Below are 227,033 nucleotides of genomic sequence, written 5' to 3' on the forward strand. Positions count from 1 at the left end.
ACTTGGAACACTTCCAAAAACTATCCTAGGCCTACACAATACAGTTAAGCAGTCGTGGCTTCCCTGAAAGAATCCTTGGAGTTGCAGTTTGTTAAAGGTGGTGTTAGAGAGTTGTTATGAGACCCCTATTCCCCTCACACAGCTCCAATTTCCAGAGTTTCCTAGGAAGGAGGATCAACTGATAAACTACTCTGGGAATTGTAGAAAAAGAGCAACAGCTTTAGTTTTTGTCCTCTTTTTCAATAGTATATATCCTCTTTTTGGCAATGTGTAAGTATCCCCCCCCTTAATTCCAGATATAGATAGATAGATAGATAGATAGATAGATAGATAGATAGATAGATAGAGATAGATATTCTCCCAATAGTTATTCTGCGATTTTCTTCAATTCTCCATCAGTTTTTTCCACTTCTTTTGTTTAAAAAAAGATTTTGCTGCTGCTTGCATTTCTTTCTCTCTTCCCATCCGTTCCCAGATGCACTGTATTCAGCAAAGCCAAGATATATACATCACTGAAGTCTAACAATACAAGTTTTAAACAGTGGCGGCCACCGTTTTTTGCAAATTGCTGTTGGCATCTGTCAGTCTTGGGAGACAATGGAGGAGTGCGCCTTTGGGGGTGAGGTCAAACTATTGGAAGGCTGCAGCGCCTGCTGTGTCTGTAGAGACTGATACGGGAGAGACATGTTTTGTTGCAGCTGGGGCAGATGAGGGAGTCCAGTTGTGCTGCTGCAGATGCACTGTGGCATTTAGTCAATGCTAAAGTAAAAAACTGCTTACCATGCAGTACAGTATACTGTAATGGACAAGGCTAGGAAGACTGTTGCCCTCTAGGTGTTATTAGACTTCAACTCTCATCAGCTCAGCCAGCGTGGCCAGTGACCAGGTATGATGAGAGTTGTGGTCTGGCAAAATTGTTGTTGTGGTGATCAGCCCACAATCATGTACTGTGGGGTGGGGAGAGATACCACTGAAAAGGTCTGCTATCTTGTTGTCATTCTCCACACCTCATTTTGAGTGGACACATGGAAAAGGACTTCAGATGTCTGAGATTTGGTTAGATTCATATGGGAGAGATGATCCTTGAGGTAATTAGGTCCCAGGCTGCATAGGTCAAAAACTAGCACCCTGAATTCGGCCTGGAAGCCAGCTGGCAGCTGGGCCGGAATTGGTGTAATATACTCAGACTACCAAGTCCTAGTCAACAATCTGGCTGCTGAATTCTGCTTTAGCTGCAGTTTCTGAATCATCTTCAAATGCAGTCTTATGTACAATGCATTGCAGTAAACTAACCTAGAGTTTACCAGACCACAGACAACTGAAGCTAAGCCCATCCAAATAAGCCGCCACCACAGTAGTGAATATAGAAGTATCCCTAAGCTGCACACCTGTTCCTAAACGGAGGGTGGTCCCATCCATCTTGAACCGCAGTCATCCCATCCAGGAAACCACTAACAGTCCTTGATGTTGCCTCACCCCTCTCTCTCCTAGTAATATGCAGCAACGCCATCATGGGAGGCCAGGTAAAGGCTGTCACTCCACCCCCACTGACCACTGCTGTTAGTTGCTATAACCCTTTACTTTCCAAAGACATTTAAATGTCCAATTTGCAATGCACACAATGTTGTGATGCAAGGCACTGTGATGCACAGAGTGGGGGGAAAAAACCTTATTAGGTCCGTCGCATTTCCAAGATGCATTTTAGACATAAGGACCCCTGACCATTAGGTCCAGTTGCAGACGACTCTGGGATTGCGGTGCTCATCTCGCTTTACTGACCGAGGGAGCCAGCGTACAGCTTCCGGGTCATGTGGCCAGCATGACTAAGCTGCTTCTGGCAAACCAGAGCAGCCCACAGAAACGCCGTTTACCTTCCTGCTGGAGTACGTGCACTGCGTGCTTTCGAACTGCTAAGTTGGCAGGAGCAGGGACCGAACAACGGGAGCTCACCCCGTCGTGGGGATTCGAACCGCCGACCGTCTGATCGGCAAGCCCTAGGCTCTGTGGTTTAACCCACAGCACTACCCGGGTCCCACTTTAGAGAGCTATGTGCAAAAATGCGAAAGTATTTCAAAAACTTATGATTTCTTTCATTCACAATTATAGCATTAAATTTGTAACTCATTTTGAATTATGATGGGTTCAGCTTGTTCTGTATGTAGTTTTAAGACCCATTGTAGGCTTCATTCCTCATGGATACTCAACCAACTGTGTGTATTAATCTCTTCCCATCTAACACTCCGCTTGAGTCAGGATTCTTGTGTTCCTGCTGTAAACAAAGGGAACGTTTTCTCTCTCTCCTACCACTGACATGGACATTTTAAATCAGTAGGGGAAGATTATTATTGCCTTATGCTTATCCCCCCCCCCTTATACAGCTAAGTCTTGTTCTGACTGTGGGCAGCCCTGTTTTGTTTTCGGAGGAGATAATTCTGTCTTCCTGTAACGCTGAAATGTTTTACCTAACACAAATCCTCACTGGAAAATGGCTGAAGCAGAAATCTAAGAAACCAACCATCAGGTCCTGGCTACTAGCCAAGGAAACATGTGCTCCAGTGCATTAGGCAGAGAGGTCCTCATTGTGTATCTGATTAAGTTAGCATGGCTGACTTCAAGCTAAAGAGGGAAAATTAGTATTGCAAAGCATATTGGTATAAAGGGCTGATTACTGGTTGTGGGATGTAATTCACAGATGAGAGCAATATCCCGTTGTTGTGATACAATAATGGTTCAACAAACCAGTATTCACAGAACTGGAACAATGCAAAAGCCTTTTCTTTTGAAATTAAAAAGCAACAAGGATGTATTTGATTTTCAAAGGGGGGGGGGGAGAGCTGTCTTTCTACCAAAAGAAAGCACTAATCCATTCAGTGTACTGTTCCTTTCTTGTCCCAGAGGATGAGTGAGCAAAAGGAAAAAAGGCAAATTAACGATATATTAACTACTGCACATGCACTGCATTTTGTAAACTCTGGGGCAATGCATGGATTAAATTCTAAATACCACTATCTCTCATCATCTGCTCTAAGACCTGATGCTGCAACACGTCTCAATAAATCTTATTGCCATTGGAGATTGCCCCCTTGTACCACCCTTCAGCATAAAGAAATGCCCAAGGAGTCAACACATTGCTTATGGGAAAAGACATTTACTACCAAGATAGAGACTTGGAACCTTTAACAGACATGCACCTAATAAACTCAAAGAGTTGATACTTATTATTCAACATCAGCCATGAGGGAAGACAATGATGAATCTGAAGTGTCAAGTAGATGTTAAAATCAATTCTTAGTGTTGCCTGAAACAAACAGTCGTATGCAGTTGAATTTATTGCCACAGGACACTCAAAGTCACCATCTGTTGGCTCCTACTGGAAAAAAATATTGCTGGTTGAGACAGTCCATAAAACTGATAAGTTTCCTTCTTTTAAAACAACTGCATTATATTTTAGCCCCCCAAAACAATTTAATGTTTTAAGTAGGCACTTGTTAACTTACCAGAAAGCACACAGCAGTGAGAAACGAGTACTCAGAACTCATTTCACTTTTCCTCTCAATATGGTAGATGTAAAAATGAAATAATTTTATTTTGTAGAAGCTGTCCCCCCCCCCTTTCCATTACAGAGTTAAAAATGTTTCTCAGCTAAAGTATTAGCTGCTAATGGAAGCTTTTAACACTCAGCCCTGGCAAGCTTCCTAGGAGACAATAATGAGACATGAAAGCTCTAAGATTTATTTAAAAGGAGACTTTAGAGTTGACTGCTGAAGACCTCTTTGCTCAGAATAATGGAATAAATAGCAATGCAGTTTCCCCAGCTTTGTTTCAGTCACGTTGGACGCATTCCAGTAAAGATATCTGCCTGCATAAAAGCAGCTGACATGCTGAATAAAACTAATGATCTCCATATCTTATGGTGCCATCTATCAGCTGCATTACTTAACATTTTACTAGCACTGGGGGGAGGTGGAAACTCCCATTCACTTCAATAGGAACTTTTTTCTCTATGCAAATTGCAGTCATGGTGCCCTTAATTTGAACACAGATTATGGGGGTCAAATCCAAATGCCCTTTACCCTCCACTTTAGGGTCCTGATCTGGAGGAGGAGGTCCATAGCTCTGTGACAGACCATCTCCTTTGTATACTTAAGACCCAAGGTCCAATCCCCAGCAGCTCCAGTTAGGGCTGGAGGGGCCTCCTTTCCCAAATCCCCAGTAGCAACCACTAGTCAGTGTAGACAATCCAGAGCTCAATGGCTCATTCATCAAACTCAGTATAAGGTAGCTTCCTCTGTTCCATGCACTGGCAATTTGTGTCAACCCTACTCTCTACTATGCAACTATTCTGACATGTCATTTGGCCCTAATCCATTGCTGTGCTCTGTGATCTTCCATGCACTGCTGCTAAATAAACTCCATTGATCTCGGTGGGACTTGCTTCCAAACAATAAGGTGGGAGACGGTGGTTTATATGGAAAATGTTTGTATCAGTGCTTTCTTCCAGACAGGGTTGTCCGTGCACTTTAGAAGCAGGCTTCTACATGCAGACCTCCTTGATCATTTGAGTAGCATAGGGAGGAAGGAGGAAGTTGTTGCTTAAGATAAAAACTCCATGTGCAACAGGTAAACATTTGTGGCACTACCAGAGCTTCATTGGGCTTACAACCACAGTCCCTTTTCATGGTCAGTCAAATATACTCGGATTCCTGTAGTGATTTCATGCTCTTTATTGCAGCTTGTAAAACAGTGACTGAATTGCCCCCCAAACCTAAGGCTTTTATATACATTATTTACACAATGAGTCCTGTCTGATTGGCTGATTCTGCTTCCCTCCTGGAGCCTGATTGGTCTTTTCCTGCAGGCCAATCAGTTGTTGCATTCTACGATCCTACCAGCCTAATAGGCTGATTAACTTCCTTCTGGAGCCTGATTTGTCTTTTCCTGCAAGCCAATCAGTTGTTGCATTCTAAGATCCTACTTGCCTATTGTTCTAGGATCCAAGCTTAGTACATATCAGTCAGGTTTTGACAGCACTTACTATCTGTGCAGTCCAAACCCAAGATCCACCAGGATGATCAAGATTGGAACAGGTGGATTTGGGGCTGTCCCAGCTGAGCTGGGGCTTAGCCAGGCCTACACCACAATGACTCCTTCAACCTGTCTGAGGCATAAGTCCAGAGGTCCTGTGGGCAGTGCAGGGCCAAGAGAGCCTTACACAAAACCTATTTCAGCTCCGGCATGTGACCTAACAACACAGTGGAACTTATGCCAGCATAACAAGGGCTGCAAGTCAAATTCTATTTTAAAGATTTGTTTTCCCTCTGTGTCATGAACTGGCAGGATAGCGGGGAGGAGGAAGAGGATTCTGGTGAGGGCTGTAGCCATGACTGAGGCACACCAGCTGGGGATGGAGAAGGAGAGGTTGGTGTAGAAAGTACTCGCAGGGTGATGGAGGATGATGTGGGTCAGTGCACACACAGGAAGCAGAGCAACAGGACCCCCCCCCAGAGCCAGAGGGGCCCCCTCTCCCCAAACACAGCAAGCTCTGAGGTGTAAGGAGCAGCGGGGGGAGAGGGCAAGGCTCTGGGAGGCTGAGGGCCCACAACCCTGCTCATTAGCTAGCCAGATCGGGCTCCTTACTTCCAGCAGGAGGTGTGTGATTCCTCAGCTGGAGGAGGCTCAGAACAGGTGAGGGTCACCTGCCTCGTCAAGCCCAGATGCTGCAATCAACATGCAAGGTATAAAAGGGAAGCAGAGCTGAGGTGCTGTGTCTGCTCAACTGCCCATGTTGGTTGGACCACGGCCTGGATGTGCCAGGGAGCTTTTTGGGGACTGTGCATATGTGGGGTTGTCTTCTAGATCGGCAGCAGAGATGGGAGCCTAACCCTGGCAAGACTTTGGACCTGTTGGCCTGCCAGACTGCACGCTAGCATCTGCTGTGGGATTGTGCACTCCAGCAAGAGTTGCTGCCAGGTACCCCGTAGTTCAGGACCCTCTATCAGGCTGAGGCTGGTTCAGTGGGTAGTAGCCCTGCTCCTGAATGGAGCTTGGAATAAGGAAAACTTATACCATTTTCCTATACTTAGGAATTGCTCTGTAATGGTTTGGGGGATGATGGCTGCTGTTAAAGCTGGCTGTGTGTATCAGTGGGCATAACCGACTGATGTTTGCACAGATGTGCGGATTGGGACCCATGTGTTTGGATGTGATATATATTCACTTGGGGGGGAATGCTTTAGTAATAACAAGACAAAATAAAACAATCTTATTTGACCTGAAAATGTTTTGCTGAAATGATCTGGCCCCTCTATATGTTGGACATATCTGTTGATATTTGACAGAGGAATCATGGAGAGAACACGTTTTGGTTTCAACTATCCTGTAAGGAAAAAAAATCACTAAAATTTCACCCTGATAATAACACCCTTCCTGCAAATACAATCTATTTAACTGGTTCTGTGATGGTTTGCTGTTACTGAGACCATGAGCAACAATTAGAAACATTTATTGTACAGTACTAATCAATTCAGTTGACTTAAAGCTATGAAAATGTGAAGTTTCCCCTCTGTTTAGTTCTGTATGTCAGCCATATGCAATCCATAGAAGATGCAGTGTGGACATCAATCTTCTGTCTCACTTTGCAGTGAGCAATTTGACAGCTAGTCTTTTGAAACAGTGCAGCAAAATAGATTATTCTTGTTTCCCTTGTATAATCGCAAAGGTAATCTTCCAAGCGCAGCAGAGACCGAATGTTCCACTCTTTGTATCCTTAGCAACACAAGTTCATTCCTCTGCAGCATCAGAGTTCAGTGGAACCCAAATGGGTCACATATTTCCCAAAGGGAAAAGTATTGGTGAGTCAGCCCTACAATATAGCAAACACAGGAAGGAGGTGAAGGAGTTCAGCAAATCATTCGAACCGTGCGCCACCTCAGGAGAGAGAACAGGAGGTGCACTCCTCAAATCTATCAAACTGAGACTCCATGCATAACCTATTTGGTGATGTCATGACAGCTGCTGGTGAATAATACTCTATTCAAGTTTGACATAGAGGTGTAACACATGATATGCATATGTAGCTGTCACCACGAGGGACTGGGGAGAAATTCTGTTCAGTTTACACTTAAAGGTGATTTCCAAAATCATATGCAAACTGACAGTCATCCTTTGGAACTTGCACTTCTCTGAAGTGGGCAATGCCGTTTTCCAGCAAGGTTGTGTATAAGAATGTATATACTAAAGTGTGCATAAAAATGCATACAGTATATTAGTGATCACTGCAGATGGTGACAGCACTCACGAAATTAAAAGACGCCTGCTTCTTGGGAGAAAAACAATGACAAACCTAGACAGCATCTTAAAAAGCAGAGACATCACCTTGCCAACAAAGGTCCGTATAGTTAAAGCTATGGTTTTCCCAGTAGTGATGTATGGAAGTGAGAGCTGGACCATAAAGAAGGCTGATCGCTGAAGAATGGATGCTTTCGAATTATGGTACTGGAGGAGACTCTTGAGAGTCCCATGGACTGCAAGAAGATCAAACCTCTCCATTCTGAAGGAAATCAGCCCTGAGTGCTCACTGGAAGGACAGATCCTGAAGCTGAGGCTCCAATACTTTGGCCACCTCATGAGAAGAGAAGACTCCCTGGAAAAGACCCTGATGTTGGGAAAGATGGAGGGCACAAGGAGAAGGGGACGACAGAGGATGAGATGGTTGGACACTGTTCTTGAAGCTACCAACATGAGTTTGACCAAACTGCAGGAGGCAGTGGAAGACAGGAGTGCCTGGCGTGCTCTGGTCCATGGGGTCATGAAGAGTCAGACACGACTAAATGACTAAACAACAACAACAACATATTAGTGAAAATGACATTAGAAATGTATTATATTAGGGAAAACATAAATATTGGGGGAAATAAGTGTTGCAAAAAAATGTGTATATTGGAAAAATCTGCATACAGGTAATTATATATTAGGAGAAAGTCACACTAAAATATTAATGATTTTTTCCAAAGGACTTTTAATGCAAACCAATGTGGAAAGGTGGAGAACTGAAGACAGGAAAAATTAGAAACTGAAATTGACAGGTTCATCCATCTGAAGTCACCACACAGCATCCTGGGGCAGCTACCAAGGCCTCAGCAGCTCAGCTATGCCCACTGCAGATATCTTGCCCGTCAACTCATTACAGCATGGAGGAAGGGTAGGAAGCTTGCGGTGGTTTTGCATATTTTCACGGAATGTTGATATTCCCATTAAAATGTCGTTATGTGGCCATTTTTGCAATTAGACAGGAATTTTCTTCCATCAAGAAGTCTCATTTATACTCAATTATCTCAAGGAATAAATTAACATATGGGGGAGAAGGCGAGGTAACGGCCACAGAACAGGTTCTCTGGTTGAGAAATAAGCAATATTGCCTAAAGCCAACAAGAAGGAAGAGCTTTTTGACATTTGTGGTTTAATATTCTTTCTGCATGCTTGGAATACTGGCAGCACATAAACAAAAAGCTATGAATGCTTTGAGCAGAGTAGAATTGCTTTCTTTTCTCTTCCCATATAAAAAAGTAGGGTGAATAGGCCTTGACAAAAGGGAGACCTAAAATAAATATGGAATCTAAAAGTTATGGGGAGTAACTTCAAAATGAACCGTTTCTTTTCTGGTCTGTTTATTCTAATTAAATTTTTGTGTTGGACATAATTTAAAAAAATTCAAATAAATGCACAATTGCAATCAGAGACCACATCCAGAAAATATAAAGATTTAAGGGGAAGGAATGCCATTGGTCAAAAGGGATATTCTGAACCTGCCTTCTGGAAGCGGGAGTGTGTGTGATACAGTTAGTAAAAGAGGAGAAAACCATGTTAAAACAATGTAACTCATTAATAATTATCTAATTATGAGCCTCCTACCGAAATAAAATAAATAAAATGTAAAAAGATGGGGGAGCAATGTAAACCAATCTGATTGGTAAAATATAGGCAGGTTAGGCAATAGATGGCCACAACTGTGTACAAAAAATAAGGTTTAACCAAATCTCTTGACAGTTAACATTTGTGGGTCAGTTTCTCCAGCAGGACCAGAAGCCACACACTGTGAGTTCAGTTCCCAGGGTTCTTTAAATGCATGGTATGGATGTGACCAGGATACCAACCCTATAAGCAGTGCTCTTTTTCTAGGCAAAGAGCTGCTGGAGCTCACTGTGAACTTCTCCCTTGTTCTCTTAGGATGGCAATGGCACCCACATGAGATGTGCTGGAGCTGAGCTCCGTCGGGGGGGGGGGGGGAGCCGTACCTATAAGTTACATGAATTTGTCACTTTCCAAAGCTGTGCAGTTTCCAAGCATGCAGCAACCAAGAGGGAAAATTATAAAATCCTCACATAGAACCATTTTGTTCACCAAAAATTCACAGGACCATGGATTTAGGATTGGGTAAAATGTTGAATCATTTTAAACGCTTACCGATAATGCTGTTTCTGAAAATTTGAAACTGCTTTGTGCCTCTACAACATCTACAAAGAGAAGCCTCTGCCATTAAAAAAACCCTCTGTCAAGTCCTGGGAAGGATGAGCCACACAAGTCTGCAGGAAGCAGGTCAGGGAAACAGAGCAGAGACTGACAAGCAGAGACAGTATTCATGCAAAGGTCAAAAAGCAGGGTTAGAAAGCAAGAGCAATCAAGTCCTTCAGAAAACTAGAGTAGCAAACCCTCTAAGTGTCCCTATTTTCCAGGGACATTCCTGAGTTAGAGAAGCCATCCTGGTTTCTGATTTGATCCTGGAATGTCCCTCTTTTCCTTAGGATGTCCCTATTTTCACCAGAGAAATGTTGGAGGTTATGGAGTTATCCGACCCCCAAGCCATCTGAAGGCAATCCTGTATAGGGAAGTTTTTAAAAAATGTTTAGTGTTTTATTATGTTTTTATATATGTTGGAAGCTGCTTAGAGTGGCTGGGGCAACACAGTAAGATGTGTGGGGCATAAATAGTAATATTACCATTAGGGAATGGGGCATCCTATTTTCATCAGAGAACTGTTGGAGGGTATGGAGTGGTCCCAGGGAGGAGCTGACTTACCATATTGGCCTGATATAAGCCACACCTTTAAAATCCAAGGGGGGGGGAGAGAAAAATACAATACCCGGATATAAGCCACTCCCTTAAAATTCCACAGGCACTCACACCTGTTCCATTTTACCGTATATCTGTTTCAGCAGTGATATTGCAAAAACCAATTTTTGTAAGGTCACGAATTTAAGCCACACTTTAACTTTTCATGGTCGGAATTTGGGGGGGGGGAGTGTGGCTTATATTCGGGCCAATACGGTACTCCAAAAGTGTTGAGTGCAGTAACTACCGGTAAGTCCTTACACAGTCCCTTGCGTTGACTAGGCTTTCAGGCCCTGTCCCCTTGCTGGACATCGGAGCTCCTTAAAGAGTTAGGTCCTCTGACCTAGAGCCTGGTGATCCATCACCTTTCAGTTATCTCTTGCTGGGCACACCACCATCTGGTGAACAAACTCAGTGGGACATGAGATCATTGGAGTTGAGGATGCTGGTCCCTTGATGGTGTCTGGTTCAGAGGCTGCAGAAGCTGGGAGTTCAGTGTCTGAGGTCTTGCTTGAGGGTGCTAGACTCAAGGTTATTATCAGGATCAAAAACCAGCCTCTCTGTAGGTTGAGCTGCTGGGTCTTCTGACTTGGTGGCCCCCTCTCCCTCTGAGTCACCATCTAAGTCACTGCTGGAAGCCTGATCATCATGGCACCCACCAACACAGTAGGAATGACATTGTGCTTACATGGCTTAAGGTGATTCTCTTAATACTTGTGGAAATGGAGCTGAATACTTGCTTCCATAAGAGAGACCAGCAGGTGGGTTGGCACATAGGCTGGATATTCTCCCACCACCGTGTAGGTTGCTAAACTGGACTTCAGATTTATTTGAAGTTAAAGTGCTTGCTGTAGTATAGTCTGGTTTGTCATAAGGTGCCTGATTATGTGTATCTAAAACCAATTCATGCTGTGTCTGATAGACTTTTCCAGAATTTGGGCCACAGTGAGTGGGTGTCTAATCACAAGTTGCAGGAGACCACCCACAATGCAGAACTTGAGTTCCATATTGTGCCTGTGAAGATGCAAAAGCATTTTATTCACAGTGATGACCCTCATATTATCCCTAATGGCTATTGCCAGTGACTCAACAGAGACTGCAAACAGGAGCAGTGAAAAAGGCATCCCTGCTTGGTGCCTCAGAACATCCTATGTATAAGCTTAAGGTAAAGGGAAAGGGACCCCTGACCATTAGGTCCAGTCATGGCCGACTCTGGGGTTGCGGTGCTCATCTCGCTTTACTGGCCGAGGGAGCCAGCATACAGCTTCCGGGTCATGTGGCCAGCTTGACTAAGCCGCTTCTGGCGAACCAGAGCGCGCACGGAAACGCCGTTTACCTTCCTGCCAGAGCGGTACCTATTTATCTACTTGCACTTTGATGTGCTTTCAAACTGCTAGGTTGGCAGGAGCAGGGACCGAGCAACAGGAGCTCACCCCATTGCGGGGATTCGAACCGCCAACCTTCTGATCGGCAAGTCCTAGGCTCTGTGGTTTAACCCACAGCGCCACCCATGTCCCATGTATAACCTTAGAGAATTATAAAAATGAAAAACCAAATTTAGGAATCTAGAGTTATCTCATTTTCTTGTAATCACATCAGCTAAAATGGCCATTTCAATTTATCAAATGCTGGAATGTTTGTTTCCAAATTCAAACAAAAAATTATGATTAAACAACACCATGACCTATGCATTTGGTAACATCTGTACCTCCAATACTCACTGCTGCCCCAAAGGAACTCAGTAAACCCTGGCACACTCAGCCCTTTTGTGTCTGGATTCTAGCCTGGCAATATCGTTTTTGAATGTTTCCCTTGCTGCTGTACGTTTGTATTTTATAACAGCACTTGACTCGTTTATGCAATCACCTCTTAGGATTATCTTCATAGCATCCTAAATTAAGGCATGCAATAAAGTGGAACAAGTGTCCACATTAAAACAGTCCTGGATTTCTTGTCTACCACTACCTGCCTGTATAACAGAGGAGAATTCAATCTCCAAATAAAGGTGGCAGGTTAGGGATCGTGATTTTTAGGTGAATGATCAGAAACAGTAATCAAGCCAGTGTTTGAGTCCATTATAGTCTTGGACAAGGTGTACAATGTCAGATGTAATCTTTTTGGAAGGCATGTGCCAGACCCAGCTGGGTGGAACATAAAGCCCTGTACTTCAGAAGTAAAGAATCTCTAGGCATCAAGAAAACAGTATTTGCCCAGGATTTGGGAGAACTGCAAGGAGTGAGGTGGATGATTGTAGCTATCCTTTCTCATCCAATTTGCTGCCCAAAATAATGTTCAAGTTTCCCTCATTCTCCCAGCAACTGCTTTCCCAATTGAAAGGTATCCAGCTGTCCATGTTCATTTCAGTAATGGTAGCTGTGTAATAGATGATAGATAGATAGATAGATGATAGATAGATAGATAGATGATAGATATATAGATAGATAGATAGATAGATAGATAGATAGATTAATTATATATCATCTCCAGTGTTCCTTAAAATATATTTAATCTCTAAGTGAAATTGCCTAGCTACCGTATTTTTCGCTCGATAACACGCACCTGACCATAACACGCACATCGTTTTTAGAGGAGGAAAACAAGGGAAAAAACATTCTGAATGAAACAGTGGATGTATCATTTTTGTGCTTCATGCTGTGGCCACAGACATGTGATCTGATGGTGAATTTGGGGTGACCCAATGCAAAAATCCTGAGAATGCCTGTGGATCCATGCTTTGTAACCACGTTTTTGCACCATTGCAGCCCCAGGCAACAGTGGGTGTGTGATTTTGGGGGGGGCAGGCTGTAGCCATGGACATGCTATGTGCTCTGATGGTGAATTTGGGGTGACCCAATGCAAAGATCCTGAGGATCCATGTTTTGTAACCACGTTTTTGCACCATTGCAGCCCCAGGCAACAGTGGGTGCGTGATTTGGGGGGGGGCAGGCTGTAGCCATGGACATGCTATGTGATCTGATGGTGAATTTGGGGTGACCCAATGCAAAGATCCTGAGGATCCATGTGGATCCATGCTTTTTAACCACATTTTTGCACCATTGCAGCCCCAGGCAACAGTGCGTGTGTGATTTTGGGGGGGCAGGCTGTAGCCATGGACATGCTATGTGATCTGATGGTGAATTTGGGGTGACCCAATGCAAAGATCCTGAGGATCCATGTGGATCCATGCTTTTTAACCACATTTTAAGTGGGGAAGGAAGGAAAAATACAGAATGGACAAGGAGCACGAGAGGGGTGTGCAGAGAAGCAGCTGGCTAAGAATACAGGAGAGGGGTATAACGGGAGGGAGGAAAGGAAGGCAAAAGTTTTCCCTCACCTACCCACCCAAGCCAGCCAGCTCTCTCTCTCTCTCTCTCTCTCTCTCCCTCCTGCATGTTTTCAGCAGCACCGGAGCACAGAGACGACACTCTGCTTGCCTGGAGGGGAGGGGCTTTCCCTGCTCTTTGTTCCGTTTGAGCAAACACAGCAAGGAAACAGAGGCGGGTGGGCAGTAAGACCCTGAGGCAGAATGCAGGAAAGCAGCCACTTCCTCTTTTCAGGTTTCCCTTCTCCGAGACGCGCGATTTGATTTTTGCCTGATTTTTTTTGCCATTTGGCTCCAGGGACCACACATTCGCTCAATAACACGCACAGACATTTCCCCTTCCTTTTTAGGAGAAAAAATCTGCGTGTTATAGAGGGAAAAATACGGTAATTTTTTTTCTGCTCCATGTGTTTGAGGGTCAAGCTAAACATGGCATAATTTGTACAATTATGAATTGTTTGAATGTTTCTTTAAGCAGCAGTTGGGGGGGGGAGCAAAGGATTTAACACTTTCCCCCATACATCCCAAATACAGATCAAGTTCCACTGAGGCACTAACTTCACCCCACCCCAAATTTTAAATCATGCACACAGTTGTAATCGCATGAACAACATCTTGTTCACCCCCTAGCAGGAGCTGGGGCTGCCCTCCAAACTATGAGTGTATTAGCAGTCTATACCCTTTGTTTTTATAGTAGCTATCCTACAAAAAGACTAACATTGCTGGAGAGTTAATCTGAGTCAGCAAGGACCTGTCCTCTCCTGGTCCCAACAAGGGGCCCATAAAGCAACACAATGGGATAGTTCCTAGTGAGCAACTTGTTCTGACAAAGACTCACCTGAGACCTATAACTTTGGGTCTCCAGTCAACTCATCCCACAGTTCTAACCCCTTTGCTCAAAGAACAAACCCTTAATGTGTCAACCGCCTGGTCTGAAGATGGGCACTTCACTCCACAGCCTCCCAGCTGGCATGTCCCAGCACAACTGGAGAGAGGAATTGGGTTTCTTCATTGCAGGTGAAGGCGCTCATGAGGATCTTGGCATAGGTTTGGCAGACTCTGGTTTGGCATCATGAGTCCTAGCCCAGCTCTTCAGCTAACAGCACAACAGCTTCAGGTTGAGCCTGTCCAGGCCTCCTCCTCCTCCTCCTCCTTCAAGCTTGTGACTGGGGCTGTGACATTATCTTCTTGTGTTGCATTCTAAAAGAACTTTACCCAGTTAGATGACCTTGCCTTCATGTTCTAAAACTGAACATCAGAAAGATGTGAAAACAAATGGGAACAAACAGTGGTGTGTGGCACAATGGGTCAGTGCATCTACCTCTTCATCAAAAAGTTGGTGGTTCGAGCCCACCCAGGGATGGCTGGGAGCAGGATTTCTGCATTGCAGAAGGTTGGACTTAGATGGCCTTTGGGGTACCTTCCAACTCTGCAGTTCTGTGACTCTATAATTCTATCCCTATGTTTGGGAGGAGGGACCATTGCTTGTGTTGCATAGCTTCTAATTGAAGAAATGCAAAGATCCGATTTGACTGAACTGTACATAATCCAAACTTTAAGAATGAATAAAACTTTTACTGAGATCCAAAACAAACAAAAAAACCCCACCACCCTGTGCTTAAAAATGCAATTGTAAATGAGTATACACATTTGGTGTAAGTTTAGCCAAATGTATTGAAAAATAGTATTTCTCTGTACTGCATGCTGTCCAGAAATCAATACTAGACTTTCTTTGAAATCAATATGTATTATAGTAACCCAACAGAGTAGACATTTATCCTGGAATGGCTCCATCATCTTTTAATGTAATTCAAAGAAGGTTCATTGATTTTTCTCTCTCTCATTATTATCATTCTGTAGTTAAGGGGTGAATTTCAGTATCCCTGTGCATTTTCTTTCTCTTGGATGAATAAATGAGTGAAACACATAGTGTGGACACATTAGTGAAAAATTACAGTGTGGCACTTCTGAAAATGTGAAGTTAACCTGTGCAGCATAATCTTTTATTGTATGTCCTTTTTGGTTCTACTCTGAGGTCCAACCAAAGAGTAAGAGGCACTCCTTTGGATTGCAAGCTGGCACATCAAAATCACTGGTGGAAATCCAATTAGGAGATGCTGTGCAAAAGAAACCAAATTTGTTGCTGATGCTTAAGACAACTACCCACTCTTCAGCAAAAGTTTCATGTGTAAAGAGTAGCACTAGTACAAGTACGATTGTACATCAGATTGATGTGGAGTATATTCTGTGCTATGGCAAACCCCATTCCAAGAGGACATCAACACCAAGTACAGTAGCTGGTCCAGAATGAAAGGTGAACCCTCTGTTAGTGAGAACATCACTTCTAAGCAACTGGAAGAATCCTTTATAAGGATGGGATGATCTGTCCATATCAGTTCCCTGCTTCTCATTTTCAAATCCAAAAGTCAGTTCTTCACATTTCTACAGTACTTTGCAATTTAAAAACAACACTCGTGACAATTCTGCAGCATTCTAATGTGCAAATTCCTCCTAATACATTTTTGTATGCAGTTTTGACTAATGCACAAAATTCTGTAAGCCATTTCTCCTAATGTAATGCATTTTTGTATCCTATGTTCACTAATATGCTTATTTTAATGCACACTTTCACTTGTTGTTTTTTGAAAAGCTGGTTGGAGAACTACAATGCAAAATTCAGCTAAGTGTGAATTTCAAAGGATGGCTGCCTTTTGTTCCTCATATTGTTTGGCATTTAATAGATTCGGCTTTAAATGCAAAGTGAATCAGATCCTTCTCCCCCCCCCCCATCCCTGGTATTGTACAATAGGTTCATAGCCAGTCTTCAATAGATTTTTCTTATGATTTCAGCAGCAAGATTAAAACAATTGAATAGGTAGTGAATAGCCTAGATTATAGAAAATTGTGTCCAAAGCATTTACCGGTAACTATGCTGGACTTACATCAGTATCATTAAGGCCAGAGCCACCCCCCAACCCTGATGTAGGATGAAGTGCCCACCTTAGGCAATAGAAGTGCAAGAGGCAGTGCTCTGCCCACCTGCCCCACTGCTGCAGCCACCGAGAGAGAGGTGTTCCAGTGGGTGCCAGTGCCACTGGCCTTCCCTGCCTCCAGGTGGAGAAGCCAAGTGAGTGGCAAGACTTGGAGGAGTGTCCTAGCTCCTGCTAAGTTTGCTAAGAGTTGGGGCACATCAGTACAGTGGTAGCTCGGGTTACATACACTTCAGGTTACATACACTCCAGGTTACAGACTCCACTAACCCAGAAATATTACCTTGGGTTAAGAACTTTGCTTCAGGATGAAAACAGAAATCGTGCAGCAGCGGCACAGTGGCAGCAGGAGGCCCCATTAGCTAAAAGTGGTGCTTCAGGTTAAGAACAGTTTCAGGTTAAGAGCGGACCTCCAGAACGAATTAAGTACTTAACCCGAGGTACCACTGTAGCGGAATTGCAGGGCAGTGGGGGGACCAGAAGGCTGCAATACCGTTTTCCCCCTCTGGTGATGAAACAGGACAGGTCGCCCCTGATTAAGGTACCTATTTAGTTACCTGGACACAATCCATATTGAAAACAGTGGGGCTTACTTCCAAGTAAATATGCATAGGCTTGCACTGTTAGGTTCCAATATAAAGCACAGGTTGAGTCCGCTCCTAAATAGGTTTAGTAAGACTTCAGTGGAATTTAGGATTGCAGTCTTATCTGCATGCAAATCAGTTTTACCCACTGAAATTGAGACTGTATACAAAATATATGTGATTAGGAGTGAGCATCTACTTAGCAGTCATTTCCATTGGGGGGGGGGGAGGCATAACATGCTTCCAAGAAAAGATTGTTAGGGTGATGGTATCAATGCACTGCCTTCTTAAGTGTGGTAGGAGAATGTAATCTTTTGTGGAAACACTCCAAGAGTTCAGTGATTAATGACTTCAGAATTTCTTGGACCAGGAGAGATAGTACTGTATATTTTGCAAACTGAAATACCTTTGGGGACTTTCGTTTCTCATTCCAGCAGAGCTGTACTCCAGATCATTTCATTTGACATACTTGTTGCCAAAGATGATTCATGAGCAGTAGATCTAGCTAAAGGTTATTTCCTGGAGTTTATGGTGCTCAAAGCATCAGATGGAGATAGATTTTTACACTGAAACTCCTCATGTTATTATACAAAGGAAGGTTTTTTATCCAGACTTCAGTTTTGCTGACTTCAGTTAGCTGTACTTCATTTGGACTTGACACATATGTAACCATGTACCAAAAAATAGACAAAGATCATGCCACTTTTAATAACAATAATATTATTGGGTTTTAGAAATAAGGAATATAAGAATCATAAATGATACAAGTAAATAGACCAAGTCTTTTCATGTCATTTGTATATCACATAGTTCAAATGGCAAGCTATCAGTGCAGGGGCATCACTTTAGTTTTCACTGGATTAACCACCAAACCAAAAGCCTTTTAAGAGATAACAGAGGGAAATGTGAGAGAATCCTGCAGCTGCCTTAAAGATTTATATAGTTTTACAGTGCAGTTTGATTAACGGTGAAGTCCTCCTTGGGCTCTAGCTGGCTGACACTCAAAGCTGTCATTATGGGAACTAAATTAATGGCCAACACTATGATTGAGAGCTCTATAGCATGAGGCTGTGATGCGCGCACACAGGTGCTCCATGGGAGTTTGGGCTGACCCATCCCCTTCAGCAACAGCAATAAATCTGCTAGCACATTTGCAAAGCTAAGCAGGGTCCAGTATGGTTTCAAATTCGATGGGGAACTGCATGTTGAGATCCCTGCATTGTAGGGGGTTGAACTTGAGAGACCCAACTCTAAAATTCTATGATTCCACCATCAGAAAGGATGTAACTAGGAAGAACAATTTGGGCTGTTACTCAGTGGGTGACAGCTGAGCCTGTGGGAAAGCTGTTCCTTGAATTAGCTGAATACTTTTATGTATCAATATAATTTCTGACTGTTTAAAAAAGCTGTGACCTTCACTGTACCTCTGACATAGGTAGGTTACAAATTCCAGTAAACATGCTGGTGAAAATAGAAGTACAATACTAGTCTATTGATGCTTATATTTACTGGGGGGGGGGCAGTAATATGCAGCAGGCCTTCTCCTAGTAGGTGTAAATTGTGAGCTGTTAAATGATTGGCATCTGCTGAGACTTTGATTGCTATTTTGACACCATTAATGTTTTATGCAATGGTGCATAAAGTTGAGAATGCTTTTTGATGAGACCCATTCCTCTGCTTATACTTCTTAGGGCTTGTCTTGGATTAGCCCAATGCAGAGGTTTCCAGGGCTGAATTGATGAAGTGAAAAAAGAAATGAATACAAAAATGTGTTGTGATTACTTGACATGCACCCTTAGAACCAATTCCTGACCTCCCAGACATTATGGCATAATGGAGGGGACTGCGTGGGACACTCTTGCAATCTAGTTTAAAACAAGGGATACAGATAGGGAGAAAGCAACATATTGCTGCATATTGCTCCAAACTCTGTCTCCAATGGAGTGAATAAATGCCATCAGGAGTTCAGTTCTGTGAATGTTTAATTTTTAAAAATATATAAACGTATTTAACATATTATTACCTCCCATGAGAAGTGGTGGACTCTCCTTCCTTGGAGGTTTTTAAGCAGAGGTTGGAGAGCCATTTGTCATGGATGATCTAGTTGAGATTCCTGCATTGCAGGGGGTTGGAATAGATCAGTGGTTCTCAACCTGTGGGTCTCCAGATGTTGTTGGACTACAACTCCCATCATCCCTGAGCTCTGGCCTTGTTAGCTAGGGGTGATGGGAGTTGTAGTTCAACAACATCTGGGGACCCACAGGTTGAGAAAGGCTGAACTAGATGATCCTCTGGATTCCTTCCAACTCTACAATTCTATGATTCACTGTCGGAAGCAGTCTGCCTCTGATTAACAGTTTCTGGGAATCGCAAGTGGAGAGAGTGCTGCTACACTCAGGTCCTGCTTGCAGTTTTCCCAAAGACATTGTATGGAAAGGACTGAGGCATAGGGAAGGACTGTAGGCTCAGTGGTAGAGCGTCTGTCTTGCAAACAGACTCTTCCTGGTTCAATCCTTGGTGTCTCCAGGTAGCACTAGGGAAACCTTCTGTCTGAAACCTTGGAGAGTCAGAGTAGACTTTACTGAACTAGATGGACCAATGACCTGACTCACAGCTTCCTATGTTCCTATATGGCTTGCCACTGTGAGAATAGGATGCTTGACTCAATAGGTCTTTCACCTGATATGGTTGGAGAAAATAGCATATTGGGGTCTATATGGTGACTCCAGATCTATGAAATGCCTTCCCAACGGATATACTGTGTTGGTGTAATGTGAACAATGGGTTAAATTACACAATGCCTGGTCTCACTTCTTGACTGGGAGCAGGATATCTCTGAATTATAGTAATAATTTTATTATGTATACCCCACCCATCTGGTGGAAGACTCGGTTGGGGCTCTGCATATTCTGTTGATACATCACACTAGCTGAGGTGCAGTGAACTACCAACTGACTTCCACAAGTAGTTTGTTAAGGGTGCTGGAAATTGTTGCTGTGAGATCAGTGCTCTTAACAAACCACAGTTCCTAGGACTCTTTGGGGGAACTCATGATGCAATATGCTGCATAGTGGGTTCCTCCTGAACATTTTTCAGAAACTGCAGCCAGCAGAAAACATTGTTACTTCAATTGCCCCTCTCCGCTCCTCTTTCCAATGCACTTCTTAATTCTGAAAATGGAAAATGAAGTGATCATTGAACAATGACTGACTAATAGGTTAATTTGAAATTTCTTGTCTAAAATATATTTAATCATTTTCCATGCAGCGCATGGTGCAGTCCGTGAGAATCTATCTACATCACAGAACTAATTAGGGAAATCATTGATTCAGCAGAAAATCCACAGGAATCATTAATAATGTCAAGTCAGGCACAGGCCTTTGAGATTCACATGACACAAGCAATGGGACATCCTGGCTGGTAATGAGCCGCCATGGTTTTACAATTGCAGAAAAGAGTTTACTAACAAAATACACTGAAGCCAGATTGCATGGTGTGGCTGAAGTACAACAGCTAAAGAAAGTGTAAGAGACATTTGGAAGGGAAACACAATAATAAATAATAATAATAAATTTTATTTATATCCCGCCCTCCCCAGCCGAAGCCGGGCTCAGGGCGGCTAACAACAATAAAACAGTACAAAAGTACAGCACAAACAACACTCTAAAACCATTCATTATAAAATAACAAGTGCTTCTTTGGGTTTCTGCCTGTACTTGCAACAGTGGGGGGAAATGGGTGCTAAGCACCATCTAAACTGAAAGCAACCTCAATGCAAATCTACCAAAACATGGTAGATTTTCATGCTGATATTATGAAGACTGTTCTTGAATTCACCATCAAACAGTCAAGAATGACGATATCCAAATATTATTGATTGATCTGTTGGTTGAAGCCATGAACTTCATTGTCCCTCTATATTTCATTTTTAAATATATGTATATTATCATGGCTGCCAGACTGCTCTGTTGTTGAATTCTTTCTAACATAAAAAATGCATACAGAAGTGGTGGACAGGGTTGTTGTGTCTTCTTCACATAATACACATCACAAAAGGTTCTGTTAAAAATACCTACTTGTACTGTCATACCTGGGTGAATCTTGTGGAAGCCACCTGAATGTTGAAGAATTTCATTCTTGACTAATCTGAAATATTTATTGTGAAATTCCTAATATGGGTTTTGTATATGCAGGTATACACGTCTCCAAGATTATTTTGCTGTTTGTAACTCAAAGAAGCATCCTTAGCCAATACAATGCTTTTGCTTCCTCAAAATAAGTGGTTTCACTGGAGAAGGATGCCACTCAAGCTTAGTTTGGGTTTTGTTTCAAAACTGGGCTCAGTTTGCAGCATCAAGGCCAAAGTGCTCATGTTCCATTTATGACAATGAAGTGAAGATGTATTTGAGAAAGCTTTTGTGGTTAGAGACTCCCTACCAGACAGCAGCTGTGTCAAGATTATTGTTTTTCAGAAATGCGAAGGAGTGATGATTGAGCTAATGTTGGTTGTGAATATTCACTTTCATTTATTTTCTTGTCCTATGATTGTCTCAGAACTAGAAAAGTCTACAAAAGCTGTTTAGCCAGAGATGACCACAATAGTTCTATTATACTTCCTCCAGGTTTCTGAAAAAGGTAAAGGTAACGGTAAAGGACTTCTGAACAGTTAAGGTCATCAAAGGCAACTATGGGCTGCACCACTCATCTTGCTTTTGAGGCTGAGGGAGCCAGCGTTTGTCTGCAGACAGCTTTCTGGGTCATGTGGCCAGCATGACTAAACCGCTTCTTCTGTGATGGAAGCCAGAGCGCATGGGAACACCATTTGCCTTCCCACCACACTGGTACCCATTCATCTACTTGCACTGGTACACTTTCGAACTGCTAGGTTGAGAGTATCTGGGACAGAGCAACGGGAGCTCACCCCATCGTGATTGGCAAGCCCAAGAGGTTCAGTGGTTTAGACCACAGTGCCACCCACATACAGGGTGGTGCTGTGGTCTAAACCACTGAAAAAGTATGATTCAGATATACCCAGCCTTACTGTAGAGCTGGTGTTTAGTATTAGATAGGGATGAACTTTAACTATTCATTTCCCCAATCCTTCAACTCTCCTCCAGCCATTCCCCTACAAGTCTACATTTCCAAATGTGTACTGTCACTGCCTTCCTGGGCCAGTAATATTATTATTTATTACATTTATTACCTGTTCATCATAAGGTCCCAGGGCTGATTTTAAAATACATTAAAACCAATTGAAACAAATGACAGTGAAAGAATAGGGTGGATACTATAATATTTTTGCATGCCACTCCAATCTCCAAGCACTGTGAGATTCCAGAGGTTCCAGGCACTTACCCACAGTTCAGAGATTGTGGTGTCTTTATGATATATGGTTCGTTTACACATATATGCAACCTGAGCCTATGATGGAGGGGCTCACAGCATTAACACCCCATAAGCCAGCCTTGGATTCCAGCAGAAATCAGACTTGTCTCTGTCTCTCAGCTGCCCAGCCTGCAGCCTGCTTCTAGCTTCCTAGCTCACATACCCCACTCTCACCTTTTGACTTTCTAACTACCAGACAGTTGGGGGGGGCACACATTTTTTTCGTATTGTGCAGAGCCACTTCCTTTCTTACCTGAACGACCCATACATAGGGGGGCATTATGATACTTGCCTGGCTAATCTAACAATTGAATCTGTGCTGGATCCAGGAATTAGAAGGGACTCAGGCAATGCAGCCTAACCCTGAACTGCTAAACTCACAATAACATTTGTTTGAATGCAGATTCTGCCCTTCCTCCAAAAGGGACTCAGGCTGGCAAACAATTAAAAAATAAAAGCAGATATAGATGAAAACATTTTAAAAACTATTACAATTAAAAACACACTTCTCCCCAATGATCTTGAGGTTGCCAGAAATGGTATTCTTCAGCAACAAAAATGCTTGGGTAAACAGGAATGTTTGAAAATTAATCATAATGGAGGCAGGTGCACATCACTAAGGAGTTACAGATAGGTAGCCGTGTTGGTCTGCCATAGTCAAAACAAAAAAATATTTTTTTCCTTCCAGTAGCACCTTAAAGACCAACTAAGTTAGTTCTTGGTATGAGCTTTCGTGTGCATGCACACTTCTTCAGATACCTGATTCTTCAGGTATCTGAAGAAGTGTGCATGCACACGAAAGCTCATACCAAGAACTAACTTAGTTGGTCTTTAAGGTGCTACTGGAAGGAAAAAAAATATTTTTTTGTTATCACTAAGGAGGGCTTTCCATAACCAAGGAACCACCACTGAAAAGGCCCTATCATGAGTCAGCACTAACCAGGCAGCCCCTGGTGGCAGCACCACCAACAAGGCCTCACCTGCCAATCATGGGCTCCAAGATACATGATACTGGGAAAGGCACCTTTTTAGATACTTTGGTCCCAAGCAATTTAGAGATTTATATGCTAGAGCTAACACCTTTATTTTGGCCCAGTAGCACACTGTCAGCCAGTGGAGTGCTTTCAGGACTGCTGTCACATGGGCCACATGGACTTTTGAAGTGATGCAGTAAGGTTCACTTGGGCTGCTCTTACGTTATTATAACTGAAGGAAGAAAGAAAAACCTTCTCTATTCTGAACCAAGTGCATGCAGACAAAAAGCTAAGTGAGTCCATTTAGAACTTCCATTACAATCCCATGTGAACTGGGGATAGGCATGAAAAACTATTCAAAGCCAAAGAGTTGAATATAAAAAGCACCTTGTAACCAATAGCTCTCGCACTGCTGCTATAATGCTAGGCTTTGATGAAATACATCTCGCTGAGCCCAAATCATGTACCTGTCATTTATACTATGGCTTAGAATCACTGAACTATTACAAATTTGTGCCTTTGCTTTTAATTGACAGCCACAGATACTACTACTACTTTCTTTAAAGCCAATGCTCACAATGCACTCCTAGAGCGAGAGATGAAGATCACACACATATCCATACACTTCTGGCAGTTAGCTACAATGGCGTGTTGAATAGTGCGCTTCGACTCCCCCTAAAATGAAGTTTCCTCACTCTTTACCATTCCAATTCTTATCCTTTTCAGAATGGATAAGAAAAGATAGATCTTGCCAGTGGGAGCTTAGGTAACAATGGAACTGATCAATTGTCACAATTAAGTTATTCATTATTCACATACAGTGTGGAATCTTAATAATAAAAGTTTGATTCTGAGGTTGGCACACCTGGTAGGCAGAGAAGAGAGAGAAACTAGTTTGTTTTGTATTTTAATCTTGTCAGCATCCATCTGTCTCAAGAGACAATGGAGGTATGCCTCTGGGGATGAAGTCAAACTGCTGCCCTCACCCAGTTTAGCAGGCCAGTCAAAGCTGTTCTTGTAATGTGGCCGCTGTCGCATGCTGGCAGCTTCTAGGAGCCACCTGTGAGAGCCGTGTGCAAAGCTGGACAAAGTACCCCAGAAGGGGAATGGCATGTCCCCCACCAGAGGTCCCCCACCCCTAACACCCCATACACCCTACAGTTTAATGTAAACTTACCTAATTTTCACTTCCCAAACCAATGTGTGGACCATGATGAAGGTATCCTTCAAAATTATATGCATGCAAAAAAGGTATATTTTCAGGGAAAGTGTGCACACACACAAAAATTTATTGGTGAAAATGGCATTCAAACATGCAATATTAGTGGAATTTGCTTGCAAATGTGCATGACAATGTGTACAATTTTTTTGTGAGGACTCTTACAAGGTGATGCAGAAATGGGGGGAAATGAACTTATGTTGGGGGAAATGAGGAACTGAAACTGGCAGATTTATCCATCCCTACTGTTATGTAGAGGGGTGGGAAGGGTCTCCTGTAAAACTCTTTTCTGAACTTTCTGGTCTCTCTCAACTTTCATGCAGCAGGGACTGCATAGCCTGCCAGCTAAAGTTAACTGGAGTTTGTGACAAAGCAGTGGAAAAGCAGTGAAAATAAAAGCAGTGGAAATGATTTTCAAGGTTTATCTGTGCACAACTGACTGTTAATTTTAGGTTAATGAAAACAGCCACCCCTCCAGCTGGTCTGCCTCTGTCCTTTTTCCTAAAGGAAGGAAGCACTTACCTTCTGAAACCACTTTGAATAGAATCTTAGCAATTTCAGGTTCTGCAGGCCAAGTTTCTCATAAATAGGAAATTTAAATATTTCAGCAGTAAGTCAAGGAATTCACCACCTATACTCTAAAATTGCCACTGCACAATATTCCAGGAAAGAACTGAAATCTCTCTCTATTTTGCAGAATTGGGCAAAGGTAAATTACACTCTAGGAGGCCCTGTCTTATAACAATAAGAGGGTCCAGAATTAATGGTAGCAGCTGCTACTTTTTCCATGATGAGCAGGTCAACCTTTAGTTGTTAAAGGTGATTCTAGAAGACCTTTATAGCATTTATTTTTCCATTAAGGCACTGCAGACAAGGACTCTGGAATCAAATTAGAGTTTACTAATGTCTTTATAACTGTTCCACACAGACCAGGATTCCTGCAAAACATCTGACTCTCACTCCTCTAATCTTTTGTGGATTTGTAAAAAAAAACCTGCAAAAGAAAAATAACTATTTCAAATTTTAAAATGCATCAAAAACTTTGAACAAAGAGAATTAAGAGGACAAAAGAGAATGGGTGAATTACCAGGAGGAGGAAATGGATGAAAACAATCAAGACAATTTATTGTAGGTCAAAGAAACTTCCAGCAAGCAACAACAGAGAACAAGGTATCAAGAGAGCAGTCTTTCAATAGACTCAGTTGCAACACATATTGTTTGACCTTCAGATTGTTTCATTTAGTGGATCAATGGATACTGTAGAAAAAGAATGTAGCTACCTGCTCCAAAAGAAGCAACAAAATGTGATGTGAGCATGGGCATGAAAACGTGCTTTGGCATAACCCAATGCATATGGAAGGGACGTGGGTGGCCCTGTGGGTTAAACCACAGAGCCTAGGACTTGCGATCAGAAGGTTGGCGGTTTGAATCCCCACGATGGGGTGAGCTCCCGTTGCTCGGTCCCAGCTCCTGCCAACCTAGCAGTTTGAAAGCACGTAAAAGTGCAAGTAGATAAATAGGTACCGCTCCGGCAGGAAGTTAAACGGTGTTTCCGTGCGCTGCTCTGGTTCGCCAGAAGCAACTTAGTCATGCTGGCCACATGACCCGGAAGCTGTACGCTGGCTCCCTCGGCCAATAAAGTGAGATAAGCACCGCAACCCCAGAGTCGGCCACGAGTGGACCTAATGGTCAGGGGTCCCTTTACCTTTACCTTTAATACATATGGCATATTTCAGACAAAAATCTCTTCCTGCGTTATATACATGAAGGAAGTCCATTCGTTGAAAGGGGCAGCAGTGCCATTCCATGAGCCCCTCTCCAGTTCCCATCTCCATTCTCTTGTATCCGTGCGTTGGGCATGGGTGTCTAAGCAGCAGAAGCTTTCATTGATCACTACAGGGTGAGTCTTTTAAAAGAGGCCCGTGGAACATGTATCCATGGGGCCTCTTTTAAAGGACTAACCCTGTACATGCATAGGCTTCCAAGGGAACTGTAACCTTGATTGTGCAGGGTTCCAGCTTTTGTGAAATCTGAGACATATAGAGGTCTATGCACTGCAGTTCTGATGAAAATCACTTCCCCACCTGGCCCCAGCTGCTGCACATTCTGAGAGGAGAGCTGCCATAGTCAGTGCTAATCACTGACCATTAGCAAGCAATTCAGAATGCAAAACATGGTCAAGTAATCAACTCATACCTTAAGTCCATAGGACAGTCTTCTAAATTCTAGTGCCATAGCAAAGCTCCAGGTATATTACAGTGCAGTCCTATTCTTGCTCTGCTAAGAAGTAAGCTCCAATAAGAACACAAGAAGAGCTCAGCTGGATCAGGTCAAAGGTCCACCTTGTCCAGCATCCTCTTCTCACAGTGGCCAACCAGATGTCTAAGGGAAGCCTGCATGTCTCAAGTGAGGTGGGACCAAGGGTAGTGCAGCCCCTTTCGCTGCTTGAGGCCTCTCTTACCTGAGCAAGATCTTGCCAGAAACCAGTGCTGCCATCGGTGCTGCTTCTCCACTGATGGACAAGGCGAGGTGCACACCATCTCTTGGGGTTCTACCACTTGAGGCGGGCAGCTCACTTTGCCTCATTAGTGGGCTGGGCCGGCATAAGACTTGCTTCCTGGTATGGAATTGCAGCTTTACCGCCACAGATCTCAGACAATATATGGAAATACATTGCATTCACTGCACAAGTAAGTCCTTTAGAAAATGTGCTTAAGTTCATGGTGGCAAGGTTGCTTCCACTTGAAAGAGCTGTCTTGTATTAACACAGAACACTTCTTCTGTGCATTTGTATTGATATGAAGTTGGGAATACAGCAGGGCATTATAAATCCATTATGTTGGGTCAATGGGACTCACAGAAGCAAATCGAGGTCAATTTTCTCCTCTCCCTCCCTGCCTCCCCCTTGCTTTCAAATGAGCATAAAGGATTAAACTTGGCCACACTAACTTTCTATTGAATTATTAATTATGCCTGCTCGGTTGGAGTAGGTGAACAAAATGTCAAGGCATGAGATAACGGTAGAATACTGTATTGAACAGCGGCGCATACTGGGAGCCCATACAAAGATGGCTCAGTGATGATTAGCCACAATTTAGAAATTACCAGGGAAGTCCAGCTACAAAAGAATTCACATCCATTTGTGTGTGTGTGTGTGTGTGTGTGTGTCCAAAAGTGACATTTGCAATTTTGCCATTGTTTTTTTAATAGCTCAACAAAATGACAGCCAGTAAATTACAACATTGTATTTTGATAAATTACAGCCAGCTACAATAATGATTATAATTGCATCCCATCAATTGTGTCACTCGGGAGCCTGTGAAGAATGAGCCAACTTAACTGGAAATGTTATAAACTTACCATTCAGTGTATATCTGACATCCCAGCATACCACTTCCCACTACAACCAATGGGCACCTGCTCCCTTGGTTGGAAGACAAAAGCCACAGGCAGCTAAATGGTCCATGTTGGTTCCTGGTGATTATTATTATTATTATTATTATTAGCTGCCCTTTGTCCATAGATCTCAAGGCAGTTCACAACATAAAAAATAGTAGATCAGGCTTCATGATTCTTCTGTCTTGCCATATTTTAATACAAAGGTACGGGTATGTCTCTCTGTGAAGAAACTGTATCTTTATTAGAAGAAATTTAAATATAGGAGCTGTTCTCTTCTAACAGTTAACCTCACTCTTACTGAATCAGAATAGAGTGGGTGGTGCTGTGGTCTAAACCACAGAGCCTATTGGGCTTGCCAATTGGAAGGTCAACGTTTCGAATCCGCGTGACGGGATGAGCTTCTGTTGCTCTGTCCCAGCTCCTGCCAACCTAGCGGTTCAAAAGCATACCAGTGCAAGTAGATAAATAGGTACCGCTGCAATGGGAAGGTAAACGGTGTTTCCCTGAGTTCTGGCTTCCATCATGGTGCCCCATTGCTCCAGAAGCGGTTTAGTCATGCTGGCCACATGACCCAGAACCTGTCTGGACAAACGCCGACTCCCTCGGCCTGAAGTGAGATGAGTGCCGCAGCCCATAGTCATCTTTGACTGGACATAACCATCCAGGGGTCATTTACCTTTTTACCTTTACTGGGGTTCAGCTGCCAGCCTAACAAGAACAGGTAGAACTGCTACTGTCACTGAAGAATAGGTAACTTGTGAGGTTTCAATGACGGCTATAGAATTCAGCTTTTATATGACGCGGAACGATTAAAAAAGTTTATGTGAGTGTAGATGAGACACAATTTACACAGTTTGTGCTGGAGCACCAGTTCCTGTGGCTGAGCTGTTTTGGGGCCCCTCAATATTTTGGGGGAAGGGACCGGGGCCTCCCAATGCAAAGGGAATGGAGGCAGCTGAGCATGTTCCCGAGCATGTTCCCCAGTGTGGCGCGGCTCCCATGGCCGGCTCCTTCTCATCCTGCTGCTGCTGCTGTGGAGATGAAGGAGGTTAGAAGCAGTCTCCCACCAGTGGCGCTGCCAGGAGGAAACAGAGGTGTCCCCACCCCACCCAGAGGCCTGATTCAGCACCTTAGCACAAGGTTCCTTAAGAGTCGCAAATGTAGTTTAATAAATATGAGTTCATGGATGTGAGTTACTGACGAGTGTGAGCCTATATGACAAGTTTTTGTTTTTTTAAAAAAAACATTTTGCTCTTTTGAGGTGAGACTTTTGGTAGGCATCCCTTCCCAGTTCACCTGATCAGCTGTGCACTGCAGAGGCAGACTCCATCACTGCTATTAAATCATGGAAACCTTGAAAGAAGCAGAGGTTTCACAGAAGAAGTACGCCATGGATTGTCCTTTATGACAGTGACAGCAAGAAAAACCAACAACAGTTTTTAATCAACATAATTTTTATCTTGCTTTTCAGATGAAAAGATTGCTAAATAGTAATAAATCTTAAATGTGATTAACAAAAGCAAAGCCTGTGTTAATTAGGTTTTCAAATATTAAACTATGTATTCTCATGATAATTTGGCTATATAAAATGACCAAAGGGAGCAAACGTTGCAATTATCAGACAATTCCCCACTTTTAAACATGTATTTTGGATTCACTAAAAGAAATAATGAAAAGGTAGTATTTCATTGGTTTTATGGCACCATTAATAAATGCTTGACTTTTGAGAAAGTGGTAATTTTGGAAATGATAAGTGGAGGCTGCTCACAGTTTGTTTGTTTGATTGCACTACAATTGCTTTTAAGCTATTGAGATCAAGCTGTGCATGATTGCTTTAATTCTCATAATAACAAATAATGCATTATTGCTTTGCTAACACAACGTGGTATAAAGCTAACATACTCGTGTTAGTAATAATTGACCATAATATTAGTTAACCATAATCATGGAGTTGCATGAGCTACCTTGGCTAAAATAAAAAAAAGTTCTCTTATGGAGCAATCCTATACACCAATTATGCTGGAGGAAGATATATGTTGCCACAATGGCCAATGTAATGGTTGCTGCATTGTATAATCAGCCAGCCTGCGAGGGAAAAACACACAGCTTGGAAAAAACCCCAGTGGTGGGAAAATGGTTGATGGGCCTCCTTTTTACATAGAAACACTGCCAAAGCCCACCAGTCAGGAACTGTGCTGAGGAGGCTGCCCACACACAATACATTTGAAGCTTTCCTGTACCACTTTAAACAGTCATGGCTTTCCCCAAAGAATTATGGGAGATGTAGTTTGTTAAGGGTGCTGAAAGTTATCAAGAGGTCAGTGTTCCCCTCACAGAGATACAATTCCCAGAGTTCCCTTTGAAGAGGGATTGATTGTTAAATGACTGTGAAATCCATATCTCTGTGAGGGGAAAGAGGTTTCCCCACAACTCTCAACTCCCAGAATTCTTTGGGGGAAGCCACAGCTGTATAAAGTGGCATAGTGGTTTAAATGTATGGTGTGAATGTGGCCAATGTATTCCCAGGAAGAGAGACATGTCACCCCTTCCTGTACCACAACACATATAATGCACAAAACAACATGTGTTCATGATACTTTAAGGAGAGCCTGAGCCCTTAATATCACAGTTTGATCACTGAGATCATTCAGAGCAGCACTATTAGTTGTCTCCTAAGGTTCAGAACAGCGTTTCCGTAAACGGAGTTTCCGTGCACTGTTCTGGTTCACCAGAAGCGGCTTTGTCATGCTGGCCACATGACCTGGAAGCTGTACGCCGGCTCCCTCGGCCAATAAAGCGAGATGAGCGCCGCAACCCCAGAGTCAGTCATGACTGGACCTAATGGTCAGGGGTCCCTTTACCTTTAAAGTTCAGAATCTCAACTGAAGCAGGATGTTTAGCATCATTGGCCCCAGCAGAGATTCAGCAGGATCCTCACTGCCAACTTTCTATGAGGATTCCCGCCCCCCTTTAAAAATGCACAAAGTGCTGTACAGTGGTACCTCAGGTTACAGACGCTTCAGGTTACAGACTTCGCTAACCCCGAAATAGTACCTCAGGTTAAGAACTTTGCTTCAGGATGAGAACAGAAATCGTGCTCTGGCGGCGCAGCAGCAGCAGGAGGCCCCATTAGATAAAGAACGGACCTCCAGAACAAATTAAGTTCTTAACCAGAGGTACCCCTGTAGTAATGGAAATAAATCAATTTGAGACTGGAAAACTAAGTAACAGAGAGAGCAAAAATTGACATTGCATCCATCCCCATGTACAACTTGGAGGATGCATAATAAAATCCCATCCCGCCCCCACCTTGATTTACGATTTCTCTCTCATGGTTGTCTTTCTGCTAGGAGACCAAACTTTCAAATAACAGAAGAGAAGGTTTAGTGATATGCTGCAGTGTCTGTCAAGAGTACAGAGCAGAATAATGGTACATATAATTAAACTCTGTTTAATGGTTGCTAATTCCACCCACAAAGGACCTCTGGGGAGGATCTCTTTGTGTTGTTATCGCAAATGCAATCAGTTTCCAACTGGGGTTTGTTTCTGAAAATGTCCACCCACCTAATGCAGAATCTTTGCAGCACTTTCCAAATGAAAGTTGGCGGCTCTAAAAAGAATTTTGTGGAGAATGTAAAGCTCAGAAAATTTCCCAGTAGACTGCATCACGAAGCAGCTGATCACTGCAAATGAAGCACACAGGAGGTGTGTGAACTGACATTGTTCTGTTTTGTATGTCCTGCCGGTGGAAATGGGAGCAACTGCAAAGTGGAAGAAAGGATTCTGGGGTGCAGCCAAGTGTCTACTCCTTGGTCTGTTTTCAGTTCAGTGACTTGGTGGCTGGTTAAGGCAGGAGAGCTGAGCCTATAACAGAACACCTGCACAAACTTTCAGAGGGCAATTATGTGAAGGAAGTGTGTCAGGGAGCATTGACCGGCCCAGGGCTGAAAGTGCCTCTCAGGGACTAGCTGGCCTTATGAGCACAGCAAAAAAAAAAACAACACTCTGAGATACCCATATGGGTTACTTGCTTTAGACTTTGTTCCTTAGATGGTGTTGGTTCAGAAGCACGTATCGGTGCCTAGAATAGTAATACCAGGTTAGCTAGTTGTTTGGTTGAGTTTGACATATTGAACTGTTCTTCACGGAGGGAAAATGTAATTGAAACAACAACAAGCCTTCTTCAAGCTCAGCCGGTTTTATGGCATATGCCAAAGCTTCTCCAGGATTTGTCTACCAGTAATTTCTGAACTCAGTATGGAAATAGGGACCAGAAAACAGACACAGAGCAATCATGTAGAGCTGCTTTTGTGGACTCCACTGCAGGGGTAGCGAAGGGCTGTAGATCAGTATGGCAGAGGACCTGCTTTGCATGCATTTCAGAGCACGGCTGGGAAAGATTTCTGTGTGGAACCCTGCCAGTCAGTGCAGACAATACTGGATCAGATGAACCACAGATATGTATCTCTACAAGACAGCTTCCTATGTGCCATATTTTCATTCTCCTTCAGGTTAATAATTCTCCCTACAGTAGTAAACTAGTCAATCAAAGGGAAGGATTCTAGACTAACCTTCATGGGATAAGAGGATATCATGGTTTATATGCATTAGAGCCTTCTTGATATGTCTTCATATGTACTTTGAGAAGTAGGGTACAATATTCCTATGATCATACTTTATTTTAACTGTTTTTAATATGTAATTTTAATTCATTGCAACCCACCCTGGAACCTGCTGGTGAAGAGCAGGTAATAAAATGAGTAATAATGATAAGTTAATATACATAAATGAAATCAGTTTTAAGACTCGCACATCCCCGTCATGCAATTATCGTTCATGTTGTCCAGAATAACAGAATTGCAATGCTGCTGCAAAGTCAAACCTGACTCTTCCTCCAATTAAGAAAACAGAGAGAATAAAATGGTCTACTGTGCAGCTCTCCTAAACATGTCTACTAAGTCCTATTGGAGTTAATGGGTGTTTTATAACTACTCCAGGATGACTAGCAAAGCAATCAGCATTCCCCTTGTCTTTTCCCTATCTTTTACCCATCCTGATCCAACGCCGCTTATGTTCTTATGCTTCTGCTCTTCTTCAAAAGCACATTGTGGACCAACAGCATAGAGGTTGCAGACTGCAGGTGGTCCACAGAACACAATTTGGGACCCCCTGATTTAGAAGCTTGTGTTTAACTACTACTTCTTCTACTACTAGTAGTAGTAGTACTACTTAAATCTACTTAAATACTACTTAAACTTAAATCTACTAGTAGTAGTAGATTTAAGTTTATGTCCTGCACCATCCTCTAAAGGGCAGAAAATACATTCGTACTTCTACTACTACTAAACTTAATTAATTAACTCATAACAAAATGTTAATCTAAACCTACTTTTTTAAAAAAGAAAAGCACAGAAAAAGACACTCCCCCCATTTTTTTTAAAAAAGCTAAAAGCTAAAAATATGAGCAAGGAGGGAAAAGCATTCATCATACTGTCAAGCTTTATCCGGAATATGCTGGTGGCACAAAAGCTCTGCCTTGAGTTATCAAGCAGAAAATTATAAAATGCATTCTGTTTGTTTAGCGCCAGTAGGGAATCACAGTTAATCAGCTCTGAATATGGCCCACTTTAATTCATAGGTATTTCTACAACAGTATGTATAACTTAAGCCGTGATTCATCTCTGAAATCTCTCCTCCCCCTTGCATAAAGAGTAGATAGTAAGGTAAGCAGGGCCAGTGCAAGACATTTTGCCGCTTGAGGGGAAATGCCTGCTGCCACCTTCTGCTTTGCTTCCTCCTCCATGACTGTGACCCCCACCACCACAGCCACAACCCCCATGGTGGGGAGCCCGGCTGCAGTGCAGAGGAGCAGGAGGATGAGGCAGCAAGCATACGGCCACTGTGAGTGCCTGGCAGTGGTGAGCACCACCCCACACTGTTCCCCGCCACCACTTACTGCTCCTCCTCTGTATCCATTCTTTCACTGCCGCCAGTGAAATGGAGCTTCCCGGCAAAGGGGGAAGAGCTGTGGGTGTGGTGGCTACAGCAGCAAACATCTGGTGGTGGCAAGCAACTGGAGAGCCAGTGTGGTGTAGTGGTTAAGAGCAGTAGACTCGTAATCTGGTGAACCGGGTTTGCTTCCCTGCTCCTCCCCATGCAGCTGCTGGGTGACCTTGGGCCAGTCACACTTCTCTGAAGTCTCTCAGCCCCACTCACCTCACAGAGTGTTTGTTGTGGGGGAGGAAGGGAAAGGAGATTGTTAACTGACTCCTTAGGGTAGTGATAAAGCAGGAGATCAAATCCAAACTCCTCCTCCTCCTCCTCCTCCTCCTCCTCCTCTTCTTCTTCTTCTTCTTCAATTGGCGCTGTGCGATAGATACATAACAGGCATGCAGTGGTAGCAAATCATGGGAGGCTGCCTCCCTGGGGCAACTCATTGGCAGGCAGGCCCTGAAGTTAAGACAGGGTGATGAAGAGTGACAGGCTCAAGCTAATAAAGAGTGGAATCTCTGGCCCATCAGCCAATTCTGCCGGGAACTCACAGACACTTGCAGCTTAGCAGGATTGAATCCTCCACGCATCAGTTGGTGAGCACAGTGTTTCACCCTGCTGGGTACTGCTTTGCTAGTACAGTGGTACCTTGGTTCTCAAACTTAATCCGTTCCAGAAATCCATTCCAAAACCAAAGCGTTCCAAAGCCAAGGCATCCTTTCCCATAGAAAGTAATGCAAAATGGATTAATCCGTTCCAGACTTTAAAAAACAACTCCTAAAACAGCAATTTAACATGGATTTTACTATCTAACGGAACCATTGATCCATAAAATGAAAGCAATAAATAATGTACTGCAGTCACACCATCAATCAATCTGTAGCTGAACTGGGTTCCACACAGTCACACACACAAAAAAGAACTGCAAAAACAAAAACGCAAAATAAATAGCAAAAACAGACAGACATCAGCGTAACACTTAAAATGGAAGTGTGGCACTCAAATTGGGAGCATAACTCTCAAAACGGAGCACGTTTGGTTTCCAAAAAAAATTCGCAAACCAAAACACTTACTTCTGGGTTTGCAGTGTTTGGGTTCCAAGGCGTTTGAGAACCAAGGTACCATTGTACATTCCCTGCAGGGAATATTCTGGCAAAGCATTCCCACCCAACCACGTAGGTCAAGTTTGACAGGTGGGCAGGAGCACCCACCTATCAGTCAGCGGATGATTGACAGCTGGGTGGTCAGGTCCACCTGTTAAAGTTGGCCCATGGAGGTGGGCAGGGAGATAAAGATCTGGCTCACTGGGCCAAAAAAGGTTCCCTACCCTTGAGGTGATGGAAGTTTGAGTGCAGATTTAATCTGTTTTCTGTCTTTACCCACCTCTTACTGTCAATTCTCATCCAAGTCAACTAATAGCCTGTTTCTCCCTATCCCCCACCTCAATTTATTACCCGCCTTCACACTAAGGTCCCAGGGCAGGTTTCAACCATTAAAACACAACATTAATATCAAAACCACAATATTGCACAATATGTAAAAGATCTCTCCCCAAAGGTGGACAAACTAAACCAGAAGAAGCATGATGTGTCCCCTGTTAGAGGTTCTACCCCTCCCCTAGGACCTCATACACCCTACTAAAATGTTATATGTTGCATCTATCCAAGCAGCAACTCTGACTCTTTGTGCTCTGAAAGCGCTTTACAAATGCTAAGCATTACTTGGACGGATGTTGAAATTCTGATTTCATACTCCAAAATCTATAACCCACAAGTCATATACAGTACACATATGTATAATCCAAATAACCCATTGCCATGTTTTTCTCTCTGCAAATGTGGCCACTAATGCAGGCTCAGATGGCTGATTAACAACAAAATTTGGATTCAGCAGTGTAAAATTTATCAAATGAGATGAGTTATGTAAATTTACACCCCAGGTGGCATATTTTTATAGATTCTTCCCAACTAGCCTTGCCAGGCAATGAGAAATGGGAATTTTTTCAAATAGAAGTACACAAGTACATTTTACTGCATATTGTGAAGGATCCAAACTGCAAAGTTATTTTGGAAAGCTAATTTGAACTGAATATAATTATCTCTTAGAAATCGCCCCCAAAGCCAAGGTATAATAGCATCCCACGCTCTTTCCACACCATTGAATATTAGGTAGGATGGTTCAAAATGCCCTGAAAATTAAATAACGTTGAAGGAGGCACTCTCAAATTGATTTATTGAGATGCTATAAAAGTTCAATCCAAATTTGTTGCCTTAACATTCAAGGAAATTTAACTAATCGATGTTTCTTTTGCAAAGAGGCAATTACATTTAAGAAAGTTTTAAAATCTGGTTACCAAGCAACTGTATCCAGCCTACGTGTATTGTCTATTCACAATCTCTCGAAAAGAACAGAAAATGACAGGCTGTCACGGCGCAATGGAGACACACGGAATTATAACGTGTCTCTGTTCTAGTCCTAGTCTGTGTTCCTCCTGCAGGCAAAAGATCCTCCATATAATGGTTAGGTTAAATACTACAGTAAGTATAAAATGTTAGGGTGTCCGAGACAAAAACATGAACAGTGGAGAAAAGCTCTGAAGAAAATAGCCAGTATCAATACAACATTTTCACTTTCTGTGTTATTTTGGTGGCACAATGTCTCAAGGGTGGCTTTCACTAGTAAAATAAGATAAGGATGCCTGCAACATTCTAAGCCAAATATTCCCTCTGAAAGACCAAGTCTGTAGCTTGGAAGTCCTTCTAGACCAGTGTTTCCCAACCTTGGGCCTCCAACAGATTTTGCTAGCAAGACCAGTGGTCAGGGATGATGGGAACTGTAGTCCAAAAACAGCTGGAGGCCCAAGGTTGGGAAACACAGTCTCCATGCAGCTTAGGCTGTTTTCCCCACTATGAGACGGCAGATTCTGCTAGTGATCTATGCTTTGGCTACAACCAGCCTAGACTGTTGCAATGCAACCTCTGCTCTACTGGGAGGTTGTGGGGAGGGGCTGGCATTCTTGCTCTACCCTCCAAAGTGGCTGGAGTTGAGGTACACCAGGGAGAGCCCCCTCCTCTAACCACCGTCAGGAGCCATCCTACTCTCGAGTAGGACCCTGGTAGAGACACATGCCCGACTGGCATGTTCTCTCCCTCCTGGTCGATCGTTCGGGAGCTTCAAAGCTTTCTTCTGGCCGGACATCACAGCGACTGATGCCAACAAACATCAGCACACTTAGAGATCCACAGAGTCTTCGCAGCTTGCGTAATAGACCTCAGCAACTCAGCATTTTGGCTAAACTACTTTATTTACATATAAAACACTCGGAGCATTCTGACTTAGCTCCTTCACCTTTCTCATCAGACAGCAAAGAGAGAAAGAACAAAGGACAATAGTCCCACTTCACGGAACATAGTAATACCAAAACATCCTGTCTCCGTCACTTCCCACACTGTGGAATGAAAACATACACCGTCGTGTGATAGACAACTATCCCATGACTGCAGACACGGGGAATGAATCTCCAACACAATCCACCACCCTCTCACTGTTTCTTCCTCCTCGTGCATCAACCCACACCCAATCCCAACAGTGTTGCGGGGCTCATGATTGGTGCTGCCCTTCCAAATAGATAAACTTGTGCAGAAAAGGGAATTTCAGCGGGTGTAACTTGTTATTCAAGCTCCTGCTTGCAGGGACCCTGCCTTCTCTTATGCCTGGCCACCTTATTTAGGGTTTATAAAATTGTGCGTTGTGTGCAGAAAGTGATGAGATAATTTCCCTTCCCCCCTTTCTCATAACACCAAAATCTGGGCTCACCCATCAAAGCTGATAGGTTGGGGAAGGCAAGATTGATAAATCTTGCTTCAGACACTGCATAGTTAAGCTGTCGTGTTGCTGGCATAAGTGGAGGAGAGACCACTAACAGAGATGGCTTCAAAAACAAGTTAGAGAAAGTTATGGATAGATATAAAATGGAACTAGATGGTTTAGAAAAGGGATTGGATTAAAGAATGGCTGTTAGCAGCTACTGGTAGTGATGGCTCTCTAGACTCTACATGCTCTAAATACCAATTGCTGGAAGCAACAGCAGGAAAGGAGAATTGACTTCACATCTTGCTTGTAGGATGCCAGAATAGATAGGCCTTTTGTCTTACCCAACAGGTCTTTTCTCATTTTCTTATCATGGAATTTAGTGCAGAATGCACTACCATCTTACACACTTCCGTAACAAAACAGTTGTTCCAGAAACTACAAGCCTGCACACATTAATATACACAACTAATTGCACAGTGTTCTGTCATTTATGTATTTATTTATTTAGAATTGTATACCACCCTGTACCCATACATCTCAGGGCAGTTCACAACATAAAATTACATTAAAAAAAACAAAACCATAATGAAAACTAAAACAAGGACAACCCAATAACCCTACCTTCCACAACACATTTAAAAGGGCATTGATATCAATCAGCCAATGGCCTGGTTAGAAAGGAACGTTTTCGCCTGGCACCTAAAGATGTATAATGAAGGCATGAGCTGAACGTCATTCCATACAAAACAGCTAAAACAGTCCACCTTTTTTACAATGATGTCCTTAACTGGTACCTGGGGCAACAAGAGCTTGTCTGTGTACTGTTAAACTCTCTTACAAATCCTGCAGTATCATGTAAAAAGTAATTGTATGCAATCTAGGGTGATGATTGCAGTGTTCATTGACTGCACCACCCCATATAGCTGCTTATAACATGATGGTGGTGCAGTCAATGAACCCTGTAATCATCATTTTAGATATAATATAGCAGTTCAATAATTACAGAAAAACCTAGGGCTGAAGCAGTTTAGGCCTGCCAGTTTTTTCAAATAGTATTTTTTTTTAAAGAGGGCCAAGGTTACCTAGCTATGTGCCATTGTTATCTGCAGCTTTTGTCAAATAAAATACAGAGAGAGAGAACATACTCTCTGCATAAGCATGCCCACTACTCCACAAGAACATATGAAGAGTTCTGCAGCATCCTGTTCTCACAGTGGCCAACCAGATGTCTGTGGGAAGGACACAAGCTGGACCTGAGCACAATAGCCCTCTCCCCACTTGTGTTCCCCAGAAAGTGATGCTCAGAGCGATACTCCCTCTGATACAGGAAGGAATACACAGCCATCCTGAATAACAGCCATTGATAGTCCTATCCTCCATAAATTTGTCTAATACTTTTTAAAATGGTCCAAGCTGGTGGTCCTCACTATGTCCTGTGGCAGCAGATTCCAAAGTTTAACTATGTGATGTGTGAAGAAGTACACCCTTCATTGCATGCCCCAAAGTTCTAGTACTATGAGGGGGACAACGACTATTCACTTTCTTCACACCAGGTATAATTTATACACCTCTGTCATGGCCTTTATACTCAACTTTTTTCAAAACCTTTTCTCAGAAGGAAGTTGTTTCAGCCGCTTCATCATTTTAGCTGTCCTATTCAGCATCTTTTTCATCTCTTATATATACAGTGGTACCTCAGGTTAAGTACTTAATTCGTTCCAGAGGTCCGTTCTTAACCTGAAACTGTTCTTAACCTGAGGTACCACTTTAGCTAATGGGGCCTCCCGCTGCCGCCGTGCCGCCGGAGCCCGATTTCTGTTCTTATCCTGAAGCAAAGTTCTTAACTCGAGGTACTATTTCTGGGTTAGCGGAGTCTGTAACCTGAAGCGTCTGTAACCACTATATATATATATATATATTATTTCCAACCCCTTTCCTAATGATCCCTGGCATGTATCCTTCATCTGTTTCACAGCATCTTCATTGAACTATCCCCTGAGACTTCAGTGTCTTATTTGTGGTCAGTCTCTGCTGGTTCAGACCCAGATAAGTTTACATGTGGGATTAGGATTCTTTTGTCCCAACGTGCAACGCTTCACACTTGCTGACATCAAATTACATTTGCCATATAGAGAGTTCCTTTTGCAGCTCTTCACAATCCCTTTCATTTCAACCACCCTAAGCAATTTAGTATCATCAGGAAATTGGGCTACTTCACTGCTCACCTCCAGCCTGCAGAACAGAGCTTTCCAAACTTTCCATGTTGGTGAGACACTTCTTAGACATGCATCATTTTGTGACACAGTAATTCTGTTTTCCTAGCAAACCAGAGGTTAATTTAACCCCTTCCCAGCCCTGGGAGGAGCGTGGGGAACGTTCGTGCGGCACACCTGCACACTTCAGCCAATGCACACTAATGTGTCACAACACACAGTTTGGAAAGCTCTGCTGTAGAGGTTGAGCGGGGCTCAGGGGCACAGCCTGCTGCAACAGAGCTGAAGAGAAGGGAGGAGACTTGCCCTCCCCCTAGGAAAAGTGCATGCTTCCAAGTCAGGAATGCTCACAGGGACTCACATCAGTAGCTGAGCCTTCTAATCTCTGCTTAAGTGCTTTGCAAGAAGGCAGGGAAACTTGCTGGGACAATGCTGCAGCTCCAGTGCAGTCTTAGGCTAATCTTGGACTCTTGAGCTGGACTTATTGTTGCTATTCCTCTGTCCTGTAAGACCACCAGGACTAGATTATGCTCTTTCCTAGCAGCTGTGTTTGTGCTATTAGACTGCCAATACAAAAGTTTACAAAAGTACGGTAAATGCCCCTGTCATCTGGTTTCGGATGGGAGCCAGGACAGGGAGAGTAGTCAAAGTTACCTATTACAATTGGTGTTCCCTCTTTCGGATGCCTCCTTGAGCTCATTGCTCCAAACAAATTCCCCCTCCCCATCTCACTCTGTTCTCCGAACTAAGCCTAAGTAGGGTTACCATATTTCAAAAAGTGGAAATCCGGACTGAAAAGCTTTGTGGGGGGGGGGACAAAGTTGTTGAGCTGCTTTTGCCAAAATATTTTTTTAAAATGGTTTCTGATGACCCTAAGTAAGTCCCAGGGGAAAGGGGGCTGTTACAGAGAGCTGAAAATATTGCCCTAGCACTTCCGGGTTAGCGCGAACGGCTAATGGCGGATTCCCTCCGAGCTCCGGAGGGAATCGGCTCTTCAGGAGTTGGGTCTTGCCGCTGCGGCGACGCGGGGACCCTTAGAAATCACAGGCGCGGAAGCCTGTGAACTTGGTGACTCGGCGGGCACCATTTGCGCCCCCCCCGACCTGTGAAGAAGCCTTTTTAAAGGCTGCGGAACGGGGGACGGGGTGAGCGGCGCAGTGCTGAGAGTCGACTGCTTCTCCTGGGGAGTGAAGCCGCGAGCCATGGTCGGAGGGCGCTGACTTTTTCCTGTGAACAATCGGACCCTAAAAGTAACAACCCGTGAGTAGTACGGAAATTGGACTTTTTAAGGAAATTTTCTTTGGAATTTGGCATGATCGGGGAAGGTGCAAACAGGAAGTCCGCCTCCCCACCTTGTAAAAAATCTAAAGCAAGGACTAGTTAACTAAGGTCGAGAGAATTGTTTCTTCGATAAAAGATATTAATTTCACGATTTGGTGATATAAGTATAAGTAATTGTGCTGGAGGATAAGAGTTAATTTTGAGAGTTGAAGTGCCACCCCCCCGGACCCGGGAGTGATTCGCGAGAGAGCCTGCTGAGGAGATATAGAGGAGTTTGACAGCTGTCAAAATTAGCTGTCAAAAAGGAAAAAGAGAACTTTGTTTATGCTGTCTCTGCTGGATACAGTTGCTGCAACCTGGTTATATTTTGTTGAAAATAAGTAAGAACTGATACAATTTAACCTGACTTTTGGATTTTAACTGGAAAGAATACTAAGTTACCAAAATCCCTCTAGAGGGGATTTGGGACATTACAAGAATGGCTGGAAGAGGGAAAATTCAGGCTGGGCTGGAAAGAGTATTTGTTCTCCTGGGAAAGTTACAAGGCCAAATTGATGTTTTGGCTACAAATGTAAAAACCTTGAGCTTAACAGTAAATAACATTACGGAATTTGATAAGGACTTGACTCAGGAAGCCCATGCAGCTGGACAAAAAGAGAACTTTGAGAATCTTGAAAGTGTGGAGAAAGAGATATATGTTGTTTCTGAGGAGAAGGAAGGAGGAGCTGTAATTTTGCAAACGACAAAGGAGAGCCAGAGGCCTGATACCATGCTCACAAAGGGAAACAAGAAATCAAACCAAAGGCCTGACAGGATGACTACAAAGGAGAATAAGTATTGGATGATGAAATTCTGGTTTAAATTGGCGACTGAAGAATGGAGAGATCTTCTTGTGTGGAGACCTGAAGACATATGGATTACAAATCTGATTAAAGTGGAAGCTGGAGTTTTTGGGACAATTGGACTTTTGGACCTTGCTTTTAAGTATGGAGGTCTGGCTGGAAGAAATATGGACTTTATTGGGACAGAGCTCCTCCGAGATTTGGAGTCTAATATTAAGGACTATCAAAAAAACCGGCAGAGAGGAACTGAGAGAGAATTAAGAGCCTCGGACGTGAGATCTCCAGGCTGATAGAAGATTAAGACTGTTGGATATTTGTTGGGGATCGAAACCGGGAAAGGGGGTGGTGGGGTTTGAGAATTCAAAGGGTGTATAATTATGATCTGTTTTACTTTTCTTTGTTTGGTTATTAATATGAAAATTGGGAAATTCGTGGAATGGAATGTGGGTCGACTTTAGAAAAAGGTTTGTGTATTGAGGTACAAATATTGATGTCTATAAGTTAAAATTGGTTTTTCTTTTTTTTAAAAAATGAATTAAATATTAAAAGGTTAAAAATTGGGGATAGGAACTTGTTGAACAAACAATTTGAATTGGAATACAAGAAGGGGAGGTGTGGGGAAGTCTGGGAAATATGGTAATGAAAATATGGAATTGTAAATTTCATGTGCTTTTAAATCTTTTTTCTTTTTTGCATTTTTTTTGTTCTATTTGATTTTTTTTGTATTGAATTTGAAAAATCTTAATAAATATTTCATAAAAAAAGAAAATATTGCCCTAGCTAAGCCTAGCCCAATCTACTGCCTTCCCCAGTCATACCAAGATGAAGATCAAAAATGACCAAGCACAGCTCTCAGTTCCTATACTGTCCAAGTAAAAAAATGGACAGGGGGCAGCCCAACAATAAAACAGCTGAAGAAGAGTAACATTTTCCAAAAATTCCTTAGCTCATAGAGAGCAGATAGCACACACTGAATGAGCCTTTTGTTCACTCAGTGCTGATCTTTTCTTTTTAAAGGTTGCTGCAGATTTTCAATTACGGAGAAAGCCTTTTCTCCTCATTATGTGCAAGTTAGTGGTGTGCATCAATAGCAGCTGCTACAGAAAGCTTTTTTCTTATTTTTTATTAATGACTGTGCAGCAAGAAGAAACATGCTTCCCAGAACAGGCTTCCTTGTTTCGGATGCCCCCTCCCCCTTTCTGTATATGGCTTGGATTTAGATGTAGAAAGTGAAACTGTCCTTTGGTTATTCATGTGTGATGTTAGCCCTGACACTGATCATTGAATTCAAAGGAACAGTCTTCTGAATGGATATGGTTAGGATTTTAGATTTAAAACATTTGTGGGCTAGGAGCAAATGTTTAAGGCTGCCGTCTTAGCCATGCCTAGGATTGCATTGTTAGGATTGCAGCTAATCATACAATTCTTGGAAAGTTTACAGTGAAGAATTACTGAGCGGAAAGAGACCAAAGAGGTCCTCTAAACCAACACCCAAAACTTACAATAATACATTATTTGGAGCATAACGTTGAAACACCTGCTGTAGTCCTCTTATTTCAATTGTTGTTATTGTCCATAACTTAGATGTGATTACAAAAAAATTTTTTTTCCTTCCAGTAGCACCTTAAAGACCAACTAAGTTAGTTCTTGGTATGAGCTTTCGTGTGCATGCACACTTCTTCAGATACACGTGTATCTACAGATATACGTGTATCTGAAGAAGTGTGCATGCACACGAAAGCTCATACCAAGAACTAACTTAGTTGGTCTTTAAGGTGCTACTGGAAGGAAAAAATTTTTTTTGTTTTGACTATGGCAGACCAACACGGCTACCTATCTGTAATTAGATGTGATTGTTTTTCAGAGGATAATTTCAGTCACCACATAGAAATCTGCAGGGGTACCAACTTGAATAATCCCTGGAACTAATTGCAATGAATGTGATCCACACTGATTTTGAAGTTAGGCCAATTTAACTATACCAGTTTCCAGTTTTCAAAAGTCCCCCAAGTCCCACTTTAAGAAACTTGTCTGCTGGTGTGTGCATATTTAATGTCCTTGGGCATTCATGTAAGCATTTGAGACCAATTTTAAACTACTTTAATTTCTTTTAACTTTCATGTGACCTCTGATTTCCTTTGCAATAAGCCCATTTTCTTTTTAATTTGAATGCAATGCCTAGATGTTTGCAACCCTTCAAGTCTACCCACATTAATTGTTTTGCTCTACTTCCTGTACTCATAAATTGTTATTGTGTGTAGGTGCAGTAGGGGAATAAAGAAATGTGTGGCACCCAAGGTGGAAACAGTTGATAGAAAACTATCCTGAAATATTTTTAGGGCAATGAGCTGAGTGGATGGTGCAAGATGATATCTTTGAATGTTTTAGGCCCTAAAACAAGCTATGCAGGGAGAAGACCGGTCAGCAAAAGATTGAAAAATAAGAAGCTGTTGTGTACACAAAGCCTATGGACATTGACATTTACCACTTGTGAGCAGAGCAGATGTGGGTGGGGTGGGGTGGAACTTAAAGAACATCATCCAAAAATAGTGTGGAGGCACCTGGGCAAAATTGCAAGACCTGCAGAAGGTAACATGGCTTACTTAATTGTTAACAAATCAGATATAATATCGTGGTGGATCTCTGGGGGCCGCTGAACATTATAGGGCTGAGAAGTGGTCACCCCACCTCTCCCCAAGCTTGCTACTCTCATGGCTTCAGCCAGCAGTTAGGCAAGTTGGCAAGTTCATGGTGCCCATGTGTGACATCATCTGAGGGTGCCAGAGCTCACATGTCTTTTGAGTTGGGCCTCATCATGACTGGGAGGGAAGATGTTGGTGCTCCCTAATGGCCCACTATACTCCCATGTTTCTGCATAATTCTATGAAAGCCATTTCCCACCCCCAGGGAGATGACATTGCGGGCTAGGAGCAAGCCCTTCCCACGTGCATGGGGCAGATAGTCCCTGCGCCATTGGTTGGTCTTCAGCCACGTCATCCCAAGATGGGCCAATCCGGATGGTCTGGGGGCGTGGCGTGGGCGATTTAAACTGCTCACAGCTGAGGACATGTTCCTTTTCTCCCTGTCAGTCAGTTCTCCTGCCCTCCCTCCCTTAGGTTAGGCTCTTTTTCTCCTGACCTTGCTATGGACTTCGGTTGGTCACCTGTTTTTTAACAGGGGCCTGGTAGGAATTTCTTCCACTTGGCAAATTGGCACCAGCCATTTGGTTTTTCACCTACCTTGTAGCAAATTGTCACAACTTTGTAAGGTTTGGCGGTTAGGCATTGGAGTATTAGGTTGAAGGTGAGGGGCGGTAGTGGCCATCACCTACCCCTCCTATTTCAAGGGTATTCTGTTTAAGGAATCCGAGGGGTATGGTCTCTGTCCGAAGCCCCAGGTGGGGGGCTAGGGCCATGGCATGACCCCTAGTGGTGACCCTGGGGGATTCCTAGTTGATGTGCATCAGCAGGGCTCACCCTTCTGGTGGTTAACCCTTCCAAGAGTCCTGCAGAGGGGCAGGAGTCAGATATAGTAGTGTGGTTTCCAATGCCTAAGCCAATACCACTCACATTCTGTAACCAATAAAGTTGTGGCCTTTTTCGCCCATTAACCCAAAATATTGTTTCATGTGTCTTTATTCCACTTCCCAGGTGGGTTTGGGACCTAGCCATGCAAAGAAGTTGCAATAAGACGGATCTAACTACGTACCTCTGTAAATTGTACCCACTTCAGCCTGAAGGCCAGCTCTTCAAATCTTGGCTCATTCTTTCACCAAATGGAATTATGTTATACTTTTGTGTTGTCCAAAATATTTCACCTTGTGCATTCTCCTTCTGCTGAGCAGACAATAAGAAGAAACCTGCTACATTTAAAGTTGGATGATTCATACCCTTCCTGAGCAGAGTGTCACCTAATGTATACACAAAAGAGAGGATTAATGCCCTTTCTAGTCCTTGGGAAGTAACTGATCATGAAAACAATTCACTTGACAAAAGGAGAATGAAATGGTACCATGCAATAAGATGGCAAACTTGATTAAGAAAATAAATGTCATGTTAACCTTCTCCAAAGCTGTTATTTTGTACTCAAGTGTCAATACAGAGCCCAGCCAATAACAGAGAAGTGTCGTGGGAATGATGCCACAGAAACAAAAGATGGGGGTAAAGACCAGAGATAAAAATGAATTGATCCAGCATTATAGAGCCCAACCATGACAATACTATCAAATGATATTGTAAATGATTATATAATCCTATACATCTCTTATTGGAAGTACTCTTTTGCCAATGGGAGTTTTACCCAGATACACTGGTGGCAACTCCAAGGGGCCTTGGGTGCCTGGGCACCCACAAAAAACCTTCTGGGTCCTGTCCGAAGCCTTGGGGGGCCTTGGAAGCAGCATCCTACACTCTGGGAGGCCTCCAACGCCACTTCTGGTTCCTCGCCAGGAACCAGAAGTGGTGTAGGAGACCCTGTGAGGCTTAGGATGCCACTTTCAATGCCCTGCAAGGCCTTGGGTGCTACTTTCAAGGCCGCACGGGTCCTAGGATACTGCTTTCAAGGCCCTGCAAGGCCTTGGATAGGACCTCCAGTTCCTTGCAAGGTCCCAGAGGTCCTGCCTGGGGCCTCACAGGGCCTTTGATGTAGTGTCCAAGGTCTCAGGGGGGCTTGGAAATGGTGTCCTAGGCCTCACAGGGCCTCTGATGCCACTTCTGGGGGTGATGTCATGTTACCTTGGAGCCACTGGACACCCATGATCTGGGGCCCCATTCAGCGCCCCTGCCCAGGTAAATAGGTATGAATGTGGTCTTTGACCTATTTTCCAGGTCAAAGACCACATTCCCTTAGAGGCAACCTTCTGTGGGTTGCATCCTAGCAGTGGGTGTGGCCATGGGCAAAAATGGGTGGAGCAATGGATATGACTCTTGGTACAGTAGGCTACGTTGCAGCTACACAAAAGCCAGAGGTTTCCTCATATACATCCCCATTCTCCATCCAGACAAGCAAGCAGCTTTGTCACAGTTCAGCCAGACAAAAGCACCAAGTGGGCACAGGGCAGAGCCAATGAGGGGTGTGGCCTGAGGAGTTATTGGTTGCAGCTCATGGTTAGTCTGGAGAGAGCTTAATCATGGACCCAGGCATGGCTGAGACACTAGGCCATGGTTTGACTTATATCAGTGAAGTGTGGCATCCAAAAGGACCAGGAGGGAGCAAAGCAGCTGTCAGCTCCTCTCCTGAAGTCCACATGCTTGCATATTCACACTAAACCAGAGCTTGACTTAGTGTGACATGTGAACATGGCCAATGCCTCAAAGCTTTTTGTCATGCTCTGTCACGCCCTGTCTCCTCCTCAGTTACTTATCAAATAGGCTGTCAGTTTGGAAAATTCTGGCAATGGCAAAAGCATATACGATTTTTAAGGTTCAGGTCTTGAAGAACATTGATGATTCTTTACCAATGCCTTGTACACTTTTTTGCTAAGTACAAGAGAGTCCAGAGCTATGAGCCTGCTTTCCCTCAGAAACAGATGACACTTATCTGCAGAATCTGACACATATTAATGCATAGCCGGTCTCACTGTGAAGCTTTATTTTTCAGCAGGGATGCCAGGGTTTCCCTTAGTTTCCATGCAGCCATCCTCAGCCATGCTGAGGAAGAAATATAGTTTTCTTTATGCTTGTGCTGTACACATAAATCAGATTGCGAGCTCTATTTCAAACTCAAATAATATCCTATGACGAACTAAAGGCATTCGCACTTTCAATGCTATAACTGCAATAGAAAAGAGTTTCTCCTTTCGTTCAAAGCAGGAATATATTTGGCTGACTTCTTTATGATGTTTCCTCCTTACCTTTTCTGCCCCCACCCATCTCCACCATTGCTAGTACATATTTTGTGCCAGAAGCTGAAAAGGAGGCTTTCCATCAAGAAAATAAAGATGTCAGAAATGCCAGCTCTCACACTTCATGAAGTTAATAAATAAATTTCATGTGCCTGAATGCAGATGATGAAAAGGGCTGGGATTTATATTCACAACTAATCCGTAATGCCCTTGATGCTGGTGTTGGAAGATATTAGCCAACACATGAAATTTTGTTGTAATTTTTATGTTTAATTCCAGTTGAAGTTGTACGCTTTAATTTAACATTAATTTTTTTAAAAAAATATTTTTTCCTGTTGGTTTTAATCTCCCTTTTAAGTTTTTACCTCCTTTATTTTACCTCCTATGTTCCAATTAAGAATATGACTACAGCTCTGGGATCCTTAGCATGTAAGTCATGTTGAATATGTGAGTTGTTCTTATCATCTCAATTTGTATTTTTTCTTTTTCTTCTTTTCTTTTTGTTGTTGTTATTTAGTCGTTTAGTCGTGTCCGACTCTTCGTGATACCATGGACCAGAGCACGCAAGGCACTCCTGTCTTCCACTGCCTCCCGTAGTTTGGTCAAACTCATGCTGGTAGCTTCGAAAACACTGTCCAACCATCTCGTCCTCTGTCATCCCCTTCTCCTTGTGCCCTCCATCTTTCCCAACATCAGGGTCTTTTCCAGGGAGTCTTCTCTTCTCATGAGGTGGCCAAAGTATTGGCGCCTCAGCTTCAGGATCTGTCCTTCCAGTGAGCACTCAGGGCTGATTTCCTTAAGAATGGATAGGTTTATCTTTTTAGCAATATTTAAAAGTTGGAAGTGAGTAATAATTGCAGTAGTTGGCATAAGAGAAGAAAAAGGAGTCAAAGAGGACCACATGGTTCAGAAGTTGCATCTTACTTCAACAGGGATTACCTCCACTGCGCAGGAGAGTGGTAGGTCAGCCCTCCCCACCCTCCAGCATCTGCTGACTGAGTTGTTCTGACACTGCCCAGTGGTAGACCGGGTCCTATTAAACTACCCTGTCACCAGCCCAGGTCGGGCTGGCCAACCCAAGAGGCAAGGTGAGGTGAGTGTCTCAGGCAGCAGGATCCACAAGGGCAGCAGATCTGGCCTCCAAGGAATGCATTGCCCGTTGCTGCAGTGCAATGGCTGTAGCGCACTCCTTGGAGGCCAGAACTGCCACCTACTTGGCAGCTTCCCCATGCCACAGTGGCCTCGCAGCAAATAGGAAGTGCTGCTGGTCTCCTCCCACCCCTGGGGAGGAAATGGCGGGGGCTGACTTCTGGAGTCTCCTGGGTTCTGCACCTGCCTGGTGTGATGATTCAGAGCAGGCCCCTTTCCCTCCAACAGCCTTTGATTCCCAATTCAACTGCTGGGTAAGTTTGGTTTGATTTCCACCACTCCCTGTTCCCGATGTAGATCTTGCCTCCCCTCTTGTTCCTGATGTAGATCTTCACCTACACCTTCTTCTCTGATGGAGGCGGGGGGAGCATTTTGTCATTCGCCTCAGGTGCCAAAATGCCTTGGGTTGGCTCTGAGCCCAGGGGAATCATCAATGTGGGTTCAGGAAGCCCGGTGTTGCAGCAAGCTATCTTGTAGAACTACTGCTTTCTGCTGGGTGATAAAACAAGCAGCAGGAACAAAGGATTTCTCAGATGCTTGTGAGGCTCTACTGTGTATATATAGCATGCTTAAACTAGACTGGGAAGCCCTAATGAAGAAAGACAATGTGCAAATATTATTCTTATTTCATCTGTGGGACTATTTTAGAGATAAGTGTATCATGCGCAAGAGATAAAGATGGATTTAAGACCCTCTACATATGTGTAGATGTATGCATGCAAAATTCATATCGGGAACAGGGAATGACACAGAGTGGGGAAGACAGCTTTTGTTCCTTCAAGTTGGCTCATGCTGATTCAATCAGTGCCGGCATTCATTGTACACACACACACACACACACACACACACACACAATCACTGCTGCAAGAAAAGCACTTAACAGTCTAATATGAGTAAGGAGCAGACCAAACTTGTTGGAGATGAAATGTTTTGTTTGAGAGTTACACTCAGTCATTCTTTGTTCTTTATCATTCAGCCACAATGGCAGTTCATGGTCAAGGTAAATGAACCATTGTCTGCTAGGCTCAAACCATGGCAAAAGGTTGAGCTACCACCAATGCCTCAAGCATTTTGGCACCACAGAGAGCTTCTCCCCACCATACCGCATTTTGCGGCCCCCTGCCCCTTTCCACCCAACCAACCATTCTGTGTTGGTCCCACAGCTTAAAGTAGAGGTGGGAAACATTTTTCAGATGAAAGGCTGCATTCCCTTCTGGAAAACCTTCCAGGGTGGTAGAAGGAACATCAAATGTGAAATTTGCAGTAGGCTGGTTTCGACACATACTCACACCCCGCTCTCTATTCTCCATCCAGACAAGCAAGGGACATTGTCAGAGTTCAATGACACATTCCAGCCAGGAGAGGAGGACTGGTAAGAGGTGTGGCCTGGTTAAGGGTGTGCGGCTGAGAGGATGTGGCCTGGGAACAGTCCAGAGGCCAAACAGAGAGGTCTAGAGGTGAGTATGAGGTTCCCCACTCCTAGCTTAGGGTGAATAGTGAGTCTTCAAAGTGGTCTTCCAGATCTCAGCTTCTGCATTCCACGGCTACCCTATTGTCTCAGTAAGTTGTGGGCTGTAATGCCTGAGGCGCCAATTGGCTATTCATTCCTCCATCAGAATGTAGTGCTGTTCTGATCCCAAGGGTTAGTCAGGTACCCTGCACCTTTGGAGACTTCTAACAAGACACCCTGTTACCACGGAGGGCATAATATATTTAATATTCTAAATAGCTGACTGTCATAAAAAAATGACAATGAGAGTATCAATTAATAGAACAATTGCTATTATGTGTGGAATAACCAGCCTCATATCGCCAACATTCTTCTATCTAAATAATCCCTGAAGGAGTTAAGACCATAGAGTAAGCTATCCTGCCAGGTTTAGCCCATATTGGGATGGACTAGGCCAGGCATGTCCAAAGTCTGCTTTGGGGGCCTAATCCAGCCCACAGGTTGGTTTAATTCTGCCCCTGTGGCAGTTTATTTCCTGGGGTAAAATCCTAAAAAAAGCTCAACAACTTCAATCCTAAAAAAAGGTCAGCCCTTTGGTCGGCCCTCACGCATGTTCACTTCATCAAATCTGGCCCTCTTTGAAAAAAGTTTGGACACCCCTGGCTAGGCAATCAGGCCTTTGTTCCCCTTTCAGTCTACCCAAGAAGCTCAATATGTGAGCTGGTTGCTCCAAGCTCAGACCGCATGGCTCTTAAAAGCCATTATTTGGTTCCATATCAATAATTTAGGAATTTTCACCACTGTAACTAAGCCTGTGTTTTCTGACTGTTGTATGGAAAAGCACATGAACTTTAACGATGTAGCAACCAAGATGTGTACTTCACTCACATAAATGTTATTAGCACATTTTTACATCCATTCATCTTGCCACTGACACATGCAAGAACGTCTGATATTCTAATAACACCTTAAATATCTTGGTAGATAATGCACACTGAACTAAATTTAGCTCGTAGTTTCTTGCCTCCAGTTGATAGAGTAATGCATCTCAGACCAGGCAAAGTTCCAAGAGCCTTTTATTTCCCTCCCCAAGCCCCAGAAACAGTTGGTGCAGCAAAGGTCTAGTGAATGGATTGTTTGTGTTGTCGTTTTTTTGTCATTACCTACCTCAAGGCTGAATGGATTCAATGCAGTAAAATAAAAAATAAGAACACAGAGAACAAACAGAACCAGGACTGAGAAAGCATTTATTCAGGTTCACGGTAAGGTAGTATTGTATATTAAATGCCTTGTGGTTAAAGTCTTCACTTAAGTAGACGTAGTCAGAATATTATTTGCAAAATATTTTTTGCTCCCTTTTGTTCAGAAGTGGCGAATTAAAGCCAGAAATTGAAATCTATTTATATATAATAACCATAAACTAGGTATTATTCTGATACTGCTTTCTGGTAATAAAATACATATGTTCATTCATAGTCACTGGACTCGAGGGAGCCCCAGGAAGTTGTCCAACTCAAATTCTAATCCCATGTTTATACCAAGGCCAAGCAGGAAACCCTCAACCCAAGGAAATGGCAGCACATCCATCAAATTTAAGGACTACATGCACCAACTCTGAGATCAGAACAGGATAAAGTTCTGATCTCCTTCAGGATAAAGTCCAAATTGCCTTAATTTGGATATCTCCTTTGCTACCATGGGGTACCCCACTTGTACACATATTTGGCACATATTTGGAGTCAACTTTTAAAAACACACTCTTGAACAGACAGCTGAGTAAACAACCCAGCCAATATAAAACTGGCATTCAACAGATTTGAGAGTCAGTGTTTGTGATGTGAAGATATTTCCCATCTTCAATTCTGGCTACGCTGAAGCATCAAAGACAATTGTAGACAAAAGTTGGATGATTGGTTCTTTTATGACTGTGCCTCAGGCTTGTCTCCCACACGATAATTTTCCACAAACCACTACCCATGACTAAAATCCCATGATGAGATGGATTTGTAAAGGAGTGACTTTGTCAGGTTTGCTTTCTGTGAGCCCCTCCAATGCTACAGGGGTAATCTGCAAGATCTTAAGGAACTACTCTTATAAAGTTTAATATTTATATGTTTCTCAGCTTGCTTTTTCCTGGTGAACAAGTTTTACCTATTATAAATACCATGATTAAACTAAGCAAATAGGCAACAGCACTGGATAGTAAAAAATCATATTTATGTGAAGCTGCTTAAATGGATATTTAAGATGAAATCTCTCTCTCTCTCTCTCTCTCTCTCTCTCTCTCTCTCACACACACACACACACACACAGTCCTACAGTATCAAATGTAACTGGGAACAAAGACTACAGGGAACAGAATTTAATGGATTGTGATTACTGTTCTGGAACAGAGTGAACCTCTTTATAGCCCATGAGAAGATGATGTGAACTGAATTCAAACAAAGGACTGATAATGGATTTTACTGCATGCTACATGGTGTTGGTTTTTTGTTTTTTGTTTTTAAAAAAGATGTTCCCATAATCTCTTTATCTCTTTCTGTTAACAGAGACTGGAGGTTTTCTTAAAAAAAAATTAAAATAAGAGCAGTGCTGTTTGGAAAAATACAGAGGTATGTTTTTCCATTTCTTGTTGTTTTTTATCTTCTTCCTGTGTAAGAAATGCTGGTTACCTTCCTATTTCGGTGAACATTGTTATGTTTGGATTATTTGATGTTAATTTAATTTCATCTTGTTCACTGAAGTTGCTGCTCTTCCTTCCTCTACACACCTTCCTATTTCATAATAAGGCAAATCAATTGTACCTCAGCCAATGATTTAAAGAAGAGGTTTAATCTGTGTTCCCTCTCCATCCGGTTATTTTTCACCTCACTCCAAATCAAATGTTCAGGCATTATGTTCTTCTCTAATCAACAGGGTGATGATGAAAGAAAACATGATTGCCTTATTGCCTCCCTGACCTCCCTGAGGGCTGGTGGAAAACATGCTGGGTTGAAAGGCCCATTGGCCTGATCCTTCAGGACTCCCCTGGTGCTCTTACAATTCATCATGTAAACATGCCTACTTATCTTCAATATTCATATACCATGCTGTAGCAGAAGGTTTGCATGAAAAAAGAACAGAAAAACAACAAATTATAAAAATGCAACGAAAGGAAAAAAAAATCTAAAACAATTTTTGCAGTCAAATAAAACCAAAATAAAAGCAGCAGCAAAGAATAACAGCTTTAAAAAGGACTAAAATATTTAAGATTGAAAATCTGAAAATATTTAAGAAAAATCGGGTGAGCCTCTATGGGAAGGCTATTCCAGGACCTGGGTGCCAACTCTAAAAAGGCCATGTCTCTAGTAGCCAGTTCTTCAACCTCATTTGGCAGGGTACCCAGAGAAGAGTCTTAGAAGAAGCAGTAGCCCTGTGTAGGAGAAGAGCAGCAGCAGTGCCAGCCTCCCAGCAGTGCTGAGTCTGGATGGAGCATGGCAGTGGCAAGGTCAGGGGAGCTCCCGGTTGGCTGCCTTGGTTTCCTGTAGGCATGCATACATCTGCAGGATGCCAACGCCACTAATCTGGGACTCTTCCCTCCCTTTCCACCAGCCTGTCTTGACAAATGCCACCGCTACCACCACTGAATCTCTGCACTCTCCTTTATGGCCATTGCTGCTCAGAACATATACGTGAAACGAGGTGATCCTTCAGGTCACCTGGCTCCAAGCACTAGGATTTTGCAGAGCTTTCAACATGTGGACAGCAACGTTTGAATATTCTCCTGCCCATGATACCTTGAGGTATGATTATTACTGAAGACTGCTTTGGTTGTCTTCAAAGGTTGTTTTTGAAGTAGAAAGATACATATTCCCCTAAGCAAACAAGATAAACCACACAGGAGCACTATGGGGTTTGCACAAGAGATCTTTCTGGTGGATTGTGCTTGTTGATAGATTAAGTAGGAAAGAGGCAGAAGATAGATTATTTCAGGCCATGGTATCTACCAAATGTCTCTCCTAAATAAATCACACGTACGTTTTTCTTATTGTGATATTATTGTTGCTAGGCTGGGCGTTTTCTGACTAAAATAGAACTATGGTATTTTACCATTTCCTGAGTAGCCATCTGTGTTTCAGTCAATTACTATACACAAATTAATTAACCACTCTGTGCTGAAGCAGGCTGCTTGGTGAGCTGACGACTCCCAGTAGAGACCACACCACAATATCTCTGTAATGGTATCTTATCGACAGAAGCTGTTCGTGGCACATGGTTCTGGAGCAGTCACTCTGTCACTGTGTTCATGAATGGCTTGATCAGTTTAACCCACCAGATTCAGGATAATTGCGAAGAACTAGGTCTCTATTTCTGCACAGCTTTATATATTAGGAATAGTTACAGCATGGCCGACAGAGGCAAGTTAACATTTATATCAACATAACAGAGAAGGTTAAACCATCGGCCCCTCTATCAGCGTCCCCAACATAAACAAAACCAAAGTTCTTATAATTGCATTTTTACACATGTATTTTTGCACCCATTTATCCTTCACTATTTTCACTTCTTTCCCCTCCCTTCTCCCTGCTTCCTTTCTCCCTACAATCAGGAACTCCGGATTGCAAGTGTCTCAGGGCAGAGATCTGCCTTTTGCCTGTGTACGGTATAAAATGTCATATACCCGGGTCATGCTATAATATCTCAATATCATATATGTAAATAATTCGGCACAAGGCTTTTTTTTTTAATGCTGCACAAGATGAAAAACCATATCTGTAAAAAGCAGCTGTAGTTTTTCATAGCGTCATGTGTTAATAAAACGTGACAACCCAAATGATGGTGAATTTGTCATACTCGTTGTCACGTTAACATTTTTCTCTTACAACTGGACTAGGTATATCTCCTTTTCCCTTGAGTCTGCATGCTCTTTCACTGACGCCTACACTCCCTTAGATTATTCTTTTTTTTTTGTACTCTGCCAGCCTAACAGACATTTCTCGTAGAAAGACTCATACAATTACCTAATGGTGCAGAACAAGCACGACAGCCCTCTCTGCTGCGTGCCCCATTTCAGCAAGGATATGTTCGGTATGACTCAGAATGAATCAGACTGGAGAAAGAGAACTGCAGCCTCACAAACAATGGATGGCAGTCTACAATTTAGAGCCACAATACCGCACTGCCTAATCAGCGTTGCCCAACCGCCAATTGCACTGTTCACTGTGCGTCCGTAATAGAATTTGTGTGTATACCCACGGTGGTGCCCAGGAAAAATAAAAGCTGCTGATTAACAACAGCAAGTCCCAAATCAGTCCTAATCTGTGGGTATGCAATTGTCTGCGCAACTGAAACCAAATATTAATTATATAAACGAAATCAAGTTCTTCGGGCAGCCTTTGGGGCACGGATTCTGAATGAGCAGGGGAACGTTGAGAGGGGACAAAAAGGGTCTTTGCCTTCACATGTCACAATCGGCATCAAAGAAGCACCATCCTAAGAAAAAAATAACAGTGCCATTGCAAGGATACACTAATCCCAGTGTTTTTAAACTCAACTCCCATGAAGCATTGTGATCAACAACAGAAGGTCCCCTAGCATAGATGCCAACTCTATGGGGCCCTGGCCCCTTCGTCCCCCTAAAAATATTTTCTGCAAGTTGGTGCCTCCCTCCCTCCCTAGGGCAGCCACCTTCCCAAAAGTCAGGCACCCCCCCCCCCCCGCTTTTCCTGGCTTGCCTCCTGGCTTTCAGCACCATATCTGGGGAGAGGCAGGCAGATAGGAGAAGTGAATGGTAGGATGGGGCAGGAGGTAGGCAAGCACATGGCCATAGCCAGGGGGGCAGCTCCCCCTAGATCCACAAATATTAGTGAAAATCATTTTGTGGGAGGTGGGGGGGTGAGAGGTGAGCAGGTGGGGGGAAGGGGAGGCCCATGTCCAGTTGTGTGTGGCAGAGGAAGGTGCAGGGAGTGGGGGGAGAAGTGTGGGTGGGGGGCCCCAATATTTTGTCTAAGTTGGCGCCTATGTCATTATTGTAGTTAACCAGACCTACAATAACATTTTATTTTTTCTTTTGTGATGTATACAATTTTTTTTTTGGTTCTGCTTTGTTTTCTACTCTTTCTTTTCTTTTCCTCTTTTTGTTTCTTATCTTACTCTGTGCACTTGTAATTATGTACTTTTTATTTTTCAGTAAAGAATATAAAATAAAAACAGTTGGCACCTATGTCCCCTAATTACTCAGACAAGCAAGCAAGCCTGATCCAGAAATTTTATTGGGTTTATCACTTGATCTGTGGATGTTGAAAGGACCAAAAACTTCCATCTTCCCAAAGCAGCTTAGCCAATCGCTACAGATGGCAGAAGTTGTAGTCCAACAACATCTGGGCTCCCTGGAGGGCTGCTGCCAGTCAGTGCAGACAACACTGGGTTACATGGACCAGTGGCCTGACTCAGTCTGAAGCAGCTTCTGGTGTTCCTAATAAAATTGCACCAGAACTCTGTTAGATCTCCTGCTGACAAGACCTTACAAGTGCTTTACAACTACATTAGCTAAAATAATCAGTCCACAAATCGGAACTTTTAATATCAATTAGTTTCTCTGTAAGGAACATTAGCTACTTATCTTTATCAAAGCATTAGCACAGTGAGCCACTGTTGCAGGAGAAGCTACAGAACTGCTATAAGAGGTAGTACTTTGATAGTGTGCAAAGCAAAGAATAAATCTGCTTCTCTAGTTAGTATTTGTTCTTTTAAAAAAAGGAGCCTAGAATATAAATAGGTTAATCTACATCAGTACAAAGCCATATTGCACATGTTGATAGAAAAGGAAATGTTGTCTACTGTTTGTTCATTTTATTTTATTTAACGAAATTCATACCACTTGAAACTCTAAAGTGGTCTACAAGAAATATTAACATATATCAATTGAAAACAGTTTGAAATTATGTTTTTTAAAAATTAAAGATAATTTAAATTAACTGTAAAAGAAACTAAAACGCATCAACATCCATGTGTCCACATAGGCTATCCTAAATAAGTGTGACTTAAGGTAAAGGTAAAGGGACCCCTGACCGTTAGGTCCAGTCGTGGACGACTCTGGGGTTGCGTGCTCATCTTGCTTTATTGGCTGAGGGAGCCGGCGTACAGCTTCCAGGTCACGTGGCCAGCATAACTAAGCCGCTTCTGGTGAACCAGAGCAGCGCATGGAAACACTGTTTACCGTCCCACCGGAGCGGTACCTATTTATCTACTTGCACTTTGACGTGCTTTCGAACTGCTAGGTTGGCAGGAGCTGGGACCGAGCAATGGGAGCTCACCCCGTCGCGGGGAATCGAACCACCGACCTTCTGATCGGCAAGCCCTAGGCTCTGTGGTTTAACCCACAGCGCCACCCGCGTCCCTTAAGTGTGACTTAAGTGGATGCCAAAAAGAGTACAGGAAAGCTGTTGGCCTTACGTCAAGAGGCAGGGATGCAATGTGGAATAAAGTCGTTTCTGAGGCCCCTCCAGGATTAGGGTCCCTGAAGCATAAGCTTCACTACTTTCATAAGAGATCTGCCCCTGTCTAAACTAGCATTAGCCTGATGATAAGGTGAGATAGGGTGGCTTCTTTTGCCACGTTCCTCCCAATTCTCTTGGAAAGCTGTTCTCCTCCCCCACCTGCTGGCCAGATCCAAAAATGGACAGGACTGCTGCATCTTTTAGTTCTGCAGAAGCGGAACCTTCAGTAGGCACAGCTTGCATGACACAACTGTTAAATGTGTGGGTATTTCACCTAGCTGTGTGGAGAAGGACAGGAAGCAAGTGGGAGAGTTAGGCAAATGGGAGAATTCGAAGTTGCACATTCCTCCACTGCCTCTCTAGGAGCAACCTGAAAACCAAAGGCCTGATTCATTTAGCATTTGGGGATCTCCTCTGCATTTTATAATTTGTGCTACAGCTACTGCGATGTACCAATTTGGCCACAGCCTTCCGAACAAAGAGGGCTTGTGGTTTTGTTCTGTTTTTATTGTGTGTAGTATTCATGGCATTATAGACTGAGAAGCTTTTTACTGCCATCCATTTAGCTTTCCCCCTGCTTGCTCTTTATCATGCTCTGGATCTTTACACTGATTCACATCCCTTATAAGAACAAAGTCTGTTTGACACTACTGAGGAATCTTTATTACCTCCTAGTAAAATCCAGTTTATAGCTGTTTCCCCTCACAATGTCATATGTATTCCAGTCACTCCTCCAGTCTTCACAAGTGATCATCTGTCAGTTCAGTGGTGCCTGAACAGTATTATGCGTTGCCACCTGCTGTAGAAGTGATGGAAATTTCTTCAGAGAAAGAAAAGTAACACAGTGGTGTATGTCCAGCTCAGGAAGTGGACTAAATCAGTGTTTCCCAACCGGGATATTCCAAGGGGGGCACAAGTGAAAATTACGTAAATGGGGGGGGGCCACAGCATGATGCTAGGGGGCCACAGAGGGAAGTGAGAAGAAAAAGAATCTTTTTAACAAAATCCTGATTGGCTGGCTATCTGCTTGGGCAATCACAAGCAGGTAAGGGGGCAGCCCAGCGCTTATTTTTGGCAAGTGCATTTTCTTCGAGCAGTCCTAGTTTGTTTCCAGGTGGAGAGAGTGATTGCTGAGGCTCCCAAGTGCCTGGCCGAGCAGAGGCGTCTGCTGCTTCTGACTTGCATCTAGTAAATAACTGTCTACTCAGACAAAAGCTGCACTGAGTTCAGTGGGCCTTACTCCCAGGTAAAGGTGTGGGGGGCTATAGTGTTTTATCTAGGCAGCCAGGGCTCCTCCGCTTGACAAGATCTTTTTATACCAGGTCAGTGAGGGCCACTTGCTTTTTAAAATTCTCATACATATACAGAACTCTCTGTGCTCCTTTTGCAGACCCTCCAAGTATCCCTATTTTCCAGGGACAGTCCCGGATTTACAGAAGTCATCCCAGTTTCTGATTTGATCCTGGGATGTCTCGCTTTTCCTTAGGACATGCCTATTTTCATCTGAGAAATATTGGAGGGTATGGTAGGACGTCCCTATTTTTATCAGAGAAGTGCTGAAAAGAGATTTTCAGTGTGAGGGTTGTGTCCCAGTAGCTCCACTGCCTACATAAACTAAAATAGCCATACTTACTCACACATGCGCTGGGTGCTGCCCAACGGGGGGGGGGCAGTGTGCATGTGTGATGTCACACGATGGGAGGGGGCTTGCTGGGGCCCACCACAGCCACGGAAAGGCTCACTGCAGCTGCAGAATATTGAGGGGGCCTGGCCCCCTGCTTGAAAATTTGGGGGGTCTCGGCCCCATGCCCCCACCTATATGGTGCCCCCACTTACTCATGTGTGAAATCCAAATGGGAGGGGCTACTATCATAGGAAGAGTCCAATCAGAGAGCACTTTGCCAGGGGACCCATGAAACCTGAAGCCAGTCATCATCTGTCAACATCCATCTCTTTGGAGCAAGATGTGGAGAGATTTCCATCTGGCAGCTCCACTGTCTCATAAGTGCACTTTCTAGTGGAGATTCAGTTCTGCGCGCTTCATAGTTATTTATAAGGATAAGCTTCATAGTAGTTCTGTAAGTTGCATTGTGGAATTGTCCGTAGGCTGCCTTTAAAATGGTACATCATAGACTGCTGCAAGCAAGAATGTGAAAATAAAAGGCTTCATTCCTCACAATTTTGAATAATAGATTTCTGCAGAACCCCCAGTTCTAGCATGAGAGATGCCTGATAATGTGTACTTTATTGTTCTTTACCTCTGGATGCAGTGGAAATTCATAGCGCTGGAGGCAAAATATGTCATCACAAATACGTTATTGGTGTACACATTGCCATTAAGAGATCTCTAGAAATGCTGGTCTTTTAAACTCATTTCAGAGGAGGCTTAGCTGATTACCTGATCTTTCTCATTTTGACAGCATTGCTTTTACCTCAGTATAGTATTAGTCGTTTGTCAGCTGATCAATGATATTTTATTGAGAAGGTTAAACAAGGGGGTGGGGAGGCAGGTAAGTCTTCTTTCTAACTAAGTAGAACCTGCAGGAAGATACTGCAGTGTGGAGTGCAACAGTGTTCTGGACAGCCAGCTCAATCCTCCTTATTGGACTGATTTTGCATATGTGCTTCACTTATTATTTAATTTAGTATTGTAGTTTCCCCAGGCCTTTTGACACCTCCCCCCTTGTGTGTAAAAATTATGCAGTTTTGGCTGCACAAAAAGCCATACGTGGATAATGATGGCTGTTAATATGTACAGGGATGTGGGTGGCACTGTGGTCTAAACCACTGAGCCTCTTGGGCTTGCTGACTGGAAGGTCGGTAGTTCGAATCCACGCAACAGGGTGAGCTCCCATTACTCTGCCTTAGCTTCTGGTAACCTAGCAGTATGAAAGCATACCAGTGCAAGTAGATAAATAGGTACCGCTGTGGCAGGAAGGTAAATGACGTTTCCGTGAGCTCTGGCTTCCGTCATGGTGATCCGTTGTGCCAGAAGCGGCTTAGTCATGCTGGCCACATGGCCTGGAAAGCTGTCTGTGGACAAACGCCAGCTCCCTCAGCCTGAGGCGAGATGAGTGCTGCACCCCAGTCACCTTTGACTGGACTTAACCATCCCGGGGTCGTTCACCTTTTTATTTTTAAACCAAGTATGCTATTATTGTAAATCTTTTTTTAAAAAATCCCTTTAAGATTAAACATTAGCATCTTTATTTTTGTAAATGTGCTGACTAATTTAAGTTGGAACTGTTCTTTGGAAATTAGTATTGAAACTGATACTCTTACTGTCAAATGCAGTGTTGTTCGCAAGTCCTCAGATGTTATGCATTAGGGGACCAAAGGTTGAAGAACAATGTCCTAATTTGTCATAAATGCTTTTAAGACTTGTTTAAAGCAAATTTTAGCGGCTTTCCATTTTGGAGGTTTAAATGGGCTTTCCACTGGGCTAATGTCACAGAATGGGAATTTACCTTCCTCTACTCTCCCCTGGAACTGTCCACACATCCTCAAAATGTGTTGATTTGTACACCGTAAGAACATAAGAGACTGATGGATCAGACCAGCGTCCCATCTAGGCCAGCATCCTGCTCTGATAGTGACCAACCACCAGGCACCTATGGGAATCTCTCAACTGCACTGCCTACAACTAACCCATAATAATAATAATAATAATAATAATAATAATAGTAATAATAATAATAAATTTTATTTATATCCCGCCCTCCCCAGCCGAAGCCGGGCTCAGGGCGGCTAACAACAATCAAATAATCAAACAATCAAATAATCCAACATTCTAAAAATATTTCATTATAAAAATTAATTAAAATCAAAATTGATGGCAACCGTTAAGCAAAATTCTGTGCAGATTGCCAGAGGAGGGGGTCAGGCTGCGCCCTGACCAAAGGCCTGGTGGAACAACTCTGTCTTGCAGGCCCTGCGGAAAGATGTCAAATCCCGCAGGGCCCTAGTCTCTTGTGACAGAGCGTTCCACCAGATTGGAGCCGCAGCAGAGAAAGCCCTGGCTCTAGTTGAGGCCAGCCTAACCACTCTGTGGCCTGGGACCTTCAGGATGTTTTTATTTGCAGACCGTAGGTTCCTCTGTGGGGCATACCTTAGCAAGTACTTCAGCCTCGCTGGCATTTTAAGTATTCCCCAGTGCCTTTACTATAGGAAACCCCATTATTTGTGAGGAAAGGCAAACGTAGCTTAAATTTTAGTGAAATAATCTGCTAAACCTCCGCAGTACAGGAGCAACTCTTGGTCATTACAGAAAGCAGGAGAATCCGGAGAATGCAGGTGCCTTCCTGTCTGCCTAGGCATTTGTTTTCAATCCCACAGCTTGGCTTTCTTCAGCCTAATTTAGTCAGGGAAAGTATTTCTGTTGCTGCTGCTGTTAAGCAGCTGGGAACGAGAAACCCTTAAGAACTAATGCAAATCATCAAGGGATCTTCCAGAAGATCTTTCTGCATTCCCCTAGACCAGGCGGAATCTTGATCAACTCAAGCACCTCCAAGTCCCGCTTATCATTTAGACTGCAATCCTGTGCACCCTCATTTCGGTGCAATCCCCACTGCGCTTAAAGGGAGCTCGCGCGCTGCTTCTGAGTAACCACAACAAACCCTCCAGCTTCGCTCCGCCCAAGCTTCGTCCCTCAGACGCGCCCCGCCTTCTCCCGCCCTTGTCACGTGGCCTTACTCCTCAACTGCCTCCTCGCTACCCGCCTCTCGGGCCCGGGCTCCCATCAACGAACCAATCAGCACGCGGGAGACGGCCCGGTCTGTTACATCAGAACTCACGCTCTGGAAGCCCTTAAAAAAAAAAATCCCTAGCCGAACTGCCCTTGCTTCTGGGGTTTTAATTGGCCTTCGTCACCGGCAAAGCCCCGCCTCCGAATGCGTGTCCGGAGTGCCGATTGGCGATCAAGCGGGCTGCGCGACACTGCCCTGTCAGCGGGTCTTTAACAAGAGGACGGGGACCAATCACAGGCGCCCTTTCTTTCCGGGCTGGCAGTTTGAAACTGTCAGGCTTCTCTTGCTGGGGAGGTGAGGAGCGGAGGAGGCTGCTCAGGTGAGGGAGGCGGCTTTCGGGGGAAGGGGCTGCGGGGACCTCGAGCCAGGGGCAGGCTGGAGAAGCACCGGGTCGCGGAGGCGCGTCGCTTTCCTCGCGTCCTGACGCGCAATAAGCGCCATTCTAAATTCTGCATCTGCCCGTTGCCTAGAGGGGCGAAAGCGTCTCTTCCCTTCTCTCCGTGCAATGCACCCTTCGCAGCACTTCCTTCTAATTGCACGCTTCTACCTGGCGCCTTCTAAGGCCTGTCGGCCCCTTTCCGACTCACAGTGCATGCACTTGTTTGTGCCTACTCAGAAGTAAGCCCCATTGAGTACAGTGGGACTTTACTCCCAGGTAGGTCTGTAAGAACTGCGGCTTTCCTGTACCAGTGTACCTAGCGACGCTCTCTTTTGGGTTGCCTAGAGGAAAGCAGGAGTTAAAGGAGATGGTGTGGTTAGAGGGCTGGGCTGTACAGGAGAGCAGGCTTCATAATCCCGACTCGATGGGTGGCCTTGGTCCAGTCCAGGCATAGGCAAACTCAGCCCTCCAGATGTTTTTGGACTTCAGTTCCCATCATCCCTGACCACTGGTCCTGTTAGCTAGGGATCATGGGAGTTGTAGTCCGAAAAACATCTGGAGGGTCGAGTTTGCCTATGCCTGGTCCAGTCACTCAGTCTCTCAGCCTAACTTGCCTCACAGGATTGTTAAGAGGATGAAATGAGGATGGGGAGAACCATGCAAGCTGCTTGGAGCTCTTTGGGGGGGAATGGCAAGGTGTAGATGTAGTGAGAAATAAATAAGTAATCAAAAATAATGTCGCCGCTGACTGAAGACCAATACAACAAAAAGAAAAAAAACCCATATGGGTGTGACTGTCAGTCCAGTAGTAGCCTTACTGCTACAAAATGCTTGCTAACATGCCTTTTACACTACTGTTGTTAATGCGCACAACGTATGTTTTTTCACAGCACTTTAATTCACATTCCGTGAACTTGAGCAGACCCATGCTTGAAGGTACATGTGTGTGTTTTAAGTCTGTTGGGTTGCCTAAGCAACCTGGTTACCTACTTTTCCCTCAGCCGTTTCTTACTCCCAACCTAAGCCATATGAGCTGAATTAGTGACTATAGAAAAGTTGCTGTCTCCCTCTCTTACGTCCTCATTAAAATTTGGAGATGAGCTTCCTTGCAGCCTTCTTGTTACTGTGCGTGATATGCTTTAAACACTCTTTAAAGTGCTATAAATTGGCTACTTTGCACATTTTCAGGACAGCTGGATAAAATTGAAATATGGCCGCCTTAACCTCCTGTGTCTGCATCTGTTGTGCATTAGCCTTAAGCAACACTTTAGAGCTGATTAAGATAAAAGCTTGATTGAAATAGGAGCTGAAAGAGTATTTCTGCATGCTGTTGGTACCTTTACTTGAGTAATGCTTCCCCAAAAGCAGTGAACTACTCCATTTGTCTTAATCAAGACCTGCAGATTCTGCTTATGTGACCTTAGAAGACTCTTTACAGTTATTCAAAACAGGTTCTTGCCACATAGGCTGGATCTGTCTTATAACTTGAAAGAGTTTCTAGCAGGCTCCATATTTGGAGGGTGGAAGCTTAGTGTATGGTATAAAGAAGGTGATTATATAGACCAAATTAGGTTATTTTGCAGTGCAAGCTAACTTGCTTCTAGTTAACCTGTGAATATGTGTTAGAATGTTTTATGGTGGTCTTAACTTGTACATTGCATTGCATTGCAAAAAAGAAAAGAAAAAGAATGGTATAGAGACAAGGTGTCAGGCCATGTTTTAGATTTTTACCTCTTTTTGTTTTACTCAAAACAGTATTATTAGTTTCTAATCAGTATTATTAGTTTTTGATTTCTGGTTCTTATTTATATTTTATTGAATAATCCCACTTTTCTTTTGAACAAAACTCCAAGTCATTACCAGACGAATAATTAAAAACAATATCAAAGCCTATTAACAGTAAATCAATAATAACAAAACAGCAATATCACTCCCCAAAAGCAGGGAAAGCAACAAAATTTAAGTGTTGGTCCCTTATGATTTTATTCAATACAGTATTCTAGTTAGTGTAAACAGGAGGGTGCAGATTCTTCTTAGAAAGCCAGCCTTATTACACTTTTTGGGAAGAGAGTGGCAAGTAAGGAAGTACTCTGCTTCCTAGCCTAAATGAACCACAAATATTGAACTAGAACTGGTTATGGAAAAGTTTGTGACCCCGTAAGATTACCTGCCTCAAATTTGGAGCCCATTAATGATTTAGAAGAACGTTTGGCCAATACGTATGAAGAAATGGGATTTGGATAAAAAAATGAAGTTCACCCTCTGGATATTTTTTTTAATAGGTATACCTTAGTGTGGGATGTCATCATCTGAAGAGAACAGCACAAGTCCAGTTTTGCCAAAAGACTCTGATCGAGGGAGTTCTGTTTCTTCAGAACTTCAGGTGGGCTAGAAATAGGTTTTGGAAATTGTGCAGTGTTTTTTAAAAGTGCATGTCTTAAGAACTGTTAACTTTCATTTAGATCCTATTCACCTGTAAATCTAGCAGAATGAAACAGTACAAAATGTCTGTGGAGAAGAATAAGTGTAGTACAATGTACATCTCCGTAAATAAATGCAGCATCTCGACCTTTTATAACTGCCACAAGTAGATGCTCAAATTTCTAATCTTCTATGTATTTTTATCTAAGGGTGGGCACAACTCTGCCACACTAGGCTGAGGTAAGGCTGGAAGGTGGACCGGCAGCCATGGCTCTGAGTGGCACTCTGCACATGTTTGTTCAAAGCATGCTGTTAGGAACCAGTACTGTTTGCACATTTGGACTTCAGATCAGTGGGTCTAATCCTCCTGATGGCTATGCACAGGCCCAAGCTAGCATAATTTGAATGCTGGCTGCTCCCTGACTGTAGCTCTCCTGAGGAAACCAGATCCTTAGCCCATCAAGAAGGCGCACTTTCTCAGTCATGAATGGGCGTTTGGGTGTCAGCCCTTCAGAGAGGGAGAGCCGCCTTGTTGACTCTGAGTGTGAGTACTTGGGTGAAAAGGTTGTCTGTTTCAGGATGCTTGCTGAAGTGGCTTCTGAGTGGCAATATTGTAGAAGCTGTGTCGTAAGTAATATTATTAAATTTCTGTCCCACCCTTCTTCCCAAAAGAACCCAGGGTGGCAAACATCAAAATGACTGAAGAATACAATTTAAAAATAAATAAATAAGGAACATTAAAAAATATTTAGAACATCTAAAAACATTTAAAAGCTATTGTATCTCACAGTTCCTAATTTCAAGGTTGCCCTGGCCAGTATCTTGTAGCCACCAAATGTTGGTAATAAACAGGAATGTTCTAAAATTTCTTCTGAAAGTCAGTGATGAGGGAGGTGGGTGCACCTCACTAGGGAGCACATTCCACAAATGAGGAACCACCACTGAGAATGCCCTGTCACAGGCCAATTCCAACCAGGCAGCAGCCAGAGGCAGCACCACCAACAAGGTTTCCCCTGCTGATCATAGGCCCTGAGGTGGTTGAAGTAGTTACCGTAATAGTGTTGCCTTCTCTCAGTAGCTTTGCTATCAAGGACTAAGCTCAGCAGCAACAATTTAGAAGACTTGTGAGACACATCTTACCATCTGCTTCCCAGTTGCCACCACCAAAGAGACAGAAGCCCTGTGAATCCAACCCTCCCCCTAGGTATTATTATTACAATTATTACTCCTACTGTTAGATATTATTGTCAACATCCACTGTTGGGTGCAAAACCAGCAGTGATGTCCATTGCATGGGTATTTTCCATGAGGCCACTGCAGGTGGCGGGTTCTTCTCTTGGTGGTTGAATGAAGGTGAGGCTCTGTATTCTGATCCATGTCATCAGATCTCAGAGCCCTCACTTTTGGGATAGCTAAGAAAGGACTTATGTTGGCCCAGGTAAGAGAGGAGGTCGAGATGCTGGCCCCACAAGTGCACTGCGTACTTCTTACGTCATATGAATTTCTTGGCAACTATATTCTGTCCTTTTTAAATGTGCTGCTTTTCTGGTGCTTGCTCCCTAGTAAGTGTGCTTATGGTCACAGTATTTTTTGTATTAGGTGGGATATGTGTTTTAATTAGTTCAGGACTACGTTTTTACTTTCGAAATACTCTTATGAGTTGGTAATTATGAACCTATTTGTTTTGAGATTGGTTTTTCATCAGTTACATTTTGATGAATTGTTTAATGGGCTGTTACCATATACAGTGGTACCTCAGGTTACATACGCTTCAGGTTACAGACTCCGCTAACCCAGAAATAGTGCTTCAGGTTAAGAACTTTGCTTCAGGATGAGAACAGAAATCATGGTCTGGCGGCGCGGCGGCAGCAGGAGGCCCCATTAGCTAAAGTGGTGCTTCGGGTTAAGAACAGTTTCAGGTTAAGTACGGACCTCCGGAACGAATTAAGTACTTAACCTGAGGTACCACTGTAATGCCTTAAAGTATTGCCTAATTTTGAACAAACAGTGTGTTTGGTGGTGCTGTGTTTGTTTTTTTTATATGATTTTGTCAGTTTTGTTGTAGTCTTGAGCATTATATGTGTTAATACAGTATATAAATAAAACAGACATTAGGTGTTAGTGATTTGAGTAACTCAGTTTAAATATTGGGAATGGTGTTTGAAAAACCAACAAGCTATCACAGCAGGGGGGTGGGGGAAATAGGAGGGCAAGACCCCAGAAGCCATGTCTTTCTCCATTCAGCAACTAAGAGATTTGGCAAGCAGGGAAACCTTGAGACCAGCAGCCTGCTTTGTATGGAAGAAGGAATGAGCAAGGATGGAAATAGAAAGAGAGCAAGTGAAACTTCCTCCATTTTGAACTTTTGATTTGGCAACAAATTTTGCAATTCTTTGCATTACGTTATGGCCCCCTAAATGATGAACAGCATATTAATGCATAGAAAGATACAATAAAAGTACAATGAATACTAAGACAATTTTCCAAACAATATAAGATAGCAAAAGCAGGATGCGTGAAAATAGCCTTCCTATACAGTAAACTGGCACAAACTGTTGCACTCAACCCAGTCACTGCCTTTGACATCAGTCTTGTGGTCCTTTTATGACAGGATGAATACGAAGAGCTGCTTCGTTATGCTGTAGTTACCCCAAAGTTTGAACCAAGTGTATTACGGCAGTCGGATCGCATAGAGGTTCGCCAGCAGTCTGCAGGTAACTTGTGATAGAAAATGGATATTTATCAGGAGATAAGGGGAGATTTGTTTTTTTTATGAAAGGAAGTTATCTCCAACTCTCTGAAATGCCAGTGCAGGAAAGGGTGTTACTACTGATTAGAATGAAGGCTCTCCCATGCCTTATAATTTGAAATGGATTACCTTGACTGGTATGTGAGCATATTGCAAAGGTTGGCAATGACATTTTATTTGCACTGTATACCCAGGATTAAACCTGAACTCTTTTTCATGCTCAAATGCTCCGCTACCAAGTAAACCTCATAACCCAGATGAGGATGACTTTGTGCTGTCCCACATGAAATATACTCGTACTTTGCCTGATCTTCAACGAAGCATTCTAAAATTGTTCAGAGTTTCCCATTGGCATGATATCTAATTCATGGTAACTTGTTAACTCATAATATGATTTACTTTAATGAGATTTCACAGCACATATTCATTTGTCAGTTTATGTATGTGCTATATTTTTATACGTTTGCTAAGCAGAGTAGACTAGTTCTGGCCAAACTGAACATTTAATTCATCCTATCTAGTCATTATGTTCTTATAATCTGGCGCCTTGTAGTATTTTTCTTTCTTGGAAGACAGGAGTGATTGACTTTTAATGATTTGTTTCAGACATTGTTTTTAGTTAACAATATATATCCTGAGGCATTTTGAAAAGTAACATTTGCATTAATATTGTTTCCTTTTGAAAACGTTCAATAGTTTTAATCTTTCAAGGCATTCAGAAAGTATGACATCCCTATAGTTCCAATTTTTACAGGCATTTATTCAAAATTACAAAAGTTTGTTTATTTACTTTGCAAGAAAAACAAACTAGGACAGTTTGAAGTGGCAAGATTGTATAGAATCTTAAGAGATGCAGCAGTTCTTACTAGGACTTGGTTTTGCTCATATTTATAGTGGCTTCAGGAATTCTTATGATTCTTGCATCTTCAAATGGATGCAGTTCTGCTTCACTATCAGTTTGACTAGTGATATGAAGATCTGGGGGAAAACTGGAAAAATAGGGGGTGGACCTGCCCCCTCTTTTTCTGGGCTTCTTTCCAATTTTTCTCTTTGTTGTTTTCTGGACCTTCACGTCTTTAAGCTTGACACAGCAGCACAATAACACCCACACTCTCTGTCTCTTGCTTGTACTCCTGAGACATATTTTAAACATAGCCAGCTTTGCATAAAAAGACACGCTGGGTGTTTTTGTCTAGGAAATACAAATCAAGCCTGAAAAACAGAAGTACAGATAATGGGCCTTCACTATGTTTTTAATGCTTACATCGCTAAGGCCTTTCTTTTCTTTTTAAAACACCTTTATCAATTTAAGAAATGACTATCCCCGTCCTTTGTCAGCAGGGTGGGTCACAACAAATACATACATTCTTGAATGTTACATTGAAACTGGGACTCTATCTGCTTGATATCAGGGTTCTAGGCTTGTGTGCTCCTTATCTGTTTCGTCCCCTGTAGGTAGAAGGCTCCTTTTACCAGTCTTTCCATTCAACAGGCATAATTTATTGTGTTATACCTTGTTAAACCTTAACTTTTTGCTTTTCTATGATCCAGTTTGAACATCATGGCAAACTATAGATAATGGTTTTCCATGATGGTATAGAAGACTCCCGCTTTTCTCTTCCCCTCTAGCCCAGTACCCCAGGACCCACTTTTAACCCAAATATTCATTTGGGGACCCATTTCTTAATCTTTTACCACATATCTGCATGGTGTTAGTGCTCCTGTCACAATCCACCTTGGATTAGGCCATGACCCACTACTAGATTTCCAACCTATCAGATGAAGACCCGTTCTCTAGCCAACGGGAGCAGCAAAGCACGATCCCTGGTTTCATGTTATGTTCTAACTAGGCATCATGATTTGTTTTTACTTCAAACATTTTTTTAAAAAAAGATATACCGTATACCCCGCTTTCACCACATCTGGGTCTAAAAGTGCCAAGGTTTATTCTTGGCTCATGACTTGGGGCAAAATAAATCATAATCCCTAGTAATGTGGAGCCAGACATCTTAGTTTGTTGCTCCTGCTGGCTAGAGGAAAGGAATGAAGCAGGAGCCTTCTATAAAATCATGGAAAACCTATTAACTGTGGCTTACTTACCATGATGTACAAACATTGCCTTTGTCTTTCAGCTAATAGTCATCTTACCACATTAAGAGTTTTGCTGTTACATTTCTGAACCTTCTACTTTTCTCTTCTTCCAACATCTATTTCTTCTCTCCTATATTTCTTTCCTGATCATTTAGCCTTTTTGTTTCTTTCCTTGTGTTCACATTTCTACTTGTGATGTTGAGTGTTTGGCCACCCACTGGATCATACCAGAAGCCTTGTCTTTGTCTCTAGCTTGGAGCTGAGGCAGGTTTCTGAAGTTCCACAGTTTCATTTCATAGACAACAAAATGAAAGGTTTAGATAATGATGCCGTCTTGAGTTTTTACTGCAGGGTCTGCACATGCAAACATATTTTATTAGCCTTGTATGCCGAGTGAGGGACAAGCACTTGAGGGTAAATTGGTCCTTTTGTCACTGAGTAAGCATGAGTCAGAAGACCTTGCACAAAATAGATCTTTAAATAAACAAATTATGTACAGCAGCAAAACTGCTAGAATTCAAATTATTGCAAGACTCTAGAATTCTACAGTAGTTCTAAGAGCAGTTGTAAGATGGTCTCCTACTGGATATGTACTCACATCCTTAATGGGGAGGGAACGCTTTTGCAAGCTAATATCAGCTTAGCTGCTGTTGTAGTAACCCCAACCTGTATGACAAAACACCGTTAGGAATTTCTCCTCCTCCTCAAACCATCTGGAGATCACAGTGGCTTTCCTACTGCTGAGCTGACATTGGAGCCTAACAGTGTCTTGCGTGAGCCCAGCTCATTCTTCTCTAGTAAGTGTGTCCAGTAGGTGATGAAATTTCTAGTTTTTGGCAGCAAGACAGTTACCAAGCAGGCAGCCTTCACATTAGATCATGTTCATTGAAGAAGGAACTGACAAGAGTTTATAATAGCCATCTAGTTCACAGATGGAGTTTAATTTTGTGGCTGAAGTACATTCTTGAATGCGTATGCAAAATGGCCCCTTCTAAAATATGTAGAACAAAACCCTGGGTTGGATCCAGTGAAGTCACTGAGGGAGTGAACAACTTCAGCTTGCACAGCAGAATTTCCCCTCACCCACTGCACCCCCCAAAATCTGATTGGGGTTCCCCAGTACATTGGGGAACCAATGTGGTGTAGTGGTTAAGAGCGGTAGATTCGTAATCTGGTGAACTGGGTTTGTGTCTCCGCTCCTCCACATGCAGCTGCTTGGGCTAGACCTTGGGCTAGTCACACTTCTCTGAAGTCTCTCAGCCCCACTCACCTCACAGAGTGTGTGTTTTGGGGGAGGAAGGGAAAGGAGAATGTTAGCCGCTTTGAGACTCCTTTGGTTAGTGATAAAGCGGGATATCAAATCCAAACTCTTCTTCTTCTCTTCTTGCAAGTTCTTCCACTCATACAATGACTCGGTTAGATTCAACCACCTGAAAGTCACTTCTGCAGTCCTCTCCCGTTTCAAGGGCCCTTGTGTCTGAGAGTGTTTAACAAAGGCATGAGTATCAAGCATAAAGCCAGTCTTGAAAAGGATGGTCATATTCCCTTATCATGGGATGTCTGTAGGTGGAGTGCTTTTGTGAACTCCCACAAATGCATGCATAGAAAAAGGGCATGAATTGCCAGGGATTTGGGCATGTTGGGGAGGAAATGAAAGAGAAACTTGTAGTTCTTGAAGCAAACCTGGCTATGTAGGTATGGATACTGCAACCTGGACTGGCATATTTCCAGCTTTATGGAGCCTGGTCATCCAAAGCAGCAAGTATGTGGAAATGTTCTGGGAAGTATTGACCTCTTATTTTTTATCTGCCTGGTTTTACCCAGTACACATCTGCTTTTCATTAGAATTATGAACTCTGCATTTGGGACTGCCATCGTCTCATAAGCTGTAGAGTTTTAGTACTGTGAGCATCCAGAAGAGTTGATGCTTTTGCAAAAATTTTGAACTGAAAAACCTGTTTTGTGCATTAAATCTAGTATGCTTTGGTGGGAGAACTCCAATTACTAATAACAAGCCTTCCTTTGAAATGATAGATCTAAGGATAACAATTATCTTCAAAGAAGCTTCCTGTCTTATAAAGAAGAAATATCAGAATAAAACAGGCTGCAGTGTTAAATCTAGCATTTGAATGGTTTTAACACTAAAATTTAATTTCCTGTCCTGTGTTATCTGCTTAGTTAATTAAATCTGAAAACTTGTAAGACTGATGCAATAAATTACTGAGCAGCAGTGACTCATCTCCAGGCGGTTAAGTGCTGCTTTCTCAAGGTGCTGGTCCTCCAGTATTGAACTGTTGCACTTCAGTGGATCTGTGTTAAAGCTGACTTTATCTCTTGTCTATGAAAATATATTGCCAAACTTTCTACTGTGTTGTTAGCAGCCCCTTGTGATTTTCTAATGCTTGGCATTTTATTTTTCACCCAGTAAATCTAGCATTTAGTGAAATTTCCCTTTCAGCAGGAAGTAACAGACTTTGGAACACACACAAATAAATTGTTTGTTCCTCTTCCTCAACTGAAAGGCTTTGGAGAGCTCTAGTGCAAAGTCAGTTACACCAAGACTGCAATCCTGCTACTGCCTGCTTCCATTCTAACAGTATTAGGAGAGTATATTGGGACCATTTTGTTAGTGTTGCAATCCTAGTTTCAGTTTCCAACATAAGGATATTTTCATTAGTGGTATTCTGAAGTGCCCTATACCAGCCTATGCAAATCTGGTCAATCCTCATATTTGAAACAGGAATAAGTCCAGTAATGGATGAACGCAGATGTGAAGCTGCAGCAGTGAGACGGAGGAAACATGGGAGACCTTCTGATTTTGCTACATCTACTCGGACAACAAGGATAGAAGGTATAACTTAACTGGGGTGAGAAATAAAATTTTGACTCGTATCTACTGCTTAAAAACTCTCATTAAGGTTCAGTTTACAGATACGGCACATAGAGGTTTCATGCTTTTCTTTTTCAAATAAATTATGCTGAAATTGTGTCTGGCCCAAGCTAACTTGATGGGTGCCTAGGGGTTTGAACTGACTGTTAACACACGATTTTACCAGCAAGTTTGCTCAGTGTCCAGACTATGGTCTGTCGAGTGTACGTATTTCTAGAATAGCTACTATGTAGAGAAGCATGAGGGGTGATCTTTACATGGAATGGGGCATTGCCTCTTCCACCACCACCCCATGATAAATATCCCTTCTGCTTAATCTCAAAACTGCCTCCCCACCCCTTTTTTAAAAAAATAGTTTCTGTTACCATTGGGGGAAGGTTTAAGAAATGCTTTGCTGTGGAAACCATCTTTGTTAAAGGGATTCTTTATATCGTGGTTCAACTATGTACAGTATATAATTTCTGTGTTAGGACATAGCAGGAAGCCATTAACTATGGTTTAGCAAATGGCGAATTCCTGGGGTGGGCTTACGGTATCAGTCTCTTAAGATCAAATAGCTTGCTTACAGTGACCAGCAAAAACTTCCCAGGCAACAACTGTGCTAGTTTGTTGCTGCAACAGAAGGTGCTAAGGCATCTAATGAAGTCAACAAGCCCCATGTTGATGGAATGGATCCACTGCACAATGGGAGTCAGCCAGTGTTGAACCTTGCTATGGTGCAAGCACGAAAGCATACCCTGTAATAAATTTGTTTTCCAATTAAGATGCCACAGTACTTTTTGCTGTGTTGAAAAAAGCCAACATTGGCTTTGTAAACCTTTTGTTTGACTTGCACCAAGTAAGTTCAGTGATAGGATGTGGAAAATCTAAATGCCCTTTTCATGTTTCTTTTCTTTTTTTCAGTTTCAACAGCAATAAAGGAGCCGGCTCGTACGAACGCGGGGGGACTTTGCCCAGTCCGTTCAGAAGACAGCTCTTCAGAAGGGTCCTCATCTAGTCAAAAAGATATTCAGGAGTCAAATGTGACTGATTTAAGCCTTTCGGATGAAAGAGTGACCCAAATAGAGAGCATACTTGATCTCTGGAGTGGAAGTCTTAAGGTATTTAACTTTGCATTAATTATAAAATCATCTTGCAGATAGCTTTGTCTTTTGCAACATTTTGAATATTTAGTGACAAAATGTGCATGGGAAATGCATGTTGAGTGCTTTGGCCAAGTAAAATAAAGTGGTGTTTTCAAAAGGCTCTAAGTCAAATCCTGTACTGTTCGCAGGACCTACCTGAGCAGTACTGAGCCACATGGCTCAGGTGGCAGATTGGGAGGGGTGTGGCTCATGTTCCTCCCCATATGCCACTACCATGGCTACTCCTCCCCACCGGCCACCACTGCTGCCTGTCCACCCAAGCCCCTCTTCATGGCATTGATCTTGCCAGTCCTGCTACCACTAACACAGTGGCAATGCAAGGTAAGCTGGAAGCAAGAAGATATGGTGCGGTCTGCCCACCTCAGCTTGTGCCAGCCCTTGGAACAAAATCCCCAGTTCTAGAAATGTTTCCTTCTATCACTGCTTCTGCGGGGTTTTATAAGATTAAAGAACCAACCTTGATAGAGTGGCATTTGAACACATCTTTTGTGTGTAAAAAATGATCTTTTGATCTCAAAAGTTCGTCATGTCAAAAAGGTTGTTTAAAAAGGAAAACAACTGAGAACCTGTGCGTAATAAACCCCAACGAAAGATACACTGCACTGTTTTTTTAAATAGCAAAACAGCTTCAGAAGCAGCAAATTTAGACTGTAGGAGTAGGTGGGGGCAGGACTTTTTGCTTACCCATTGTTTCGCTGCTCTGAGACACCCAGCCCCAGCTGTTCTTCCCCAGTGGAGCTTCACATGCAAATAGACAAGAGGGCTCCGCTGCTCTAAATTCTTTTTCTTCTAATATTGCTTTTCTGCTACTGCTTCTTTTTTTGAAGTGCTATAGTCTCAGTGGCTGTGCCTCATGTCTAGTTAGAGGAAGGTTAGTCAATATGATACCCTCCTGATGTTGTTGGCTACAGTTCCCATCATCCACTTGATCACTGGCCAGCCAGCTGGGGCTGATGGGAGTAGTATTCCCAAACGGCACACATTGACGTCCGCTGAGATAGAGCCTAAGGCTGCAAGTCCCTCTGAAAGAGAAAACAGCCTGGACTGCAGATTAGAAACCAAATTCCCTCCACTTGGAACTCTGAACAACAGCTGTCAAAATATAATTACACTCCTGCCTTCTTAAGATTGGATTACCTGAGTGAAACGTATATGGAAAAATTGGCATTTGAATGAGCCATTTGCATTGGACTCGCATATCAAAGCAAGTAAAAAAACAAAACCATCTGCCTTGTGTTTCTGTGATACTGGGCTCTTGTGGTCCAATGTTCTAATTTAACTGCTCTCCAGAGAAGGCCCTGCATAGGTTCTATGGGTTCATGAATTTAGATGTTCAAAGCTGACACCTAAATGTGAGCCAGTCATTTGATTGATTGTTCCATACTGCTTTTATATTGCTGTGCATCACCCTGATATTTTGTGGAAAGGCAGTATATAGATACTTTCATAAACAATAAATAAATGTCATGTACCAGAGAGCCTGAATGTGTGTTGTGGCATGTGAAAAAGATGTGCTGTCCTCTTTCTGCTCGTACATACTTCTTAATGCAGCATTAATATCGGTTAACTTTTCTGTGGAATGTGGAACTACTTTCTATAATAGCAGTGATACATTTCATTGTATGTGTTTGGTGGGCTAGGGTTCGTTCAATTTCTTCACTAAACTTCCCCCTTTAATTCTTCAGACCAATGTTCTGACTGAACTGAGGAAATGGAAGCTTCATTTCATTGAACATCACACGCTAGAACTGAGACAAGAAAGAGAAAAACATGCAGCCCATGTGAGACAATTGACCAATCAGATGGAGAACCTGAAGGAACTGCTGCATACATATGAGATTTCAATAGGGAGAAAAGATGAGGTAACACTTTTTGTTAATTTATTGTAATAATTCCTACAGTGTTGCAAATTAGCTGCTGGGCTAAGTTCAAGGTGCTGGTTTGGGTGCATAAAGCCCTATACAGCTTGGAACTAGGAACCTGAAAGATCGCATTGCCCCTTCTATACCCAGTCAATCACTCTGTAGGTGAGGGTCTCCTGTGGATACCATCCTATTATCTTTATTCATTCCTTCATATCCTGCCTTTTCCCCAGAACTAGGACTCAAGACAGCTCACAAACACTAAAACAAATACAGTCGTACCTTGGAAGCTCCTGCAGCCAATCGGAAGCCGCGGAAGCCTCGACAGACGTTCGGCTTAAAAAAATAGTTCACAAACAGGAATAGTCACTTCCGGGTTTGCAACGTTCAGGAGCCAAAACGTTCGGGAACTAAGCTGTTTGACTTCCAAGGTACAACTGTACAGATAAAACACGCATAGCTAAAAACATATAAAAGGTTATCATTAAAAAGAAACTATGTGAAAAACCCCTATTAAAATGCAGGTAGAAAACATGCATGCTCACACTGAAACAGCAACAGTACAGCACACTATCAAGAGCCCTTTCCTTAAGAGCAATCAGTTCCCCAAAACCTGCTGGAATAAAACAGTCTACACCAGGCAGCGGAAGGACAACAAGCCTGTGCGCAGATTCACGTGAGAGAATATGGTCCTTCAGATTGCCTAGACCTGAGCCATATAGGGCTTTATAGGTGATAAGCTGCACTTTGAATTGTGCCCAGAAACAGACTGGTAGCCATTGGAGCTGTTGCAACAAGGGAGTTGTGTGCTTCTATCAGGTCTGTTCCGCCCAATGTAGGATTCAGCCCTTTAGTGTTGTGGCACCTCCCCTTCAACATTATACAGGCACAGTCTCAGCCCCTACTGAAGACCTTCCTCTTTCAACCAGCCTTTTGAGCTGAGATCTTTCTTGGTCTGCCTCTATATTGGAATTGATTTTAAGATGTTTTATCAATTGTTTGACACCTTGGCCTCCTTTGGGAAGAAGAGTAGGGTAGAAATTAAATTAATTAATTAATTAATAAGGAAAGGTTTACCTGCAAGCTGAATCCCTTTTTCCTCCTTGGCTGCTGAGATGATTCCTAACACCAAACCATTATGTCTTGATCAGTTAATGTATCTCTGGGTTGCCAGCCATTTTCTTACTACTTGCTTATGCCACCATTGAATGGTGATTGGCGTTGGGTGAGATGCCTGCTATGAAAGGGAACTGCAGGTAGTACTTTAATGGCACTGTTTGTCAGATATTTTTTGATCAATTTAAGTAAATTACTGTGTAAGGTAAAGGTAAAGGGACCCCTGACCATTAGGTCCAGTTGTGGCCGACTCTGGGGTTGCGGCGCTCATCTCGCTTTATTGGCCAAGGGAGCCGGCGTACAGCTTCCGGGTCATGTGGCCAGCATGATGAAGCCGCTTCTGGTGAACCAGAGCAGCGCACGGAAATGCCGTTTACCTTCCCACCGAAGCAGTACCTATTTATCTACTTGCACTTTGATGTGCTTTCAAACTGCTAGGTTGGAAGGAGCAGGGACCGAGCAACGGGAGCTCACCCCATTGCGGGGATTCGAACCACCGACCTTCTGATCGGCAAATCCTAGGCTCCGTGGTTTAACCCACAGCGCCACCCATGTCCCTAAAAATTACTGTGTAGCAGCTGATAAATGTCCTCTATGCATTTTTCCCATTTTCTTCACTTTGCTTTGTTTAGATAATTGCCAATTTGACACATGCAATTGAGAAACAAAAGGACAGAATAGAGCTAATGAAGAAATTCTCAAAGTGGCGCCTTCAGCATTTCATGGGCAAACAAGATGCCAGACATGAGGTAAACATGAATGTTGATAGTTGAATTTCTAAGGATTAGAACTCTTGCAGGGCCTGTCGATGAAGAATGTCTTGATTCTTTTAAACAAACAAACAAAATCCTTCCTTTAAAGTAAGATGAATAAAAAAACTGAACAAATCTGCAGTTTTCAGTCTGTCTTCTTGGAAACTGGTGCCCTCTTTTCCTTGAAGCAACTAACTGAGCTATCGACAGGTGGGGCAATGCAAAGGTAACATCTTGCACTGAAAAGATTATGCTTGGATCTTGTTCCCATGAGACAATATGCATGGAAAAATTAAAAGGTATTTCATTAACCTTTTTTGCTACTCAGTAGCAACTAAGCATCTTTGTCTGAATTCTAACATGACTTAACACCAGCACATCCACTAGCCCAGCACTTGTTAGGCAACGCTGTGGGTTAAATATGGCAATATATATCCCAAAAACCTCTATCTTGCTTTTACTGCACTAGAAGTATGCTGGAGTGATTTAATCACAGCTTAGCCAGAGCAGATGAAAACCTGTTTTGTGCCCTGTTGACATAAGGCAGCTGACTAATGAATAGGAATTTCAGACCTGACACTGATTTTCACTCCTTCTCTAGATGTACACAAATAGACTGGCTGATCGGTTATATGAAATGGGTTTATTGAAGAAAGCTTGGGCAACTTGGCGCTCTCGCATCCATGTAAAATGGAAAGAAACTGTGGAAAGGGCTTGTCAATCAAGTGCTGAATCTGTACGTGTTTCGCTATCCAATACCTATGAAAGTCAACTTCAAGAGGTAAGGAAATTTCTAAAGGACTATTTTCCTGATGAACCAATCTAAAAAGGCATAATTTCTCCGGTGGAGCAGGAAGCAGTGTTTGCCCATACAGTGAAAGTATTTTAACTATGAGGGTTTACTATTTATTTTTAAGCCTTTCTTATAGTAAGCAGTATTGAGGCCATAATAAAGTAAAACAGAAATTGGTCCTAGCTTTGGATTTTGTTATGGCTTCTGGTGCTTTATTTTGTTCAAAAGCAGATCTGATGAGACTGAGGAATTTAGCTTCAAGTGAGTTGTAGTAATTAAGTGTGCTGAGATTTCATGACATCCAAGTAGTAAAGGAAAAGTTGAGTGATCAGCCTGAAAATCAGAGAGGCTGTAAGGAATGTAAGAGAGACTTTGCTACCACAGAAGCATATATTCAGGGAGTTGAAGCATGCAGGAACTCATGCAGATTACTGCAATTTGGTGAGGTTGGATCTTACCAGAAAATGTTTCAGTGAACAGCAAGGAGGGTTTTAGACAGAGGAAAATACAAACCATAGGTTGGATCAGTGCACAGAACAACATGCAGCTGGGAGAACAACTGAAAGAGAGAATGGGGATTAAATCTTCAAAGGTAAAACTTAGTTTAGATTGAGTTATATAATCATAATTTTGAGATTCCTGCATTGCAGGGGGTTGGACTAGGTGATCCTTGGGGTCCCTTCCAATTATATAGTTCTGTGATTCAGATGGTACCTTCCTGCTCTTCAGGCATGCTTGTTGGGACATCCAACAGGTAGAGGTAGTGCTTTAAAATCCCAATACGTATGGGCCTGAGCTGTGGTTATGATGACCCCATGGTTTATCTGGACCTATAATTTGGGTTCAGAATATCATTTATTACGGCCATAGGCCCATATAGGTAAAAACAACACATAAATAACAGTTTGTGCCGTAAGGAGAAAAAAAAAAACGATCGCTAAAACACCACTATAACAATAAAATACTATAAAATGGAAAGGCATGCTACGCCTTAATTAGCTTGTAGAGCTCCTTGGCGTCGCTTTTGGGAAAGGACAGCAACTAGGAACCTAGCCACCTTCAGGGTCGTGTGGGTATCCTTGTCCTGCAAGATTTGGGCAAGGTGGAATTTTGGTGGGGTACCCTCTAGTTTCTGTATGATTGATCCCAACAAATTTGCCCGTGGCACATTAAACAAGGGGCAAGTGAACATAATGTGCTGGAGCGACTCCGGCGCCACCTTATCACATTCGCACACAGCGGGGGCTTGGCCCTTTGAGAACCTATGTCTCAGGACATTAGAGGGAAAAACATTAAACCTCGCTTTGGTGAAGGCCAGTCTATGGGCAACAGTCGAAAGGGAGGAGAGGTATGATGGAACGCAGTAAGTTAAAGTGATACTATAATTTGGGTTTATATGTAACACTGAATGTCTCTACATACATTCGTCTTTTCAGATATTCTACTTAAATGTTGCACCCATGTGTATTAGAGGTGGGAAGGGCCTTGCTCCTCTGTGTACACATGGGAACACAATTGGGAGGAGTGTTGCCCAGTATCACAGTATGAAATTAGTTTTTTTAATATAGTAAGTTGTTTCACCAGTCCTTTGGTATATGATACACAGAATGGATACCAGGTTTCTTCTGAATCATTACTCTTCTGCCATCAGGTGCAAGTGAAAATGTAATTTACTTTCCACACTGTTGGGAGCATCACACTTTTTCTATGTGTGCATTCTGTAGTACACACTCGTGGCTGTGATTTAGCTGTTATGGGTGTCAAAGGGAATGTCCAATTCACCTTGAAGATAAGCACACATTCACTATAGGCTTTGTGGTCAAATGCTCAAAATAAACAGCTATTTGCTGTGTTGAAATGTTGTTAGTCATTCCAGGCAGTGTCCTAATTTCACAGCTTTTAACACCAGCCTTGAAATGACAATTCAGAGCAAGGTAGTCTGCCCCTATATTGCTTGCCTATAGCCATCCCTCCCACCCCTGTCTCCATGCCACTTCTGTGCTATCGAGTTGCCTCTTCCAGCTATTTAAAGCTGCACCTGGCAATGTGAGTTGCACTCCAGTCCTCACTGCAGTTTCCGAGCATTAGCCTATTTTAAGTCTCTAATGGTGGTGGTGGTGATATAGTTCTCCCATTTCCTTTTTGCCACAAAGGGGCCAGTACCCTGCAGTATATATACCTAATCTCAATATCTCTCAAGACTTTCTGTAAGAGAAATGGCCCCAAAATACACTTGTTAGAAATGTTTTGTTTCCTTGCTAGTTAAATATTGCACTGGAGAAGTCGAAATCTGAGCTCATGGAAATGCAGAACAAAAGACATGATTATGAAGATGCTATGAAGAAGGCCTTCATGCGTGGAGTCTGTGCATTGAATCTGGAAGCAATGACTATATTTCAGGGCAAAGAGTTCAAATTTGACCATGGTGAGTATTACAAGGAAAGCAAATACTACCAGCTAGCATCATCATGCCAATGGATAACTTGTGCATTTGTTCTAATTTCAGTTTCTCAGGAAAATTAAGTTGATTATCCAGTCATACTGGAGGATAAACGGTTGAATCAAAACTGCAACACTGCATCAGTTCAGTTATTTATTATTGAAGGGCAGTGAAGGGAATGGGAAAGCCCGTGCAGAGAGAAGCTCCCTGTTTATATTTGATTATTGGGGCATAAATGTGTAAACAGTTTAGTCCTTAAAGAATCAATTCTCTAACAAAATGATCCTGTCTTAACAGCCCATAAATTCTGTTTTCCGCTTTCCTTTCCACTATATGACCACTTCATTCTTGCCTCCTTGAAATGCATTTGCAAAAAGCAGTTACTCTGTTGCTTCCCTCTCACCCACCCCTGGTTATTCCAAAGGAATTATTGTTTGTAAAAGACTGAGCTGTACTTCTAGAAGAAACAATTGTTAAGATGCAGTGTTTGCACGTTTAAATCATCTTAACCTGGTAGTGTGGATATAAAAAAAGTACTATCAGGGGACATGATGATATCTAGGGCCTTCAAAAAGCCTGCAGCCACCAAATCAAGCCCCCTCCCTTTCTGTTATCCCACCCGCCATCGGCAAGGAAAATGAAGATCTGAGGGAGGTAGGGCCTGAGACACACCTTTGAAAGAGTGACTAGTGACTGGGTGCATTGAAGGGTCTGGATCAGGTATGGAAAATCTCTTTTTCAGTCAAGGGCCACGTTCCCACGCAGGAGTCCTTTTGGAGAGGGGTGGGTCACATGGCAGTGGTAGACAGAGGCAAAAGCAGATGGATCAGTAACTGTCTCTCTTAACTTATTTCCATTAGGCTACACTCTAGCTATGGAAAAGTCAGATGTTTCTACCCACACACGTCTCCCACTGTGCATCTAGGCTGCCAAGAGGCATCTTCACCATTCAAAGACACATTCTAGCCAGGCAAAACCTCTCAAGGAGGCCTTGTAGCAGGACCAGTGGGGAGTGTGTCTTGGAGAAGGAACTACTGAGAGTCCTGAGGGCCTGATGCAGAAGCTTAGAGGGCCAGATTTGGCCCCCAGGTCTAAAGACTGTTTTGCCACCCACTGTCCCCAAAATAATTATGAACAGACTAATCACGAGCCTAGCGTTGGTTCCTAATGTTAATCCTCAGATTCTCAAAATGTGTCAGCTTCTCCTTTCCTTGGTTTAACAGAGCATACACACAACCCCTGATTACAATGTTACATCAGAATACAGTCATATCTCGGCTGCCGAATGATAAAAACCGGAAGTGAGTGTTCCGGTTTTTGAACTTTATTTTGGAAGCCAAGCATCCAGTGTGGCCTCCGCTTTTGTTTCCGGCTCGCCTGCACAGCTGGAAACCAATTGGAAGCCGCACCTTGGTTTCCGAATGTTTCGGAAGTCGAACAGACTTCCGGAACAAATTCCGTTCGACTTCCAAGGTACGACTGTAGTACAAATGTCTAAATAATTGAAATAATTATTTTTTAAATCTGATGCACCTAGCTTGCCACAGGGTGTCACTCTAGTCCTAGAAAAAGCTTTATGGCAGGAGTAACCGGAAACATTGCGTGTGTCTGCAGACACTTTCCAAGGTCCTCACCGGTGCTGTTTCATTTTTATGTGTCCCTTTGTCTCATGACTGCTTTATATATTAGCATTGGCCATAGAGTGACTTTGTTTCTTGCCACATCTGTTTTCCCTCTGTGGATATTGGCAAGTGTATACAGCAAGCAGGAAAGTCCAACAGCTCATACTACTTGCAAATGAATTTACTTGTGGGAAGGCATGCAAGTTTGACACTTCATTGGTGAAGCTTGGAAAGGACAATGCTCTCTTATTCCAGATATTCTGAGGAATGGGGGGGGGGGGGACTTAATTTCCCTGGGTAATATGGTTTTGAATTGAACTTCTAAATAGAAGGCACAACATAACACGAGGTGTCGCTGTTTGTGGAAATATTTCTGAGGAAGAATAGCTGGTTGCACGTCCTTGAACAAGAGCAACTGTATTTAATCTTCCATAATATCTTAGTTCCATTTCCAGTGATTAAAGGCACAGTTGGCAACAACTGATGGCCTTTTGATCCTGCTGGGTTCTGGAATAAGTTAGTCTGTAAAGTATATTTCCAATAGGTATGATGGCTCTTGCATTAATGTGTGTGTCACTGAGCAAAACTCTTTTACTTCCTTAAATGTAAAGAAAAGTTTCTGTCCCTCCCTTCTAGTGCCCATGCACCACTTAAGAGTTGCTTACAACAATTTAATATGCTTGTATTGTGATTTTAAATTGCAAAGAATAAAACAAGGAGAATACATAAAATATGTAATATAAAAAATCCAGTTAAAAGCAGCGGCGACAGAGATCACAGGTAAAAGAAAAGAAGAGAAACCTAGCTTAACAGGCAAAAGGTTCCTTGCTTGCCCCTTTTGTTGGGAATTCTCTCAATAATTCTTGCATACCACTGCCTCTCTCTTCGTTGAAAACCCTCATCACAAAACCCTCCTCATTTTTGAAGCATCAACCATGTGAGATCATCATAGAACTATAGAGTTTGAAGGGACCCTATCTAGTCCAACCCCCTGCAATGCAGGAATTCTGCCCACTGCTGTCCCTGGGTGGGCTCGAACCACCAACCTTCTGGTTAACCAGACACCCAAGCCCATTGTGCCACAGAGCCCTTGCTCTTAATTCTTCACACACACCCCTGAAACTAAGCCTAACTATGTATAACTACATATTTATCTAGATTCAGGTAGGTAGCCGTGTTGGTCTGACGTAGACGAAATAAAATAAAAATAAAAATTGTTCAGTAGCACCTTTATAGACCAACTAAGTGCATGCACACGAAAGCAGATACCAGAACAAACTTAGTTGGTCTATAAGGTGCTACTGGACAATATATATATATTTTTAAAAATTATTTCGACTACATATTTATCTAAAAATATATATTCCACCTTTTGGCCAAATCTGTTCGGAAGGCAGTTTTACAGTCCTTGAAAACAATTAACTACTGCATTAAAGAAATACAAAATGTACTTCACAATATAAAAGCAGTGCTACAAACAGGAATGAGCAAACAATATACTTGGTAGCAGAAGGGAAAGGTAGGGGAAATTAAAATGTTAGTTTGATATGCCAAAAAAAGTTACAGCTTGGTTGTTGAGGGAGTTCTATAATCGGGGTGCCACAATTGAAAAGACACTGCCCTGTGATTTTTGCCAACCTGATGGGGATGGTACCAAGAAAGGCTTGCACATTTTCTTTCCCTTTGCTTATTTCTGTACTTTCCCCTTTGTTCAGCTGGTTTGCAACTATCACGGAGACCACTTAGAAAAGCATTTACCAATTGTGACGGCTTATAGCTTTTAGCAATAAAGATTTCATTCATTCAACTATCACGGGGAAAGGATCTGGGTTTTTTAATGTATTGAAGTTGCTCGGTAAATTGCCAAATTTATATAGATAACAAATGACCAGCCTCTGTCTTAGAAGATCCTTCATCACACAGTTTTGTTGACAATGGGTGCTAAACTGGAGTAAATACACTGATCTCTTTTTGCTGTGTCTCTAAATTGAATAGCACATATTAAGCAGTGTATTTAGTTTTTGAAATCTTCATACAGCTATATGGCTTCTGTTGAATTCAGTACAAAATGCAAAAATAAATAAATCACAATTTGTGATTTAACTCTTTCTATGCAATTCAGTTCTGAATGTTTGCATGCAATTTGTTTATAGTGGTTGAGCTATCAGATAGAACAGAACCTGGTGCTGGCACTGGTAGTTCTGGTGGTCCTACAGCAAAGCTTCCTACATCTCACTTTGATCGGCATTTACCCCCATCCTCCTCCTTGCCACCGCCGCCGCCACCACCACCACCTGCTCCTCCTTCCACTCCTCATCCTCTAACTGCGGCTCCAGGCTCTGCTCCTGTAGAGGATCTGGTAAGTAAGGAAATGCAATCTATAACTTTGTGCAGGAGCAAACTCCCAGTTTCAGTAATTCTAGATGTGTTTAAAATTTGGTGGACAAGATTGGGAAAAGATCAGGAAAAAAATCAGTTAGGATGGGTTATGTTAAGGTTATGCTGGTGATATAGGGCTAGTCTCCTACAAAACAGATTAATACATTATGGAGATAATTTGGGCTGGGAAATTGGAGATACAGAACTTTTAATTGGACGTTTGCAACTTTCTCTCATTGCTTTGCAGTTTTCTTCTCACCACGGCCATGCAGTCACCTCCCAAACCAGATTAGACTCGGCTGCTATGGTATTGGCCTCTGGTGCTGCTACAGGGTCAGGCGTTGTGTCCATTCCAAAACTGGTAAACAAACCATATTATTAACAACACAATGTACACTTTGAATGTATGCTTTATATTTGTATGCTTTATTTTTGACTTTCTTAAGTAATATTTTATTCTGGATTGTTTTATTTGATGTTTTAAAGTAGGTTGTTAACTGCTTTGAGATTTTTTTCTTAAAAATACAAAGCGGTATAGAAATGAAATGAATTATTATTAGTAGTAGCATTTATTATCACTAGATATGCCTACTTGGAAGTAAGTTCCATTGAGTCCAGTGGAATTGGGGGATGAAATTCAGCAATATGAAAATACCCAGTGGCGGGCAAGAGAGGTGTGCCCTATTGCTAGGGCAATCTGCCCAGCCCTCTTTTTAGTCCTGTGTAGTGTCTGCCACACAGCAAAACAGTATGTGCCCTGTTGAGGCAGCACGGCTGCCTTTGAAATAAATTTGGCTCCAGACTCATGTAAACTGACAGTGAAACATTGAAGTCATCAACTCTGGTTGGCTTTGCCACACTATGGCATCATGCTTCCTAGATGAGAGCAGATATTCTGGGGACCAAGCTGCAGGGTAATAGTGTTTTTTGATGCACATAGCTGGTAAATGGTATCTGACTGCAAAAAACACTATGTACTACTCCCTGTGTAATTAGGATTTGTGTGTTGTCTGTCATAGTCCTCGGGTCGAGTTGTAACTTCAGCACAACAGAAGGCTGGAAGGACAATCACTGCTAGAATCTTCGGCCGGCCTGATTTTGCACTAAAGAATCGGATTTGTAGTAACCTAGACGTGTTGGGCGTTTCTCCTCCCATGAATTCTGTTGTTGTGGAAAAACATCATCCAGTCACTAAAGTAAGTCATGTAAAGTTTAAGTAATGTGTGCCTTTTACCTTTTTTTCTTCTGTGATTTAAGTTTGTATTTCCTGTGAAAGATCAAGTACAGAACGTAGCTAGAGTGATCCAGTACACAAGCATAGATTATTTTAAGTTTTATATGGGAAGCAATAATATCCCTCTGTTTGTAGACACCTGAGTTCTCTTGATTTGGAAGCAAAAGGGGCCACTTTCAAATAATAGTGGTTGTTACATAATTCGGGGAATACCCCAGGTACTCGGAAGTATGATTCTGTATATTAAAAGTAAAGGTGGGGATAAAAAAACACCTGGTAAGGGCTTGGCATGCTGACAATGAACAATTGTTTTTTCATTGCTCTTCAGTAATGGCATTTCTGATCTCGGTATAATTTACTTCTAACCCTTCTGTCAAGAGAGAGTGGCATGATCCACCCATTTCAATCTAAGCTATACTTTGCATCTAGTGCCTTCCCTGCCCCCCACACCATATGCTTGTTTTGAGAACTATTCCTCTTATATTTGTGGTAATTCGAAGTAGCTGTTTCCTGTCTCTACTAAAAGCTAGAGGCAGAACTAGAATCTGATTGTTAACTGCTAGAGGTGACCATATGTTTGTTTGGTGTCTGGTCTGATTAGTACACCAGCAGTATTATGAGCAATTGTCTTGGGACATTACAGTCCCTCCATACCTGTCCTGAAATCTTGTTGAACTCATACATACTCCCATTACACCAGCTGTGTTTTTACTATACTTAATCCTTCACCATGGACAGCAATCAGTCAGTCATGTTCTTGCATGATCAAGAGGTGATCCATAATGGTTCTGGTGAACATCTTAAGCCTTGTTTCCACAAGCAGCAAGAAGGTGGGAAGCCTCTTCCAAACTGCAGGTGGGGGCTTGCATGTTGGAATGCTCCACAAAACTAGCATTTATAATGTTAGTATGTCAAGAAGGCTAGGACTATTCTCTTTATATCTTGTTTGCTATGCACAACAAATTCTTGTTTTATAGGAGAATGAGCAGTTACATGAGCCCACTCCTGCAGCTGAAGCTGTTAAGAGCCCAGAAAGAGGTTTTTCATCTCATTTGCTGCTGAACTAAAGACTGAGTCAGTTTCTGTTGCATCCTGCAAGCTTATCACTCTACAGGGGCCTTTTTCGAGTAGCACTAAACTATGGTTCTATGTTACATGCAAAGTTCTTAGGCTTGTGTGCCCCACCACCACTCCCCTGTTCTGGTATAGCCACAAGGAGATGTTTGGGAGGGGAGGGCACAAGGAAGTCCATAAGCCTGAAGCTTGTGCATATACCATTGCACCATAGTTTAGCAGTATGCATAAACCAGGCCGTTGGGTTATGCTTTTCAGCAGAACAAGCAGAGAATTGGGAAAAAATGGAGGAAGAAGTCCAAATGAGAAAGATATTCAATGTAAGGCCTTGAAACTGTAGGAAACCTTGACAAAGTTTGTTGGTTCTGAGATACCGAATGCCTTTTTTGCCATAACTGATAAGAGACTTGGAATAAACTCTGAAGTTTTCAAAGGTGATTCTTAATTCCTTTTGGAGCTTCATGTTTGTTCTCTATCCTTTTCACCCTACTCCTTACCTTTCAGTACGTCGAAAGGTCCAGATGCCACTTGGACTCGTGTTTTTTTCTCCTGCCAGTTTCCTTAAACTACAGCTTGTAGCAAAGGTCATCTAAAGCTTTTTGAAAGCAATGTTTCTTGTCAATCACTATGTATGTTTTTGCGTTTAAGTGGACACATATAGGCCAGGACCCAAGGCTATAAGAACAGGCTTGACTGTACTATTGTGCTACTTTCCCTAATGACAATCTGTCAGTCAGGCTGCTTGTCTGAGAAGACAGCAGGAGAGGAACATAACTCCCATTTCTGCTGGAATCATTACTTTTTTTTGCAACTTTTTCACTGAAGAGACTGTAAATCTTGAATACAAAGAAAGAATATGTGAGGGAACCTAGCTTACCTACTGTAGAATACATGAGGGATGTTTGACTTGAAATGTGAGAGTTCAAAAATTTTCAGTGCTTTTTGATGGGGAGTTTGTGAACAGGTGTGATGCGTAATCTGCGCAGCTGCAAATCAGAAAATTCCTGGCTTGAATTTCTCCTTGACTATGTGCTCTCCGGGTAGTGTTATTATTAATTTGTCCATTTATTATATTTCTTACCTTTTCTCATAATGGCCCACATTATGGAATACACAATTATGAAAACAGCTACAGCCATAAAACAAGAAGGGGATAAAAGCAATTAAAACAGCTCCATTTTTGAAACAATAAAAAACAATTCCATATGTTAAAATAGTTAAAAATAGCTCCAATACAGATGCAGACCGGGATAAAATAAAAGCATATGGAAAGAGGAATATCTTCAGGAGGCACTGAAAATACCATGGAGTTGCCATCCATCTAATGTGTAAAAGGTTGCCGCTGCCACAGTAACAGTTTCTGCAGAGAGCAGTGATATTAGGTATATGAGGCCATAGAGAATCCACATTCTCCCAAAGTGACTTACATCAGTAATAATAATAATAATATGGGCATGGGCCAGGATCAGACGCAGTATATTTCTAAATGCCAGTTGTTGTGGAGTGAGAAAAATGCTGCTGAGTTCATGCCCTGCATATGAGTTTCCCTCAGGCATCTGGTTGGCCACTGAGAATGGAATACGGGACTAAATAGGCTTCTGCAGTCTGACCCAGGAGGGCTCTTCTTCATTCTTAAAGCTTTTAAGTTGCTAGGTAGGACATTTGACTTTCCAGTTTACAGAGAACAAATAGAAAAGTTACTAGTTGAGCAGTTGCTTCACTTTTTATTTGATGACCTATGGGAAACATTTTTTTTTTAATGGAAGTATTTTCTAAAGTCTCTTTGAGTATCTGGTTTACCTTGCTAATGTTACGGGTTTGTTTGAGATCATGAGATGGGGAAGGGAAAATAACTGCTTTTTTCTTGTATGTTTCAGCAAACCATACCTCAAGCTACTGCTGCTAAATATCCTCGAACTTTGCACCAATTTTCTAACGCTATCAGTGCGAGGCCTTCAGGACACAGTGCGAAATCTCACTCCCAGACCCACAGCAACGTCCAGTCAATAAAGGTGGTTGACTAGGTTTACAGGTTAAAATGCTTGTATTTTACCTTGAACACATGGAGGCAAATATTCTAGGTTACAGTTTAAAATGCTCCCTGATGTTTATACCCCAAGGATGCATCATGTTTTTTCCTTTCACTAATAATAATAAATATGTAAAAATGTTTTGAGGCTTAAATATAAAGCGCCTGAGTTAGTGCAATGTAGTTCTTTGTAACTGCAAATAAGGTCTACTTGAAATTCTTATTTTCTTAACTATTTTATTAATGATTATTTAATGTTTTTAATAAAAAGGATAAACTGAACTCTGTATATTTTAAGAAGCATGAGTATTTCTACTACTTAAACATCAATAGTGCCTTACATATATCTTTTATTATTCTGAAGCCCTAAACTGTTGATGTACCAATCAGACTTGAAATTCGGGGGGGGGGGGATGTTCCTCCATTATTTTTGCTGACACCAAATGAGAAAACAGGGCAAAATACAATATGAAATAGGTTTCTTTGCCATGAGTAGTAGTACATTTATATACATAATTTGAGTGAAAATGAATGCTTTTATAGAGAAGTAACGTCCCAGTCCTTTGTTTTCATGATAGCAACGTTTTGGTTCCCCCCCAATTGTAAAAGGTGGCATCTGCAGTGCCACTTTTAAAGGTCTCATAATGCATTCTTTCATGATGAATTTGAGTTTTATCAGTTCCACTGGGCCGAGGCCGTTTACGGCGTTAAAGGTAAGCACCGACACTTTGAATTGTGCTCGGAAACGTACTAAGAGCCAATGCAGATCTCTCAGGACCGGTGTTATATGGTCCCGGCGGCCACTCCTAGTCACCAGTCTAGCTGCCGCATTCTGGATTAGTTGCAGTTTCTGAGTCACCTTCAAAGGTAGACCCACATAGTCTAGCGCATTGCAGAAGTCCAAGTGGAAGATGACTAGAGCATGCACCACTCTGGCGATGCATTCTTCCCGTATGTGTACTCGGTTTCACACTTTTATGCTAAAGACACAAAATGGAACAACTCCAGTAGTTGTTGAACACCAGCTTCCATCAGTCCTGACTCTTGGCCACAGCAGATAGGAACTAGTTCAATAATAGTAATAATAATTTATGCCACCCATGTGACTGTAACCTAGTTTGACCATGGTTATTTATTTAGACACCACCCTTGCATACAAAATAGCCATATGGTATACAAAAAAATTTACAGGTTCAATAAAATAGAAAATACCTTGAAAGCAATAAAAAATATTAATAAAATGATTGTCTCATCTTGAAAGAAAAATGGTTGGACAGCTAAATAGGCCTGTTGCCATAAAAACATTTTCAAGAAACACCTGGAAATTAGTAGCTGAGAGTATTTCACAAAATTGGACTGGCGACACCAAATGCCTGACTTCTAGGAGGACAAGAAATTGTTCTCCTTCAGGTGATCTCTGGTCAGGCTGGGATATTCTTGGCCCAGGATCCAAAGAGGCTTTTGTGGACATCTAAGGCACTGCATGCAGAGGCCCTGCCAATTTCCCTTGCCAATGCTGACTGCCACTTCAAGGAACAGCATTTTGAAAAACCACAGGAGGTTGCATTGAGACAAGGATGGTTGCAAAAGCTTGGGTATGTACAGCTCTTTCAGCCCTAATACACAATTTGTATAATTTAGTACCATCACACCATTCTGGGGGGGGTGGGAATTGGTTTCCAGGTGTCTACTTGCAAAAATAAGAGGGAGGAAACTTTAGGAGGAAAAAATTATGCTGAAAAACACTTTATACTGAAGGAACATCAGTTGTGTACTGTATGGTAACCTCATGTTAGAACCTTCAGATTATGAAGTTTAGATAAAAGAATCTTGAGACTTAATGCTTTGAATTTTAAGTGTCTAACACAAAGTTTTATATAATTTAATTCACATGTCCACTATAGAATTGTTTGCCGTAAGAAAAATACATGGCATTCTCCTGCCAAAAAACCAAAAACCTTCTGTCGTACAAATATGTTTCAGTGCATTGAAATAGAAGTTTGGGGAACAAACTGGCTGCTTTTGAAGAAGCATCTTCTATTGAAAAATAAAAATGGCACCTGTAAATTCCAGAATGTATGTAGTTTCCAGCTCTTTGGTGGATGAGTTCATGAAATTGCACATTTCTTGGATTCTGTGCCAGCATTATTTTCTGCTCTGATCTTCTCTGTAAGAGGAAATACTTGTGAGACTTCAGAAAACATGGCATGCCTATAATATGTCAGATGTGAACGATTCATGTTCATTTCTGCACAACGCACAATATTCAGTAGCCACCCAACCATCTGCTGTTAAAGTGAAACCAGAAGGAATTAAAGAATTTCTGAAATAGAAACAGGCACCCCCAAAACAAAGTTGTCTGGCTTGCTTTCTTTTATTTAAAATGCTTTCAGTATTATTTGTATACTGGCTTCCTGCCATCTTGTTTCCTTTACTTATATGTACTGATGATGTAGCTACAGCCACACCATGGGTATTTCCCTTTTTAATTTTAAGAAATTGATGCTGCATGGGAATTTTTCATCTTTTTCTCGCAACCCAGGCTCCAGTATATCCCATCATTTCATTCTTAAATTTTTTTTTGCTCACGACTGCAAGCTCTTTCCCTCTAACACTGAAGCATTCAGGCTCATCCACACTGCTGCTTGTCTTCTGCCTAGAAAGCAAGGGCCCAAGCGGTTTTCTGTTGGTCCCTCTGCTTTCCCCAGGAAAAGCCACTCTTTAGCACTCAATCAGAGCAAATGTCAATCCATGAAAAACCCGATTGAGGTTTGCTCTGATTCAGCAGTTAATAATGGGTTTTCCTGGGGGAAAGCAGTCGGACAAGCAGAAGTCTGGATGAGCCAATATTTTTGTTTTGTTTTCTCCCCAAGTAACAAATTGAGTACAACTTGCTCCTGTCTTCCTCCAGCAAGCAGCTCATTATCCATGAGGAGGACATGGCATCGCACCCTTAGGGATAAGGTGAACTTGCTCAAAGTAAAATTTGGGCTTTTCATCAGCTGGAAAGGCCCTTTGCCTCATCTGAAGTCTGGTGCCTCACTTGTTTAACCACATCAAGGAATTGCTACTGTGCTAGCATCCATAATGTATTTTTTGTGTGTTTTAATGGATTGATGATTGATTGCAAATGGCAGGCATTTCCTTCATCTGGGGTGGAGAAGCTCAAGAATGGGGGGAGGTGTTTGAGAAAGAGGCTCTTGGGCGGAGGGAGGGAGTTGCATGTGTTGGAAGTGTTTGCATTTGCGAAGCGTGTGAAAGTGTGTGACGTGGCTTTCCTGGTACCATGGAATGCTCCCTGTTATTAGAAGACAACCGCATCATTGTTGTGGGGGATCAATATGGTATGATCTCCACAAGCAGGACCAGCAAGCATGAGGTTGTAGTGGGAAGAAAGCCACTGTGACTGTACTTGTATTCTAAATTATGGCACAGCAGACATTTTTTTAACTGGCACAGCTGATGACTCCTGAACTATGACTAAATAAATCAATGTGTGTTGGTATAGCAGGGGTGGGCCAGATCAACTAAACCAACTGAAGTCACTTTCCAAACTCCCAGCAAAATCGATCCTTGCAATGTACCTGTTTTTCCTCTTGTGCACTGCCATAGCTAGCAAGTTGGAAGGAGTGTCTGCACAGAAGGAAGCAAAGGTGCCTTTGTGGTATATCTTACTCCCACACCAATTGGAGGTACCTTATGCAAACCAGCAGTGTGTTGGGGAAGAAAACTTTCTTCTCTTTAGAGATTAATACAGAATCAGAGAGGCATTTATGTTGTCAGCTCAAGCATTTCACTTTGCCAGATGGAATGACTGCCCCTCTCCTCCCCCTACACACAGTTTTCGGGGTTCTTGTGACACACCCTTAGCCATTTGGGGGGGGGGTGTGGAGGAGGAGATGGGGGAAATCTCCATGGTGCATGCAGAAGACCTTGCACAAGGTTTCTGCTGACAGGACTTGTTCGGTAAATCCCACCCAAAGTCTCTGCTCTTCAAAGACCAGATAGAATATCTTAATTTGATTGCTCACCAGCTAGATCTCTGAATCCTCCTTTTACCAGATCTTCATACAAATATTTAACTGGATTCTGGCCAGCCATTAAGACACCATGCAACCAGATGAGAAGCATTCTGTGTCCGTGTTCCTTGTAGCTCTTTTTTCCTAGGCAACAACATATGTAGTTTTAGGAAGAAAAATGTTTTCACATGGGATGTTATCTCCCACTGGTGTAGGGATGCTTGCTTGAATGAGCTTGATACTCCAAGCCCCTCTGTTCACAGGGAAAGAAGAGGCTCTGTTGGGAGCAGGGGTTGTATAAAGGGTCTCTGTTTCAAACTTGCAATTCTTAGAGGGAATTATCATTAGTCTCTTGTCAGCCAAAGATTCTCCAAGCACTGGAAAAGATGTATATAAATGTACTATGCCATAGGGAAGAAAGGGATTGATATTCCATACAACAAATTAGGGGAAAATACACTCCCATAAGCATGATAGCATGCTGCCAAACAATGAAGCAAGCAATACTCCCACCGCCCTAACCAGCAGATAAAAATAAAAACTCAACACCAACACCCCAAAGCCCAGAAAATTCACACTGAATATGGAACTACCAATTTGCTGTGTGGGAGGACTGAGAGTTAAGGTGGACATTACATGGGAGATGTGAGAACAGAAAACCCTTACTCTTCTTTTTAACTGAAAAGTAGCCGTGGAGACTAAAAGGAAGGTGCTGCCTAACTCTTTTGTCCACCATTTGTCCACTTAAATTTGCTCTCCCCAAACTGCTTCACTGTCTGTATGGGGATCCTGTATCTTCTCAGTGCGGGAGAGCAGCTTCAACTTGTGTGATGGGGTGCCATCCCCCATCCCCAAAATGGAATGAAAATGGTTAGGTATTCCCTCCACCTTATTGTTCTTCTCTTTTTTTATTTTAAAAAAAAGACCAGCACATGTGAGATGCAAACACAACATGTAACATCCAGTTTGGCTCTGAGAACGGAACCTTTTTGGATACTTGCTTCCACAACTTGAAAGCAACTGTCTTGCCACAAATAAGAGCATCTTCTGCCCTACCCATTTCCACTTGGGATTTTTGTAAGCTACCAACATGCTGTTTTATTCCCTATCTCTTCCCAAGTTTATTAGACTAGGTGCTAAATGACTTGCGGGGAAGGCGCTAACCTTTCCTTGTTAGTTACAATTTAGACATTACTCAGCGGTGAGAGGAAAATGCAGCTTAAGTGTGTGTTTGTCTTTTCATTTCCCCAGCTTGAGTACAGAGGTTGCAGAGTTCACATACTAGGAAGAAGAATGCTCCCTTTCCTACTCACAGTTGAAATGGTTAAAGAATAACTTTCCCCACTCATGGAAATTGAACAAAGATCCTACTACATGTTAAGTGGAGAATCATCACGTAATAGCATTAGGAACATGGCTTCACAATTGTCTACCCTTTGGCCAGATTGATGGGTGTCAATCTGCATAAGGTGACCTTGGGCATGCTAGAGAAAACATCAAAGGGCCCCACATTATGGCTGTGTGGAAGAGCAGAGCTTGTAATCCAAGAGTTCACTTGGTCCCAGTTGGCTGAACCAACAAGGGATCCTTATCTGTTTTTAACACACCATTTAGTTATAAATGTAAATATTGAAACAGTAACATACTACACAATGTGCTGGTGACTGAGCATGAACCAGTGCTCAGTGGGTGGGGCCAAAATCAAATTCTCTCTCACACACCCCTTTCAAACATTGACAGGTATGAGAATATGTATGTTGACTTATGAGACGACGACTTTTAATTCAATGTCTAAAGACAAAGTCTTGCTTTAAACAAATACACCTACAAAATTTGAAAGAGGGGCATTTATAGAATCCATTTTAAGACCTAGTCTATGCCAGGAGAACATATATAGCACAACAACAACAAAAGTACATCCTGTATTTTATTATGTACAGAAGAACCATATGATTACATTTTCTATGCTCGCTTTGGAAACAACTATCCAAAGTTGGCAAGACAGGTAGCAGCTATTGATTGTATCCTGCATTTAAAAATCAACAACCATACAGCTACATTTAATTTTAAATGCTTAGAGCTAGAGAAAGACTAATTTCTCCATAATTCAAAACCTGTAGCTCAGGCTTATGTGGACTTTCCTATGTCTGGAATGAGGACACTGCCATTTCATGTAGTATATTTACCTGTCCACTGCTCTTCAATAGCTTTGACTTGCTCATCTGTAAACTTCCAAAATTGTGCCAGTTTTGTCCACTCACGCATTTTTAACTGGTTGTAAGCAAGATTCCAAAGGGAGGAGCGAATCTGTTTGGTCTGCACACTGTGATCTTGTTTAAAAGACAGGTTATCGTTTTGCGGATCACCACCACTTTGAAGATGCTCCTGGAATGAAAGTTAAAGATGAAGCCATGTGGTTCTTCCAATAATAGGGCTCCCCTCCCCCAATTATTAAAAATATCCCTGGCTTTGAATCTTAATGATTTTCCAAGGCTAGCCCTGATATTGATTGCAACAAGAAGCATGACATACTACACCCCCAAAGGGAAAGAATTGGAGGAGGACGCAACAACAGATTGTAAAAACAAACAAACCAATAACCAGGGTTTGCTGATACAGGGAAACAGGATACTAGGCTCCTGTTTCCAGCATTTCTCATAGCAAACACTTCTACCTCTGCTCTGCCGGTACAGAATTACCGACATGAATAGCCCCCAACTTACTTTATACTGCTATCCCCCTAAGGCATTTGTTTCCAGGAAGCAAACAAGTGAGACATTTATAAATGCTACACCTTTGACAGTGATAGCAGAGGTGAAGCAATAGAAGAACATCAGAGAGTCACTCTCACATATAGCAACTAGGGAGGCAATCCAAACCCCTCTCATCTATTTATATTCTCAAGGAATGGGCAGAAATCAAAACACATTGCTAGAGGCAAGATACTGCAAAACATACACTACACATAAAATATATGGTGTAGACTCTTCAAGGTTGTGTGAGGCCTCATGCCCAATAGCACACCTTAATTTATGCATTCATGAGCATGGCCAAAAGTTTCCATGCGCCAGATCTTGCAGACCTAGATTAGATCATAGCCTATTCTGAGTTCACAGTTCCTGGACCAAGTTGCATGGTTCATTAGATACTAAATTAATAAACAATTTCAGTATCACACTTCTAGAATGTTAATGCCATTAGAGATTCACATGGATAGCCTTGACATTTTAAATCAGGGCTGGGAAACCCCTTTCAGCCTGAGAATCACAGAGAAGCTCTGGAGCCAACTGAGGATTCCCAGGTAAGATCCTCCCTCTATATTGTGTGGGCAGGTAGTCCCTCCCCTACCTGGCCTGGTCTCCTTGGCAATGCTTCCCCCAGGTGGGATTGGACAACTGACTGAGGTAGGCGGAGACCTCCAGGTATCCCACCTGGGGGAAGGCAAAGCCAAGCCTGTGCTGATGGAGCCGCACCGGGTCTAGGGGCTGTGCGCGTCTACGCAAAGGGTGCCCCCCGTTTAATGCGGGGAGCGGTCATTCCCTTTCAGGCAACATTCTGGGTTTGTCATCTTATCTTGTACAGAAGGGCAGCACAAAAAGTTTAGAGGTTTCTACATTCACACATCTCTGCATCTTGGCAAGTGAGAGACCCTTGTGCTGATTAAAGACAAAACACATCTCTGCTCCACCTCTGCACAGTACGGATTGGCTGGCCCTTGTTTCAATCTTGAAGCCACTTCAAGATAAAAAGTTATTACTTTTTCTAGGAACAAGCATTTCATCAGACATATATACAATCATTTTTGTTGTTGGTTTTTAACCAGCTCAATGCAGGCAGAGTGCTTGAAGCATTAGAGGAGGGGCAAAAAGGAAGACACAATCTGTGTTCACGTTGGGGGCTGTGCTTTGAGGTGTGAAGGTGGGGGAAGCAGAATTCACCCCACAGTAGAAAAACCTGGTATACATAATGCATCCCCAGTCAATTTCCAGGTCTAGTTTTCAATAGGCATACAGATGCAGCAGAAGGTCGGCAGTTCGAATCCCCATGCCGGGGTGAGCTCCTGTTGCTCGGTCCCAGCTCCTGCCCACCTAGAAGTTCAAAAGCATGTCAAGTGCAAGTAGATAAATAGGTACCGCTCCGGTGGGAAGGTAAATGGTGTTTCCGTGCTCTGCTCTGGTTTGCCAGAAGCGGCTTAGTCATGCTGGCCACATGACCCAGAAGCTGTATGCCGGCTCCCTTGGCCAATAAAGCGAGATGAGCGCCGCAACCCCAGAGTCGGTCACAAGTGGACCTAATGGTCAGGGGTCCCTTTACCTTTTAAAGGACAGGACTAAGCTTGAGATACTAAAAAAAGCAAAAGCAGTAATAGTTCATTTTCCCCTCCTGCCCTTCTGCACAAGGGTATCTCACTGCACCTTCACACCATAAAGGACAGAATTTGAACATGACACAGAATCCTGGCCAAAAAAAGACCTCACCAGACCCATCTGTATATTGGGCTGAGATGGAGCACACACAATCCCAGCTTGCCTATGTTGAATGGATGTTACAACAGATGCCATTATGGATTTACTCAGAAACCCAGACATTGCTCTGCTTCCCTTGACCAGCAGCTGTTTGCTGTGAAATGTTCTCCTGCCCTCCTTTGCCCATTTCTGTTGCAAACGTCTGCAGACAAATATCCATCTGATTATCGCCAGACTCCAAAGCCATTTTCTCTGGTAAAGAACAAAGCTGCCTCCTCTTCCTCCCAGCTGAACCTTGTTTCCCCATATGGAAGAGAACTGTGAAGACCTGCACTTAAATAAGCATGTAATTAACCTTGCAACACATTATAAAAGCCAGCTAACTCCAAACTAATCTAAGCTGAATCTGTACTTTGTGTTCCCTTCCTGCCCTTTCCTCCATTCTCTGTTTTATTTAAAGGAACAAAAAACAAGAGCTTCAAGTACACCAACTCCATCATGGAAAGCTCTTTGTTTCTGCAGCAAAAGTGTGCATTCTGCTGGCATTCCTTTTCCCTCAATCAGTATGTTTGCTTATTTCCCATATTTCTTTTTCTCATGTTCTTCCACAGAGCTTGGCAGCTTGATTTTATCCTCAACAACCCCTGCGTGGTACAGGACAGTGCCTTGCTGAAGGACATGAGTTTCATGGCTGAATGAGTTGCCAATGTCTACATTTTAGCCACTGCAGCACATTAGTTCTGTAAAAAGGAGCACGCCAATAATACCCTGATTTTCTGTATCCCAGTTGGAGCTTCATATTTTATCACTATCTTCTACTTCTGTTTCATAAGATGCACAAGGAGGACATGAATGTGCCCATTCATGCACAGTATTTCCAAGGCCCTCTGGCATCATGGAAATTGTAGTTTCCAAGAGGCATGTGATCTGTCCTGCAGGATCTCTGAGCTTGCTGCAGGCCAAACTGTTTTCATTGGGCCCACATGGTTCCACGGGGGCAATGGGAGGGTTGAACATAATCCATATTACGTGGCTAGCCTCAGACATGAAATAAACAAATGGAGCCCAATCACCCACACACAAAAACGCCACAATTTCATTATGTGGCCAGCCAACACACCATGTTCACTTTAAAAGGTAAAGGGACTCCTGTCCATTAGGTCCAGTCGTGGATGACTCTGGGGTTGCGGTGCTCATCTCGCTTTATTGGCCAAGGAAGCCGGCATACAGCTTCCGGGTCATGTGGCCAGCTTGACTAAGCTGCTTCTGGCAAACCAGAGCAGCGCATGGAAACACTGTTTACCTTCCCACCGGAGCGGTACCTATTTATCTACTTGCACTTTGATGTGCTTTCAAACTGCTTAGGTGGGCAGGAGCAGGGACCGAGCAACGGGAGCTCACCCCGTCGCGGGGATTCGAACCGCCAACCTTCTGATCGGCAAGCCCTAGGCTCTGTGGTTTAGACCACAGCGCCACCCGCGTCCCATATGTTCACTGTAGTCGCTGCCAAGAATGCCACTGCAAACATTCTAAACATGTGCTGTGACAATGCCAAAACATGAGTGTGTACTCACCTTAATGAACCATTCAGACAATCAGACTGTAACATAATGCAATTTGGGCAATAAAAGGTGCATGAGTATGCAAATAATTGCCCCAATGGGGAAAACCTCTCCCCACATTTAAACCCAGCCACAGCAGAAGGTAGACTGACGGAAAATAAAGAAGTCTCCAAAGCTGCAATCTTAAACATATTTACAAGGGAATAAACCCCAACAAATACGGCGGTACTAACTTTTAAGTAAATATGCACCAGATTGTGCTGTATGGAAAGGATCTTTGGTTAGGCAGAACATACTGATTTTTTCCGCCATTTCCCATACAGTCCGTTAAGAATGGGAAGCACCGAGTTCATCAGGATGCCAAGAAACTTGAGGAAGAGAACTCAGCATCTAACTCAACATGCTGTTGGATAACAGTGAAGACATAAACAAAAGATGCAATGGAAATAAGAAAAAGAAACGCCCATTTTCTCTCTAGGATTTTCTAGCCCCTTTACAAGGAAGCCCACCTTTGAGTTTGGGAATCCAAAGCCATTAGATCTTTTGGAAAAATGGTTTCACTTATTGGATAAATATGTGTTAGCAAAAGGATAAATAAACCAGAGTTTTTTCTTACCTGTTTCCAGGTGTAATACCTTTCTGCTTTTATGATCATATCTACAATCAAGGCATGATTGCTCCTGGAAGCTACAGCTAGTGCAGTTTTTCCTTGCTGAAAAGGCAAACAGCGTGAATCAATTAAAGCTTGAAAAAGGCCAATCTAAAAGAGGTTAGCAGCTTCATCTTTTTTCAATTTTTTAAAAACTGAATTTTGAAATATTACCAAACACAAAAAGGGGAAACGCATACAAAAACTAAAGTAAGTAGCAGTCATTAGGATCTAAGAGTTCATCCAAAAAAAAAAAATCTCTCTTCAATATCTAATGGAACTAATGGTGTACTAATACCAGGCAAATTATAATACACTTTTCCATTAACGGTGCAGTGTTTCGCTTATTACATTAACTTGTTTACTGTCAGTGTTACAGGATATGGATAGTGGAAAATCAAAGCAACAAGAACAAACTGTTAGCAGGTTCTATAATTATGTGTATGACTACTATCCCAGAGCATGAAACACAGTATCCAGTCGTAAAGAAGAGCACAATATAATGGGTATTTCAAATTCATAAAAATTAAAATTATTTCAAGTATTTATAGGCTGCCTTGTGGGGTCGAGCTCTCATACAGCAGTTTCCGCTATAGAAATTAATCACAATAAGAAAAAAAACACATAAAGAATTGTTCACACAGTGACCATGTGCAAACCCACAAGCAGGACATGAGTACAATAGCACAGTCCTGCTTGTGATCCCCAACAATTGGCATTCAGGAGCATGGTGGCTTATCTTCCATTAAGTTCTCCAATTCCCTTTGGAAGATTTATATTATAATCCAAACACACTCATTTTAAGCTTAGGTTTGGCAGCCTGTCAAGATACCGTTGCCAAACTTGGACTAAGTGTTCCAGAGGTGGTGATGGTGGGAATCTTCACTGATGTCGGATGCCGGGCACCATTTTGAATCAAGATGGCTGACTGAAATATAATTTTGGCATGGCTTCACCTACTTTTTGGCACAACAGGTACAAACTATGGTGGTTTGGTTCCCTCTGAAGATATCGTTGCTGCATTTGGTGGGCCTTTGCCAAATCCGGCATGGCAGTTCCAACCTGAATCAATCTGGATGCCTCTTGAGAAACCAAACTCAGCATGAGGGTTCCCAAGGTGGAGGCAGCAGACTTCGTTTACATTTGGATGCCAGGTGCCATTTTGAATCAAGTTGGTGGACCAAATTAACCCTAATTAAATGCTATCTCCTCCCTTCCATCAAAAAGCAATATAATTCGGGGTCAACTGCTCCCCGGCATAGGTTGGAGTCCAGGGATGTGGGGTGGGGTGGGTCTATAGGCATGTGCATCTGCACAGCCCCCAAACTCACAAATTACACTATCCTTTTTAAAAGCACATTTTTCCCAGGGAGCACCAGCACTCTCTGCTAACATTATTCCAAGCCATGGTTTAGCACAATGTGTGAGTACGGCCATATTCTCCTGTCTTATATCAGGCTCTAAACCAATATAATAATTATTGCATAGCTTGAATTTGTTCTTTGCTTAGCTTTAAGCAATATTTTAAAAATAATAGATGATTACGTTAAACATATACATGGGGATTCAATATCATGGTAAGGTGATTCTTCTGTCAGAGCAAGCATTTCAGCTAGCCAGACAGGATGATCTCTCCCTCCTGTTCCCTCCCTCCATGTTCCAGGGGTTCTACCCTCCCCTCCCCCAGCCAATTGTGGGGGGTGGGGGCAGAGGGGTGAGGAGAGTAGGGAAGCCCCATTACACAAGTGGAAGTCCTTGTGCAGGGCCCCTGCTGATAGGACTTATTAGCTCAGGGGTAGGCAACCTAAGGCCCGCAGGCCGGATCCGGCCCAATCGCCTTCTAAATCTGGCCCGCAGACGGTCCAGGAATCAGCATGTTTTTACATGAGTAGAATGTGTGCTTTTATTTAAAATGCATCTCTGGGTTATTTGTAGGGCATAGGAATATTTCTTCCCCCAAAATATAGTCCGGCCCACATCATGGTCTGAGGGACAGTGGACCGCCCCATGGCTGAAAAAGGTTGCTGACCCCTGCCTTAGCTGAATCCTGCCCCAAATCACTTGACTTTGCTTAACAGCTCTGATAACGCAAGTTCATAAAAAAGTGAAATTCTTCACTAACAACGGCTGCTTTCACAGTGTTGCGAATCCATCTCTCCTCAGCCAGCCACTGGCTGTTCTGTAATCCAAGTACATCCCAGCTACTGACAGTTCAAGGCCACACATAATTCTGTGACTTTACCGGGTTATCTCAGTAATCCTTTTATGTGAGTGGATTTACACTGAAAACAGCTGTCCACAACATAAATCTTCCAGAGTTTCCATGTGCTAAAGAGCTAAAGCCGTGTGAGAGGGAAATTCATTCCATTGCGTTAGGTGTAATCTAACCTAGACTTACGACAGCGGTGCCGGTGGCAGAAATGGGGGCAGAGAGAAGGCAGGTGTATGCCTCACCAAGGGACAGAAGCATGCTTCAAGCGCAGCAACATAAGAATGAAGACGAGCCTGTTGGATCAGGCCAATGCTCCATCTACTCCAGCATCCTGTTCTCACATTGCCCAGCCAAACACCTCTAGGAAGCCTGCAAGCTGGATAGGAGCATAGCTGCACTTTGCCCACTGGCAATTCCTAGCAAATGGTACTCAGAGACATGCTGCAACTGAAGCCTTTGCTCCACAGAATGAGGGTCACACTAATAAGCAAAACAAACTTATGCATATTTGCTTGGAAGCAAATCCCATTGCAATCAGTGGGACTCACTCTTTGAAAGTGTGCCTGAATGACATTTCACCATTTCATATCTTGGATTGGTCCCTAGTTTTACATTAGGTCATTCCAATCTCTTATTTTTGAAAAATCATCATCATCATTATATGTTTATTTCTATCCCACCTTTTTCTCTGACAGGGACTCATTCCTTTGGTACCTAGATAATGTTCAGCTTGCTGGATCTATGTCACAGAAAGCACAATGCACGAAAGCATTAATTGTGGGCCAAGAGAGTTATTGCCGAGTCTTGGTTGGACTACTCCAGATTTTTTACTTAAGGCACTGCATAATAAATTCAAGTAACATTCTCTTCTCAGACACTCCACAAAATTACTCCTCTTGGGCCTGCCTTTTAGGTCAGTAACTTAAATGTGAATGGATAGGTTTAACTTCCACAATAGAACTTGACTAATGCAGCTTTGATAGCCTGGGCCTTGGCCCCCATAGAAGCATTCAAATTGGCTCAGTCATCTGTGCATAGAATGAATTATGTGGCTTCATCCATGCAGACATTGATCTGGGTTATTTTATTTTATAGCATTTATAATATTTCAAAAATCTCTAGGTGTTATGTATGATTCAGGGATCATGGATTATTTTGCTCCCAGGAAGCCACAATCTGTACCTAAGACTTGTTCTTAGCTTACTGATCATGATTTGTTTGTCTCCTTGACATAATGCAAAGGCAGGGACCATGGTTTTTTCCTCCCCATGTGATTCTGAGGAGAAAACCCATTAACTATAGATTACCATGACATGTGAACTGGGCCAGTGTGACTTACATTGCTTTGTATTTTTTTTTATATTTGGGGAATGCATGTCCCAATAGAAAGGAAAAGTTTAGATGCATCAAGGCACAATTGGATGAGAGACTTCAAAGTAGCTGCTAAATGGAACCCAATGAATCAGAATGGGAAAGTGTTTCTCTGAAAAGGAGTATTTTATATCTCGCTCAGCCTTTCAAAAAGAAAGAACAGTAAGTACTGTATGTTTGATCTGACAGGTTGCTTACTATTGCCATGCACTTGTAGGTTTTAAGAGAGAAGTTAAATCAAGAGTTATATATATCAGTGGGTGATATTTGAAAAGAGCAGCCTGTTCTACAGAACAGGACTTGTGGAGCAATTGCATTTTCACAGAAACACGAACAACAGAAAGTACCTTGTCCACAATTTTCAAGTCACAACCTGCCTTTAGCAGCATTTCAATTACTTCCACATTTCCAAGGTCTGCTGCCAGGTGTAAAGGTGTTTGATGTCTCTTGCAGAAATAAGACAAAGCAGAAGAATGTTATCAAGGAATGTCCTCTACTAACAAAAACATGGCAAAAAAGTCAGTTGGTTGTACAAAGCTAAGTTCAACTCAGAGCAGACCCATTTAAAAGAATGGACCCGTATTAGTAATGTCCGTTGCCCTCAATGTGTTGTATTCAACATAGTGCTAAAGAGAACGTTGCAACATCAATGCAATGTCCTCCCTGCCCTCCTCCCCCAGGATTCCCTAAATCTGTTCTAGGTAGACTTGGGGACGGCACAGGACACACAGGGTGGGAAAGCCTATTTCACTAGCACTATTCTTCATGCGAGTGCTAAGAATGGAAGGACCTGTCAGTTCCAGTTGTCTCACTTTCTCACTTTCCCCATTTTAAATTTAGTTCTCCACATCCTGCAGCAATTTGTGATTTATTTTTTTAAAAAAATAAAACTTTATGAAAATCCATCAACATTTTTGTGTGAATTTCTCCTAACACACACAATTTTGACTAATGTATACATTTTTGCAAGCAATTTGTTCCAATTGAACAGATTTTTGTATGTCGATTTTCACTGCTATCTTCATTTTTATGCACACTTTCCCCTCATTTTTTTTGCATTCTTGTAAACGTAGTTTGTTTGGAGAACCGCACTGCAACATTCAGATAAGTGCAAATTTCAAAGGATGGGTCTGTTTTGGTTCCCATATTGTTTCAGAAAGTTCAAATCTTATATATTTTGCTTTAAATGTGTACTGAATTTGTCACAGCAAAGAGGCCTTGCCTGAATGTTAGATTTATATGGTGTAAATTGGGTTCCCCCAAAACTACTTCATTATTCATTTTATAATGCAATCCTATGAAAGGTCTACTCAAAAGTTCTAATCTCTTTGGGTTCTTGCAAGAACATCTCTTCCCCACACCAATGATCCAGCAGATATTTTGATATATTTTCTATCTGGCATCCAGGAATATGTCTAAAATAAGTTCTTGATCTCAATTTAAAATGATAAATGTGATGTTGACCCATTGTTTTAAATACAAATTGTGCATCAAAGCACAGGGTTTCAAAAGAAACGAGGGGATTTTCAGAAACAGCAAATAATTTGGGGAGGGGAACCTAGCTTCCCCCTGGCAAATGTAATTATACTTAATTGATGCACAAAGAGAAGATGGTGCACCTGTAAGGTAGAAACTTATGAGGAAGGTAGGTAATAAATCCTGCCATCTTCACAATAAACCAGGCTGGAGAAATTTCCAACAATGGCAGCTGGAGGAGGGAGGGGAAGATTTCTAAGAAAAGGTAAGATACAGCCTTGCATATAAAGTGGTACCTCGGGTTAAGTACTTAATTCATTCCGGAGGTCCATTCTTAACCTGAAACTGTTCTTAACCTGAAGCACCACTTTAGCTAATGGGGCCTCCTGCTGCCGCCGCGACGCCGTGGCATGATTTCTGTTCTCATCCTGAAGCAAAGTTCTTAACCTGAAGCACTATTTCTGGGTTAGCGGAGTGTGTAACCTGAAGCGTATGTAACCTGAAGTGTATGTAACCCAAGGTACCACTGTATACTGCATACAAATATTTGCTGGCTGGGACTGATGTAGTCCAAAATATCCGGGGGCACCAGGTTGACAAAAGCTGTTTTAGACAGTCGAGGTCTATGCTATTAAAACAGGCAAATGTGGTGAGAATACAGAATCTAAGTGCATCCGTTGACATTATCAAAATAGTAACTGTACAGAGTAGTCACTTGGCATGTATCAAGCCAACTGATACCTTCCCCATCTTATTACAAAGATAAGAACGTAACAAAGGTAAGAAAATACGAGATTTCATCTTGTAAGCACAAGTTCTCACCTGATCGAGCGAGTTTATATCATGGTTAGCTTCTATTAAACTATTTACCACAGGTAGGTTATTTTTTAAGATCGCCAAATGGAGTGGAGGACTCTTTTGCTGCAGAGAGAGGAAAAGTTTGTTACAACAGCATGATGAAAATGTCAAACCCAAGTATTCTTGTTCAGAAGAGATATTGCTTCAGCATGTGTCCACACTTCAGGAAAAAATAATCCTTTGTGTAGAAGGAAGCCAAATTATTTCTGCCAAGAGAATTATGTTTGCCAAGTGTGCTGGCAATAAAAAGGTGTTATTTATAATGAACTGCAATGTAACAAGGTGATAAATGTGATGATAAATGTATGTATGTCAAAAGGAAGGCCCAATTAAAAACTGAACTCTTCAAATCCTGATTTAAGTGTTTTTACCCAAAGGTTTTTTATATAGTGGCTGGCCAATTGGTTCTTTCAAAGAGCTTTTGACAAAGTACCTCACCAAAGACTCCTAAGTAAGCTTAGCAGCTTATAGAATAAGATATGGGGAGAGGTCCTCTTGCAGATCAGGAACTGATTACCGTACTTTTCCATGTATAACACGCCCCTTGTATAAGATGCCCCCTATTTTGGGGGACTCAAAATTAAGAAAATGGGGGGAGATTGCCCAGAGTTGTTGAACTTTTGCGGGGGAGGATTGCCAAGTTTTTGGGGGGCTACCCATGTATAAGACGACCCCCATTTTTTAACATTATTTTAATGGGGGGAAACCTTGTCTTATACATGGAAAAGTACGGTAAGTAGCAGGAGGGATGTAGAGTGTAGAACTCCAAAAGGAGTGAATGGGCAGTAAAATGGCAAATGCAATTTAATGTAACCCAATATAAAGTGATGCATGTTGGGGCAAAATAAATATATATATATATATTAATATCACTTTTTTATCATGGGGTCTGAACTGCTTGCTCTACTTAAACTTCTGCCATTGTTTTAAACTGCTGTTTTTCTCTCTCAGACACCCTCTGCCTCCTCTGCTCAAATTTCTGCCATTGTTTTAAACCGCCATTTTCCTCTCACTGTACCTCCCTTCTTGCTATACTCAATCTTCTCCCTCTTTCCTTGGCTGCCTTCTTCTTTTCTCAGCTTGGTGAAAGAGTTAAAGAATGCAGAGCCCTCAAATATTCCACAGTACTTTCACATAATGTATTTAATTCCTGGTGTTATGTGTTGTTAATCAACAAGAAGCTCCAACATCCATCCACTCAGTCTCCAGCTGAACAGGCTGACAGCCTTGCTCTTAAGATTCTATTGATCTAAAAAACGCAGTAACATATACCAGCATGGGGGTTGTGTGCAAATGCATTTGCAGAATTAGAACAGGAGGGAGGAGGATGCATGAAAATAGGTATAATGGGGAGTTGTAAATGGGGAGTTGTAAAAGGAAGAAAGAGATAGGGAAAAGGGGGTGAATGTGATAATGAGCTGCAAAATATGAGAAGCAAATGGGTGCAGCCCCTAGTATGTACATTCATACATACATATATATTTAAAGCAGGGTTTACAATGTTCCTTTTTAATTGTTCCATCCTCTGACAATACAATAAGATAAACACTCTTTTAAGGATGCAAATATGATAAAGGACAGGATATAAATGTAATAATAATCTATCAGCAAAATATAGACATTTTCATGTAGCTTAAAACTGGGGAGAAGGGAATAAATTAGGTAAAATGTTAATTAGCTACATAAGCTAAGTTATCTTCTCAGTTTTTTCACTAAAGTTTCCAAGTTTTAACACACTCCTGAGCCTTTCCTCAATTTAATAAAAATATGTTTTCTTGTCAGTGATACATACCGTACAACAATTTTAGATTCAGTCTCAACATATTCCCTCTAGGAATAAAACCTGGATGAATTTTATCTACCATTAACAGCTGGTGGGAAATTAAGTAAATAAAATTGTACATCAGGGCTAGCCAAGATTTTAAAATGTGACGAAAAGCTTTTAATAGCAAACAAAATATGTTTCTCAGATGATACCAGCAAGAACTATGTGTTTAACCGCAATAACTCTATGAGAGTTGAATCTAATGCTGATGACTTTGTATATAATCTCAGCTCCAAATGTGTTGGAATACAAACATATTTCTCTTTCGTTGATAATAAATGTGTTGATCGTATATATACAACTGGCTGTAACAACAGGACAGCAACATACGGTCCTTTGCATAACAGTATCACTCTCCTGCAGGAAGCTCTGCGTAGGTATTTCATTTGGAAATGTATGTGTTCTGATTTTTTTTATTAAAAAAATGTTGATGCTATTAGACACAATCCTGACACATTTAATTTTCACTGATTTCCATGAAAGAGTCAGACACATGCTAAACTCATTCCCACTGAAACCAACAAAGCCTAAGACGTTTTAACTTTAATTGGCTAGTTCTCATTATTCATAGGATTTTCAGGAGAAAAAATAAACTTCAAAGGGAGACTGCAGTTTGAAACCATTGAAGTACAATTCATCAACAGCCTTGATGTTGTCAACTGTGACTTATCACATTATGGCCTAGTTTGCACCTAACCCTAAGGCACAGTTGACATTAACCATAGTTAATAAACCAAATATTTAAGGCTGATGTATCTGGCAGGTGTCCACTTAAACCTTGGTGTATTAAGTCACAAAACAGTTAAAATCACTAGCAAGAACAGTCATGCCTTTAAATTTTCCATCGCTCCTCACCTGTGGCTTTGTAGCTTTGGGGCAATGACAGTTCCTTAACCAGATTGGCACATAATGCTAAGCTATAGTTAAAATTAACTAAAGTTTATAAACTTGTTTATATAGGATTTGGCTGTAAATGATCTGGAGCCCCAAGAACAGCCCAGAATAACAGGTATGGAGGATCTAGAACTGTCGGGAGGGGAGGGGCTGACAGGGATCCCTCCTTGCAGAAAGACAGCTCAACATCTGAAACAGAGGCAAAATGACCCCTGAGCCCCAAACGAGACCAGTCAGGATGAGTGCTTTGTTGCAGATGAGGACTCCTTGTGAGTAAAGGACTAATCAGGAGTAGGGCCATTCTCGTAAGGACTCTCTCTGTAGAAACCTCTAAGAAGTTGCAGCTGGACCCTGGGGTGTGTGGGCTGGCAGTCTGGAAGCTGTAGAAGATTTGATGTAAGGCTGAGAGAGCTGCTGGAGCAACGTCTTGCTACTAGCACTGTGTCCAAGCCTCTGGTGACCGGCACCGCTTTTCTCTTGTCTGAACCCCTGTTAGAACAACTGCTTGCCTGGATTTAGGATTTGGATTAGCCTTGGATGTTGCTGCTATATGTGCCCACAATATCCTTTGTTATTTGGAAGGTCCCCTGCAATCTGGGACCCAACTGCAAAAGGGCACTTAACCTTTAACCATAGTTAAGCATCTGGGCTTGGCTCCCACATAATGCCAAGCTGTGGTTTAATAAGCCATGCTTTAGCATTATTTGCAAACCAGCCCTATCTGTGTTAGTCAGCTTACCAATGTGAGGATGTCTGTATTATCATCAGCAACTCCTTTGTCAATGACCTACCGTCAATAACGTAAGCATCACTGCCTGAACTTTCTGCATTTCATTTCATGACCTTATTATTTAAAATGCACTACCACACATGTAGATAAAGTTAGGGTTAACTCAGAATATCCTGTAGCTCAGGATAACACTTAATCATTGGATGAGTCGACTTCTAACACAGAGAAGTTTGTGCCAAAGCAAGCTTGTAAGTCTTTAACGTGCACTAGACTTTATCTATACTGGCTATGGGCTCTCCTTGTTTTATATGCTGGTTTAGACATAGCTAGCTACTACTACTTTCAGAGAATCTTGTCAATAAATATGAAGGGGTGCCTGCAAAATAAAGGACATAACCTGATTTTTTTAAAAAAGTACTCACCTGAGGATGCACTCCCAGATCTATATTTTTATTGATAAGAAATGTGACCAAAGCTGTATGTCCATTCTGGGTTGCTATTTGCAATGCACTGGTATCGTGCTAAAGGAAAGACAATGGAGAGCAGTTTCTATTTCAAAGTAATTTAAAAAATAATGTTCTCTGAAGATATTTCAAGAAGCAGGTGAAATTATTAAGGAAACCAGTTTGCCACCTTTCAGAGAACATGTTCTCTGGCTACAATCCACAAAGCTCTACCTCCACTGGCAGAGGAAATAAGCCTCTGAAAACTAGTTGCTGGGAATCACAAGTAAGCAGAATGTACTCAGGTCCTGCTTATAGGCTTCCCATAGGCATTTGATTGGCCACTGTGAGAACAGGATGCTGGACTTGATGGGCCTTTAGTTTGATTAACCAGTGGCTCTTTTTAACTTCTTAATGGCCTGACATAATATAATTTCCTGTTGCGGCTACTTCATACAAATGCCTCACCATATTAACATGATGTAATACTTCACAAAGCCCGCACCACTTTCTTATAACAAAAGGCTAATTGGTAGAATGAAGTCCATGAGACTTATGGATGTCTATTTTGAATAAGGTGGTGGAATGGATTTGGCCTGTGGTTTGCTATGGTCCAGTTAAGGTATCTCAAGAAACAATGGACCAAGAATAAGCCAAATGCCCCCTTCTTTCTCCTCCTCTTGTGCATCTGGCTTGAATGAAGATGAATGAACATGCATAGGATTATGCTCTATGACATGGAAAGCAGAAAAATCATGTTTTCAAGAATGACAGCCATTGCTTCTCCCCTTGGCAGCTATTCCACACCACTGATTTCAATTAGAATGTGAATGCTTATAACTAAGAGACACCATTAGCAAATAACTGAGCATTCCAGTTTACATGCTTTTTAAATCTTACTAGACCAGGTGGGTGGGGGGTTTCCTTTCTGTTTCTGCCAAAAGAAAGCCCGGCATGTTTTCTTGAGCTTCCACAAGATGAGAGATTAAAAAGACTAGAGTTTCTTCAGTCATAAGATGATTTAAGCAATCTGTTTATATATTTTAAAAGTCTCATTGTATTTGGTGAGGCTTACTCTAAGATTGATGATATAGTCTGAGAATATCAACATACTTTGTTGGAGATATTGATGTCACTTCCAGCTTCCAATAACAGATCGGCACACCCTTCGTGGCCTCCTTCCACAGCTAGGTAAAACGGGGTTTCACCATTCTATAACGAAACAATACAAAAGGTTTGCACTTGTATTATAGACAATGCAATGGTTCAATCTCAGATATGGCTGAGGGGAAAATGCTTGATTTGAACCACAATGGTTTCCTCCGGTTCCTTTGCAAATGGCACCATGCTCTTGCAAATTGTGGCCACGTGCTTTGTTTTTACATCTTTATGTTTACCTCATTTAACTCATTTATTTCTTTCCACTCTTGAAGAAGAACTTCTACCACCTCACTGTGACCATTTTTAGCAGCCAGGTGCAATGCAGTGTTTCCTTCCTGTAAAATAACACATACAGAAATAAATTATACACATATAATATTCATTATCACCACTTAAAGCAGATACCCTTGGAGTAAATAGAAACTCTAGAGCACTGCTCACAAGTCTATATGGGCACTATGCAATCTGGAATAGAAGACAGCATTTTGAGTGCAGGTTATAAAAGTTAATCTCAATTTCCCCACGCTCCTTTTATCTATTCCTGTGTCTCTAATGGAATGGAAAGATTTAGGGATCATGGAAGGGTGTGAAGCAAGAATCAAATGCCCTAGCTGACAGGGGTAGGCAGAATCCAAGCTAGTTAGATACATTTTCTTTTATATATAAAAAAATCCAGGTGGAAAAAAAATACTGTTTGAGTTACAGAACATAGTGTTCCATATTCCAAGGATAGGAATTTGTTTTCAGAACTAGAAGTGAACTGAGCTTTCACACAAGAGTCCACTCCTGGTTAGCTTTATTCATTTCAGCAGTCCAATTTATATAGTAATTGTTGTTTTGCTGTTGCTCTTGTTAAACAATTGGAAGTTAGAAACCCCTGCTGTTGTACTGCAAATCAGCTAGAGATCTGACAGCGGATGCCAATCTACCATATGTTTTCCCCCTGCCTTACCAAAGTTGGGAAAAGGGTAAAAACACATATTTTAACCATCATTAGTTTTGTGTACTATAATGTACAAAATACTAATTATGTTAATTCAGTATATTTCACCAAGTAGAGCCTTTTACATAAAATAAATTGGTTCAGGGCTTATCAAAACGAAGCACTAATTCTGAGCAAGATAATTTAGAATTAAGTTGATATAGATACAATGTTTTCTTACATAAGCGCGGCTACTAATAAACTTAAGTTTGGTGTGAAAATTGTAAAAAGGAAAAGCGGCATACAAATATTCTAAACAGATGGATAAATGTAGCAGCATGGTATATTAAATGGCAAAGTGAAATTAAGCACTGTTCAATCTATCCTTTCCCCCTCTTAATTGCCAGAACTCACAGTGTTTTAATACAGTGTTTAACATGGGTAAGAAAGTCCAGCTTTTAGTTGGAAATGCCACTCATTGCAAAATACCCAAAGGCAATAAGTATTTATTGGAATTCTTGTGATAAACTTACATTGTCCTTTTCTGAGGTGGATAAGTTAAGGGAAATCAACTCGTTGGTCATTTCTACGTGGCCCATTTCAGCTCCAACAAGGAATGGCTTCCTACCTTTCTAGGAAACAGTAAATAATTAAGATGTCAGTGTGGAAGTAAAAAGCTCTTGTAGAAATTTTGTTAAGTATTACAGTGCCCTTACAAGTGCACACTCCTATATATGTGGCTGCAAACACCTATACAATTAATGATACATAACTGCTAAATACTTGGGTCCTAGCTCCACCGCTCCAAAACTTGTCAGTACCAGAAACAACAGAGGAGAAACTGGGCAACTAACTATCATGGATAGATATGATGTGGCAACATAATGTATAAATGATGTAGTCTCTCTCTAGAAAACCTATATTGAGTTGGGAACCTGTAATCCTCCAGATATTGTTGGTCCTCACCTTTGATCAGCCCCAGTCACTATGGACCAGGGCCGTCTTACCCATAGGCACTAGGGGTGCGGGGCACCTGGGCTCCAGGCTCTTAGGGGCGCCAGGCCGAGAGTCCAGGGCCCAAGAGTTGAGTCCAGGGAAGAGCCTGCCCGTTGGTCAGAGCACCACGGCAGGCTCTTCTGCTGCGGGCGGCTCTGCACCGCAAGTTCAGGGGCAATCGAACCAGCGAGACGCTGATGTGGCCGGCCAGCTCCGCCCTCCTGTGCGCCTGGGACTGGGCAACCGGGGGGGGGGGCACCAGACGGATCTTTGTACCCTGGCACCGCATATGCTTAAGACAGCCCTGCCATGGACAATGGCCAGGGATGAAGGGAGTTGTATTCAAACAACATCTAAAGGGCCACAGATTCACCACCTCACCATAGGCAAAGAGGTAAAGGAAGAGAACTTTAAGTATTGATTACCAGAAGCCCATAATTGATATAGAACATGATACGGTGCCCGTAGAGAGACTTAAGAAGATGGGCAACATCATCATGATGTTAGGAGAAAAGGATAAAAAGAGCAGCCTCGACCCAGTATACCTAAAGGACTGTCTCCACCCCCATTCTTAAGTCTGGACACTGAGGTCCTCCAAGAAGCGAAGTTACAGGAACCAGGCAGAGGGCCTTCTCAGTAGTGGCGCCCTCCCTGTGGAACACCCTCCCTTCAGATGCCAAGGGGATAAAGAATTACATAACATTTAGAAGACATCTGAAGGCAGCCCTGTGACAAGCACCACAAAGGAAATTTTACTGTGACAATATGTATAGTTATCCTAGATGTGTTTTTTTTTTTAATTCACAAAATTTACTAATGCTATCCAGAAATATCCACTAGCAAATAACCCATAGTACGGTATATGCATGGTACCTCATCAGGCTTATTAAGATCCATCAAGTGAAGATCTTGGATAAAATAATCCACTATTCTAACATTATTGTTCCGGGCTGCAAAGTGCAGGACATTCATTCCCTCCTAAGGAAAAGACAGAACAGATTAGTAAAATGGAATAAAACATTCTTCTGTTGTGAAAAAATCTTAATGCTGTTTTATACCCACCACTAACAAACCTTGTTCTTAGCTTTTTGATCAGCGCCTGCTTTAATCAACATCAGCATTATGTCCAGATTTCCAGACCACGCAGCAAGATGAATTGCAGTAAGTCCATGCTCCAAATTTTAAAAAAAGAACAATTAAAATGCAGTTAAGTCGCAATGCAATTCCAAACTGCTCTTTTCAATTTATACTTTGCGGCATTATATAGTTAACAGACATGATAAATGGGGATTAGCTCGTAAATTCTACGGAATTCGGACCACGCCACTTAAACCTGTGAGGCTGGGAGCAGTGTGTGGGTTCTTTTGACAGTGTGTATGTAGCTCTTTTTAAGTATTTCATAATCATTTTAATAAAGCTGTACAGTAGGTCAGCATTGTTTGGCATAGGAAGCTGAGGGTAAGAGATGGAGGCCTCTCCATGTAGGGAGTTCATGTGTGAGGTGACATTTGAATCAAATACTTAACCATTTTTATTGCACAAACCATTTTTTTTAAGTTCATATATTATTTGTAGAGCTACCCTTAAAAAGCACTCACTGATCCCAACAATAGTCTGCTTACTTAATTCAACCACAGAAAAGTATCTAATAGCAATGATGTAGCAATGAGTGCATTTTTTTCTAAATCTCCCAATACTATTATTAAAAAATAGCTACTTCTAAAGACATTATAGGTTAAAAGTCAAATCCATCTTGTTCTCTCTCTCAAAAAAATATATATTAAAAAATCTTAGTACGCATAGACCTAACTCCCATGTTATTTGACATCATTTGCAAAGCATCTTTCAAAATGTAAATGTAAGTGGGACAATTTTAAAAAAACTAGTACGGTAATTTCACTGCACATCTAGGTTTCCCATGTAAAAGTGAGACAGCTCTTGATTTTGCCTGATATAAAGCAACCTTTGACATTTTGTGCTTTTTTTTCTTGCTTGAGTGTGTTTAAACTAGCAAATATATGCAGAACACCTGAAACAAAAAAGTTAAATAATTATTTTTATTTCTCATTTTTAAGGAAGATGTTTCTGAGGAAGATATTAACATTTCAATATGTTTCCATTTTAAAAAATGACTCTTTCCCCCTTCAAATACTGTGAGCAAAAAAGGACAATCTATCAATGCCAGTGTTCCTACAAAATATTCTTATCTGTCTGTGTCAACAATAAAAAAGAACTTTTTTTTTTGCATACCTTATCTGCTACATCAACTCTGGCTTTGTGATGGAGGAGAAAGTCTACTGCAGATACATGATTTCCTGCAACAGCAAAATGGAGTGCTGTGCGCTTCAGCTAAAATCAGAAAATAAAAGTGACAGAATAACACTGAAGAGCTTTAAATCTTCTGGTCAGTAATAAAAGCAAAATGTTCAGCATCTAGACAATCCCAAATTTCAATTCCTTTTACTACTGGTCAACAAATATATGTGAACGATGATACAGTGCTACCTCGGGTTAAGAACTTAATTAGTTCTGGAGGTCTGTTCTTAACCTGAAACTGTTCTTAACCTGAGGTACCACTTTAGCTAATGGGGCCTCCCGCTGCCACTGCGCCACCGCCATGCGATTTCTGTTCTCATCCTGAAGCAAAGTTCTTAACCCGAGGTACTATTTATGGGTTAGCGGAGTCTGTAACCTGATGCGTCTGTAACCCGAGGTACCACTGTACCTTTAAATATAAAGAGTAAGTACAATAAACTCAATGGGCTCTGCCAAGCAGGTAAATATTTGTAGATAACAGTCTGTGGAAAAGTGAAATATTTGTTCATAAGGACGCTAATTAATATATGCAAATAACATTGTTTTCACAGGCTCCACTGCCAGATGCCCAGATAAAAATAGAGGTACCAGCAAACCTTCTTAAGTGCTGTGCTACCATTTCCGCGTAAGTGTTGACATTGCATTGTGTGTTTATGACATTGCTCTTAGCCCAAGCTGCTCTTATAACCCAGCGCCTTTAACAGTTGTATGGAAGAGGGAATTTCAGCTGGTGCAGCTTGGGCAACAAACTCCTCCTCCTCTCTTTCTTTTCAATATTTTATTCCGCTGTATCATACAACAACATCACAGCAGTTTACAACAATCTAAAAAAATCCAAATCCGAAGAATAAAATCAGAAGAAGTTAAAAACAAGTTAAAAGCAAAAAGAAATTAGAAACAAATAGGAATAGACCATTGTGGATGATGCTCAAATTCTTGCTCAAATTCCATGTTGTACATGAGTATTAAAGGTGCAGGTGTCCTATGCTGTTTTTTTTTTTACCTCTCTACTCTTAGTTAATATATGATCCCACTCTTAGGGGGTTCCCCCCATCCCAAAACTGAGGATAATCAAGATCACAAAGATTAACCCCCACTTTTAACACTAGAATGAAGAAAAATTTGTGTGTTTCTGGCATTGGGGAATCAGGACAGATTAGGGATTCTGCTGGTTTGCCACCTGCCTCACTGCTCAGAGGTTTCCCAGCCTGAGTTGACAGATCTGGTCTCAGAGGTGGTGCTGAGGACTCCCAGACTGCTGGGTCTGGAGGACCTCAACATCCATGCATGGGCATAGCCAGGATTTTTGTTAGGGGGAGAAGGACTTTGTTGGGGGGGGCAGAACTTTTGTTGGGGTGGCAGAACCGACGAGATTGGTCAGTTAGTTGTTTCTATTGTCTAACTTGATCTGGGGGGGCAGCTCCCCCCCCCGGCTACGCCCATGCATCCATGCCAAAGCGACTGGCTATGGGGTGGCTCAGGACTTCATGGCTGCCATGATGCATAATCAGAGTCTAAATTAGTTTATCTAGATGTCAGAAATCCAATAAGCCCTCATGCGAATTGGACAAGAATAAAATTTAATGTCTCATTTAAATTTAGGAATATCCAAGTGGCATATACTGGGCAGGATCACTTTTATAGAGTAAGCAGAATGCTTTGATCAATGAGGTCCATGGAATTTGACATGAATTTGAGTACGGCCTGAATTCTTAGTAGTCAATATGGCAATGCACTTTTGCAGTCTCTTGAAATAAAAGTTGTTTAAGGAAATAAGAATATCCTTACTGGATCATAGCAAAAGCTAATCTAGTCCAACTTTCTGTTTCCACAGTGTCCAACCACCAGACAATAGCACTCTCCTGTTTGTGATCCCCAAAACACATATTTGAAACATTCCCTATAAGAGCAGTGTGTTGCAGTTAGGTAATTTTAGGCTTTGGAAATGATGGTGTTGAGGGGGTTCCCTGTTCAGATGTTAATGTGTATTATACTTACATTATTTACAGCATTAATATTAATTCTTTTCTTAAACAGTCTTTCCATCGTGTCCAGATTATTAGTTTTAGCAGCATGCTGAAATTCTTCTTCGTCTGCTAGCACTGCAAAACAAAAAGCATGGGACTTTTGAAATATAAAAGAAATGATCACAAAGTTAAATTTATGTGCTACGTTTTTATCCCACCTTTCCACAGAGTGGTGGACAGTGGTCCTTCTTTCCTTCTTCCCATTATATAATGGGAAGGGCCATAGCTCAGTGGAAAAATATTTGGTTTGAACACAAAAATAGAAGCAGCATTGAGAAACCCCTGCCTGAAACCTTGGGGTGCTGCCAGTCAGTGTTGGCAATACCAAGCCAGATGGACTGATGGTCTCGCTCGGTATAAGATAGTGTATTATGTTCATCATAAATCTGTGAGGTGAGTAAGAATGACTGATGCAAGGATATCTAGTGAGCATAATGGTGGAATGGTGATTTGAACTCAGGTCTCCCTGATCCTAACCCAACATGCTAGTGCTCATGCCACATACCACTGTTATGTGTATATTTCATGCAGTAAGAATTAAATATATAACAATTACGTATTTAGTATATAATAAATACTCTATAATAAATAAGTAAAAATGAGACTCAAAAGAAAAGAGGTTTTAAAAGCCAGAGTGGACCTGTTAAATCTGACCACAGTACAGTGGTACCTCGGGTTAAGTACTTAATTCGTTTTGGAGGTCCGTTCTTAACCTGAAACTGTTCTTAACCTGAAGCACCACTTTAGCTAATGGGGCCTCCTGCTGCTGCCGCGCCACTGGAGCACAATTTCTGTTCTCATCCTGAAGCAAAGTCCTTAACCTGAAGCACTATTTCTGGGTTAGCGGAGTCTGTAACCTGAAGCGTATGTAACCTGAGGTACCACTGTACAGAAAACAAAATAGCACATACACTTTTATTAAAAAATGTTCCTATAAGAGAAAGAACAAGAGAGCTAAGGCTGGACCGCAGTCACAGAAGTGGGTTCTACTGGCTCTACTGGCACAGCAGTGCTTCTGTTACTAGCCTGTAAAAACATTCATTTCCACCCTCACTAACAGCAACCAGAATCAAATAGTTAGGAAAACAATGGTTGTGACTTTACAAATACCTCAGTTTAATGCTCTGCTTTATCGCATTTATTTGACGTGTTTTGCAGAGAGTGCAAGAGATCACTTCATATTCTATTGATATTGCACACATGAAAGAAAAGAAAAAGGGGTGTTTGCTTGATTCTGGTCAAGGAGCAGAAAGGCAAATAGACCAGACAGACTGGTACTTCAGCATTCTCCCTTTCATGATGAATTTGACAGTGCACCTTGGCCTACATTCCCTGCTTTCAGCCTGGTCTCCTATTCGCAAAAATAAGCCAGAGGAAAGAATACCGTATTTTTCGCTCTATAGGACGCACTTTTCCCCCTCCAAAAATGAAGGGGAAATGTGTGTGCGTCCTATGGAGCGAATGCAGGCTCCCTGGCTTCAGCGATAGCAAGGCAAAGCCTCCGAAGCCTGCGCTCCGGAGGCTTTGCGTTGCTTCCGCTGAAGCCAGGAGAGTCTGCTCTTTGAGGCTGGCGGTGGGGAAAGCAGCGCTTTCCCCATCACCAGCCCCAGAGATTGGGGGGCAGCGGGAAGGCGTGCGACGCCTTCCCCCTACTCTCCAACCCGGGTTTGAGGCTGGCGGTGGGGAAAGCAGCGCTTCCCCCATCGCCAGCCCCAGAGATTGGGGGGCAGCGGGAAGGCAGCGATGCCTTCCCGCTACTCTCCAACCCGGGTTTGAGGCTGGCGGTGGGGAAAGCAGCGCTTCCCCCATCGCCAGCCCCAGAGATTGGGGGGCAGCGGGAAGGCAGCGATGCCTTCCCGCTACTCTCCAACCCGGGTTTGAGGCTGGCGGTGGGGAAAGCAGCGCTTCCCCCATCGCCAGCCCCAGAGATTGGGGGGCAGCGGGAAGGCAGCGATGCCTTCCCGCTACTCTCCAACCGGGGTTGGAGGCTGGCGGTGGGGAAAGCAGCGCTTCCCCCATCGCCAGCCCCAGAGATTGGGGGGCAGCGGGAAGGCGTGTGACGCCTTCCCGCTACTCTCCAACCCTCCTGTGGGCTTTTGGGGGAGATGGGGGAATTCCCCCACCTCCCGCAAAAGCAGGCAAAAGCCGCGTGCTCTTTAAAGGGGCTCCGTGGCTTCTGCTGGCTTTTCTAGGAGGTGGGGGAATTCCCCCACCTCGCAGAAAAGCCTGCAAGAGCCGTGCAGCCTTTAAAGAGCGCACAGCTCTTGGGGGCTTTTCCCCAAGGAGGGAGAAGGGACTGACTGGCCGAGTCCGTCCCTTCTCCCTCCTGCGGGCTTTTGCGGGAGATGGGGGAATTCCCCCACCTCCCGCAAAAGCAGGCAAAAGCCGTGCGCTCTTTAAAGGGGCTGCACGGCTTTGCTGGCTTTTCTAGGAATTCCCCCACCTCCTAGAAAAGCCCGCAGGAGCCGCGCACCCTTTAAAGAGCGAGCGGCTCTTGGGGGCTTTTCCCCAAGGAGGGAGAAGGGACTGACTGGCCGAGTCCGTCCCTTCTCCCTCCTGCGGGCTTTTGCGGGAGATGGGGGAATTCCCCCACCTCCCGCAAAAGCAGGCAAAAGCCGTGCGCTCTTTAAAGGGGCTGCACGGCTTTGCTGGCTTTTCTAGGAATTCCCCCACCTCCTAGAAAAGCCCGCAGGAGCCGCGCAGCCTTTAAAGAGCGAGCGGTTCTTGGGGGCTTTTCCCCAAGGAGGGAGAAGGGACTGACTGGCCGAGTCCGTCCCTTCTCCCTCCTGTGGGCTTTTGCGGGAGGTGGGGGAATTCCGCCACCTCCCGCAAAAGCAGGGAGAAGGTCTTGGAGTAGCGCACAGGCTGCGTGCTGCCTGTCCACTGCTCCCAGAGCTGGGGGGGGGGGGGAATCATATTTTTTCCTTGATTTCCCCCCTGAAAACTAGGTGCGTCCTATGGTCCGGTGCGTCCAATCGTGCGAAAAATACGGTAAGTAGGCAAAGGTAATTTAAAATATTCTATGGGAATTGTTTATATTTGAGGTTTCATTACTGCAGAGGCAGATGAATAATAAGTACTCTGGCTTGGACAGAAAAAGTGCTCCTAAGAGGAAATATTCCAAAAGCTGTGAGTTTAAAGTATAATTTGCTTACTACTATGAGGATGTATTTGTTTTGGAGGAATGGCTGAATGCCACATCAGTGTTTCCTGCATCCTGGGTTGTGGTCTAAACCACAGAGCCTAGGACTTGCCGATCAGAAGGTCGGTGGTTCTAATCCCCATGACTGGATGAGCTCCCGTTGCTCAGTCCCAGCTATTGCCCACCTAGCAGTTTGAAAGCACATCAAAGTGCAAGTAGATAAACAGGTACCACTCAGGTGGTAAGGTAAATGGCGTTTCTGTGCGCTGCTCTGGTTCGCCAGAAGTGGCTTGGTCATGCTGGTCACATGACCCAGAAACTGCGGACAAACGCCGACTCCCTCAGCCTATAGAGCGAGATGAGCGCCGCAACCCCAGAGTCATCCGCAACTGGACCTAATGGACAGGAGTACCTTTACCTTTACCTTTATGAGGATGTATTTGTTTTGGAGGAATGGCTGAATTCCACATCAGTGTTTCCTGCATCCTGGGTTTCCTGCATCAAGCAGAATGTAGGACTAATGGTCCTAATAAGGTTTCCACCCAGTTCTGATATGAATGAAGACAGCCCTAAAGGAGCCTTGTAAGAAAAACAAATGTATTGCTCTGAATTGTTTAAATTATTTGATTGAGGCATAGGAGATATCAGGGAGGACTGGGGTTCATTAAGAGGGAGTCAAAGCAGTTTGAAGGAAAGTATTCTGACTGGAAACTTTTAAAAAAATTAAAAATAGCCTTCCAGGACAATAATATGCTTACTTAACAACTAGGAATAAGCCCCACAGGACACTGACTTCAGAGGGTGCATTCAGAACCCCATCTTAATACTGCAAATTGGTCATTCAGATAACACAAATAGGCAACAGGTCGGCAACTTAATTTAAAAAAAAAACTTATCAGATTTTCCATGTTAAAAAGGAAATCTGGATTAAATGGGAAATGTCTTTGTCTACAATGCAATGTGGGGTGCTGCAAAATAATAATAATGAATACTTGACAAGCTCCCATCCCATAATAAACACCAGCATGGAAGTACCCCTAGTAAATATGCAAAGGACTGTACTATTAATGAAGCATAGAAAGGAATGTGATTGAAGCTAACTGTAACCACACAGTAAGAATAACTGCCACAGTAGATGTTCATTTTTTATTTTAGATATTTACAGCACAAAATATCCACATTGACTCAAAAGTCAATCTCATTCAGTTCAACGTGGCTTTCAGGACTGGAGCATTATACTTTCCCACTGCTGTAGGGTGTTCTAAGCTGACAGGGTAAGGTATACATTTCTCAAAAGTAATTCCACATTTGTAAAACATTGGTTTGTTTTGATAAAGAAACAACAATTCAATTTCATGTTCCTCTTGCTGAGATAATATGTGCACTGTCTCCATTTTCACTTTTTATGAAAAATGATAAACCCTAGCCCAGTATTTTTCAAACAGCTGGCTCAGACCCCTTTCATGTGGGCCTCAGTGCCAGTCTGCCCAGTGCCTCCTCAGTTGCCTACCCTGCCCCTTAGCTATGCCATAGCGCCTTTTGGTTGGACTTAATGCCAGCGCTGAGTACAGATGGCTGAGAAATGGAGAAGTTTGGGAAGGGAGACCAAGTCTTCCTCCTCAGAGGGGAAAGGGCCAGAGTAGGTGTTGAAAGGGGGAAATATACAACCAAACAACCATCTCCGCCTGCATTTGGCTTAAGGAAAAGTGAGCTATGGAACTCCTTGCCACAAGGGAAACGCTGCACCAAAGAATTTAGCAATTTCCAAAGATGAATTAGGTTATCAGTAGAAAATAATGTAATGGCTGCCTGATTGTGCCAAACTGCCTCCATCTGGTGAAAGTTCTGTTCCTGCGTGGGCATCAGAAATGGTCAGCCACTTTTCGGCTGCTTGCAATATCTATTTATCTGCCTTATAGGATTATTATAAATATTACTGAAATAATGTCAGTGGAGCACTTTGAACTATATGAAAGCGGAATTATTACCAATTTTCAGCGGGAAAGTGGTGGAGAGAACGCATCCCAGAATATGCTGACCTTTCCTCTGCTCTTCCGGTGTTCCAAGACTGATCCCTGTTACTGAAAAACTTTTCAGGACTCGACTCCTGCTTTTTATACCCTACAGAAGGGAATTTCTAAAATGGGAAGGCGGGAGGAGCTACCAATCGTTCCCGCTCCAGCTGGAATTGATTTATGTCGTTCAACCACGTAGATGCGTAAAAGCGCACAATGCAGTCGGGGAAGGAATTGCTGCTGCCGGTTTTAAGTTGTTTAGAGACACACGGGGCCCCGAGAGAGAATTTGCCAACATAAAACTAATCCTCTCATGGCGCTTAGTAGAAAATACGGTTTTGGTTTGTCTAAAAACAAACCCTCTTATAGTCTCGCGAGCTGCTGCTGACAAAAAGGAGCGCGCTTTCTCATCCAAGGGCGCCTCGACGCCCGTGAAAAGCGCAAAGAACCAAAGGGCCCGTCTGCGCCTCTGGTCTGCCTTTTCCCGCCTTCCGCGGGGTGGGAAGGGCCGCCATCTTCGCGGGGCCGGCTGCTCGGCTTCCAGTCATAATAATAACGCCAGGGGCTTGTCGGCGCGGTGCCGAGCTGCGCCCTCGCCCTTCCCCGGCGGGGCACCTCCCGAGCCACCCGCCACACAACAGCAGCACTCACAAGTCCCCGCGTTCGCCGCCTCTGCTGCCGCCGTCGCCTTCGGGCTGCTGCTTTCTTCTTTGGGACTCCGGTTCAGAAAGCCCATAAAATCAGTCAGGCCTTTCACTGCGCGGTTCCAGTGTTCCTCCATGGCGCTGGGCGAGTGTGTGTCGCTTTCTAGGGGCGACTCCCTGTCCACAAGCATCAGCTGTGTGTGCTTTTCTCCGTCAACTAGATAAGAAATATGGGCTACCGTCAGTCCTAGGAGCTAGCAAACAAAGGAGGACCTGAGAAGTAGGTGACGAGGGTGACTAAGAGCTGGTCGGGTTCGTAGAAAGTTTGTTCCTGCCCTTACATTGCCTGCCCGCATCCAGTTTCGTGGTCGGAGGACGGGCAGACTTTGAAGTGAGACCCGAGTGTTGCCAACTGAAACAATACTGTAAAATGGCAAGATTCATACTCCTCGATGCTAATGAGAGGTAGGCGCGTCCACTGAAATCCAAAGGCAGGAGGAATCAGTTCTGGTCGGACAAAGAGTCCTGAGAGATGTAATTAAAAACATTTATTTTTTGCTCAGGACCACCAAAGGCGCGCTGCTTGTTTTGCATTGGGAAATGTGGCATATTTAATATTGTTAGGAATTTGGGGTGGGGGGCGGGGCGCAGACTCCACATTCTAAGTTTAGTAAAAGGTAGAATTTAGCTAGTATTTGTCAGGGCAGTGAAAAATACAGGCTGGACCAGTTCTCCTGTTCAAGAGATCGCTGATAGTGATGACATTAAGAAGACGAAGAGAGCCAAGTAAGAACAATTGGCCATGGAGGTGCTGACTTTCTCTGCCCACAAGAAGTGGACAAAAACAAAAGAATGGAGGTGGGGAGGTTGCTAGGGTTAACGGGGTGTGATGTCAACAAAGAAAAAAGGTGTCCTTTTAAAACAGGTTTTGAAGCAGGGTTTTGGGAGGAGGAGGAGGGAGGGGCCAGAAATCCACAGGCTCTGACTGGAGGAGACTGCATGCAGAGACTTGGGAAGCTGGCTGACTGCTGCTTTGGAGCAAAGCTTGCTGAAGCAATGAGAGAAGTAATCAGAGGCACTCTTGGGGTGTAATGTTCTGCACTCCTTCCATCAAAACTCAGGTTGTAAACGTGTAAACTATACTGTACTTCATAAATACACGACAGTCTCCACCCTGTCTCATTTCCAAGGAACACAAACCCTGCTTAAGTACCAAAACCCCTGCAATCTCACTACTGCTCAGCAGAGATTAGGGTGGCCTGTTTACTGAGCTAGATCTGCAGAAAAAGTTCATTGTAGTTCCTGACATTACATTGCTAAAAAGTGGGTCACATGTTGGACTTAAACACTCCAGTAATCCAGCAAGGTGTTTTGTAACTGTGTTATTGAGTATATATGTATTTTTGACAAGGAGAAGAGTCCTAAACACACTTCCTAGGAAACACACAGGGTTGGGCACAGTGAAACTTAACTTCTGTTCTAAGTAAAAAATGCATCGGATTGCACTGCAAGTGATGAAGAGCAATTTTCTATTGTACTCTGTGTTGTGTTTTTTACAAGCCAGTGTGGTTGGAGTGTTGGACTAGGCCCTGGGAGACCAGGGTTCGAATCCCCACTTCACCATGAAACTCACTGGGTGATCTTGGGCTCTCAGCCTGACCTACCTTCAAAGGGTTGTTGTTTTAGATACATTGGGGAATTGGAGAACCATGTGCACCACTGTGAACCCCCTGCCATCTGGGAGATATTAGATCTTGGATTAAAACTTCATTCATTTATCTTCTGTGTGGAGTCATGTGGTTCAAATGATCAGCCCAAGTACTCTAAGATAGTGCAAGAGTAAAAAAGTTCTAATAATGAACATACATTTTACAAAGCCACTTTATTTTGCATTACAGTGAGAGTAGCAACTTTATGATAAACTTGATAGAGGTCTGACCAAATTGTTTTGGAAAATATATTCTATATTAGATTTATTTTGGAAGATATATTACATTGTGAATATACTATGTATAAAATTATTTTAAAACATTTGATAATTTATATAAACACAAATATATATACCATTTACAATGTTTGGAAAATGTAAACAAATGAAATTAACATTTCTCTTCATAATCTTTAATATTTGATTGGTAAAATTCCTTCACTTAAGAGCTAAATATCATTTATCATATCTTTATGAGATCAGTTATTGGAAATTAAGACACACAGACTGGAATTATTTGATTACACAACTTCCTACCCTGTTTTTATTACAGTGAATCCGTTACACTGCTGTAGACTTACTGAATTAGTCTAGTTGACTTCACTAAGTGCATTGCCTTCTTAATCATTAATTCGGGAAGGCAGAGCCTTTTGGACAATTGCGCTGAAAACAGTTTCTACAAAGGCACAGAACAGAAAATGTTCCATCAGTACAATTTAGGTCTGTCCAAGGGCTCTTGGATATTGATAACCATAAACAAGTTAAAAAAATATTTTTCTTCTCATTCAAATGAGGCATAGTAGTTGCCCCATATCCAAGGTACAGAGTTAGGATTAAGATAATTTAGTCTAGTCTAGATGGTACATGAAGTTCTGACTGCCTACGGGGAGAGAGCAGATCTCCTGTTTAAATTAACAGGAGTTAGGATTTTGGTGTGTGTAGTTGATACTTCAAGTGTTTGAATGTAGGGTGCTAAATATACTACAACTTCATCACTGCCTGCAATAAACTTTTTTTATAGCAAAACAGAAGGTGAACCAAGTCTTAAATCTTGGTATTACTGCTCCAATCATCATCAGCCCAAATTTAACAAGGTTTGATTTATGAAGCGTATCTGTTCATTACCAACTGAAAGCTCAATCCTTCATTTTTTCTTTTCTATCAAAGAGCTATGAAAATGACTTTTAAAGAAGTCAAAATATGAAGTGTTATTGTAAGGCAAATAGTTGATAATAAAATAGTGATCTGAATAGTGTAAAAGTGTCTATAAAATTTTTACAGAAATGTTAAGCCTGCATAATCCTGAGCAATGTACTTCATATCTAAAGTATTGTACTTTAACAGTGATGAAAATGTCCTTAAAATAAATAGTATTCATTTGAAAAAACTTTCTATAGTACACTTAGAATTATTTGACTTGGCTTTTTTAGATGTCGACTGGGGAACCACTGTTCCAGACCTGAAATGAAAGAAAAACACATACCATTAAATACATACTATTAAATTAATTAAATTCTCGCCATGCTCCCCCTTTAAACCTCTGAGTTCAGGAATTTAAAGGGAGAGAGTGGGGAGACTTGCAAAATTGTGCAAGAGTTTTTGACAACCCACCAGTCAAGCATGTGACACCATAGAGATGTAATGTGATTGGCAGGTGAACATCTCAGCTCACCTGTCAAATTTGGTCTGTGAAGCCAAACCTGATAAGGATTTGATCAGTGGCATCAAAAAGGGTCCCCACCCCTGTTCTAAATACTCTAAGAAATGTTTACACAGAGCTTACCGTTTTGTTCCTACTGTGAAATTTGTACTATTCTGTCCTCTGTTCAAGATTCCTGAAGAAAAATGAGGAACATTCACAATGTTTTAATTGAAAACAATAATAGATTCTGCAGGATGTTTGTATGGTCCCCAGAGTTTGGGGAGGGGAACTACCATACCAGGTAGTTAAGGGTTATTCATAATGAATGGGAAGCAAGCTTCTCATTCTAGGCGGTCCTCACCCTAGGTAGGATTGATGTATCATATAACTTCCAGAGAACATGGGCAAATCAATAGCCTGGCATAATTTATTTTATATCTTTATATATCCTAAGTTCATCAGAGTTCATGAAGCAGCTTTTATTTTTTCTGAAGATAAAATAAGCCTATTTCTTCATAAAACAGGACATGGCCAACTCCTTTGCAAACACCTATGTGAATTACGGTAGTTTGCTGCACCATAATTATGGTACTAATGTGTTCAAAAAATGAGTGATAAACAGAATACTTACCGAGGCTTTTTGATTCTTCTGTCAACTGCTTGATAATTCCTTTGTTCAAACAAACATCCACATGCCTGTTAAACAGAGCAAGGTCTGTTGTTTTTTGTTCTAAATTGCAGACTGGGCAAACTAAAACCTTGTTTTCAGTAGCATCAGGAAAACATGGCAACTTAATTTCCGAAGAACTGGGCTCTTCAAAATGTTCTTCTTTTTCCACAGATAAGACATTAGAGGAAAAATCCTTTTTTGCACATGTATCAAATCCAAAGTTACTAGAATGGCTACACTCACTCTCCCTACTGTGTTCATCATCTTGCAGCTTAGGAAAAATGTCTGTGCTTCTGTTTGTAGCATTATCAACTATATCTGCTGACTGTACTTCAATCTGTGGCTTTCTTGTTTTATCTTTCTGACATTCTTTCTTTTCCCTGTTTACAGACAACTCAGTTGTATTCTCCCATGATTTGCTGTTATCTGTAATATCTTCTTCCAACGTTCCACTAAGGCACCTGTCAATATGCCTGTTAAATGCCTCTAACGTGCTATCTTGATGTTCTTCAAAGCAAACAGGACAAATGAAGATCTGATGTTCACCATTATTCTCTGCTGGTTCAACTGACATCACTAATGACTTCATATCTTGCAGGTTCTGCTTGTTTGGAGACATGTTTAAAGAAGCTGCTTGATTAGTTTGCTGTCTTGTAGCTCGCTTTTTATTGAAAAAACTCTCCTTCTCAGAAGCATTTGGGAAAATTTCCTCTTCCGATTTCCTAGGAAAGAGCCCGGTAGTACTGATATGTTTTCCAGGCTCTAGGAAATTAACAATGCTCTTTTGTTGATATTTCTTTTCTTCTTCATTTAGAAAACCCGATACCCGTATACCTGAATATGATAAATATGCAGCATATAGTTTAATGGCAACAAAGTTTAAAATCTCATCAAAATGAATAGAACTTAAGTACAGTGGTACCTTGGTTTACAAACTTAATCCGTTCTGGAAGTTTGTTCTTAAACCAAAGCGTGCTTTCCCATAGCAGCGGAGGACTCAATTTACAAATGGAGCACACTCAACAGGAAGTGGAACATGTTCTGCTTCCAAGGCAAAGTTCACAAACCAAAATACCTACTTCCGGGTTTGCAGCGTTCTTAATCCAAGTTGTTAATAAACTAAGCTGTTCTTAAACCAAGGTACCACTGTATATGCAATTTGGACCAGAATTACAGTCTTGATCCGCTATATAAATTGGAAAAAAACTATTGCAAATAGATCATTTTAATAACCCTCACCATGAAAGCCTAAAATCTACATGCTATTCAAAATCATAGATTTTAGAGTTTTTGAAACATTGCTGCACTTCAACATATATGATGCCAAAGGAACATTTCTTATCAAGTAAGAAGGTTCTCTTGGGATCTTTGATTTTTAAATATTAATATTTATGAATGAAAGATTAAAAGTCAAAGTGTTCCTGGTGCCCACAATTAGGAAAGTCTTATGCAGCAAAAATTAATAGAGTCTGGTAAGTTATTTGGAAATCTAGTGTTTGCATTTATGTGTTATTGGGAAATTTTGGCAAGTGACAGCAGAACAAGTTACATGGTAAAAGGAAGAAGAAAAGTATTATAACAAAGGCCATGAACAATAGACATGAACCTATACAATTTCCTCATCTCTTCTGTAGCCTTTTTCTGACACTGACTGAAGGTTTTCAGTGGCATCTCCTTAAACATGATGGTATACTTTCTATTTTTTTTAAGTGAAAGCTGAGGTTCAGGGAAATCAAATTCTGCATAAAAATCCCCTTGCATACATTGGTCAATTCAATTCATACCCATTGTAGCACCACACTTCTCCCTTTTAGAAAACCAAGTAAATCTGTTGCCAATGTTGTTTGAAAGGAAGATGATGTATATTTTAAGAAAATATACAATGTTATATATTTTAAGAAAACGTTCTAACAATTCATTTTACTACAATATTGATACTTGATGTTTTCCAACAACAACATTAAGAAGAGAGGTGCAGCACAGCCTTTTCCATCCAATACCTGTGTTGCACATAGAATTCTAACCATCAGTAAAAAAATTTAAGTGATACTTACCCATCAGTCGCAGACGCAAAGGTTGTGGGGCCACAGCCTCCGTTTCTGACCGAAGCAAGTCTTTAGCAACAGCAAATATTTCTTCTTCAGTAGAAACTGCCGACATTACTGTAGTAGCTCTTGTTTTTACTTCAAAGTTTACATTCTTCAACTTTAAAGTTACAGTTCTAGCCTATTAAAAACAACAACATTTTAGGACTTCTTTCTGAAATGGACATACCCTGAAATTATAGATCTAGCTTAACAATAGAGCAATCAAAAGCCGTTGCAGTGAACTTTTCACAATTATATATAATTAACTTTTCACAGACATTTCATGTTCTTTTTCATCTTATTTGGGGCTGCCAAGCAACTGATCATTCAACTGTCTTAATTTTGTTCAATCATAGAAATAAAAAGAACTATCTGCATTCCTCTATTTGCCACATTTTAATATGACCAAGGAATAGAAGCTAGGGAAGGGCTGTACAAACAGAAGTAGGCTCGATTCCTAGTGGGCTCAAGTAGGGTTTTCATTCCTTTAAGCATATAGTACCACTACAACAATTCACTTTTACTAGACGCCTCTGAATGTTTCTCCTTGTGGTGCCATAAATGTCAAGATTAGGCAGGGTAACTGAAGTTCATACAGTATACCAGTCTCTTCAACGACAATGTTTGCCTTGGGCGGCATCTATTATGAATTAGATGAGGAGGAATAATGGTATACCCTTCAAATGTTTGAACATTATATGCTTGGCCAGAGCAAAACCACAGGCAATCCATTACTGTTCCTTCTTCTGCTAATTAACAGCTTTTACTATAATATCTGTTCTATGCAAAATTACTTGGTGAATTGATTTTAAGAGACACAAGATTACTTTAGGCTAAACAAATTCTTGCATAAATAATTCATATTACCAGAAAAAGCTAAAACAAAAATACATCCCGTGTAAATACTGTAACAAGGGATGCAGAAGATCTGAGTGCTGACATTTTATAGAAATTTACCCACTTTAAGTCCTTCCTTTTTCAAATCCTGAGCAAGGTCACTGCAAAGTTCTTGACATAAGCTGTATTGTTCTGCAGCACTTATTTCATTAAATGTCCTGTGTGCCAAAAGAAAAGTAATCATAATCATAGCAATGACTAGTAATAGTCTATCCTCAAATAGCATAGAGAAACTTGGCCTTTTTTTACTGATCCATGTAATAAAAATATTAAGGTTTAAGCTAAGCTGCAGAAATTTGCACAAACAAACAAACATAAACACCTACTGAATAATAAAGGCTTAAGAATGAATGGAGTGTCAGAAATGATGTTGGGTTGGATCCTAACTAAGGGTTGCATCCAGGACTGCCATACTGCTCATGCAACAGACTTCTGTTTTTTGCAGTGGAACTTCCCCACTTTTTCTCCCCTGCACCCACAAAATCTGCTCCAAAGGGTTGGAGGACCCCCTGGAGCATATGTTGGCACTGTGCAGGGAAAGGAGAGGAAGGGGTGTGTTGTTGTATGAACAGAACATTGCTTCTGCAGCACTGAACACAACCCTAGGTTGCTCTCAGTCTCCTCTGAAATTAGTGGGAATCAAGTTAATAATGACTTAGCAGTTTACAATGATTTCAGTGGGACCTAAGTACAACTCCATTGGCCTGGATCCAACCCATTAGGGTAATTTTCTCTTGATTTTGCACAATTATTCTCATAAGGCCTTATGAATCTTGTTTTATAAATGCTTGAACAGCTTAAGGAAAACTAAACTTCTGAGAGTTTATTATTATTATTAAAATATGATTCTAACATAATTGAGCATTTATCTATTGGAGACCTAGGCATTCTTCTGGAAGACTGTTCTTTCTACCAGAATAGAACTGCAAACCAAATGCTCGTTACTGTTTCAATAAAATAGAGGGAAAACAGCTCAATACGTTTTCTTGGAACAGTAATGAGCATTTTATGTGGCATTACTAATCTTCAAAAAAAGATAGCTTTCAGTACAGTTCTCAGATTCCCTAATTGAAAAAAGACTTGTTTATGCTAGCATCACATTTTTATCGCCAAATAAACCGAAAATTATTTTTCCTCAAGCAGAAGAAGCTCCACAATTTGTGTGGTAAGCATGTTAGTTCTATATACCCTAGTGGGCTTTTAATCCTGCTCTTCCTCCCAAAAGGAGCTTGGCATGGCAAACAACAAAACAGTGAAATCAATACAAAGGTTCTAAAAGCCAATTGAGCACATACCTTTCAGTGCTCATGCTTTTTCTTTCTCCATCCCTTTAAAAAGAAAAAAAGAAGTGTGAGTGTCCAGGTGTGTTTATTTAACATTTATATATAATGATTTATCACCATTATTACAAATACAAATATACAGAACCCCACGTCTCCCCTCCCCCCAAAAATTATAATCACTATAGCTGGATACGATACAACAGGAATAAAAACATCTCTAATTTAAGTTTCACCAGTTTTGGTATGTTGTCAGTTTCATAGTGCTCTTGAAAATGCACTTAGAAGAGCACAATAAAATTGAAAACGTACAAAGACTCACCAACTAAGCTTCGTTCATTGAAAGATGCTGGGCAGAATTCAACACTGTGTAAGCAGAAATCACCATCCTCTCCCCTACTCTGCAGCCCCTTCAAGTACCCAATATTTGCTCCAGAGCATGGGTAGGCAAACTAAGGCCCGGGGGCCGGATCCAGCCCAATCGCCTTCTAAATCCAGCCCGCAGATGGTCCAGGAATCACCGTGTTTTTACATGAGTAGAATGTGCCCTTTTATTTAAAATGCATCTCTGGGTTATTTACCGTATTTTTCGCCCTAAAGGACGCACTTTTCCCCCTCCAAAAATGAAGGGGAAATGTGTGTGTGTCCTATGGGGCGAATACAGGCTTTTGCTGAAACCTGGTGAGCACCGACCCCTCTCCCTCTCCAGGCTTCAGAAAGCTCTGCGCAGCCCGCGCTCCCGGGCTCAGCGCAGCTCGGCGCAACCCCCGGAGCCCGGCGCGAAGCCGCGCCTGGCTCCTGAAGGTTGCGCAGAGCTGCCTGCACTCCCGGGCTCGGAGCAGCTCCGTGCAACCCCCCGGAGCGATGCCGAAGCTGCGCGCAAGCTCCCAGAGCGATGCCGAAGCTCCGCTCAGCTTCGGCATTGCTCTGGGACCCGTTCTGGGGGCTGGGGTCGGGGGAAGCTCGGACTTCCCCTGCCCCAGCCCCGCGCCTGGGTGTGGGGGGGAAATAATTTTTTCCCCTTTATTCCCCCCCCCCCAAATCTAGGTGCGTCCTATAGGGCCGGTGCGTCCTATAGGGCGAAAAATACGGTATGTTGCATAGGAATTCGTTCATTTTTTTTCCAAAATATAGTCCGGCCCCCCCACCAAGTCTGAGGGACAGTGGACCAGCCCCCTGCTGAAAAAGTTTGCTGACCTCTGCTCCAGAGGGTCCCCCAACCCTCTGGAGCAGATTTTGTGGCTGCAGGGGATCAGGGAGGAGGAGAGGGAGAGCCACTGAACAAGTGGAAATCTGTTCTGCTTGTACATGGAGAGCATTGGACACAACCCACTGTTTTAAAAAGATATAAATGTATGTTGCTATTTTACAGTTAAGGATCTTAAGCAGGGCTGTGAAAGACTTCAAGCTCAAGAATACTGTGGGAACGGTTAGAGGAAACATATTATTGACTTGGCTTTGTTCCTTTTATGTAACAATGTTACAAGCTAACAAAGATTTAGAAAGCATCTAAAATGAACACAACCCATTCACACAAAATACCTTTCTAAATGGGTGGAACCCAAACCAAGGGAGATTTCCAAGAAATTACGCCAAGATGTTTCAGAGAAGAGAAGAGAAATTAGTGCCCTCTGCTGGTAAAGTTCTGAACAAGTCACGATGTTCAGAGCTTTAAGCATTTTTTCCATTACTTTTCCTATGCCAGGCACCTGGAAGAGAGTTAATGCACACTAATAAAACAATGAACTTCCAGGAAAACAATGAAACTAACATTTCCTTTGGAAGTGAGAATATTCATCAGTCATAGTTATTTCCAGTGATTAAAGGTGGACAAGGTTCTGAGATTTGGAGCACTTAACATAAATTAGGAAAGGGCAACATGTGCTTAATTCATTAAGTTTAAATGTAACTTTAAAAAAATAATAATGAATAATTATATGGCCCTGTTCTGTCCATGGCTGGTGACCCTATTACATTCTTCTGCATTGACATTTGGACAATCACCAATATTCAAACAGTTAGAAGAGCGGCTACCAACCTTTTCGTATCCATTGGCACATTTTGCATTTTAAGAAGGTAGTGTAGGCACCAGTCACAACATGGTTGCCATGGGGTGTGGCATAACATAAAACTAGCGAGCACACTCATTGTTGCTTCATGCCCCTCCCCGAACAACCGCCTGCACACAGTAAGTTTGTTCTGATTACACAATATGGATTTCAAACACACACACACACACACACACACACACACACACACACACACGTTTTTGCTGCTAACAATATTCCCAAGTACCAGAAAAGATATACAAGGTGGCCACACCAAACTAACTAACTCCCTCTCGCACTGACACACAGACCACAAATACATACATCCGTCTGTCTCTCACACATAGATGCAGACACCACTCTTCCTCCCTCCCTCCCTCCCTCCCTCTTACACTCACAGAGACACAGAGACCACACACACATACAGACTGAACATATATGAACATGGGGGGGCAGGGGGGCAGCTCCCCCCCAAAAATCAAGTAAATAAATAAAAATACTTAATTAAAAGTATAAAATTGTAGAAAGATTTTGACAGATCTTTCTGAGCACTTGTGGTTAAAAGAAAGTAATTATAAAAAACTGTTGTTGAGACATCATTCTGAATCTGCTAGTCTGAGCCAGACAGGATGATAACAGGTGGGTGTCTTGCCCCCCTATAAATCCTGGCTACACCCATGTGCATGCACACCTCATCCCCTTTCTCTCTCTCTCTCTCTCTCACACACACACACACATTCAGGAACGCCCATCTACTGAGTGGACAGGACAATTTCTATCACTCCTACCTGCCACTTAAAAAAATTTAAGCCACTCTGCAGGGATAAGCAATTGCCTGTTACCAGCTCCATGTGGCTGGTGGGCAAGAAACTGCTGATGAGGAATCCCCACCAGTCCTTTTCTCCCCTCTCCCCTTGCTGAAAAAACCCTCTGGTGGCTAAGCAACTGCCTGCTCCACTTGGCTGGTGAGATAATATTCCTTGAGCATACAGGGTGATGCTCATTACTGCTTCTCTCCTCACCCCAAGACTTTGCTGAAGGAATCTCTGTGGGGCTAAAGCAACTGCACACTGCAACCTTGATGTGGCTAGCAGGCAAAAAATCACTGAGCAAATACAGCAATCCCTGTTACTGCTCCCAAACTCTGAGGGGAAAAAAGCTCTCTGTAGGGCTAACTGCTCTCTGCCTGCTCCACAAATGGCCATTGTTTCTTCTGCCACCACTCCCTCCCTCCCTCCCACCCACAATCAATAAAGCCACTCCACAGACTGAAACAAAGAGAAGCAATTTAATTTACAGACACCCCAGGTTGCTTCAGAGACCCGAAAAAGGCCTTCAAAGGTCCTGCATTGGTGACCCCTGAGCTAGAAGATTCAGCTGAACTGTAAAACATGTGCATTCAGATAGTTAAGAAATTTTATGCTGTGTAAAATGCATATATTCTACTGTGTTCCAACTCCAGCATAATTCCAAGAGCAATATTAATATCAGTGCTTAAATTGAAAGGAAAAAAAAGAGGTTTCAGGGCTACAGCTTTCTGGAAGCTGAATATTTTATAGAAGCCCTTGATCTCTGTACCTTTATTGGGGCCAGCTTCTTCAGAATGAACATTAAGCAAAAACAAATGAACAGACAGCTTGGGGGAGACACACACACACAATGCTGTTGAGCTTAACAATAATAGCCCAAACTTCAGATTTTAGTAGACTATGCTAGTACAGTGGTACCTTGGTTCTCAAACGCCTTGGTACTCAAACACCATGGTTCTCAAATGGCAAAAACCCAGAAGTGTTCCGGTTTTCGAACGTTTTTCAGAAGCCAAACGTCCGATGAGGCTGTTGGCTGTTGTTTCCGGGGCACCTGCACCAATCAGAAGCTGCGCCTTGGTTTTCGAACATTTCAGAAGTTAAACAGACTTCCGGAATGGATTAAGTTTGGCGCTTTTGTTTTTCCATTTTATTTTGTGTTTTTGTCGGTTAATTTGTTTTTGTGACTGTGTGGAACCCAGTTCAGCTACTGATTGATTGATTGATTATGTGACTGTGGAAATGGATAAAAGCCCCCCATTGAAACAATGACTATCATCAGTGCAGGTAAAAAAATATATATATATATTAATTTTTATCATCTACAATACTGTCTTATTTATTTTATAGTGCAGTACACTGATTATTGCTTTCATTTTATGGATCAATGGTCACATTAGATAGTAAATTAATGTTAAATTGCTGTTTTAGGGGTTGTTTTTAAAAGTCTGGAATGTATTAATCCGTTTTGCATTACTTTCTTTGGGAAAGTGTGCCTTGGTTTTGGAGCGCTTTGGTTTTGGAATGGACTTCCAGAACAGATTAAGTTTGAGAACCAAGGTACTACTGTACATATATCTGATGACGGCACCCAGCATGGTCATGCAAATTGTAGGGCCCACCAAAGCCCACTGACATCACTTTTTCTTTTTTTCAGGGATGTTATAGGGAAGATTATGATGGGTGGCTGCAGGCTCAGCCTGTGCTTTGCAGCACACTTCCATATAAAGAATAAGGAAAAGGGTCTTGCCCACTGCTGTTGGGGAGGGGGTAGGCACAAGGGAGTCCACAACTCAGTCTGCCTAGAGCCCTCTCAAACCTGTTAGCACACCCTCCAACATTTCAGATGAAAACAGACACATTCCACATGCAAGGTTTATTTTGCAAGCTGCATCCCTCTGCTATGAGCACATTGCAGAAGGCTCTTAAATGCTTGCAGTGTTCATTTGCTCTGTACAGTTTTATCCTCCACTGAAGACAAGAGGATGATTGTTACTTTGGTTACAGTTGTGCTAGGAAAACATAATGGGTTGGAAACAGAGAAACACATTTGGAAGGAGGAGAGCAGGTGATTTTCCTGTCCTTCCTCTCAAGCAGTCCTCCAAAGCCTTGCAGCACATTCACTAAATATTTGTTCACCTCATTTTTCAGTGATTCCCCCAGGCCACTTGTGTTACAGCCCCTGAAAACAGCTTTTCAGGGGTGTTGGGACAGGGTGGTGGTGGCTGGAACAGAAAGAGGTGCAGGAAAAGACACCGGCATTTATTTCTCTGGAGCCAACCTAATACATTAGCAAAAGCACTGCACTGCTTAGTGTTTTAGTATTCCATGTGTATGCTTTCTGTGCCCTTAAAAATACCTATTTCCCATTTTGGGGATTTAACTTCTAGAGACTTGGGGGAGGGAGCTAAACCCTGAAGAATGACAACACAAGTACCTCCCACTCACATTTTAACATTTTTGCATATGTGCCAAATGCAGAAAAGGATCTGAGGTTACATCAAAACTACTGGGGCAAAAAACAACAACAATGCAGCTCTCTCTTTGGCAGCAGTTACTCTAAAACTAATCGGAACACAAAAGTCCTTTGTAAGGTAGAGAGCAAAGGCAAAGAAAAAGTGGTAATCTTTATAGTAGCAAAATCAGAGTTTAATATAGCACATTGGGATAGAATAAACAGAAGCCAAACTAGATAGTATTACATGCTGGCAGAAAGCATATTTAATAAATTTCACCTATATGCAAAGTTATTTCACAGCTTGATCACTTTGTAACTTTTTGGCTGATCACATAAAAGGTATTATAACTAGCCATACCTGATTCTTGTTGTTTTGAGCTACCCTAAATGTTTGTCTTATTTCATATTTCTCAGATTTTTATAGCACTTCTTAGCAAAGTACTCAATGCAGTTTTTGAAAAGTCTGAGTTCATAAACAACAGAACCATCATGAAACAACAAAAAATGAAAATATTAACAACTCTGATTTTCTTGGTTCATGCTCTCGATACGAGAAAAGAATATAACATACAGATCAAATTATTAAATTAAAAAAGGGTCCTCAAAATCACAGGTCACCATCACAGCAAGTAAAAGGAATCTTACTCTTTGGAAGATATAAGAGTATTAGTCACACTGTGATGTTACAGCATAGCATTTCAGTGTCCAAGTGTAAATTATTACTTAAATTTCAGACCCAGTATACTGTGTTCTTCATCTCCAGTGATGTTATGAGGACCAAGAGTTTCCCAAGGCATTTACTATATTGTTCACCAAATAGTAACAGAAAACACTACAGGTGTTCGTCACATTTTCCCAGCAGGATCCACACAGGCATCTTCAGTATATTCCTGATGTGGGAAGTCCTCAGCCAAAAAAGATCTAACAAGAAGCCATGGATGGCACACATGCCCCTTAGAAACTGAGAAGTTTTGTATGTTCACTCTAACTTTGGCCTAAACCTTCACTTGCTCAAGTCCAACACAACAAACGGAAAGGGATACAAAAATTAAATGTTATCAGTGTATTTTGGGAGCATCCGTTCCCTACTCCCAGAAAGCTTTCAATTTTACAACAAAATGCACACAATTTTATATGGGAGTTCATACTTCATTAAAGTATAAAATAGTAAAGGGTTAAATTTAGATGCAAAGAGGGTTTAAGACAGTAAACAAGTCTACCAGCAGTAATAAGGATGACAACACTGAATAATAAATAAATCAGCTCACCTTTCTAATGGCTAAATCTTTGATGAAGTTCATCACAGCTTCTCTTTCTGGGGGGATTCTATATTGACCATTCGGTTTATTTTTATCACTGCACATTTTTGCTAACATCGTATTTGGAGCAATGCCTAAGCGAGCAAACAAACCAACAAAAAAACGTGAAACAAATACAAAACGCCAACCTGCTACTTCTGCTGCTAATGATTTTAGAAATAGTTATGATGAGGTTTGTGTAGTAAACAATAATCATTTTGTTTTCGGTTGAATTTGTTTTTAAATATATATGCAGATCCTAACAAGTTTGACTGTAACAGGTCCTATGGAATTAAGTATGTATGCCGCCGTTCATCCAAAGTCTATTGAGCAGTTCACACGTAAGAAAACAGCTGCATTTTTTTCTGCTGTCATTGTAAAGTTTCTGGACTAAAACCTTCCTACCCACACCCAGCAACACACAAGAATGTGAAAGGAACAGGAAGAAGAACATTAATATATGGCTCCAAACCACCTTAATCTGGCCTTGAACAGTGTTAATAGGTTGTTGAAGTGTGTATGCCCAGAGGTGCAGCGTATGCTACCGCCACTTGGGGCAGGCGGACAGTGCATGCCCCTGAGAGTCCAGGGTGGAGAGGGAGTCTGCTGTGGCTCGCCTTGCAAAGTGGCACAGAGGGTGCACTTGCACGTTGTAGCCCAGCCAGGGGAGGACGGGGGGCAAAGCTGCCACCAATTCTCATCTTCTTCGCTCCTGGGTCCAGCCTGACCTGGGAATGGAGCTGCGGCTGGCTGACAGCATTGGTTCATTACGCGAGGAAGCAGTCTCTACAACTTCCTTGCATGTCGGAGTCAGGCTCTGATTCACAAACCTGTCATGGCCTGGTCATGACCCCTCAAAAAAATGTGCCTGGGGCCGCAGCCTCCTCACCCACCTCACTATACCACTTTGTATGCCATTACAAAGTAGACCAAGTTTAATAGCAAGGCTTCTATGTTGTTGGTTAAAGCCTGAAGAGTTCAGGACTTTCATTTATTGAGGTTGAGCACACGACTCTGATACAGCAGTTTTAGCAAGTCATTATGTTTATGTCAGTTTTTTTTTTCTGTACACAGAACCTGTGCATTTCTTCACATAACAAAGGTCTTATGAATCTACTTTTAAACTCTTGAGATGTACTAGAGAAGTATTATGGAACTTTAAAATATTTCTAATAATATAAATTTGCTTACCAGCACTGGCAGTAAGTCTTGTTTTTTGTTCAATCCTAAAGCGAATTTCCTCCACCACTTCCTCAGCTGATGCTCCAAAGACAACTGGCTTTATCTGAGTTGTTGACTGTTGGTGTTGTTGTTCTAGGTGCAGCAGAGAAGGGTGAACAATCTGCTTATACATCAGAGTATCAACATCAAACAAGACTGGTGAACAGTCATGTGTATCTTCACTCCAATTTGATTAATCATGTGTTGCTATATTCTGCTTGCCTCAGAATAAAAAGGGTCAGAAGCTATCAGAATTCTATAAGCAAAACTAATCTCATTTGCTAGTTCCCTTACACAAAAAGTAAATGTCACCTTCCTTTTCCCTCCATTTTCCAAGCGCTTGTAAATATTTTTTACAAACAGCACAAAAAATTCTCATTGTTATTACTGTACTGCCAATTACCCCAAGGCTGGAAAAACTAAGTCCTGCCCAAATAAAGGAGTACAGTATGTTTACTGCATTTAAATGAGCAACATAAAAAAATTGCATGGATTAAAACTGTGTACATTTACATAGACAATACTTCTTTAGATTAAAAAAAAAACACCCTTTCAGCATTTACTTCTTATATGGTATTAGTTACTTTCAGTTCAGGTTCACAATGGGATTCACTCTAAGCCCACATATCAAAAAGCATCATCATGCATCTGTATGGTGCTTTCTCTAGGAATACCATGCTCAAAGTGGCTCACAAAAACACTGGAATAGTTTACCTAATAACATGCTTCTCAACTGTTTTGACCAGTGTACCTGTTGTAAGAAAACTTTGTAAAGAATTGATTGAGTACATGCTCAACAGTTATAACTGAAGCTGTTGGGCAACATGATACATTGTGTACAGTTGGAGTGTCACCCTGGTAATTATTAAACACTTGGTCAATGCTCATCAGCTGCTTAGCATAAGCAAGAATGCAGTGAGGAAATAACCTATTCTGAATGAATTATGCCACCAGCTGAAATGAAATGGGGAATCTCGCGCAGAATAGCATAAAGAATTCACTTGGAATTCCAGACTGTGACATCATGATCCATAGCTTACTACTTGTCTCAACTTTGATAAGAAGTTCATAGGGCAATGTGGGGCCTGACAGCTGCAGCACTGTGAAGCGAAGCATGTGAGCAACTTGCTCCAATGAAATCTAGGACTGGACTGAAGCTTTGTATTCCTCCAGTGCCAGGTTTACCTCTCCCAGACTCTGCTCCTTCGTTGAGGAATGTAATATCTTGAAGGAGAAGACCTTTAGCCTGTAGCCTAATATTTCCCATTCTCTCAGCCAATTCCCTACAGGTTCAATGACTGTGTTGACAGGTCAAAATGGGGATTGCAAAGTCCCTAGTGTGGAGATGGATGTTTCCTAAGGAACAAAAGCTTCAAGGGTACAGACGCTGGAAATTCCAGTTCAAAGGGCTGTGACTCAAAGTATCACAGTCCAATACTCCTAGGTCTGGTCATGGTGCTGGGGCCTGTATCAGTTTCCAGCATCTCCTCCTCCTGCTGCCGCTGGTCTTATTAATCTGGCCAGGCCTTCCTCGTCTGAACTGAAGTCAGAGCCCAGGCAGCTGCTCTGGATGGGGGTTGTGACATTTGCTTCTATGCAGTGTTCACTTGGGTGCCAACACTGTTTTGAAAAAGTGATACCCTGAAAATTAGCACCATGAGACTTGTCGGCAAACTATTGCTCTTTTAACGATGGCTGCAACTCCCCACTTCTGAAAACATTAATTCCACTAAGTTTAATTACAATTGCAATATTAAAAAGGAAACTTCACTAGTGATTTCCTAAAGTGTTTCAACTAAATTGCTTCAAGATTAGCATTACATGCAAGCAGCTAATAATGACTACTAATATTTAGCTACATGATTTCCTGACTTAGCAAGTCATAATATATAAAAGCAAGGTAAAATGTTCTTTTGGTCTGGCAGTTCCAGATAATTGCTTACCATTTAGAGCAGAGTTGTATGTTTTGATGAAATGCTGCCTTTTGTCTTCAGGCCAGTTCTTTCTTTCTTCTAAGTACTCTGTTATGTTCAAGTAGGCTTCATCAAGCCCCATGGGCATAAAGTGGGAATCATATTCAGCAAGTATTTCCCTAACCTTGGTAAATATAATTTAAAAAAATGTAAAGTTGTGCTGCTATAGCAAAAAACATTTTTTAAAAAAATCATTTGAAGTACCATGCATTCAGTCAATACCAACACTGTATCATTCATTCTTTTAAAATTCCATTATGATTGATCAATACTAGAAGAATTTTAAATCATAAATAATTTATTGACTTTCCAAATTTGTACTGCATATGGTTCACAGTTAGAGCAACCTCGCTAGAAATAAATGTAAAGTTATTTACTCAGATGTGTGAATGTAATTATTTTACTGTGTGTGAACCTCTTTTTAAGATAAGATTTATACATAAGATAAAGTGACAGATACTGGTTGATCTTTGCTACTTGCAAAATCAAAACAAATTTTCTTCAAATTTAAAGGAAGAAAATGGTTTCCTCACATTTAAAGAGAGAATAGGGGTATGTTAAGTAAGCATCCATTTCTTCTCAGAGTTTATATAGGTTGACAGAAAAGAATGCTAATCTCAAATGAGAATGCTATTCAATACAACATTATTAGGAGGTGCTAATTGAGGAAATAAATTTCCTTATCTTAAGGCTAGGTCTGTTAGGAGGAATTCATCCAATGATGAGGAGGGAAGAAGTACCTTTCCCTCCTCCTTCCCACCAAACTATAAGGTAAAGGGTAGGTAAAGGACCCCTGGACGGTTAAGTCCAGTCAACGGAGACTATGAGGTGTGGTGCTCATCTCACTTCAGGTCAAGGGAGCTGGTGTTTGTCCACAGACAGCTTTCCAGGTCATGTGTTTTAAAGGGGTTTTTACGTTTTACTTTGTTGTACCACCGTGAACGGTGGTCTGTATTCATGTATTTTTATTTTGTTCTGTTTTATGTTGGTTTGGGGTTGGATAGTGAGGGGGGTGGGGATTTGTTTTGTTGGTACAATTGTTTTTGGTTTGATTTGTTTTTCTATTTTGTAAATGGAGGTTGGTTTGAGGCTTGGGATTGCTACCGTAGTGGGGCGAGGGAGGTATGGCGGTGGGGCAGATGTCATAGGCGAAGGGGATTGAGATACGGATATGCTCGTACCCCTTCCAATCTGCGCCCCATCCCGAGGGACGAAGGTAGGGTGAGCAAGGATTACTCACCTCCGTCACTGGTGTTGTGCAATGCCAGGTCTATAGGCAACAAAACCGCCACCCTGCGAGACTTCTTCACCTTGCAGGGGGTTGACCTGGCTTGTGTGACGGAGACCTGGGTGCGCGAAGGGGAAACTGTTACCTTACGAGAGATGGCGCCCCCGGGTTTCTCCGTCCTCCACCAGTCGCGGACTGTGGGCCGGGGGGGGAGGGGTGGCATTATTAATCCGGGAAGATTGTTCTTTCAGGGCTCTACCCTCGCCATCGATCCCCGGCATTGAATGTGTTGGCCTAGTGTGGGGCTCCGAGGTGAGCTTGGCTGTCTGGCTGGTGTACCGGCCACCTAGCGCACCAGCAGCCACCCTGTCAGGCCTGCTGGAGGCGGTGGCCGGCTGGGCCTTGGAGTTCCCTAACCTATTGGTATTGGGGGACTTCAACATCCATGCTGATGCCATTCCTTCCTCACAAGCTCTGGACCTGGTGTCTTCCATGGCGACACTAGTGCTCTCCCAGTTTGTTTCGGGCCCCACACATCAAGCAGGCCACACGCTGGATTTGATCTTTGGTGCCGGTATAGATGTGATCATGTCTCCTTCGATGAAGGTGCCATGGTCTGATCACTACACTCTGAAAGCCAGGATTGATTTTCCACCCCCACCCTGCTTAGGTGGCGAGCCAATTTGGGCTCGCCCTCAGAGGCTGATGGACCCTGATAGATTCCGTCAGGCCTTGCGGGACCTTGCTCCCCCTGGCGACTCATTGACTGAGCTTGTTGAGGGCTGGAATATCCAGCTCCTAGCAGCCATCGATGAGATCGCACCTAGGCGCCCTCTGCGACCCCGCAGAAACCGGGCTCCCTGGTTTACCAAGGAGCTTCGGAAAATGAAGCGGGACCTCAGACGGCTAGAGCGAGTATGGTGGGGTGCCCGTGACGGAGCCTCAAGAACACCTTATAGGGTTTTTATGAAAACCTACGAGATGGCAGTGAAGGCCGCTAAGAAGTCCTACTTCTTGGCCTCCATTGCCTCCGCTAGCTCTCGCCCGGCGCAATTATTTAGTATAATTAGGTATTTAACGTCCCTTGAAGGACAGCCAAATTTAAATAACAATTTGACACACAGCTGTGAGGCATTTGCGAGCTTTTTTGCGGAGAAGGTCCTGTTGCTCCGCCATGACCTCCCTGCCAATTTGGATACAATAAAGGAACTGGAGGCCCCTCGACTGTCCTCGGGTCCAGTATTGGACCACTTTGACTGGATATCCCCAGCCGATGTGGACAGACTCCTCTGAGCTGGAAAGCCCACCACCTGTCCTCTTGACCTGTGCCCGTCTTGGCTGATTAGAGCGTGTCCAGACGAGGTGCGGGCCCCCCTGGGTGATATCATCAATTTGTCCCTTGGCACCGGGATATTCCCAGGGGAACTGAAGGAGGCAGTGGTGCGTCCGCTCTTAAAGAAAACATCATTAGATCCCTTAGATCTATCCAATTACCGCCCGGTTTCGAATCTTCCATTCCTGGGTAAGGTGATTGAGAGAGCGGTTGCTGAACAGCTTGGTAGGTTTCTGGATGAAACATCAGCTCTCGATCCATTCCAGTCCGGCTTCCGCGCTGGTCATGGGACCGAGACGGCTCTGGTCGCCCTAACAGATGATCTCCGCAGGCAGCTGGATCGAGGCGGGTCGGGGCTGCTGATTCTTCTAGACCTGTCTGCAGCCTTCGACATGGTCGATCACGAACTCCTGGACCACCGCCTTGCCGACGTGGGGATCCAGGGCACAGTCCTTCAATGGCTGCGCTCGTTTCTCTCTGGTCGGGGACAGAGGGTGGCGCTTGGGGGGGAATTGTCATCGCGCCACTCCTTGGTGTGTGGAGTGCCTCAGGGTGCGATTCTCTCCCCGATGCTTTTTAACATCTTTATGCGCCCCCTCACCCAGCTTGTCCGGAGTTTTGGGCTGGGTTGCCATCAGTATGCTGATGACACCCAACTCTATCTGTTGATGGATGGCCATCCTGACTCGGCCCCAGACACACTGACCAGATGTCTGGAAGCTGTGGCTGGATGGTTACGTGGGAGCCGGTTGAAGTTAAATCCTTCGAAGACAGAGGTCCTCTGGCTGGGACGGAGCGATATGGGATTGAGGGGGCAACTCCCATCTCTTGCGGGGGTGCAATTAGTGCCAGCATCGTCCGTTAAGAGTTTGGGTGTAATCTTCGATACCTCCCTCTCTATGGAGGCGCAGATTACAGCTATAACAAAGGCGGCATTTTTTCATCTCCGCCAAGCTAAGCAGTTGGCTCCTTATCTCTCTCGCCCTGACCTAGCCACTGTGATCCACACGACGGTCACCTCCAGACTGGATTATTGTAACTCGCTCTACGTGGGGCTGCCCTTGAGACTGACCCAGAAACTCCAGCGGGTGCAGAATGCCGCAGCAAGACTCCTTATGGGGTCTTCGCTGCGAGATCATATTTATCCGGTACTATACCAGCTGCACTGGCTCCCAGTGGAGTACAGGATCAGGTTTAAGGTGCTGGTTTTAACCTTTAAAGCCCTATACGGCCTAGGACCCTCGTACCTACGGGACCGCCTCTCCTGGTATGTCCCACAGAGAAATTTACGGTCTGCAAATAAAAACATCCTGAAGATCCCAGGCCACAGAGAGGTTAGGCTGGCCTCAACTAGAGCCAGGGCTTTCTCGGCTGCGGCTCCAATCTGGTGGAACGCTCTGTCACAAGAGATTAGGGCCCTGCGGGACCTGACATCTTTCCGCAGGGCCTGCAAGACAGAGCTGTTCCACCAGGCCTTTGGTCAGGGCGCAGCCTGACCCCCTCCTCTGGCAATCTGCACAGAATTTTGCTTAATGGTTGCCATCAATTTGATTTTAATTTGATCTTAATTAATTTTATAATGAATGTTTTTAGAATGTTGGATTATTTTGATTGTTGTTAGCCTCCCTGAGCCCAGCTTCGGCTGGGGAGGGCGGGATATAAATAAAATTTATTTATTATTATTATTATTATTATTATTATTATTATTATTATTATTATGTGGCCAGCATGACAAAACTGCTTCTGGTGCAATGGGACACAATGATGAGTGTCAAAGAGCACAGAAACGTCATTTATCGTCCTGCCGCAGCAGTACCTATTTATCTACTTGCACTGGTATGCTTTCAAACTGCTAGAATGGTAGAAGCTGGGACGGAGCAACGGGAGCTCACCACCATCATGTGGATTTGAATCTCCAACCTTCCGACTGGCAAGCCCAAGAGGCTTAGTGGTTTAGACCACAGCGCCACCTGCATGTGCCCCACCAAACTATTATGTTTATCAAACTATAACGGCATTTTTAACACTTTGCTTTTCCAGAACAAATTAATTTAATTTAATTAATTAAAACATGAAGCTTAACAATCACCATTTGCAGTTCAAGGAACACGTGTAACAAAATAAAATCAGCAAGGCTGATATCATAACTATGTCTACTCAGAAGCAAGTCCCACTGAATTGAATGGGACTTACTCCTGGGTAAGTGGGGTTAGGATTGCACTCTAAATCTATGTGCATTCTGCTGTGGAAAGAAATTACGTACCTCTTTGCTTACTTCTTCATATTTCTTAAAGTTTAATGGCACTATAGTAAGATGTGGGCAGAGTTTCTTGGCAATAAACCCAGGCATGGCTGCACGTACCCCAAATCTTCTGGCATGATAATTTGAAGTGGACTTAAAAAGACAAGACATACTTTAAAATCATGCACTGAAGCCATTTTAAATGGCTTGTACATTGCGGTCAGAATACAGTAACTCATTAGGTATGCCGGGTGGAATCTACACATATATTTAAAAAACGCTGTGAAAATGCTTTTTAAAAAAACTTTTTGAAAAATTCATTGATTTTTGCATAGCTCACTTTCGCCATCTAGTGTCACATTAATATACTGCACTTTACCACACATTTAAAATGTCTTATTTGCAGCTGTATAGCTGAGTCCCTGGGCAAATGTAGAATCACCAAAATCAGGGCAAAAGAAAAAAGATGGCCAGTTGCAGCTGACCTGGAGATCTAACTAAGCATTTTTAGAAATATTCTGTTAGTATCTTAGGATCTGGCCTAAGTAAGTTCAACTCCATAAATGCAACAGTTCCAACCAGTAGTTCAATATAAGCTCAAAGGGGGCGAGTGTACCTACATATACCAATATATTGAGCCAGTATGGGAAACCTCATTCCTGAGTGCCAAATGTGGTCCTCCATGCCGCTCTGTTTGGCTCTCAAACTACTCCCCAGGCCACACTCCTCACAGAATCTATTTTGCACCTTTACTATTTTGGCCTGGATGAAATGTGCCCTTGAACGTGCCCCTTGCTTGTTCAGCTGGAGGACTAACAGGGGCATGTGGCTTTGTATAGAAACAAGCCCACCATCTAAAGGTAAAAGTGACATTTGTTGCTCTGCCCACTTTTGCCACTGGCCCCACCCACAAATGTCTTGTGGCCTTTGGAAGGTTACCCAGAAAGATTTGTAGTACTTAGGCTGAAAAAGGGTTCCCCTGATGCAGTTAGACTGTTTGACTATGGCTGTATACACACTCTTGTTTATTATGCATTCAGTGTACTTCCACCACCGATTTGGTAAGTGGTATACACATGACATCTGCCAAAATCCACACCTATCCTGTATCTGTCTTTTCGTTCCTTAGGAAACACTGTGTTTTGATGTGGTTTTTTCCCCCAAACCAGCAGCAGTCCAAATTGAGAAAAAGAGTGACTTACCTAGCTATGTTTTAAGCCAGTATTATGTACATTGATCCCCACCCACCATGAATCTCACTGGGTGTCCTTAGGCCAGTCACTATCTCTTGCCTAACTTACTCTACTGGGTTTTCATGAAAATAAATGATGGTGAGAGAACCATGCATGCTGCCTTAAACTTGCTGAGGGAAAATGTGAGATTAAAATGTAATAAACAAACAAACATAGTTTTCTGAACTAACTGTTCAGCTTGAATATCTCTTTACCACAAGTTTAGAAACAAGCTACTTGGAAAAATCGGGCGGGGGGGGGGAGAGAATTGTAGCAAATGTTACCGTATATTCCACCTTACCAGCATACTCATTGACCCCACTGCTATGGGCTTGTCCCTCAATTCAGGATTGTCTCTCAGTTCAACAGCTGCATAAAAGGCATCCATGTCAATGTGTACAATGGTACAGCTAAGATCACGGCTCTGATCTAACTTCAATGCAAGCTTATCCATCTGAACATAAGTAAATATATACAATTAGATAGAATTAGACAAATTTTCTTGTGGCATACAATGATTCTTATCAATATAACACTCTAAAGGAAAGTAATATAATATACAGAGACAAATGGAAAAGATATTTTGGTAATCTTGCTGTGCGGGAAAACAGTATCTGATTTGGCCAAGACTATAAGAATAGCTTTGGCACTTTAGACATTAACTATTTTAGGACTGCTTTACAGCTTTACACACAAAGATAAACAATGTAAAGACATAATGGGCCTTGATTCATGACCTCCCCATGCCATTACAAATCATTCAGTTTGCAATGATGTGGAATAAATGACATTACAGCTTCTAATCAATGTCCCAAGTCACTGAGGTTTGTCTTACGAAGCAACCACCACGTGACTTCTATGCTGCTTTTAGTTTTTTTATCGTGACATGGGAAAATGGTGCACATGCATATGGTAATTATGGTACCAATCTTGCACTCTGTGTATGGGGAAAAGAAGGGCTCAGAGTAACTCATATGAAGCTCTAATATAAACCTAGTATGGCTATTTTATTTTATTTAAGCAATTTATGTAACGCTTAGCTACAATAGTCTCTAAGCAGTGTACAAGAAATACAGTATTGAACGTGGGGGGGGGGGAGGGATGGTTAAAGCTTCATCTAAAATGCCTGCAGAAACAAAGAAGGCTGCAGTAGGTGGCAGAACTTCAACAGGAAGAGGACCTGTCTGACCTGAACAGGAAGGGAGGTCCACAACCTTGGGCCCACAATACTACATGGATGGCACTCTGTGAATATAAGCCATGCATCTGAATTAGGCCTTGGCGGTGTATTGATACATCATCCAGGACCAGTATGAGGGGCAGACCATGATGGCAGCTTCACCTGGCGGTATATTGTGGGTGAAACCGACGCCGCTTCTGAGTCCCTCTGCTACCAGTGCCGCTTTCAACATTGGGCCACTGGTAGCAGAAGGACTCAGAAGCAGTGGTGGTTTCACCCATGATCTTTAAACAGCTCCCACCCACCCAGCTGAGTCAGCCCCAATGCCTCAAGCGCAAGCTGGAGAGGTATGGGGCTCGCTCAGCTGGGGGGTGGGAGCCTTCCTGCCCCCCAGAAGAACCTTACAAAGAAGCCCCAAGGTCCCGCGGGTGAGGAGCAAGGACCTTGGGGCTTGCTCAGCTGAGGGGAGGGGAACCCTCCTTTTCCTATCATGGACTTTGGGTGATTGGAAAATTTATACATAAATCTACTTGTTGATAATATATAACATATTTAAAAGCCAACAATATGAATTTGAGCATAAGATCTTGAATATAATCACAGATACGTAATAGCTTTTGAAGTAAGGAGGAACAATAATATAAATTTCTCCCACAGTTTTTCTATTCTGTTTTCCTTTTGAATTACCAAATCATTATATTAAATCCAATTCCAAAGTGCTCCCAGCACTGCATAATAAATAAAATTAAAGAACCTAAATTTTTCTTTTTCTGTATCTAAACCACTGGTATTTACAGATTTTTTCCCCCTCAGTCATAATGGTCAAGATTGCTGGGAAGGTATGCACTGACCTCACTCCTCACTCCCACCACGACAAGAATAGAAATTCAACAATAGTTTCTGAGAGCATTAAAGCTGAAGGTTAGCAGACTTGAAAGACGAGTTGAGGCACTTCAGAAGTATGCACACTGAGTTTGGTCAAGAGATTGCTTCACATATCATTCAGGTTTATCAAACAAGCTTTTATTTATTTAAGTGGTAATGCTTTGTCAAAAGTAATCTTAACTTCATGTTTATATAAGAGGCTAATACCATGGGTTGCCTAAAAATACTTTCCTCTCCTAAATGAATCAAGTTTATACATATTACCTTTATCTGTGCTTTCATAAGCTGTTGGTCGGTTACTTTACTTTTTAATTTCAGGATTTTTTCAATTCGCTCATTAACTTGTTGATCTTTCTTCAGCTCATTTTCATAAAATTTAGAACCCTGCAAAATAGATTTAAATTGTTTAATATCCATCATTAGCCTTATCTAGTCTAGTGCAGTTTGATATAATTCTTACATAATTATTTTTAAGTTATGGAGAACATTAAAAACACATTTTAAAAATTAAGTCAGCCCCAGTATTTGTTACACCAGCTTTCAGGATGCCAGACATCACAGCAGTTAGCAGCAAATGAAGGTGGAAGTGGAGTCACTCAATAAAAATTATATGAAGATACTCAGAGCACCAGCAAAAGACGCTGCCTGAATATTAATTTGCACACACATTTTGTTTGTGTGATGATGCGTTATTTTTGATAAGCCACTGAGCAACATGGTAAAATGTTATAAATATTGCACTAGGCTAGCATAATGTTACCTAACACAACATCTCATAGGCATTGCAACATTAAATCTGTGTTGCATGCACAATATTCAAAATTTGCACAGAAGACAGCAATTTTAAAAAGCAATCAATTATTTGGCATGTCACACTGATTAGAAATAATAATTCAGCTTCATTTTAATTTACAGCGTGCCTAAAATTTGATAAGCACTGCACAGAGATTAAAGATGAGTCAGTACTTGCATGCAGACATATTCTCTTAACACAGATACACATCCCCCAAAAAATGGATGTGGAGGATACCTTGCCTTCTTCGCTAAACAATAAAGCATGCTAGTAAAAACCCTACAGTTTTTATTGAATTGTAATCAATACCTGTGAATAGCTAAAGCATTTGTGAGAGTTTATACAAACAAACCTTGGAAGCTTCCATTATGATTTTGTTGATCTTCTCCTTATCCAGCCCCTGCATTCCAGCTTTGTTATCATTGAGGCCCAATCTAAGCAGAAGGCCCTCTCTGGAAGAATCATTGCCTTTATCTGCATTTTCCATTGCACAACCAAGTGAACAGATTCTCAGTTCTTGCCCTGAAAAAACAAACTGCATAATTTTGCTAGATGTACTATAGTGGTACCTCAGGTTACATACACTTCAGGTTACATACGCTTCAGGTTACATACGCTTCAGGTTACAGACTCCGCTAACCCAGAAATACTACCTTGGGTTAAGAACTTTGCTTCAGGATGAGAACAGAAAACGTGCAGCGGCGGCACAGTGGCAGCAGGAGTGGTGCTTCAGATTAAGAACAGTTTCAGGTTAAGAACGGACCTCCGGAACGAATTAAGTACTTAACCCGAGGTACCACTGTACTGACATTATCACATCATAATGCTACAGTACAAGAGAGGGGAACCTTTTTATGTGGCCCGTGGATGCCCTCCCTGTTGGTTGTGGCAACTCCTCTGCTTCTGTGGCAGTCTCAGCAGAGCTATCAGTGCTCTGAAGTCTGGCCCTTTCTTCCCTACTATTCAGCTGTGGTGAGCAGTTATTAACATCAGGAGACAACAGCCTCGCTACAAAGAATTGTGGGTGTGAAATAGTGACTGCTGCTGCTCTATGGATGCTCAAAAGTGTATTCAGTGCTGTAATGATTCGGTTCTACAGCACACATTAGGAGCTGGATTCCCACTCACTCCATTTGCCAGCCCCCTGCTATTCCCCTTGAGTTTCCCCTTCCCACCCCATGCAACTACCAGGCTTGCTTTTCAACTTCCCAATCCCATATCTGAAGCCACTTATCTTCTATTCTGCAGCCCTGCTTTCCACCCCATTTCACCTTCAGCCCCCATCTTCATGCTTCCCCACTCCTTTTGTGCAATCCCCTGCACACAAACCACCCCGTGGTAACCTCCCACAACATCCTCCTGTCACACAATGCAACTACTAAGCACCCTTTTCACCTTCTACCCAATTATGAATCAGAAGAAGCGCGTCTCGTATCTCAGGGTGCTGCCAAGATTTCCCTTTACAGTATATAATGTAAATAACTGTACTTCATATTATTATAGATTTATTTTACTTTTTGAATGGATTGTACACACCTTTAGAACCATAGCCCAAATGATAAAAAAAAAAAAATAGGAAAAATAAGTCAACTGCATTGGAAGATTTTCAGTACATGAATTTCGATCTGCTAAATTTCTATGGTAACAACACAGAGCACAGGCATATTTTCTATACTACCAAAGTTGGTAAAGTTCAGTTACGATTACGTTATTTAAGAATGTTTATACTAAATGTCTATCCTTTCAAATTCTTCATTCTACTGAATTCAAATTCTTTGACTTTTCTTCAAGTGGAGTACTAATCTTTATTTTATAAAGAGGTATCCTTAAAGCAGATTTTAGCTAACTATTAAAGTGAAACTCAATTCAGCAAAAGGCATTCACCAAAGCTTAAGGATCATCAAACCACCTCCACCCATATCTGGGCTCCTAAATACAAGAATCCTAGAGAGGCACTGTTTGTATCCACTCATAAAATCCTTTGGAACAATCAGGAGCATTCTTTCCACTCAACAGAGCTTTTGCAATTTTTAAGAGCCCTGGTGGAACACAAGATTCTTGTCAGTTTCAAGAATAGTAATAATGTCAAGGAGAAAGTGTGATTAGCTTGCATGTGCTCAGGAGCTTAGGATGTTTGGTTTGCCTTAGGCTCTTTCAGATGAATGGCTAAAACTACAGCATTGTTATAGCCTTCATTTAGCAATGAGAGCAAGCGTAAGCATCTTAAGCACAGCTTGTAATGCACAATATATTATAGTGTACAACTGAATATTTTTAATCATAGACTAGTAAAACTGAAATTCTAGGCATAATTTCCTTCAAATGGTTGTAGTTCAGAGTGATCTTTTGATAACATTAATCTAGGCTAGCATTTTTCAATTATGACAGGTTATTCAGATTATTTTGGTTCCATCAGAGCTGACAAGAACTTGAATACAAATCCTTTAGGCTTCCCCCGCAACCACACAAAAAGCAGGCTAACGTACCATTTGGCATATACAAATGTGGATGGAGAAAATCTTAGCTTGAAGCTATAGGGAAAGCAAGGCTTAAAATGCTTTAGAAATAAGATTATGTTGAAGCATCAACAAATAGGGCAACTGTAATTTATGAGACAAAGAAACATGCCGAAATGTAATATAGGTTTTTCACTTGTTTTCTAAATGGTAGTAACATCCACAGACAATGGCCTGTATACCTCCTCTTCCCCTTAAGCTATAAAAGTATCCAAAGTATCTACATAGTTTGAATTTGTGAAGTCGTGGAACTGAAAGCCCTTTGCCACTGAGCTACTGCAGCCCAGCCAGTAGCTTTGTGCCACAGAAGTTAATGGAGTTTATTTTACACCAATCAATTTAATGGGGACTATTCATTCTTACTGTAAAAACAAAATACTGTAGACCTGATGTGAGGCACATTGGAAAGGAAAGAAACTGAAAGAGGGAGGAATGTAAGAGATACACTACCCCTTTCCCAGCAGCCCCTCCAATATACTTGCTCTTCCTGGTTGTCATAATTTCAGACTACTCAGTACCATGTATAGGATGTGGAGGGAACAGAGAAAGCCCTGTAAGTGCACACCTTCAAGATAAGCAATTATGTAATTTGCTCAGTTAATTGTCAAGGGTAAAATTGTAAATCCAACCTGTAATTAGCTATATACCCAGGACAGTGTTGCAAATTACTATTACTGTGGGAAACACACCTTTGTTTTCAGCAGCAAAGATGCCAAATGCTTGGACTAGATGGCCCCTGTAGTCTCTTTCCAACTCAACAATTCTATTATTTCCATCTACATTTGCCTATAAATGGTCATGTATGTATTTCTGGAAATCTGGCAATCAAAATCAAACTCTGCAAGGCTTTTTATTTATCTATCTATCTAATTTATCTTATTTATTTATTTATAGAGATTACCGTATTTTTTGCTCTATAGGACTCACTTTTTCCCTCCTAAAAATTAAGGGGAAATGTGTGTGCGTCTTATGGAGCGAATGCAGGCTGCGTAGCTATCCCAGAAGCCAGAACAGCAAGAGGGATTGCTGCTTTCACTGCACAGCGATCCCTCTTGCTGTTCTGGCTTCTGAGATTCAGAATATTTTTTTCTTGTTTTCCTCCTTCAAAAAGTAGGTGCGTCTTGTGGTCTGGTGCGTCTTATACAGCGAAAAATACGGTAATTTGCCTAGATCAGAAACTGTTGGGTATCAGGCCTAGGCTACCACCTATACACGGAAAGCTTCTACAGTTAGAAGCAGAGGGTGAACAGTAATCCTCCCACAACTACAAATCTCTTGCTCATCACCCATTACAGTTATCAAGCTGGATGTGTGTGGTACCTTGGTTTACAAACTTAATCCGTTCTGGAAGTCCGTTCTTAAACCAAAGCGTTCTTAAACCAAGGCATGCTTTCCCACAGCAGCAGGGGACTCAATTTACAAATGGAACACACTCAACATGTTCTGCTTCCAAGGCAAAGTTCACAACCCAAAACACCTACTTCCAGTTTTGTAGCGTTCTTAATCCAAGTTGTTCATAAACTAAACTGTTCTTAAACCAAGGTACCACTGTACTGCTAAAGGGAAATTATCCCCACAGCTCTTCATCTGTAAGCAGCCAAGGTAAAAGTAAAGGGACCCCTGACCGTTAGGTCCAGTCGCGGACGACTCTGGTGTTGCGGCGCTCATCTCGCTTTATTGGCCGAGGGAGCCGGCATACAGCTTCCGGGTCATGTGGGCAGCATGACTAAGCTGCTTCTGGCAAACCAGAGCAGCGCACGGAAATGCCGTTTACCTTCCTGCCAGAGCGGTACTTATTTATCTACTTGCACTTTGACGTGCTTTCGAACTGCTAGGTGGGCAGGAGCAGGGACTGAGCAACAGGAGCTCACCCCGTCGCGGGGATTCGAACCGCCAACCTTCTGATCAGCAAACCCTAGGCTCTGTGGTTTAGATCACGGTGCCACCTGCGTCCCATAAGCAGCCAAAGGTTTGTTTAAAAATAAATAGCAAATTAATTTACATTGGGAATTCAAGTGTCAGGTTACATACTGCAACAGGAAACATATTCCCTAAAAGATGCTTTTCCAAACTCTCCAAAGTAGAAATTTAGCAACATTTCTAGGCAGAATGTTATTCTTGGTTTGTTGGCTTTGCACTGGAAATTATCCTAAGATTTCTAACAAGGCAAAGGGCAGCAAAAGGGAGAACAATTGTTCTTCACTTCCTTATGACAACCTTTCTAAAATACCTTGTCATTAATACTATTTTCACAAGGCAGACAATTCTTCCTTTCCTATTTCTTATAGCCAATTTCTCACATTCTTATCTATTTCTACTCTCCTCTGAACTGTCGCCAGTTTGTCTGCATCCTCCTTAGGTGTGGCTATCAACACAAGACAAAATTGTTCCAGCAAAAGCATGATCAAAGCCAAGCAGAAGACGGTTACTCCCTAAGTGGTGGATGCTGTGTTTCTATTAATGCAACTCAAAACAGTATTTTATGTCTAAAACAATAGATCAGGCTATTAGTTTGCTATGATTTTTTTTTACTGTCATTTAAAAATAGGCTTGATATAATATCAAATCTTCATCTACCCTAGATCAAGCTTAATAAATAATTCCCAAAATTCCTACTTTCTGCAACAAGATCCCTGCCACCAGATCTTCCTGTTTCTTTGAGTAATACTGTTTCCTCTTCTACAAAGACTTGTTCTAATGCAATCTTGCAAAGAAGCCCACAAAAGGTGTTAACCTACAAACATATTTACCAGCCCTCTTATCCACAGGATAGTTAAAAATAAAATAAAAAGAACTTCTATCAGAGAGCTCTTGCACCAGCCTATTTAGTTCTTGTGCTAGATGTGCATAAAGGGGCTTTCCTGATCCATGGCTAGTATGGAGACCAAATAAATATATCACGATTCTAGCAGGTCACTCACTCATCTGCATGGAATTCCTGAAGCAGATTCTTGGCAAGGCTATTCATTATCTTTAATACCAGAGGTAGTTTGTCTCTGAATACCAGTTGTTGGGGACCATAAATAGGGGAGAACTGTAACAGTTATCTGCAGTAGTGGGCTTCCTACAGGCATCTGGCTGGCCACTGTGAGAACAAAATGCTGGGCTAGATAGGCTATTGATTTGACACAGCAGCTACCAGGCTGAGTTGTTGGAAACAATATATTCTAAATGATTGGGATTTTTAAAGCAAAATACTTTATCCATCAAAATTCAAAATATTTTAACAATTCATATTCAGTGACACTGAAAATACTCCAATTAAATTTTGATGCAAAAGGTTGGTATTGTGAAAAGAGACATGAAGTTTTAATCTTGCATAATCTTAAATGCATGCTTAACTAAACTGTGTACTGCTAACCCAGCATCACCGATCTAAATGGTACTCCTGCTGTTGACTTTTTTTTTTTTTTGCCCTCCTAGCCTACAACTACTTGCAGTGATGTTACATGATGAATGTTGGAGAAATTAGGGGACAGAACCCCAACAGCTCCTAAAATTGTAATCTAGTACATCAAGCGTGTCTGCTCCCCGACCCCTCTGGCTAACTCCCTGAACAGCAGTAATGAACACTTAAAATAACAAAGCAATCCTACCATATCTACACAGAAGTAAATTATACTGAATTCAGTGACTTACTCCCAGGTAAGCAGAGTTTGGAATCTAGCCTAATTTACATAAGGAATGCAGATTCTGAAGAAGTGTGTCATAATAGGAAGAAATCAGGAGAAGCAAAGTGGTAGAATGTTGCAAGGGGGCAGGAAAAATGGAAGATGGTTACAGATGGAGCAAAAGTATCAAAGAGAGCTACTGTCGAATATCCTGTGAAGGGGCCATCACACATTATTTGATTTAATTGTTTGCAGACTCTTTTTCTGTGCAAGTCAATGAGATGTTTATATTTGCTCCTTTGACATGTACCTTGAAAATGTAAGAACTGCATTCCTGGCTGATATCAAAGCCTACATGTTGCCCAATAATTCAACCTTCAGTTGTAGCCAGCCAGATCATCATGACCATGCCTGTTTGCTAAAAAAACCACTGGCTGAGTACATCTGTGCCCACATAAAAGTATCAGTTTGAAAATGGGACTCCCAAGTAGGTGTCTATGGGCATGATGGAACTCCTGCCCTTCCCTTCTTAAAAAAACCAATTTATTTATTTATTTATTTCAACAACTTACATACCGTTTAACACCAAGTTTCAAAGTGGTGTACCATTAGATTACAAAAACAAAAAATGAAGTTTTTAGGAGGTGTTATTTGTTTGGCAGGGGGTGGCCTACTTTTTTGTCTGTTTTATTTGAGTTGTGCATAATAAATTTGCCTCTTGTTCGACAGGAGTCGGTGGGTCTCAGCATAAAAAAAATATATTGTGAAATGGGTATTTTGTGATGGCCACAATTTTTTAGATTTCTAAATGTGCTCTCGAGTCTCAAAAGTTGGGGACCTGTTGTAGAACCAAGTTGGCAACTACAAACCCATGAACTGCATACAGATCCCCAAATCAATTATATTTGCTCCCTGGCATATTTTAAATGCAAGGTATGGAGTGTTTGCTCAGATTCTGTAAAGTGGTCTCTTTGTGGGAGGTTTTACTGTACAGTGGTACCTCGTGAAGCAGTGGCACAATGGCAGCAGGAGGTCCCATTAGCTAAAGTGGCGCTTCAGGTTAAGAACAGTTTCAGGTTAAGAACGGACCTCCGGAACGAATTAAGTTTTTAATCTGAGGTACCACTGTATTGGTTTAGAGCCTGTTATTAACCCAAGGTACCACTGTATATGGAATGCCTGAACTACTGCTATACTTAGGTACATATGTTCTGCTGCTATATCCTTAACTAGTGAACCTTGGGGCTACCACAGAGCCTACCACAGTGGCATCAGAGTCACAAAACAACCTCTGCAAAGATGCCTCTCCAGTCCCTTTTTTACAGCCTTTTTGGCAACAGGGGAAGATTTTCTGAGGTTTTTAAGCAGTTTCTTAACACCAGACTGCAAACTATTTTATGCTTTTTCTAGGTAGTTATTTTGTTTTTTAAATGTATGTATTAAATTTCCAGATATACATTTTCCATCATTAAATACACAACAGTACATCCAATGACTTCCCTTCTTCTTCTTCCATGGTTCCTTGTACAGTGGTACCTCTGGTTACAAACTTAACGGAGGTCCGTTCTTAAACTGAAACTGCTCTTATCCTGAGGCGTGCTTTCGCTAATGGAGCCTCCCGCTGCACGTGCACCTCCGGCACGTGATTTCCATTTGCAGCCTGGGGCAAAGTTCGCAACCAGGAGCAGCTACTTCCGGGTTAGTGGCACTCGTAACCTGAAGCGTTTGTAACCAGAGGTACCACTATATGTCCAAAAGTAACTGCATAGTCTATTTCCTCCATCTAGTTCCCTCCTTCAGTGGTGGTGGAAGCCTCTCGGGCACCTGGGGCAGAGCGCCCAGGGGCAGGGCGAACCGCCCATAGGGGCGGAGGGTGCAGCGCCCATAGGGACGGGGGGGCACGCCACTCTTAAAGAGGGACAGGACGGGGCATGCCACAGGGCCTCAGCCACCCTACAGCTGGGGGGGAGGCAGTGGGTGGACAGCGTGGAGCCTATGGGTGCCGGAGATGTGTGGCTCTAGTGCGCTGCAGGCCCCATAGTGAGTGCCGCCTGCCATTTTGTCACCCCCCTCAGTAGGAACACCCAGGGCAGATCACACCTACCGCACCCCCCTTGCTACACCCCTGCCCTCCTTTCCTTTATATCTTAAACTACATTATACTGTTGAATGTAGATTTAAGATATAATGGAAAACGGGAAACTAGCTGGATTATATCAAATATGCAAGTAGTTATTTTGGGGCAGGGGGTTGCTGCCTTTTATTGTTGATTACTAAGCTTTAATTATTACTGCATACGGTCTTGTGATTCTAGTATGTTTGCTGTCAGCCACCCCAAGCGTGTTTATCGATAGGTGGCTATAATAAGTCTAATAAACAACTTCGTGTCATTGGCTACCTGTGAAGAGGGCAGTGTATACTGCAAGATGCATTTTAGTTCCTTAAGGCTGGATGATTTTGCATGCTCCCCCCAAAATGAGAAATTGCTTTTCCCTGCTCTAGCCTAGTCCAAAACCAAGCACATTTCTCATCCCACCACAATTAGCAGCACCACAAAATGCCATGGTAAAATAAATAAAAATCTGAAATCGGCTTCTGTCACTTGGGAACGAACCATGGCAACAGAGGCGTCGCTGCCTGTCTCTTACGGAACGAGCCTGCTGTGCATGTTTCCTCAGAAGTAACTATTGCAAAGGACTGCAGTTTCCCCTTCCTTCGGTTTAAGCGTTGGTTATGCACACACTACATATGCACGGCTGCCCGGAGCCACTAAAAACCCTCTATATGTTTTTATCTGCCTATATGTGACTACACAGGCAGCTGCCCCATTGCTGAGAAGGAACTCCTTCGCTTCCCTTTCCATAGCTGTTCCTAAACGAGGTGGGGAGAGAAAAGTTCCCTTTCAGGGGAGGCGAGAAGAGCAATATAGCAGGCGGAGGGAAAGAAAAGCTCAGGTAGACACACCTCAGTCTCTCACCAGCCCCCGCTTCCGCAACAATTAAGCCGCGCCAAGATGGCGACCACCCGAGGCTTTAGAAAAGAGAACGGACGACGGCCGGCGTCTTGAGAATCCCGCGCCCAAGAACTACAGCACCCAAGAAGCCCCGAGGAACGCGGCGACTCGCTGGTTCCATCGACCCCGCCCCGTTTCCCAGAGGGCAGCGCGCCGCCACAAACCAACCCCCTCAGCGGACTACACCTCCCAGCATGCCGTTGACCCAAAAGCCAGGGCGGGTAGGGCTTGGAGAATTATAGTGGCTGAGAGCGAGTTTCTCGAGTAAGATGGCGGCGGGAGCGGTGGCGGCGGCAGCAGCAGCAGCAGCAGCAGCAGCGTCGCTTTGAGGAAAGAGGAGAGAGAGAGAGAGAGAGAGAGAGAGAGAGAGAGAGAGAGAGGCGAGCGCTCGCTCCGCGGCGTGGCTGCCTCAGATGGTCGGCACTATTATCTACCAGCGTGCGCTGAGCGGGGTTGGGGGTTAAGTCGGGCGCTGCGGTCCCGGCGGTGGCCAGAAGGGGACAAGCAGAAGGGCTGGGGCGGCGTCGGCGACAGCAGCGGCAGGAGCAACAGCGGAGCCTCGCGGAGAGAGGCGCCAGGCAGGTAGAGCGAGCTCCCGCGGCGGCCTCGTCGCTTCGCTGCCCGCTGAAAACGGCTGTGAGGGAGGCGCCTCCATGTCGGACAACCAAAGCTGGAATTCCTCGGGCTCCGAAGAGGATCCCGAGACCGAATCCGGGCCGCCTGTTGAGCTCTGCGGAGTCCTCAGCAAGGTAAGGAGGTTCCTTCCTCTCGCCGCCACGGAGCGGTCGTGCTAGGCTTGGCTTTTCACCTGAGCTCCTGAGCCTCCCCCCCCCCCCTTCGTCTCCTTCGTGGTCGACGGGGGACATGCGGGGGGCGCCCCCTGCCGTAGGGGAGCCTGGCGCCGAGTCCCCCCTCTCCCCGCAATAACTGGCCACCTCGCCTGGTAGGGTGGCGGCCTAGGAGCCTCCTGCCCTCTTCCCCAGCTTAGAGGGAGGTCTCCGCACATCTCCTTCCCCGCCTCCCACTGGGTGTTGTGGCTTCTGTTTTTGTTATTATTCCGGTTTGGTGGTGGTGTGTTAAAAAAAAGGCTTTACCTCCGCAGTCTTGGAAACCTTTTATCCGGGTTGGGGGGCGGATTGCTTAGTTTCAGAGAGAAGCCTTCGCCCTTTCTAGGTGGAAAATGTCTGTGAATGTCACTTTCTCTATTCCCCAGGAGCCCACCCGCCACTGCCACCTTTCCTTGATGATCAAAGTATGAGTCTTGGTTTGAGGAAGGGTGACTTGGTAAAATATTATTCGTGCTCATTGGAGTGGGACTTTTATTATTTAATTTCTGTGTGTGTGTGTGCATGTGATGCAGCGGAGAAGGAAAAAAGATCAATCTGTTCCATCAGGTTCTTCTCAAGAGCCTGGTAATCCTGACTAGATTTCACTTGTAGCCACAGCTTGGCTGAGTAATGCTGCCGAGGCAGCCTGTATGGGGAATCGCTCAGGGCGCTTCCACTCGTTGATTCTGCACGACTGGAAAAGCTAACTTCTTGGGCCTGCGAATCGAAACCTTACACGGTTTTCTCCCTCTGTTAAAAAAACGAAGGAAACAAAATCATGTGATATGCATGAACACATAACGCACAATTGTACCATAGAGAAGAGTGGTGTGACCTTTGCTCTAAACAGTGCAGTAAAATAGACTGACTGGAGGGACAGTATAGGGAGAAAGTACAGGAGAAAGCAGCTGTATACACAACTGGAGGACTTGTAAGGCTTCAGTCCCTGTATTATTTCTAATTTTTAGCGTGAATCCTTTGCAGTTTTGCTATTTAGAAACTTGCAAAGGAGTCATTATTCAGACAGAAAGCTAAGTTTTTAAGCAAGACATCAAGTTTTAGCATTATGATTAAGTCCTTCAGAAACTAAATGGTAATTTTGCTTTTTGAAGCAGTTTCACTTGCACTATGTTTCTGACCCTGTTTTGTGTACTGAAGCAAGCAGTGAAAGCACAAGCTGTGAGATGCTCAAGTTGGAAAACGTTATTGCTGAAAAAGCTTTTGCAGTCCAGTTAGTTTTCACGTATTTATAGGGAAACTAAACATAAATTCCCAAGTATTGTCATTTCTGAATTAGAAGGTAGATAAAGGTAGAGGGTAAAGGGACCCCTGACCATTAGGTCCATTCGTGACCGACTCAGGGGTTGCGGCGCTCATCTCGCTTTATTGGCCAAGGGAGCCGGCGTACAGCTTCCGGGTCATGTGGCCAGCATGACTAAGCCGCTTCTGGCGAACCAGAGCAGCGCACAGAAATGCCGTTTACCTTCCCGCCGGAGCGGTACCTATTTATCTACTTGCACTTTGGCGTGCTTTCGAACTGCTAGGTTGGCAAGAGCAGGGACCGAGCAACAGGAGCTCACACCGTCGTGGGGATTCGAACCGCCGACCTTCTGATTGGCAAGTCCTAGGCTCTGTGGTTTAACCCACAGCGCCACCCGCGTCCCGGTAGAAGGCAGATAAAGTGCTGCAAATGGGGACTCTGGATCAGGTAACAAGAATATGACACATGGCATGCTGTCCAGATCTCAGAGATTGGAAACTCATGCAGCCCTTTAGCCCAGTATGACTTTAGATGATAGTTAGCTGCCAGAAGGCATTTAGGCATCTTTGTTACAGCAAAGATATGAAGCAATTCTCTGCCATTTTTCAGTAGGAATGGAGACTCCTGGGGTTGAGTCTAGTGCAGCTTTCTTCAAAACTGGCTATTCCTGCTGGCTTTAGCTAAATGGCCTGATTTTTGCTCTAAAGCATAAGCACAGAATGCTCACCTGCACTCATCTTTGAACAGAATTGTAATGCTCACAACCAGTGTGGATTTAGACTGTTGCCAGGTGCAGGTACTGACGGTTGTGTACAGTATGTAATGTGGCAATTATTCAACATCCTTGACAACTTTCTTTTCTTGTCAACTGTTTAGTTTTAGTTTTTGTTTTAAACTCAATCTGCAACTTAATGCAACTTTTATTATTAGCCAATGTACAATTTATACCAACATTATTTCAGTTCCTTGTCATCATGTGACTTCCAAATGTTAAATCTCAAGGTTGAAATGTATGTTGCTTTTACAGGCTGCCCACCCCTGATGTTAGCCAGGATGCCTTTCCTGTTCTCATCGATACAGGAATAAATGAAAGGAAATCTAAATTGCAAAATGTCTCTAACCTGTTGCATATTAAAAAGCTGAGCTACATTATTGCATAGTTTTTAGAACTTTCTTTGTGATTTGTGTCTTCATTAATTAAATGAAATAAATTGAAATTAGTAGATTTTCAAGGATTTAAAAAGCAATAATACAGTCTTCTGCTAAATATAAGGTACAGGAACAAAAAAAACACCATTTGTTTTCTTATAGAATGCCCACTTGAATGGCAACTTATGCAAGTGCTTATTATGCATGCACATATATTATCGCTGTAGAATTCTATACAAAGAATAATTTTCTGTATGTTAGCTTGTCAAACTGCTAAGCTTGCTTCTATCTTTAGTACAATCTTTTTCTTTTTATACAATTCTAATTTAAGACTTTCTATATATTTTAACTTATAGAATGAAACTCATTGTTGTGGAATGGCTTTTGATCTAAGAGATGTCCATTAACATAAGGGAATGGGAGATTGTTTTTGCCAATCCCCTCCTCCTGCTGCAGCCCCTGAACCTCGCAAAAATGAGTTCCAGAAGTTTGGAGGACCCTTCAGAAGAATGTGGAGGATGACATGAAAAATTCAGGGGACTGCAGCTGGAAGAACTTGCAAAAATTTATTTCACTCTTGATCAAATGCCACTTTACAAGGTTATTGTCCATTGCATATATATTTTAAGATATGGATTATATTATTAAGATACAAGTAGCATTAAAAGTGAAATCCTCAGTTCAGTAATTCTACTGAACATTAATTAAAACTAGATTGATGATCCATTGAGGAAGGGTTAACCAGTGACTGTTCTATTATGATCTTACTTATCAGTGGTGGAAACTTTATTGCTATTTAAGTTACTTTTATTTAATATTTTAATATTATGTTTACTTAGTTACCTGAAGTAACTTGAAGTAACTAATTCTCTTTGGGTTAGTCCTAGAATTTTGTTACAAGTTAAGAATAATTTGAAGAGTTCCAGCTCAGTTGGTAGAGCATGAGAGACTTAATCTCATGGTCATGGGTTCAAGTCCCAAGGGCAAAAGATTCCTGCATTGCAGGGGTTTGGACTAGGTGACCCTCGTGGGCCTTCCAACTCAACAATTCTGTGATTCTAACCAGGGCATCTTTACATTTTGATGAATTTAATCTGGGACAGTGGTATGGATTTTCTGGAAAAGTTTGAGTGGAAATATTGTTTACCCTATATCAGCTTGTTAGCATGCTAATTTAGCATGCTTAGATTGTATAGTTGGTTCGGTGTCTAGGGGATAGTAGTCTGAAAAGGTTAGTTGCAACTTTGAAATTGCCTGTTTTGATACTGTATCCATTCATGATGTTGCAAATAAAATTTAGGTAACAATGTACTTTTAAAACAAAATTAACTGCAGAAAAGGGTGATACCAAACAGTAGGCATACTACAAGTAGACCTACTGAAAATGAATGAAAACATTTATCTCAGTTAGTCAACTCTGACTTGAATGCCACCAATTGTAGTGGCAAATCTGCTGTCTCACTCACATCATTACTATCTGCAAACATCTGTCTATATAAAAAGTGTAATTCATGTTACGCTGCAGTAAATTCACTGATCAATTACTGTATTTTTCCATGTATAAGACTAGGTTTTTTCCCTAAAAAAAATGTCAAAAATTAGGGAACATGTTTTACACGGATACATCTCCCCCTACTTTCTCAAATCTGAATCCCCTGAATTCCGTCTTATAGACGGAAAAATACGGTAAATAACTTTTCATCTTAGTTTCAAGACTCCTCATACTGGTAGGGAATGAGTTCATTTATTTGGGAAAGAGTAAGTTATTTTCTCTTCACTTTTGCCATGCAAATGTGTAGGATGATATCTGGTCATACTTGGAATAGACGCATCAAAATCAATGGACTTGGGTAATTTAAATTGATTGGTTTCAATGAGTCTATTCATGAGTATGACTAACACTGGCTATTACCTATAATCTTGGGTCCATCACATGACCTGTGAAAATTGTGGTGATGATGTCTGTTTTCAGCAGTAAGTAGCCATGGTTAATTAGAAAATCTCCAAAATTCCTAAATTGACTCTTAAGCTGACACCACCTTCCTCTGTAACGACTGTACACCCACATAATCTATTCCAGATGATTGGGAGAGGAAATTTATTCCACCATCAGTGTCCATTCTGCCAGTAGATGAATACCATTGAATTTTATTCATAATAAATTGGTGACTTATTAGGGCTATCTCAGATGTCACAAAGTAATGAAAAATCAAAACTCTCCTCAATACTTTGTGACACTTTAGATGATTCTAATAATTGCATTGGCCCACTGATAGGGGTTCCTTGCAAATATGCCTAAATCTTGGTTGTTCTTTGTACCTGTTCTTGCTTGACTGCAGATGGCAAGAATTGAACTCTGTATTCCAAGAACTGCACTATGGCTTTGTCTATTCATGTTGTTTTCTATGCTGTGATGAATAGTTCTGTTTGCCTTTTGAGCAGTGAAATGTGTGGAACTGATTATTGTATTATTGGAAATAAATCCTGGTGGCTTTTCTCAATTATAATGTTTACTTAAGTTAAAAGAAATGAAAACTTTTTTTAAACTAAGAAATGAATACTTTTTTATTTTGAGTGTATGTATAAAACTTTGTGTTTGTTTCTAATGATTAATGTATTGTACTTGCCAATTTGAATTGTTTAAAAATGCAACTATACAGGCACAAAGGCATGCTTCTGTAATTACCATTTTCATTCACTATGACAATCCTATGAGGACACAATGGCCTGGTTCAGAAATCATGGTAAGACAAACTATGACTTAACCAGGATTGTGTGGGATTCCAAAGAGAAACTTGTGGTCACATTGCTCCTTTCCTGGCTTTATTCCAATGCTAGGTCAAGGTTTTACTTCAAAATGATTTCTGAAACTACGCCTTTTTATAAAACAAAAGAAGAACCCTTGTTAGCTGGAAAAACTCAAGGCATTGAGTGTTGCCCAGGCCCTTAAAACTGACTGCTAGTGGTCCCTAAGAATTCTGACAGTACCCCATACCTAAATAGGACTGCCTATTGTTGATCTAAAATATTTTCCTCAGCTTGCTGTCAATTAACTTGAACTCAATTAACTTGCAGTCCTCTGGTACTTAAGTTGAATTAGCTGTTGAATTCTCAGAGTTCTGCTGTCTCATTTGGGTGTCTGCTTAGAATGCACAAAACTGGTTGCTTACTTCAGTTCAGTCTCTTTGGTTCAAAAATTGAAGTGCTAACCCATGAAGCTTATATGTGACTATTTGTGCTTGATTATTCTTCATTAATTTAACATAAAGGTTGGAGTTCATTGTTTGACCTCTGAAAAGGACCTCTAAGGTTCAGTGTTGAACCAGTGAAATAGTTTATAGAACTTTATATTTATTTTGGCAGGCATTAATCTGGTTAGTTTTTATGTACATTTTATCTACTGCTGTGTTTATGTTTTAGTATTCAATTGGCTTTTAACATTATGTTTCTTAAATTGTGCTTAGTTTAATTGTTAGCTGCCTTTGGCATCTGTTGGACAGAAAAGCAGATTGTTTAAATAAAATATTTCATATAGAACTAAACCTAGGGATATCAAGCACATAGAAACGAATTGGCAGTTTTAAAAGCCAGGAAGATTTTTGGTCAGCTTTTCCCCATACCCCACTACTGTATGCCAGGTATTTTAGAACTCAAGCAGCTAGTATCTGTAGATTCCTATTTTGATACAAGTATTATCTGCAGCAAAATGTTGCAGTATACTCAGCTCCTGTTCTTTTTAGTCTTCTTTAGGCAGGGTTCAGAAGGATGGGAAAGAATGAACCCTCTTTCTTTCTAATCCATCTTTGAGGCAGTATCTACTCTACAGTACTAAAGAATTGGGTGGCAGGTAGTAGAAAAAGATAAATAAAAGCATTTATTTCATTCCATTTATGAATTGCTTCCTGTGAAACAGCTCAAAGCAATCTAACATTAAAAAACACAGGCATTTTTTAGCTATTAAGCTTGGATGAGAATTCTGGAGAGTAGTAAATGGAAAAATCAACTTTATTCATTTTCTTTTCACCTCAAACATCACTGTGTAGTCTAGGGAATAAAGGGCTTTTTATTTTTTTGAAGAACACATCACAACACCTGCTTCCAGAATGCTTTTTCTAAGCTGATAGGTGTTTGAGCTGGCTAATTACCTCCCCACCCCCATTGTAAATACACCCTATGCCAAACTAGCACCTCAACAGCATTCTGTCTGGAAGCTAACAGATGCTTGTCAGGTTTTGGATGTGGGAAAAAAACTTAACTTACAGATGAATATATTTATATACATGCAGGGAACCACCCAAGAAAAAGTAGGCAGCTCTTGAGGTAGTGCTATTCCACCTCACCTCGTTCCCAGTGGAAGCCAGTGCTGGCAGTTTTACCAGCAATATCCCTTTCCTAAGTCATTTCAGGAAACCATTAGTACTCATCATTCTGTGGGCCATACTCAGATTTGGTGCTCTACCCTTGCAGAGGTTACAGATCGCCTGAAGCTAAAATCTGATAAAGTCTGATGAAGTTAGTGAATCCTTCTGTACTTATGATTGATTGTATGAATCTGTTTTCATAGATGTTAATGAAGTATTACCAGTAGTATTTATTTTAGGAACCCAAAATCCATTGCACAATGCTGACGGGGTGTTAATGCCAAATATTAAATGTATATTCAAATGTCATTTTTTATACTTTTGTTTATTGTGGAGCTTTGTATTTATTAAATGTTCCTTTCAAGCACATGGAGATCACATAGTGATCTACTCATTGAGCTTTCTGCCCAGGTGAAACACGATAGCTCTTCTGAATAAACTATGTGCATCAGTGTACATTTTAGTTATATGTACTGTTTTATTGTGCTACTCTCATTTCACAGTGATGACTGTTTTGACAAAGAGATGAGAGAGGAAGGAGTCTAATATATGTGTGGAAAAAAATAGTTAAGTCTAGGCTAGCGGACATAAACATTTAAAATCTGTGTCCAGTTTTTGTATCTGAGCCTGCAACATATTTATTCAGAACAGTTTCTTCATGATGAGGACTGTAGACTAGCCTTAAAAGGCAGCCCAGATTTACAGGAATACAAACCATATATAGAGTTTATAGTTGGTGATAAGACATAACCACCTAATGTTTATTGTGAATTGTGGCAGATCTGCTGCTTCCGAAATGGTATTGTTATGATTGTCCTTACTACATCTGATCTTGTTTATTTTGAACACTTATTTTCTAAGGAATTGGCATTTCATTTTCAGATTGTCTGCATCAGAACCATTTTTTACTCTGTGTTGTAACTTTTGATTAAAGCCCTATACATTAGCATATAAATTGTAACAGTTCGTTTATTTTAATGGGGGAAATTTTTAAAACAAGATTTGGAAAAACTATGGGTGGTGTTTGATGTTAGTCATACTTAGAGTATGTATAGCTATTGAAGTAAATGAATTTAAGTAACTTTGATTTCGCTGGGTCTATTTTCTGAGTATGACTTGGTTGGGTTTCACTCGTAAGAAAATTATGCACAAATGTTATGGAGCTTTGTTTGATTAAAAAATGTATGTGTTTGTTTTCTTTAGTGGACCAACTACATCCATGGGTGGCAGGACCGGTGGGTGGTCTTGAAGAACAATACTCTAAGTTACTACAAGTCTGAAGATGAAACTGAGTATGGCTGCAGAGGCTCAATCTGTTTGAGTAAGGCTGTCATTACAGTAAGTGTTGTTTTAAAGTTTCTTTGTGCCCATGCTTTATGTACATTTCCAGACAATAATAAATACAAGCGAATATGGTAAAAAAAATTAATTTTTAGTGTAATCTTCTGTCAGAGCAATATGGTTTAGAAATACTTGCATAAGAGCTGTCAATATTTTTTAGTTAGCTATAGGAAGAATAGAAAATCTTTGCAAGATTTTTTTTTACAGTATAAAATTCTGAGATGCACAGCAATCAAGCGTGTGCCTTGGATTCAGGTGAATCCCAATTCTAAGTGGGGTGCCTCATAGGGTTTTTGGGATCTGTTAGAATTGAAATGGGAAGTATATGAGGAAGCAAGAGACAAAAGCAGGGACACTGAAGCACTTTACGGTGCCTCAGCAATCCAGACATCAGAACAATTTCTGCTTACCTGTATCTGTCAAAAATTAAAGTAGCATCTTTAAGCTTACCATACAAGGAATAATACTGGGGTGGGTTGATGAAGAAGAGAGAGCAGACACCACTGACAGTTCAAGCTTACAATCAGTGGGAATGATATTACCCCCAAAATAAATCCATTTTAGTTATTTGTGACTCCCAAATCAAATTTAAATATGCCTAGCACAAAAGCCCCTGGACCTATTTGCCTATTATTTGGCAAGCTTTATCCATTCTGGCGGGGCTAGTATGCTTTCAGAATTCATCCACTTATCTTGGAGGGGGAAATGCTAAACTACACACACACACACACACACACACACTTCCAATAGTGAAGGGTGTGAAGGACAAAGTAGACCTGGTTGGACTGCAAAGTGAGTTAGGCAATAAAGTGCCTTGGACGCTAATGTACTGTTTTCTAGAGCACCAGATTATGGTCTGAACTGAATCTTGTGACCAGTGTACACACCTAAGAGCAATATTGCAATAATTCTGAAACCATCTTAAGACCAGCATATCAAGTGACCACATGATTGTTTCCTGATTTATCAGCAGATCTGCATGGAAGCACCCATGCTCTAGCAGCTCTCGTGCTCTTGGTATTAATGTATGATTCAGGCTTCAGGTGGCTTCATCACATGTTTCTTAAAGTGTATCATGGGGCTAAAAAAAAAAAGCCTTGTCCAGGCCAGACTCAAGAGACCGGAATTGCATGTGTAAGAACCACACGTACAGCTGGAGCTTGTTTGTTTTTTAGTGCAGTGTTTCTGCTGCCAAGGAGACAAGCCACTTTTGAAACAGCAGCTTGTCTCTTTTAAAAGTGGGAAAGATATGTTTTCTAAGAAGATTTTGCCATTCATTAATTTGTAAATATTTGTGTTAACAAAAACACTTTAAAATGTCTTGTTGCCCAATTTATTGGGGTTTTCTTTTACATCAGGGGTGGGGAACATTTTTAAAATATATAGACCTTACTGTGACCAGCCTAAATTGGCAGGTGGGTGGCCATGAAACAACATAATTATGATTTCACATGTTTGACAGATGTGCAATGTCTCAAAATTGGTTAGTATTGAACCGTAGTCACTTGATGATATAACGGTGTTTGCTGTTGTGGTTTCATTAAGTACACACTACCAAATTTTATGATTTTGCAAAAACAGTCATGGAGTTTGCGTCCTAAAATATATTCGGTAGGTAGTGTAAAGTTGCAGCAACAGCTACCTGTAGCATGGCAGTAATTTAAAGCAGTTTTATAGTAACCCTCTTCTTTCCTGAATAATCCCTGGAAACTTGTGAGGGGACAAGAGAACTCTAACATAATTCTGTGCATCCTTAACAGACTAGCACTCCTGATTTTGAGGGAAGGCATGAATGTGACCAAGTTAAAAAGTAGGACTAAAAAGTTTAGTTAATTAATTTTAAACAGGGGTGGGAATCCAACCTTCTGCCCAGTCCTGGCCTGCCAAGGGGTTCAGTTTGGCCTGAAAGGCCATTTTCTCCAAACCATGCCCTTTAGATGATATAACTGATGACTTCAGCTGATGGGCAGGAGGGCAGGGTTCAATCCTGCATTGGTTGTGCACCCTGTTCCCACATATTGTTTAGAACAAAGACCCAATAAAGAGGCTCCTGTCAGTTTATCTCTTTGGTTTCTATGTCTTTGAAAGCAGGCAGATCCTATATTTGATTATATGCACTGCTAGTTAATAATTAGCTTCAGCTGTTCCTCCATTACTACTATAACAACTTTATATGATACCAATCTGTACTGTTCAGATTTGTCATTTAGAATGTTAAGTGAGAAAATTATTGTATTTAGAAAACCGTATTGCTGCAGATTCACTGTCCAGACATGAAGAAAATGTTTTAAGTTAAAATTACATTTTAAAGACCTCAGATTGATATGCTGGAGTTACACCATCCCTCTTCCTGATACTGAAAGAATTTTTTTCACAGATCTTTATCTGCTGTTTATAATAAAATGTAATATTTGTGTCATAAATTGGTTAGTGTTGAGCCATAGTCACATATAGCAGTGTTTGCTGTTGTATTTTCGTTAAGTACACACTACAAAATTTTATGTTTTTGTAATAACATATAATCTGGTAACATTGCAACTACATCTTTTAAAAATCAGAAGCCCCGTGTTGCATCTTCTTAGACTATTACTTAAAAATGCTCCAATCCCTGTAACTTTGAAGCAACTTGTGAAACTACCTTGTGGAACATGCCCTTCACAACAATTGTACACAATTGTGAACAGATGTACGGTTTCTTATTCTCTTTCCTTGACCTGATTGTTTTCTGATTATTTAGAGAAGGCTTGGCAACTATTGTTTAGGAACTGCTGTGGAACCTGAGAGGAAGTTCAGCGGAAGCAGTAAATCTTCTGTATAAACACAGTAGATGTTGCACTGCACATTTATTTACAGCAGAGGCACAGGTTTGCTTCCTTTATAGGCTGGGGAAATAGCTGTGAAGCAATTGCTTTGAAAGTTTTTAAAAGAAAAATGTAATTTATAATTTCAAACTCACCCCCCGCCCCCCCGAAAAAAGAAAAATACCCTTTTAAATTGCATCTGTTCTACTAAGATGTAGATGCCAAATGCAAACCAACTTTGTGTGGCAACTGAATCTCTGAAGATCACCTGTTGGCAGTGATATGCCCTCTAACATTTCAAATGTGAAAATAGGGACCCTCCCGCTCATGAGTGAATGGTACAAAGCAGAGTGTAACAGCCCAATTAAGATTGTCCCCACTTGGCACTAGTAGAGGCGTCTCCACTTGTGAAAGGCAGGACACCTATTTATTACTGATTCCTCCTACTCAGTGCAGCCCCTGAAAAGCTTATCTTGAGTATTGGGAGGATATTGGGCTATACCATAGATTGCTATAGTTTGCAGTGCCTCCAGTTGCCCTGTAAATGAAGATTTGAAGAAGAAAAAAAGTTTATTTAAAAGGGGAGAAGGGTCAGGTGATCCACACCTTGGAGCATGAATCTAGTGCCTCCCCATCCCCCCCAAATAACATTCCTCCCTGTCTGGCTGTTGCATTTACAGACACCTTAGTCAATCTCCCATCCCTTATTTTGTGCAGCAGTTGCCAATCAGGCTGCTGCTTGGTCATGATACTCCAGTCACCTTAACTGAGAGGCACCAAGGAGACTCTCCCTCTCTGTTTCCCTTTCATCTCTGGAAATCTTTCCAGTTGGTTAGGCCTTCATGGTCAAGGCATTCTGATTATAGTAGACAAATCACCTCCATCCTTCCTCCCCACTTTAGAGCCAGGGAGGGGCAGGGATCATTGCACAATTGCCAGGGTGGTTTCCACCCTCTCTGTCATTTCCAGATTGAGTACAAGGCTCACTCTCCGTGGCAAGCAACACTGTGGAAACCTGACTTTGAAACTCCTGATACAAGCATAATGTTACAGCTGCATTTGGCCGTAAAAGCACTGTGGTGTTTTTACAAAAATTTGCTTGGGTTGAGTGAACATGGTTGCTGGGTTGTAAAATAGAAGGGTGAGGGGAGTTGTTGGTCTGTTTGCCGTTGCAATACAGCCAAAAAATGTTTCCCTCCAGTAGTTTTTTTTTATAAAAAAATAACATATTGATAGAAAGCATTGAAAAATAAATCCATGGTTGCAAAATGTTGCCTCGCTGAGTATTTGTTGTTTAATGTTAAAACTGTTTTTTAGTCATGTGTGCAGAGTGAGAATGGGAAGATGTATGGTTCAGTATTTAAGGCTTATTGGAATAAGAAAAATCACATACTTCAAAACAACTATGATAATACTTACCGTATTTTTCGCCCTATAGGACGCACTTTGGGGGGGGGAAATAAACGGGGAAAAATTATTTCCCCCCCCCCCGAGCCCCAAAGAGCAAAGAAGCTGTCCTGGCTTCGTTTTTAGCCTCAGGGCTGTGGGTCCAGGAGCGAAGGCGAGGTTGCGCAACCTCACCATCGCTCCCGGAGCTTGCAGGGTGGGGGGCGGGGGAAGCCCAAGCTTCCCCCATCCCCAGCCCCCAGAACGGGTCCGGGACCGATGGCGAGGTTTTGCACCCTCACCATCGCTCCCGGAGCTTGCTTGCGTCGCTGGGGGCGGGGGAAGCCAGAGCTTCCCCCATCCCCAGCCCCCAGAACAGGCTGTTGCCCGCAAGCCTTGCGCACCCGGGGGGAACTCCCCCCGGGCGCGCAAGGCTTGCGGACACCTGTGCGAAGCACGGGGCGTCCTCCAGAGGGCGCCCCGTGCTTTGAGCTGCAGGCTGCCGCCCGCAAGCCTTGCGAGCCCGCGGGAACTCCCGCCAGGCTCGCAAGGCTTGCGGATAGCTTCCTGAAGCCTGGAGAGGGAGAGGGGTCGGTTCGCACCGACGCCTCTCGCTCTCCAGGCTTCAGCGAAAGCCTGCATTCGCCCCATAGGACACACACACATTTCCCCTTCATTTTTGAAGGGGAAAAAGGGCGTCCTATAGGGCGAAAAATGCGGTAATAATTGTATAATGCCACTGAGTGCTCAAAATGTCTCACATATGTTATGTAGCTGCAGTCCTTACAACAGTGCTGTGAGGCAGTGGTAGGGAAGCTCTGGCCCATGGGCCAATCTTGGTTTGCCGTGGGTTCAAGTTTTGTCCTTGAGGCTGGTTTCTTTTTTTTTAAGCACACCCACTTGTCCATCAGCTGACAGCACTCCAATTAGCCGGGGTGGGAGTTTCAATTCCTCATGGAACTGGCATGTGTAGTCATGGCAGCAGGATTTAATCTCCCGCTCATCAGCTGTTGAGAGGAGACTTAAATTCTGCTCAGTTCGGCAGGATTCAGTACAAGCCCCTTCTTGATGACAGGGGTTAGCATTGAAACCTATACTAAAATGGAGGGGCAACCCTTCGTTTTAGCTAGGTGTTCAGTACACACCGCTTGTCATCAGGAAGGGGTTTGCCTTTAACTGCCTACTTAAATTGAGCTTTCATCTTCTGTTTTAGCAAAGAGCTTTGAAGTGCTGCCATAGTGACCTCAGGTGATTGATAAGTGGATAGCCCTACCCACCTGTCAAATTTTGTCTAAACCTAATAAGAACCTGGTCCATGGAGCCAAATGTTTTCCCACCCCTTCTGTAAGCCAGGTCATATTTAAGTCGTATTGCAGATGGCAGTGTCTGAGGTTGGGGGTGGGGGAGCTTTAGTAAGGTTCACCTAGAAGTTCATGGTAGAGACAAGATTTGAACCAGGTACCTTCTGATGCAAAGTTCAGTCTTTTGACCATTCCATGATACAAAGAAGACAGTCTATGTCTTCTTTGTCTGCACCAGGACTTTACAGCCAATCGCTTCCTGCCCATACATCTCACAAAAGCTGCCCTTACAACTTAGGGGACCCTCCAGAGCAATATTGTACCTAGGGGCTGCTGTTGGAAAGGGAAATTGACTGAATCAGCAACAAACACTGAGTTTGTAATAAGTTATTTGTACAGAAACCTCTCTGGATCTCTGATCAATGTTTTGAATGAAGAAGGGATTCCAGTAAGCAAACTGAAAACTTTATTGGAAGAATGACAACATTTTGGCCAATGCACTGGACTTTAGTGCAAGATTATCTGATCATTAAGTAGACTGGAAAGCTATCTAAAACTTGCTACAAGTGTCACACACAACAAAATGTTGTGGTGTGGAATGCTGTTGTTCAAGCTAGGATTCAATGCGCACTGAGCATTCTTAGTGGGCTGTTTGAGTCCCCCTACTGATATCTCCCTCTTGTGCATGGATGGGTCTGCTTTTGCTACGTAAGGACTGCCACTCAGAATTGAGATCTTTGTTTGTATATCTGATAAAGAAAGCAATGTTGTTAAGAATGCATCTTTTAAAAGTTAATCTCAGTATTGCATATACTTATGTGGTTATAAGTGGGCCAGAATTATGGTATCAGTGCAAAATACTCAGCAGTATATTCTGTAGCTAACTAGGTTTGCATCTTATCAGTGCTTGGATGGAACACCTCAGAAGCTCAATGTATGTCACTTTACGCTGTGTTTAAGAAATGTTGCATGTAAATGTGACCAATAGTTGCAGTGATAGACATTGTAATGAACTGAAAATAATAGCAATGAAATGTCATCCCGTGTCACCCGAATGAGCTGTATGTACCTCGTGAAAGCCGTGATTGTGATGTTAATAAGGTTCTTAGTTCATAATTAATTTTTATCCTTTGAATTTCTTTGTTCCTGTAGTGTGTTTGACCTGATTAATAGAGCTAATAAGAGTATTAGCAAAAATTGAACTTTTATAACCTGTGGTGTGCTTTGTGCATCCATTAAAGATTTAAATACTATAAGAAGAGGAAATTAGGTGCAGTTCATTAGGTACTTTAGTTTAGGTCCAATTACAAAAGGTGGGGTGTTTATGAATTGGTTATATTTGTAGTAAGCTTTAATAACTATTCAAAGGAACTAATATTGAAAACAACCCTAAATCTCTACTAGTGGCAAAAGAACAACAACCTAGGGAGCACATTAAATACCAAGCAGTGTTGCCAGCTAAAATAGTTCTCGATATGGAAATTCAGGAAACAAAATTAACACGTTAATTTCAATCCAAGACTTGGTAGTGCCTTCTTGAGTTTGCTCAAGTGCCAGAGCTCTATGGAAGGGAAAGAGAAAGAAAGAAAGAAAAAGAACACTAACATGAGGAAAATATGTGCTTCCTAAACAGCAGAGGCCAACTGGTCACTGAGCAGAGGTGCAAAAGGGCCAATTTCTCTGGAGCAGATTAAGCTTGAGGAGAGGAGGAAAGAGGAAGGAAGAAAAGGTTCTGCATTCATCCATTTTTCTACACACTCCGCTAGGTCAGATGCTCAGAAGACCTAATTTCATTTGGTCTGCTCTGAGCATGACTAACATTGGATACAACTCCATGCAACTTCTTAACAAATTGAATCACACACCTTTGTCTTTTACAAAATGGCTCTGCATGACATGTGAATGCAGCCAAAGTCTAAAATCCAGTTGTAAAATATTAGTTTTAGCAATATCTTTTGTGTTCCTAGACCTGACTAACTTTGTATCATCTATTTTTAATATTTAATTTAGATGGAGCTGTGTTTTATAGATTCTTAAATATTCTGTCACCTATAGGGTTTCCAGACTCTGAAACAGACCTTTTTAAAAGATAGAAAGAAGAAAGGATATTCTTTGGGGACCATTTTTCAGGCAGAAAAGTAAAGTTAAACAACTCAGCTATGTGCAGGGGCCTGTAAAATAAGCTCTGAAGAGCAGCAGTAATTGTGTTTGAATATGAAGTAAAATTCTGACAGTATGCCTGCTGTGTTTATTGCTGGTTGAACAGGAAATCGGTGATTAATCTGCCTGGCAGAATCATTTCCCAACAGCATTGGTAATCCACCATACAAAGCTACTAGCTTCCAAATAATACAGTATCGGAAGTGGCTGGACTGCTAGACAAAAAGTGATGGAATTATATATCCCTTGGGTAGAACATGGTCTCAGAGCCTTCAACTGGTGAATTTAACAGACAGTTGCCTCTCAAACTAGGAAGTTTGAGCGATAATACTCCACTGGGCCATAGGCCTGGGCAGTATATCAATATATCACCCAGGACCGGTATGAGGAGCAGACCATGATGTCAGCTTCACTCAGTGGTATATTGCTGGGGAAACCGCCACTGCTCCTGAGTCCTTGTGCTCGCAGCGTTGGCTAGAGTTCCTTCCTCCAGTGGGCGATGCTAGCAGAGGGACTCAGGAGCGGCGGCGGTTTCACCAGCGATATATTGCTGAGTGAAACCACTATCCCACTCTGCCCTCATACAATGCAAAGGTAGAAACAAGCTGTATCAGCAAGGTGCCAATACAACTTGTTCCTCCCTCTGCATCTTTAAACTGCTCAGCTGAGGAGTGGGCAGCTGCCCTTACCTTAGTCGAGCAGTTAAAAGAGCCCCAGGCCAGCCAGTGGCAGGGTGGGGGCTCAGTGAAACTGCTCAGCTGAGGGGAGCGTAGTTGCTGCTCCCCGCAACAAATAGTTAGCACCGAGGCTGTCTCAGCTGGGGAAGGGGAATGTTCCTGATCCTCAGCTGAGCAGCGCAAACAAGCTTCATTGTCCCAGCCCACAAGTGCCTGAGTGAAACCACCAGAGCTGGGGCAGTTTCACCCAGTGTCTCGTGGGCAGAGACCAATGCATTTTGGTTTTTTCAACACTGTGATATATCGCCAAACTGCAATGTTTGGCTGGCGATACACTGCGATGTTGAAAAGCTGGTATCGCCCAGCCCTACTGGGGACTTGACCTGTATGTTTCTTGTAGCCTTAGTCATGATTCTGCAGTAACTGACAGTGGTGTCATAAACATACTTTAACTTCTGGAAAAGGAGGAAGAAAGGCTGCATGAATTAGCAAGTTCACTGGCCCTTCAAATAGGGCTGATGCTAAATGGTGAATTACAAGTAGCATGTAATGGTCGGCTTTATTGCACGTTGAGCTTGTAAAAAAGAATGCCATGTGGTGCACTGAGATTTTGTTTTCTGCTTGGCTTTGACAGTCACTCACAGGCAGTTTCAAATTATTTGTTGATCAAAATGCTCCCTCTCCTGTTTTGTCTAGATTAAGATTTAAAAAGATACATCCTGCTTTTACAAACTAGCAACTCGTCCTTTAGAGAGGCGTCCTGGAAGGCCTAGAGCAGTCTACAGATAGACAAGTCTTTGCAGCCAAAGATTTGGGTAAAGATAGTCATACAGCACAATCCTAACCATCCCTAGTTGGAAGCAATCACCAACCTTGTTCCATTGTGAAAGTTCCATTGTAAAAATTACATTAATAAATTGTATTAATGATTCACTTCAATTCTCCTTCAGTTGAGGGAAGGCAGAATCTTCAACTCTGAGGCTGTTCCTCATTCTGTTACCTGACCTGTGGCAAATGTCTATTGTGATGTTGAAATTCTAAATAAGCAGTGCTCATTGTTATGAACCTGTCAAAGAAACAACTGCATTACTAGTTCCATGAGGTTTGAATGAGACTTAGTTCCAATAATGATCTGTAAGTGAACTGGTGCAAAAAATGCTTTCAGATTTTCTTTTCATGGAAGGGGAATTGGAATATCGCTCGGCTTCTGGCTTCCATATTATGGTGCTCAGGCAAGTAGACAGTTTGCACAAGTAGTTGGGATGGCATTTCATCTCTGAGAAACTTACAAGAGATTTTGTAGTGCTGAGGCTTCATCTTTCAAAATTAGTATTGGCCAATTGTATGAAAATGCGAACTATGACACGTGAGTGTCATCTTCCAAGCAGCCGCATTTAAGCTTGCATGAAACTCTGCGTCTAAGAACCTCTCCTGGCTTACAACACTTCCTGGGGTTTTCATGAATCAGAAGCAATCTGTGCTGCTACTATTCAGTCTTCTGAGATCTGGTGTCTTCTGTACCTCTCTTACCACAGTGCTACTGTATCTAATTATACTGGGTTGTTCCCCCTCCTCACAAGTTGTTGTGTTTTTTTATAGAAACCTTCACTGGTGAGTCTTGAATAATCATGGACTTCAGGGCACATATAAGTAAAAGCTCTTAAGGAAGTAGTAGGTTAGGTGAAATATGGGAAATAAACTTATAGAGAAACTACCATTGAGGAGGACATTCTGTCCTGGTCCACAAACAGATCACTGACATGTGATGCAATTAAGTAAAAGGAGGTGGGAGGGGGCTATTGCACCATTGGCTCTTACATGAAACAGACTACAATCTTTTGTATTGTATGGCATGCCAATTTGTATAATACGATAGCTATAATTAATCATTCTACTGCTGCTTACCCTTCAGGGTCTTGACCCTGAGTGAGAACCTGGAGGCTGAGAGGTAGGGTGTGTCAGAAGGAAAAATCAATTAATACTGATTTATATATAGTTTATATATAGTAGTAACTTTGTGTTAATGTAACATTTTTATATGTTTTATATGTTTTTATATGTTTTATATGTTTTGTTTAAGATATCTGTTGTTGCTTCAGTTAAGATATATTGTTAATGTATTAAACAGTATAGAAATTAAATAATCATCAGAACAAACATCACTGCAAGGCATAATTATTATGTTCCTGTTCACTCTAGTGCAGCCTTCCCATAGCCTGGTCCTCTCCATATGTTTCATATAGCAACTCAAATCATCCCTGGCACTGGCTATGCTGGCTGGGGCTGATGGGAATTGGAGTTCAAAACATCTGGAGAACACAAGGTTCTGCTCTAATGAAAAGTTGCATACCACTGTTTTAATACTTCCCTTCCCATGATGGTCTGAAGGGATCGTTTTAAGCTTTGGGGCTGAAGGAGTGTTCCGCGTGAATCTGCTGTATGCTGAAGTCCATCTGCTTTCATCATAATCAAGAAATACTATTTTAAAGGGAAACCTCTAATGTAATTGGTTTCTGCTGCTTTCATTGGTTTGGTGTTGTATGTTTCTATGCACTGGTTTTTAATTGTATTCTGGTTTTTATTGAATTGTTGCTGCCTTGGAGATTGGTGTCTCGGTCAAAAATACAGGATATTAAATGTGTCAATAAATTTTACTGCATTCTCAGTAGTAATTCTACTCATGCAGTTAACTTATTTTGTAGATCTTCATTAATGTTCAGAGTTTGCTTCATTAACCTTTCTATTTCATAAAGGTACTATATTCTGATTTTTCTTGGTTGGATCCTGACAGTGCAACATTAATAATCATGATTATCTCAGTTTGGCTGAATATAGCAACTGATATGAAACATAATGATTAACTTTTATTGGGTCTTTTAATGTGAATTGTCATCTGCTGTGGTATCGATGATAAAGGCTGGATATAAATATGAATAAATGAAAATACCTGTGTGGTGTGTGGTGTTGTTTTTTAAGATTAAAGTAGCAAATTATGGAAAAGGCTTTATCTGAGATTTTAGAGAGCCACTGCATGTCACAGTAGTCCGTACAGGGGTACATAAACTGATGGTCTAATTTGGTATATGGTAGCTTGTTAAAGGACTGCTAAGACTGTCACAGAAAATGAAGCTGGTGAAATCAGGTTTAACATGATTTGGGCCCGGTGAATGGTCTGGGAGTATCTGGAGCGGCAGCATTGCCAAAACTAAGCAGGTATGAGCTTGGTTGGGAAACAATGAGGTCCGTCCCCCCGAAACATGGCAAACGGCAAGGTGCCACATGTTATCTCCTTTATGTATAATTCTTATTGTTATAATGACCTTCCATTTTTCCTTCCACAGCCCCATGATTTTGATGAGTGCAGATTTGATATTAGCGTGAATGATAGCGTTTGGTATCTACGGGCTCAAGATCCAGATCATAGACAACAATGGATAGATGCAATTGAACAGCACAAGGTATGGTTTCTGTTCCTTAGCAATTAATAATGGTGTGTGGTTATGGATGAGCCTCCAGGGGCTTTGCTTAAACACTTCAGTGACATTTCTATGCCAAAACAGATGCTGATGTCCTCAAGAATTGAAAATCGTATTTAAGTATTGTAACCTGTGATATAAGAATGGGTATAATGAGTGAAATGACAATTATGTAAGACTTTGCACTTGACAAATGTAGCAGTAATGAAAGGCTTGGTGATACTTTGAATCAATGCGTGGCAATACAGAAAATAAGCAACATCAATTATATCCAGCAAATAAGAGTTTAAACCATTTTGAGCAAGCTATCATAAGCTAATGGTAAAGTTTAAAAATAGATTGTTACAAGGATTAAAGTAGGAAGAACTTGTAGTGGTTGTTAAAAATACAATGCTAAAAGATGCTGTTGGATTGATCTTGAAGATAATGACTGGATGTGATGTTAGTTTTCAAAGGTTTTTGAAACTAAAACTGAACTATGATTTGGTTTTTTTGTGTTCTTGTATAGTGGTTAGGCATAAAGATAATGTTCCTAATCAGATTAAAGTCATATGGTTAAACATTTAATATTCTGATTTGGGTCTGAATGATGGATCTGGTGCTCGTGTGGCAGTATAAGCAACCAGCTGTTGATTTTTCAAAGGGTATTATGAAGTTACAGAAGGAGTGAACTTTCCATTAAACATCTTTCCTGGAAAATCAAATGTGCTTTTCTTAATTCAGAACATTTATAGGATGCATATTTTGCATGCAAGCCAGTATTAAATAATATACAATAGAATGAAAACACTAAAAATATTCTTTCAAAAGGCTATAAAGTCAACAAAGCCAAAAACACAGATAGCAACCTCTAAAAGAGCCTCAGCAACTGAACTTGGAGAAATGGGGGGGGGGGGGAATGCATGTGACCAGGCTGCCTGTGTGGTTGGGATATGCCTGTGGCCCTTCAGATGATGGACTTCAACTCCCATCAACCTCAGTCAACATGATTAATGGTGTTGGATGTTTAAAATCATAGTGTTTTTGGTATCTGATGAAAACAAAGAAAGTAATACAATAATCCAGAACTGTGTGTGAAAAAATAATAGAAACAATAATACAACGAGTCTAATCAGAAGTCAAATGTGTTTATTTTGTTTCTCTCTTTTTAAACTCTTAACCCTTTTTCTTTTTCTTTTTTTCTTTTTTTTCTTTTACCCCTTTCCTTTTCTTTTTCTTTTCTTCTATTTCTTTTTTCCCCTCCATACCCTTTTTCTTTGGCCCTTTTCTTTTTGATCTGCTAAGAGCCAAAGAGATAAAAGTTAAATATGAAAATTTGAGTAAGTTAAAGTGATGTTCTATAACTTGTCAATTATTGTTAAGGATGGGCAATTGTAATGAACTGATGTAGTTACTGTGGTTTTTCTTGTTATCGTTGAATCTTAAATAAAGTATATGAAATTCAATAAAATAAAATAAAATGTTGAACAAAATCAGGGTGCAGGGCCAGGAAAATGCAGCAGAGGAGAAAACTCAAAACTGGTCAAGCATTATATCAAAGAATTAAGCATATATGAATATATGTAGCGAGCCAAAAAAAACACTACCAAAATAGCTCACACAGCACTAAAATGGCTCCAGTTAAATTAAGGTGGTGAGTTGTTGTAGTTTTTTGGCACTGTACTTTGCAGTGTGCCCAACTATCCTGTAAGCAAAGCTTAAAACAAGTTTTCAGTTATGTTTAAAATAGGGAAAGGATATCCAGTGCCCAAACACCAGAGATGGGCACCTCCAGCAAGCACGCCTGCATTTTCCTGAGGGGGCAAACTACATATCATATGCAAGAATCTCATTGCACTTTTAAAAATAAAAATTAAGTTGCTTTGGAAGTGGGAATATAACACAAGGAAGCAACATAATACAGAGAAAGTGGCCATCCTTGTCCCCATTCTAAACTGCTTCTCTATTCCATGGGCTTTCAAATGAGTATCTGTTCTCTCAAATGGGTCTTTTGAACTCCACATACATTCAATCAAAAATTGAATGTATTAGCTTAACTATCCCATGAGGTTACAGCCCAAAGACTTCTGCCCTGTTTGGTAACTAGTGGGCAAGCGACATTAACCCTTTATTATGTGATTGAAGAACTACTTTTCTCTACTGGTCCAGTAGAGAAATTCCTAACTGATGTTGAAATAAATGTGTTTTTATTGCAATTGAGCCCTGTAACATGGGCTGAAATCTTAGCCATGTTGAAGGAGTCAGTCCAGTGAGATACTATCTTTGCCTCTCCTTGGACTTTGAGTTGAGGCAGATAACTTTCTAGAAATACTGTATTCAGGACTTTGTGTGCTGTACTTTGCTCTCTCGTATCATTTTTTAAAAAAGTAAATCCACAAAGCAGCACTTAGAAAATCAAGCACTTTATTTTATTTTATTGGCTGCTTTTCTACTAAGATTCCCCCAAAAGGTTTCAAGTAAAATGTGTGTAGACAATGGATATAGAAAACACAAAGGGCTAATTTCAAACCTATCTGATGTGACTACCCAAAATTACATTGTTCTGCAAAAATAAATATAATATATTATATCCTTCATGATTAATCAGATTATACCTTTAGAGCCTTTGACAATACTGCTAGATTGTGTGGATGGCAATTAGAGTTAATACAGAATCTTCCAAGTGTATCTAGAATTCTAGCAACTCTTTTTATATATATATATAAAAAAATTTTATTGGTTTTTCAACACATATTAAAAGACAATACAACACAATACATAAACAAACAAACATATAAACACGTATAATTTCTTAACCTTTTTTTCCTTAAACCTTCTTTCAACGACTTCCCCATACCTCCCCTTTCTGCATCCCTGTTTTAAATCTTTTAAATCTTTCCAGCAACCCCTAATTTCAATTACTTGTAGCACTTTCTTTAAATCTTTTTTCTCATATCCAATTGTTTGTCACTGCAATTCTATTTTGCATTACCCAAGACATTTTAACACTCATTAATTTCACAACAGTTCTTAAGATAAACTTTAAATTTCTTCCAATCTTCTTCCACCGTCTCTTTCCCTTGGTCTAGAATTCTAGCAACTCAGAAATGGAGGTGAGCTTCACCACCACTGCTTGGCTAGCTAGTTAGAATTTGGGATATAGCAGAGAGTCTGAAAGAATACGTACTTTGGAGAGATAGAAGACAGAGAAAAAATTGAATTAAACATTGATTAAACATTTAGTACCTGTATAAAATCCTGCTGCACCCTGGAAAAATTGATCAATGTAGAAATTTCTTCCTACTGTAAAACATATCTATTTATACATAATTATATTTAAGTTACATATACCTTTTCTACTTTCACATTTATATATTGATTTAAGGTGATTGTTTTATGTCTGCTTAAAGATAGTCTGTTCTATTTCTTTATACACTATTCTATTCAAGTTTTTGAGATATCTGAAAATGTATGGCTAGAGAGCTATATGCAACTCTTGTTAAAAACAAGCAAGCAAACTTATTTTCATATGCCTATTTCTGTACAGAGCTTGGTAGTAGAGCACATGTTTTGATTGCAAAAGGTGCCAGTTTTGCTCCCTGTCTGAAATGCTGGAGAAGCATTTCCAGTCTATCTGCACCCAATAGTCTCACTTGGTGTAGGCAGCTGTCTATATTCCTATTACCTGTGCTTATATGGGGCAAAGTGCCACGGAGGATATAGAAGCCCATTTGCTTCAGACTCTGGGATCTGACACTTTGCTAGGCAGTACAGCTTTCAAGACTACCGTATTTTTCGCTCTATAAGGCGCACCAGACCACAAGACGCACCTAGTTTTTGGAGGAGGAAAACAAGAAAAAAAAATTCTGAATCTCAGAAGCCAGAACAGCAAGAGGGATCGCTGTGCAGTGAAAGCAGCAATCCCTCTTGCTGTTCTGGCTTCGGGGATAGCTGCGCAGCCTGCATTCGCTCCATAAGAAGCACACACATTTCCCCTTACTTTTTAGGAGAGAAAAAGTGAGTCTTATAGAGCAAAAAATACGGTAAATCTGGGGTAGGCAACTTCCAGGTTGTTGGAATACAATTTCCATCAGCCACTGCTGTGGGGCTTTCCATAGGCAGCTGGCTACTGTCCGAAAGGGGATGCTGGACTTGATGGACTTTTGGTTTGATCCAGCAGGGCTCTTTTTACTCTTTGACCCATAGCAATTTTTAAAAGCAAACTTTTATGCAAGCTTTGTTTATATGTAGAGCAAGCTGAAATTCAGGATGCAGAATTCTGTGCCTGGTGAAAAACTGTATGGTGCAGTTGTCACGACACAAATAATGAGGGCGCCCTTATTATATTCCATAAAGAGATGCAATAAATTCAATAGCTAGTGTTTCAGAGCAATAGAATTGGCAGGAGGGGGTTAAGCATTATCTTTTACAATGTGTCCAGAACCCGGAGGTCTGCCTTGTATGCAAGTTTTACTCTGAAGTAGCTAGGTCTGAACTCTCTATAAAAATAAAATCTATCCTTGATTTTAATTTAAGAAACCTGAAGCTGTACAGGCTTTTTCAGCTAAAGCCAGACATGTATGAACCTTTAATCATTTAAAATTAGGCTGTTTTGAAAACATTTTAAAATGCAGAGTAACCGGAATGTAATAAAAGCATGATAAAGGTTACTGTTGGACTTTGACCAATAGTAACCTTAAGCAAAGTCTTCATCTTCTTTTTATTGCTTCCATCTAGTGGCCACTATTGTTCATGACATGTCATTCTTAGTCATTATTTTCTTCCCAAGATTTTAGTTTGCAATCTGGTGTAGTCACTTCATCTAAATGGAATAGTTATGATTTTCTGTTTCAATATGAGGAAAGAAAATAATAACAGTAATTTTATTATTTATACTCTGCCCATCTGGCTGGGTTGCCCTGGCCACATGAAATTCAGAAGTCTCATGTGATTCATGTGGGTATGTGCTCACATGTAGATATGCATAGTTAGATCATGTGTAGGTGAATTGCTTTCCTGAAGCCAGTATCTTATCATTAAACCTAAAGACATTTTCCTGATCTATCCATCCAGTTTGCTTAAGAAACTGTTTCTAATCTGGTCTCATAAAGTATTCCTGCAGCCTTGGTATTTGATGATTGTACCAGCCGTATGTCAAAACTCTATCTGAATGTGGTCATATGTGAACAACAAAATACATTTATTTCAAAGTATTCCCCATGCCTCTTTTGAGAAAGCAGGTGCCCAGTTTTTGTGGTTATGAAATGAATTTTCAGTGCCATCAGTCCCTTCTCAGCCAAGACACCCTTCTTGAGCAGTGCCAAAGGATGTCCTCTGTTCGATTCCTGTCTCTGCCATTTTGGGTGGAACAGTTCCCCCTCGTGAACTACCCCTTTATGTTGTCTAACATTTTGCCCAATTCCTCTTCACCCTCTTGTTCTGAGTTCCATCAGATTCTAGGTGTATGAAATACTATTGGTGAACTTGTGTTTTAAAGCCCCTCTCCTTTAAATCATTCAGCAGTGTCTTTGGTGATATGTGTCTGCATTCTGTGAGAATATTCGTTGCATAACAGCTTTCACCAGTCTTATTTTCCTATGCCTGCCTGTTTTTATTCTGTTTTCATTCACATATATCTTCCTCTTACCTACTTCAATATATTATTTCACTTTGATGCTGCTTAACTTTCTATCTCCTTTTATAACTTGATTAATAAAGTACAGGTCAAGCAAAGTGGTATTTCACATGTAAAGAGTGTTGCATAGAATTAGCGTCAAGCATCTGTAGTGTTTTATCCTGCTACTTCCCAGTTCCTAGGTGTGGGTTTCTAATTGGAGAAGAATAGCTATTTGTGTGTAGCTGTTATGCAATAAGTAGGCCAGGCTAAAAAGAAGTCAGTGGGTGAATACATTAAGCTTCATGAGGGGTTAAAGTAAATTTATCTAAATATGGGAAATCAGGGCGTGGGACCAGTGATGCTTCCTATGAGTCTGTGCTTTTTCTCTCTGAAGCATTACTGACCCACTTAAGGAAATCCCTATCGGACGATTGAGTCAGCAGTGAAGGTCTGATGTGATTGAATACTTAAGCTATTGTGTTGCTGGATGCTGTTTCACTGATGGTGTGCTTTGCTGCTACTGCCTGCACCAACAGAATATTACACAAGGCTTTAGGATCATGTGGCTTTCCCCTCCTCGACTGTCAACCTATGAAAGAGCTTTCTGAAAGGAATAATGGAGTCTATTCAGAGATGCAAAAAGCTGGTGAAGATGTTGCAGTGTGCTTTGTTAGTTCTGAGTATAGCTTTGAGGCTACACCCATGCATGGATATTTGACAAAATGGCTTCTGGATGTTCAGCATGGTAATTGGCGTTAGGGTTTAATATTGTGCATTGATTGCTACAATAAGAATGAGCAATTCCTTTAATTTCAAGGTAGTGACTGTCAGCTTTTCTGTTGAGTAGACTTTGGCTGCCTCTGTTTTAGCAACGTGGATTATTCATACTTAGGGTGGAAGACGCTTTTATCAACATTTTTCATCTTGATTATAACGGAGTTATTCCTACAGTGAATTACTAATGATCTGCTCTGCAAGACATAAAAAGTTCGGCATTGAACTGCTCCGCCTTAGATGCTGCAGTCATAGAATGGTGGGGCTTTGCATGATGCTTGCTTTGTTTTTCTTCTTATGCTTTTTGCATGTGCCACTAACTTCTACACATATATCTCTATGCACTATTAATATTCCTTCCTTTTCTGAAGCCACACTGCAATTTCCCCCCATATTTAGCTTTATCATCCCCCTACCCCACCGTGGTAACTAAAAATAATTGTTTTTGTAATTGTCATTAATAGTCTCAAAATATGCAGATGTTGACACTGCACATTACTCTCTTGTCCGTAGTTGTTGTAGCAGATAAAATTGTACAAGGAGTGCACATATTGTAAGTCTTAAGTACAATTAGCAAAACCTGACTCCAATGACACACACCTCAGTTGCACATCAAGAATGAATTACTGCAGTGCACTCTGCACTGGGTTATCGCTGAATAGTTTTGGGAAGCTGCATTTGGTTCATAATGCAGCAGCAAGGATGTTATTGGGCACACACCCATGGGATCATGTTACTCTTATCCTACAGTGTCTGCATTAACTTCTAATTTGCTTCTGGACACAAATCAAAGTCAAGGGTGGGAGCATGATTGATGTCCACAAGAGTTAAGGCCTTCTCAGTGACTGTAGCAATACTCTGCCCTGTCTTTGTAAAGCAAATAATCCCTTCTCTGGCTGTCTCTCATGCTGACAAAGACATTTTCATTCTGGCAGTTTCTTCCCTGCTAAACTTCATCTGTGGTAGGCATTTTTATCTGTGAACTCTTGTTTCTTTAAAATGTATTTTAATGTATTTTACTATTTGTGTATTGAGTATTTTACTGTTTTGGAAGGTCAGGGAGGGTTAATACATGTATGCATACTCTTGACTTCTGGCAAACTCTTAATGACAGTGACTAGTTAAAATCCTGGGGATCCACAAGATACAGGTAGGGAACAGAAGACTTCTTAATAGGCTGCTCCAATGAAATACGCTTACTCTTGTGTTGAATTTACATGAGGTCTTGGCACATCATGCCATATATTGATACATATACTGGATCACCTCCACTCTTCCGTCCTCTTCGGCTCTCCTTTTTCTACTACACCAAATCAAGTCTTGCATGCTTGAAGTTGAAGTAGTATATATTAACTTGGCTGCATTTCTCTAAGCACTATCCTGTTTAAAGAATATCATTTTTGAAAAATCTCTTTGATGGGGATTTGCCTCTTTACATTTCATAATTAATGTATGTGTTCCTCTTTCTTCAGACTGAATCTGGCTATGGATCAGAGACAAGCTTACGGCGCCATGGCTCTATGGTATCCCTTGTGTCTGGAGCGAGTGGGTATTCGGCAACATCGACCTCCTCATTCAAGGTTAGTGACAAAGAACGTAAAGGTCTTACAAATGATTCCTCATCCATACCCCAAGTTGCATGCATCTCCTGTGATAACCTCATAATGATGTATTTTTGTCTACTTAACTTTTTATTGATTTTTTTGTTGTTACATTATTGCCTTGTGAACTGCCTTGGTATTTCTTTTGATATAGAAAGTAATATAGTAAATAAAAATAAATAACAGCTGAATGGTTTTAACTTCTGGGTTTTCAGAAGGGCCACAGTTTGCGTGAGAAGCTTGCTGAAATGGAAACCTTCAGAGACATATTGTGTAGACAGGTTGATACGCTACAGAAATACTTTGATGCCTGTGCTGACGCTGTCTCCAAGGATGAACTTCAGAGAGATAAAGGTATTCAGCTTAAGTTAGTTATTTAAACAAAAGGCATCACATTCTAGGGTCTGATAGGAAAGCAACAAGCGTTACAAACTGTCATATTTGTAACTTTTGTTTAAAAAAATTGACAAGTCTTTCAGCTGTCTAGCACAGCACTGCCCAACCTCCTTCATTAGAGATAATTGTATACTTGCTTCCCATACACTTCCTTCTGCTCTCTTCAGATCCCCATCTTCTCTTCCTCTTCCCACTAATGCTGTTGATATGTGTGTTTTTAATAATTGCTCTTTCACTTTACCAGTCATACATGGGATGCATAGGGTTACCGCAGAGTCATTTGTAGATGAGCATTTGTGCTGAGTGCACATACACAATGGACTTGGGTTACTGGTGCAGGATGTAAGGCCTTCCTACACTGATGTAATACAAGTTCCCTGTGACTATTCACATTCCATCATAATAGGGTTACATTCAGAAGTAACCCTGCAGTAAAATGCTAATACAGTCATATTCACGAAAGCAGAAACTTGTGCATTGCTGCTCTGAAGTGAAACCCTTTGTCGGGCAGGCTTGCTCCAAAGTGGTAGTAGTAGTAATAATAATAATAATAATAATAATAATAATAATAATAATAATAAATTTATTGTTTATACCCCGCCCATCTGGCTGGGTTTCCCCAGCCACCCTGGGTGGCTTCCAACAAAATATTAAAATACAATAGTCTGTTAAACATGAAAAGCTTCCCTAAACAGGGCTGCCAGTAAGTGTGGATTAGATGCCGCTTTAGTGAAAGCAGTGCTAAAATGTCTCAAGTTGGAAGGAAATGTCACTACTTGCTTTGATGCACATTTTGCTGTACCTGGCCAAATGTTCACTCTGTGTTTTCATATTTCACAGCAAAATTTAATAGAAATGTAGCAACGAGGGTAGCCAAGGGTTCTTTTGTTTCCATCAAGAATCCAAAGCTACAAAGTTGCTTTGAGTGATGTCACAGAGCACATGATGAAATATCACCTCAATTGTTTTGCTGAACAGATGTGTCAGAATAGCCCTCAGCGTGGCTGAACCACCACTACCCCCAGCATTTGGATCCCTGCTAGCCTTAACTTCCTGTTGCTTGTACATGATAAAAGAATAATAATTTATGACCATGTTGCAGTGTACACTGAAATTATACACTGAAATTACACACACGTAAGAGTAGTAGTAGAGTATGTCTTGTTGACTCTCCAGATACGACTGCACTGGCAAATTATTTTTCTACTGCTCTTTCAGTTTCCTCCAAGGCCCAGTAGTAATCAATGCTTCTCTTTGTTGTAGTGGTAGAAGATGATGAAGATGATTTCCCTACAACACGCTCTGATGGGGATTTTTTGCACAATAGTAATGGAAGTAAGGAAAAATGTGAGTACGCTTAAATGTATGGTTGTCAAAATGTTCTAAAGATGTAAGAACAGTGATCCTGAAGCTAATTAGCCACAAAATAACTGTTCTTCAGAGACTTACAATGGAACCCTATGCATGTCTTCTTAGAAGTAAATCTTAGTAAGTTCACTGGCACTTACACCCAGGTAAGTTGGCATATATTGCCACTACAGAGTTCAAAAATTCTTCAGGGTTTCAATAAATGTGCTCTGGTAATAAAGTATGTGTTTCACTAATAAATTATATGTACTGATTTGTAGTTTAACCAACCTTCAGCCGCTGAGAATTATTGCATCTCCTAGGTTAGCCTTCTACAGAACTGCGGGAAAAGGATCTTCTCTATAAAACTAGTTAACAATCACAAAGTTTTATTTCTAACTTGAAATACCTCCCCATTGGCTGAATCTCTTTAATTTGAAAATAGATAGTGACTAATTCCCATGTGATCAGATTTAAATAAAAGCTGCCTCATCCCAGTTGATTGTGCACAATTATGTTTAGGTGGGCATCTTCAGCTGTCACTTTGAACTCTCCTTTTTTCTTTTCATTAGCATTGTAAACTACACGTACATCTTGTCATGAAATATGGCACAGGTATTTTAAACCACTCAGCCACGTGTTCGGGGGGGGGGGGAGTTAGTTTGCTTTCTTTCTGACTATTGATCTTGTACTTGGTTGTGTTTCCTTGCCTGAAAAGACATAGAAACCTTTATCTTACTACTTCCACCGCAAGATGATGTGTTGAGAATTTATGCAAACATGTATAGAATCCTATAATTGTAGGGTTGGAAGGGACCCGGAGGATCCAACCCCCCTGTAATGCAGAAACATGCAGCTGTCCCATGCGGGAATCAAACCTACAACCTTGGCATTATCAGCACCATGCTCTAACCAACTGAGCTACTGTGTTCTGTTCTAAAAGAGGGGCAAGAGCTAGGCTGCTCACGGAATTGTACAGATGAGGGAAGTGTGGCCCTTCAGATGCTGATGGGCTTTAATTCCCATCAGACCAAGCCAGCATTCCAGTAGTCTGTGATTATGGGATTGGAGGCCAACCAGGTGTTGGGCTGCAGGTTTTCACTGGAGCCAAGCTGAAAACAGGTTTTCTAAATTTATACCTGGAGAGCAATTTCTCTGGAGTCCCTCTTCATCAGGCATAGGCAAACTCAGCCCTCCAAATGTTTTGGGACTACAACTCCCATCATCCTGGTCCTGTTAGCTAGGGATGATGGGAGTTGTAGTCCCAAAACATGCCTGCCCTTCATGGATCTTCATATGAAGACTTTGATGCAGAATGTTACCATGGAGCTGCCACTTTGCCATGGCTTCCCTGTTCAGTGGTTTTTCAGAGGCAACTTCACATAGAATCCCAGAACTGTAGAGTTGGAAGGGGACCAGAGGGTCATCTAGTCCAACCCCCTGCAATACAGGAATCACAGCTAAACAGGAGATATACCAAAGGGCAGGGAACCCGTTCTGTATGTGGGCACAAAGGGATCTTGTGACCCAGGACAAATTTTACCAGCATATGGTCACAGAAAAAACTAATATTACTTCTGTGTACACATAATTAAATAGATAAATAAAAAAACAGAGTAATGACTAATTTTTAATCTCTTTCCCATTTTAAAAAAATATATCCAGAGCTGTAGAAGTGTACTTGACTAGTGGGGGAGGGGGGGTTGGAATGATGAGGTTTGTGAACTGCTATCCTTCACTTTAGCTTTGGAAGATTGAGTGATTATGAAGACACGACCATTCTGTGCATAGTCGTCTTGATTCTTCTTGTGTGGCACTTTCTGTAGCTTTATTATTATTATTATTATTAATTTATTTATTTTATTTATTTTCTGGTTGCTAATATTTATTTAAGCCTCTTGTATAACGCAAAAACTTTCAGTAATGTGTCTGAAAAAATATAAGCTGCAAGAGGACTTGAAGCAGCATCCTCTGAAAGATTATGCTTTTTTTGTATCTCTTTTCATTTTTAAAATGGTTTTGATCACTTAAGATGACTCCAAAAGCGACAGTAGGGGAGCGGACATTTTGGCTGTTTCATGTACATTCCTTGAATAGAACAGACTGAGCTGAAATTGTCAATGCCACCACTTCTCTTTGTCAAGTAATGGCAAGTCTGGCATGTTACCTTGATCCCTGGGCAGGGGAAAGGCTTAATGCGTCAGCTTTTATCGGAGCAGATTCTTTTGACCCAAGGTCTATCCACTAAATTTCATAAGCTGCCATTAGCAGTTCACCCTATGATAGCTCTTAGAGCATGGGCTGGAAAAATCTCTGCTTCAGACCTTGTCTCAGCCATAAACTTGCTAGATGACCTTATCTTTCAGCCTCCACTCCCCGCCTCCCCACTGTTTCTGATAATGCTGGCAGCAACCAAGTAGCTCTGGTAATCACTGCAAATGTATGTGAAGCCTTTGGCACAACTCTTTTAAATGCTGAACTCCAGCCCTGAAAGGGGCTAGTTTCAGTTACCAATTAGATTACTGATTTAGATTGTACATCTGATTTGGATGCGGTAGATGCTCTATGCCATATATTGGACCATGCCATTCCTAAATGCAGGCTCCTAGCAAGCAGCCAGCTCCAGTCTTAGTGTGTCAACACATGACTGAACAATATGTTTTGCCACTGTTAATATATGTTGATGTATTTTTATAACATTCTCTCTTGTATACTTTTAAATAGATCACTTTTTTTTTTATTTAAACAAGCTTAGCAACAGATGGCTGATGCGGTATTCGAAATCCCTGTAACTAAGGAGAATTCATTTGTTGAGGTATATTCAGAAAGTGCCCTTCCACTTCAGAGGACATCATTAGAAACCTGAACACCTTTTCTGAGGGCATTTTTCACAGTTCACGACAAGATTCGAGCGCACGTTAATTATTGGTTTTTAAATGCTACATCTGCTAGGCTTTAAGGTAGTTCTGTTTTAATCGAGCTGTCAAATTGGTGGTATTGTTACAAGAGTATTACCACTTCTGCCACCCACATGGCTTTTTTCCCTTTCAATGCTGCTAATACGGCACAGAAGAACTGAGAGAATACAGTACACTAAAGATGTAGCTGAAGAAGGACATTTCTCCTGTTGAGTTTCCTCTATGCTTTCCAAATAGGTGAACTCTAATGGTTTAAACTGCGCACAAGCCAAGCATGCAGTAAATGCTTTATGAGGTAACATGCATTTGAGCAAAGCACGGTTTGTACTGATAAATCTCTAATCTGTTTGTTTTAGTGTTTCCACATGTAACGCCCAAAGGAATAAATGGCATTGACTTTAAAGGGGAAGCTATAACTTTCAAGGCAACGACTGCTGGAATCCTTGCTACGCTTTCCCATTGCATTGAGCTAATGGTAAAACGTGAAGAAAGCTGGCAGAAAAGATTGGATAAGGTAAGATTTCACTGCCTTTTGGAGGGTTAAATGGCGTGGCTTTGGCTTCAGGTAAATTAAGGGTGGTAACTTGTGTTTACATGCAGTTATGTACCTTAAGGTTGTTTTCGACAAAATGGTTTAAAATGCCAGCACTTGCATCTATTGTAGCCATGTTATTTAGCAAATATCACATGTTGCTTGTTGCTTCTCCATCCGCAGACCTGATTGCAATCTGTTAGTGTTGTATGTTTGAAGTGTGCTTCTTACAATTTGGTGTTTAAGAAGCTTTAAACAGGATTAAGCTTTTTTAAATATATATATATATATATATATATTTGTGCTAATTTTCCTCATGCCCTGTGTTAGCCATATTGCTTGTTTGTGAGTAGTGCTACATAACTCCGCAGTATGTTTTAACTCTGTGTCCTGGGGTGAGAATCTTCTTCTTTGGCGATCACTCGTAGCCAAGTAAGATTGTCTTCCATAAACACAGTTATTAATGAGTCTGTAAGTGTCTGTGGAGGCCAATTCTGGATCCACACATCCTTCCACAGTGGAGACATAGGTTTCCGGGTGGAAGTTGATCAAGCTGAACGTAGCCTCTCAAAATCTGTTTTGTTTTCAATTGCTATATTTTAGTTAAAGGCTAAAATTCCAGTTGCTCCAATAGCTTTCATCTTGAGAACTTTTTTTGTTGTCTCCTCCTCTTATCATTTGCAATAACCCAACAGTTTGTTATCCCTCTGCAGCTTGTGATGCAATATAGCAGTTTTGTGAAGATGCTATCACAGTGTTCAATTCTTGTTCCAATATGAGATTAGAAATAAACTTTTGCCCTTGTGTGTATTCTTACAGGAAATTGAAAAAAGGAGGAGAATAGAAGAAGCCTACAAAAATGCTATGACAGAACTTAAAAAAAAGTCTCATTTCGGTGGGCCAGATTATGAGGTAGGAACTGGTGTTACGCTGTAGCTCTGTCCCTCGGTCATAAGCATAAGGTAGTCCTGAGGGAAATCTTAAGAGTACCAGGCAATGAAGTTCAAATATTTATCTTTTTCAATATTTACCCTGGACCATGAATACCTGGAAGCAAGGTTTCAGTGCAGACTTCCTGCGCATCAAGAAAGGGTTGTGTCTTAGTAGATTTGAAAGCACAGTAGCTTAAATACACTTCTTGCTAAAACCTTTCCCTTACTTTTTAATCGGTGAATAATCATAAGGGCGTATCCCCAATGCAATCCATTGTTCTATTTCTCATGCTAAGTCTCATTAAATATAAGGAGACTGAAACATTTGTAGCTTTTCCAGATTATGGACCCAGTTTGAAAGAATGTGGAATGCAAAAGACCCCACCTGTCCATTTTATCAGACTTTACAGTCAGCATGTATATGCTGTAAAGCTTGTTTGAAAGAAGTGGCGGCGGTTGAAAGCATTGTAATTATTCATTTATACTATGCAGATGAACCAAGTACTTCCCAGTCATGTGGTGATAACAAATACAACTAAGAAGTCGACTCCAGAGAGTTTGAAGAACCTTTGTTATAGTGTGAAGGTTTTTACAACTAAAATCTTGCATATAAACCCTTAGCTAGAATAGTAAGAGAGCTTAGGATTGTCCATCTTAAATCAGGATTCTGTTCTCATTACTTAGGACATGTACTCTTATGAACAGCCCAACTTTCCATGTATGTGCTTAAGCATTATTCACATTTGCTCTTGGTACTGCAACTCCTTCAGTTCCTTATGCTGCTGTGTAAGAAAGACGACTGAGAAATGTGTGTGCCAAACTCCAGAGTGTGGGTAATGCCAGACATATATTGTATAAAAATGCATGGGGAGTAAGAGATGCAAAACTAGCCCAACTGCTTCATGCTGCTTATGAACTTTGTTCTCCAGCAGTTATGTGAATAAAGATGGTAGCAGAGACTGCAGCAGATACAGGCACTCCAAACCTTTGTGAGAGTAGGAGGACATTGCTCAGAAATGAGATATGGCCCCTCAAAGTGCCCTTGGTGCAATGCAGTCAAGGTTGAGCTTTTTAAGAACCATTTATTTCAGTAGTGGAGATTTTAGCATTAACTTCTGTGACACTTGTCTATACAAGATGCACAGCGTGAATTGATATCAAATAATACCAGCTGAGAAACAAAAGTTCTGGACTTCAGAATTTCTAACACATTGCCACCAGTTTGCATTTGATATTTGCTTGCTTAGTGGCATCTTCTCCCTTCCAGTATCCTTGATGTTTACTGTTTCTTGTCCTTTACTCTTAGGTCTGTGTCCTCTTAAAATTGTGATTGCCAGTGCTCACCTATATTTAGTCTTGTGATCCCTGTATGGTAGTTCTCTTGCTTAACAAGCAGCTTGAACTACTACCTTAATATGGGAAGACAGTAATAGAATCCCATGTTCTCACCACCTTATTATAAATACGTAAAAGGTCTATACTATATATCATTACCTTATATGCTTAATATTTAAACAGATCTGTAGAAAGTTGACGCAATTGTTTTATTTTTATTTTGAATTGTCTAAACAGCTTTTTACATAAGCATTTTTAATGAAATACTTTCCCCTTGATGAAGAACTTGGAGTGCATTTGGTTTATTAAAAAATGTCATTTTGTACCTGCTATCGACCTTTACTCGTGTTTGTTATAGGAAGGTCCCAACAGTCTGATTAATGAAGAAGAATTCTTTGATGCTGTAGAAGCTGCTCTTGATAGGCAAGACAAAATCGAAGAACAGGTAATGGATGTTTATCTAATTAAGTGAAGAGCATGTATGCCACAGTGGAGTTTAATTAAGCCCCTTTAAGATCACATATTAAGCTCTTGTCAGAAGTATAACCTTGTCTGTGGGTTCATGCAGCCAATATAACATTTCAGTTCATTTATTTTAGAACCTCACTTTATTATGTAAAAATATGTGTTCAGTGCAAATATTCAGAGTAGTATTCTGCTGTAGCTTGGCAGAGTGCTATACATGTGAATGTGCTGCAATACTTTTATTATGAGCACAGTGAACTTAGGTCAGTTTGCTAAGCTCCCTGCATTGTAACTTTTCTGTTTTGTTAATATTACAGACAAGAGACAATTGCTGTCTGTTTGCAGCACGGCCATTCTCTTTAAGGCTTTGCATTCTTAACTTACGGGCTGGAGTGCCATGTCGTGCCTGCCATAGATAGATAATTATTTTTAGCATTTCTGTGGTAATTGTTCACGATACGTCCAAAATGACAAACTAATAATTATACCTTGTTATTTTAGTCCCAGAGTGAAAAGGTCAGATTACACTGGCCATCATCATTGCCACCTGGTGATGCATTTTCTGGTGTGGGGACTCACAGATTTGTCCCAAAGGTAAGATGTTTCCTAGGCTCTCCTTGATGGGAAATCATTTTGTTGTATTCCAATGTAACTAGAATTAATTGCTTGTGATGTAATCCATTGCTGTTCCTAAAAGGTCCTTGAAATTGCTTTTAACTTTAGGGAAGGAAGCTGGCTTGACCTTGAAACACTTCTCTTAAACTTTTGTGCTTGGAAATTAAGCTTTAAAAATTCACAACTTGGGGAGAAAGTTTCTTTTTTCAGATTTCCACAAGCCCTTACTTTGCACCCTGTTGATGATGGTGCATTTTGAGCCAGTGAAAATTTATTGTGCATCAAATCTAACCATCATCATTTAGCATCAGGGAGAGAGAATTATGTACAGGGCAGTGTTGGGAGCATAATACATAATAGGTGCATGAAGTCAGCATTTGCTGCTGTACTCCCTGCTTACGATGCTTTTGTTCTTCCTTTTCTTCATTATCCTGTGCTTGGAAGTTGGTACTGAATGCTCTGTTGTGCTTTTGTTCTGATTACTTGGTTTTTTCTTTGTCTGTCCCTGTTAGCCCTATAGTCGCTCTTCCTCCATGTCTTCCATTGATCTAGTCAGTGCCTCTGATGATGTTCACAGATTCAGCTCCCAGGTACTGTATGATTACACAGAGTGGCTTTACATATCTTTATGCTGTATTTCATCTTCTTTATTACCTCTGTATCCCCTGTTATATTGCCCATTTGTACTTGTTTTAAACAAGTTGCAAATGAACCCATAAAAAGGAAGTGCATATTCCAAAACTTTATATCGTTTCATTGTTTCTACACTTAGCACTCCATGCCAAGGTCCTCTTCTGGAAAACGAAGCAGTATTAATTTATGGAACATAAATTAAACATGTTAGCTTTTTCATATCCTGCTTTCTGGATATGAATAACTTACCATAAAAGCAGCAGGACACCTGCTCTGTGTAGGATGCAGAGGAATTTGGTTTCAAAATAGCTGCTGTTGTATATAAACCAAAGATGTTCCCAAATGTATTTAAATTCTCCATTTGCAACAATTCAGTACTTATAAGTTAAGCAGCACCACTTTTCCCAAGCATCTGTGCTCAGAAAATCCTAATTGTTAAATTGTTAAATTTAGTTAAACTTAAGCCTAAACTGTCCTAATGAAATTTACCATGGGAGGTCTGCAGTTAGTATCGTCTCCCTTGTTTGGAAACATCTCAATACTGAATATTTTCAATCTCTTAAGTAGTACCTCATGTTGGAGATATACTAGTGGTCAGTTGATTTTAAAATGGGATATCAACACAAACTATATTTGTAGCAGGCTCAAAGACACTGACTTCCTCTGTCTTGTCCAACCTTGCTTTTTTCCTTGCAAATGAGTTTTCTTTAGGTGCTCCAAATTGCAGAAGACTTGTCCCATCAGTTAGAAAGGAATACGGCTGTAAAATGTTTATTAAATTCTATGTAGTGGTTCTAGTAAAAGTCTGAAGATCTTTCACTGTTCTTTTTAGATAGCCTGTTGGTTTGTAGTTAGAATTCAGTTGAGAATTATGCACCTCATGTTCCATATTAGAAACCAAGCCATATGGGAAACCAAACCAAATCTCTGTTAAGTGTTGATGATGTACCTTCTTAGACCAATGCTTATGCAAAGTATTTTGGGTGTTCTGTGTAGACTAAAATGGTGCTATCCATTGGACTTCTGCTTATACAGCCAGAGGCACTAGACACTGAAACCCATCACAAAGTGGCCCATCACAAACAGAATATCTGTTACGTGTGTGAATGGAGGATCACATTGCTTACATACTGTTAAATTGGACTGAAAAAATGCACATACCTCGCTCTGTGAACCTTGTTTTCAGACTTCGTCATTTTGGGAGTTGGCTGCTTTATCTTATCTGTCATCTTCAGTTTCTAGATGTTAATGCAATGTGTAAGCTACATGGTTATTAGATTAGATCAGGGGTCTGCAACCCGCAGCTCCGGAGCCAGATGTTGCTCTTTTACACCTTTGCCGCGGCTCTGGGGCAGATACTAGCGAGGGGAGGAGGTGCATTGTGCGCCCCGACACTCCCCACTGTGGCGGGCGCTGTACTGGCTGTGATTTCGCATGGGGGCGGTGCGTGCATTAATCACGCACATCCCGACGTCGCCTTCCCACCCGCCCGCCCACTACATTGTAAGGGGCATGTACGCTGGTCACTGCATTGAAAGGGGGCATGTACGCTGGTCACTGTTTTAAAGGGGAGTGAAGAACACACACACAAAAAAAAGGTAACTTGTTAATTTAACGTTTATTTCTATGAGGAGGAGTAATTCTGAGGGGTCAAACAAAGAAATAATTAAAAAAGTGACAAAAAAGTTATTTTTATAATGACGAGTTTTGCGGCTCCCAGTTTTTTTTTTCTTCGGAAACGGGTCCAAGTGGCTCTTTTTGTCTTAAAGGTTGCAGACCCCTGGATTAGATTATTTAAATTTTATACTGCTTAATATATTGAAAATATCTCAAAGCAGTGTGATGTAGTGATATCTTCACACAAACATGCACTAGTTTGAGAGGGACATTTGAAGTGTGCAGTGGTAAGGAAAAGTCATTCTGCTTGGTCTGTTGCACATAATAATAAATTGTTGGAATTTGATGGCTGTTTCAATAGGCAGAGCTACCTTTGTTTCTTACTTACTGTGTCTCTAGAATTATTGCTGTCACACTTGACATAACTGGTGAATGTGACCTCTAAATTTCTTGGTGCTATGCAGCAAAGGATAAAAATTAGAAGTAGACTAGTATCTGCTTTCAAGACTAGAATGACATTCCAGAAAGAGTATCATGGAAGTTTGGTTGTCACTATATAGCTGTCACTGTATAGACAAGTAATATACATAAATTTATTGCGGTCATCATGCAGTCACTGGTTGTGATACTTCTCTGTCTGGTGACAAAGGCAGGAGTGAAAAGATCTCTAGGAAGTGGGTGACCCCCTTCCTTCCTTCCTTCCTTCCTTCCTTCCTTCCTTCCTTCCTTTCTTTTACTTCTGCCTGATGAAGCAAACTTCATCTTCCCCAAATCAGGCTAAAGATATGTGATGGTTAAGTAGTGGAATAAATAGTTTACTGGCCAGGGTGCTAAAGAGTTTTGAATGCTGCTATGGACAATGCTGTGTCCTTTTTTGTGATTCTGGATGAGCCCAGAAAAGGCACGTAATTCACAGGAATCTTGGCTGATTGTTTAAAAAAAATGTTTAACCCTTACAGCTACAAGGATATATTTGAAATCATGTGGAAGTTACCTGCAAAGGATCTCACAAACCAGAGTGATGGTATTTGTAGAAAGGGATTTAGTATTCTGCACGACTTCTTGCCCAGCAAAAATAAAAATAAAAAAATTGCAAAATAGTAAACATTGCGAACGAATTCTGCATGAAAAAGGAATTCAACTTGCATAATTCATATTTGTTCAACCTGCATAATTTATAGGGGCTTCAAAATTGAGTTTTCATGGTTGTGCTGGAAGTTGGGCACACACCGCACACAAACTGGGCTGGCTGAGAACCTCCCTGGCAACGAGTCATTACTACTGACTGGCTTGGTTTGCAAATAATGCTTTGTTTGATCATCCAGACCCAGTGGCTTAGCTTATTTACTGCCAGCTGACTAGAATCTGAAACAATTGTTTGTTGTTGGTTTACAGAATCTAGTTTTCATAAATCTGGGGGACAACAAGTTAGCTTTATGTATGAAACAGGGCACTCTAAAAAAGAGAGCAAGAAGTATGAGATAGAAATTCACTGTGCTCTGTCGGGGGCTGTCTAAGATGCTCCAGGGACTGCAGCTGCACAGGTATTGATGTGGCCTGTGAGCAACAATTCTAAAGCACCTGCATTTGATGCCTTTATCTCACTGAACCCAATTTAAGGTGTTGACTTTGACATATGAAAACCTGGATGCCTTGGGCCCCAACTACCTGAAAGAGTGTCCATTCCAATACTAGTCAGCCTGTTTATTCAAATCTGTCAGGGAAGCCTTATCAGAAGCCCTATCACTGGTGGAGGTCTGGTTGGCTGGTATCTGTAGCAGGGCCTTCTCAGTAGTGACGCCCCAGTTCTGGAATGCCCTCCCCTCTGAGATTAGACAGGTATAGACACTGGGAGGTGGTTAATGTGCCTTTCCTTAACAGTGGTGATTTTATACATTTCAGATTAAGGGAGATAGCTGGTAATGATTTTTTTTTTAATTTACATTTGTATTGCTTGCTTCTGTTCTGTTACTGCATTGTATCTTACCCAAGTGTAACCCACTCTAAGATCATTAGGTGAAACAGTGAGATATAAATAAATCTTCATATCTTATTTTTGGAAGGAGATCCACCTTTTTCTGAATCCTTTGTGGCTTGTGCTTGCTTGCTTTCAGAAATTCCTTGGTCCAAATCCATCTCTTTCAGACGTTCAGCTATTGATGCCTCATTGAGTACCCCCCGCAAATCCACACAGTGACTGATATTTTTTCATAAATGTGCTTTTTCTTTTTCTTCTTTTTTTTCGGAAGGTGGAAGAAATGGTGCAGAACCACATGACCTATTCATTACAGGACGTGGGGGGAGATGCTAATTGGCAGCTGGTGGTTGAAGAAGGTGAAATGAAGGTTTGTGGAACATTGCAAAGCTTTATATTTTGGAAATGTAAACTAACATTTTGTAAACTAACATATTGCACTAATGCAATAGATTGAAATTTTTCTTGTATCAAAGGGCAGTATAGAAAAAAAAATTAAGTAAAGATAACGTTATAAGATGGCTACAGTTGGTACAGTTCCTTAACAGCAAACGGCATGTGAACTGGATATTTCTGCAAATGACAGGTTACAAGTTTTGTTCCTTTTTGAGAAAATTGTCTACTTACCACCATTTCATTCCTCATTTGGATTCCCTCCCCCCATACATGTAATCAAAGTCCTTATTTTCAACTGAATATTTCAAATAATACCGGATCCCAGTACTCTTGTGTATGTCTTACTGCCTTCCTGTTTGCTAACATGCCTTAGGCTGCCTGCTAATTTGAAAGCAGGGTTTGGATTTGAGCACAGGCATCCTGCTGATTCTTTTTGGTGTTCTGCCTCTCCACAGCTGTGCTGGCTAGGACTGATGTAGTTTAAAACATCTGGAGGGTCCCAGGTTAGAAGGCTCCACTCTGTTGTGCTTCAGGTTACTTTTTTTAACATTAATATTTAGAGGCAGCATTGCAGGATATTTATATTTAAATAATTCAGACCCTTCCTGGACATAAAATTATTCATATCACTGCCTTTAGTTTCCAGGATGAAACCAAGCAAATGTTCTCAGACATTTTACATTTATTCAAAGGTGTACAGGAGGGAAGTGGAAGAAAACGGCATTGTTCTCGATCCTTTGAAGGCCACACATGCAGTCAAAGGCGTCACAGGGCATGAGGTCTGCCACTACTTCTGGAACGTTGATGTTCGTAACGATTGGGAAAGTAAGTCACCCTGCTAGTTGCGCCTCTTGATCTGGATAGCGTACAGAAATCTTAGCTGTTTGTTTAATTGTTTGTTTTGATTATATTTTTCCTTCCTTTCCAGCAACCATTGAGAATTTCCATGTAGTAGAAACTTTAGCAGATAATGCCATCATAATCTACCAGACGCATAAGGTAAGGCTTAAGTCTTTGCATTTATACACAGTAGCTTTTTCATAGTACAGTACCATGTATGCTACGAAGAATGATGTACGCTATAAAGAAAGGAAACAAGCAGTCTAGCTATTAAAAAAAATAATTCAATCCCTTCTGGTGTGGTTTAGCCTATTGAAGCATTGCCAAACTCTTCATAGCAGGCCGGATCAGACAGTGAAAAATTCTATGCCTGCTGTTGCTCTTTAGTGGCAAGGACATTTTTTTTTTTATTCCCTTTCTTTGGCCCCCATTTGTCCAGTCACAATGGACACCTTTCAACTTGCAGAACCTGAAGTTGTGGAGAGGTGAGGCCTATCGCATGTGTTTCTGACCCTTGCCTGTCCTGGCTTATAAAAGAAGTTGTGAGGGGGACTGGTGGTGTGGATAAGGGCGGGGAATGAATGCCTGATTAAATCAAGACAGCGTCCCACCATGCCTGAAAGAGGCATTGGTTAGACCTCTTCTTTTTCAAAAAAATACCAACAACACTCTCTGAATCCCATGGTATAATTGTCAACCAGTCACCAGTCTTGCATTCCTTGGCAAGGTGTTAGAGCATGTGGCAGCCTCTCAGCTTCAGGATGAAACCAATTCTCTAGCTCCATTACAGTCAGGCTTTAGGCCTCATTATAGAAAGGAGACAGCTTTGGTCACTTTGGTGGATGATTTATGCTGGGAACTGGACAGGATGCGTGTGTCCATGTGCCAACTGTACCCATTTATTGAAATGTCAGATCTTGCCACAGTGATGCACACATGCCTCAGTCACACCCCAGTTGGACCACGGTAACACACTGTACATGTGGCTGCCTTTGAAAAGTGTTTAGAAGCTTCAACTAGTCCAAAATACTCTGGCCAGACTGCTGACTGGCGCCAGTTAACGTATTACTTCCCTGATAAAGCAACTTCACTGGCTACCAGTTCATTTCCAGGCACAATTCTAAGTGATGGTTATGCCCTGTACAGCTCTATATTGCTTGGGCCCAGGATGCCTGGAAGCTCATATCTCCCAGTGCAAACCTGCTCAGATGTTAAGATCCTTGGCTGAGCAACTTCTCTCAGTCCCTTCAGCATTAGACACAAGAGAGAACCTTTTTTCCAGCAGCTGCTGCCATATTGTGGAATTCCCTCCCAAGAATGGTTAGATTGGCCCCCAGTAGGATAAGCCCTTGGTATTCAGACAGGCCTTTGAAAACTAAGGTGCAAACACTGCTGACCACTGGACTGCTGTCAGGGCAAACTGTATTTGAATGCTGGAACTAAACATGTTTTGATGTATCTTAACTATTTTTAACTAGCTTGCTTTTATTATTTCACATTTTATAATGATGTTTTTAAATGTTGCGAGCTGCCTTGGGAGAAAGGCAAGATACATTAAATAATAATAATTATAATAACCTTGCTCATAAAACTTTTGGTTTGTTAGGTATTTAAATCTGTTTTCCTTTTGATCTTCAATAATGGTGTGTCATACTTGGGAGAGAGACAATAGTCCAGTGATAGAGCACAAGCTTTGCAAGTCTTCAATTCAACACTTGCTCTGCATGTGTGTGTGTGATCAGTATTATGTGATCTCGATGATCAGGACATAGCTGACCACCACACACTCCCATGGTAGCTATTTTGTGACTGGTGCCCCCAACACTCTCCCAAAGCTCAAAATGTTCCCATCATGTTAAGCCAAGCTATGGCTTAGCTCATTACGACTGCAAAACAGGGAGAAAGAAACAAAGGAGCTTGAACATTTGTCATAACCTAACCCATGATTCCGTTAACATGATGTGTAAATCAGACCTATCAAAGCTCATGTCATAATAAATAAATGTTAGTTGTGTTTGCTGCAACAGGCTAACACAGCTTACCGCTCTGAGAATTGTTATAGGGTTGTTGTAAGATTGCAATAAGGTAATGTGTGTGGAGTGATTTAAGTGCTCTGAAGTACTATAAATATGCTTGCAATTTTCTTTTCTTCTAGAGAGTGTGGCCTGCTTCTCAACGTGATGTGCTGTATTTGTCTGCTATTAGAAAAATACCAGCTTTCAATGAAAATGACAGTGAAACATGGATTGTCTGCAACTTCTCTGTGGAACATGATAGTGCTCCTGTAAGTGTATATTCCAGTTCTGAGGGTGTTTCTTGCTTTAACCATGTAATCAGACTTCTCTCCAGATTACCATAGAATGCTTTTTTTTTTAACAGTGTACGGGCAAAAGGGAGCTAAGAGAAAGGATAATTAAAAATGCAGACTGCATGAATTGTAGTGAAAATGGAGGAACTGTGTTTGTTGTAATATTTCATCCTAATTCGTATTTTAGCAATATAACAGTCTTAAATGTTTGTATTTCTTGACAGTTGAACAATCGATGTGTTCGTGCCAAAATAAATGTTGCTATGATATGTCAGACGCTGGTAAGCCCACCAGAAGGGAACAAGGAGATAAGCAGAGACAACATCCTATGCAAGATTACCTATGTAGCAAATGGTAAGGCATGTCTACACATTTCATTGCAAACTGAGTTTATGCAAAAGCCCCACTCCTTTTCTTAATAAAGCACCTAGTTGTAGGCACTATATAATAAACTGGGAACTTAAAAATAGGAACGCTATTTCGTTTATATAAATGAGGCAACTTTGAGCCAATCTAGTCAAAGGTTTTTTTAAGGACTGTTGAAACTAGGGTTGAGCGCTTTGGGGGGGTGAGCTTTTCTTAGTTTTGCCAAAAGTTGTTGAACAACCATGCCATTTTTGAGCTATTTTTATGGGAAATCGGCAAAAAAGGCACTGCCGTCATGGACTGCCATCGATCCGGATTTTCCCAGAAGTATGGCAACCCTAGTTGAAACTGAAGTTAAATCCAAGTGGTACTGAAATTTTAAATTTCCTTATTTTGAGATAAGGCAGGCAGGTGAGACACTAGAACAGGTATTTTCAACCTTTTCAGACATAGGACTCACATGCATTTGGAGGCCATTAATCTTTTACCTTATATTTGCATGGTGGTAGTGCTCCTGTTGCAACCCACCTGGGATCAGGCCACCATCCACTAGTGGGTTTCAACCCACCCATTGAGGACCAGTAAGTACACTTGACTAAATGCCTTCTGTCCACTTCACATATCAACAAGACTAGGTTTCAGACAATGAACAGTGAAGCCACATTCAGACCTTCTCTCTGATAGGTGTGTATCCATTCGATGCATTTACACTTCACTTTTTTTGCACTTAATATCTTGGGTTCAATGGATGAAGTAGCTCTTAGGTTTCATAGCCTAGTCGCTACCAAATGTCATACATATATTTAACCTCTTTTCCCTATAAATACTATACTTTAAAGTTACAAAAAATGATACATGTATTTCTGTCTAGGTTTTTTTAATTTTTTGCTGCTCTTATATTTGTACATAGTTGCCTTTGCTCCACCATGCAATATTTTGTTCATACATTGATATTGCTTCTTATGCTGCAGCCAGGGATCATGAACCTTTTTGGACCTCCGAACACATGTAATGAATTGTGGTCACCAGTTACGCTTCATCTCTTGTTGTTGTTGTTTAGTCGTTTAGTCGTGTCCGACTCTTCGTAACCCCATGGACCAGAGCACGCCAGGCACTCCTGTCTTCCACTGCCTCCCGCAGTTTGGTCAAACTCATGCTGGTAGCTTCGAGAACACTGCCCAACCATCTCGTCCTCTGTCGTCCTCTTCTCCTTGTGCCCTCCATCTTTCCCAACATCAGGGTCTTTTCCAGGGAGTCTTCTCTTCTCATGAGGTGGCCAAAGTATTGGAGCCTCAGCTTCAGGATCTGTCCTTCCAGTGAGCACTCAGGACTGATTTCCTTAAGAATGGATAGGTTTGATCTTCTTGCAGTCCATGGGACTCTCAAGAGTCTCCTCCAGCACCATAATTCAAAAGCATCAATTCTTTGGCGATCAGCCTTCTTGATGGTCCAGCTCTCACTTCCACACCTCATCTAGCTGCAAACAGTGGCGTAGCGTGGGGGGTGCAGGGGGGGCCGGCCGCACCGGGCGCAACATCTGGGGTTAGGGCAAATCCACGGGTTAGGGGGCGCAAATCCACGGGTTAGGGGGCGCAAATCCACAGGTTAGGGGGCGCAAATTACTTGCCTTGCCCCGGGTGCTGACAACCCACGCTACGCCACTGGCTGCAAATATACGTCCAGCTCCCTACACAAACCACACATACATACAGGACACATACTCTCACATGAATGTATGCAGCACACACTCACATAATTTCATGCTATTTCTCTCTCTCTCTCTCTCTCTCTCTCTCTCTCTCTCTCACACACACACACACACACACACACACACACACGCACACACACATACACACACGTTTTAGCCATTCAAGGGCTCTCTGATCAGGTCTGAAGTGTTCACTGAATCTGAAGTGTGGGAAGATGAGTAATTGCTGGAGGAGGATCCACATCTCAAGACTGACTTTTCTTCTTATAATATTTTCGTGCCCTTTTGGCTAAGGCCACAAAAGCACTTTCTTCTGGTCCTGCACCACCTGAAGGTGAAGCTGCTCAGGCATCAAGGGTAGTTTTTGCTCAAGGACCCCTGAAACCCCACATTGTTGCTTCCTTAGATTCTCCCCGCAGAGTACACAAGACAGAGTGGATCAACCCTATGCAAGGGAAATCTTTGCTTCACATAGCTAATAAACTCTACATTTGGACGCAGTTCTGTGCAATCCCAACCAGGGACTAAGACATCTGCCGCTTTCATCAGTGTCAGAAGAAAACTTTGCTGGGTTGTTGTTTTTGTTAATTGCTGCTCTCAACCTCTGTGCCTATAAGTTCCAGTGCAGTATTCAGATATGCCCAAAGACTGAGGCAAACTGATGAAAAGCAGGCCTTCTTAATAAAATCATGTGTTCTGCATAAAAACTGGTGTATTGTTCTAGTTGCATTTTTATATATGCGATGTCACTTTTCAGTGTATACATCACTCTCATCTTTATTTGTAGTGAACCCTGGAGGTTGGGCACCAGCTTCTGTGTTACGGGCAGTAGCAAAGCGAGAGTACCCAAAATTCTTGAAGCGGTTCACATCGTATGTGCAAGAGAAAACGTCAGGAAAGCCTATTTTGTTCTAGTGTTAACAGGTAATGCAGTATGTTAAGTCAATATTAACATTTGCTGCAACATTATTGCCATTAGAGACAGCCGTTGCATAATTAAGAGATACTGAGATTCTGGGAATACAATGTTATTTGGAGCTTAATTTTAAAATGGTGCAGTAAGTTTGAAATCTTCCTGTGTTGGGAGGCAAGGAAGATGTTTATTTGTTGCAGGGTAAAATTTGAGAATCAACATTATACTTTGGGGGGATTGCTTTTGTCACTGAGATACTGTGAAAACTGAAATTGCAATGTTGCTGCCTTGAAGCATATCTGAAGTTTGGTATAGTTTGATTCCTTGTGTTTCATATAGAAGAAACATTAGGTGCACATATTTGTTTTTGCCCCTTATAAGGCTGTGCAGTAGGTTTCTTCAGCTGCCTAGAATGATCAGTTAAGAAATCATGTAGCTAGGAAACAGTAGGAATGGGTAACGTAACCTTGCTGGCAATCTGTCTGCTAGTAAATGCAGAAGGAACAATAAATAAAATGGCAGGTGGTGCTTTCATTATTAAGCCCTCAAATTAAGGCCCCCCTTCTGTCTTTTCTGTGGGTGTCACTTATTGTTATATAATACTCAACAGACTCTCTTCCTTCTGAACTGTCAAATGAAACCATGAATGGGGAATATATAATAAAGACATTATTGTGCTTTCCATATTTTCATGTTTCATAGCACCGTCTTAGCTTTGTTGGTGGTAATCAGAACTGAAGCTTTCATCCATTCCCCTCCCTCCTCCATCCCCAGTGATTGGAACAAGGCTGTGTGAACATTCCACATGGAGAAATGAACCAAAATGAATGCTCCAAGCTGGAACGTAGGATCTACAGTCTTATGACCCAAGTCCTGGATTCTGTACTCAACTGAAGAAATACTGCAATGCCATGACGCTGATCATTCACTGTCTTTTGCTAGCTCACCTTGCTGAATTGGTGTGTAATTATAAACAAAACACAAAATACATGTGTTGATACATGTATGTGGCTCTACTTTATTTGCTTGCTTTAGAGAAGAAAAATACAACTTTTGGGTCACCAACTTGGTTTATTGCTTTAACTTTTGAATAATTTGAAAAGCTTTTGTTTACTGTGGATCTTCATCATAAGACACTTGCACAGCTTCCATTTTGTGTATGTCTAAAAAAAGCACAAAGGACAAATGCACATATAACATACTGTATGTGCTTTATATACACAAAAACCTGTGTGTTGTAACTTTTTTTCCTTCAGGTTTTCAGTAAACTCTGTGTCTTTCGGGGGGATTTTTTGTTTGCTTTGTATAATCATAGTTCATTGCTGCTGGTTTCTATGATAAATCATATTGTTATGTAAGACATCTCTTAATAATGAGAGGGTTGTCGAGATCCTTATGACTGCCTTTTCTATGGTCTTGCTCCTATGAAGATCTTCAGGGTTCTGATGGAGTAAGTGTGAAAAGCTTTATTTTCCCCTCCCCCAGATATCTTTATATTTCTATTGTATTTTTTAGTTGTGTAAAATGTGCTACAGAAATTTAGTTATTGAACATGATCCAGAATTTCTAAATAGGTAGAGTACGTGAACAAGAAGGTGTGAGCACCCGAAAAAGCTAGAGAAGTGTCTTGCCCAGGTTGTGTGTGATGGCCTTGCTTTCTTGCAATCTGATTTCCTGAAGCTGCAAGAAGTTAACACTGTGTAATATTTATTAAAGTAAATTGGAATACATAATATAACATTCCCAGTCACAAAGAAAGAGCAAATATGCTGTTTTCTGGTCCTGCATGTTTGTTTGTTTTCTGTTCAATAAAGCTGTGTTATGAAGTTCATACATACAACCTTTCACACATGTAATATTTGCCCCCCTCCCCATCTGCATTGTAAAATGTAAAAATCTATAAAAGCAAAAAAGCAAAGTTCCCCTTAGTTGCTGTGAGAACTTAACTTTCAAGGATATGCCTGTCTGTGATGCCAACAAATAACATGAAAAGTGTACTGTGACAAAAGACTGGTCGTCCTTTTGAGGAAATGTCTCACTTGGTGGTTGTGCTTTTAAATGGAGATTATTCAGAGGATTTGTTTTGTTTTTTTAGCTGTTAGATCAACTTGTGTATATATAAAGAGAGAGAGACGAGATTTGGATATATTTTTGAAAAGAGAGCAGAAAGTCTTATTTCGTATAGAGTAACTGATGCCTGAAAACAAAGACAGTACTTTTTAATGAAGATACAGCTGATGAAAATCGTTGAGGTTGGAAGCAAGTTTTCTTGGTTATGGCTGGTGTGTCATAGATGTGCTAAGGTAGACACACTATGGTTGATTTATACACATGCACACAGATTCCATGTTTTTTAGTCTCCTTTATTTGCCTTTCTCTAAATAACGTGCATGGAATATGCCTTATTACAGAATAATTCTGATCATGAATTGAAAATGTAGAAGAGAAGTGCCTATGGGGTAATGCCAGTAAGGCAAGTAAGTTGAGAAATTTAATCTGTTTACTATATCACCAGTAAGCATTTTATATACAGTTTCTTATACCTCAGATACGTTTAATCTTTTTACAATCAACTGAAGGATAAAATTGCTTATTCACCATAGCCACTGATGGGAACTTCAACAATGCTTAGCCCCCAAATGCAATTTGCCATTTCTGGTAATGATCATGGAAGACATGCAAGTAACTCTAATTTAATTGGATAGCTTTATTATACAAAGAGATGGAAAGTTTACAAAGCAGTATATAAATCTTAATATCATTAGTTGCATTTGCACTAAATGTGATGTATTTTGCAATTCTGTAAATAAAAATTACACTAAATATACTATTTGTAAAGAATACATTTTACTTTTAGACAAGCGGAGTCACTTTATTAGAGCTAGCCCTGCCCAGCTGATAACTGGAGGCTTCCTGGGATATATGGCAAGAGATTTTAAAAAAACCCCAATGATGACATGGAAGTTCTCCTAAGAAACTGACAGGCTCAGTCAGCCCATGCAAAGAACCTTTCCCCCAGCAGAGAACTCTTTTCTTCCCCATCTCTGGCCCTTCCAAATGAGTCATTCCATCAAAACTCTCATTCTGCCTATCCATAACCTCCTTTGTCATTGGCAATAGCTGGTGAACACATGCTTCAGTCCCGTTTCCTTGACTTCTGCACGAACTTGACAATACAGTTGCCCTCTATGTATGTGGAGCCGTCCCCAAAGGGGGCTTTGCCTCCTTGGTGCCTGTTTGTTGCATTGAAAGCCTGACTTTGCCACCACATAAATTGATTTCTGTTAAATGATGGACCTCGCTCCATGTACCGTATTTAGCTGTTGAGATGGGTGGGATAGAAGATGGAAAAGAAGGTCAGGAAACAAGCACTGCTCATTTCTCCCTGATTTTTAGACCCTTTTAATATTTTCTTTTCCGCTCTGTCTAAATCTTACAAATTTCTTGGGGTGGGGGGTGTGCGTTATTTGACCTTAAAAGAAGTTAACTCTTATCTTATTGGGCTGAGCTGGCTCATAATAAAGTTGTACTGGTTCTCCTTAATCAAATTGTCAAGTCAAACTTTTCACTGATCTTTCTGCCCACTGTTGTATATGAAGCTGTATTTGAGTTGCCACTGTTCATCTACATACTCAAAACATGAATCATTTTAAAGAGTATCTTGAGTGTGTAGAGTGTGACTGTTCTATGATAGCTTTATGATTCTGTTAACCTTAAAAACAAACAAACAGCTAAACTGAGTTGGCTCTTCCATGTTACAATCACAAATTTAAAAACCAGTATTTAAAAGTGGAAAGTATTAAAAGATATTACAAACAAATTTATGTTTTGTAGTTATTTTTAATACTCGGAAGTGCTCAAGTGAAATGGTTTTGTTTTTAAAAATATAATGAATGGATCTAAAAATAGCTTGATATACATCAGTAACTATTTGTCTGTCTGCACTGACGAAGGTGGTATAGAGTTTAGGTTGACAAATAAAGTTAGCAACTTCCATAGAGCTCAGTTGACACTCCACATGCAGTGGCAAACTGAATATGGTGAGATTTTAGTGTGAGTGATCAACGTGTGCATACACAATCCAACCAGATATTAGGTACATGGAGCATGTGTACAATAACAGTCACATGGTTGGGAGGGGGCATGTGTTGGAATGAACCCTTTTTTGCCTCTTTATAGAGAGAGACTGAAAAGTATCCCTTGATCTGAGATATATTCTGAAGATAAGGCTAAGAACATTTATTTCATGACCACATACTTTGGTACTATTGATTTTGAACCAATTCACACCAATGAGATGGCAGTTTATTGCCACTTCCAGTTTTAGAATGGCTCTGCAAATCCTCTTCCTCTACCACAGAGACATGTTCCATACCTCCTGCCTTCACACAGGTAGTTGGTAGCTGGTTGCTGGTAGTGGGTGGCATTTACAACCTATTGGAAAGAATAAAGTTGAGGGATGGGGAAAGGTCTGTAGCTCAGTCATAGAGCACATGTATGCACAAGGTCCCAGGTTCAGACTAGATTACTAGCTAAATGAATAAATAGTCTGATCTGGTACAAGATGCACAAGGTCCCAGGTTCAGACTAGATTACTAGCTAAGTGAATAAATAGTCTGATCTGTGTGTGCTGCTTTGATCTAACATGATAGGAACTGCAAACTTTCAGCTACAGGGTTCTTCCTTAATAAAGAACATTATTCATTTCTTTGAGGTTCTTCAAAAGAGATTTCAAGTGTTCCACATAAAACTGGATGAGATTCAGAGGACCATCTTGGAAGATGAATGAAACATTAGCATTTCCTTAAAATATACATTAAAACAACAACAACTCTAGACCAACACCAGCAATTGAAAACTGAGTTTTTTTAGGCCCATTTAAAAGTGACGAAAGGGAGCCAAATGTATGCCATATAAGAGCAAGTTGCACAGTGACTGGGCCACCACTGAGAAGGCCCTGTCTTGTGACTGTTATGACCTTTAAGCAGGGCCTCTGTAGCCAAGTGGGATTTTTGTGTGGGTTCAGGCAGTCAGGTCTCAAACCTTTGGGCCCAGAAATGCATTGATAACCAGTACTACTGATATATTTGACCCACACCAGTAGCTTAGGCAGCTGTTTTCTGCGCCAACTGGAGTTTTGAACCACCTTCAATGGTAGCTGCACTTAGAGTACATTGCAGTAATCTAGCTAAGGTTGCCATATTTCCAAAATAGTTTTTTGGGGGATTGTTATACAATTTAAAAACAAAAACAAAAACCACCAGCCCTTGCCATATATCCAGGTTTTCTGGACATTTTGCCAATTTAGCTAAAATCCCCCTGGACACCTTTTCGATGCCCAATTCACGGATGGGTCCGGGAAAACCCAGACACATGGCAGCCCTAAAGACAAGATATAACTAATGAACAAGTAACTCTGACAAGGTCTGCTTTATCTACAAAGGAATGCAAATCAGCTAAAGAAAACTGTCTGGGAGGGGGCAGAATCCAGGACTGGTCATTTCCAGGTCTAGCTACTACTTTCAATTTGCCTACAATGGGCCTGAGTTACTCCAGCATATGGTGGGGAAATTTAAATTGCAGCTCCTAGCTGCCCAATGCTCACCAGAGCACACTGCTGCTGCTTGCCTTTGCCACCACCATCTAATAAACATGCCAAGGCGCACAGAAATGGGAAGGAAATTGCCAGAGGTCATCTTCAAATCTCTGGTTGCCTCCAACACATTATTTTAATTATTATGTATTACTGTATATACCACTTAATACCAACAGGTGGCACAAAAACCAGACACAAACATTGAAATGTAAAGAGGACCTTTCGGACTGAAAACCTGTGAGCTTTTGGACTGAAAACCTTTCAGTCCCTCTGAACACAGAGGGATTTACATCTGAGTAAATGTGCTTAGCACTGCACAGCCGTCCAAGTAAAAATTTGTCTTTGTCTTCAAGGAACTCCATCTGAAAGCCTGGGGATGTCTAAAGGGCTTGTTTTTAAATTATTGTGCTGTTTTTTTCAAATTGAACTTTTTAGCCTGTCCTGGGATCACTTGTGGTGAAGGACTGCCTGAAAGTATTTTATTTTATTATTTTATTACTTTTTCAAGAAACAGAATATAATCATAAGCACAACATTATCAAAACAATTGGTTTCCCCCCTTCTACCCCTCCCCCAGAAAAGAAAACTAATGTAGCAGATTTCCCATAAATCTGTATGTGTGGGTGCCAGACATCAGGGTGATCATCTGAATACTTTATAAACTGAAACTGAAGCACCACTTTAGCTAATGGGGCCTCCTGCCGCCGCTGTGCCACCGGAGCATGATTTCTGTTCTCATCCTGAAGCAAAGTTCTTAACCTGAAGCACTATTTCTGGGTTAGTGGAGTCTGTAAGCTGAAGCGTATGTAACCTGAGGTACCACTGTACAGTTTGAGACCTTCTCCATAAAAAAAGCGAAACAGGAGAAACTGGTAGCTAGGAATGGAGAAAAATTGCCTCATGCTGCTATGTCAGCTCAGTATTATCTGCTCTGACCCAGAGCGGCTCTCCAGGATTTTAAACAGGATTCTCCTCCAGCCCAGCTGGAGATGTGGGGGACTGAACCTGGGACTTTCTGTGTGCAAACCTAATGCTCTGCCTCTGAGTTACAGCCCTTCCCCAAGGTAGAATAATACAAAAAAAGCTAGACTATTAAATTTATGGCAACATGATTTTCATGTATTGTGCATATTAATGGTTATTAGGCCCAGATTTCCAAACTAGTTACATTTAAATCCTTTGTTTCTACTGAGAGCCTAAGACTTAATTACCAACCGAAACAATTGTGAACCCCCATCTCTGTCTTAGGAAGAGAACTATAATACCACAAACTTCTATAACAATACGCTCAGGACTGCTGCCTTTTCCTGTTCAGCAAGTTTGCCTTTCAACTCCAATTTTTCGTCTGGCAAAAGCAAACGATTGGCTTGCTTTTGTTTTATTACCTACTTTGGATTCTCATTTTACATTTTTCTGTTATGAAGTATACAAATTTAAGAAGTAATAATAACTAACCATAAGCCGCCCCACTACATTCCTAAGTATTCAAAGCTCCAGAAGTGTGCACAAGGGGGCAGGCAAATCTAAAATGTACTCTCTGGTTGCAGTCCTTTTACACCCTTACTTGAGTAGGCATGCATAGGATTGCACTGCTACTGTGACTTAAGGTGCTTCTACACTTTCTTATCAGAGCCAGCCAAGGAGTCAGCGATTCTTCAGCTGTCTCTCTCATCTGCAGTTCATGGTCTGTAGCAGGGAACTCAATGAGCATTGGCCCTAGAAATCAGTAGCTGCCTGAACGTCCAGTGAAGCGGAGCAGTTTGTGCCTGAGCTGGTGTGATGTGATGAAAAGGCAGCTGATTGGCTCTCCTGGCACTGGTGAGACTATGCCATGGTTACTGCAGAGACAGGGGCTTGGGTTGGTCTGAAAATTTCACTGTGCGATAAGATACAGGGTACATTTTGTTAAGCTTTCTTTGCTTCGTGTTTTGTTGCTTTTAAAGCAACTGGTCTTGTTCACATAATATTAAGGTGTGAGTTTCTTTTGCAGTGGATCCAGCTGGAGCATTAGAAAAAATATATAAGCAATAAAGTTTTTTCGTTGGTATGGATGTTCACCTCCCCCCCAAACAAAATCCCATCCTGCTGCAGATTTGAGCCAATGCAAATATTCCATCCTTCTCTGCATGGACCAACGTGAGGATTATTTAGACAACTGGCGGGTGAATTTTCTGCCTGAGGTAGAGCAGCAAATGACATGTACACACACACACACACAGCCCACCATTAATTCAGCTTAGACAAGTATTCAAGACTCTTCAAGTTATTTTAGCACCCGTGGCAGAAAATTCCTCACCTCTTCCCTGGCAGTAAAAATGCAAGACCAAATTCAGTAACTCATAATTTGCTGCCCTTTCATGATCCCCCAAAACTGTCTCCCACAGATCAAAGGATAACCCCTACCCGCAACAGACTGCCTAGGGAGCAATCGGTCCCTTAGTAGGGATCAAGGGCCTGCTAACCCATGACCACCCCAAGCAGGGTCTGCTGCTTTTGTTGTTGTAACAACTCTATCAACACTTTTGTACATTTTACCCCACACTTCCTCCAGGGAGCTTAAGAAAGTGGACCCAGGAAGCTGCCTTCTAGAGAGTTAAACCATTGGCCCATTGATCTCAGAATTGCCTGCACTTCTGGCAGCAGCTTTCCAGGGTTTTGGACAGGGGGCATTCCTATCCCCACCTGGAGATGCTAGGACTTGGACTCGAGACCTTCTGTATCAGAAGGCAGATGCTCTCTCACTGAGCTGCGGCCTTCCCCTAGGTCTGACCTGTCCGCTAGCCTGCAGACAACTTGAGGCAGCTCCATGGTTGCCATGGAGACCATGAAGTTCTGAGCTGGCCCAGTCAAGGTAGCCTCAGCATGGATAGTGAAATCTCCAAGTACCAGTGTCCTGAGGTTCTTCAACATCACACCCAAACAATATCACCTTTGCCAGCTCAGACATGTATGCTGTTGGGCAGTAAAGTAAAAAAAAAGTAAAGGACCCCATGACTGTTAAGTCCAGTCAAAGATGACTATTGGGTTGCGGAGCTCATCTTGCTTCAGGCTGAGGGAGCCGGCGTTTGTCCACAGACAGCTTTCCGGGTCATGTGGCCAGCATGACTAAACCGCTTCTGGCACAACAGAACACCATGACAGAAACCACGGAAATGCCATTTACCATCCCGTCACAGTGGTACCTATTTATCTACTTGCACTGGCATACTTTTGAACTGCTAGGTTGGCAGAAGCTGAGATGGAGCAATGGGAGCTCACCCTGTCACACAGATTCAAACTGCCGACCTTCTGATCAGCAAGCCCAAGAGGCTCAGTGGTTTAGACCACAGCGCCACCCCCATCCCACAAAGATGGGCAGTACACCAACAGCACTCTCAGTCTGCCCACTGGCTCAACACAAGGTACAAGTGCTTAAGGCTCACCCAAGAATAGAGAGATTTCCTGGTGGGCAAGTTGGAATTTTATGGACTACAGTGACTTCCCACCCCTCCAAAGGGAAATTAATGCTGTGCCAGGTACCTGGGTGAGTAAAAGTGAGTCAGATTCACTCAACCCAACTTGCCCAACAGGCCTCATGAATACAGACTACATCCATTCTCTCACCCTCAATCAACGCTTCTGAATACCAGTTGCTGGAAACCACAGGAAGGGAGGGTGCTATTGTGCTCAAATTCTGCTTGTGGATTTTCCACAGACATCTGACTAGATGGGCCTTTGGCCTGACCCTGCAGGCTCTCCGTATGCCCTTATGTTCTTGTCACAGGTGACTGTGGTCTTCTTATGAACTGATCTGCTACCATATGAAGCCATCAGCACCATGTCAAAGGCCCTAGGAACCAGACCACAAGCTACTTGTAATGTAGGGTGAATGGAGGAAACATCCTTCAGCCGTCTAAGGCAGCTACAGTGGTACCTTGGGTTACAGACGCTTCAGGTTACAGACTCTGCTAACCTAGAAATAGTACCTCAGGTTAAGAACTTTGCTTCAGGATGAGAACAGAAATCACGCGGCAGCGGCGCGGCGGCAGCGGGAGGCCCCATTAGCTAAAGTGGTGCTTCAGGTTAAGAACAGTTTCAGGTTAAGAACGGACCTCCGGAACGAATTCAGTTCTTAACCCAAGGTACAACTGTATTGAGTTTTAAAATAAATGATGTATATGCTCCCAGTCAAGGGTGGCCCATCCCATTTTGCCACCTGAGGCTAAATGGGAATGGGCACTTGCCCACTGCCTCCCACACCCCACTTTCATTGCATGAACTCAGCAAAAAGGGCAGCGTTCCACAATGCTTTGGTGCTCGCCTCGTCCGCCTCAGCAGAGGGGAAGACAAGTGTCAAAGTGGTGCAACAGAACATGCCCCCTCGCTAAGTTCGGTGAGAGAAGGAGCGTTCTGCAATGTTTTGATGTTTATACCCTCCACCCCAGAGGGAAGACAAGCTGCAACGCCACTCACTGGAAAACTCCCAGTCAGGAGGAGCGTTCCACTGATGACATTCTAAACACGAGCCTTCCAAAGAACAACATGAGCAAACCCCTCTAAAAGCCTGAGATGCAAGGAGAATAACCAGAATGGTTCTGCTGGTAAAGGATGGTCATGTCAGGGTGACTATGGGTAGAGAACACTAATCCTGATTTTATGAATTTCTCTTACCTGAAAGGGTAAGATCAAAGAATTCTCAAAATTAGAAATAACCTTTACAAACATCAGTACAATTGCCTTAGATGAGAGAGGCTGCTAATCCTTCATGGAAATGGAATTTTTGGGTAGGAAGGGACATGCAGAGAATAAATGAGCTGCCCTTGAGCCTATTTCCAAGTTACGTCAAACTCATTAACCTTATTATATCTCAGAATTGGTTCTGCATATCACACAACCATATTGGACTTTTTCCTTTTTAAAATTATTATTATGTAACCCTCTTGGAAGTCCTAGAACTTTTTTTATGTGAATTTTTGTTTTGTTTTATTTATGTTGTTCCTCTCACTTTTAAAGACAAACACTCTATTCTCGATGTGAGCATTCCATTGAATATTATGTGGGGGGGCTCTAAAAATCTTACTAAACGGACGCAAGGAGAATAAGGATGGTCTTGCTTAGAAAGGACAGTCATGTCAGGGTTACTGTTGACAGGAAAGACAGTGCTCTTATTCTATGGATATCCATTTCACATACTTCCACGAGTAAGGGAAAACAGCTGATGACACGACAAGCGAGTGTGGGGAATTGCTGCACACCTTATTTTGGAAAGCCTGAACGTTAATCTGCTCCTGTTCTAGTCAAGATGAGGCCTGCACCTCTCAAAGTGCCAAGAAAAGTTGTTACTTTTGGGAAAAAAGAATCCTGATGCTTGAATTCCTCTTATTTGAAAGGGTGAAAAGTGGTAAGATGATCAAAGAACTGTCAAAATTAGACATAATCTTTAGAAACATCATGATTCATCTTGCTCTGAAGGGAGCAGAGCTGGTACAATTGCCTTAGGCGAGAGGGAGTGCTAATCCTTCATGGAAAGGGAATACTTTGAGTAGGAAGTGACACGTACAGCAATTTATTAGAGATTAAGTGAGCTACCCTTGAGCCTAAGTTTCCAAATTATGTCAAACTCCTCAACCCTATTTCTACATAGTACAAGTTGTCCTATATTTATATTACACTCATGTTGGGAGTTACCCTGTGTTTTGTATTATGCAACCAACCATGCACTTTCTTCCGCAGCAGAACCAGCCTTTAGTTACTGCTCAGTCCTTTGCTCTTTTTTAAAAAGATATATTTTATTAGATTTCCAAAAAGTTCACATAGGCATTCCAATACATTTCCCCCCCTTTTGTTTTGCCAACTTCCCATCCCATTTCCCATGGTGTTTTTTATTCCATCCCTTTGCTGCACCCTACCTTCCCTCTTTTATATCATAATACAATAATCTCTAATTTCTTCTGTTCCTCATAGTTCAAATCCTGATCGCGAATTCATCATACTATAATATTTCTTTAAATAGTCTAAAAAAAGCTTCCATTATTCCCTAAAGCAATAATCATTAAGTTATCTTATTTTAGCTGTTAACTTTGGCATTCAAGACCTTAAGGGGTGAGTCTTCGTTCTGTACCCCATGTGCCATTATGACAACAGTTCTGTCTCAGCAGCACTTGGGGGAGGTAGGAGCAGGGGCGTAGCTAGTTCCTCTGGTACCCGGTGCGGCGGGGGCGGGGAGACCCTCCCATGGGGCTGCCGCCCGTAAGCCTCGTGCGGGCCCCCCCAAACAGACTGACATGTTGGAAATCCGCCGGGGGGTGAGAAGACTGCTCCCTGAGTAGATCTGCCACGACGATCTGCCCGGGGGGTGGGGCAAAATTGTCACTCTCCTTTGGCACGACACCCGGAGCAGGGTGCCCTTCCACACCCCCACACCCCATATCCCTACGCCAGTGGGTAGGAGAAGGCAATTCGGAGGAGACACAGAAACAGGCTAGGGTAGTCAGTTAAGTTAATCTCTACCTGGCATGCTCTGGTCTATGGGGTCACGAAGAGTCGGACACAACTAAACGACTAAACAACAGCAACAAATGTTTATATATGGACTACCTAGTTTCTTTTATTCCTGTTCTCCACCTAACAAGGGAACCTGCGCATATCACCTAAGATTGGAGGTAGAACTGAGTAAAAGCTGGTTGTTATTAACAGGTTGAACTAGAAAACAAGAAGGGGAGGTATGAGGAAGTCAAAGAAATATGTTATTGAAAGATTGTCATTGAAATTGATTTGTTTTTAATATTTTTCTTTTTCTTTTTGTGTTTATATAAAATTGGAAAATCTAATAAATATTTATATATAAAAAAAGAGTAAAAGCTGGTTGTTGTATTTGCAAAGATGGTGGATTAGCCATTATGCGTCTCAGGCCTTCCCAAGAGGCCTGGGTGCAGCCTGAAAACAGCAAAGCACTTTAAAGGGACTCACTGAAATGTCTCAAACTCTAGCTTAAAAATACACCTTGTAGTTTGTGTTTTTCTTTTTAACAATCTAGCCTGATGAAGAGTTCTGGGGGACTTAAAAGCTTGCAGATTGTTTTGTTGCACACAGTAGGAAATATTTTTAAACATTTACTTCAACATCCTTCTCCAAAACCACTGTGACTGGAGCATTCTGAATTCAATGTGATTTAAACCTAGACGGGGTTGCTCACATTTCTTACCCTTAGGCATTGTCTTTTATTTTTTCCACTCTACCCCTACATGCCTCACATAGTGTTTTTATGCACCTCCTGTAATTTCCTCTGGCATTCTCTTTTCACGCTCAGTTTGCACCTTATTCTCGCCATCCCTCAGCTATCAGATGACTTGTTTCTTTTGTTCTTCCTCTGGTCCTTTTGTGTTTGTTTCTTCCTATCTCATCCCCTTCCTTTCTGTTCCAGTTTATTAACCAATAAATAAATAAAAACAGCAATATAATATATATTCACCTTTTATCTCACCTTCCCATTTTCTTCAACACCCCTTTTGGTCCTTCCACCACTTTCCAGCCTTCCTCCCTTTCACCCCAAACCCAAATTTACCTGTCTCCCCAACCCCTCTTACTCAGCAGACAAGGAACTGCTGCTCCTGGCCTTGTCCACTCAAAAGGCTTTGGCAGCTTCAGCAAGGGAAAAGGCACTGGCTGTGGCAGTGAGGCCCAAGGCCCACTACTTGAGAAACACTGAACTGAATTGAAAGATCATGCCCTTCACACTAAAGTTCAAAGGGTTTCCTTGGTCAGCTTCATTTCACTCTAAACACACACGCACACTCACATTTTGAGGGCCCCAAGTCCACAGTGAGGACTTTAGGTAATCTGTAAGGTAAAGGTACCCCTGACCATTAGGTCCAGTCGTGACCAACTCTGGGCTTGCGGCGCTCATCTCGCTTTATTGGCCAAGGGAGCCGGCGTACAGCTTCCGGGTCATGTGGCCAGCATGACTAAGCCACTTCTGGCGAACCAGAGCAGCGCACGGAAACACCGTTTACCTTCCCGCCGGAGCAGTACCTATTTATCTACTTGCACTTCGTGCTTTCGAACTGCTAGGCTGGCAGGAGCAGGGACCGAGCAACGGGAACTCACCCCGTCGCGGGGATTTGAACCGCTGACCTTCTGATCAGCAAGTCCTAGGCTCTGTGGTTTAACCCACAGTGCCACCCGCATTCCAGGTAATCTGTGATTCAACTCAAATCACCTTGTTTGCAGGTCAGAAAACCCAGCCACATGAAAACCTTTCCTGAGGCCCTCTTATTCACTTTTTTTTTAAATTATTCATTGCATTATCTCTCCAATGAGTTCAAGGTAGAGTGCCTGGTTTCCTCATCTAATCCCAACAACATTGTGAGGCAGATTAGGCTGAGAGTCCTTAACTGGATTAAGGTCACCCAGCAAGCTTCAAGGCCAAATGGAGATCTGAACCTTGGTCTCCCAAATCTTAGTCTGATTCTGTAGCCATTACATTACATTACACCACACCACACTGGCTTTGTAATTTGGGAAGGACACAGAACCTATACACGCCTATGTGATATACACACTGGTAAGACCAACATGCTGTCTCTTCTTTCTACGTAAAAGAGATAAAGCTTCAGATAAAGTGGTTTAAGTTTATGAATTACAAAACAGGTTACCCGAGTTTCATCAGAACTCCTGCCTAGACTAAAGCACTAGATTACTGAGATCGTTTTTCTGACGCTGAATATTACATGGCCACCTAGGTAGAAAACCCATTATTTTTTCCTCAAATAAGGATGACTAGATTGTATCCTTGTAAAATATGAGCAATATTGTCAAGGAAATGTGAGAGTCAGGGCTGGGAGGTTATCTATCTATCTGTTCAAAGAAAGGTAAATTCATCAGTAAATCCAATGCTAATGGATCATCTCGGAGAATGATAAATTTTAATGAGTCTACTCTGCTATCACTGATGCTACCACTGAAGTTACTTGTCAGCTGGAAAAAAAGATTTTATAAACAGAACATAATGTGATTTTATGGACCATCTCCCTGCCTCCACAGGAAGACTCATTCAGTTTTACACTAGTATTTTTGCAGGGCAGCACACTCATCTGTGGTCAATTAAGCAGTATAACCAAACCCAACTATTATGCAATTCATAATAGTATGTTCCATCTTGTGATGATGTGTAACTTTGTAAACAAAGCATTAAATGCCGCCCTGAGCCCGGCTTTGGCTGGGGAGGGCGGGATATAAATAAAATAAAATAAAAAATTATTATTATTATTATTATTATTATTATTATTATTATTATTATTATTTAAATGTTATGATTTCCCACAGTCTAGTTATATATAGCCATATAGTTATATATATAGCTTGTTTGCCCCATGCCTTTTTAATAATAATGATGATGATGATGGCGACGACAACAACAACAAACCCTCCAAGTGTCCCTATTTTCCAGGGACAGTCCTGGATTTGCAGAAGCCGTCCCGATTTCTGATTTGATCCCAGAATGTCCTGCTTTTCCTTAGGATGTCCCTATTTTCATCTGAGAAATGTTGGAGGGAATGGAGTTTTGCAACCCGTGAGCCAAGGAAATAAGTAACCATATAAGGCAGCTCTGTATAGGGATGGTTTTTTAATGTTTAACGGGTGGCATATAAATAAATGATGATGATGATGGTAATGATGATGGAATAGGATGTCCCTATTTTTATTGGAGAAATACTGTTGTATACCGCCCTCAGAAGACCACAGAGAGGTTCACAACATAAAAATACAACTCAAGAACACAAAATACATAGTAAAACAAACCAATAACCCTCCTCCCACAAACACATTTAGAAGGCCATAGAATGTTAAGCAGCCAAAGGCCTGGCTATACAAAAACGTTTTCGCCGGGCGCCTAAAGATATGTAATGAAGGTGCCAGACGAGCCTCCCTGGGAGAGCACTCCACAAATGGGGACCCACTGCCAGTGGTGTTTGGCAAGGAGCTATATTGGCGCCTCTGAAGCCAGGAGAGACCATGGACCAGAAACTCAAAAAGTTTGCTTTTCATCACTCTGCCAATGACTTCCTGCAGGGCCACTGGGATTGGGGTCATGTCTGCTCTGCTCCGCCTCTCCTCTTCCCATGTCCATCCATTGTTTGCCTGCTTGCTTCCTCCACTAGCTTTCCTTTCTGCTCCCTCCTGTCATGTGACAAAGACACATGAGAGCAGAAGCAGCAAAGCAGGCTGGGAAGTGCTGGGACAGCACAATCATTTGGGCCTACTTAAGTTATTCAGGCCTAACTGCTAACTGTTGAGTCACTCTGACATGTGACTTAGCAGCCAGTTTCACTTTGTGCTCTCTGTAAGATTTCAGTGAGAGTCTGTCTGCCTCAGCTGTGAGCAGAATCAGTCTGTAATCTCAGTCAAACTGTTTGGAACCATGTTGTTTATGAATAAGTTTATTTTAATTCAGTAAAGTTCTTATTCTTTCAATTAAAAACTCTGCATTATTAATTTACGCTGCGTGTCAGGTTATGGGCCCAGTGTTTTATGGATGGCGAATGCTAAAGCTGGAAAATCAGGGTGCTGTTGGTGAGGACCTTGAAGGGGCTGAAGGTCCAGTGGTGAGGCCGCGTACCGAAGAAGCAGACCTGGTGCAGCAAGGAGCAGAAGCCATGTCAGCTCAGCAACCTGCGCAGTTTATTAATCTTGGAAACACTGCCCAGGTGGAACGTCTGAATGGTAAGAGCTACCTGGTTTCTCCCTCCCTTTCCCCCCCTCCTGCAGCACTCGCCTGCTCTCTCCATCTTTTTTCTCCTCGGAGCCCTTCTGGATGCTCCACTCACTCTTCCAATAGCACCATCAGCCAACTGGAGGGGGGGGGTTGTGTCGCAGGTCTCTTGTGAAGGCCCATGCCAGTGACCAGATCCTACACCGAGGAGCCCAGAGAGGCTTGCATGCCTCACTTGGCCACCCAGAGCAGGTACGGCACAGGTGGGAGAAAGGCCTTCTAGCTATTACAAGCCAGAATGGAGAGGCACAATTTTTGCATTCTCTTGGGCCTATGCCCTTTGTGGAGGCCTATCTAATCAACTCCTAGGTACACCCCTAAAGGTAAAGGGACCCCTGACCATTAGGTCCAGTCGTGACCGACTCTGGGGTTGCGGCACTCATCTCGCTTTACTGGCTGAGGGAGCCGGCATACAGCTTCCAGGTCATGTGGCCAGCATGACTAAGCCGCTTCTGGCAAAGCAGAGCAGCGCACGGAAACGCCGTTTACCTTTCTGCTGGAGCGGTACCTATTTATCTACTTGCACTTTGATGTGCTTTTGAACTGCTAGGTTGGCAGGAGTTGGGACTGAGCAACAGGAGCTCACCCTTTCGCAGGAATTCGAACCGCCAACTTTCTGATCAAGAAGCTCTAGGCTCTGTGGTTTAACCCACAGTGCCACTCGCAGGTACGCCCCTAGCCATGGCTGAAAAGGCCCATTCCCATGTTGCCATCCTCTGGACCTCTGAGGGAGGAGCCACACCAAGAAGAGCCATTTAAGGATTTATAGTCCAAAACTAGCACTTTGAATTGGGCCCAGAAATTGGCAGCTAGTGCAATCGATTGGAGCAGTACGCTCAAAATGTTGTGCTCCAGTAAGCCACTGAAGTCTGCCCCAGCTGATAAAATTGAACCATGAGGAACCTCAAATTGAAGGCTCCATGGGGCCGAATAACACTCCCCAAGGATGAAAAACTTCCAAATAGTGGTACCCCATCACTAACTTGGACAGCCACTGTAGAAGCATACCATGGTTATGACAGCTGTGCTCAAGAAGAATTAACAGGACACATTTCCCCTTTCTCCTCACAGATGTCATCATACAGGGAGACCAAAGCAGTTTCTGTGCCTAAACCAGGCATAAACCCCAACTGAAATGGATCTTAAAAACCAGTTTCCTTCAAGAGCACCTGAATCTGATCCACAACCACCCACTCAAGAACCTTGCCCAAGAAGGGGAACTTGGCAACTGACCAGTAGTTTCTTAAGGTTTCCTGAATCCAGGGAGGGTTTCTTGAGGAGTGGTTTTACTGCAGCCTCCTTCAAGCAGGCAGGAATCACCCGCTCTCACAAGAAGGCATTAATCACTTCCCTGGCCCAGCCAGCTGTTCCCTCTGCTAGTTTTCATCAGCCATGAAGGACAAGGGCCCAGAGCACAACTGGTCCCCCTGATGGGAACAATCTGTCAGGGGCTCTCGGCTGGTTGCCCAGGAGATTATAAAGACAAGGAAGAGTTCCTTACAGTCCTTTTTTATTTCAGACTTTACAGAGCGAGGCTATAGAACCCAGCCTCTTGGACAATAGCGTTGTCCTGAGTGAATCCTCACCCCACCTTCTCTTATACTGCCTCATTCGTCAAGATTATAATCTTGGGTGCTGCTAAGTGCCCTCAGTCTCTTTGCTCTACTACTATTAAGCCTTGCCGGGTTCTGGGAGATTGTGGGTCTGGGATGCTTCCTAGTGACCTGTCAGCCAGCTGCTGCCCAGGCTCTGTCTGCTCCTTCTCTCTCATTCTTTCCCATTTCCCCTCATCTGCCTCTGAGCTGTGACCTCCCGCAAACCACTGTTGTAAATCTCTATTGTCTTCCTCTTCCTCCTCCCTGGAAAAGTCAGGATGGGGAGGCGGTCTCCACCACTCCTCTTCTGCTCAGCCCCTGACATCAGCCAATTTTTTGAAATTTTAAATGTCATTTGCATTTTTTAAAAAAATGATTGGATTTTTTTTTTTTTTTTTAGTACTTGGATTATTATTATTCAGCCCAACATGATTAGTGTATTCATAATCAAGTCACAGAACTTAAATCCTTTTGAAAATGTAAATATTTAGAGATGCCATTCTTGAAGTGCTGGTCGTAAGGTTAGCTAAAGGTGGCATGGTTTTTAAAAGGTTGAGAAAAGCTGGTTTAGTGTAAATGAGAAAGTCACTCATTTGTAGATTCCTGCTGGACTCCTGATAGCCTTCCCTTCTGAAGTGATGGAGGAAGCCTCTATACTTCTTCCCACTGGCTGTGCCCTGAATGGTCTTGGGATATAGATGGCTGTGGGCTGCCAGAGAGCTGAGAAACTCCAAAGGACTGTGAGATAACACACTTATTTGCAACTGATCTCCCTTTCTGAATTTTCAACATAAATGCCTCTAGTGGCTTGTGTGTTCAGACTTGTATTTGCAATGTGAAGCTGTCCTCCTCTTCTTTTCCATTTTGTAACATCTCTAGCAACAGAGACAAGAACCTCCCTCTCCAGGAATTCAAGCTTAGCACAAGCTTAGCATACTAGTCAGCTAAATACAAGCAACTCCACATTTGCTTGGGTTCCAGGTCATTGTGTGCGTCAGCAGTCCCATGTAAGCCCATTCCAGCCTCACCTGCTTTTGGGGCTGGAAACACCGCATGTGTTGTTGGCGTGCATCAATTGGACACCGCCTGCATGGGAGCAGGGGAACAGAGGCATATCTAGGGGTTGGCCATGTGTGTAGCTTCTGCCACTGTGTTCAGGTCAGCACCTCTGGAAATTGCAGGTGGCCCTTGGGGTTCCTTACATTGCACTACATGCAATGCAACAAGAGATTTATATACCTTGCCTGAAGCAGTTTCTCAGGACCTGGCAGTGAGGCAGGGGGAAGGGCTTCTAACACCACTGCTCCCCCAATGCCTGGTGCCCTCTGGCACTAGACAGAAGCTACAAACTATTATGAGCTCAAAGAGGAAACTGTGAGCTATGAGGGTTCCAACGCCTGCTGCTTCCACATACGTTCCAGGCCAGGAGATTCAGCTGCCATAGCTATTGGAACATCTGAAAACTGTGTGTGTGTG

General features: G+C 41.8%; 4 protein-coding genes and 3 long non-coding RNA genes across 18 annotated transcripts; 3 read left to right on the top strand and 4 right to left on the bottom strand.

The window, feature by feature from the left end:
* The first annotated feature begins 5,463 nt into the window (after positions 1-5,463).
* On the top strand, positions 5,464-8,278 carry LOC310745206. The gene is made up of 2 exons (XR_014540023.1): positions 5,464-5,735; positions 8,013-8,278. It is a non-coding gene; the product is annotated as an uncharacterized lncRNA (long non-coding RNA).
* Positions 8,279-62,985: 54,707 nt separating this feature from the next.
* Positions 62,986-98,886, top strand: POC5 (POC5 centriolar protein). 7 transcript variants are annotated; one of them, XM_083577381.1, is made up of 14 exons: positions 62,986-63,103; positions 65,446-65,546; positions 68,196-68,298; positions 73,165-73,275; positions 74,218-74,414; positions 76,145-76,321; positions 78,070-78,186; positions 78,791-78,970; positions 81,245-81,407; positions 85,198-85,403; positions 85,671-85,784; positions 86,443-86,619; positions 89,609-89,743; positions 91,744-92,114. In XM_083577381.1, exons 2-14 carry the CDS (start codon positions 65,463-65,465, stop codon positions 91,864-91,866), a joined length of 1,887 nt encoding a protein of 628 aa, XP_083433507.1. In that variant the 5' UTR covers positions 62,986-63,103; positions 65,446-65,462; the 3' UTR covers positions 91,867-92,114. The 7 variants fall into 7 exon arrangements, with proteins under 7 accessions (XP_083433507.1, XP_083433510.1, XP_083433509.1 ...); XM_083577384.1 differs by lacking the exon at positions 91,744-92,114 and adding an exon at positions 98,857-98,886 and having other exon boundaries at positions 62,987-63,103; XM_083577383.1 differs by having other exon boundaries at positions 63,059-63,078.
* On the bottom strand, positions 69,073-70,871 carry LOC310745271. Its single transcript, XR_014540054.1, has 2 exons — positions 70,482-70,871; positions 69,073-69,545 (listed from the first exon to the last, which is right to left on the bottom strand). It is a non-coding gene; the product is annotated as an uncharacterized lncRNA (long non-coding RNA).
* Positions 88,773-123,851, bottom strand: ANKDD1B (ankyrin repeat and death domain containing 1B). Its single transcript, XM_083577402.1, has 15 exons — positions 123,496-123,851; positions 117,659-117,762; positions 115,595-115,693; positions 114,418-114,516; positions 114,218-114,322; positions 112,882-112,980; positions 111,663-111,761; positions 111,379-111,477; positions 110,245-110,343; positions 106,338-106,436; positions 104,387-104,485; positions 100,424-100,519; positions 95,966-96,164; positions 93,792-93,923; positions 88,773-91,927 (listed from the first exon to the last, which is right to left on the bottom strand). The coding sequence occupies exons 1-15, from the start codon at positions 123,677-123,679 to the stop codon at positions 91,869-91,871; spliced, it is 1,671 nt and encodes a 556-aa protein (XP_083433528.1). The 5' UTR covers positions 123,680-123,851; the 3' UTR covers positions 88,773-91,868.
* A 1,504-nt stretch (positions 123,852-125,355) lies between these two features.
* POLK (DNA polymerase kappa) lies at positions 125,356-159,701 on the bottom strand. 3 transcript variants are annotated; one of them, XM_083577363.1, is made up of 15 exons: positions 159,561-159,701; positions 150,822-150,991; positions 149,941-150,060; positions 147,913-148,065; positions 146,413-146,532; positions 141,547-141,700; positions 139,574-139,696; positions 138,353-138,477; positions 133,315-133,481; positions 131,788-131,820; positions 130,557-130,650; positions 129,563-129,734; positions 127,470-128,342; positions 126,980-127,031; positions 125,356-126,655 (listed from the first exon to the last, which is right to left on the bottom strand). In XM_083577363.1, exons 2-15 carry the CDS (start codon positions 150,954-150,956, stop codon positions 126,571-126,573), a joined length of 2,406 nt encoding a protein of 801 aa, XP_083433489.1. In that variant the 5' UTR covers positions 150,957-150,991; positions 159,561-159,701; the 3' UTR covers positions 125,356-126,570. The 3 variants fall into 3 exon arrangements, with proteins under 3 accessions (XP_083433489.1, XP_083433487.1, XP_083433488.1); XM_083577361.1 differs by having other exon boundaries at positions 146,401-146,532; positions 159,561-159,686; XM_083577362.1 differs by lacking the exon at positions 159,561-159,701 and adding an exon at positions 156,582-156,603 and having other exon boundaries at positions 146,401-146,532.
* Positions 159,702-160,222: 521 nt separating this feature from the next.
* Positions 160,223-210,443, top strand: CERT1 (ceramide transporter 1). 4 transcript variants are annotated; one of them, XM_083577389.1, is made up of 18 exons: positions 160,223-160,358; positions 168,411-168,545; positions 180,215-180,331; positions 188,192-188,299; positions 188,536-188,674; positions 189,980-190,063; positions 193,338-193,495; positions 194,333-194,425; positions 196,139-196,225; positions 196,747-196,839; positions 197,373-197,450; positions 201,360-201,455; positions 202,174-202,306; positions 202,410-202,480; positions 204,477-204,605; positions 204,854-204,983; positions 207,491-207,627; positions 208,319-210,443. In XM_083577389.1, exons 1-17 carry the CDS (start codon positions 160,263-160,265, stop codon positions 207,616-207,618), a joined length of 1,875 nt encoding a protein of 624 aa, XP_083433515.1. In that variant the 5' UTR covers positions 160,223-160,262; the 3' UTR covers positions 207,619-207,627; positions 208,319-210,443. The 4 variants fall into 4 exon arrangements, with proteins under 4 accessions (XP_083433515.1, XP_083433514.1, XP_083433517.1 ...); XM_083577388.1 differs by having other exon boundaries at positions 208,391-210,443; XM_083577391.1 differs by lacking the exon at positions 197,373-197,450.
* On the bottom strand, positions 205,223-208,974 carry LOC310745277. The gene is made up of 3 exons (XR_014540060.1): positions 206,840-208,974; positions 206,658-206,764; positions 205,223-206,037 (listed from the first exon to the last, which is right to left on the bottom strand). It is a non-coding gene; the product is annotated as an uncharacterized lncRNA (long non-coding RNA).
* Positions 210,444-227,033: the final 16,590 nt, after the last annotated feature.

The sequence above is a fragment of the Podarcis filfolensis genome, assembly GCF_964270895.1.
Source record: "Podarcis filfolensis genome assembly, chromosome: 11".
In the NCBI taxonomy this organism is placed as follows: Eukaryota; Metazoa; Chordata; class Lepidosauria; order Squamata; family Lacertidae; genus Podarcis; species Podarcis filfolensis.

What these genes read in the sequence shown, in the direction of transcription:
- POC5 (XM_083577381.1), top strand. Translation starts at nt 65,463, where the DNA reads ATGTCATCATCTGAAGAGAACAGCACAAGTCCAGTTTTGCCAAAAGAC. An exon ending in GGTTCGCCAGCAGTCTGCAG is followed by an intron (nt 68,299 to 73,164) that starts GTAACTTGTGAT and finishes TATTTGAAACAG; the next exon opens with GAATAAGTCCAGTAATGGAT. An exon ending in TCTGGAGTGGAAGTCTTAAG is followed by an intron (nt 74,415 to 76,144) that starts GTATTTAACTTT and finishes TTAATTCTTCAG; the next exon opens with ACCAATGTTCTGACTGAACT.
- ANKDD1B (XM_083577402.1), bottom strand. Translation starts at nt 123,679, where the DNA reads ATGCTTGTGGACAGGGAGTCGCCCCTAGAAAGCGACACACACTCGCCC. An exon ending in CCACCTCAGAAAAGGACAAT is followed by an intron (nt 111,762 to 112,881) that starts GTAAGTTTATCA and finishes GTTATTTTACAG; the next exon opens with GAAGGAAACACTGCATTGCA. An exon ending in GGTATTACACCTGGAAACAG is followed by an intron (nt 96,165 to 100,423) that starts GTAAGAAAAAAC and finishes CTTTCATTCCAG; the next exon opens with GAGCATCTTCAAAGTGGTGG.
- POLK (XM_083577361.1), bottom strand. Translation starts at nt 150,956, where the DNA reads ATGGAAAATGCAGATAAAGGCAATGATTCTTCCAGAGAGGGCCTTCTG. An exon ending in ATGAAGAAGTAAGCAAAGAG is followed by an intron (nt 141,701 to 146,400) that starts GTACGTAATTTC and finishes ATATTTACCAAG; the next exon opens with GTTAGGGAAATACTTGCTGA. An exon ending in AGAAGAATCAAAAAGCCTCG is followed by an intron (nt 127,032 to 127,469) that starts GTAAGTATTCTG and finishes ATTTTTCTTCAG; the next exon opens with GAATCTTGAACAGAGGACAG.
- CERT1 (XM_083577389.1), top strand. Translation starts at nt 160,263, where the DNA reads ATGTCGGACAACCAAAGCTGGAATTCCTCGGGCTCCGAAGAGGATCCC. An exon ending in ATGCAATTGAACAGCACAAG is followed by an intron (nt 180,332 to 188,191) that starts GTATGGTTTCTG and finishes CTCTTTCTTCAG; the next exon opens with ACTGAATCTGGCTATGGATC. An exon ending in TTCACAGATTCAGCTCCCAG is followed by an intron (nt 197,451 to 201,359) that starts GTACTGTATGAT and finishes TTTTTTCGGAAG; the next exon opens with GTGGAAGAAATGGTGCAGAA.